Source organism: Elgaria multicarinata, chromosome 7 (genome assembly GCF_023053635.1).
Source record: "Elgaria multicarinata webbii isolate HBS135686 ecotype San Diego chromosome 7, rElgMul1.1.pri, whole genome shotgun sequence".
NCBI lineage: Eukaryota > Metazoa > Chordata > Lepidosauria > Squamata > Anguidae > Elgaria > Elgaria multicarinata.
Genome location: NC_086177.1, coordinates 104,366,494 through 104,654,851, shown reverse-complemented (window position 1 = coordinate 104,654,851; position 288,358 = coordinate 104,366,494). Strand labels below are relative to the sequence as shown.

Sequence of the window (288,358 nt, the reverse complement as noted above, 5' to 3'; positions counted from 1 at the left end):
AATGTTCAGCAACGATGTGTCAGTGCTTGTAACCTACCCCAGTATCAACTGAAGGACTGTATACAAATACCTTAAACAAACAAACAAAAAAACACACAAAATGTCTTCAATTGCTCTTTGCTGCTTCTGTTTGTTGGGTTTCATTTGCTGCTTTTATTGATCACATTTGGGGAGGGTGTCCTTTGATCTATTTTATTAATAATGTTTTAGTAGATCGTTTGAAGTTGTTCATTCTTTGGAATTAAAAGGCAAGGTAAAACTTTGAATGAATGAATAAATTGGACATAATCGTGGCAACTTCTGGAGTTCAACAACCTCCAGTCACCTCAGGCTGTTTCTTGTACGCCTCTTTCCACTACCTAATGCAAATAATGCAACCTCACATTTCCTCCTGAGAATCACACCTATGCCCCTCTGACTTCTAGGAAAATAATGCGTTTGACCTGACCATCTAGCCAAATAGCATATTAGGTCCCCTTACTTCAGGGTAATCAAATGCACCTGTTAATCATGGGATGCCAGCCTAAATAGCTAGCAACGGAGCCTTCATGCATGCCATGCTGCATTTACTTCAGCCATCGCAATATGTTGCATACTGTAGCCTACTCATCGAGCAGATTTGTTTTGCACATGTAAACGTGCTTGTTTATTTTATTATTAATGAATGCGAGCCCTGTACTCTTTGCAAGCAGAAAAAGAGGAGCTGCATTTGCATGCCTTTGATTTGAATATGGGAAGCTACACGAAAATATCAGAAACTCTGCATAATTTATAAGCCAAGGAGACAAAATCACTATGCATGCTCTAGAGTGGCTGGGGTGGCAGGGGGCCAGCTGGGTAGATCTAATGATTGATCTTTGCCTGTCAAGCTTATACGTTATCAAAACCAACACAAGGTTCAGCACAACAGCTAGATCTCAGAACACCTGACTCACACATGGATTTGTTTTCATTGCCCCGTAGAAGTGAAAAGCGAAAATCCCCGTTCAGTATTGCTGTGAAAAACTACATTTTATTAATTTTCCAAATAGAAATCAGAGAAACAAACAAATCACATATCTCTCCAATTTAAGTCGAGTTACTGACAAAGGCTAGTACATTTAACATTCCCCACCACTTACTTTGAAGACACACATATAGGTGGAATCCGTTGGCTGCTATAAGGTTTTCTTTATGATTCTTCATAATAATCAACTATATTTAGGCTGCAATCCTATCTGGGAGTAAGTCTCATTGAACAATGGGGCTTACTTCTGAGTAGACATGTACTGGATTGCAGTGTTAGGGTTTTACCCCCATAAACTGAGGAAAGGCTTTGACAAATATTGCTGTGTATATCACTGAATTTTAAACGAAATAAAATCATGCCATACTTATTTAGTTATTTACTGCATTTCTATCACGCCCAATAGCCGAAGCTCTCTGGGCAGTTCACAAAAATTTAAACCATAAAATACTACTGGAGTATAAAATTTAAACCACAATATAAAAGTACAACCAGAGTAAAACTGAGCACAATGCAGAGATTTAAAATAGTTTCAAAACAGCAAGTTAAAAGACTATGATGGTAAAATGTTACAATACTGGGGAAATAGAAAGGTCTTCACCTGGCGTTGGAAAGAATATAATGTAGGCACTAGGTGAACCTCTCTAGGGAGCTCATTCCACAGCTGGGGTGCCACAGCAGAGAAGGCCCTCCTCCTGGTAGCCACCCACCTCACTTCCTTTGACAGGGGCTTATGGAGAAGGATCCCAGGAAGGTACATATGGGAGGAGGAGTTCCTTCTGATAATCTGGCCCCAAGTGTTTAGGACTTTGAATATTAATAGTAGCACTTTGAACTGGGCCCGGACATAGACTGGCAGCCAGTGAAACTGGAAAAGTACAGCAATGAGTAATGTGGTCTCATTGGCCGGTCCCTGTTAACTATTTTGCTGCCCTGTTTTGGACCAGCTGAAGTTTCTGGACTGTTTTCAAAGGCAGCCCCATGTATAACACATTGCAGTAATCCAGATGAGAGTTTATCAGAGCATACTTTATCAAAATCAGATGTTTTGAGTTTGCTCTTAGTTAATTTCAGTTAGCACATCAATTTTTCTGCCATGGCTATTTGCCAGAGCTCAATGTGTGAAGACTTCAGTGTTAGATATTATTCAGTTTTCCAACTTCTTGCTGAGAGTAGCTTCTTGTGCAACATTTTACACTTAGTTATAGTTAACCAAGTTCGAAAGAAACAAATTGTGAGTTGTGAAAGTTGCGTGGAAGTACCATTTGCCTTTGATCACCCAGTTAATTCCCCTAGAGCAGTGGTTCTCAACATTTTTTGCTCCATTCCACCCTTTCACCATTGTTCAGAATATAATTCCCCCATGCCCAAGATAGTCTAACTCAAAAGGTGCATTCCAAATAATATGCATATAATATTGAAAATATTTTATTATTTTTCTATATTAGTCCCATTTAAAGGGGCAATGCAAGGCATGGCCCCTTTTACATTCTCAGACCCCATGCTTTGTGTTGCCCCTTTAAATGGGAAGCTTGAAACTTCTAGGATTGCGAGGGAGGGAGGCAAAAGAGAGCAAAGGCCTGGCTTTTGGAGACGACATGACACTTTTCTGGGACTTTTTAATAACATGTGTAGGAAAACATAATCTACAAGACATCATACTTTGCTGAATAGTGGTCCCAATTCTCCCCCCTGAAACCCTAAAATTCCCCCCCCGGGGGGGAATTCCCCCCTTGTTGAGAACCCATGCCCTAGAGGATCAACTATCCTTGACTTGATACAGACCAACAGCAATGACTTAGTGGATAAAACGGCAGGTATGGGAACTCTGGGGGAAAGTCACGTCATACTTGAACTCTTAATTTTAAAGGAAGCAAAAGCTGAGTGTAGCCATACAAGTACTCCAGATTTTAGGAAAGCTGATTTGAATAAACTCAGAACTATGAAAAGTAGGTCCCACGGCAAGTGGCCCTAATGAGAAAAGGAGTCCAAGATGGGTGGGAGTTTCTTTAAAAAGGAAATTTTAAAGGCACAATTTCAAACAATTCCAACAAGGAGAAAAGATAGAAGACAACAGAAGAAACCAATGTGGCTCCACAAAAAGCTTAGAGATGACCTGAAAACAAAAAAGGACACCAACAGGAAGTGGAAGGAAGGCCAGGCTACAAAAGAAGAGTACAGACAGGAAGCACAGAAGTACAGGAACGGCTAAACCTTAGCATGAGCTGAGGCTAGCGAGGGATGCTAAAAGCAACAAAAAGGCTTTCTTCAGGAAGACAGAGGAAAGAAATGGTAGTTCAACTGCTTAAGAAGGATGGCACATTGATGACAAAGAAAAGGCCGGAATGCTTTTTCTTCTCCCAAAAGTGAGTCTATGCAGGGCAGGTGCTACCATAGAGGCCACTCAGGTGGCCGCCTAGAGCACCAAGCTAAGAGGGGTGCCGTGCAGCGCAGCACTCACATGCGTTGTTGGCTGTGAGCCGGGCTGGGCCAGCTGTGCCTGAACGGGTGAGATGGCGCCCCGCACCCGCCCAGCCGAAGCGAAGCCAGGGACGCTGGGGTGGGGTCCTATGTGGACCTGCCTGGGGTGGGGTGGGGTGGGGTGTGGCTCCACGTTCGGACTTCCGACCGGAAGCCACCCTCCCAGAGCCGCTCTAGCCACCCGGAAGCCATCCTCCCAGAGCTGGGAGGACGCCGCCAGAAGAAGAAAAAACACTTGGCGAGCTCGACCCTGGCTCAAGCCAGCCTCTGCCTTACTCCCGAGGAAAAGGCACTGGGTCGTCTCACCTCTCTCCTCAAACAGGCTGTGATGTCCAGGCAGGCGGGCAAGCGGGACTCCCTCTCCCTTCCCCCAGGAAAGCTAAGGACTTGCAAGGCAAACTCTCCTGCTTCCCAATCATGTGCACGTGGATCAACGGGACTTGCATCCGAGAAAGCGTTGCACCGAGAGGCACCAGTGCGGCCCGATCCACCTATACCTCCTTACTCAGAAGCCTTATTCCCCCGAGTAAACGTGCAGAGGGGATCGGCACGCCAGGCCGCATAGCGGGTTGTGTTCGCACAGAAGTAAGTCCAAGCGAATTCCAGACGGCTCGGTCCCAAATCGAAGTGAGCCAGTCCTAGCTCTCCACTCGGCACACATGTTCGGACTTCCGTGCAATTTGTGTGTGTGTGTGCAAGTAGCTCGCCTTGCCTAGGGCGCAAAATAGTCCGGCACCGGCCCTGATTCTATGACCTCCCCCTGCAAAAGTGAAGTACAAGCTGAAGGGGCAGGAATTGCAGTTTGAGATGGATAAACAAATGGGCAAGGAACACCTAATTTCTTTGAAGGAGTTCAAATCTCCAGGGCCTGACGAACTGCATCGGGGTGGTGGGTGGGTAGGTGGGTGGGGTGTCCAGCACCTTGGATTGCTCCTTTAGAGTTCTGGGTGAAACCCAGAAGGGGTTCAGAGCCCCACCAAAATCAGAGCCACCAGCCTCCACTGAAGTCCCTTGCTCCCTCTCTCCTCCCCCCCACCTTTTCGTTCAACGCGCACGCAAGCGCAGTCCTCATGACACAACTCTCATAAAAGTGCTTGCATGCATTAAAAAAGAAAAAAGTTTCCACAGCTCCACCCACGCCTGCCTGCGCGCTCCCTGGAACTCCAGAAGAAGAAGAAGGGGCGCGGCCTCCGCTGGCTCCTCCTCTGACCTCTAGCCCCGCCCCTTTCCCTTTCCTTCTACGTTCTATGCCACGCCCCCCACTGCCCCTGGACCTGCCGGAGCGAGGCCGCCCCGCCCCTTCTCCCCTGCGCGCGTGCCGCGGCTCGAGCTCCTGATTGGCCGCTGCGCGCCAGGTGGTTGGTCTCAAATTCCGCCCCGCCCCCTCCCCTCCCCACCCTCACTTCGCCTCTCCTTTGCCCTAACCGGCGGCTGAGCGCGAGAGAACCGCGAAGGCGGGGGTGAGGAGGAGCAGGAGGGAGCGCGGATTGGTTGCTAGGGCGGTGACGTCGGAGAGTTGGGGACGAGAGGGGGGGGAGAGAGCGGAGACACGGAAAAGGTCAAACTAAAGGCGAGGAGAAGCGGCGGCGGCAGGAGCGGCGAGGGGGATGGGAGTGGGGAGGGGGGCAGAGAGAGAGAGCGCGCGGGACCCCCCTCCCACCACAGCAGGTACGGGCGGGGGAGGGAAGCGCCGTGGCCACGCCCCCTTACTCACCTGGGGGGCAGAGTAGATGCCCCCCTCCCTCAGCCCTCTTCTTATTCGGCACCAAGTCCTGGACGGGGGGGGGCTTGTGGTGTGTGTGTGGGGGGGTGTCTCATTTCTTTCCCCCCCCATACTGCTACTTCTCTGCTTCTTCTCCCCTGGGAACCCTAAACTTGAAGGGGTCTCTGGAGAGGGGCGGGGTTTGGAATTCCCCCCTCCCACTCCTGTGCCTCTGGCTGTCCCAATTTTGGGGGTGCCTCCATATCTCTCCCCTCACCCTAATACCACCTTTCAGGATTGCCCGTGTGAAGCCCTCTTAGTTCCTGTGTGTGTCCTCCTCCGCTCCCCCCCCAGCAGTGATGTGAAGCATCAAGCTCTCCACCATGTCACAGTGTGCTTCTATCCACACCACATCCCCAAATGTCCCTGTTCCTGTCACTCTGGCTGCCCTAGCCTGGGCTGCACCCCGCCACCCCACACCACCAGACAGAAGTACCCCCTTTCTTGTGCTTCTGGGAGCCCTATATCGCCCCCCCCCCCCCAGTGCCTACACAGAAGTTTAAGATAATTACAGCGTGCTTTCTGGCCTCAAGGCCCTCTAGGTAGTGTGCAGAACAAATATTAAAGCAACTTGAGCAATAAAAATGATTAATAGCAGAGCGTGAAAAACCTCCAAAAGAGTAAAACTACATATCGTCCCTTAGAAACCCAACAAATGCTGAGTGGAACCCGGAAGCTAAGCAATGAAGGGGCCAATCTAAGCTCCCGCAAGAGTAAGTTTGCTTCTTGTGCCTGCTCCCATATCTCCTCTCCTCCCCGCCCACTGATATCACTTGGAAAACTTCCTCTAGTCAAGTGTTTCTGGTTTCTCTGGATTGAAGTGCTCCCATTTCTGTTCCTTTCCCTTATGTGCCTTGTGTCATATTGTGTCTCTGGGGAGAGCAGAGGTCCTGTCGTAGCGTGCCCCATTGCTTGGAGAAGTGGTACAAAAAGGAAGAGTACTTTTTGGAAAGAGTTTCTGGCAAACCTTGCAGGATCCTTTTTTTTTTTTTTTTTTGGTGATCGTGGTGGTTGATGGGGTGAGGAGGGAAAGACTTACTTATTCCCTGTTCTGCTCCTGATATTTCTTTTGGGGCAAGGAGGGTGGCTGAATTGGCAGGTTGGATTTGAAAGGGTTTGTTGTGTTTTACCTGACAGTTCTCCTTTAGAGCATTTATTTTTGGAAGGGGACACTGATTCCACATTCCCTTTGGTTATGCTCTAGGCATCAATGGCTACTAGCCCTGATGGTTATGTGCTACGTCCGGTATCCGAGGCAGTAACCCTGTGTGCACCAGTTGCTGGGGAACATGGGTGGGAGGGTGCTGTTGCACTCATGTCCTGTGTGTGGATTCCCAGGGGCATCTGGTTGGCCATTGTGTGATGGTTGGCCATCTGGTTGGCCATTCCCTTGCTCGGCTTCATCCGTTTTCCTCTCCTGCCCCTTACGCCTGGAACGCTCTTCCAGAACATCTGAGATCCACAAGTTCAATCGCAGCTTTTAAAGCTCAGCTAAAAACTTTTCTTTTTCCTAAAGCTTTTAAAACTTGATGTTGTTTGGACTTTACACTGTTAGTTTTACCCTACCCTGTGCCTGTTTACCCTACCCAGTGCCTGTTTACATTCTCTTCCCCTCCTTATTGCTTTACTATGATTTATTAGATTGTAAGCCTATGCGGCAGGGTCTTGCGATTTTCTGTTTTACTCTGTACAGCACCATGTACATTGATGGTGCTATATAAATAAATAATAATAATAATGATGGACTAGATGGGCTTTGGTCTGATCCAGCATAGCACTTCTTACGTTCTTATGTTCACTTAAAGCTGAGCCAGTTTTAACATCTTCCACAGAGTTGTTGCATTCAGAGAAGTTAGCATTGACACCTCCAGCGTTCTTTGTGGAGGATGTTCTGAAGGATGGGTGGCTGAAGGAATGTGTTTCTTGTTTGATATGTTCATTTTATTGGTTAATCAAGCAAGTTATAATCGTAGATTGCTCTTTGACACTCTTCTGTACTTTATGGCAAATGGGTGCTTAGGAATACAACCCATCATGGTACTGTTTCCCTTTTCTACATAGAATTAAGGAAGTGACACACTATGTTAGGGATAGAGAAACCCGGGGTACCGTTACATTGTCTAACAAAATAGTGGTGAGAAACTATAGACAGCAAATAGTTTTGCATAACACTTCCCCGCTTCCCTTCCTTTTTTAAAATCTGCCTTCCTGAGAGTAGATGCTAAGGTCAAATGCTAGGTTTCCTGCTCTGGAAGATTTTATGTGGAAGACACAGGGATTTTTTTTTTAAGCCTTTGGTGTCTCATAGGGAGAGACAGGAGCTGTAGCAGCAGGCTTTGTTTTGTCATGGGTATTGCAAACAGTGTTGGACTGAAGGAAAGAGAATTGGTGTTAAAAAGCCAGAATGAAGCATGTGAAGTCTCAGGGCGGTAATGACAGCAATAAGAGCTTGCACATGTGTAGGAAACTTGGGTTCTGCTTTCAGAAACTTTCTGCTTACATCAGAGTTCTTGCAGAGAATCTGATGACTGCTGATACAGCATGGCTGCTCAGAATAACAAAACCATGTTTTATTGAAATGCCTTAATTATGATGTACTCTATCCAGGTCTGTGTTGATTGATACTCATCTATCTAAAGCATGTTAACTGCTTCATAGCAAGAAACCACCCTATTCATATTTCCTGTTTGTTAGAATTTGTTTCTTTCTAGGCTTAGTGAAGAAAACACCTGTGTATGTAAGTAGATGCTTGTTTCAAATATGTGTGAAACCTCTACGAGAACAGATGTAAACTGCTGTAGTGGACTAGCACAGGATGATGTCTCTGCAATCAGCTGATAGCTTATCACAAAACAAGTCTTAATTTGTACCTGCCAGAGTTGTCAGCATGCTGACTCCATGCTTTCCCACCCTGCCTTACTTTGCAGGGCCGCAATAAAGAATGCTGGTGACAGCAAACTTCCTCACTTTAATGAAAAGTAAACTACTTAGTATTTGCACTTCAGGATAAATAAATCATCCTTCCAGCTGGTTTTCTCAGGAGGCTTGTGCAATTTGTTGATTTGAATAAAAATTGACACATGATGAACTAGTTCAGCTGTTATATAAAGTACCTTAGTAGTTTTCTTGTCTGATTTGTTATTCCTGAGGAGTAGTTTTCTACCAGTTGTTCTATAATCTGGTATAGATCCCCCCCCCCTAATAAGCAGTTATCTTTGGGGTCTGGGTCTGGGCTGCCATAGCTGCTTATTAGAAGACGTGAGCACACTCAAATGAGAGATGGTGTTGCTTTTTTCCACTTAAGGATTTTGTTTATTAGAATACACTGATATTAAGTGTGCTTTATTTTGTAATACGTTATTTGATAGAGACACAATCACAAAAGGGGGCAGTGAAAAGCAAAAATGTGAGGATGCCTTTGACTTAACAAATTGGGTTAAAAATTAAACACTTGGTGTTTTTTTTTTAAAAAATGGGTTTTTAAAAGTGCTCTAGGAAAACATGGCAGCAGTTTCATAGCTATCCTCATCATTTTGAAGTGTGCGCAAGTAGCACTTCGCAAATCATTTAAGATCTTATTGACCTCGATGTGTTTGTAGAGGTTACTTTACGAAACTAATGGACTGAATATGTACAACGTCTCTATAAACCCACAAAATTATCGCCTGCATGTTTTTTGGACTTGCCTGCAAAGAGGGTAATAGCCTACATTTCCATTCTGGTCATGGTCTTTTCTAAGACCAGCAGGAAACACAGGTTACTAGCCTCTTAGGCTAGTAAAAAGAAGAAAAGAAAAGAGAGACTTCTAGCAAGTGGACTATCTCTTTCCTTCCTTTGGCAGCCTGCTGAGTTTCTGTGTTGGTCATGGAGGAAGAATTTTTCTTTCCTCTGGGTAGTAGAGAAAGCATGCTAGCCTGCATGGAATTCCTGGTCATGTCGGTCTACCAGGTAGCTGTTAAACTACAAGGCTGCTCTGTAGCAAGTGGAGTCGGCATCTTTCCTGGAATTCTTGACTTTTTATTTTTTTATTTTTTTGCATTTTCGTCCTTGCACTTAACCCCGCCTGATACCAACAAGTCATGAGGTCTGCTCCTCTCGGAAAATGTTTTGTTGCAAGTTCCCTTTGAATCTGAAGAATTGACAGCATTACTAAGGTACATGTTTAGGTTGCTTACCAGGGTTAGGCAATGAGGTTTCCAGTGGTAGTGCCAATTAGAATATTTCTCTATGCATCAAGAATATGAGGAAGTAGTTACATAATTGTGGGAGTTTCCTAAAGCAGAATTTCCCTCCTGTCTCATCTACAGTTGTCAAAGTAAGCTGCGAGGCAAGCATCCACTTGTCCCAAAGCTTCTCCAGGAGATGCACATCAGCCAAGCTACACTGCAATGGGAGCAGGTTGTAGTAGTTAAGAGTTAGGGCTATATGGGAGATGGAAGCAGAGGTACGTCTTAGATTATTTAGCATAGGTAAGTGAAACATTTTAGAAAGTGGAATCTATAGGGTAGTGGTTAACCCACATTTTTATGTTTCTTGTGTCATATATGAGGTGTGCAAGGGTCAGTTTCAATTTGCATTACTGGTTCTATATCTACTTATCAGCCTTCCGCCTGTCAGATCTTTTGGCCTACAACCCCCAGCACTGACGATTGGCCATGGTGGCTGGGGCTGTTAGGAGTTGTAATTCAGAATATCTGAAAGGAACCGAGTTGGGAGAGTTTGACTGTTTATCATAGAAAAACAATAGTTGTGCTTTTGTTGTTTATTCGTTCAGTCGCTTCCGACTCTTCGTGACTTCATGGACCAGCCCACGCCAGAGCTTTCTGTCGGCTGTCGCCACCCCTAGATCCCCCAAGGTCAAGTCTGTCACCTCCAGAATATCATCCATCCATCTTGCCCTTGGTCGGCCCCTCTTCCTTTTGCCTTCCACTTTCCCTAGCATCAGCCTCTTCTCCAGGGTATCTTGTCTTCTCATTATGTGGCCAAAGTACTTCAGTTTTGCCTTTAATACCATTCCCTCAAGTGAGCAGTCTGGCTTTATTTCCTGGAATATGGGCTGGTTTGATCTTCTTGCAGTCCAAGGCACTCTCAGAATTTTCCTCCAACACCACAGTTCAAAAGCATCTATCTTCCTTCGCTCAGCCTTCCTTATGGTCCAGCTCTCGCAGCCATAGGTTACTACGGGGAATACCATTGCTTTAACTATGCGGACCTTTGTTGTCAGTGTGGTGTCTCTGCTCTTAACTATTTTATCAAGATTTGTCATTGCTCTCCTCCCAAGAAGTAAATGTCTTCTGATTTCCTGGCTGCAGTCAGCGTCTGCAGTAATCTTTGCGCCCAGAAATACAAAGTCTGTCACTGCCTCCATGTTTTCTCCCTCTATTTGCCAGTTATCAATCAATAAATCTGTTCATGTCTTAAGACTAAACTAGTGTTCTGTTGGGGTGGGGGAAGAGGATCGAATACTTATCACCACTCTTCCACTGTTGTTTTTCTGAATTGCCGCAGGACGACAGAGTGTATGTTCTTGTGAAATACAAAGAGGAGTGTATGGATGATGGACTTTTCCCTTTATCTTACCCAAGCAGTGGTACAGGGTCTGACTTGACAACAGATTTCCCTTTGAAGCGGGGAGGGAGGAGGGAGAGAACAATTTCTCCTCCTGCTGCACATTTGGCCACTTCACTACAAGGTGTGTTTGCACATGTTGCACAGTAAAATATCCCTTAGAGCACTTCAAAGCACTGCAGGATGCTCTTCTGTGAGTTTAGCGACTCCAGGAAATCCTTTATTGCAAGACTTGCATGAGCAAATTCCTGGTAGTAGCAATTCTCATAGTAAATGCTCGTGTGAATTTATCTTCAAATATGCTTCCTTTAAGCCAGAGCTCTGTAAGAATGAGTTTGGAGGCTAAGTGAGAAGTATGTTGCACTGTGGCTCCAGCTTAGAATTTTCTTGTTGATAAAGCAAACCTGATTTTGTAAAAAGTGAGACTAGGAAAAGGGCAGGACAGGGTGGAATTCTACCTAGGAGATTACCTGGAATAGAGGGAGTCAAGGACCCTATTCACACATGCAAGAAAGGGCCCACCACAATGACTGGGAACTGTGCAGTGGCACGTGGTTCCGCTACCCATCAACCCTCCATAGTTACCAGACATGCCTCCACATGTTTTAACCGCATATCTTGCTGTCCTCCATGGCACAAATGGGCTCTCAGCAGCTGCTCTGTTGAAAAAAAAGAAAAAGATGCCCCTGCAACCATAAAGTAAGTCTGTACTGGCAAGAGCATTGCCGGACTCTATGGTCAGCACTATTTTTTTTTGTTTTTTTCGATGGAGAATACTTATGGAGTTCCTGTCAGACAATATGGGAACCACCATGAATGCCCGCAAACCCCACTGTAGCAGATAGGCAGGTGGTGTGGGTGGTTCAACCATCATGGTCAGGTGTGGGGAGAGAACACCTGTCACACAACATGCTAAGCCAACGTGGCTTGCGTTTTTGAGCTATCCATGGTGGCTTAGCAAGACTTCTGAACAGGCCCAAGAAGTCTCTGAGGGGAAGGGATGAGGGAGGGGCACGTGCTTTGCATGCAGATGGTCCCACGTTCAATCCCTGGCTTCTCCTGAAACCCTGGAGAACTGCTGCTCATCGGTATTGACAATACTTAGCTAGTTGGACCAATGGTCAGACTCCTAGGAAGACAGCTTATGGAATCTTATGGATTCAGACACCTGACAAAGCTTCCTAATAGCAGTCAACTGGAGGAATTGCTTGGTCATTGAAGTGGGAAATGGCAAGCCTTGTGGAGGTTCCATCCATCCTAATTTTTACCTTTTCTATTTGATCTCGTTTCTTTTCCTCCTATCCTCTGCCCCTTTGAGTCCCTTCTCGGGGCTTCCTTCATATTTTTGTACTAAATCATATCAGGTATTGTTACAAAATGCCATTGGTGTTCCTCTTATAATCCAACAGGTGTTTATCCAGCCTCTTATATACTATGGAAAGAGAAGAAGAAATTTCTTTGTGACTTAATTGATCTTGATCCTATTCAGGGAGAAGAATTTACATTGCTTTACTTAAAATGCGCGGACATCCTTGAAGCCTTTCTGTAAATTCCTAATTCTCATCTTGATTCATATAAATGCTGCCAAAGGTTATTGATTTTTGTGATTGAGGCAGCAATCCTATCCTTTCTGTCTGATTTCTCTCTTAATGCCTCCCCCCACTGCCCCAGACCAGCTGCCTGAAACCATGTGAAATATTTCTCCTGGTTGTAGAATGTTTCCAGAATACTTGGAAGTAAATTGTGTGAGGCATTTAGGAGATAAGAGGGTTCAAAAAATGGGGTGACTTCACTTCTTGAGTATTTTTCAAGTCTGTGTGAGTTCCCTAACAGCTTGGCTCACAACTTTGTAATCTTTGCTCTTAGTGGGAGTTAATACATTTGGACAACTCTCATGTAGAAGTTGGCGAGTTTCACTTATTGAACGATTTATGTACACATTAAATCTTAATCTATGTCTTTCAATTGGCAGGAGGAATTGCATGTTCAGAACCATATAACCATGTAGAAGAAGAGGGGTTGCACAGCCTTTCGATAATTTCTTATGGGATCTATCTGTCTATAATTATTTCTAGGCTGTCTTTAAGGCTGGAACTCTCACAAGGCAGCATACAACATGAAAACAACACAAAATAGATTTAATAAAAATTGCTAAAAACATGTTCTTATGGATTGCTCATGTACCGCCTGCATCTTTGGCTATTGTCATTCCTCTGTACATTGTGTTACCATTTATCATCAATTTCTCTACCCAGTGCTTTTTCAGACTTGAGACACTGGGCAAAGCTGCATGCTCAGACTCCGTAGAACTGTCTTGTTTAATACAAAACCTGTATTAAATGATATGGCCATTCCCCCATCTAGTTGGTCAATAGCTCTTGATAGATGGGAGAGTGAGAGCCAAGTGTGCAGCCTGTACAGTGCAGCATAGTGGAAACTGCATATAAGGATGTTTCTAGTTGTAGTTAGTGTTAGCACAAGTGCTCAAAAGCTAGAAGGTAGAATGAGGGAATGGTGTATTGTGATAATCATAGTGTAGTCTGGTAGTGAATCTACACACAACTTTATTCTCACTTGCTACTGGTGATCAGCTGAATGTTAAATGTAAAAACGTGCTTTGAGTGTCTCAGTATTGGACTGAAAATGAAATGAGACCCATGTGAAAACTAAATCAATTCTCCAGCAAAGGAGATCGTTACCTTGTCGTGGTGCTGGAGCTTGAGCACCTCAAGGATGCCATGAGCTAAACCTTGAAGGGACACCCAAGACGGGAAGGTCTAAATACGATCCCTGGGGAAGGTAATGGCAACCCACCCCAGTATTCTTGCCGTGAAAACTAAATGGATCAGTACAACCAGAGATATATCGGTATACCATCGGAAGATGGGACTCCCAGGTCGGAAGATGGTCAACAGACTTGACCTTGGGGGAGCTAGGGGTGGCGACAACCGACAGAAAGCTCTGGTGTGGGCTGGTCCAGGAAGTCACGAAGAGTCGGAAGCGACTGAACGAATAAACTCTCTCTCTCTCTCTATATATATATATAATAGGGCAGTTGGCATCTTATCTGAAAGAACCCAGGTTCTACATACAAGACCAATGGTATTATGCAAAGTGCTTTAAAAATCCTTACTTAATATAACCATTTGAGATATGTTGTTCCCATTTTGCATTTGGGAAATTAAGGCCAAGTATGTATGACTTGCCCAAAATTGTCTTGGGAGTTGATAGCACCTGAGTGGATGTTGTAGTTAGACCTTCTAAATCTCGGGTGAATAGTTTTATCTGTTTCATAAAATTGGGCTTCTGAGACCATGAGATGTTTATAATTGATTCTGATCTTGGTTGCTGCAGAATGTAAGAACTGGGTAAGGACGAAGGGAGAATTGGCTTGAGGTATGAAGGAGGAGCCCTGATAGACTGAAGGGATAATATGCAAAGGTATTTATTTAGCAGAGTTGTCTGTGAGACATTCCTCAGTTTTCTAAGCAAACATTACTCCTTGGTTTTCAAGTTTTGTTTTTAGCCATGGGAGCTAAACCATTTTATTTTTTATTTTTTAAAAAAGAATTTGCGTTTCTGCCAGGTTCGTAAACCTATGTTGTTGTCACATCCACTTGTATGTGGTTTCTCTTTGGGGAAAGTACAAGTTCAATCCTAATGTTGTTCACAACCATAACTGGAAGGCTTCCAGGACAATATTTAAACTTCTGTGATGTATTACTAAGATACCATTTACTTATGCTATACAACATAAGCAAAACAAAAAAACCAAGAAGGACCCTGTCCGAAGGAGCTCACAATCACTAATTTCACCAGAGTGTAGAGCTAATAAATGAGTGTGTTGCGGGGTGGGAGAGACAGGAGAACTATACAAGGGCTACATTGAAGAAGTAGGTTTTGAGGAGGGATTGGAAGAAAAATAGTGAGGTAGTACCATATCAGTATTCTTCTCATTTTACTTATTCGTATTTCATTAGATAGGGACTAAACCTCTGTGTCTTGTACACATACATTGCAGAAGAATCTGGTTAGTCTTAGCACCAAGTAATGACAAATATATTTAAAATACTTCATCTGAAATAAATGCATAAACAGGAATAATTACCTAACTTCACCTAGGGGTCTGATGTAGAATATCAGACACATTTCTATGTTGATAAAATGAATGTTCACATGAGGAGGACCCCTGAATGTTAGCATTGGAAGCTTTGAGTTGAAATCTTTGATTCGATCAACTAGGCCCGATATTGATCCACGTGGAAGTGAATGTTAGAAAGATTAAAGGAAAACAAAATATAAGCAGTGCTGTGGGGCCAAACTAACCCAGAGAATGGAAAGAACAGTGAGACCAAAGTGAGATGGAGAATGGAATGAGTGGTGAGTTGCAAAATGTCCCATTATTTTTGTCATGTAGCATAATTGATTTTCCATTGTAAATCAATGGCAAAGCAAGTCTGTAGTAAAGAATCAGAACACTGTTTTTCATATTTCTATCTTCCAGAAACTTTTTCACTGTCCGCTTCTCTGTTGAGGAAATTATACACATCTGGCATAAAATTTCTGGACGTTGCAGAGTTGTGGGGCATTATTCTTAGGTATGTAGGTTTTGGTTTCTTGACCTCACAGTTATACTCCTAGTTCACACAGAGCAGACCCAGCGTTCCTCTGTGGCTGCAGATTGCAGGAAAGATTGGTACTGGGCAAGTTGTCTTTCAGGAGATCTTGTTCTCCATTATGATCTTCTCATTGATGAACTCCTAATGAGCGTCTGGGGAATGCCAAGATTCCTAGGAACACTATCTGTAAAACTCTGGATTAGACTCAGCAGCAGTGGGCATAACACGCTCAGGCTTATTATATACTGACCCTAAGGAAGTAACGGAACCACGTGATTCCCACTGTGACATTTGTGAGGCAATGTGAGAATACAATCTCTTGCATCTGCTGGGAGTTAGACTTTACAGTGAATCAGGTGAGGTACACAGGGTGCCGTCTTGTCTGGTTTTGTTGGACACGTTTCAGTTGGTACAGCTTGAGGACATTGACACGGTGCTTGGCCAGGTTCATGCAACCACTTCCTTCTTGAATCCTTGCCTCTCATAGCTGATCAATCGGTCAGGGAGGGAACAGCCAGCTGGGCAAACAAGGTGATTAATCAGACCAAGGCTCCCTCTAGTCCAGCACTCGGTTCACACAGTGGCGAATTAGCTGCCCATGGGAAACTCGCAAGCAGGACATGAGTGGAACAGCACCCTCCCACCCAAGATCCCAGCAACATGTATACAGAGAGCTTTGGCTAAGGGGCGGAATATAAATTTAATAAATAAATAAATACCTCCTCAGATACTGGTGGTAGCATATAGCCATGAACCACCCCAAGAACTTCGGCTATTGGGTGGTATAGAAATATAATAAATAAATAAAATAGCCATCAGGACTACTAGTCTTTGCCTCCTTGTGAGACGGAGTGACTCCTGGCTGCCTGAAAGTGGTGATGGTAAGACCACTTTGACTCAAAAGGTCTTAACAACTTTAGTCTGGTGGTGAATGTTCCTTTCCCAGGAAAGGTTTTTGAGTGGGTGGTTGCTGATAAAATCCAGATTCTCTTGGATGAGACTGATTATCTGGATCCATTTTAGTCAGGATTTCAGCCTGGTTTTGGCATGGAAACAGCCTTGGCTGCCCTGCTTGATGATCTGTGTGAGGGGAGATACCAGGTGTGTGTGTGTGTGTGAGAGAGAACACTTGTTGATTCTCTTTGATTTCTCATCAGCTTTTGATACCATCAACCGCTTTATCCTTATGGGGTAGTTGTCTGAGTTGGAAGCAGAGGATACTGCATTGTAGTGGTTTTGCTTCTGTTCAGATTTTTATACCGCTCTATCAGATTTTTATATTGCAGATTTTCAAACCGCAAATTCAGATTTTTATACCGCAAACTATCAAAGCAGTTAATATAGAATGCAATGGCATAAAAGCAACCATAAATGTAACAATAAAAACAATACAGTACAACTAATCAGCAATAAAATAGTTTGTGTGCTACAAACCACAGCTTTTAGTTGGATGGTTGACTCCAGAGGTGGTGCTTGGGGAATATTGTTCGGCCCTGTGGAATCTTCAATTTGGGGGTTCCACGGAGGTTGTTTTCTCTAGGGGTGTGCATGGACCCCCCAATCCGCTTCGTGGCCCGATCCGGAAAATCCGGATTGGGCCCAATCCTCTTCGTGCCGCTCCGCCCGTCTCCCGCTCCGCTCCGCACAGCGAGATCCAGCTTCGCCGCTGTCACTATATGGGCGGCGGCACAAGAGAACCCCCCCACCCCCTTACCTTCCTCCGTCGCGGGATTCAATTGAGGCCCCGGTTGAAGCCGTTCCGGCTTCAACCGGGGCCTCAATTGAAGCCGGCGACGGAGGAAGGTAAGTGTCCCTCCTCCCTGCTCCTTTACCTGGTGCTGCCGCCGCCGCCACATGGATGGCGGCGCCGGCAGCGCCAGATTAGTCCCCCTCCCCCCCACTTACCTTCAGGCGAAGCTCCGGATTGAGGCGACCCTCTTCGCCTCGATCCGCAGCCCCCCTGACTCTCTTCGCCTCCGCCTTAAGGGTAGGCGAAGCCCCCCGCTCCGCTCCTGCTTCTCCGGTTCGAGGAGAAACGGAGCACATCCCTAGTTTTCTCCCCTCCCTGCTATTTAACATTGACATGAAACCATTGATTTATCAAGTTTTGTATTGTATTGTTAATTGTTTAAAATTTTTGTATGTTTTAAACCCTGTTAAAAAATGTGTTAACCATTTTTTCCTGAGAAAGGTGTCTAAAACTTAACATAATATAGTAAAGTACAATGTAGGACTGAGCTGATTCCTTCTCAGTGCAGTTCATAATTTTCAAGTGCTCTTGCCCTCTTTCAGTTTTTCGTTGTCTCTCCTTCTGGTTGGCATTTTTGATGCTTCTTGCATATTTTCCATCTGGGATACATGTCACAAGATTGTCTGATGGCATATATCTGTGTACTCCATAGCTTGCTATCCTGATTCATGTAAGTGCATTTAGCCAGAATGGTGGCAAACGTGATGGCAGAGGGGGCAGCAGCTTTGGCTTTGATGACAGCCTCTGATAACTTTTCTTTCACTACTGTGGGTTTCATTTGCCAACTGTTTTCGGGAAAGCTCAGACTTCTCAGTGGTATGGGAAGTCCTGATAGGACCCATGTCCATTTCATGCTAAGCAGATTGGGGCTGAGGCAAAGTGGGGGGCACAGTGAGGCAAGACTTACCAATGGTCTGGTAAGGCAAGGAACTTTTAGGATGGGAGTGGTTGCTCCTATGGCAGTATAGGTTCCCCCTCCAAAAGGAATTCTCTGTGTTCAGGAGAACTTTGCTATTACCATTTCCCATAAGGAATATAGGACACAGTCTAAAGCTACCATCATGCTTCACTCCTATGGTATACCTCTCTATATTCTCAGATTCTCTCATTTTTGTCCCCTTAGGTTCATGAAGAGAGGTGATGGTGGCCCAAGTCAGGGCTCTTAATGCAGTCTAGGAAGTACGGGATAGTGTCTGGGTCAAGATGGGTTACGTCTTCTTGTGCTCTGAGGGAAGGAGGAACTTGTGTACCAAGTGCACTGCAAAATATAGAGCACATCACGTTGTGTGTTCACTTGCAAGCAAGGTTTAATTCAAACTGGGGCTTGCTCCCCAAATAAATGTAGGTTATTGGGGGTCATAGGAAACATGACATCCATAACCTTCATGACTTGGTGACTTTTAAGTGGCTTGGCTCATCTAAGGAACATTGGCCATGCTTTATGTAACTTCAGTAATGTGTACTGGTGTATTAAAAGAATAATGATAATTGAATGTTGTAACAGCAGTGCCACCAAGGGCATCCTGGTGCTAGAACTGCTCTAAGATCTATGCTCTGTGGGTGAAATGCCACCCAAGTAAATGTTTACCCTTCTACTATAACACACTTTGATTGCCCTGCTATACCTTATACATTACAGGCCTGAGGTTAAACTTTCATTATTATTTATTTATTTATTATTGCATTTTTATTCCTCCCAATAGCCGAAGCTCTCTGGGCAGTTCACAGAAATTAGTCTCATACCTAGATTGCTCTACTACCCACTTTGTATTTGTGATTTAAGGATACACATACCTGTTAACCAAGCAGGAACTATATTACTGTTCAGCATATAAGTACAACAAGAAATGTAAGGACTAAACATTGACATGTTTACTGTGTAGGTACCTGACAGTAACCAAAAACAAGAGTTAAGGTAAGTAACTATATTTACAAGATCATATCAGTAACAGTTAACGTCTGGAAAAGACATTAAACTTGCATATAAACTAGTAACCACCCTAGAATATATATATATATAAACATAGAATTTTTTATAAAAACAAAATGATAAAAACAGGTCAAACGCATTTTGACAGAGGTGTTGTCTTCAGTGACCCCTGAAAAATTTAAAACATGGGAAAACAAATTAGACATACTGTAGTGAGGGTGGGGGAAAGAACACTGAAAACCATGGAGCCCAAATTAGGCCCAATATTCCATATATATTTTAACATACCTAAATAAACAGAGCTGCTGTATATGTATTAGACCGGTCTGACTCCAATTTAGAGGTACAAAAATTAGATAGCCATTGTCATTCCCATAGAACTAATTACATCAGGCTCCTGTGAATAATATAAATAATTTTGTATATACATATAACAGGCTATCAGGGATGTTAAATAAGTCTAAGAGCAGAGGGCCGTCTGTATAACTTAAATATACATTCTTTGATGTATATCTGTATATTAGATCTTCTGTATTATTGTAAGGATATATTTTGTTTGGGGTCTCTATACGCACCCCCATACTGCATGATGTATACCGTATTTCTTCGATTCTAAGACACACTTTTTTCCCCATATAAACATCTCTAAAAACGGGGTGCGTCTTAGAATCGCGGGTGCGATTATTATTGTTAGAATCAAAGCTTTTTTTCTGTTGGTGGTGCTGAAATTAGTGTGCGTCTTACAATCGATGGCGTCTTACAATCGAAGAAATACGGTATATTGTAAGTAGTATGGGGATGGGGGCCTGAGAATCATGGAGGCAATTCTATTAACCTAAGTTTCAGAGGCTTGAGAAAATATTTAACTGAGGTAGTAATTACTCAGTCCTCACATCAGCTTTAGAAGGAGTGAATTGTAGCCAGCAACAGCGAAACTGTAAGTTATATAGATGGGCCTCTGCTCTTAGACTTATTTAACATCCCTGATAACAGCCTGTTACATATATACAAAATTATTTATATTATTCACAGGAGCCTGATGTAATTAGTTCTACGGGAGTGACAATGGCTATCTAATTTTTGGGCCTCTAAACGGGAGTCAGCCCGGTCTAATACATATACAGAAGTTCTGTTTATTTAGGTATGTTAAAATAATATAATATATATGGAATATTTGGGCCTAATTTGGACTCTATGGTTTTCAGTGTTCTTTTCTCCACCCTCACTACAGTATGTCTAATTTGTTTTCCCATATTTTAAATTTTTCAGGGGTCACTGAAGAAGACAATTCTGTCGAAACGCGTTTGACCTGTTTTTATCATTTTGTTTTTATAAAAATTTCTATGTTTATATGTGTATATTCTATGGTGGTTACTAGTTTATATGCAAGTTTAATGTCTTTTCCAGACGTTAACTGTTACTGATATGATCTTGTAAATATAGTTACTTACCTTAACTCTTGGTTTTGGTTACTAGCTTGTTTCGGTTAAGGTTTATACCCTTTTCATATATGGTACCTGACAGTAATATATATTTTCCAGCGTATAAGACGACTGGGCGTATAAGACGACCCCCAACTTTTGAGAAGATCTTCCTGGGTTAAAAAGTCATCTTATACTGGGCGTATAAGACGACCCCCAACTTTTGAGAAGATTTTCCTGGGTTAAAAAGTAGTCTTATACGCCAGAAAATACAGTATCCACTATTCAAAATAATTTATATTTACTTTTCTGTATGTATTGTACTATTAAACACAGACTAAACTAGACATAATCAACATACATTACTAAAAGAGCAAGTAATACATGTATCCTTAACTCTTGTCTTAAAACCAGTAGGACTCTTAATAATAATAATAATGTAATACTTCATGGTTAAGTAAAAGCTATCTCATGTTGGCTCAAATTCCATAAAGCCAGGAAATTAGAAGCCAAAGCTGATGCCTTAACAGACGTGCCCCATAATTAGTAATGGTGTTGTGTAATGTCACAAATTCTGTTTGCGTACAACTCTGCCTTCTCACACCCACACTTTTCCTTGGTCTTTCAGGCCCAAATCCAGATGGCGAGGATAGAGTGCCTGGGACCAGCAAAGGTGACCCACTCGCATAGACTTATGAAGCATCTGAACCTTTCTATATTGCTAGGGGAAGCCTCTTGTGACTTGACCCATTGCCTGTGGCTTGAAAGCAAGATCATTGAAAAGCTGTTGCTCTTCAAAACGACCCCTTTCCCCCTAGCATTTTCAGTGGTTTGCCCAGGTTCTGGAGCTTCCAATGGAGGCTTTTTTCACTCTTAACATCCCCTCTAATCGCCTTCTATATGATGGTCAGAAGTTTCTTATTTTTTTTAAGGAAGGCTTTTAGGCCATAAATGGTTGTTTTTCTTTTTGAAGTGGTTTTAATTGCTGTGGGTAAACTATTTTTGGTAGTTGTGTTTCTTTTCTTTCCTCCGTTTTTGTGTGATGTGGTTCATTTGTTGTTGTCATCTAGCCTTAAAATTAAGTTATTGTTTTAACTTGGGTTGCTGGTGCCTCAGGCTTGTTGAGGATCGGCAGGGTATAAATGTTGTGAATTAGTAATAAAGGTCTGTAAAGTTAAAATGACTAGCATAAGGTATTAATACAGCCAGAACTTAAAGTTAAGCAACCTGGGATCTACTTAAAAGTAGGATTTTATCTTTCTTCATTCTCCAAATGCATTGAAGTACTTGTGGGTTGCATTCCTTTTTTCAAACTAGGTATACAATACCTTGATGTTTTTTAAAAAGCTTATATTAGGAGGAGGATTATCGTAAACCTTTGATAACTATGGGGAAATTATACTATAAGTAAGGCCTGGAAATGGGATGTGATTCTGGTGGTGCACTTGTAGGATTTATGTTCTAGTATGTGGCATCACTTTTTGTACATATATGAATTCTTTTTTTAAAATTTTTTTGTCACAGCTTAATTTCTGTTTTATATACTTCCTCTTTAAAAATAAAGTGTGGTGCGGGGAAGGGGACACAGATCACAAAGTGGGATGTGCATATGGTTGGTGGTGGGAGCAAGTCTTTAGTTTACGCACCATTGTGGGTAGAACATTACATGTTATTTTGGCTGTTTGCTGCTTTGTTCGGGAGCCTCTTCTATATATCCCATCAATGATGGAGACACAGCTGATCAGGAGAGGGCCTTCTCGGTGGCTACACTTAGATTATGGGGCTCCCTGCATTGGGAGGCTTGTTTAGCGCATGGCCTTCTAGGCTTCCATGCCTAGTGAAGACACCTATTTCAACAGGCATTTTGCCTGCCAGATTGCTGAGTGTCAAGTGGGCTGATTTCTTGATTCTATACTGTTTATATCTGGTTCACCTGTCCATTCCTTTTTATTGTATTTGTATGTTGTGCAAATCAACATTGTGGTTTTTAATTTTGTTGTTAGCTGCTCTGAGTATTGAGATCACAGTAGAAAGGCAGGTTATAATCCACATAAATAAAATAAGCATGTGTACACTGGATGCACATTCTTCCTGCTGTGGAAATTGAAATGGATTGGATGAATGGATGGGGGGAATATGCATATAGAGAGACTCCGTGGCATATATGCCAATTGCGTGACATTCTACATATATGTGTTTGTGCATGTTTGCATGTATGTCTGTGCTCGCATCAAACATAGAATCTACATATCAGAACAACAGTGTGAGCTAGTCTAGAGGATCTGAAAACGGACAAATAAAATGACGTTTTTCATTTGTTAAGGGTGAGTTCAAATCCTCACACTCATAAATACACAACTTTGTATTGATGTATTTGTAGCTATTTTTAAAGAGACTTAAATCCAGGCAAATAAGAGTTTAGAGAACTGCCTCATAATGCTTCCCTTGTCCTCACTATCTAGAATTTCTTGAATCTTATTTTTTAAATTAACTCTCAGACATGTGAAACTACTTGGGTTTTGTCCTGGTCCAAGGGATGCTCTCAGCAGCTGGTGGATGGTTTAAACTGCATTGGTATATGACCTGATAGATGCCAGACAATGATGCCACGTAATCTCTTTCTGGAGACATGCATAAAGCACTATACAACAACTAGATAAACTTAAGAGCTCCATAAAAACAGGCAAAATTTAATGTATTCCTTTTCTTATCTGTTCTGTAGAATGCTGACTACTTGATCAAAGATACCATGAATGCTGTTCCTAGCAAGTTCTAGCTGAAGGCTCCGGAGACCCAAGACTAGTTCTAACAGAATGTTGGTAAGTTAAGAGTGTGGCTGTATATTTACAATGGGTCAGCTGGAACTTGAGGTTGTATTCGTTGTTAGTTTTGGTTAGAGTAGATCTGTTGAAATGAATATGGGATACAACCTCTTGTGTGTGAATTTATCTCTCTAAAAGTTTTAGGGGTTCAGTAGGAGGGAGGTAAAAAGAGAATATTTGAAATTCAGTGAACGGAGTTGGAACCTCTCCATTGAAACTGACTGGCAAAGAAAAACATCTCTGTTCTCTAGCAGTAATTCAAAGGCTGGAGCAAGGTTAAAATCAATTCTTGAATATATGAACGTATGAAGTTGCCTTATACTATCACATGACTGATCCATCTGTGCCAATGAGCTTAGTTCTCCTAGGTTCCTCTCAGAGGTCTGTCCTGAACTTGTTTTAATTTGGAGGTGCCAGAAACTGACACATGATGTGTTCTACAACTGACTGGTAGCTCCTCCTCTACTTTGATTAAATAAATAATTCTAAGAGTGCAGTCTAACATTTCTTTAAAGACAGCATAGTGGTTAGAGGATCTGACTTGGACCAGGAGACTTGTATTCAAATCTCCATGCCACCATGCTGGCCGCTGGACAATTTTGTGCTGTTTTTCAGCCTTGCCTGCTTCACAGGGTGATTTTATAAACACAGTTTCAAAGTGAATATATTAATAAATAGATGAGTAGGAATTGTACAAATGTCTTGCTAAAACAAGGAAATTAAGCTTGAGTGTTCTTTGTCATTTTCCATAATATGGAGAAAAGGTTTTAGGAGAAAAAGCATTGTAGCAAATGCTATTCGTGGATTTTGACCTCTTTGGAAAAATGCAAAGGACTGATGATAACTAAGTTACTGTATATTTAAATAACCTACGATAATTACTTCCACTTACAATTTGTAAGCTACAATTTTAGTTGCAAAGTTCAAAAATATTTGTCTTTCAAGAAGATGCAGGAAATACCCTGTTCGTTCTCCCTACTCCCTTTTTCGAGTTGCACACTTCTTAGACTCTTGGATCATTCTCTGGGAGCTGGCAGAATAGAGCCTTGATTAAAATTTTGCATAAGTAGGATGACTTCCTGCTGTGGAAAGCCAGAAACAGATGATCATGACTTGTATCCTTCCTTGGAAGTTGCTGTCTTAATTGAAGCAAGTGAAATTTTAATTGGCATGCTTGGTATAATGATGTTCCCAACATCTTTATCATGTTAATGGTCTCTCATAGTCGGGTATGTATTGATCTCTTCAGAACTTGCATAGAAGCCGTCTTTGATGCTGAATTACCGGAACTCTGCACTCTTGCCGGTGTTATATTGCTGCTGAAGGATTGCTTCCTTGTTTGCCAGAACGTACAGTTTAAAAGAGAGAGTTCAGCTGCAACTCAGATCAATATCCAGTAACTGGAACACGGTTGACTCATCTTCTTCTAGGACAGATTGAATACAAATGTGTTTTGGCTTCATCAGAACGATTACTGTCATCTAGCTCACTGTGCTATTCTTCTTTGCACTGGTTTTGCTAGCAACCATTGAGCCCATTCAGGGAAAAGTGAGCAAGAGAGGGGCCATACTTCAAAAGAGAAGGTTCAGTAGTGCCTGAAAGCTTGGACCAGTGAAACTTAAGTCTTGGAGAGAATTTTGCTTTCCAAATTTCTGCAGAATGCCGTGAATGTCAGGTGCCTTGCAAACTCTATGCGCGTCATAGATGAGATTATTTCTCACCTTATCTTGTAGGCTTCATTATTGTCAGCAATTTTTCATCTTATTTTTTTAAATAGTTATAGAGTGCCATGAATATTAGGGCTTCAGTTAGGAATCTTGAACAAGGGTGGCCAGTTTGTCATTTCAAGGCTTACTCAGTTCTACTTAGTTGTTACTGCTCTCCAGATTTACCTCTCTACAGGTAAGAGAAAGCACACACACAAACATGTTGTGAATAATCATAGCAGACAACATCCACATGCAGTCACCCAACCCATGGATTATTCACTATATATAATATTTCTTGCATGTGAAACTCCAAGGACTATGGCTTTTGCTGCAACTTGATTAAATTTTGTTAGGGCTCCGAGTGGCTGTGTATAATTACTTTTTGACCAGATTTGGCTGGTGGAATGCTTGCTGGTCACTTCTGAACAATGCATTGACAGAAGACTCTGTTCTCTTTGCACAGTCTTTATACATTTTCTCATAGAGATTCTAAAGTTAAGCAGTGGTTGCTTGTTCATATTACACATTTCCCCCTCAAAAAAATCTGAATCAAAATTACAATTACTCAAACCTCTCAGTGATACAAAAACTTGTTGTCATCCTGTGTTGTTGCTAGATCCCATATTGACTCAGTTCAGGCAACACATTTCTTGATGGTGGTTTTAGAATTCCACAGTGGAGTTTTTATATTGCCATTGAGGAATGTGTTGCCTGGCAGGAAAATTCACGCAACTTTTTTTTTGGAAAACACTCCATGCAGAATATCCACGCTATGCAGAGGAGAGTTCCTGCACAGCTGTTGTGTTGTGTGGAGGGCTCCATGGAGTTTCCTGTTGCGTTGAGTGGACTTTTTCCACTGGCTACAGAGTTCCCTGGCAAGAGCGGTGAAAGGAGTGAGTACCGCTCTAGGAGAGCAACCAAGATTGCTTTTTTGCAGCAATGGCTGATTGGATACTATCAGGAGGACTGGGGGAGGAGAGAAGGTAGAGGAACTACCAATCAAACATCGCATTGCCATTTACTCTTCTCCACAGTAGCCCACAGTCACATAACACTGGAGTTAGGACATGTTTGTGGGGAGTACCCCCTACAAACTCAGCCATTGAGTGGAGTTTTCCCACTGCGTAGGGAAACATGTTGTCTGAACTGAGCCATTGTCATAAATACCAGTGGGCCTTCATTGTAGCAGCACCCACCATCTGGAAAACCCTTCCTCATGCAGTTCGGAAGGTGGAAAATGTAATATTCTTTAAATGTCTGATCCTGAAAAGACTTCTTTTCACACAGATTTTCCCTGGGCTGTAACTGCTGCTAGTTTTACTACGGTGACCATATGAAAAGGGGGACAGGGCTCCTGTATCTTTAAAGTTTTATAGAAAAGGGAATTTCAGCAAGTGTCATTTGAATGCATATATTACCTGGTGAAATTTTGTCTTCATCATAACAGTTAAAGTTGCATGTTCCCTGCCCTCTTGACCAGATACAAAAGAGAGGAGGGCACCTGCAGCTTTAACTATTGTGATGAAGAGGGAATTTCACCAGATGCTGTATGCATACAAATGACGCCTGCTGAAAATCCCTTTTCTGTACTACTGTTAAAGATACAGGAGCCCTGTCCTCCTTTTCATATGGTCACCCTAGTTTTACATGGTATTTCTAAACTTTTAAAGCTTTAGGTTATGTTTTGATCTGTTGTTTTTTATGGTTTCAATTGTGAACTGCTTAGAGAGCCTCAGCTATTGGGCAGAATAAAAATGTAATAAATAAATAAAAATAAATACAAGAGTGTTCCAAATAAGTTATTTGAATGAACACAAGTGCTAATTAGTTAAAAATACCAAGAGAAATTAGCATTCTGTGCCACCATCTCAAAAGAAATGATTTATTTATGAATGAAATTGTATGCTAATTAAACATATAAAATTGTACTACTATGATCTGTACTTACAAAAAATAATGCTAATTTCTCTTACAGCCATTTCCCCAAAGTTCTGTTTTATACAAATTTTGGTAGAAACAAAATTTCGGTTGTCTTGTCATCAGGGTGGATTTGATTTAAATCATGATTTAAATCACAATTTAAATCACTACTCAGAAAGACTCGATTTAATCATGTGACTTAACCCCCACACACACACACACACAAAGTGCACTCTTCCTTGCTATATTTTACACAACTCAGACTTACCAAAGACTCTTTCTTGCTGGTATAATCTTAATATTTACAACCAGAAAAAGGTTTCATTTTTAGAATAGCAACTTTTCAGATCAGTTTTACAGTTATATTAAAAAAAAACTGATTTGGTTATACTATTAGAAACACATCATAGATAGTTCACCTCACAATAATTTCATAAATATCTATCTCCAGTTTGACAAGTTAATCATTCATATTTGGACACCTTTTCTGCTGTACTTTATTGGAAGGAGAAAAATAATCTTACAGAAACCTCTGGAAGAGCATGACATTGTAAACGGATTAATGGAATTCATTTACCAAAAAAGTTAAACAGCGTCATGCTACATAATTAAAAATTAATCCTTATTTCATGACGAATAACCTTAGGACTATAATGTGTCTTAAATAGAAAATTATCTTTAGATAGGTTTTTTCCTCAAAAAGCATTTTTATTTTTAAAAAAATCTGATTTAAATCAAAAAAATACATTTTTAAGTTATTTATTTTAAAAAAATGATTGATTTTTATCCACTCTGCTTGTCATTATTTGTGTGTGTGTTCCAACTCATAACGTCCGGCCCAGTTTGACACCTACAGCTGGACACCAGTTGTCTCTGATTAAGTTTAGGGTTACGAGCATCAAAACTCACATTTCTACAATCGCTGTCATCTGAATACCAATGAGCTAAACTGCTCAGCTGATTTCTCTTCACTTTCCCAGTGCAATTTTTGTCTTGTCTTTCTGGTCTCCTTCTTCCTTAAGCCTTTTCTTCTGTGCTTCTTCAACCAACCCAAACCCTCTCTTCTTTAGTTCCCAAACATCAAAGGTGTATTTCTTCTTAGCTTCCAGATTGGCTTCATTACTATATTGTTGGATTTAGACATTTATACACAATCATACTCAGTTGTTCACATTATGCTGATGCCATAGAAGGGACACAAGCTGCTGGAACTGGAAACCAGCAGACAAGCGTTATTACCATTTTGCATTATTCTATAAACATCCAACAGAGAAACGTTAAACTCTTATCTGCAAAGCATCTTTTACTTTATGAGTATTCAGTAAGTACTTTTTATGTTAAATAAACTTTATTCCTTTGAAAGCTAAGTCCTTAGCAAGAGAGGTCTTAAATTGGAGAGCAAGCAAATCCAGTCTTCAGATCGCCAGTTTGCTCTTGTTTGTACTTCTGGTAAAGCTTGTTCCCATACTTGAAATAAAAAAAACATGCCTAAATAAAAGAAAGTACTGTGTCTTCTGAAGTTGGCCAAGAAATACCTAAAGGACGGGGGGCTCTTGCCCCTTTCCCAAGCATTTGCATTGGGTAGAACTCTTTGAACAGAAGTGCATTCTAAACCCTTAGCATGGTAGTTCTCAACTGATAGTTATATACTTCAGTTAATGACTTGCATACTCTGCAGCAGTTTTCTGGAACTCAGAAATATGGGCCAAGCCTTTAGCTTGTGACTTTGTGCAATGCAAATAGCTGCTTCAGAGGAGCAATTATTCTTGTGACTGGCAGGTTGTGTGTGCGAGGAGGATTAAATTCACCCTCATCACTCTCATCTAAAAAGATAATGTGATGTGTAGTTTAGCCATTAAAGGCACTTTCTAGGCTTGGGTGTTCCACAATGCATTTCAGGTTTCATGAGGTTTAACTGCGTTATGTGTTCCTGCTGTCATAGGCTGTATACTGATGCACAATAGTTTGGGGCTAAGTCACTGTTGGGAGATCCAGCAGTAGCTTATAGCATTTTCCTTTCTTTTTTGAAAAGAAAAGTATGAGTAATTCTAGAATAGTGTGTAGAGCTAGTTTTATTCTCCTGGCCAGAAATAGCTGGGTTAAGTGTCCTTTTCAAATAAAGTATCCTCCATATGCTTTTGATTTGAATGAGAAAATCTGCTTTAGACACCACTGTTATTCTCAGACCCTTGGAAAAGCAAAAAAAGAGTACCAGTAGTCTAATCCATACTGAAGTGTCTTATGTGAACCAGACAAAAGCATAGTAATATTTTACTGCTGATGTTCATCACTGTTTTAACTTTGTCTTTTTTTCCCTTCATTTTTTGCCTTTGTACCTGAAATCTAATACCTAGAATTTTATTTCTCTAAATCCTCTCATATTTTTCTTTTTAAAATTCTTGAATATTAACTTTTGGAAAGCTATTTGAACTGCTACTAAGTAATTAAAACCATTCTCACTGTATTCTTTCAAATATATTATTCTCACTGTCACGTATAACTTGCCTCTGCTCCACTTCTGTCTGCTGCAGCTGCTTTGGATAGCAAAATTTCTTGCTGCACCCTGTGTAAGGGACATCAGCCTCAGATTTTTATTTTTTTAGCGACCTTGTGATCACCATGGTGAATTAATTCAGTTTGAAAAAGTGCAACAAAACCACTTGTTGAGTGAGTGTAATACTTTGCCCTCAATTTTCATTTTGTGTAATCTAAAACTCTGGATCTTGACTAAACTGTACTTCCTTTTAACTGTCCTGAATTTCCTACCAATCCGCTTCATGGAATGGCTCCAGGTTCTAATATTATGAAAGGAGAAAAATATCTCCATATCCACATTTTCCACACCATGCATCTATCATGCTTCTCCTTAGCCTCCTTTTTTCCAAGCTAAACAATCCCAGTTGTTGTAATATTCCCTCATAGGGGAGATGCTCCAGACCCTTGAGCCTTTTAGTTGCCCCTTTCTGCAGTTTTTCAAGCTCTATAATATCTTTTTTTAGGTTTAGTGACCAGACCTGTACACAATATTCTAAGTGTGGTCACACCAAAGATTTATATAAGGGCATTAAACATCCCTAAAGAAGTAGAACATGCAAAAAAGGCTTAGATGTAGCCATTTCAGACTAGATAAGATCACTTATGAATTATACTTTTGAAACGATAATTTATTAAGAATTTGCTGATTAAACTTAAGTCTATACATTTTTCTAGACATCTGTATATTACTTTTTTTATGTGTATAGCTTCCACAACTTCAACTATTGGGCGGTATAGAAATGCAATAAATAAATAAATACAACTTCTTTCGCTCATTAATTGATGTGAAAAGTTAAGTACACTTTTGACCTGCAATAATGCAGTCTCATAGCTGTTTATTACTCAAATAACTTTTTGGTCTGAGTGATAGGGCTTTAATTTAACATTTCCTCTTTGGATACCATCCAGGTCAACTTTACCATTATTATTTTTATGCCAGTTACCCAGAATTCATTGTAAACTTGCTTGCTTAATTGCCTGGGGCTTGCTTCTCCAAGATAAGACAGACTTTGCTTTTTGTGTTGGGGGAAGTAGTCACTATGGATACTAAGATAATTGTAGGCTAAAAGAACCCATCATGGCTTCTCCCAACAAGTTGGCACTGGGCATGGCTGGAGTGGCTTTGTACCCATCTTACAACCCCTTCTGCAAGTTGTAGGATGTAGGGGGGTACAAAGCTATCCCGCCACACCACATGATGGATTCAGATGACACGTTAACCTGTGTTGCCTCACAGGTAATTATGCAAATGATGGAGGTGGGTGGGGGAAGAAGCTACAATGGCTTATTTTTCCCCTGTGATCATCTGAACCTGGACGCTTTCTTCAGTAATCATTTTAAGCACGTTGAGGACTGTGCCACCAACCTTTTGTGGAGTAGGGATCCCACGAAAGGTGAAAGAATCAGGCATCTTCTGGCTATAACGTACTTTGAACATGGCTCATAGTTTTCAATGCAAAGGCCTGGTATTCCTTCATATCTCACAATGCAATGCTATGTATATTTACTCAGAAGTAAGTCCCAGTGTGCTCAGTGGGGCTTACTTCCATGCAATTATGCATAGATTGAAGATTTAATGAAGAAAAAGAATTTCAAGGAAGTGATGGCAACTGCTACTTCTATCATCCATTATTTGCAGTAACCTTTTTCTTGGCATGAAAGGAGAAAGCTATTATGATGGCCTGCTCCAGTTTCATGCTCAGCAGCCTAATTAGTCAAATACCATGTGCTTACCTCTGCGTGAAATATCCCATTACTTTCCAGATTTCCAGCTCTGGAATAGCCCATGGAGTTTCTTTTTTTTTGCAAATAACCGCTGGAGTTTTACCTTCCTGAAAAACAATGATGGTTAGGATGTTATCCATAGGAGCCGCATACAATTTCTTCATTCGAGCCTTCACAAGGCTGTAACAAGATCTACTTGCAGAAAATATTTTTAAATGAATATATCTCTGTTTACATATACGGCTGTCCATTATAAATATGAAGCAGTGGCAAATGACTGTTCTCGTTCCATAATGTTTTGGAGTCTAGTCTCCTCCGTTCTAGCTTCTAAACACACACACACACACATACACCCCTCTACCTACACACCTGTCTATTTTTTCTTAGTGAGCTTGCTGTGCATGAATGTGTTCACTCAACTAGAAAATGCTTAACCGTCAGTTTTCTTTTTGTAGAGATCTGTTCATGCAGAACTGGTAATATCTGGATTTGGTTACTGTGGAAGAAATGACTCGCCTAATCTTGTGACTTCGAACTGGAGTAAGTGACACGTTCTTAAAGTAAATGGTGAGCATCTCTAGCCCTACCTGGAAATGCTGGGGATTGAATATGTTTCGTATATAACACATCATTTTGCATGCTCCTATACCAAGTACTGCAATCTGATAGAAAAGTTCAGAGGGGCTTTTAAGGTGTAGGCTTAGAAGAGACCCTTGCCCATCTCCTAGTCCATTCTCCCCATTTTATCCTCCCGACAAGTCTGAAGACTGGATAAGTTTCTGTTGCAACTACAGTTGGCATGTCACATTGGTATGTAGCATTTTGAGCGAATGGCCTTAGATGTCATAGAAATTACATTATTTGTTTGATATGTCTGTGAGTGCTTTTCTCAGGCTTCCTCCTTGAAATCTGCATTTGCACTGCTGAGATACTGCCACTATTCTGGCTTATATAAGATATGGAGGCTTTCCCCAAACTGTAGCCTTCTAACTGCTTATAATTATTATTTAAATCACTTACGATTGCTGGCAGGAATCGTTTCGAACAACACATGCTAGAAGGTAAAAGAGGCAGTGCGTTAGTTTTAATGGTCAAGGGGTCGTTTGACCTTACTTCGTGAGCACCTTTTATCTTCTCTCCCTTACTCCTTAGTGTTTATATGAACACTCTGATTGACCTCAGTTGTTCCTCTGTAAACCTGGGAAGAGAGTTAACTGGAAAAAACCCCACGCACTTCCAATCTGCACTTTATGTTATGAAAGGAAGCTCCTCATTTGGCAGGTGTTTTGTTTTAAAAGATACACTGTAGGACAGCCTTCCTCAACCTGGGGCGCTCCAGATGTGTTGGACTACAACTCCCAGAATGCCCCAGCCAGCTGGCTGGGGCATTCTGGGAGATGCAGTCCAACACATCTGGAGCGCCCCAGGTTGAGGAAGGCTGCTGTAGGATATTAAAACCTCCATTATAAAACCAAGTCTCATTCCAAATGACCTAAGTTTCGTACAAATTGGACGTGCAGCGTTAACAGAAGATACAGCTGCTGGATCTCACCTGAACTTTGGCAAGCTTGATTATCCTTGCCTTACAACTTTTGCAAATTAGTTCCTCTTGACACTTGCTGACTCATATGGTCTTGTTATTTTCAGTGCCTGGGAGTCAATATCCTACTTGAAGCCTATCAAGAGCTTCCAGTGTCACTCCCAACAGCATTATTTTCCCCCTTTGTTATGGAAGGCTTTGGAATGTGTCACTTTTTGTGATCCGAGTAAATTATACGTTCCCAGTATCCATAACTTCCTTTTGTAGATTTTAGACTTTTAACATAATTCAGGATTCCCTGACTGGATGTATTTTATTTGAAATGTTGAGTTTATACATCTGAGAGCACATGGGTTAGATTGTTTGGCAACTTTTCTTTTTATTTTCCTTTATTTTCTTTTTTTTTTTAACCACTGAAAAGATGACAGTAAACATGCTTTCATGCTTGTAGTTGCAGGATAAACAGCCCTGATATTGTTACTTCATATAAGTGCTTGTATTATAGTCCTGATGTAAGCTTTCCAGAACATTTAGAATTTGGTTTTCTCCCAGTCCCCTAAATAGATTGGGATCTGATTTATCATATAGAATCATAGAATAGCAGAGTTGGAAGGGGCCTACAAGGCCATCGAGTCCAACCCCCTGCTCAATGCAGGAATCCACCCTAATTCATGTATATTTGAATTAGTAAATAAAACTACAAATGCATGTAATGTTTGTTTTATGTACTCTAAAATATTGCAAACATTTTAAGTTCTTCCAATGGCCCAAACTAGTTGAACTGAAATATTTAATTAAGGGGAAAAATGCAATAAGGCACAATTGATGTAGTTTTATTTTATAAACTGCTTTAGTGTTTTGCTCATGCTTTCATTTGCTAATCTGTCCGGTGGACTAAGAATTTTAGTTTTGGTTAACATTTATTTTGAATCAGGTGAATTTATTTGTTGAATTATATTTACTTCTGGTTAAAACGAAACAAAGCAGGCCTTATGTGTAAAATTATGACCTGATTTGCACAAAATGGCAACAAATCATGTGTTAAATTAATTGTATGTTATCTGTGGATTGTTTAATCCACAATTAACTTATAGTGTCTGTGTTCAGATGTCATGCAGCAACCCCCAATCAGCCCAGGCATGGGTAGAATATTCAAAAATGTTGGTGGACATGCCCAGCATGTGCCGCATTGATTCGTGGGTTAATTAACTCATGATTTGACTCCACTTCATGGGAACAGCCCCAATATGTGCTTTCTGTGGGTAGTCAATTGTTATGGCATAACATTTTCAATTTTTTTTAAAGGAACACTTTCTGCCTCTCATTTTCAGATAGTTTTGACATGCCTGTGTAACCTCATTCGGTCTGGTTCAAACTGGAGTGCTGCCCAATTTAATTGACCACAAGCTTTTTTTTTAGAGAACAGTCATATGCCCTCCAGACAGGGCTTCAACCTCAAAACCAAGAAACCTTCCCTGTCCCCTCTCCATCCCTATTATAGCAGGCAGAGAGAATAGAGGCAGCTACAAGGGAGTGTTCCTGGGGACAGAGAGGAGACCAGGACAGCGGCTTTATGACATTTCCTATGGTTGCATCATACTCCTTCTCTCCTTCTAGACCAGTGAAATGGCCCACCTAGCAGAAAGGAGGCTGCCAGCTATCTGGATAGGATTTTGCCCGTAGTCAATTAGCTGAACAATTTAATCAACGAAACCTTGCAGCCTGAGCAGGAAGTCTAAGTAAGTTCTACCTTGGGTCCTGCTGGCTGCCATTCATTTGCTCCAAGACCTGCCTACACGCGCACACACACACACAAACACACACACAGAGTTGCGGTTTGGGATAATCAATAAAAGGCAGGGTTGAAGGGTCATACCATTGTCTTTGGCACACCTTTCTTCCCACCTGCTTATCCTCTTCTTTCACCAGAGACTGTTTATGTCAAAACATTCTTCATCTGAATTTAAAACCTGTTTCCTGATACTTGAAGAGATGCCTGTCAACAGCATGTTACTGAAATCATTTTTTTTAAAAAAAAAATGTTTACATAAATATTTTGAGTGAGATTCTTTCTGCATAACTTAAATTTTAGTCTTTGAGTGATCAACGACCATGATTTTTTCAACATATGGCAGCTGTGTTACCATAATTGCTACCATAAAATGGTTCAAAGGAGATATTGAAATGCCTTTTTTCATCAACTTTTATTTTCTTCTTTTCAAAGGTGACTTCCTTGCTCCAGATGCACAGTAGTCTGTTGTTGTAAACATCCCCGACTGGAAGCTGTTAGCTTTAGCTTTCAGTCAGATGTTTGCTGCCACCGGCTATTCATAAACAACGCTGGAACAAAAAGATGCATTACAAAGAGATTATTTTGAATTTGACAGACATGGCATGTGTATCTAACTATTGCTTTTACCATCTATAACAGAGGTTCTGAGGGGAAAAACAGTTCTTGAAATACGGATTCCTAAACTCATTCTGATCTTAAAAGGAAAGTCCATTTGCTCTGGACATGTACATGGGTTATCGGTCACTGGTGGTAGTTTTATTTAACCTCCTCTTCAGTTAGCAATATGAGTGTACATAGCTGCCTTACACTGATTCAGAGCATTGGTACATCTAGCCTAGCATGGTCTGCACTGACGGGCAGCAGTTCTCGAAGGTTTCAGGCAGATGTCTTGCCCAGCATTGCTGTCGGTTTGTTTGCCTTTTCAAATAGACATACTTGGGATTTGAGTGCTTGAGTGCCATTTTTTGATAGAAAGGTGGGGTACGAATCAAATCAATAACCCATGGCCGCCTTCATGCAAAACACGAATAACACCCTGTTCAGACGACACGCTAAGCCACAGGGGTGAAGCATTTTGTGTTAAACATTATGGCTTAGCATGTCGTTTGAACCATTCCTAGCCATGGTGGTTACATAACCACAGTTTAAACATGCCCGCTAACAGTTTGCTGCAAAAGGGGCTTTTAACCGTGGCTTAGTGTGTTGCCTGAACAGGCTCTAAGTTTCAGAATTGGCTTTGCTCGCACCTTCTGCCTTACCACCTGCCATTTTGTACAAAAAACCAGAACGTATAGAGGAATGTAGATACTGTGAATAGATTTTACAGAATACTTGCTTTTCCAAGGCTCTCTCTAGCCCAGCAAATGGATTAGCAATATTCATCCTTTTTTATTTAGTAAAGTGCATCACTTTCAGGCTGTTCATTAAGCAGTCTGGAAATTAAACTTGGAGCTGTATAATAAAATATACCAGTAACATGCAAGGGAAAAGAAATGATGGATGTTTGGTTCTGTGTAATTCATTGTGGTGGCTTATGCTGCTGCATCCATGTGTATGTGCTTGTACAGACTATGCCCCAGCCCAATGTGGTATTGCCAGAATTAGATTAAAGGGACTGAGGCTGCTGCTTCCTGCCCTTAAAACTAGGGCTGTGCATGGACCCCCCGATCTGCTTCGGATCCCGATCCGCAATTTCTGGATCAGGTCCGCTCCGCACCGATTCGCCAGTGGTCTGCTTCACTTCGCTCCGGAGCTCCGGATCCGAATCGGAGCTCTGCGGCGGCCCTGCCAAGTAAGGCCCCCCTCCCTCCTTACCTGCGTCCATCCGCAGTCTGGCGGCTGCTTCAACTGAGCCCAAGGACTCAAACAGAAAGACCAGGTGGCCTGGTCTTCCGGTTTGAGTCCTCGGGCTCAGTTGAAGCCATTGCCGGACCGCGGATGGACCCTTCCCCCCTGCCCCCTTACCTGGTTCCGCCGCTGTCGCTGCACGGGTGGCAGCAGCAGGGCCAGGTAAAAAAACCCTCGTGCACACCACTTACCTGGTCTGTTGCAGCCTGTCGCCAGCTTTACTAGAGCCCGCGGCTCAACCCGGAACTGTAGTTCCAGGTTGAGCCGCGGGTTCTAGTGAAGCCGGTGACGGGCCGCAACGGACCAGGTAAGACCCCTCTTCCCCCCTTATCTGGCTCTGCCGCCGTTGCTGCATGGGCGGCGGCAGCGCCAGGTAAGGCCCCCTTACCTTTTTTTCGGAGCTCCGGATCGAGGCAAAGAATCTGCCTTCATCTCGATCCGCTCCGTGACTTTCTGCTGTCCCCCCGATCCTCTTTGCCTCCGCCTTAAGGGGAGGCGAAGCACCCCGATCCACTTCTGCTTCTCCGAGCCGAAGAGAAGCGGAGCACAGCCCTACTTAAAACCTCCATTTCAGATGCAGTCACTGAAATTAATTATGTACAGCAGGCTGGCAACAGGGCTTTATAATAATTTTGAGGGGAAAAGCTTGTGTCTTCTTGTTTGATATTCAAGAGACTTTGGTTTTGACGATCAGTGGTTTAAAATGCCTGATAGATCTGTTAACCTTACCCAAAATAAAGATTTAGAAACAGTTCTACAAATTACTTATTTGGACAGGGAATTTATCTAATCACTGCTAACAAGTATTCATCCATGTTTTCTCTTTCAGATTTATACTGTTAGTTTTACCCTACCCAGTGCCTGTTTACCGTACCCTTTTCCATGTTTGCATTCTCTTCCTCTCCTTATTGTTTTATTATGATTTAATTAGAATGTAAGCCTATGCGGCAGGGTCTTGCTATTTACTGATTTACTCTGTACAGCACCATGTACATTGATGGTGCTATATAAATAATAATAATAATAAATAATAATAATAATTTCTAAATATCAGGATGATGCTTCCTTGTAGATACTCTTGTTTTTGTGCTGTATAAAACCACCAATATATGTGCGTTGTCTGAATAGGGTATGGCCTGCAGGCATATGATGCAGCAGTGGCTGAAAGTCTACAGGTCCTGGACTGTTCAATGCCTGAATTGTTTGGGAATCTATATCTGTCTCCTTGAGCTTCCTGGAGGAAGGCATGATATAAACGTAGAAAGAATTATCGACCTTGTCAACTGGCTATAATGTTTTCTTGCTGATCAAACAAGATTTCTAATAGCCTGGTTGAGAGAGACCCACAGGTCACTCTGTCCAACCTCCTATGCTGATGCAGGCTCCACAAACATTCCAAAGAAAAGATGGTTCATGACAGGGATAGTTTCTTCCTAAGGCGAGACAAGGTAGCTCTCAGGTCTGGGGGAAAATCTAGTGGGGAAAATCCAGATATTTCAAGTAAATTAAGTGGGGGCCATATGATAGTGTGTGGATGACTTAAAGACCAAAAAAAACCCCTCAAAACACCAGAATTGTTGTTCGTTCTAAGGATGGAGATATAGCCTTTCCTGGTAACGTTTCTTCCAGGAGCTGTACATGTACATACACATATTGACTGGGATATTAAGAAACATGTAGGGGCCTTGGAGCTTGGGTTTCTTGAAGACCAGATCACTGGCCTAAATGGGACACTGATATAGCATTTGGATCTGTTATTCAGAAGCATTTAAAGTAGCTCTTTGGAACGCTGCTGCAATGTTCAATTAATCTTCGCTGTTAAAACAGGATTGGGATGAAATTGATATTCCTGGGTAAAGGCTCAAGAGGTTAATATGAGCATTAATTGTATCACTATGGGTTACTGTAACCTAGGGGTTGGGTCAAAATGTAGTCATGCTTAGAGTAGATCTATTGAAATCAATTGGACTTAAGTTAGACATGACTAATTTGTCCCATTGATTTTAATGGGTCTACGTTGCACATGACTATGTCTGGATCTAACCCTTTCTGCTGTTACCCTTCTTTGTGGTTTTCATTCTTTATTTGCTTTTTAATTTTGTCTGTTCTTCAAATGTTACAAACTCAATAAACCATTAATAGAAACAAGGACAGAACAATAATGTACAAACATGTGTACTATTAAAAATGGTGTGTTTTAAGTTAAATAGTTTAATTTTTAAAAAAAGGTAACTTCATTAGCAGGACGGTTGTAGCTTGACCATAAAAAAATTAAGGGGGACGATAACGTTGACTTCTCGGTTGTATTCAGTGTATGGATATCTCAAAATATTGAGGCATGGACACCTCTAAAGTCCATCAGTGCTGTATTCATATTGTTGCCACTGATTCTTAGTTCATGTAAACATCCTACACTCAGCTTTATCACATGGAATGGCTGGGAGGTGGATGTTTACGTCAACTGATTTGGAAATGCGGCCTTCCTGAATATCAAGTATTGTACTGGGGAAAGTGGCCAGATACTTGCTTTGATTCCATTCCGTTCAGATAACTGTAATCTCATACAACACTACCTACGGAAGTGATATCTACAGCATAGTTTGCCTTCAGTTGTGTAATTGAGTCAACCTTAATACTATGTATATTTGTCCTAGCAACTTTTTGCATGAATGGTTTGCTTAGAGATACTTACTGAGAACCTATTTTCAAAATTTCTGTTTCTTTTGTTTGGTAAATAGTAATTCCAAGCAGTTTACTATAAGCAGGGCTGAATGTACCCTGACTCAGTGCACTGGTGAAATTTGGTGTTGAATACAATATTCGGCATAGGTGGAATAAGTGACTTGTAAAATGTTTGCAGGCTTTCAAAATGAAAATGTCAAGTTCTTCCTGCTATATAATTTCTGTTTAATGGTCTTGGTATGCCTATATGTTCTCCTCAAAGATGTAAAAATAAAAATGGATACCCTGTGTTCTAGAGAATGTTGTAGCAAAAAATAAACAAGAGAAGTCCATAATGCAGCTTTTAGTCAAGTGTGAAGTATTTCCAGAAACTTTTGTTAGCTAATGCTTCTTGCCACTGTGATGTATTGCAATTTCCAAATAACATTTTAAACGCTATTTTAAAGCATTTTAAGATGTTGAGACATTTCCTTAATGTAAGGTTCCGTCTTAAATCTACAAACCCCTCATGTTGAAATAGATGCAGTTGATGGTGGTGGTGGTGGGGTGGAGGTTAGCTGAGAGTTGAGTTTGGGATCTTTGTTTACCATCTGCAACTAACAAAAAAAAAATGTGCACACTCCAACTTGTGCTGTATTTTTTGCACAGAACTGCTGGAATGCAATGAGCTTAACGGGAGACCTTTTGAATACACAGAAGCCCTTATGTGCCCAAAGAACTCATGCTGATTATTATCATCATCCCATAATGACTGTTTCCAGGCAGTTCCTGCATACATCTCACCACATTATACAGCATTAGCCATCCGGTTGAATTGTCTGTGCCTTGTTGGTGTAAAGTTTTAGTAACTTGCTGTCTCCTTTCTGGCTCTTGATGCCAATTAAGGGGCTTCCTAATGGCAGTTTTCTGTGGTGTGAATAGTGCCCAAACAAGAAACAGCACTCAAAGAACGTTAAAGGTATACTCGCTAGTATTTTTGTGAACCGCCCAGGGAGCTTCGGCTATTGGGCGGTATAAAAATGCAATAAATTAAATAAATAAATAATAGTACTGGGGATTTTGTGCTCCTGTTGCTGGTTCTGAATTACAGTGGCTGTATTCTCTGCTTACCCTGCTGGCCCCCGGAATCACTAAAGCTAGTAGCAGAGTTCCTCTGCAGATGTGCCTGATGTATGCAAACTTTCCTGTGCCCTTATTGACTTCAAGGAAGCTGAGGATTTGGGTAAAGACCAGAAAACCGGAGCAATAACCTGTGTGTATCTCAGCTAGTAACTTAATACCATCAACATTTGAAGTTCATAACAGAACACAAGTAATATGAGGCTTACGATTAAGTTACATGGGCAGTACAAGCTGAGGGGAAAAGGACAAACAGGACACTGAAGAGGAAGGGATGATGGAATGGGGAGGGTTAGTTAATCTAGATTCCTCCAGGAAAAACTGCTGATGAAATCATTTCCAAAGCAACACGCAGCTGAAAAACCTGAACGTTTGTAGATTATGATGCATTGGAATATGGAATCTGAATCTATCTATTTTGAAAGTTGGTTCCCACCGAGAGGGGATATGTCAATGTCATTCTTAAAGGCATAATGTAGTTTGCTTTCCATGTCAGCTAGAACAGAAACCCCCTCCCTTGGATGGTTAATTACAGCTGGCATCTCCCTGTGTGTGTGTGTGTGTTCTAGCATATGTTTCAGAGCCCAGCCCTAAAGCCTGAAACATGAGTCTGCCATATTTGACATCAGCTGAGAGACTGATAATTCTCTGCATATACAGACTAACGGAAGAATTGGGTCCCTTTCACTCATTTCTGAATAAGCCACACATCTGACACTAAGGGGCAGAGTTTACAGGATTACAGGAAGTCTTGAACGCCCCACTCTGGTTGCTGTAATGTTAGCACTGTATCTTAATGATCATAATAAGTGGCCATCAGTTCCTACAGAATAAACTTTAAAATCAAGGCTGTTTCATGCAACTCTTAAAACTGTAGGAGCATTCAGGTCTCTCACTTGGTAGTGTTGGTTGCTACGATACACATTGCTGCAACAGACTAGTCTTGCTGCAAAAGGCTAACAGTATATTTCTTGACCTACCTTGATGGGATGGGAGTAGTGATTTATTTCACAGGGGTGTTGAAGACAAATTAAAGCACTGTCTTTATTAAATGGCCCTATGTAAATGATAATCTGTCCCAACCTCGTGTCTTTTCTCTGCATTTGGCTTTCCTCCCGTTTGATTTTTTTATTATTATTTTACAGAATAGCAATGTTTCCCAGCAGAGGTTGTGCTGGGGGTGTATTAGAAGTATATTTATGACCTTCAGTCACTCCTCATAGAGACTGGCAGGCCTTTCAGTCTGAAGGAGTCAGTGGCATAAATGTCTCTTTATATTCTGAGTTCCCTGTAAAGTACAAATACAAGTAATGCAATTTAACCTGCCTTCCAGCTGTAAACGATGATTCCCTAGAAGGTCATAAAGCTGCAGAACAAGTTTAGCCACCTTTTGACAAAACTCATTCTGTGTTGGAGGAAGGGCAGAGAGTGCCAACAGGTCAGTATGCAATGGAGTTGTGGTTCTTTCTCATGCAGCAGTGCGTTGGTGCACAACCTTATGTATCCTTGCCAATTCTGTTAGAGAAGCCTATGCTAAGCATTGCTCTATCATATCAAGGGCCATATGCCCCCATTTGCCAGGCAGGCTGAGGTAACACTTTGCAGGCTTCCATACGCTGATGCCACAGCAGATACAAGTGGTTTCATGGCACAGTATTTGTTCTCGTAGACCTGATTTCTTTTGTGATAGTAGATGCAAAGGCAGATTATATTCCATGCAAATGTTTGTGTTTTGTTTTCGGAAGCATACCTATTGCTTTACTGGCTCCATGGGCTATTAAACAGGTTAAAGTGAGATACCTACAGCTATTCATTTATTTAAAGCATTTTTATACTGCCTTCCATCATGCAAGTCTTTAGGGTGGTGTACAGCATGGTGGAAAGCACAATTTACAGGTGCTTTGTGGTTGAGATCAAAGTAGATTAGCATAGTTTGGCACAATACAGATAAGAAGGAGATGCCTTTGGTGGGACAAATGAAAAAAAAAGCCTGCTAAGTTGGGGTCATCGTTGGGAGGTTTAATCATAAATTGTTAGTCCATGACTCCTCAGAATGCAACTTCATGGTTTATGGGAATCCAAAGATCTCCTCTGTCTAATAAGGAATTCTCAAGATCTTCAGCCTCTGGTGCTGCATTTGCAGAGTCTGTAGTGTCAGGAGTTCTAATGAATTAGATTTGGGGATCATAATGTGGACTTACATTTTTGGCTTACATAAAAATTCCCTTATTACATACAGTGAACAAGCTGTACGTTGGCCAGCCTTACTCTAAGGCAGCGGTCTCTCAACCAGTGGGCTGTGACCCAAAAGTGGTTCGCAAGATCAGTCCAGGTGGGGTTGCGGCAAAGCCATTGGTGCCATGTTGGGCAATTGTGCAATAGTAAAAGTGGGTCTCATGTTGCAGATTGGGAGTCCAAGGTGAGTCTTGCGTCTGGACCAGTTGAAGACCACTGCTCTAAGGTGGTGGTGAAACTCTTAAGGTAAAAATAAATTACCCAGTTTGAACTTGTGGGTGAAGCTAAGATAATTGTACACTTCAGTAAGTGTAGATTTTTGCATTTATCATAGCAAGTCACTTGTCTGTCAACCTCAGTTGCCCCTCTGTAGAATCAATAATACTGACTGACCTCACAGGTTTTTTTTTTTAGATAAATTTAGAATTTAAGGTGTTATGCATACTGAAAGTATTAAATAAATGTACAGATTGGCAACAGCAAAGGTCAGTACTAATATTAGAAATAATACTGCAAAAGTACCACAATTAAGGTTCTTTACAGGTAAGTAAGCAGTCCTTGCCTTTTATTTATTCATTTTAACTCTGCTTGTGTATGTTCACTTATTTTTCTAGTGCAAACAGCTCCTGTGCCTTTCCACACCCCTTCAGTTGGTATATCATGCCATTTATGGAAGATACCAGTTCTAATTTTGTACGGTGATTTGTTTGGAGCAATGATTTCACTCTACCTTGCATAATTTTATATATGCAGAAATTATAATTTATGTTCTTGTAAACTATTCCCTAAACTGGCTGAAGAAACAAGTTAAGACTGGAACCTGGAAAATGTTCTTTGAAATGAAATGAGTTGAAATGTATTATAAGTATATGTAGGTGTAGCTTCAGCTGGTTAGCAAATCATTCTAAGCAAAGTGAGTTTGGGCCAATGCACCCCATTACAAAGATGAATTGTAGTGAATGATTAGCAGATACAATGGAGCTGCCCATGCCACTGACACAGCACATATATAACATTTTGATTTGTGACATAAAAATAATTGGAGGGGGAATTGAACTTTGGAAGTCAAGAGGATAAATGAATTTCATCAGTTGAGTGATTCCAATAAGAATGTGAGAAGTTTGACAGATAAACACCACAATGAGTGTCCGGTTCTGCCAACACAGCCCTCCAGATTGACAAAACCTCTGCAATTCACACACATCTGTTATGATATCGCAGTTCTAGAGTTCTAGTTTTGATCTCTTGCTCTCCCAGTCTGTATCATGGCAGGGGTGTTATTCCCCTCCAACCTGGTGTTGGCATGACTGAGTTCCATATCATAGAATCATAGAATAGCAGAGTTGGAAGGGGCCTACAAGGCCACCGAGTCCAACCCCCTGTTCAATGCAGGAATCCACCCTAAGCATCCCTGACAGATGGTTCTCCAGCTGCCTCTTGAAGGCCTCTAGTGTGGGAGAGCCCACAACCTCCCTAGCTAACTGATTCCATTGTCGTACTGCTCTAACAGTCAGCAAGTTTTTCCTGATGTCCAGCTGGAATCTGGCTTCCTTTAACTAGGATCAAATTTTACCCACCTGAGGAATTCCACCTGAGGAGTGGAATTAGGAGTGGAATTCCCAGTCACCACCTCTTCCACTTTGTGTACTGAAACAATTCAGCTGATGGAGGAAATAATCCTAAAATATTTCTGTAGGTAAAGCAGAGAAATGGTTGCATGTAATCCTATACATGTTTAGACAGAAAACAGTCCTACAACTCTCAACATTTCTCTAGCAGGCATGCTGGCAGAGGTCTAGTGGGAATTTTCTGTCTAAACATGCATAGGATTTTACCCTGAGTTTTATTTCCTACTCTCATGCTCAGTCAGAGCCCCTGCTTTGACTTTGAACCTAGAAGTCTTAAAGCTCCAGTGGGTGAGTGGATACTTTAAACCTGCTCTATGGAGGAGGACAGTTTTGAGAGATGTGAATTACTAAACTCTTCCGACTGAAGAGGCAGCATGGGATAGTGGTTACCATGTGAGATCTGGATTAAAATTGACAGTCAGCCCTGAAACTCACAGGGTGACTGCCCAGAGAGCTTTGCCTATTGAGCAATATAGAAATGTAATAAATGAAAATGAGCTTGGGCCAACCGCTACTAATCTGAAGCAAGGCCTACTTCACAAGATTGTGAGCCTAAAATGAAGAGGGGGGAACCATGTGCACCACCCTGAATACCTTAGACGAAAGGTGGGATAAAAGTATCATGAGCAAAAGGGGGGGGAACACTATAGAACCTGGGCCACTATTAATGATCCCAAATTGTTCAGTCTCTTAAATGTGCAGCCTGGTTCTAGCTATTCTATAGCTGGTGGCTACATAGCATCTGACAATGCCCAGAGAAGATAATGATGATGATAATAATAATAAATTTATTTCTTACCCGCCTCTCTCAAGGCGGGGCAACAATAAATGATAAAATACATTAAAAAAGGCACACTGTACAATTTATTGGAAACTGCATGTGTAAATACGGTTGTTGCTACTGTTAACTACATTACCAAACTTGTTCACACATTAATTTATAATATGTAAATATTGAACTTAAATATATTACACCTTAGCATGAGCAAACAAGAAATGCAATCAGGAACACTTCTATGTAGCCCTAAGGAAATATGTGTTAAATCCAGCCTTGAAGATTTCATTCCCAGCGGTAAGGATATTATGCATTCATAACTACTGTTGTGATTAGTATTTGTTGACAAGGGTGTCCTGGTTGTACTTCAATTCCTTGAAGGTAAGAGTAGGAAATCGAATCAATTTTTCTCAAGCTCCATTTGTCAATCCAAACTTAATTTGCGCATGGTGAAATGCATTCAGGCCACTGGAATTTTTGGGTAGTATCCAATGCTGCTTCTCCACATATGCCATTGACAAGCTAGCATAAACCACCTCTGGTGCAATGCCAATAGTGTGGAACTGCATACACTTGCAATGATGCTAGGGGTTGCTTATGCTATTGCAACACCAGCTGTGTAAGCAGAGTGGCAGCACTGGGTACTGCCCTCTGTAGATCCATGAAAGTTACCATAATTGAGGATTATTATTCCTCCCCCCATTTAATCTCATAAGGTATTGTGATATTATTATTATTATATTTATTTGTATCCCGCCTTTTGCCCAATACTGGGCCTCAAGGCGGCCTTACAAAACTTAAAAACATACATTTTAAACCTAGGAAAAGAAATTTACAAAAAATATATACAATATTAAAACAAAAAACAATTTTACAAGTCCTTAACATAGATGAAGGGCCAAATTACTCTCCAAAGGCCTGCTGGAACAAACAATTTTTAGCCTGCTTCCGAAAGTTCATCAAGGAGGGAGCCAGTCTAGCTTCCCCGGGAAGAGAGTTCTAAAGCACTGGAGCAGCCATCGAGAAGGCCCTCTCCCATGTTCCCACCAAGCGCGCCTGTGAAGATGGTGGGACTGAAAGAAGGGCTTCTTCAGAAGATCTCAAAGCATGGGCAGGCTCACGGGCTGAAAACAACAGGATGAAATTTAATAGGGATAAATGCCAAGTTCTACATTTAGGAAATAGAAACCAAATGCACAGTTACAAGATGGGGAATACTTGGCTCAGCAATACTACAAACGAGGAGGATCTTGGAATTGTAGATTGCAAGCTGAATATGAGCCAACAGTGCGGATATGGCTGCAAGAAAGGCCAATGCTATTTTGGGCTGCATTAATAGAAGTATAGCTTCCAAATCACGTGAGGTACTGGTTCCTCTCTATTCGGCCCTGGTTAGGCCTCATCTAGAGTGTTGCATCCAGTTCTGGGCTCCACAATTCAAGGACGCAGACAAGCTGGAGTGTGTTCAGAGGAGGGCAACCAGGATGATCAGAGGTCTGGAAACAAAGCCCTGTGAAGAGAGACTGAAAGAACTGGGCATGTTTAGCCTGGAGAAGAGAAGATTGAGGCGAGACATGATAGCACTCTTCAAATACTTAAAAGGTTGCCACACAGAGGAGGACCAGGATCTCTTCTCGATCCTCCCAGAGTGCAGGACACGGAATAACGGGCTCAAGTTAAAGGAAGCCAGATTCCGGCTGGACATCAGGAAGAACTTCCTGACTGTTAGAGCAGTACGACAATGGAATCAGTTACCTAGGGAGGTTGCAGGCTCTCCCACACTGGAGGCCTTCAAGAGGCAGCTGGACAACCATCTGTCAGGGATGCTTTAGGGTGGATTCCTGCACTTAGCAGGGGGTTGGACTCGATGGCCTTGTAGGCCCCTTCCAACTCTGCTATTCTATGATTCTATGATAAGGGAGAATATGGTCTTTCAAATAACCTGGACCCGAGCCAGGTATTCCTATGTACACTTTTTAGTCATGAGTGCTGGAACAAGTGACTAAAAGAAATGCTGGTACAATCTGTCAGGATTCTTTCCCAGCAGATGTGTTTTGAGGAGTTGCTTTGTATTAGATGGACATTGGTTTCTATGCCAGAGGTGGGCAACTTGTGGACCTCCAAATGTTTTGGCGTACAACTCCCATCTGCCCTCACCAGCATAGCCAATGGTGAGGGATGATGGGAGTTGTAAGTCAAAATACCTGGAGATGTACAAAGAGGAGGAACTCGTATTAAAATGATAGTTCTCAAAACCAGTATGAATGTTTAGAATAATGTTTAAGAAAACACCAGCTTTTGAAGGGTGCGGATGAGATTCACACGTATATGCACCTTACTTTTATACTGAAAAAGTTGTGATTAAGCCTTGTTGAAACCACTGGAAGATGGTTGCATCTACAATATTAATGAGACCTTACAATCCCTAAACATGTTGCAAGTTCTACAATGTTTTATGTGGCTCGCTCCTACTTAAGTATGCATAGAAGCACAGTCTTAGCCGTGACTAAGTTTAGGTGGAGTGCAACCCAGCAGTCTATCTTGAACTGCCACAAACTCATTTAAACTTACAGGAGAGAAAGTAATGGGCCCTGTGAAGATAAGTTGTGTTTCTTCTCAGTTATTGAATTGCTGTACTTGCCAGGGGGTTCAAAAGGTTGTAGAAGGTGTGACAGGTCAGCCTAGGAAACTGAAACTTAAGGGGGCAGAAGAACCTCAGTTGCTATGAGGAACAGAAACTTGGCAAAAATCTGGTCTCTAAATTGGCTGAGAGGATGGAGGGTTGGAATAGTGTATATTAATGAAGTTCAAGAACAAGTTCAAGAAGTTCAAGAGCCTCGTGTGGCGCAGAGCGGTAAAGCAGCAGTTTCTGCAGCTGAAACTCTCCCCACGGCCTGAGTTCGATCCCAGCGGAAGCCGGTTTCAGGCAGCCGGCTCGGGTCAACTCAGCCTTCCATCCTCCCAAGGTCGGTAAAATGAGTACCCAGTTAGCTGGGGCAAAGGTAACCACAGCCAGGGAAGGCAACGGCAAACCACCCTGCTATAAGGCTTGCCAAGAAAACGTCAGCAAAAGCTGGCGTCCCTCCAAGAGTCAGTAATGACTCAGTGCTTGCACAAGAGGTTCTTTTCCTTTCCTTTCCTTCAAGAACAAAGAAGCCAAGACACAGAACGTGGCAGAGGATGCAGATGGAAGCTGCACTGTCAAAGGACCAGGAGAATGAGCTGAAGGAAATTGCTTTATTGCTTGGCTTAAGTTGAGAAGCAGTTGAGACAAGGTTTAGATGAATGCATTTTTCATGTTATATCTTACATGAACTGCTCCAACTTTCAAATCTTAATTCCCCCCCCCTAGAAATACTACAATAACTTCTTAAGTGATGTTTTTCAAAGTGTTTAGTAAGAAAATTGTAAGTTAATTTTAGTCTGATATTATTTGATGGGTTTAGAAGTGGACAATCTCTGCTCTAGAAGATTGAATGCTCTGTGGATGTTCGTGATTACCAGATAATTCCGGGGAGGAGAGTACACTCTATCATATATAACTCAGTACAGTGAGTTGGGTGAGTCAGTAAGGAAATCCATAGGAAACACCAAAGTTAAAGGCTAAAAATATGTTTTAGCACAGGGAGCCCTTGATGCTAGAAGTGAGGATACAGGAAAGGAAGCACGAGCAGAGGCCTAAATTAGTTGGTGTGCTGACTTCTTATGGGGCAGGCTATAGTAGACACTGTGACAGACCCATTTTCTAGAAGAGAATCCCAAATCTTTTATTTAAAACTAGCAAACAGATGCAGCTTTGCACATGTTGGAATAGCCCTTCATTTGACAGTGAAGCTTTCAAGCAAACTTAATACAGCTGTTGTGCCTTAGTGAAGGCACACCCATTTGTATCTCTAGGCTGGGTCCCTGCCATAGTGTACCCCTATAGCCCCCTAAGAGAGGGATTGATCAATTCCATTCCCTTCAGCAGGGATGGAGTTGACAGTGGAGAAGATGCTGGTATATTTATTTATTTATTACATTTTTTATACCGCCCAATAGCCGAAGCTCTCTGGGCGGTTCACAAAAATTAAAACCATCATAAAACAACCAACAAGTTAAAAATACAAATACAAAATACAATATAAAAAGCACAACCAGGATAAAACCACGCTGCTCATGACAAACATAACTTGGCTGCTCCCTTGTTCTGCTAATCTATGGCTTCAGCCTGTATTGACTTTAAAGCTAAGTGCTTGTTATGGAAGTGTGCCCCTACTGGCTCAAAGTGTTACTGCAGGCTTCAAGCACATGGAGACATTTAAATTAATTAAAACTTATGTATACTAAAAACAAAATAACACTGAGCTGCACACCCCAAGAGCCTGCTTAAGTATGCATGCCAAGTTTCAGGTGTCTAGGTTTCATGGTGTTGGTGCTACGGCACAAACTCGTCCTCTATTCTCGACAAAAAGAAATGGCAGTGAGGCTGTTGTTCGAAAAAGGATGGAAATGGCACAATCCCTCACTGATGTATGCTAATTTTATATACATATCTGCTGTGTTTATAGGACCCCATTCTGCCTAACACAACCTTCTGTTTTTACATTGAAGCACCTCCTTTGTACAGCACCATGTACATTGATGGTGCTATATAAATAAATAATAATAATAATAATAATAATAATCTGTTTACCCTTGCTCAGTCCAGTTTATCTTCCCATTCTCTTCCATCTTAATGTCTTGTTCTTAGACTGTAAGCTTACGTGCAGAGCCTGTGTTTTTTTGTACAGTGCCTATCAATGTTAGATGTGTTATAATAATAAACAATACTAAAACTAGGGTTCTGTAGTTGTATTCTCTTATGGCAAAACTCCTTAGGCCAGGGCAACCTCACCCAACCTGGTGCCCTCCATGTTTTAGACTTCAACTCCCATCAGCCCCAGCCATCATGACCAACAGTAATGCTGGAAGTTGTAGTCCAAAACATTTGGAGGGTACCAAGTTGGGAATGCTGGGTCAGGGACTCTCATTTTGTTATACCTTTGGAGTATGATACACAAAGCACTGTGCTAATCCAAAGGAGTTTGTGCTACAACCTAAGTAATAGTAAGACTTGCTGATCATCAAACTGTCATGCCAATAACTCAAGTATCTCTCTCTACCCTTAATATTTTCTTACCCATCCAGCCTGATGAATACAGTGTAATTTGAAAACACACACTGCTGTTTGAACAGAGGCAGGTCTTAACAGAAGGCATTAAAGGCCAGCCTTACTGCATATTAGTAATGTAGTTGCTTAAGATGGTAGATTTGGGCCTAATCCTATTACACCAAGTAAGATATTGCACTATGAAAGTGGTATATAAAAGGCAGGAGCCACACACATCTCGGATTTTATGATTGAAGTGTACACGCTCCAATCAAAAAGTGTGTACAAAAATGCATCATACTAGGCAAAATTGCATTTAAAATGCATATTAGAAATGCACACACAAATATACACATTTTATGCATTTAAGTAATTAAAAACACACAATGATGTGGAGGTAGAATTAACCAAATTTAAGATTGGAAAAATGAGAAACTGAAATTCAGTTTTGTCCATCCCTAGCTAGGAGAGGCATAGCTACTTTCTAAGCATGCTTATTCTGTAAGCCTAGGGTGACCATATTTGGGAAACCAAAAAAGAGGACACCTAGTGTGTGTGTGGGGAAGCAGCTTTCTGAGTCCTGCAGAAAGTACGTTATTCCCCCGCCACCTTAAAGAACCCGATTGGAGTGGAGGAAGGGAAAGGATTTCATTCTGCACCACCACCATCCACTCCAATTGGGGCCTTTTCTATAATGTCCACGAATGACCCACTTTCCCCTTTAAGACCTCAATTGGAGCTTGGGGTGGGGGAATGATGTGCCTCAAGAAAGCATGTCATTCCCTCCTGCCATGCTAATGGCAGCCTTAAAGGGGAAGGTGTGTCATTCCAGGACATTATTGAAAATTATAGAAAATCCCCCCTGACACCATGGAAAGAACAAAAACCAGGACAAATCCGGGGAAATCCTGACAGTTGGTCACCCTATGTAAGCCCCACTGCTTTCAATGGTACTTATTTTCTAGTAAGTGTGATACAAGATGTCTGCCTTAAAAACACATTCAAATGAGTAATAACTATTAAGTGACATTTGCTAACCCCTACCCAGGATCAATTTCACTGCAACACACTTCCTACATAGTTCTGTTTGGAAACCAACCACATTTTTAATGGGTCTTGCACATAAGCAAGTGTGCAATAAAACTATATCCTTATTTTCTTGCTAGAGTTGATGCATAATTTAAACTAGGCTTGTGACATGATTAAAGAGTTATTGTCAATTGTACGAGTTGCTTAATCAGATCCACATATCGGTAAAATCAGTAGTTCTGAAACAAGAACAAGGGTCTTCAAATGCACTCGCTACAAGCTAGTGAGAGTACTTAACCAGGGAGAATCCTTGTCCTCTTGTGCTTGGAGATGCATACAAGTACTGACTTCAGAAGCACGGGGGATGCTGTACTAAACCTCAGAGGTACTTGGGAAACCTAGAGAGTTCTTGCTGCTTTCGAAGAATCTGATGCTTGATGCAATAGGGATGTTTCTATCTCCTCAGCTGTGGAGTAGCGAAAGGATTTAGCCTCCATAGTTGTGCGAGTTCTTGAGGTTAGTATACTGTTAGAAGACCATGTCCTCGTCCTCTCTGGAGCAAGGGTGAGAACCCATTCTGGCTGGCTACCAAGGCCAGGTAAGATAAGTTGACCCCTGAGCAGGAAGCATGCTGCTTTTATGTATATACTTTATATCTGGCTCTCCTTGAAGTGCATAGTGGTGTACATCATAAAACAATCTATCATTACGAAAAGTAGAGGTAGAGCTAACTAGCCATTTCTAAAATGAAGTAAAACCTAACAGCAACAACAAAATGTTAAAGTAGCTGCAATAAAATGAGATGTTACACATGAAAAGCCTGCTGAAATAAGTCTTCCAATTTCAGTTGAAAGATACATGAAGGGAGAGCCTGACAAATTTCAGTAAGACCATTCCTGAATTGCAGGACTGTTGCAGAAGAGAGATTTTCCTTTGAGCTCACTCACCCAAAATGGCTTTGAAATAAAGAGTTCTTAATGTTAACCATAATTCTTTGGGTATAGTTTATATGCAATGTCAAAATCTCAAAAGTAACCTAGTCCTAAACTGTGCAGCAGTTATTTTCAACTCCTTCCCACAGGGGTGGGCAACGTGCGGTCCTTCCCTGGTGATTTGGCCTACAAATCCTGGCCAGCCCCAGCCAACATAGCTAATGTTGAGGAAAGATGGGCATTGTAGGACAAAATGCCTGGAGGGCCTCGAGTTGCCCAGCCTTGCAAAGGTGGTGAGAAAGAGGCACACGCAACCATCAGGTAAAATCCAAACCTTAGAATAGACTCACTGAAATGAATGGGACTCCAATTAATCATGACAAACTGAAATCCCATTTATTTCAATGCATCTAACTCTAAGCTCCAGTGTTATAGCAAGTGAATCAAGCGAGGTATCCAGATCACAGCCTTGTCCTGCTTTCTTGGATAAGTTTCAGTTGGTACAGCTCAAGAACATTGACAGGTTGGTGCAACCACCTCTGTATTGGATCCTTGCCCCTCTTGGCTAATAAAAGCTAGCAGGGATGGAACAGCTGGCTGGGCCAGGGAAGTGATTAATGCCTCTCTGCAAGAGGGAGTAGTCCCGGGCTGCCTGAAAGAGGCAGTTGCGAGACCACTCCTGAAGAAATCTTTCCTGGACCCAGAAAATCTTAATAACTATAGGCCAGTGGCAAATGTTCCATTCCTAGGCAAGGTCCTTGAGCGGGTGGTTGTGGGCCAGCTCCAGACACTCTTGGATGAGACCGATTATCTGGATCCATTTCAGTCGGGTTTCAGGCCTGGTTTTGGCATGGAAATCATAGAATCATAGAATAGCAGAGTTGGAAGGGGCCTACAAGGCCATCGAGTCCAACCTCCTGCTCAATGCAGGAATCCACCCTAAAGCATCCCTGACAGATGGTTGTCCAGCTGCCTCTTGAAGGTCTCTAGTGTGGGAGAGCCCATAGAATCATAGAATAGCAGAGTCGCCCAAGAAATAGCCTTGGTCGCCCTGTATGATGACCTATGTTGGGAGAAAGACGGTGAGTGTGACTCCGTTGATTCTTGTATCCTTCTGGGACAACTGTCTGAATTGGGAGTAGGAGGCACTACATTGCAGTGGTTCCGCTTCTACTTGGTGGGTCAGCTCCAGAAGGCGGTGGTTGGGGAACATTGCTCGGCCCCATGGATTCTCCAGTATGGGGTTCCGCAGGGGTCAGTCTTGTCCCCCATGCTGTTCAACATCTACATGAAACCTTTGGGTGCAGTCATCTGGAGTTTTGGAGTGCATTACCAGCATGCTGATAACATGCAGCTATACTTCTTATCTTCATCAGATGAGGCTGTGGATCTGCTGAGCCTGTGCTTGGCTGCAACAATGGACTGGATGAGAGGTAATAAACTTAAACTCAAACCAGACAAGACTGGGATGCTGTTAGTGGTTCTTATGACTGGATAGAGGTTATTCAACCTCTTCTGGATGGGGTTGCACTCCCTCTGAAGTAACAGGTTCGTAGCTTGGGGGTTCTCCTAGAACCATCTCTATCAGTTGACGCTCAGGTGGCCTTGGTGGCACTGAGTGCCTTCTACCAACTTCAGTTGGTGACCCAGCTATGCCCCTATTTGGACAGGGATAACCTGGCTTCAGTTGTCTATGCTCCCATAACCTCCAAACTAGATCACTGCAATGCACTTTATGTGGGGCTACCTTTGAAGACAGTTCAGAAGCTGCAACCTGTGCTAAATGCAGCAGCCAGATTGGTAACAGGGACCAGAAGGTTTGATCGTATAAGACTGACTCCGGCCCGCTTGCATTGGCTGCCTGTACATTTCCAGGCACCGATTCAAAGTGCTGGTTTTAATCTATAAAGTCCTATACGTCTTGGGACCACAATACCTGATGGAACGCCTTTCCCAACATGAACCTACCCGAACACTACGTTCAACATCTAAGGTCCTCCTCCGCGTGCCTACTCCGAGGGAAGCTTGGAGTGTGGCAACAAGGGAGAGGGCCTTCTCTGTGGTGGCCCCCAATTTTGGAACAACCTCCCTGATCAGGCCCGCCTGGCACCAACTTTGTTATCTTTTCAGCACTTTTTGACTTTTATTTTGTCCCAGTCATTTAACAACATATATTTATTCATTTATTTATTACATTTATATACCGCCCCATAGCCGAAGCTCTCTGTGTGGTTCGAGTTTTATAAAGTATGTTGAGTCTTAACTGACTCCAGAACTATATTTGGCCTGGCTGAGTGTTTAAAAATTAGCTGGTTTTATGTTTTTAAATTTTGTTTTATTTTTAATGTTGTCTTTTAATCTTTGTTAACTGCCCAGAGAACTTCAGCTATGGGGTGTGTGTGTATGTGTGATAATAACAACAATGAACAGGACATACGTTGGGTCTGTTTTTAAAATCAGTAATCAGTATTACTGATTTTAAAATCAGTAATAACGTTTCATTTTTAAATGCCCCTTTAAGCGGGGAAACCTGTAGGCGTTTAACCAATTAAACCTTTGAAATAGTTTTGTTCCTACTAGATGCACAGAGCGGCCTGCTGAAGCTTGCAATTCGGGCGGAACTTCTGCTTTCACCTCAACCGCCCTTCTCCTGAGCCGCTCTGACAGCCCCATCCTCCCACCCGTCCTTTAATAGCCGTTAGCCAACATTGCGCACGCGCACCAGGGTGCGGGAAGAGCGCCGGCGCCTGCGCAAATCCGCCCAACAGGAGCCGATCGCGTCCTCTCGCCCCCCCACCCTCCTCTGACGTCACACGAGGAAGACGAAGAAGCTTCCATGTCGGATGTAGCAGATTCGCCATAATCCCTGCCCGCTGGCCTAGCCGCCGCCATTTAATAATAATTATTAATATTTGTACACGGAGGGGGGCGCTTGTTTTTAGAGAAGCTTCTGCTCCCTCGAGCGCCTCGGAAACGACGGATGAAGCGAGGGACGAAAGTGCTGCTTTTTTTTTTTAAAAAAAGCCCTCCAATTTAAAATAAATCCGACTTTCCCCCCTCACAAGCTAGGCCAAGCGCCGCGCCTCTTATCCGGCTATGGAGGCTCCGTCGGCAGGTGAGTGGATAGGGCGGGAGGGGGGGGCGATGTGGGGGGCCTTTCTGTGTGGAATCGTGGTGGGGGAGGGGATTTCGCTCGCGCGCAGGTTTGAGGGGACGAAGTCAGGCGGGAGACTCCAAGCGCGTCGCAGGCGCCACAGGACTACACGACACGTCCGGCTCCCCGTCGAACTTTGCGTGGCGGCCGACGCAAGGACGCACGAGGAGAGCCCTTGCTTTGAGCCGCTCCCCGCATATGGCGGTGGACGAATGCAAGCCGGAAGTTGGGGAGATGCTCGCGCAATTCTTGCCTCCCGACTGAACGCTCGGAGAGATCCAGCGTCGGCAATAGTCCCGGCCTGCGTCTCCATCCGCAACTTAGCGTCTGTCGTCATATTCAGGGAGTCCCTCCGCGCGGAAAAGTAGTCCGCTCCTCCATTTCCTTTGCAGCGGCAGCGGGTAGGGCAGTGGCCTCTTCTGCTAATCAGATGCCCGCGTGGGCTTCCTTGGCCAGCAAGCCCCTAATCAGCAACGCTGTGTGAAGGGAGCAAGCAGGGCTGGCTCTGCTCTTGCTCTCCCTGCCTCCTTATAGTAGGGTGACCCTATGAAAAGGAGGACAGGGCTCCTGTATCTTTAACTGTTGCATAGAAAAGGGAATTTCAGCAGAGGTCATTTGTGTGTATAGAGAACCTGGTGAAATTCCTTCTTCATCACAACAGTTAAAAGTGCAGGAGTTATACTAGAGCGACCATATTAAAAGAGGGCAGGGCACCTGCAGCTTTAACTGTTGTGATGAAGAGGGAATTTCACCAGGCTTTCCATATATACAAATGACACCTGCTGAAATTCCCTTTTCTATTCAACTGTTAAAGATACAGGAGCCCTGTCCTCCTTTTCATATGGTCACCCTACCTTATAGTAGCAAAAGCCTTCCTCCTCCTCCTCCTCCTCCTTTCCTTTTCCACAATATAATTTTTACCAAGCAAAACAGCCGTTGTAACTATAATGCATAATCCCCATTCAAGTTATTATTATTATTATTTATTTATATAGCACCATCGATGTACATGGTGCTGTTTAACAGGGAAAGTGTCGACTATGGCAAATACACAGCTTTGTGGGAAGAAACTGGGTCCAAAGAAAACTTTTTTATTATTTGTATCCTGCCCTATATCACTAGGATCTCAGGGTGGCGTACAGATACAATAAATATACACAGCTAAAAAATTAAACCAACTATCTAAGATGTGAATATGTGAATTTAAACATATTATTATTATTATTATTAGTAGTATCCCGACTTTTGCCCAATATTGGGCCTCAAGGCGGCCTTACAAAATTTAAAACACACATTTTAAACCTAGGAAAAGAAATGTACAAAAACTAAATAAATTACAATATTAAAAACATAAATGTTTAAAATACACAACAATTTTACAAGTCCTTAACATAGATGGATGACCAGATTATTCTCCAAAGGTCTGCCGGAAAAAACAAGTTTTTGCCTGCTTCTGATAGACTAGTTTATAATTCCTATATTTTTAAAGCTGTTTAAACTTCCTAATGAAGCTGGATTCCCTTTAATAAAAAACTTAATTTAGGTGAAAACATCCTTGTAAGTAGTCAGATAAATATATCCTTTATGTTTCTATATTATTTAATTGTGAATTGCCCAGAGAGCTTTGGCTAGCGGATGGTATAGAAATGTAATAAATAAATATTTAAATAAGAGCAAGGTCAGTTAACAGTAGCCAGTACGGATAATAACACATACTTGCATCAAACAGTTCATATTAAGTGACCTAGGAAAGCAAAACAAAGAGGCATTTCAAGCAGTCCACTGTCAAATAGCAGAAAGAGACCATCCTCTCACCTTACGTAGCACTTTGCCAGTGGTTAAAGTCATTCCCAGAATAAATCTGTTAAATTCGCCAACTACATCCTCTCCTGGACCGGGATAGCTTGGCCATGGTGATACAGGCATCATTGGTAACCTCAAGATTGGATTACTGCAATGTGCTCTATGTGGGGCTGCCCTTGAAGTTGCTCCGGAAGCTGGAGCTAGTGCAGAATGCTGCAGCTCGGCTGTTGTCTGGAGCTGCCCCTTTCCAGCATGTAACTCCTCTGCTGAGGGAACTGCACTGGCTCCCTATTTGCTACCGGGCCAGGTTTAAGGTTCTTGTACTTGTGTACAAAGCCCTAAACAACTTGGAACCAGGATACCTGAGAGAGCGCCTTCTCCCCTACCGACCTGTGGTCATCCAAGGGCATGCTTCTGGTGGTTCCACCTAGACCCATCCTCCGATTGGAATCCACCAGGGGAAGAGTCTTCAGCGTGGTGGCCCCCCTCCTATGGAATTCCCTGCCTCTGTGGGACAGGCAGGTGCCAACTCTGTATTCCTATCGGTCTTTCCTTAATGACCAGCCATGGTTCACTTTTCATTTTGCTTCTTTTAAAATCCATTTTAAAGTGTTTTATTCTGTTTTTATTTTATCTTGTACACTGCGCTGAAATTTTGAATGGGGAGCAGTAGATAAATATTGTAAATAAATAAAGTAGTGTGGAATATTTTAACTGGTGATTCTTATACGTGATCATGTAATGACAGACTTCCCTAAAATGGCACCCCTCCAGATATGTTCGGACTACAACTCCCATCATCCTGAGTATATTATTTCATCCTGTTGGGAGTTGTATTCTGGAAAGCACCTGGTTGGAGAAGGCTGGTATATGTTAAGTACTCTTAATTTCGTGGTCTCCGTAATCCCAACAAAAGCTTGGTTGTGTAGGGCAGTAATTTTTTTTAATGTATATTATGCAAAAATAGAAATATACAAATGCAAAAGAAAGAAAGAAAGAAAACTTGCCTAATCAGCATCAGCAATGACGAAACAGAAAATAAGAACATATGAGGAGCCATGCTAGATCAGATCAAGGGTGCATTTTGTCCATTCTGTTCACACATTGGCCAATCAGCTGTTGACCAGGGATCCACAAGCAGGACACAGCTCAACAGCACCCTCAAACCCATGTTCCCCATCAGCTGGTGTGTGCAGGCTTACTGCTTCTTATACTGGAGATAGCAGATAGCCAAAAGGACTAGTAGCCATTGATAGCCTTCGCCAGGAATTCATCCAACCCAGTTTTGAAACCATCCAAACTGGTGGCCATCACTGCATCTTGTGGTAGCGAATTCCATAGTTTAACTATTCACTGTGTGAAGAAGTACTTCCTTTTATTCTTCCTGAATCTCCCACCAATCAGTTTCATGGGATGACTCTAGGTCCTAGTATTAAAGGAGAAAAAAGTCTCATTCCCCACACTGCATAATTTTGTACACCTCTATTGTGTCTCCTCTTACCATCCTTTTTTCCCCAAGCTAAACTCAGCTGTTGTAATCTTGTGTCATAGGAGAGGTGCTCCAGCCCCTTGAACCTTTTAGATGCCCCTTTCTGCAAATATTAATTCCTATGTGAGGATGTTAACAATAAATCATGCAGGGTTGGCATTATCACTTTTTCCTGCCTGTGACTCTGTGTTTTTGTGTATATGGACATGAACATGCATCAAGACACACAGAGATCTATTCTGGCTCCTGACATGTTCTCCCACAAGAAGTCAGCAAATTGCAACCAGACTCTAGTTTTTTTGTAACAGGCCCCCGGGAGCTACCTACTTCTCAGGAATTTTATTCCCATATGCTGGACAGAACTCTGAACCAGTAAGCGAGAGAGGTTTGCCCAAGCGTATATGCTTATTTCAAATCCCATTGGAATCAGTGAAGCTGTCTTTTGATTAGAAGCACATAGGATCAGACTGCTCTTGTTATTATTATTATTATTATTATTATTATTTATTTATTTATTTATTTATTTGTCTTTATGGCAGATGTGAGATTATTCCGGGCACTTCATCCCTCCCTAATAACTCCATCTTTGGTTGCAGGTGCTCTTATCCCTGATACTCCATTGTTTATGCTCTTCCAATTTCACCCACTCACCAGCCTGTTTTCCCTGGCAGGGCTCTTGCACCTTTAATAGAAACCTGATGTCCAGGTGAAGTTTTTCCTACTTCTATCTCCATGCTGGGAAAGCTTCCTCTGATGAATTTCTGCCAGACACACAGCTGTTAAAAACAGAGCAGGGTTATTTCCCCCCCCCCCCCCCCAGTGACTGGATTCGCAGAACATGCTGACCACACTTAGTGGTTGAGTGTGGGTTGTTAGAACGTGGGCCGTTTGTTGAACTGTGGGTTAGCATGTTGTCTTAACACATTTCCACAGGGTGGCTTGTTTACCATGCAGTGTAGCTTATTTTTCTTAAACATGCCACCTTGGCCTCATCTACACCAAGCAGGATATAGCACAAAGCAGGATATAGTGGTATCGAAGAAGTATATGGTATGTGTCAATGGCCCCCAACAGTTGTCAGTGCACTTCAGTACCGCTATAAAGCAGTAGTGTAGATCCTGCAGTGCACTTCAATACTGCTGTAAACCAGTAGTGTGGCTCCTGCGTTTATATATACTGCTTTCATACCGCTTTGATAGAGCAATATCCTGCTTGGTGTAGATGAGGCCCTTGAGAACCCATAGTGTGTTATTGGGCTGTTCAAAGTGATTAACAAGCCACCCTGTGGGAGATGGCCTGGGTTCAGACAACACACTAACCCATAGTTCAACAACAACCTGCACTCAACCACTGAGTGTGGGTTGGTGTGCTGTGTGAACAGCCCCAGTGTCACATTGAGACCATTGGCTTACCCCTTAGTCCACTATATGTATTTATAAATTACAGTTATTTATATGCTGCCTTTCAGCATACAAATCCTATCTATTGACTTACAAGTAACATGGCAATAATAAAATCGTAATAAAATGGTGGAAGGTGGCCCTGGGGTCAGGGAAAGCCCAGTTGCAACAGGGGCTTGGTGTTATCCTCTTCTTTCTCCCTCTCTCTTTCTCTTTCTCTTGCAGTCTTTACCACAAGGTAGTTGATGGTAGATGGTCCAGCCTTTCTCCCTCTCCAGGCAATATCATAATATCACAGTGCCTTGGTGGATGCCCACTACATCCCCAAAATGCCTGCTATTTTTTGAAAAGAATTTGGCAATCTTAGGTTTACCTCATCTGTCCGAGTCTGTACACCTGCCCCTTCCGTCCCATTTTCTATGCCGGTCTAGCCTCGCCTACCCATGGCTTAATATGAGCCCTGGAACCTGTTTCCTTGCCAGAGCTCAGCCCAGAATTGATGGACTTTGAGCATGAGCAAAGTTCCTTTCTAACCAGCTTCTATGTTTGTAGTACTAGGGCAAAAGTTTTCAAGGAAGGAAGATGTGCCCCTTCCTAGGTCGTCTTGAGTACCACCACCTCTTGTTTTAGAAGTTACAAAATGCCATGCCATTTTGTACCACCTTCGGTCTGTTTAGGTGTTTCTGCTGCTTCGGTCCCTTGTGCCTTTGCTGTAGTTACCCATGGCCCCGTGCGATGAGGAGGGTGGTTAGGGTAACAACGGAGGGGGAAGGGGGTAGCGAAACCACTGCGAGTGGGCCTGCCTCATGACCGCGGAACCACGCGGCACTACATGGTTCCACTACTCACCACCATTGTTAGGGTACATACCTCCGTGTGGTTTATCACGCATCCTGCCCTCCTCCGTGGCGCAAATGGGCTCTCCGGGACCTCTCAGTTTCAAAAAATCCCCCAAAATATGGCCGTGCGACCTTGTTTGCAGTGGCAAAAGCATTGCTCTGGCTTTCCGACTCAATGGTCACAGCCTAGAGACCTCCCAAAGCCCGATTTAACCAATGGGGAGCCCTTCCCACGTCACGCTAAACCACCCTGGGTCCCTTGACCCTACTCCCCAACGAGGCCCGCCTGGGGCCAACATTGCTATCTTTTCAGCGCCTGGTCAAGACTTTTCCCAGGCATTGAGCAATATGTGATGAGCTACACTGATCCCACATTTGCTTTTAGGCTTGGCTGGCAGCTTAAAGTTGGTTATAGTTGTTTTTAGATGTACGTTTTTGTGTATGCTGCATATTTCTTATGGCTTTAAATTTTGTATATATCGTTCTTAATTGTTTTGATCTTATGTAAACCGCCCAGAGAGCTTCAGCTATGGGGCGGTATATAAATGTTAATAATAATAGTAATAGTAATAGTAATAATAATAATAATAATAATACTGCAGGGATGGATGGTCAGGGTGGTTCTTTAGCTGTTGTTTCTACCCCGATACCACATACTAAGCCACCATAGTTAGGGCCAAACCCTTAACTCTAGAGGCTTAGCTTGACGTCTGAACGGGCCCCATTCATTTTCCTGAATAATATCCTGGAGGGGATCTACACTGCATACTGAAGGCGCTTGCGTGCGCCTGCAGTGCGCCCCCAAAGCGACTGTGTAGATCCTGCCCTAAGAGGAGGAGGAGGAGGCGGCTGGGGAATCCGGCCGCGTCCTTGCCGCTGCCGCCTACCTCCCCGCCGGCCTCCTGCTGCCGGCGAAAGAGCCACTCGGCGGAAGAAGGCGGGGCGGAGAGCGGAAGAAGCTCTCCGACCCGCGTGGCTCTTTCGCCGGCAGCAGGAGGCCGGCGGGGAGGTGGGCGGTGGCAAGGACGCGGCCGGATTCCCCAGCCGCCTCCTCCTCTGCCTCTTAGGGCAGGATCTACACAGTCGCTTTGGGGGGGGCACTGCAGGCGCACGCAAGCACCTTCAGTACGCAGTGTAGATCCCCTCCTGGTTTTTGCTGCTATCATCCTGCTTGCTCTTAACCGGTTGCCTTGTGTGCATCACAGCCGATTCCGGTAGCTGTTGATGTAACTGCCGCAAACTTCTTCCTCGAATGTCCATCGTTCTTGTTCCACCTTTCTTATAAAAGTAACACCATCAAAAATTCCTAAAGGAGGGGAGTTTTTTCAGTGCTGCTGAAAATATTTGTCCGCCTCTTTTTGGATTAATCCGTAGAATTACGTTTCTAGTGTGTCTCTGGGCCTGAGGTCTGCCGTGCCGCTACTGTGAGCAGCCGCTAGAGGCTGCTGCTAGCCTGCAAAATGCGTAGTTTCACTTCTGCGACAAGAGAGCTAAATGCAGTGTTTGTTTAGCCATCACAATCAACCAATTAAATGCTTTCAGTTGTTTGGATAAAAGACAGATGACCAATTAATTCTGTTTAAATAAATTTCATGTACCCTGGAACCACAGGATAGGTACCTTTTTGTGTTTTTGATGGGATCTCAAGTAGCAGTTAATTATTCCAGCAATAGCTTCAGCAGTACAGTACTTCTTGACTGTCCATAAAGCCATGTTGGTGGGGAACCAGTTACTTAAAGTGTGTTTGTTTTGGTGCACCCACACCTATTGAAAGGAAGTTTTCCACCAAGGTTACTGCGGGGTAAATAAGTGCGGCTTGAGATGTTAGGTGTAAATGCACCATTCATAAACAAAGCCTACTATTAAAAGGAAAGGCCATCTTTAATATTTTTTTAATTCCTTTTGACAATGCATACCAACATCAAAGTATTTTTTAAAAAAATAAGCAAGCGACCTCTTCACTTTTAATACACACACACTGCCCCTATTAATATTATCACTTGTTAAAAGTGTCCTCCAACTGATCAGTTAATCAACTTGAGCATTAAACTGCAATCCTGTACCTACTTATTTGGGGGTAACTTCCATTGTACTCATTGAGACTTACTTCTGAGTAGATATGGATAAGATTACACTGTTAGTCATTTTAGGCTGCTGTCCTGTACACATTATTATTATTATTATTATTATTATTATTATTATTATTATTATTATATTTATATCCCGCCTTTTTTCCTCCAAGGAACCCAAGGTGGTGTACATAATCCACCTCCTCTCCATGTTATCCTCACAACAACAACCCTGTGAGGTAGGTTGGGCTGAGAGTCTGTGACTGGCCCAAAGTCACCCAGTGGGTTTCCATGGCTGAGTGGGGACTAGAACCCAGATCTCCCGACTCTCAGTCCAACACCTTAGCCACTACACCACACTGGCTTTACACACATACTTGGGACTAATTCACATTGAACTCATAGGATTGTACTTAAGGTGCAATTGTACTTACCACAAGATGCCATCCTATCCCCAATGCTGTTTAACATCTACATGAAACCGCTGGGAGAGATCATCCGGAGGCATGGAGCGGGGTGCTATCAGTATGCTGATGACACCCAAATATATTTTTCTATGCCTTCAACAACAGCGTCAGCTAAGGATAGTGTGTCTCCTCTGAATGAATGCTTGGAGGCGGTAATGGGCTGGATGAGGAAAAACAAAATGAAGCTGAATCCAGACAAAACAGAGGTGCTTGCTGTCAAGGGCTCTGACCTAGGTTTGGAGGTGTGTCAGCCGGTTCTGGATGGGGCTACACTCCCCCTGAAAGACTGTGTTCGCAGTTTGGGGGTGCTCCTGGATCCGTCACTCCAAATGACAGCCCAGATAGATGCGACAGCCAGGAGTGCCTACTATCAGCTTTGGCTGATACGCCAGCTGCACCCCTTCTTAGAATCAGAAGACCTAAAGACAGTAGTGCACGCGCTAGTAACCTCAAGGCTGGAAACACGCCATCCCTTTTCATCAGGCCACGGCCTGCCAACCCCCACGGAACGGAACTCTGTGGCTATTGTTCTGCTGGAATCAGAAGCTAGAGGCCCAATGGATTCCAACTAGGGACGTTGCCCATTAGGGTGAGAACTGGAAAGGGGGGGCGGCATTCCTCGCAACCCAGTAGTGCACGCGCTGGTAACCTCAAGGCTCAACTTCTGCAATGCGCTCTACATAGGGCTACCATTGTACCTAGTTCGGAAACTTCAACTAGTTCAAAATATGGCAGCCAGGTTGGTCACCAGTACATCTAGGGGTGAGCATATTACCCCAACATTAAAATCACTCCACTGGCTGCCAATTAGTTTCCGGGCAAAGTACAAAGTGTTGGTCATTACCTTTAAAGCCCTAAATGGTTTGGGTCCAGGTTACCTGCGGGACCGCCTTCTCCCCTATAGTCTGCCCCGCGCACTCAGGTCCTCTGGGGTGAACTTACTTCAGTCAGCTAAAACTAGGCTGACATCAGTTCCCAGAGGACCTTTTCTTCTGTCGCCCCCAGATTGTGGAATGGCCTGCTGGAAGAGATTCGTAAAATTAACTCTCTGTGTGATTTTAAGGCAGCTTTAAAGACTAGCCTTTTCCGGCAGGCCTATCCAGATCAATGTAAAATCATGAATTTTTAAGATGTATTGATTCCTGTTCTAATGTTGTTCCCCGCCTCGATCCAAAGGGAGAGGCGGGTAAGAAATAAATTTATTATTATTATCTACTGATTACCATTTATTGATTAAAGCTATCTATTAATACTTCGTGATTTACGAGGTGTGGGAGAGAAATCTTTCTGCTAGTGTTGATTTGTGCACGATTTTTACAGTAACTGGTAATCATGCCAGTCTATCAGTTTCAGAATAAATTCAATTCTAAATGGAAGGCTGAACTGAGCGATTGCCCCAAATGCAGTTCACTGTTAATTACAGCTATTGCGTATACTTATTTATTCCCGGCATCAGGCTTTTTGTATAAACCAACTTCTGATGACAGGCATTTTCCACAGTGACTGGAAAAGTCAGTACACCGGGTAAAAAAGTCTTGGTCATCTTTATCAGCAAGGACTTGGCCTTCTCCATCTGATGAATAGACCTCAATGCAGCCTTCCTCACTACCTGCCTTGCTTCCTCTTGTGATGCGCCTCACTGCTCTTTTTGCAATGAATGTCTGGAGCTATAAGGTTTTTGAAAGAGGTTGTCCAGACGAGCAATATAAATGTTTTTATCCGGTTCTGAAGTCTGTGTAGTTTCCCAAAATTTATTTCACTCTGAAAGAACTCTTGATGAAGCTTTTCTGAACTTGAGGCATCTTATTATTAATGGGTGACTTTTTAATTTATTTTATTTGAACATATTGATATATCGCTTTTTAAAAAATAAAACTTCTCCAAAGTGGTGTATCCTACATTCAACAAAAAAGAAGAGTAAAACACAAAAATAAAAATACTAACATTGATTGTTGTTGTTATTGTGTCGTCTGAAGGGCAACGCACAACTAACCATTGCCTATTTTCCCGAAATAACCAACGGTGCCGGGCTACTCCGTTGGCTATCCTCACAACCGTTGGTTAGCATGTCATCTGGTGGGCTCCGTTGATTATTTTCCCTGTCCACAGAGTCCCGTGGCACTCTTGCCCAGCAAGGCTCCATGGGCAGTGAAAATAATGCTGGTGAGCGCTTGAGGAGTCCTAATCGTCCTGTCCCTGGGTGGGGCGGGGTGATCCGTGGTTCCCCACCCGCTTCCTGGCATGGGAACATGCTGTTCCCAATCACGCCGCCACCCCACGTGTTTCCAGGACGTGCATGTCCCTTGCCACCCCCTGCCCCTTCGATCTGTCTGGAGATAGGCTCGGGGGGATAGAAGGAGCCCCTTCCATCCCTTCAAGCTGATCCCCAAATGGATCGCAGAGCAGGGAGGGGGCATGTATGCCTCCCACCTCAACATGAAAAGTCCAACTGCAGGGGGCACCCATCATCCGATCTCGGGGCGATGGAGGGGCGCACAGGGCTCGTAGCTGCTGCTGTGAGAAGCAGCGCGGATTCTCCCGTCCCCTTTTGTGGCAACCGAAGGGTCATCCTGTGCTGAGGCTGGAGGGAGGTTTGGTCGTTGTAGCAGCAGCTGGCGCAGTTCTGGCTGCGAGGGGGTAGGGAGTGCTGTTCCCTGGCTTTGAGGTCAGAGCCCTGTCTCCGATCTTGGAGCCAGGAAACCAGACAATCCTATGTCCCCCAGATGCTGTCTAGGGGGCATAGGATTGCTTCCTAAGTGTATTTAGGATTGCAACCCAAGGAGGGGTAAGCATGAGATACAATAAGAATTTTGGTTTAGTGATAGCTGTTGATTTGTTTCCATTTTCCAAATGCTTTCTTGTTAAATAAGAAAGAACTGGAATAGTAAATTAGGTTTTTAATTTGGTAGAGTGTGAGAAGGAGATTGCACCCAGCACGCTGAATATTTCTCCGCTTCTGTCGTCTCCGTTGCTCTTGGTGTACCTGCATACTTAATGGATTAACAGCTTCTTTGATTCTCTGCATATTTAATTCATTGTCTAATTAATTGCTCTGTTGACTTCCCTCCTAATTAATTACCCACAGCCTCCTCATCAATTCCATTCATGCTTAATTTGGAATATTGCTTATTTGATTCTTTACCTTTAATTGGCTCTTTCAGTTATTGTCCTGTTGATTTCCAGCCTAATTATCAACTGATTTATCAATTACCCACTGCATATTTGTTCAGCTGCTATAGGGATCTGCAGCAGCCTTATTAATAATAATAATAATAATAATAGATAATGATTTTATACAGTGTGTTGGGTAACATTTTTTTATTTTCCATTCATCTTTGCAACAGACCTGCGAAGCATTTTATGATCTTTATGACTTACTAGTAAGGGAATTGAGGGTTGGAGAGAGAGAAATTTGCAGTGCAATAAATCCGAAGCTAATCCAGAGCTGTGTAATTTCCACTTCGGGCAGTTGAGGCCTGAATTTAGGACTCCAACTCCTCTTCATACTCTGAAATTGTATCTCCCTACCATGGTCTTTTCGCCCCTGCCCTTTTCACCTTCACTCAAATGTTAAAAAATAAGTGACTCAGAATGAAGGTAATGTGTCATACAAAGCATAGCAGCTCATAGGACCCAGCTCTTTTGCTCTCACAGAATAAAATGTGTAATCCCAGCTAGGTGGTTCTGATCTTCCAGCTCACTTTGCAAGAGATGCATAGCTGAGAATACGGCTGCTTAGGCTTTTAAACTTTTCCTGAGTGCCAAATGAAAAGCATGAAGGCATCACCTTCTTTTCCTTACTATTGTAGAGAGATAAAAGCTAAAACAGTATGATTGAGGACCATGATCAGATAGCATGAGATAAGCAACTTGTATGTGATTACGTTTCCTATTGATAATAATTAGACTAAAAGCTAATTTCACCTTTCTACCACTGATGGAGCTGCTGGCATGTTATAGAACGGGATATTCACCACCATTTCAGTCAGATGATGCTAACGTACAGAAAAGGTAACAACCACGGACTTCAGCAAGATCCACCCTGTGCTTGACATTAACCCATACACTTTTTTGATGCTTTCCTATTCCTGGATGCAGTGAACCAGGCAATGGAGGCTGGTGGCTTTGATTTCAGTGGAGCGGTGCAACCGCTCTGGGTTTCAGTCAGAACCAGTCAGGAACCTAAAGGAGCTACCCAAAGTGCTGAACCCTTTCCCCTCAAACGAGTTCTGCGTGCTGGATAGCACCTTTAGAGTTCAGGCTGAAATCCAGAGTGGATTCACCGCCCCACTGAAATAGTATTTATTTATTTATTTATTTATTTATTACATTTCTATACCGCCCAATAGCCGGAGCTCTCTGGGCGGTTCACAAAAATTAAAAACATTCAAAGTATAAAACAACAGTATAAAACCATAATATAAAATACAATATAAAAGCTCAACCAGATAAAAACAGCAGCAATGCAAAATTACAAATTTAAAACACCAAGTTAAAATTTATTTATAGACTGTTAAAATGCTGGGAGAATAAAAAGGTCTTCACCTGGCGTCTAAAAGCATATAATGTAGGTGCCAAGCGAACCTCCTTAGGGAGCTCATTCCACAGCAGAGAAGGCCCTCCTCCTGGTAGCCACCTGCCTCCCTTCCTTGGGCAGGGGCTCACGGAAAAGGACCCCTGAGGATGACCTTAGGGTCCGGGCAGGTACATATGGGAGGAGGCGTTCCTTCAGATAGCCTGGCCTGATAGTAGCTACCAGCCTCCACTGGAACCATGCATGGAGCCATGTCCCATTGCCTGTTGAAGAAGGAATGAGTGCAAGCCACCCCATAGCGATAGTGAAAAATCTCTGGTTTGCCGTAGGTATTTGTTTGTTTGGATAGCAGCTATTATGTGTAGCTTCTCAGTGGCTGAGCCAAATTAACAACAAAAATGAGCTCAATATGAATAATTTGATGGGTTTTCAAATGAACTCTTACAATTGAAAAAAATGTTAATAACCCCCTTTCATTTCTTCTGTGTTTTTCAGGGAACAGGTCCATCTTCATGTGTAAGCTGTGTAACTTATTTTCCCCGAACCAGTCAGAGCTGCTGTCTCACGTCTCCGAGAAGCATGCAGAAGAAGGGATTAAGGTGGACGACATCATTATTCCTCTCAGACCTCTGGCGACGCCCGCAAACCTAAATAAAAATGGAGAAGGTACGGGCCAGGGTCGGCCGGGATGCAAACTGTTATTGCGTGTTGTGAAATTTATAAAATTGCTTCGGTCTTGAAACAACCAGAGCCTTTGCTTAATTCATGACAGCAGCGAAGCCTTTGCCTAATTCATGAAACCTTTCGACTATAGTGATTAAATGTCTGTGTGTAAGGCGAAGAAGGCTTTGATGGTTTTGCAATTCTGCCAGAGGATTTGTTTGTTTCATGAATTATAAGTATTTGCTTAATGTCTCTAACTTCACATGTTGAGCAAACCTTTTCTTTCTTTCTTTCTTTCTTTCTTTCTTTCTTTCTTTCTTTCTTTCTTTCTTAAAAGTGTGTATTAAGCAACTTCACAAATCCAGCTATGCATACATACATGTATGTCTGTAAACTCAGCCTGCCTTCCTCCTGCCTGCTACTGGGCAGTGGGAGTGGGTGGGTATCATAGAATCATAGAATAGCAGAGTTGGAAGGGGCCTACAAGGCCATCAAGTCAAACCCCTTGCTCAATGCAGGAATCCACCCTAAAGCATCCCTCACAGATGGTTGTCCAGCTGCCTCTTGAAGGCCTCTAGTGTGGGAGAGCCCACAACCTCACCAGGCAACTGATTCCATTGTCGTACTGCTCTACCAGTCAGGAAGTTTTTCCTGATGTCCAGCTGGAATCTGGCTTCCTTTAACTTGAGCCCGTTATTCCATGTCCTGCACTCTCGGAGGATCGAGAAGAGATCCTGGCCCTCCTCTGTGTGACAACCTTTCAAGTATTTGAAGAGTGCTATCATGTTTCCCCTCAATCTTCTCTTCTCCAGGCTAAACATGCCCAGTTCTTTCAGTCTCTCTTCATAGGACTTTGTTTCCAGACCCCTGATCATCCGGGTTGTCCTCCTCTGAACACGCTCCAGCTTGTCTGCATCCTTCTTGAATTGTGGAGCCCAGAACACATACACATATGTTTATGTGTAATGGAGGATGTGTGAAATGTGCTTAATCTGTGCAGATTTCCCTGTGGGTCTGGTTTGATTGGAGGTCCTTAAATCCGTGTGCCAGCCCGCAACACCCTCATGCCAGAGACCCGTAGGGAAGCTACTCCAGTGTGCGAATGTTACACACAAAGGGGGTCGGTGCATGCATTAAGAACCCTTTTCACAAGGCGCCATGTTGTATTGATTGATAACCAGTTGTAATCCATGAATTGCAAGATTGCCTGCACTCAGCTGATGTAAGGCTAAAGTCCTCTAGGCAGGAGGTCTGCTGCCTGGAGAAGGGGCTGGCCATTGCTGAGGGAGATAGACAGGAAGTGGGCTTTGGGAGCTGCACGCTCTTCCAGTTTTTGTGCTGACTGACAGTGCTGGGACCAATGAAATGACCCTTTGTTCTCAAGGTGTTTTCCTCTCATTTTCCTTCTTAGAGCAGTCCAGGAAACCATAGGTTTCTCTCTCCTTCTTTTTCCTTTTAGCTTTCTCTTTCCCAGATATGCATGTCAACGAAACCCACCCAGGCTGCACTGCTGAAATGATACTAGGGGTATCTGAAAATTCATCCCCTCTCCCTGCTACTTAATCCTGGAACATTTATTATTGTTGTTGTTGTTGTTGTTATTTAAAATATTTCTAGGATGGTTTTGAAGGGCGGTGTACTACCATAATATTCATAAAGAAAAAAAACCTGATGTGGTAATAAAAACAGCCAACGTTCCAAAAACCAACACATCAGCATAAGGCAAAGCCTACAAAACTGTTGCAGCTTCAATGAAATGTGATAAAATATAATTGGGGAAGTCTAGGGCGAAAAAGTAAGTCTTTAGGGCCTCCCTAAATGCCTGCAGCCTGTGATGGGGCAACTCATTCCAGAGGTGAGGGGCCACTGCGGAAAAGGCCCTAGGTACATCTATATTTGCTACATTTATGTTCCACCTCTTTTCCGTGATGGAGCTCAAGGCAGCATATATGGGGTTTTCCTGGTGGTCTCCCATACAGGCAGTGAGCAGCGCTGCTTAGCTTCAGCGAGGAGGTTGCATTATTTGCCTGAAATCTTACCTTGGGATATGAAGTGGATTAAAGTGCCCTGGAGCAGATGCATAGCACTGCTGATTCAGGACAGGAAGTCCCACGTGTCATAGATTGGAGGGAAGGCCATGCAGACGAGGTTGGTGTTTCTGGACAGACTTGAGCCCCTGAAAAATTTCTTACAGAAATTGAGCACTTCGCGTGCCATTATATCTGCTAGAATCAGCCTTCCTCAACCTAGGGCGCTCCAGATGTGTTGGACTACAACTCCCAGAATGCCCCAGCCAGGCTGGGGCATTCTGGGAGATGCAGTCCAACACATCTGGAGCGCCCCAGGTTGAGGAAGGCTGTGCTAGATGGAGGCCATTGCACACAGCATCATTGTGACAAGAATGCCACATCACAACTGTACCATCCAGAGCAATTTACGATGTCCCAAGCCACCATCATATGAGCATTCATTCACATCACCACTAAGAGCAATTTGGGGCACCATGGAGGCCTGATTGTGATGGTAGCTATCATGTCGAAATGCTCAATATGTTGCAGAAGTCTGCTGCTCGTTGGGTTTAAATAGAAGCATTGCTAAGCCTTCTTTCTAAAGCCTTTACCTGGTGCTTTGTGGCTAACTATCTCTTAAGCGAGAGAGCGAGCCGTGGAACTTTTCTTTGGAGAGCAGCCACCACATCAAAAAATAAATAAAACTATGCACTCATTTGGCAAGCTGATTGGTGGAATGTTATCTTGGTATTTGCCAAAAACAAAATCCCTCTCTGTGATTCATTGCAGATAATAGCTCTCATTTTGTGCAAAGACAGAACTGAAACTATTCATAATTTATAATGGAAAATTAACACTAGTGCTATTAGTGAAAACCGTACCGCAAAGGTTGAATGACTTAACTGATGATGATTATTCTACCTCAACAGGATGACAAATGCAAGCTCCTTTAATTTCTAAGAACATTATTGGTCCCCGATGTTAAAAGAATGGAGGCTTGATGTCATTATAAAGTCTTCCTAAACCCAGATCGGCAATTGGATTTTAATATTATAGCTTTGCAAAAAGAAAACGGTCCTAGCAAAGCCATCTGTAGCCTATATATATATATATATATATGAATCAACTTTTGCAAAGCTTTTCAGTCAGGTCACCCAAAGGCAATTCTCTCATGGCATAGGCAATCTGGCTTTCTATGTGCCTGCATTATTGCACAACGTTACTGAGGCTTGGGGGGCAAAATACCATCTAGCACGTCATCATACGACATGTTAAACCATTGTGGTTAAGCATTTTGAGCTAAACATATGGCTTAGCATGTCGTGTGAACCATGACATAGCGTGTCATGTCAGCTATTTCTAACCATGGTGGCTACACATAAACACGGTTTAAACACACTCATTAACCTGCAGAACGGTTAGTGGCCTAGCCATGGCTTAGCATGTTGTCTGAACAGGCCCATACATTCCAGGGCTAATTAAATTAACTGAATATTACTAATTTACCAACCACTTAAATGATAATGCCAGTACACAAGGATGTTTCTAATGCTACAACGCTTTTCGGCCATTCTCTCTATCTTATAATGTTTTGTTTGTTTGTTTTTAATGGTGGTGGGATCACAAGTGCTGACCTATTCCGGACTTCCACGCATTTATTTGGAGGTTACAATAACACCTCACTTCTGAGCTACACATGAATGTGTAGAGATGAATGTGTAGAGATCAGAGGAGCAACTGTGATGTGTCAACACATAATAAAACCATCTTCCAGTTCAAATTTACTTCCTTTTAAAACAACAACAATAAGCATATATTCATTTCCATGTTTTGCACAATTTGGTGAATAAAGATCTGTCCCTTCCTGCTGATTTAGTGATAAGTACATTGGATACAATCACAAGTCAGTTGGGTATTCATAGGGGTAATTGATTTCAATGTGCTTAACTTGGAAAAGGAAAGGAACCTCTCGTGCAAGCACTGAGTCATTACTGACTCTTGGAGGGACAGCAGCTTTCGCTGACGTTTCCTTGGCAGGCCTTATAGCGGGGTGGTTTGCCGTTGCCTTCCCCGGCCATTATTACCTTTCCCCCAGTTACTCATTTTACCGACCTCAGGAGGATGGAAGGCTGAGTCGACCTGAGCCAGCTGCCTGAAACCAGCTTCTGCTGGGATCGAACTCAGGCCGTGGGGAGAATTTCAGCTGCAGAAACTGCTGCTTTACCGCTCTGCGCCACACGAGGCTTAACTTAACTGTTGAGAAATGTGTTGTCTGAACTGAGCCCATGTCTAGGGTTACTTCAGTCAACCTAGTTCTACTGCAGCCTCACCACATGGGGACTCAAAAGCCATCATGTGATAGGGTGAGAATTTGCTATTTGAAGCTGGTTGTGATCTCATAAACCAAACCTGCAGCCCTTTTCACAATCTGTGTTTGAAAGAAAGGCGTATGTGCAGTTTTGTGAATGGCATTTTAGTGTGTAGTCTTGAACAGTCGCTTTTTTCCACATGTAGAAAAAAATTCTTCAGATCATGCATGTGCATATGTTGTTAAATCCTGTTCCTCAGGGTATCGTGGTTTTTGTTTGATCATCATTCATTATAGCATATTTATTTATTTATTTATTTATTTATTGCATTTCTATACCGCCCAATAGCCGAAGCTCTCTGGGTGGTTTACAAATTTAAGACAATTCAAAACAAAACAATAGTATAAAACCACAATATAAAATACAATATAAAAGCACAACCAAGATAAAAACAGCAGCAATGCAAAAATACAAACTTAAAATACAAATTTTAAAACAGCAAAGTTAAAATTTATTAATAGACTGTTAAAATATTGGGAGAATAAAATGGTCTTCATCTGGCATCTAAAAGAATATAATGTAAGTGCCAAGCGAATTTTCTTATTATTACTGAAGTGCCGCCCAAAACTGCTAAATGCTGCACAAAGGTAAAATCGGCAGGCTTATAATCTATTCTTAGATCCAAATAAACCAGGTAAATGTTACATTTACAAGCACAGTCTGATAAAGAGTGCTTTTAAAAACAACTGTCCAACAACACCATTTTGCCATTCCCTCTGTCTGTGCAAATTGTGGTAGAGTTCATTACGGCTTTACCCGGGAGGTCTTGTTGGGTGTGTGTGTGTGTGTGTGTGTGTGTGTGTGTGTGTGATATATATATATATATATATATATATATATATATATATATAATCTTTTTTCCCTATGTATTTTTGGATCAATGCCAAAAAATTAATGAAGCTCAATGCTGTCAAATCCAAGCACATGTTAGGTAAAACTCAAGGGAATAATGAAAACCTGGTTTTTCATTGCAATGGCTTTGCTCTTTTGCAGCAACATTAGTTAATTTCCCCCCTCCCCCAATGCACACATGCTAAATGAGTTTAAACAATTGCAAAATGATTAGATGTTGCTTGGATGAAAAATGTGTTTTGGAAAGAACAGCATAAAGATTGCTCTCTCAGGATAGTTTATTTCTCCATCTTGCCTTAAAATGTCGTCTCTATGGATATCAGTCTAGGTGGAACGGAATGCTTTCTCCACGTTTGCGTGGCTCTGAGTGGCAGGGAGTTGTTGCCTCCTCTACCGAGTTAAGGTGGTAACAGGGTCAGTTCTTCACAGGTTTTAGGTGGCAATGCTTGCTTGCTCTTCTCCTAAATCTAAAGATGGGCAAAACAAATGAAAAGGATTTACATGGAAATTCGGGAGAGGAATGGTTGATTTCCCCAATGACACTGGCACTGACAATCAAAGAAAAGCCCCCCAAACCTCTTGACTCCTAGGCCAGGCAAGATATAACCTGGGCTAGAGGGACAGAGGAGCTTTGCAACTCTGTGTGCATTCCAAGGAGGCCTACCTCCCACCATGAGACTCTAGAACAGTGGTCTTCAACTGGTCCAGACCCGAGACCCACCTCGGACTCCCAATCTGCAACATGGGACCAACTTTAAAAATTTCACAATTGCCCAACGTGGTTGAAGACTACTGCTCTAGAACAGCCTTCCCCAACCTGCTGCTCTCCAGATGTTTTGGACTTCATCAGCCCCAGCCAGCATGGCCAATGGTGTTTAAAACATCTGGAGGGCATCCAACTGGAAAAGTCTGTGCTGGAAGTATCTGCTTGGAGAAATCTGGATCTAAAAAAAATGCTGAGGTGTGTACCTCTGGAATTGGATACTTCCAATGCCAGTGAATCCAAATTCTCTCAAGAGGGCCAAGTTGTTCAGCCTCTTCCAACGCCTGATCTCTATCTTCCATTTGGCTGCTATTTCCGTTATTCACCAGCACTCTAGTCTCAGCTTCCCTGTTTTCTTGCAAAGAATTTTGCGGTCTGATAGAAGGAAGGAAGACGCCCTTGGACAGCCGTGGTGACTGCTGCTGGAAGCAGCAAGCACATGGGACCGGCCAACCTCACAGTCTAGTTTCCAACCCTGTAACAACTGTCCGTCTTTGGGTACTTGGATGCATGGACATCCTGTTGTGCTGAGACAGTCTTGGTGTACAGTTGTCAATGACCAGTTTAAAGAACAGCACAGGCACTCATTAAATCTCAGAGCAGCCATGCTCAAGAGCATAATAATAATAATAATAATAATAATAATAATAATAATAATAATAATAATAATAATATATTTATTTATTTATTTATTTCTTATCCACCTCTCCCTTTGGATCGAGGCAGGGAACAACATTAGAACAGGAATCAATATATCTTAAAAATTCATGATTTAACATTGATCTGGATAGGCCTGCCGGAAAAGGCTAGTCCTTAAAGCTGCCTTAAAATCACACAGAGAGTTAATTTTACAAATCTCCTCTGGCAGGCCGTTCCACAATCTGGGGGCGACAGAAGAAAAGGTCCTCTGGGAAACTGATGTCAGCCTAGTTTTAGCTGACTGAAGTAAGTTCACCCCAGAGGACCTGAGTGTGCGGGGCAGACTATATGGGAGAAGGCGATCCCTCAGGTAACCTGGACCCAAACCATTTAGGGCTTTAAAGGTAATGACCAACACTTTGTACTTTGCTCGGAAACTAATTTAAACTATAGCTTCTTCATGTTTCTTCAACAGAGGTTCTTGTAGTGAAGAGGAAAAGAGGCAGGCCGAAGGGGTCCACCAAGAAATTTTATGCTGATGAAGAATTGGCCGAAAGCAATAAATGCGCTCCGAGTGAGGTCGTCCCACCAGGACCCGAGGAAGGAGGAGAGCCGGTGGAAGTTCAACCAAGCAACTTGGAATGCCGGAAGTGTGGCCGGACGTTCTCTAATTCTCGGCAGCTGCGGAAGCACATCTGCATCATTGTTAAACATGAAGACCTGGAAGAAGAAGGTGATCTAGGTAAGCAACCTTACTTGTGTGTATGTTGGCAGGCATGAGCTGTGGATCCCTAGAAGAGTGAGATGTGCTTTCAGAGAAAGCTGCATGCAGCTAGAGTATATTTATTTATTTATTTATTTGCAGCATTTTTTACCCTGCTCCTCAGCCAAAGAAATGCTTCCGGAGGGGCTTACATAGATTAATAATGACAGTTTGTGTCCTCAGGCCTACAGTCTAAAAGGCATGGTACAAAAGGAAAAGGGGCTGGACGGGAGGAGGAAAAAAAGCAAAACTTGGGCACCTCTCCTTAGTTTCAAAGTTATTACAGGTGTTCTTTCTGGTAATCCTGTCGCTCCAAATCACAGCTCAGATAGATGCTACGGACAGGAGTGCCTACTATCAGTTTCAGCTGATACACCAGCTGCACCCCTTCCTAGAGTCGGAAGACCTAAGGATGGTAGTGCACGCACTGGTAACTTCAAAGCTCGACTTCTGCAATGCGCTCTACATAGGGCTACCTTTGTGCCTAGTCCGGAAACTTCAATTAGTTCAAAATATGACAGCCAGGTTGGTCATCGGTACACCTAGGGGTGACCACATTACACCAGTTTTAAAATCTCTTCACTGGCTGCCGATTAGTTTCCGGACAAAGTATAAAGTGTTGGTGATCACCTTTAAAGCCCTACATGGTTTGGGTCCAGGCTACCTGCGGGATCGCCTTCTCCTATACAATCCACCCCGCACACTCAGGTCCTCTGGGAAGAACTTCCTTCAGCCAGCCAAAACTAGGCTGACAGGTATTACCCAGAGGACCTTTTCCTCTGCTGCTCCCAGACTGTGGAATGGCCTGCCGGAGGAGACTCGCCAACTTAACAGTCTTTTATCATTTAAGAAAGCTAAAAGAAAGACTGATCTCTTCTGGCAGGCCTACCCAGTGGAATTTTAGGATGTTTTTAGGATGTTTTAATAATGTGGACTATGTTTTTAATCAATTTTATGTATTTATTCTTATTGTTGTTCCTCGCCTCAATCCAAACAGAGAGGCGGGTAAGAAGGAGGATGATGATGATGATGATGATGATGATGATGATGATGATGATGGAGGGGTGTACCAAGCTTCCTGAAGCTGTTTCTTCTCTGGCCGATGTGTGTGTTAGGGGCGGGGAGCTCAGCTTGGTTCCCCCCCCCCCCCCCCGGGCTGTCATGCTTATCCTGGGAGTCGCAGGCTGCAGTTTCCAAGTGGCCATTGGTTCTCTCTCCAATGGAGAAGGCAGTTTTGTTTGCTGTGTCTGCCATTGCCGACTAGACAAACTGCTGTTGAATGCTAAGAACTTGACACCTCCTTTTGAAATAGGTGTAATAGGTTTAGGAATGGTTGCGGCTCAGGGCCAAAGTAGACGAGTTTCATTTCATTCATTTTTTTCATTTCATTGATTGCATTTTTATACTGCCCGATAGCCGAAGCTGTCTGGGCGGTTTACAAAAATTAAAACTACAACAATATTGAACAATATACTAATCAACAATATCACAATAATAAAAATATACTAAATACAAGTGTACATTGAAACAAACCAGATAAGATTAAAAAAAAAAAGCTTGGTTAGAACAACATTTCTCCCCCTGAAGCAGCACCTCCCAACCTTCAGCTCTAGCCTTGCTTTTAAAGTCTCCAGGTGTGGGGTGGAGGGGAGCAGGTGGAATAGCTCACCCTTGATGGTACAACATTTCACCCCCTGAAGCAGGAGATCAATGCTAGGTACTTGCCTACCTTGGTCCTAAGTTTTATTATGGCAACTTCAGGTAGTGAATCATAGAATCATAGAATAGCAGAGTTGGAAGGGGCCTACAAGGCCATCGAGTCCAACCCCCTGCTCAATGCAGGAATCCACCCTAAAGCATTCCTGACGGTTGTCTAGCTGCCTCTTGAAGGCCTCTAGTGTGGTATGTGTATGTTTGTGTGTGTTGAGGAAGTGGGCCGGGGTCAATAAGGAATTGGAAGGCTCCAGAAAGCACCCTTAACCCAACCAGATTTTATAGATACAGTGAATCCGAAACACTTAGCCAGGGGATAGTCAGCGCGTCACATCGTTTGTCGATAACAAAGTGCGTCTTTTGGCATTTCATTTTCAGGTGAGCGCCAATGTTGACTGTTGGCTTCATAGGATGTAAATTTATATCCCACCTTTCTGTCAAAATGCCGCTCAAGGCGGCTGATAGTAATAAAGTACAGATACGAAATGAAAGCTCAATTAAAACATGACATAAAAACAAATTAATTAAAAACACAACAATACATGAATATTGATGTTCTTCCCACTCTTTCGGTCACTTAAGATCAGGATATGAACATGTTCCTCTCTATTCGGCTCTGGTTAGGCCTCATCTAGAGTATTGCGTCCAGTTCTGGGCACCACAATTCAAGAAGGACGCAGACAAGCTGGAGTGTGTTCAGAGGAGGGCAACCAGGATGATCAGGGGTCTGGAAACAAAGCCCTATGAAGAGAGACTGAAAGAACTGGGCCTGTTTAGCCTGGAGAAGAGAAGATTGAGGGGAAACATGATAGCACTCTTCAAATACTTGAAAGGTTGTCACACAGAGGAGGGCCAGGATCTCTTCTCGATCCTCCCAGAGTGCAGGACACGGAATAACGGGCTCAAGTTGAAGGAAGCCAGATTCCAGCTGGACATCAGGAAAAACTTCCTGACTGTTAGAGCAGTACGACAATGGAATCAGTTGCCTGGTGAGGTTGTGGGCTCTCCCACACTAGAGGCCTTCAAGAGGCAGCTGGACAAGCATCTGTCAGGGATGCTTTAGGGTGGATTCCTGCATTGAGCAGGGGGTTGGACTCGATGGCTTTGTAGGCCCCTTCCAACTCTGCTATTCTATGATTCTATGTGTACATACAGAAATGTAGCAAATAATTGCTTGGCTGTGTTGTTTTTCCCCAGGAATCAATTTATAGGTAGGGTCTAATGCTGGAAGGTCTAACTAAAGCTCGTTGAACTTGAAAGGAGACTCTCTTTTTTTTTTTTTTGGTAAAGTCCTTAGTATTTAAATGTTTTTCTTAAGCAAACATGTCCAGCTGTCTTATTTGTGACTTCCAAAATGTTGTGCCCTTGTCACTTCTGAATGTCCTCTTTAGCAATAATATTTACAGTATTCTAGACTTAATTTGGTTTAGTAAATGGCTTACGTTACTGGAATTAGCTAACCTTGACCCTGCTACTCATTAAAATCATAAAATGCGAGCTGGATACAGTTTCTACATAGATTGCTAGCGGGCTTTTCCAGCTGAAATGGCTTTCTCCCACTGCAAAAAAGCAACTTCTCTGTTTGCAGGTAAACAAAAAGCTACTTCTCTTGAGAAAAGCAAACCAATCCATCTCGCAGAGGAAATTAATTTGTGGCTCTGCCCAATGCAGTTTTGTGTTTTTTTAATACCGACATAGAACACAGACTAGATCTTCAGGACAGGTGACCTTGGGGGACTTTCCTTCAAACTGTCCACTTTAAGCCATTAATATTGCGCATAGATTCTCTTGATATTGTTGAGTACAGAAGACCAGGCGAATTGTGGGATTTACAGGGACAGCATGGGGCAGTGTGACCCATAAAAGAGGAAGGACAAGGAAAAAACAACCGTATTAAAGCTCCAATTCAGGTTATGTATCCTAAATATCTGTTTTGGCTCTATATAGGCCCACAAGAATTTGTCTTATACCATGACAGACTAAGGGTCCATCTAGCCCAGTATTGACTACTGTGATTGGCAGTTGCTCTCCAGGTCACCTGCTGCCTGATCCTTTTAACTGTGACGTCAAGAACTGAACCTTGAAACGTTACATGCAAAAGCATGCATTATATCACTAAGCTATGGTTCCCCTAAAGTGATTGGGAACATATTATTGGAAATGGGCTGTGTAGAGGTGAGCCATAAGGCAGACAAGAGCTCAGTTCAGACAATGCATTTCTCTATACAGTGGGGAAACTCCACTCAACGGTTGAGTTTGTAGGGAGTACTCCCCACACAACATGTTCTAACTCCACCGTTGCGTGACTGTGGGCTACCATGGAGTTGAGTTAAAGGCAACGCGATGTTTGATTGACAGTTCCTCTGCCCTTTCTCCTCCCCCAGTTTTCCTGATGGTATCCCATCAGCCATTATTGCAAAAAGACCAAGTCCCAGCAGCTCTCCTAGAGCGGCACTCGCTCCTTTCACCGTTCTTGCCAAGGAACTCTATAGCCAGTGGGAAAAGTAAACTCAACAGCAAACTCCATGGAGCCCTCCATATAACACGCAATGCAGCAGTTGTGCAGGAACTCCTCTGCACAGCATGGATGTTCAGCATGGAGTGTTTTCCAAAAAAAAGGTCACCATTGCGTGGAGTTTTCCCGCCAGACAACACATTTCTAAATGGTGGTGTAAAAATTCCACCATGGAGTTCTAAAACCACTGTAGAGAAATGTGTTGTCTGAACTGAGCCAGGTTGTCAGTTTGTCAGGGAGAGCTAAGTCTGTGCCCGAGTGATGAATTGATGAGATCAAGGAGCCAGGATTCTAGTGTCACCTGGTACTGGCCAAGCTGATAGCTGCAGTACAACCACCTGGCTGCCCATAGCAGTAGCACTACAGCCCTGTGAAGAGCAGGTCAGAAGCTCATTCGCCTTACAAAGGTGGAAAGAATGAAGGGGCTGGATTTCACTGCTAGCATGCCTCGTCTCATTTACGTACTTTTAAAACGCTCATTAGCCACCTTTTAGCAAATATTTGAGGACGGTTTACAACAGCAAAAACAGTAGCACATATATAGAAATAGCCCACCAATAAAATCACAATCTAAAGTTGAAAGTATGTGAGATAATAAAACTGTTTTAAAATACTTGGGTGAATTAAAAAAAATGTTTTGCCTGTTTCCTAAAAGGCAGTCAAGTGGGTGCCAGGTGTGCCTCCCTGGGAAGATCATTTCATTGCTGGGGGACCACTACCCCCACTCCCCAAAATCCCTTTGCCTTGTAACAAAACTCTTCTCTGATCCATGGTATTTGGAGAAGGACATTGGCCGAAGACCTTAAAGTGCAGGTAGGGTGGTATGGTATGGGAGAAGACCATCCTTCCAAGTTTGAGACCTTGACTGCCTTATGTTTGTGTGAATGTCCCTTATTTATCCCAAAATGTGGTGTTTGGCTGCTTCTCAGTAAAATGTTGAGAAACTCTTGGAGTTCTTTGCTTTGGTTCAAATTGTGCCCTGATGCATCCAGCACAGGGCCTTGTGGAGCAGATTGTGTCGCAGAATTGTATCAGTGTATTTATTTATTTACATGTATATGCCACTTTTTCTCCAAAGAGCTTAGAGTGGCTGACACGGGGCTTAGTTAGTGGTCAGAAGTTGATGACTTCAAACCTTTATTCTCAAATGAGTGTGTGGACATTATAAAATGGGAATGCAGTTACAGAACGGTGCTTTGGTAATTCATTGGCTCAGGAATACCGTGTACAGTCTATGTTTGACTAAGAAGGAAGTGGGAATTGAATCCATGCTGCCACCTATTTATTTATTTATTTATTACATTTCTATACCGCCCAATAGCCGGAGCTCTCTGGGCGGTTCACAAAAATTACTACATGGTTCCTACTACTGGAACCATGATATTTCTCTGGAAAACATTGAGAAGATATATTTTTTGTATGATGGCTGTTTGCTCTGTGTGTGTGTGTGTGTGTGTGAGAGAGAGAGTGATAGAGAGAGAGAGAGAGAGAGAGAGAGAATCTTCTGGACTATTCATAAGTTGAGGCTTTGGTGTAGAAACCTTCACAATTCCCTAGCAGTATTTTGAGAACACATATGCATAAAACATTGCCAGCTCATTTTAAAACACTCTTTCCAAGAAGTAATGTTTTTTTTCCCAAGCAATAGAAAATGATGGTTGCAATTTGCAGTCCAATTATGATTTAAGCCAAGGGGAGGTTGCACGTCATTAGTCAAAATTAATTTGTTATATTACATTTGAACTTTTGATCTTGCATTGACTTTCAAAGTGAAAACTCAGATTTGGAGGTTTTTTTTGTTCTTTGTATAGATATTTTGTTGGGTAGAGGGGCTCATGAATACCTATACTGAAATGGAGATATAAATATCTATATTTTAGATAGATAGATAGATAAGGATTTAGGTATTCCTGTACAAGATCTTTTTTTTTTTAGTGCATTTAGATCTTGAAGGTATGTACCATGATTATCATGATAGCAATTGTATGAGTGATGGTTGTGGACAGACACAGCAGATTTTTGCACGATTCTCCCCCCCCCCTCTTTCTTTTCTGTGTCTGCCATCTTCCTGCTCCCATAATAGATTGATAAGGGCCTCATCTACACCAAGCAGCATATTCCACTATGAAAGCGGTATATAAAAGGCAGGAGCCACACTACTGCTTTATAGTGATATTGAAGTGCACAGACAACTGTTGGGGCCCATGACACATCTACACCAAGCAGGGTATAATACTATGAAAGTGGTATGAAAGCAGTATATATCATGTGTCAGTGGGTCCCAACAGTTGTCAGTGCACTTCAGTACCATTATAAAGCAGTGGTGTGGCTCCTGCCTTTGATAGACCGCTTTCATGCCACTTTCATAGTGGAATATATTTATTTTTTCAGTATTTTAACACCCAATTTAACTTGAATTTAAACTTTGCTGTTTTAACTCCGTATTTTAATCTATATCCATTTCTGCTGTGTGGTTTTATCCTGGTTGTGCTTTTTATATTGCATTTTGTGTTTGTGTTTTTAGACTGTTGGTTGTTTTATTATGCTTTTCGCGGTTTTAATTTTTGTGAACCGCCCAGAGAGCTTCGGCTATTGAGCGGTATAAAAATGTAATAAATAAATGAATAAATAAATGAACAGTATCTGCTTGGGGTAGATGAGCCCAACGGCTGATCTTAGATATAGGGCTGTGGTGGGTGGGTTTTTCTCTCTTCTTACCAGTATTTCTTACCTTTTACTTCTTTCTATTATCAGAATCCTTTAATACTAATAGGCTATGACTCTACAACTCCCTGTTCTTTCTCTTCCTGTAGCTCTGCTCACACAAACCACTTGTGTCTTTGCTTTCTCTCGCTTTCCCATCCATGAAGCTTCTGCACTGCGAAATCTCTTTCTCTGGCTAGGGAAGGGAGTAGTTAATAACCTGCAACGGTCCAGTTACTGCAACCTGTATTCTGCTGCATTTCCAAGACCCGCAAAATGGTTGGCTGCTTAACTAGGGCTGTAGTTGAAAAGCAGCAGTTGCTGCCTGGTTGCCCAGCATACATGGCACCTGCGGTTGAGAAAGGACTTAGAACATATGGCCCCTTTAAACTAAAAAAAACCACCTATGTAGTAGGGGTGTGCATGGACCCCCCCGCTCCGCTTCACTTCCAGATCCGCGATTTTCGGATTGGCCCGCTTCGCTCCGCCCCCGCTCCGCCCATGTCTGCTCCGTTCCACTGCGGAGCTCCGTTTCTGGATTGGAGCTCCGTTTCCCCCCCCCCCATAGGCTTGCATTAAGCTAAAAAAATATACAACTTTTTTTCTGTGAAAGTTAGAAACCTCAAGTTTGGCACCATGACACCTCATGGAGGTATACACACGCACGCCAAGTTTCAAGCCAATCCCATCATCCCCTGATTTTTGGGGAATTTGTGAAAATCGGGCACCCCATTCACACCCCTTTCGATAGCTCCGTCAATTTGCACGTTAACAATCTCAAACTCGCCACCATGATAGCTTATCCAGAGATACAGATGCACGCCAAGATTCAAGGCAGTCCCATCATGCCCTGATTTTTGGGGAATTTATGAAAATCCAACACCCATTCACTCCATCAATTTGCACATTAGAAACCTCAAACTCGCCACCATGATAGCTTATCCAGGGACACACACACACGCTCAGACTCAAGGCAGTCCCATCATCCCCTGTTTTTTGGCGGGGCTTAAACCTGCAGACAGCTCAATGGGGCCATTTCAAAGGAAATCCCAACATGCCATGAATTGGGGATTAGAGATCATCAACCTAATATGAATCTTCTTCCACACTTGAAAAATGGATTTGGAACTTCCAAAACTCCAAGTGAGCGCAGGAAGGACTTCTCCCCTGAGTCAAAGCCAGACACACACAACATCCCTGCGAGGCGGGCAGGGGAGGAGAGAGGGAAGGCAGGCAGGCAGCAGACATTTCTGGGGGCATAAGGAAGTGAGCCAAGGATAAGCCAGTAATGCATATAAAATGGAATAAATAAATAAATAAATAAATAAACGAAGGAGGGGTGGAATTAAAAGCAGCAGTGTTGCTGAATAAACAACAAGAAGAACTTTTTAAAAAAAGGCTATATCTATCTTTTACCAGCAATAGGGGGACGTGTTCAGGGGAAGGGGAAGCAGCTGCCAATTTGACTGGTCCTAGTAACTAGTCTTTTAAGAAGCAAGGCTGTCAGTTCAACTCATGAAAGCCATTGCTCCACCACGAGAGCTCTGAGAAATAGAACTCTCACTTCAACTCATGATAGGTATTGCTCCACCGGGTTACTCTCTTTGGAAGGCTCTGATGGCCCTCCAAGTACAGGAGAGAGTGAGGGCACGTCCACATGGGATACCCTAGGGGAGCTCATCCCCTTGCACCACATCTTTTCAGTTGTTCCCCAAAGTTAGGGTGGGTAGCAGTGCTGTGTTTCTATCTCTTATTATTGGCTTAGTATATGATTTCACAGGTTGTGTTTGTGCATTTGGTGGGGCTACTGTTTTAAAAAACACTGGGAAAAGTCCGTTCAGAGTAGAAAGAGAAGTTCCCAGAATCCCAAGTTACCCGTTTTGCCTATCCCCTCCTCCAACTTTGGGATCATGTGATCATGACTGGGAGTTGACTCTGCCCCTCAGCCCTTTGAAAAAGGTATTTCCCGCCGGTTTTTTAAAAAATTCTAGCGCGCGACCCGCACCACGCAGAGAGTAGTCTCAAAGTGACCCCCATCCACGACTCTCCAAGCACAAGAATTTTCAGAAAGATAGCTTCAAAAACAACACAGTTATCCCCCTTTCTTTTCCGCAATGCAATCCTATGGGCGAAATGTTTCAAGATGGCGATAGAAGCGGACCGCGGAAACCGGAGCGCTCCGAAAATGGGCACTTCTCTTCGCCTTGCTTCTAGGGGTCCGCGGTCCGCTTCTACTCCGCCTCTGGGCAAGGCGGAGCAGGGCAATTCACTCCTGCTTCTGCGCTTCTAATCGGAGCGGAGCACATGCCTACTATGTAGTCTAGGCTGACCATATGAAAAGGAGGACAGGGCTCCTGTATCTTTAACAGTTGCATAGAAAAGAAAATTTCAGCAGGTGTCATTTGTATATATGGAGAACCTGGTGAAATTCCCTCTTCATCACAACAGGTAAAGCTGCAGGAGCTATACTAGAGTGATCAGATTTAAAAGAGGGCAGGGCACCTGCAGCTTTAACTGCTGTGATGAAGAGGAAATTTCCCCAGATTCCCCATATATACAAATGACACCTGCTGAAATCCCCTTTTCAATACAACCGTTAAAGATACAAGAGCCCTGTCCTCCTTTTCATATGGTCACCATAATGTAGTCTCTGCATATGGAAAGTACACTTGGTTTTGTGAAAATCTTGAAAAAGAATTTGCAAAAGAATCTTGCAAAAGAATTGACCAATAGTAAAGAGACTAACATTTAAAAACGCACCCACTCCAATGAAGAGCCAAATGCTCCAATGAAGAGCAAGATCAAAGCCTGCCAATTAAGGAGCCGAAACATGCAGTGGAGATTCACCAGGGAGCCTCTCCAATTAAGAATGCACAGTACACGGCAGAAGCACCAATTAGAGATCCCGAGTAGAAAATCTTGATGGCTACCTTGAAATGCTGTTGAACATACTGATTCATATGTCATTGACAGCCCGCCTTCTTTATCAGCAGAGATGCGAACATGCCCATAAATGCCATCTAAATACAGATGCAGCATAGCAACAAATTACTTTGTGCATGCCACACTGGGATTTAAATTGCATAGATCTGGATACAGGAGGTCAGTTTATTAGTTTGCCAAATCAAAGTGCCAGCTGCTCAAACTGATTGCTTAATGTTCTTTTGCAAGGGAGAGCCGGGTTGAAGATTATTCTTCTCAATCAGGCCGTTGTGAGGAGAAGAAGAAAAGCATAGACTCAAAAAAATAATAATACATGTTTGTTTTAGTCCTTCTAAGTGGAATGGGTTTGATGAATGCAGTCTTACCCGCCCAGCGATTGAGATGGCTCGTGGCAGCTCGTGGTCGACAGAAGAACTAGACTTATGACTGATTCACAGGATCGATTTGACATCCATTGATATCAACAGATTTTTTTTCAAATTTGCTGCATATGCATTGCCCAAATTGGGGCTTGCCACATTCCCCACCCCACCCCTCCCCAACCCAAACACCTTGCTTTCTTTTGTGTTTAATGTCTTTTTGTTTCGGCCGTTCTGCGTGCACTTCTTTGCACCTTCATCTCATGGCTTGTTGTTTTGGCAACTCCGTCACAAATCCCAGCAGACCGCTGACAAATTTTATCTGTGAATTCCAACTCCTAATAGATTTGTTCCATATGTTAAATTAACCCACTTTGTTTGCATTTGCACAGCTGTTAGACTTTTGTTTCGGCGTGGAAAAATAGCTGCTTTCCCTCTCTTGAATGCAGTCTTACCCGCCCCCCATCCCTTCTCCAGTCATGCACAGGATGGTGGCATTTGCCTAACAGATTCTCCCAGCTCCCTTTGCGGTTCATGCTCTTCATGCTGTTGCACCATGTCCTGCTTTATTGGTCCATGGACGACAGCTGGTTGGCCAATGTGTGAACAGAGTGCTGGACTGGATGGACCCTCTTATGTTCTCATTTAAAAACATTTTAATCAAAGGAATCATAAGCCCAATTAGTAAGATAACTGGCCCAAAAGAGACCTCTTTTAATCCATTGTCATTCGTTGACACTTGCTTATACTTCACAAATTAATGAACATTTACTGTTGATCCTTGTAATAGCTCTTAGCGCTAATTTAAGCCAATCAGACTAGTGAGTAGAGAGACAAAGTGTGTGCATGTGTTTTGTGTACTACCTTTAGTAGCCAAGGCACTGGGCCTGTGTGGACCAGTTGCTGGGGAACATGGGTGGGAGGGTGCTGTTGTACCATGTCCTGCTTTGTTGGTCCTTAACCAGCTGGTTGGCCACTGTGTGAGCAGAGTGCTGGACTAGATGGGCCCTCGGCCTGATCCAGCATCTTCTTATGTGTTTGTATGTGTGGCATGGAATGGGGTGGGGATCAGAATTGATGGGGTGATCAAGTATATTAAGCTGGCACCCTCCCGGCTCCCCATATTCCTTGGATTTGCTGTAGGTATTCCTGGATTATGCGAGATTATTCTCCTCAGGCCTTGAAAGCTTCCCCCTTGCCCATCGTAGGCAGAGAGGCAAAAGGATATAAGTGTTCCTTTGCTGGATCAGGCTATATAACACAATATAAGAGTTACTTTACTATCTAGTCTAGCACTTGTAGCTGATAGTAGACCCTGGGAAGCTTAAAAGGAGAGCAAGATGGAGTTGGCCGTGCCCAGACGTTTGTCTCCATTGTCTGGTAATCCGAGGTCGACTAGCTCTTTAAGCTATTGTGATGAAAAGAGACAGAGTTCCTTCATACGTAAGCAAACTTTGGAAGGGCAAAGCAGGAATACAGACTGGACCATCCAGGATGGTCAGGTCACACGTGACACAGCAATAAACTGTTTGGGTATCTTTCCCAACAACAAGCTGCAACTGATCCTGGTTCCCCGAGAAGTACAGTACACGTGTTTCCAAACTCCTGTTCGCCACCTCATATTTTTAGGTGTACACCTAAATATCGTAATGGTTAGGAAAAAAGCCCTGTAATGGCTTTGGCAAATAACCCAGATGCCTGAACATATGCAGAAAACAGAAATATAATGCCAAGCTTAATACAGCATATAAAGTCTAAACGATAACACCAAATGGGACAGACATTTGGCTGGGATATGGCAACCATAGTTCTCTGCTCTAGCCTCCATGCATTGGTTGTAGTTCTCACATTGGAAGGGCTGTATTTGGTTACAGAGGACGCATGGCTCCCTGGATTCCTCTCTAGCAATCATGCCTCAAGACCAACAGTGCCTGACACTGTGTGGGGTTGTTTGCAAACACACTAACCTGGTTGAGTGTCAGTTGTTTTCAACTGTGGGTTGTTTGTTGAACCATGGTTTATCATGTTGTCTGAACGCAGGCAGGTGGCTTGTTAACCACACAGTGTGGCTTATTTCCTTGAACAAGCCACCTTGAGAAGCCATGGCCTGTTGTTGGGTTGTTCTAAGTGGCTAATCAGGCACACTGCACGGTTAACAAGCCACCCTGGCTGCGTTCAGACAACATGCTAACCTATAGTTCAACTAACAACCTGCGGTTCAAAACAACTGCCATTCAACCACAGAATGTGGGTTAGCATATTGTGTGAACAGCTCCTGGGACTCACCCTGGGAGAGGCTAGCTGTCCATTGGCCTCCTTCAGCTGTGACTGTCATCGGGGGCCCTGTCACACACATAACCCCGTACCCCTGATTCTTCTTGCCACAACCCACACACAGATTCAACAGTACCCTCCTTACTTGTTCTTGTGTTAATGCAATCTCAAATGTCATTTCCCAACTTTGCAGAGAGCTTCACCTTGCCAACCAGGATGTGGAACTCTTGTCCCCTCTCCCTCCAGGATTTCAACGTTACTGTATCTGTTTTGTTTCTTGTGTCACAAAATATTTTTCCTCCCGTTCCTTGATTTTGGCATTTGCGCTCTCCTCCTCCTTCCCCACTCCAACGTAGAAGTGAACAGGGGACAACAGCATAACTTCACCTAATCTTTTCAAGCTGGTTTCCCTTTCAACAAAAGAACAGAAAACCTCACTGGCCTGTTGATGCTGTCTGCCGCTGTATAAAAGGAAGAGTACTCACAAGCCACCTTTTACATTCTTTTTGATGTTTGCTCTTTAGGTAATGATTCTGACGTTGAACTTGACAGGAGGGAAGATGAGCGAGAAAAAGCACCAAAGAGGAAATGGCTTCAGAGGACTGAGAAGAGCCTTTCCACAAAGGAAGCAGACCAAGTTGCCGGAGCTAAGAATCCTATTATAAGTGTAGTTTTGACAGCTCACGAAGCGATTCCAGGTAACTAACTGCATACTTGTGGAAACAAAATGCGTTTGCTTCAGAAAGTCATTAGAATGAGATGAACAACTCCAACCATTTGTGATCTAAAGCAAGTCTTGTAATTCCCTTTATCATACTCCCTTGCAGCACATTTATTTATTTATTTATTTATTTATTGCACTTATATACCGCTCCCATAGCCAGGGCTCTCTGGGCGGTTTACAGAAATTACAGCACATAACATGGTACAGTGTGTAAGGATCTGTATTGTTGCAATTACACTTCAAAGCATGGACTGTAGCCTTTAACCCAGAATCAGAAAGATGCTGCAGAATCCTGAAAACTTTGAGTTACTTTCCCTTTCCCCCCTCCCCCCTTCTAGGCATCAGGATCACAGAGAGGGAAAGAAATTGAAAATGTGTGTGGTAAATACATTTGTTTTTAAATAGTGCAGAATTCCTGAACCCGGTAATTGGAATTTGCCATGACTTTGACATGAAAGACTGAAAAGGAATTTGGCAATTGATTTTTCTAACCTCAATAAACTGTACTGAAGAAATCAAAGAGATCTTTTATCATCTATCTGTCCAGCCAAATAGACTTTCATTAGACCCCTCATCTTAAGGTTCTGGGCGGTAGTGCAAATATTCATGTAAGCTATCTTCCTTTTTTTAAAAAATAAATAAATAAATGTACTGATACATACTATTATTGTAATATAACCATAGTATAGCATAAAATTGGCATTATTTATTGATCACCTTTGTGTTCTGCCATTTCTCCAAGGAGTTCAGGGCTTTGCGCAAGTTAATGTTAACCCTTCCATCGCCTCAGAATTAAGTGTTCCGTGTGGTTCTTCCATGATGACACTTCACCCCAGTCCTGAAGGAGGTATAGGGCTTGTTCGTATGTCGCAAGAGCACACCATGTTTTAACTTACCTATGGGGGCTGTCATGCTGTGCTGGGCATCTGCAGGAACCTGGATTGCGGAGGCTTGTCACGCCGTGTGATCCCAGGCTGCAGGTGTTGTTTAAGGGTTAGACAACCCTCAGATAACCCCAAAACAAGCCATGGGTTATTTGAGGGTTGTCTAACCCCTCAAACTACCCCTGTCGCCTGGGTTTGCATGACACGACAAGTCACCCCAAGCTGGGAGCTATGCAAAGATGGCAGCCGTGGACACCTGGCACAGCACAACATCTTCCCATGAGTAAATTGAGACATGATTGGCTGTCATGTCGCACGAACCAGTCTGTAACCTTGGTCAAAACTCTTTTGGGAAATGGAAGGGAGGAGGTACAAAGATCAGTGGTAAAACTCCTTCCATGATTATTAGACTTTTGAGATGTCAGAGAAACAAGTGAATTCCCTCCCCGTCTCGTGCCCCATGTAATGATATGTCTTGAGCTATTGTCTTGTGTTAGGCGTTCCATCTCAGCGGAAGCTGGAGATAAGAGAATCCTTTGCTTATGCAAGCCTTGGGATATATTTAAAGAGTGAGTGCCTACAGCTCACTGCCTGCCTGCCTGCCTCTCTTAGCTTCATTGGCTTCTTTGATGCATCTAGAAGTTTTTAGGCTGCTATCACTTCTTTTTCTTTTCATAGCCCCATAAAGACATTGCTTAAACATTTCCCTACAGAATTTCACCAGATTCGGAGGAGAGGGGTTATTTCATGTGGTTTGCTGTTGGCATATTTTAGATAAACTCATGTATTTTTCCCCCCTTTTGACTATACTAGATCATCAGTAAGTTGGACAGAAAAGCAGGTTCACCTTGTTTAAGTTGCAGGATTTTTATTACGCCTTAATACTCAGTGGCAACCTTTCATCTGAGCTGAATACACTTCACAAATGCCCCTTTCTTCTCCAGACATTCTGTAATAAAATCCTCATAGAATATGTCATGTACGTTTTTATCAACTGGAAGAACAGAGCAGGGGAAAAGGCAGCGTAGTAGTGGAGATCCTTCCTGCCCCCTTGCACCTTTAACATATTACAAAGCATATCTCACACAGCCCGCATGTCTCTGAGTTTTGGATTTCGTTTCTAAAACGAGATGCTTGCAAAGCTTTTATATTCACTGCTCAACCCACTTTCTTTTCTGCGCCACTTAAGAATCGGCTCCAGAGGCACGCTTCATCTTTGTGGCGCGACAGGACTTGGGCCAATTTCTTTTTGGCAAATCTGACAGCTTCTAATTTTCCAGGGCGGAGAAGTCAGATGCACTTATTTCCTTTTATTAAGGTTAAATTAGTGCTGATGAAAGGTTGTAAATTACCAGCCTCTGCGTTGATCAAACAAAAGTAAACCATCAGTGTTGTTTTGCAAAGCTGGAAGCTTTCTACACTGTAGCGATACCACGATGGATGTAAGACCATTTGCTTTCTGTATGACACCCCATTGGTGTTCAGGATACTCCCATAGGAAATACAGTCCTGGAATTACCTGTTCTGATCCAGATTCATACATGTGTGGACTCCTTTCTTCACAAGAGATGCCCAAGGAAATTGTGTCTGTGTGCACAGTGAAATAGCTGGCAGGGATTGCTGGGTGATACCAGTTTGATAAAGGATGAATTGATATTATTTGGATTTATTTACTTATTTATTTATTATTAAAACATTTGTAAAGGAAAGGAAAGGAACCTCTCATGCAAGCACTTGAGTCATTGCTGACTCCTAGAGGGACGCCGGCTTTCGCTGACATTTTCTTGGCAGATTTTGTAGCGGGGTGGTTTGCCATTGCCTTCCCCGGTCGCAGTTACCTTTCCCCCAGCTAGCTGGGTACTCATTTTACTGACCTCGGAAGGATGGAAGGCTGAGTCGACCCGAGCAGGCTGCTTGAGAACCAGCTTCCGCTGGAATCGAACTCAGGCCGTGGGGAGAGTTTCGGCTGCAGTAACTGCCGCTTACCACTCTGAGCCACATGAAGCTCTAAAACATTTGTATCCTGTCCTATATCACAAGGATCTCAGGGTGGCATACCAATAAAATCATACAAACTGGTTCCCGAGTCCGGGAGACAGGCTCATTGCCTGTTCTGGATGGGGTTGCTCTGCCTCTGAAAGAACAGGTTCGTAGTTTGGGGGTACTCTTAGACCCATTTCTGTCGTTGGAGGCTCAAGTAGCCACCATGGCTCGGAGTGCCTTTTACCATCTTTGGTTGGTTCGCCAACTACGGCCTCTCCTGGACAGGGATAGCTTGACTATGGTGGTACAGGCATTGGTAACCTCAAGATTGGATTACTGCAACGCGCTCTATGTGGGGCTGCCCTTGAAGCTGCTCCGGAAGCTGGAGCTAGTGCAGAATGCTGCAGCTCAGCTGTTGTCTGGAGCTGCCCCTTTCCAGCATGTAACTCCCCTGCTGAGGGAACTGCACTGGCTGCCTATTCACTACCGGGCCAGGTTTAAGGTTCTTGTACTTGTGTACAAAGCCCTAAACAACTTGGGACCAGGATACCTGAGAGAGCGCCTTCTCCCTTACCAACCTGCCCGGTCACTGAGGTCATCCGAGGGCCTGCTCCTGGTGGTTCCACCTAGATCCATCCTCCGATTGGAATCCACCAGGGGAAGAGCCTTCAGCGTGGTGGCGCCCCTCCTGTGGAATTCCCTGCCTCTGGAGGTCAGGCAGGCTCCAACCTTGTACTCCTTTCGGCGCCTCCTGAAAACATCTTTATTCCAAGAAGCCTTTCTTTAACATGCAGCCTTGGATTTCTGTGTTGTTGTTTTTTGCTTCTTTTTAAATTTTGTTTTAACTGTTTTATTCTGTTTTTATTTTCATTTTTACCTTGTACACCGCTCCGAAATTTTTCAATGGGGAGCGGTATATAAATAATCTAAATAAATAAATAAATAAATAAAATACAAACAATATTAAACAATACTCACAGCTAAAAACAAGTTAAACCATTAATCAAGCAAACACCAGTATAGAATTTAAAAGCAGTAAAAACCAATTAAAACTATGTGCAAGCTTGGTGAATTTAGCCAATGTACAAGAACCGTGCAAACCGTGCATTGGTGATTTACGGCCAGAGTTCAAGAATCGTGAAAACGCACTGCTGGAGGTCAGTCTGAGACCTTATCATTGTGGCCATTGTATATGGGTGGAATGGATAACATCGTGTGGTTGGAAGTTTGCACGTTGCAGTGTTGTGTAAGTGCACAACAGTGCAGCATTTACAGGGATTTTTTTTAAAAAAGAATCTTCCTCTCAGGGCTGCAAACAAGCAAACCTGACCCATTCACCCTCGGAGAAAAGAAACAGGTAGTAGTTCAAGGAGCACAAAGGACATTCCGTCACATTAGATCGTTGTATTCTGGTTTTATTAATCTTTAAAAGAAAGTTCAGTGCATTGCCTGTTGTGAGAAGGAACATTGTACTCTAGTGCGATCCCCAAAGTAGGGCCACATTAGCTCATACATTATTATTATTATTATTTATTTATATAGCACCATCAATGTACATGGTGCTGTACATACATCCTTAATGCCCTCATTTGCATACCCTGTTCTCTGTTTACATCTATTATCTACTGAGATTCTATTTGGTGTTCCTCTGGAGCAGAAACCATAATTTTTCAGCAGGACCACATCCTAACTTAACTGACTCCAACCAGTCCTTCTGCAGAAATTACTGTGCTTCTCCTTTCTATCCTACAGCCAGCTTGGTATATCCTACATATTTTTTAAAAAATATAAATCTAAGATTTTCAAAACTGTGTGTGAGAGAGAGAGAGGGAGGGAGAGTTAAACGGGGTGAGCAGAAGGTGGATTGAGATCTACTAGTAGGTTTTGGGGGGTGATTTGCAGTCGATCAACAAAGATTTCTGACTTCCAGCTCAAAAACTCCCCCCTCCTCTCCCCTTTTAGGTTCCTAAAAACATATTTGGGAGAAACCCAAAAGTAGACTTTTGTGTGAGTGGAGATTTGGAGCTTAATTCTGAATCCAATCCCAAATTCCTGGGCTGCCTGTGTGTTCAGAGGCAACTTGTTCCTTAATTCTTAGTGTATGTCTGCCCACCTGAGCCACTATTTTGTACCTGGCCCTCGTTGATGGATCTCAGGGTTCTACTAAAACACAAAGTATAGAATCATAGAATAGCAGAGTTGGAAGGGGCCTACAAGGCCATCGAGTCCAACCCCCTGCTCAATGCAGGAATCCACCCTAAAGCATCCCAGTTGTCCAGCTGCCTCTTGAAGGCCTCTAGTGTGGGAGAGCCCACAACCTCCCTAGGTAACTGATTCCATTGTTGTACTGCTCTAACAGTCAGGAAGTTTTTCCTGATGTCCAGCTGGAATCTGGCTTCCTTTAACTTGAGCTCGTCATTCCGTGTCCTGCACTCTGGGAGGATCGAGAAGAGATCCTGGCCCTCCTCTGTGTGACAACCCCTTAAGTATTTGAAGAGTGCTCTCATGTCTCCCCTCAATCTTCTGTTCTCCAGGGTAAACATGCCCAGTTCTTTCAGTCTCTCTTCATAGGGCTTTGTTTCCAGACCCTTGATCATCCTGGTTGCCCACAAGTAGACCCCCACAAGCCTGAACTCTGCTCCACACCTGTGATTAACAATATATAGAGAGCATCACTACCCAATATTCACCCCACCTGCCTACTCTCCTTGGTCCCAGTTATTACCAATCAGGACTAAGGTTCGTAGTTCATTTGTAAACAAATATGTATAAAACTACAATAACGGACAAGAAGTTGGATGGGGGAGATGGGGAGCCTGCGTATAAATAGGGAGGAAGCATCCTTCATTGTTTACCAAACAGGCTGCTCTCTCCTAAATGTCAGCTTTATCTTCTTTTGCCAGGTATTTTCTCTTTCTCCTGGTGTCTTAATTGTCTCCCCTTCATTTCTATTTGCTTCGTTTCTTCGGCATAAAGGAAAGCAAACTACTGTGGCCCTTCTAGATAAACCCCTAATGCTGTAAATTGAAATGTGATGGCAGTATTGACGTAACCCCACCAGGGGAAATAAAATAAAAGGTACAAGAAGCAAAACAGTAGAGTTGCCAGTAAAGTCCACTAAGATGTGTTTTAGGGTTTTGTTAGAGGTTTATCTCCCTGAATCCAGGTGACTGGGGTGTGTGTGTGTGAGTGGTGGTAGGGGGCCACTCGCCAGGGAGAAATGCTGAATCTCGTCTGCAAATGTCCCTGGGGCTCTTTCTCCGCCCTAGCCCAGTTGGGTTCACTTCTGGATTCAGAAACCAGCTTTGGAGGAAATCTAAAAACAATTTTGTGTATCTTTCATGGCACTGGGCGGGAGGTATTTATCAGGTAGAACTGGCAGGCACAGGAACTAGCAGGCACACACTCCTCCTACATGCCTGTTCTCTCCTGCAAATGGTCCCTCGTGTATGCAGTAGCATTACAAAGGAAACACAGAGTCGGGGACACCCCCCCCCCACTGTGTTTTCCTTGCAATGTGCACTTTTAGCTTTAGCTAAGGTGAAAAGTATGGCAGTTTTGATCACCTGCCTGGCGCTTTATACAACTCCAAGGAAGAATAGGTAAATAAGCCTTTTGTTTCTTTGTACATTTCACAGTATTGAGGGGAGAAAGGGAGCATAATGGAATTTCATTAGTGCTTTCCTGCTTTTAAGCATAGATGATAATAGAGCAGGCAACCGTTACTCATTTGTAAATATTATTCTGCAAGTAGGCAGTCAGTACTTCCATTTGGCATGTTGCCTCAATTTGTGTAATATTTATATATCAGAGTACAGTTGTTTTTAGTAAATAGCAAGTTTTTATTTTTCTTGCAGGAGCGACAAAAATAGTTCCAGTTGAAGCTGCTTCTCTCGAAACGGAACAACCAACTACTCCGGAGACGACAACATCAGATTCTCAGCGAAGAGGGTATCAGGAATATGCCATTCAACAAACACCCTATGAACAACCAATGAAATCAAGCAGGTAACTTCCGTTTTTTAAAATACACCAAGTTTTATTCCATGTGGAAACATCACATAACCTGAAAGGACTTAGGGGAACCAAACAGCTGAAACCAAGTATTTAGAAAGATTTTTCTGAAGATAGTCTTGATTCCAGTACACAGCACACATATACTTTTAAAATTGCTGGGCATCCATTGGGACCTGTTGCTCTGACAGAGACCAGGTATGAATTTTACATGGGAAAGTTGGTCTTTGGAATGTAGCATCTCTTTTGGTTCTGTTTCCCAAACTAGCTAATGGGCTACATAGGTGGTGGTGTTCATTTGACATAATTTCTCATGAGATCAGCATGATTGTGATGGCAATGTCACCTGCAGATAGAGGACAAGGAATAAGCTTGAAAAAGGAAAGGAGCCCAAGGCAGGAAGGAATGCAGCAAGCAAGTTGGTCATCACTAGGTGGCATCAGGCCATCAGTAGAACATCTGTCCCAGGAAAGATCATGTGTAACTCCCAGCCTGTTGGATGTCTGGGTGATGAACCAGTCAGGGTCATGCTCTACCTGCGTCAGACTCTGCTGGGCAAAGGTGTTAATCCAGTATGGGGTAAAGATAGGAGAGTGGTCAAGTAGAAATGCAGTCCAAAAAAACAGAGACAGGCAGGAGTACAGCGGTCAGTAGCTGTGGTAAGTGATACAAGACACTAGAGCTGAAGATAAGACGTTGTTCCAGCAATGGCTAGAACAAAACTAGAGGCTTATATAGCCAGAACTTCCTGTGCCCCACCCAGGGTTCAGCTGCAGTTCATTACAGGCCGTCTGGCAGATGTCCTACTCAAGAAAGATGAGGGTTTTGCTCCCAAGGAGTCCTTTCCTCTTGATGACGAGTCCTCCTTTGTAGTCTAGCATGTCTAATCAAAGGAACTCTACTGGCCTGCCTCTTGAGGTGACAATTCTCTTGGGGGCTGTCCGGGGCGTGGGCGGCAAGGCCTTAGTGCAGGAACGCTAGGGCCGGGATGGACGGCGGTGGAACCGGCAACAGAGTCCAGGCAGGGCCACAGGCAAAAAGCAAGGTCCAGAAGCAGGCAGGGTTCAGAGTCCAAAGGCAAAACAGAGTCCAAGCAGGGCCGGAGGTGAAAGACGTGGTCCAGAGATGTTCAGGATTCAGAGTCCAGGAGCAACAGGGTTCAAGCAGGACCAGAGGCAGACGGCGTGGTCTGGCAAAGCAGAAGGAGACTGGTTGCTGTGGCAAAGGCTGCGGTGGAAATGCCGCTCTTATATAGCCCTTTCCTGGCTGCTCTCAGCTGGTCTGCATCAGTTCATCTGGGAGTGCTGCTGATATGGGTCTGGGTCCTGCAGCTACTCTGCAGCTGGCAAGGTGCACTGCGGCTGCCAGGTGGTGCTGCAGGACAGATCCTCCATCTCAGAGGTGGAGCTCCCTTGTTCCTGTGGGAATGGACCAACAGTCATCTCTCCTGAGAGACCAGGCTGTCTCAGGTCTCCTGAGATGGGTGGCTCTTTGGTGTTATGAGTCTCTGGGAGTTCTAGCTCCTTGGTGGGAGCATAAAACAAGGGCATCCCTGCATGTAGCCTCTTTGTTGGACCCTGATATTGTCTGCGTATGTCTCTTCTGCTTCAAGCCACTCTACAGTTCTCACAGTTTTAGCTGGTAGAGAGATTTATTTAAAATAAATCACCTCCCATGTTCCATTAGTGCAATGATAGGGAACCTCCAGCCCTTGGGCCAAATCTCAGCCTATGGAACTTTCCAGTCCAGCCCTAGAGGAACCTGCAATGGCCCTGATAGTTTGGTCAAAGAGGAGCGATCCAGCCCCCAGACCACAAACAATTGACTCCTGCTTGCATGCCAGTCTTCGTGGTGTAGGTGGTCTGACGACTTGATTCTGTTCCTTCTTAGGTTGGGCTCAACTCAGTTGAAAATCTTTACCTGTGAATACTGCAACAAGGTGTTCAAGTTTAAGCACTCTCTTCAGGCCCACCTGAGGATCCACACCAACGAAAAGCCGTACAAATGTTCATTCTGCAGCTATGCCAGTGCCATCAAAGCCAACCTGAACGTTCACCTGCGGAAGCACACAGGGGAGAAGTTCGCTTGCGACCACTGCCCGTTCACGTGCCTGAGCAAAGGCCACCTCAAGGTCCACGTGGAGAGAGTCCACAAGAAGATCAAGCAGCACTGCCGCTTCTGCAAGAAGAAATACTCAGATGTCAAGAACCTGATCAAGCATATCAAGGAAGCCCACGACTTGCAAGACAAAGAAGTGAAGGACGTGTTTGACGAGCTCCGCTTGATGACCCGGGAAGGCAAGAGGCAGCTGTTGTACGACTGTCACATCTGTGAGCGCAAGTTCAAAAACGAACTGGATCGTGACAGGCACATGCTGGTCCACGGGGACGAGAGGCCCTTTGCTTGCGAGCTGTGCGGCCACGGAGCCACCAAGTACCAAGCGCTGGAGCTCCATGTCCGGAAGCACCCCTTCGTGTACGTTTGCAGCGAGTGCCTGAAGAAATTTGTCAGCTCCATCAGGCTCCGTGCGCATATCAAAGAAGCGCACCGGGACTTGCTGGAGGCTTCTGTTTTTGACAACTCCATCAATCAGAGCTTTTGCCTTCTGGAGCCAGGAGGCGACATCCAGCAGGAAGCCCTCGGAGAGGAACTGTCGCAGACTGCAGCTGAACTCTCGCTCTTAAATTCTAAGGCACTTTGTATACTAAAGAAGCCTCCTTGCCCGGGCGAACTGAATGCCACAGAGGGGAGCCCCCTTGATAAGCCTGGTGGCCTTTTGGAAACGTCTCCCGCCCCTCCTTTAAATTCTGAAAGCCCTCCAGTTGCAAGTGCAGCAGACCCGGCGTGCCAGCCATTGCCAGAATTAGAATCCCCAGATGCACGCTCAGACGACTTTCTGCAGAAAATTGCCCCTTCTTGTTCAGACAAAGAAAAACCCCTCCCTGGGACAGAAGAAGCAGCAGTCTCTCACGACCATTCAGTGAAAGTACAGTGTGCGGTCATTCAGGTTTCGGGAGACGGAAGCTCCAGTGTAAGCCAGGATCACCAAGTTCCACCATGTGCTCTTGCTCTTGAAGAAGAGGGCCAGTTAGCTCAGGAAACGAATGAGCCGACAGCTGAAAAGCCGGACTCCTCCTCCACCTCACTCCCCGTTCTAGAATCCAACACGGCGATTGGCGAGAATTTGGATTCCCGCCCGCTGCCTTCAGATAATCGAACCGGAGCTGCAGCCTTTATGCAGATTTTGGACAGTTTGCAAAAGCGACAAATGAACACGGCCTTGTGTGAAAAGATCCGGAAGGTCTATGGAGACTTGGAATGCGAATATTGTGGTGAGGAGTGTGCAGAACCTGGTGGGTGGGTGGGGATATAGAACTACAAGGGAGTCCAGTCCAGGTACTCCCAGGTATATGCAATTTAATGGAAAGAATTGGTTGATATTGGTGAGGTTGTTTTCGTTCATGCCAAGAAAAACACACACACAGTTCAATAAAATCAGGGCTAATTTCCTGAATCTCATGTGCAGGCTAGACTTGGACTGGGGAGAAGGTTCTCTTATAGTAAGGGGGGATGCACTGTCTGGAATAAGAGGGCAGAAGAGGCAGCAGATCTAAAGGGGAACTGCCAGCAGATTTAGCAAGATGAGTGAAGCTAAGGAGAGGTTTCATAGAATCATAGAATAGTAGAGTTGGAAGGGGCCTATGAGGCCATTGAGTCCAACGTCGTGTTCAATGCAGGAATCCACCCTAAAGCATCCCTGACAGATGGTTGTCCAGCTGCCTCCTGAATGCCTCTAGTGTGGGAGAGCCCACAACCTCCCTAGGTAACTGGTTCCATTGTACTGCTCTAACGGTCAGGAAGTTTTTCCTGATGTCCAGCCAGAATCTGGCTTCCTGTAACTTGAGCCGGTTATTCCGTGTCCTGCACTCTGGAATGATCGAGAAGAGATCCTGGCCCTCTTCTGTGTGACAACCTCTCAAGACCTTGAAGAGTGCTACCATGTCTCCCCTCTGCCTTCTCTTCTCTAGGCTAAGCATGCCCAGTTCATTCATTCTCTCCTCATAGAGCTTTGTTTCCAGACCCTTGATCATAGCAGTTTGCACAGCTTGGGCCCTGGAGTTCCTTGGTCCCAGCAGAGGAGTGGGTGGTTCCAGCAGCTGTTTCCATCTCAGCTTCAAGCAGTTCGGGGCTTTGAGTCCACCCCTTTGCCTCTCTTATGTATCTACCGGTCTTGGCATTTTCCCAAGAAATGGTGTGCATGAGTGAAGCAGAATAAGGGTTAGTGAAATGGTACAAGGATAGGGAAAAGTAACTAGAATCTAAGAGGGCAAGTAGTTCTCCTGACCCCAGGACCCTTCTTGCTCTATTGTATGCCAGCATGGTGGCCTTTCTGGCTAAACCTTGACTGGCAATAGCTGTTAGGCATGGAACATTCCCTGACACCTGTATTGTTTTGATAGGAGGGGACGTCAGGATTTGAACCTTAGGACCTTTAGGTGATGTTTTTGTTTGTTTTAAATAGCCAATTTGTAGGACTCTCTCCCACCTGTTTAACTCTCCTGAGCTGGGATGAGCAAAGTTTCCTCCAGCTCTCAGGGTGTACTACTTGACAGTAGGTATTCAGCCAGCCAAGCCCCCTGTTTCCCTGCCCTGCCCTCCCTTTCTCCCTATGTGCTCTGGACTCCCAAACAGTCTAGGGCACATAGGGAGAGACAGAGAAAACTCCACCACCATCACTACCCATCTCTTGAGTTTGGTCAGAAATCATCCTCCAGTTTCCAGATTGAAAGTCGACATTTATTACATGCATACAATAAGAAATGAAAGGAAAACAAAGTATGTTCCAAGGAAAACAAAGTAAAAATCTTGCTGGCATATGCTACACTTTTTCCCAATAAATTACTCACACGTAGGAGGCACACCCAGCATCAGGAGTTAGTCAGGAGAGGCTGCTAAAGTTCCTTGCACCTCAAAACAAAAGATCGTATTCCACCTTTATTTGTCTCTGCTGAGGGAGAGGCAGGAATAACTGCCCACGTAATTTTGCAGTCAGGTGCGAAGCACATAAGCAAGAAAATGCTACTTTTAGATTAAGAGAGAAAGCTGGGGGGGGGGGGAATCCAGTTAAAGGAGAATAGCTTTAACTTGCTCTGACAAGCTGGATACATTGCTTTTTAAGGGCTTGAGAGCCCAAAACATGTATGCACCCTTCAAAAAGCTTGATGAGAAATAGCTGCCCCGGCCAGGCTTGAGGAAAGGGGATTCTGAGAGCTAGCTCTACATTCCACTTGAGTGTCTGCTTCTGGTAAACAGTTTAGGGGGCTGGCTTAGCCCCTTGAGCCCACAGTGGGTCCTGTACCTTGAGAACTCATGCATCCTCAGCATGTGTTTTGCCACTAAGCTGGGCCTGTATTATATCCTTCCAGCCCACTCTGCCCAGGTATTGCTTGCCTGTTTTCATATAAATCTGCATAGCCCCTTCTTTCCTTCCTACTTGCCAGTGTCACCTGTCCAGTGAAAGGGTTCCTCTGCCCCATACCCCGCCTCCCCTGCTCCCATGGCTGCAGGCCACAGTTTGCCCCCGCTCCCCCACAACAAACGCATTCTCATGCACCTATTTCATATTCAATCCTAACCCCACCAGTCTCCTTACCTGTCTCCGCCTGCAGCTGCTATAATAAAAACACAGTCTCCTTCAGTGTGCAGCCCTAGGCAATCCTCTAAGGTCGCCAGTTCTGCTAATAAGGTCTCCTGATTTAAATGCATTCTCCAAATTGCATTTCGTAAGGGCTGCATCCATTAAGAGGAATGCAATTAGCAAAAACACCTTTTAGAAGGATTTTTCATCAGCAACACAATTGTCCAAAGGATCCTATGTTAACTGTGCCCTGTTGAGGTTGCTATGTTTTAGGAATTATCAATTCAGTCTGTGTAATAGGGAGTGTTCTACCCACATTTGTCAAGGCAAGCAAGCATATATTTCAAAAGAGTTTTTGTTTTTGTATTTAACATCCTTTTTTTAAACATCTGACACATTGGACATGGAATAGTGTTTTGTTTTCAAGTCTGGTGTACACAACCTAGCCATGTCAAGTGCTTCCTTCTCACTCACCCACTCCTTGGGTTAGATCAACGAATGGAGTCCCTTTGCTCAGGTCAGAGAATAATCCTGACTTAGAATCTCCAATAGGGTGCAAGCCTTATTACCTGAATGTCTTGGGCTGCTGCTTTTGAAGTGGTTTCTTTGCAGATATGGCTGGTTTTCTTGTAGATTCCCTTCTTTGGGGGGGTGGGGCATTCACTGGCCCACTCCCACCAGAGTGTAGGAGAGATAAAACAGGTCTAAGCAAGTATATATGAAAAGAGTCATGCCCTGCTTGTGGAGGGAAATATAACCAAGGCAGAGCATATGGTTGGGATGTGTGTGTCCAAGCTTCACGACTCATTGTGGGCTCACGTCCCTAACCAGCCTCCTGAATTGTTCACTACAAGCAGAAACCACCATTTTGATCAGCCCTATAAATCTGCTGACTCTGAGCTAAGCAGAGGCAAAAGAAATTATGGCCCAGGCTTGTGGCCATGGCCTGTTTGCCACCACAAAGACTGCAGTTATTTGCTTCAGCGGTTAGATTCATACATTCATAGAATCATAGAATAGCAGAGTTGGAAGGGGCCTACAAGGCCACTGAGTCCAACCCCTTGCTCAATGCAGGAATCCACCCTAAAGCATCCCTGACAGATGGTTCTCCAGCAGCCTCTTGAAGGCCTCTAGTGTGGGAGAGGCCACAACCTCACCAGGCAACTGATTCCATTGTTGTACTGCTCTAACAGTCAGGAAGCTTTTCCTGATGTCCAGCCGGAATCTGGCTTCCTTTAACTTGAGCCCGTTATTCTGTGTCCTGCACTCTGGGAGGGTCGAGAAGAGATCCTGGCCCTCCTCTGTGTGACAACCTTTTAAGTATTTGAAGAGTGCTATCATGTCTCCCCTCAATCTTCTGTTCTCCAGGCTAAACATGCCCAGTTCTTTCAGTTTCTCTTCATAGGGCTTTGTTTCCAGACCTCTGATCATCCTGGTTGCCCTCTTCTGAACACGCTCCAGCTTGTCTGCGTCCTTCTTGAATTGTAGAGCCCAGAACAGGATGCAGTACTCTAGATGAGGCCTAACCATTCGTTTCATGGCCCATCCTATCCCAAAGACCCAGGATAGTCCACCTTTCCCCCCCCCCCTTTTATTTGAATCACCAATACAATCCCATTCCTCATTACAGTATCCTATATCTGGCCATATCATGATGTTTCCTATTTTATCAAACAATGACTGGTACCCAAGACCTCTGTCTCTGAAAACTACATCTAGTGTTCTATCCATGACACACAATACTTGAACGGAACACACTTAGATACATTTCACTTACCATATTTTAAATTATTCTTTTCAGGCAAGTTGTTTTGGTACCAAGTGCATTATGCCCTTCTCCGCATCCCACCAATGCAACATATACGCTATGATGGGACAAGGGAGTGGGCTTTCTCTGTGGTGGCACCCTGACTGTGGAATGCCCTCCCCTTGGAGGCCCGACTGGCACCAACACTGATTTTATTTCGACGCCAAGTAAAAACATGGCTTTTTAACAAAGCCTTTGATTTTTTATCAAATTAATCAAATTATCAAATTAATTTTCATATTCTTTTAGCTTGGTTCATGGATTAATTTGTTTTCAACTGTGCATATTTATTGTTTTGTACTGTATGTTTTTATCTGTACGCTGCCCTGAGATCGTAATGATATACAAAAGTTTTAAATAAGTAAATAAATATGGCAAAGGAGGAGGCAAACTCTGTTGCTCAGGACAGAAATAAATTTATTATGCTCTACGCATTCAGAGGGATTACCTCCTTCAGGAGCTATAAAACAAACAAATTAACCATAAGAGTAGTATCTTGTGGACAACACCTTCATTCTTTTAAACAAAGTTTTAAGGGGCTTTTCAACAAAAGAATACTTAATTTTCTTAGACAACTTTAAAAAGAACTTTAATTTTTTAAAAAATAATAATAATCAAGAATTCCCACTTTTTAGCCATTGTTCCCATGTTTTTCTCCTATCAGATTTCTTAACAGTAGTGAAAACATTCCCCTTTGTTTCACTTTCAACACGAATCATTGTTCTCCCACTACCCACAAACATAAACCTAAGCCAGTAACCTCCCAAAATCCCACAAACATACACATAAGTTGACCTGTTTTATGTTCTTTTTGAATTTCATGGTCTCCAAGAACAATAATATTTCCTTCTTTTTCGAGTGCTGTAAACACTGTTTTTCAGCTTTTGTAACTCATAGCAGAAAACAAACCTTTGGTGTGTTCTACTACTGCAGGTGGTTCCTAATTAGACTACACCCCATTTGAGCTCAGCAGTAATCCTGCTGTTACTTACAAACAGCATTTCGGTGTTCAAAATACATTGTATTCTCTATTTTATCCCAGAAAAATCTAAGTCTTCATTAAGCCCATTTGGTCACATACTTTTTAAAGAAATAATCCAAAAATAATTCTCTTTTGCTTAATACTATGTCATTCCCATACACCTTTTCAATTCCCCCCCAAAAAGAAGTCGTTGGGTTTATGTTGTTTTTCGCTTGATCATTGGAGCTGTCACCCTTTGACGTCTTAGGTTGTGTAGGTGCTCCCCTTTTCTGAGTTTTAAAGGTCTTGAAGTCTTGCCAATGTCGATTTTATTACAGGGGCATGCGATAGCATAAATTACTCCTGAGGAGTTACAATTTAGAAAATCGGTAATTATTTGAACGTGATCTCCTGTGCTTGGGTTGACAAAGGATGTTTTCTTTTTTGTGTATTTACAATACGTGCAGCGGCCACATGCATGGTGTCCTTTTGGCTTTGATGTATTGAAAACTCTTGGTTGAGCACTCTGGTTTTTATCCCATGTGTGGTCTTGTGTGTAACAACCAGTCTTTGAGGGTTTTTTTGTTCTTTTAAATGTTATTCTGGGTCTTCTTGTTAAACCTGGTCACTCCTGGATGAGATGCCACTTAGATACGTTTCACTTATCCTATTTTAAATTGTTCTTTTCAGGCAAGTTGTTTTGGTACCAAGTGCACTATGACATGCACGTCCGTACTCACACAAGAGAGCATCTCTACTACTGCTCTCAGTGCAGCTACTCCTCCATCACCAAGAACTGTCTTAAGCGGCACGTCATCCAGAAGCATAGTAACATTCTGCTGAAATGTCCCACGGAAGACTGTGATTATTCCACCCCGGATAAATACAAACTCCAGGCACATCTGAAAGTGCACTCAGAGCTGGTAAGTCTGAATCCTGGCCAGTACACTTATTATTTCAATGTTTGTCCTGTACAGGGGGAGTCTTGGGACTCATCTACACCAAGCAGGATATTCCACTATGAAAGCAGTATGAAAGCGGTATACAAAAGGCAGAAGCCACACTAATGCTTTATAGTGGTACAGAAGTGCACTGACAACTGTTGGGGCCCACGACACATCTGCATACCACTTTCATAACACTATGAAAGTGGTATGAAAGCAGCATATGGTATGTGTCAATGGGCCCCAACAGCGCTTTAATACCGCTATAAAGCAGTAGTGTGTAGGGTGACCCTATGAAAAGGAGGACAGGGCTCCTGTATCTTTAACAATTGCAATAAAAAGGGAATTTCAGCAGTTGTCATTAGTATATATGGAGAACCTGGTGAAATTCCCTCTTCATCACAACAGTTAAAGCTGCAGGAGCTATACTAGAGTGACCAGATTTAAAAGAGGGCAGGGCACCTGCAGCTTTAACTGTTGTGATGAAGAGAAAATTTCACCAGGTTCTCTATATATACAAATGACACCTGCTGAAATTCCCTTTTCAATACAGCTGTTAAAGATACTGAAGTCCTGTCCTCCTTTTCATATGGTCACCCTAGTAGTGTGGCTCCTGCCTTTTATATATCGCTTTCATAGTGCTTGGTGTAAATGATCCCCTGATCCCCATTATTTTCCTTTGTATGGCTTTTGCTGGTTGCACGTGCATTTCTGACTTTATCTTCTTCCTAAAATTCTCCAGCTTATTATTATCTTATTTGTGAAGAGATTTGTTCCTCAGTGGTTTGCGCACCCACACCCTACTCCCCACCCTGTTTCAGGCATGGAAATGTCTGAATTTTGAGAGAGCAATTGTGTACAGAGTACTAAAACTAAACACTAGAGTGTCCTTAGAACTTGACATCTTATGGACAATATTATGCATATGGTACTTGTAAAACCAGGGGCAGATTCCATACCCTCAATGATTATGTATCTGAAGTTTGTTTGCATTGGCTTATTTTGCATAATAATTTGGGGAAAAACACCAAGAAGTATCCAGACGCTTGGAGCCTTACTATCAGCCAAGAGCATTGCCTTGACTATAACACCTGTTGACCAAAAATGTACAGTGAGGCACACTCCTTTCCCTTTGAATTTTCTTCCCTTTGACCTTTTGGAAACATTATAGCCTTTCAGTTTGAAGGGGTGTTTAAGGGGCTGGAGTTAAGTCATTTGGGGACTCTTTTAATCTACTTTAATGGATTGTGTTTTACATTTTACTGGGTTTTTAAAGGGCTGATACCTGTCCCCACGGCCTTGGAATAGGGTAATTGAGAAAGCTGGAAGTTAAACTTATTCCTCAAGTAGGAGCCTCATGATTCCACTTCCCCATCAGATTTGGGACTTTCAATTTCCATATCTCAGAAGAACAAGAGGGAATTTTCTCTGTATTCTCCCCCCCCCCCCCCATCTGCTTCCAAGCTGTGTTTCCACACTTCTCTTAAAAGCATGAGATAAACATGATACATCTAATGTGTTTAGAACTCCTTTACGCTGACAGGAGGTAGGCTGTTGGCCAATATCTCCAGCAGTTTGAATTCATTTTTTTTTCTTAAAAAGGTAAAGAACAGAATAGTTTGCCTCCTACTCTAACTGTGGTTTCAGAAGCCGCAGGATAGCTTTTCAGAAAGCAGCAGGAACCCCAAAGCAAAAGGGAGGAATCCTTCTAAAAATACACACAGTGTTGTCTTGTGTTTATTAGTAATACTTCACTTGAGTTAGAAAAAGTTTTTTCCAGTTAAATTTGTTTTGCAGAGGAAATCTGTGCTTGTTTTTAGGTCACATTCTTGATCTTTATTTGCAACATTTGATTTGTTACAAGGTGCTGGGCACTGTGTGTGTCTGTGTCTTTCAGAAAGTTACCTACAGCTTAGATGCGTTTTAAAAATGTAGCACAGTGGCTGAAAATAGCAGGGAAGTTTTCTGCAGCTGCCCTGGGGGAGAGAGAGAGAAAGCTAGATAAAAGCCACCAAGCTTCAGTGGCTGGGAATGGATGCCACGTCCTTTTCTCGCCAACTTTCTTTCTTTCTTCTCCACCCTAAGGCCTGGTTAAAAACGAAACAAATAATTGTGTTGAAGATGAGTCCCGTCGTACATAATTTTGGCTCATACAAAAAACTAAAACATCAACAACATCCTTCTTGCAGCAAAGTAATGTGGTGATAACCTTTGCTTCCCCACTTGGTTATATAGGTCACATCCCACATATGACGATACAACTTGTGGATCATGCTAACAGCCTAAACCAGAGAGACCCCTGTGCCACCTTAAAGGCTAACACATATTTTGTGGCGTGAGCAAGGGTCTGTTTCGCAAGATGCAAGAGGTGAAGTAAACTCTTGTTGTCTACAAATGCTCTCTGTAAAAGTTGTTAGTCCTTAAGGTGCCCCAGGATGCTTCCTTGCTGTTGCTACAATAGGCTGAACACGGCCACTCCTCTGCATAAATTTCCCCAAGTAGTCTCATCCATAGATTTTCCTGTTGAACAGAAAATCTGCACCGGCCCTTCTGTGCTCATAAGAAGGAAGTTTTTCATGGGAATTTCTGCCAACATGCCAGCTTTTGGGCAACTTAAGCAGTCAAGCTGTGTATCCACATTCATGATTATTTTTTCATGACATCGCTAGATCTATAGGCCCTGGTCTAGAGCTAGGCACCCAAGGGCTTCTTCCCTGGAAGTATTTGTCTGTGCTGCCTCCGTCTGCATTGGGATCACAGTCCACCTTTATGTCAAGGGCTCTGGGTCAGATAACAGATCCCCCCACTCTCAGCAGACTCACCTGGTTTGGATGTCACAACAAATCATAGCTTATTAAATTGTGGATTGTTGTGGATACGAACATAAGAAGTGCCATGCTGGATCAGACCAAGGGTCCATCTAGTCCAGCACTCTGTTCACACACTGGCCAAAGCAAAGCCCATTTAAGTTGGAATTGTGGGTTGTTGGGGAAAAGATAACCCAAGGAACCCAAGAACAGGTGAGTCTGCTGAGAGCGGGTCCTAAGGCAAATGCAAGACCAGGACTGCAGTGTAGTTATTTTCTCATCCAAATCTTCTTCCACGCTTACAGCATTCATGAGTGTTAATATTGCATGTAAAAATCTCCCAAGCAGCTGAATTGGTACAGAATGCTTCAGAATGTGCATCTGTTTGCTTCCCTGTTACAGGGGCTCTTATTGACTTTTGGTCCTGAGTTTTCAAAATGCAAGGAGGGAAATGCAAACGTGAGGGTAATTCATTGCCCCTTTGAGACCCATCCCAAGGCTGGAGCAACACATTTTGCAAAGCAGGGTGTTGGCAGAACTGTATAGAAAACCTTGTACAAACATTTCCAGCACTCCCAATTAGTTTCAGCAGGTCGACATTAACAGGCGTTTCCTTTTCTGGCTCTAAAGGAGCAAATGTAACAGAATAGTTCAAGCCAAAAGGAAATTAGCGTGGCAGCAAAAGGAGAGAGGGGATCGGAAGGTTAACTGAAGAGAACTGAGCTTTGATGGCATGTTTGACACCCCAGGATACCTGAGTAGCAGCTGGACTCTCTGCCAAAGTGAATAAATAGATCTTGGGGTTACTTGTCCCAGGCTAGTGTACTCTGCTACCAGTCGGGTTTTGGGTTTTTTTAAATTTTATTTGGCATCTTCCCTTCTAAGATAGACATGCGGTTGACAAAGGCTTAGTTCTCAAATACACTTGAGAACTGAGCCTTACACTTGGCTTAACATAAGCCACTGAGATGATTAACTGTCTGGGCTGTATATCTGGGAAAATAAAACCTGGAAGATGTTTGCATATCAAGAAGCATTAGTTGGTATACAGCCATTGCCCTTCTATGCCTGAATTCCCATTTGAGAGCCTAGTTCCTTTAAAGGTGCCTCATATTATTCCACTGTATCTTTTGTGAGTTGTCTACACCAGGCGTTATTATTAAGGATGGCCCACCAGAGTTATCTGTATTGTCTGATGGCCACCAGCTCAGGCTTATGGCCTTGGAGGAATAAGTAAGAACGTGGGAGTGGACCAGCACACCAGGTGTACTGGCCAACCAGTATGTAGTCCATGTAGCTCTCAAGTATACAAGTTCCCAGGAACTTGCTCACGGGGACCTTTGATGCAGATGGTGCTGTGCACTGGCCGTCTGACTGGGATTCATAGAATCATAGAATAGCAGAGTTGGAAGGGGCCTACAAGGCCATCCAGTCCAACCCCCTGCTCAGTGCTCAATTCCTGCTCAATTCCTCCATGGTCATCTTCCTGGAGCTCCCAACAATCGAATATTGCTTAACATCTTGTATCTCCTTATATCTTTTTGCCTGCTAGAAAATAAAACCTTTTGACTTCTATCCACTTGTGTGCTTAGGGCTCCTGAATCCTAAAAGAACCTTTGCCTCTTGTCAAAACACCATAGTGCTTCAGGTTGCAGCGGGGTGTGTGTGTGTGTGTCACTTTATAGAATATGAAGAACTTGCCTTTCTGGAACATTGAGGTTCCTGCCCTGTGACTGTAGAGCAAGGGGGTGGAATCTCAGGCCCGGGACCCAAATCTGGCCCTCCTGGGGTTCCAGTCCGGCTCTCTGGATGGCCACGCCCCTTTCCCCCAACCACGAATCATCAGATGGTTCCCCAACTTTTGTGCAGTCCCTTTTCCCCAAATGCTAAAAAGTTGAAATGCGTCTCTTAAGGCTTAGTTACTAGAAGAAAGAGCTTTAAGCACAAATATGTGGATATTTTTTGGTATTGTGGCTTCCGTGTTCTTGTGGGCCCCTCCTCCTTTTGCTTTCAGCTCTGCCCACCACTGGAATGCAGCCCCCAAAAGCTTCTCTGAAACAGAATTTGTCCCTCGGACTGAAAGCAGTTCTGCACCTCTGTCCTAGAGTTTCCAGCAAACGTGGAGTAGGGGTGGGCGGGAGCCCTGTGTAAATGTCTCCCAACTCATCCCCAGCCCCCAAAGTTGTTTGACAAGGATAGAGGTTTTGGTTCTTACTGCTGTTTCTGGATTAATGCGGATTCACAGGTCAACTGATAATACGGATGCACAACCAACCTGACCGCTCTGCTAGAGGGTACCATACCCACCTGTGTATCTGCATGTGTTTGCAGTGTTTTTAAGCCCACGCTCTGGTATGATCAACTCTCTGAATCGATCCATTGTTAGATTCAGGGCTTGTCATTGTTTCCCAGCGTTTGTTTCCCAGCTGTACAATTTGAATAAGATGGAAAAGATTAAAGATCACCCAACGCTTTCAGTTTGCAGTATTCTGTATGAATTGGCAATAGTTGGAGTGGTACCAGTAGTCCTTGCTGGAGGGGCTGGAGCATCTCCCCTACAAGGGAAGGTTACATCAACTGGGACTGTTTAGCGTGGAAAAAAGGTGGCTAAGGGGAGGCATGATAGAGGTGTATAAAATTATACATGGTGTGGAGAATGTGGACAGGGAGACCTTTTTCTCCCTCTCTCAAAATACTAGAACCTGGGTCATCCCATGAAACTGATTGGTGGGAGATCCAGGACAAATAAAAGGAAGTACTTCTTCACACAGCGCATAGTTAAATTATGGAACTCACTACCACAGGGTGTAGTGATAGCCACCAATTTGGATGGCTTTAAAAGGGGGTTGGATAAATTCCTGGAGGCGAAGGCTATCCATGGCTACTAGCCCTGATGGTTGTGTGCTATCTCCCGTATTCGAGGCAATAAGCCTGTGTGCACCAGTTGCTGGGGAACATGGGTGGGAGGGTGGTGTTGCACCATGTCCTGCTTTGTTCATCCCTGGCCGATGGCTGGTTGGCCACTGTGTGAACAGAGTGCTGGACTAGATGGACTCTTTGTCTGATCCAGCATTAGGGCACGTCTTACGTTCTTAACAACCATTAGTTAAAACCCACTCTGTGGAGGGGACTATAACTGCTTGAAAAGCCACTAGCTGGTTACTGCGTGTCGGGAATTGGGGTACTGGTTTTTATTTCACTTTTGCCTTTTTACTTTGCCTGCTTTAGTTGTTACAAGAAGATGCCTGCTAATGTTCAGCTAAGGTCCTGTTTAAAACTTGCAGTTGTTTCGGCCTCAGGTGTGGTTGGACAACGCATACTCTTAAACACCTATACCCTGCCATGGGAAGAAAAAAGAAAAGAAAATATACCCATGTTGTATCTGGGGGAAGGTCCCACAGATCGCAGTTCCTCCTTCCCCTTTGTGGAGAGAACTTTGCTTCATGTTCTGCTGTTTCTCCGCAAGATTTGCATGTGGGGTTTCCCCCCTTTTATCTTTCTGCCTCTTGGCATTTGCTTTTTCCAGAAGCAAACCTTGGCATTTGCAGAAGCACAGCACCATGTCACTTCCAGGCGGTTAGGGTTCCCAGGAGCCCTTGTCGCTCTAACACCATATGTTCAAAATTGAGTTAGAGTCTCAAACTCATCAGCTTGGCTTTGAAATTATTAGCTCTGGAATTATAATATACTTCTGCATATTTTCTGCTTTCTGAACCATTCAGGTCCTGTTGTGCATTTACAAACATGTAAAGAGAAAGAATAGCTTTGGGACTTGGAATCTTTTTCCATCTAGTTCCCCTTTATTCTGCAAGAAGACTCTGGAATGAAATGGCCCAGAAATCCATTCTGTATAACATTTGGTGGGAGAAAGCAGTAGAGCAGGCCTGTTGTGGGGCGGCTGTAGACTTCTTTGACTTTCTGTCTTCGAGAACATGGGTGCCTACCTCAGAAACAGATGCAATTGCAAGAACTGCTGAATCAAGGGTTATGGGTTATGCGCAGTGTGTGCCAACGGCAGCTCGTAATATACACAATCAACAGCAGGCAAAATGAAAGTGACATCCGATAATGTCATCAAAAGTATTGGATAAGGGTTCATAGAATCATAGAATAGCAGAGTTGGAAGGGGCCTACAAGGCCATCGAGTCCAACCCCCTGCTCAATGCAGGAATCCACCCTAAAGTATCCCTGACAGATGGTTGTCCAGCTGCCTCTTGAAGGCCTCTAGTGTGGGAGAGCCCACAACCTCCCTAGGTAACTGGTTCCATTGTCGCACTGCTCTAACAGTCAGGAAGTTTTTCCTGATGTCCAGCCGGAATCTGGCTTCCTGTAACTTGAGCCCATTATTCCATGTCCTGCACTCTGGGATGATTGAGAAGAGATCCTGGCCCTCCTCTGTGTGACAACCTTTTAAGTATTTGAGGAGTGCTCTCATGTCTCCCCTCAATCTTCTCTTCTCGAGGTTAAACATGCCCAGTTCTTTCAGTCTCTCCTCACAGGGCTTTGTTTCCAGACCCCTGATCATCCTGGTTGCCTTCCTCTGAACATGCTCCAGCTTGTCTGCGTCCTTCTTGAAGTGTGGTGCCCAGAACTGGACGCAATACTCTAGATGAGGCCTAACCAGGGCCGAGTAGAGAGGAACCAGTACCTCACGTGATTTGGAAGCTATACTTCTATTAATGCAGCCCAAAAGAGCATTTGCCTTTCTTGCAGCCATATCGCACTGTTGGCTCATATTCAGCTTGCGATCTACAACAATTCCAAGAATTGTTCTCGGAACAGTTCTTCTCCTCGGCAATTGTTCAGCCGTGCCCATATAATCAGAATAGTTTTCAGCTGCCTGCTTGTCAGGTATAGGCCTTGTACCTAGTGCTTAGATTTATTAGGCAATGCTTTGAGAATGTCAAATGTTCCATGCAAGCTTATCTCTGTAAGCAGTTCCCATGGGAGTAGCTGGTTCACTCCTTTGCTTCGGCCTTGAAGTAGCTGGTTCTCTAGGAACTTCAGAATGTTTTGGAAAAGGTGGGGGCCGCTCTTCGAAGTGGGTTGTAACATCCCGCCCTTTTGGCACGTGGGCATGGTTTACAGGTCAGAGGACCTGTCTGTCAAGTAGCTTTGAAGAGGCCTTAAAGGCTGGTGCAAAACTGAAAAAAAGCTTTGCTAGGTTCCATCTCTCGACGCAACACCTGACCTCCCTCCTGCTTTGGATTCCATCTCCGGTTGGGAATTGGAAAGCACTCTGCGCATGGACGCTTTGCTATTTGGACTTTGAATATCTAAGAACTGTGCCATGAAAAGTAGTGAGGCTTTTCCTAGACTTGGACTTGCATATGCTGTGGATTCTGTGTCCGTGCCCAGACTCAGGTGGCAAGGAGTTCCCAGGCCTTAGCAGAAGGATGAGACTTCTGGGCCTGAGGCTTAACCTTTCCTGAAGTCATGGTAACAGGGTCAGCTCAGTAGTGGTAGGCTGAGACTGACAAGTGCACGACAGATCTCTCTGCCCAGCTCTGATGGCTCAGAGCAACCTTTCCTGGGACTTCATTTTAGGAGATTGGCCATGTCCCTTTGAGGAGCCAGCGTATGCAGCATCTGGAAAAGCTCAAAAGCTGTTATTGGCGTACCCTATTCACCCCGCCCCCCCTCCGAGTGTTTGCCTTAAGGATCGTTTCAGAAAAAAGAGCCTAAAGCTTCCTAACCATCCTTCAGCTTTAAGTGTGTTTTGGATACTCTGTAACCATCAAGCTTGCCTACTGGGTGATTTCCTCAATAAAAGAAGTCTCACTGAGGTGAGTGTCTCGTGTCAGCTTGCCAGCACGTGTGAATGCCAGAGGGAACAGGCATGAACATGACACTGCTAAAGGCTTGTAAGGACCGTCTTGGAAGGAAGAGTTGTGATTGCAGAGGCAGTGGCACCCCTGAGAGAGGCCTGTAGCTCATTCTTGTATGAATCATAGAATCATAGAATAGCAGAGTTGGAAGGGGCCCACAAGGCCATCAAGTCCAACCCCCTGCTCAATGCAGGAATCCACCCTAAAGCATCCCTGACAGATGCTTATCCAGCATTGAGCAGGGGGTTGGACTCGATGGCCTTGTAGGCCCTTTCCAGCTCTGCTATTCTATGATTCTATGACCCTCCCTAAAAGAGGAGTCTGGTAAAAGCCTTTCAGGAAGGAACGATGGGAAGCCATCAATTTAATTGATTGTCAACTGCCTCGCTTTGTTTGACTAATTAGGTTTCAAAGAGACGGGTGTGAAGAGGTGTTTTGGTTGTTGTTTTTACTGAAGAAAGACTTTGTGGATTGCACAGCGAATCTCTTTGTTGTCTCACATTTCGGTGGGAGGGAGGGTGTGGAATCATGATACCTAGGTGTGTGGAGATACTTCTGGTGGGTTCACTTAGCTCAGGCAGAATGATCATATGAATGAAGGCAAGTGATGTGTTTCTGGCAGGATAGCTACCACCTCACTGGAGTATGTGAATGTGCCCTTAGACTTGTAAGGTTGCTTTTCAATGCCGGTGGTTTAATCGGGGCAGTTGCCAACTGACTTGGCAGCTACGCTAGCAGAGCCAGGCCCTTCAAGACTGTGTTATAGCATCTTTCCCTAATGCCTTGTTGGACAGTGAGGCTACCATCTACATAGCACTGCAGGGCAGTATGCTGTTGGCACAGGAATACAGATACTTCACAGCTCCTTTTTGAATTAACTACTTTGTAGGGGAGGCAGAGAGAGTGAAGCTGTCAGCTTAGTGGGCAAGAATCCTGTCACTTCTGCCTTTGGTAAAATTCCCAGCATACGATTAGCCTTCTGTAAAATGTTAAGTAATAATATACGGCCACAAAGTCTCTGACGGCCCACCCATGCCCTGTGAGGCCAGAAAGAAAGAAAGAAAAGTTCTGTAAAATGCCCTTGCTGGTAAGGTGGAGGCCACGTTGCGCAGTGCTGCTGGTGACCAAGTGAGTAGCTATTTGCTGGATCAGAAGGAGGTGGTAGAGTGGGCTGTGTGATTTCATGCTGCAGATGGGATATTAAATTTTGAATGCTCCCCTATATTAATAATCAAAATAAATCAATAAAAAAACCATCCCTGCAAGTAGACTGCTAGGGCATGGGAGAATAACATCTGGCTTGCGGGCGTAATCCGGCCCACAGAGGATCCGGCATCCATTGCAGGGCCCTCTTTAAGCTGCACCCCCTGACCTGGAGGCTTTGGAAGGAGGCGAGGGAGAAGAATGCCCATGTTATCTCCAATCTCTGATAGGGATTCCACAGACCTGGATGGGGCTTGTAGGATTGGCTCCTGCAAGCTCTCACTTGTGGCTCAGAGTAGAGAAGGGTTTTAGCTCTGCCTTCTCCCTGCCCTGCTTGTTTCCTACTTGCAGAGAAATTGCTTTTGTTTGGGTTTTTGGGTAGGGGAGCATTCAAAAACATAATCTCCCAGCTACACTCAAGTGAGCCCTGGGGACCTGTTGAAAGGCAAGGTATAAATCAATAAAGTCTATTCTCCAACCTTGTTCACGTCTCATTTTGCTGCATACGTAGATTTGATCTCATATAGAACTTGTAAAAAGTCTCTGCTTTTGGCTTGGAGACGTACAGTAGTTCATGTATGTCTCCCCCTCCCCCCCCCCCCCGCTGTAATTCCCGCTCCCCAACTATAAATCAAAACTGTGGATCATTCTGAGATTACCGATGTGGTAACGAAGCCTAATTTTTGAATTTCCTTCGGTGTGCCTCATCACGATAACTGCTCTCGCTTTTCGTAACGCCAGCTGAAATTCGCATCTGAGCCTTCCAGTTATCACCTTGTTGGGAGCCGTATATTATTCAGCATGTAATGAGTTTAGCAATCAGCTCAATGAACTGATAATATAATCTTTTCTTTTTCCTTTAAAGGACAAAAAGAGTTATTCCTGCCCTGTGTGTGAGAAATCATTTTCTGAAGACCGACTTATAAAATCGCACATAAAGACAAACCACCCAGGTAAGATAAGCTGTGCTGATGGTTTTTAATGAAGTGTAATGGCGGAGGCATGGCCCAGGTTAAATAATAGACTGGAGTTGTGTCTGCTCCTTATCACCATCATCATCATCATTATTAGCACATGGAAGAGAGGTAGAAAAGCTTAAGGTGGCCATCTTATTTACTGGACCTGCTACTATGTCATTCATAGAATCACAGAATAGCAGAGTTGGAAGGGGCCTACAAGGCCATCGAGTCCAACCCCCTGCTCAATGCAGGAATCCACCCTAAAGCATCCCTGACAGATGGTTGTCCAGCTGCCTCTTGAAGGCCTCTAGTGTGGGAGAGCCCACAACCTCCCTAGGTAACTGATTCCATTGTCGTACTGCTCTAACAGTCAGGAAGTTTTTCCTGATGTCCAGCCGGAATGTGGCTTCCTTTAACTTGAGCCCGTTATTCCGTGTCCTGCACTCTGGGAGGATCGAGAAGAGATCCTGGCCCTCCTCTGTGTGACAACCTTTTAAGTATTTGAAGAGTGCATTCTGAGTGCATTCGTAGCATTCTGATGTGCAGAAACCAAAAGGGCAAATAGTTTTTTCTTGGCATGGATATGAAGTGATAGGGCAAAGGGAGTGTCTCGAACCAAGGCCCCCAGGGGTCTTGCCTCCAGTGCCACCAGTGCTCTGCCACTTCTTCAAACCTGGCTGGCTAACTGCAGTGTAAGGTGTCACCTAGGTTGCAGTCATTGTCAGCTGGCACCACAATCTAATTGTGGTTTCCTGAGCCTATCATGCTCTGGACCCACGGCTGGCCCATCATCCTGACCATTTCATGGCTACAAGTAGCAGCAGCAAACTCCTGCTGCTGTTGTGATTCCAAGCCCTCCCACCCAGATGTGAGACAGTAAAGAGGTCTGCCATGCAATCCACGAAGCTTTATTCAGTAAATAAACAGCTCTTCACACCTGAAGGGAGTGTGAATGCTAAGAGCTATCCTCTAAGCTTAATTAGCCTAACAAAGCAAGGCAGCTGCCTACCAACTAAATGGATAGTTTCCCACCCTGCCTGCCAGGCTTTTACTGGACCCCACTTTCAGGGAAGGTCTTCAACCTGTAACCTCTGGCAAACGGCTAGTCTAATGGACCACTTCCCACCAGCTCTTAACTCTGCCTGCTTGACCCTGCAGCAGGTTCTGGGATTTGTCAGCTCTGATGTTCCCTTCCCCCTCCAACAACGACTGAGTTCCCAGGGAGGAGGAGGATGACCTCTGAGCCTGGGCCTCCTGTTTGATAAGCTCCTGGGAAGATTCCTCCTTGACTCTTGGAGATTCTTGGAGAATTTCCTCCCCTGCTTCCTGTCTTGGCTAGTCTACTTCTTCAGGCTCTGAGTCCGATTCGGGATCCAGAGCAAGGAGTCCTGCCTTGCTCCACCTTGCTTCACTTATTTTCCATATCCTGAGCCGTGGCCACCCCTCTGCCTCTGGCCCTGTGTGCTCCAGCTTCAGCCTTGCCTATTTGGAACATGCCCTTGTCTCAGACACCCAACAACCAAGAGCAGATTCCCTGCTGAGGCCTGACATCTGGCTAATCCATGGGCTTCATACTGTCTGCCGTGAACAGGAGCTGATACTACACACCTTTGTTCCTTTCCTGCCTGAAGAGGGATCCAAGGGTCTGAGCACATGCAATCCACAGTCAGTCCATAAGGTTCCCAGTTCAAGTCCTGAATTCCCTGCAGTGCACGCTTTATGTCGTAACGCTCATATCGAATACTCTCAGCATATGCATCTTTTAAAAGACATGTCATTAGGTTGATTATCGCACAGGGTTGGGACTGAACCACTGAGTCTCCCCCCCCCCTTATTTCTAGCGATTTTAACATCACATCTGGATTTTCATGCCATTTGCCGTTGTGAACAAGCTGTCTGCTCGGATATTTCCAACTCCTCTGGAAATCCCGGGTGAAACCTTAAACAAATGTTATGTGTCTCTCTGAGAGGATTGAAGCTCATAAATATTTGGTTAGCGGAGCTGCCCTGTTAGGTATTGGCCACCTGAGAATGCTTCCTGCCGGAAAAAAACTGTTTCTGTACCAATGGCGCAACCAGATTCTAATTTGTCACTAAAACAGTAAAGCACACGGCACACAAAAGCAATGGCCTGTGCTGGAAAAGCCATAAATTAATGAGGCTATTTCCTTAGATTGTAAAATCTCACCTAGGGGGAAAAAAAGCACACGAAAAGAAAGCTACTTAAAAGACACAACAAGGAACAATCTAAATATTCTATGTTTTATTTATCCGCGCCCTGTGCTCCCCGAAGGTTAGGGCTTGTTTATTTATTTTTTCCTTTCCTTTTTCTGATGTGCCTCTTCCTTTCCCCCCCACCTCCAGAGGTTTCTATGAACACCATCTCTGAGATTGTTGGCAGGAGAGTTCAGCTAAAAGGGCTGATTGGGAAACGAGCGGTGAAATGCCCCTATTGCAACTTCTACTTCATGAAGAATGGATCAGACCTTCAGCGTCACATTTGGGCCCATGAAGGTAACTGTGGCTTCGCTGGAGCATGGCCTATTTAAAAACCGTAGTCATTTGCTGACATGTGAACACTCCAGTTAGGGGCAGACTTGACGAAATGTGTGATTGTACGTTAGGCATCTGTTGTTGTTCTTTTTTGTTCTTTTTACTAGCAGCCATTGGAAAGGGGGTCAGGAAAGGGAGTCGTGCTCTTCGCTCCTCTGATGCCATGTTTCTTACCTGCCCAAGGGTCTCTACTTCCCTTGCTCGGCTTCGTCCATTTTCCTCCGCTGCCCCTTACGCCTGGAACGCTCTTCCAGAACAGCTCTCAGCTAAAAACTTTCCTTTTTTCTAAAGCTTTTAGAACTTGATTTTGATCTTCCTTTTATACTGTTAGTTTTACTCTCCCCTGTGCCTGTTCGGTGCATTCTCTTCCCCTTCTTATTGTTTTATTATGATTCTATTAGAATGTAAGCCTATGCGGCAGGGTTTGGTGCTATATAAATAAAATAATAATAATAATAATAAGGTTCAGGACTGTGGTATACAGCCAGGACTGTGGTATACAGCTGCTGTTTTTGGTAGGAGGGTTAATTCCCATCCTCCACCCAGTGCACAGTGGTACTGACTAGGGATGTGCTCCGCTTCTAATCGGACCGGCGAATTAGAAGCGGAGCGGGGGGCTTCGCCTGCCCTTAAGGCGGAGGCGAAGAGGATTGGGGGGCTGGCGGAGCGTGGCGAAGAGGATCGAGGTGAAGGCGGATCCTTCGCCTCGATCTGGAGCTCCGCCGGAAAGGTAAGTGGGGTTTACCAGGCCCTGTCACTGTCGCCCATGCGGCGACAGCGGCAGGGCCCGATACCCCCCCCCGCCCTCCTCTCCCTTACCTGCCTCCGTCTGCGGTCCGTCGGCGTCTTCAATTGAGCCCGCGGTTCAACCAGGAAGTCTGGGCCGCTTGCGCCCAGACTTCCTGGTTGAACCGCGGGCTCAATTGAAGACGCCGACGGACCGCGGACGGAGGCAGGTAAGGCCCCCTCTCCCTTGGTCCCTTACTGGGCTCTGCCACCGTCGCCTCACGGGCGGCGATGGCGGCAGGGCCCGGTAAACCTCCCGCCCTCCTCTCCCGGCCTTACCTGGTGCCACTCCCCTCCGCTGCGGAGCTCCGATTCGGAGCCGGAGCTCCGCGGCGAAGAGGAGCGGAGTATGGGCGGAGCGGAGCGGGCACACCCCTAGTACTGACCCTGATTACGTACCCTGCAGCTACTTTTAAAACATGTATCTGCTTCATTACATAAAATGCAGTGATGTATTTTCTTATTATCTAGCTGACCCTCTGTTACCAATCTGATGCTCTATGACCACTTTCTAGGAAAGTAAGTGGCTTGCATTTCTGGCTACACACCCTAGCAGTCAGATACTTTGGAAGCTTGCAAAGGGCTGCTTCCTTCTACCTCAGCTCTTCTGCCCATGCGAGCAAGTTAGTCTTCTAGCCTTAGGGGGTGGTTCACACATACAGCGTCATCAAATGGGGGTGGGGGGGATCGCGGTCCCTTACCATCACTTCTCCACCCCGGCTCCTGTCTCACATCACTTCCTCTTTCTTCCCGGAGAAGAAAGAGGAAGTAAACAAAGACCACGTGGCCCATTCAGGGGCCGTTTTTATCGCGCTGCTTTTCCTGCATACAGCAGGAAACGGCGGCACGTTTCGCTTCCCCCCCAAAAAAAGTTGGATTAAAAGGCGTCCATTTTGTGACAAAAGGTAAAAAGGAGCGGGAGGTGAGCGGGAGGCGGACGTCGTCGTCTAAAGGACGTGTGAAAAACTGAGTGGGCAGCAGTGAGCGTGCGCTAAAACGCTCATCTGATGAACCCCATATATGAAGTTCACTTCATTTCTTAACACAGCGGGTACTTCAAGAAGGAGGGCTCCTAGTGGTACCAATCAAAAGGCATAGTTTTGTTTTTGTTTTTCTTAAAAAAAAAAAAATTCTGGAAAGAAAAATGATGGATGTAGCATTGGAGGGGAAATGGGCAGGCTACAAATTGATCACAGCGTTGTCTTGACCCCCTGGAAAATTCCGTGAATGTCACAGTGCATTTTCTCAATAAAAGCCTCGTCTGGAATCACCCAATGACAGGTGATTGTGAACTGACCTCCCCGAAAATGATCACATTCGAGTAACAAAGGGTGATTGCAGTTATCTAAGTTAGATCTGTGATGGGTCGTCACAGAACAGTACGACAATGGAATCGGTTACCTAGGGAGGTTGTGGGCTCTCCCATACTAGAGGCATTCAAGAGGCAGCTGGACAACCATCTGTCAGGGATGCTTTAGGGTGGATTCCTGCATTGACTCAATGGCCTTATAGGCCCCTTCCAACTCTACTGTTCTATGATTCATGTTGAAGCCATCAAGTAATGAATGTGCATGTGTGATCTTGCCCATTATCTGGCGAAAAAAATTGTTATTTCTTAGCTAGTACGTGGAAGAGTTTTACACCATCATAAAACTGGGATGGAGGAACACACACAGTTTGGAATTTGCAACCTAAGCTTACTTTCCCGGAAATAAGTTTCATTGAAGATGCTTCCAAGTGATATGTTGAGCTGCAGCATTAACGGGATTGGCTTTTAACATACCATGTATACCTCTGTTAAACGCAGATGTTACCACTGTGGTAAATACTATGTTCAAATCAATTTAATTCATGCTGTTGTTAACCATCTCGCTCTGAGGTCTGTCCTGTCCAATGTAAAAGACAAACATAGTCCCCTCTGGCATAGGACTTACATTTTAATCCCTGCTGCTAAGTTTATTTATTGCTTTTCTTATTTATCGTTTCTGTGACATGATAAATGACATGCCGTATATTTCCCCCTTCCCTTTGTTGTTTTACAACTCCGAAAGCAGCGCATAACACCAGACAGCCTGTGGACGTCTCTTGCTGAATCTTATTTTGGAGTTAAAGCAAAGTTTATGTAAATCAGTAGTTTGCGGCTCATTCAGTTCAAAACTACATGTTTTGTGATTTTCTGCCCCAGCAGAGAAGTCAAGAGTTCTTCAGTAATTAATATTTGAACCCCTTTTGATTGTGAATTAATGAATCACAGTTAGTTCAGTGAGTGATCTTTCCTAAAACATCTCTATGCGCAGAAAGCTAAATTAAATTATCACTGTCATCTAAACAAAGGCTGCATTTTTCAGTTCTGGATATTGACAAATCTCCAAACATCTTTAGCACACAGAAAAAGGTAAAATGCTTTGCTGTTATCCAGCCATATGGTATATTTAACTACCTATCATAAGATTCAATTAAAGTGCATGGCACGGCACAGAGTACAAATGGGCAAGGCCCTCTCCATGAACTTAACAGTCTAGGTTTTTGCATAGGGAGGCAATGGAGGAAGGGAAGGCATAGATACACAGGGAAAGAACATGCATTATTTTAGGGCCAAAGTAGGCATGATGTTTGTCACAATGGGCAGTATCCAATGTACAGGTAGCCTGGTCTGCCGGTCGTGGTATGGTTGCAGGGTACTGCTTCCAGGGGCCTGCAGGCCAGAAATGCCCATGGAAGGAGCACCTTTGGGTCCAGCCATAGTTCACACTTTCATAGTTGTTTCTTTTTTAAATTAAATAGCTAGCATGGGGTCCCCTAAGCCAAATCAGGACTGTGGCTTGGTGGTGGTTGGCACATTATTATTATTATTATTATTATTATTATTATTATTATTATTATTATTATTATTTATTTATTTATTTATATAGCACCATCAATGTACATGGTGCTTTAACTCTTTGCTCCCCCCCACCATTGCAATCCAGCCCCCCTCTAGACATGCTATTCATAATGGAAGCAAAATGGACCCTGCCTGCAAAGTAAGAGGTTTAACATGTTTCTCCCGTCACCGCTCAGCCTAGACCTCCATCACATGAAAGTGATTTGGGGGGGGGGGGGGGTTGAAGCCGTTCTAAAACACCTTTACCAAAACTGGTTGCTCCTCCTATCCCAGCAAATTTCTATGACTACCCATAAGCCATGCTGTGCTTTCAGGGTTCATGACTTTGTTTATGGCTTCACAAAACCTTATTGATCCATTTTTGTTCCGCTTCCTCTAGGCGTCAAGCCGTTCAAATGTTCTCTCTGTGAATACGCCACTCGCAGCAAAAGCAACCTGAAAGCTCACATGAACCGCCACAGCACTGAGAAGACTCACTTGTGCGATATGTGTGGGAAAAAGTTCAAATCGAAAGGCACGCTGAAGAGCCACAAACTCCTCCACACGGCGGATGGTAAGTAGCTCTTCACCCGGTCTGAAAGTTTGGTCAGGATGCTAAGTAATGCCCTAAGGCAGGCATGTAGTAGCTGGAAAGGTCTTTGCCGTGTGACCAATGACCTTGCTTAGCACTTATTCAGATGATGCTCGCCATATGGAGAAACCACACACACACAAAAACCACTTATGAACACGATAGCACTTTTCAAATACGTAAAAGGTTGTCACACAGAGGAGGGCCAGGATCTCTTCTCAATCATCCCAGAGTGCAGGACACGGAAGAAAGGGCTCAAGTTACAGGAAGCCAGATTCCGGCTGGACATCAGGAAAAACTTCCTGACTGTTAGAGCAGTACGACAATGGAACCAGTTACCTAGGGAGGTTGTGGGCTCTCCCACACTAGAGGCATTCAAGAGGCAGCTGGACAGCCACCTGTCAGGGATGCTTTATGGTGGATTCCTGCATTGAGCACGATGGCCTTATAGGCCCCTTCCAACTCTACTATTCTATGATTCTAGTCCAGCACTCTGTTCACACAGTGGCCAGTCAGCTGTTGACCAGGAACCCATAGGCAACACACAAATGCAACAACACTCTCCCAGCAACTGGTGTATGTAGGTATCAAGAATAGATTCCGGAGTGGCGCACCTAGGGATGAGATAGAAAAAAGAAAGAAGATTAAAAGCAGCAAATTAAAATCGTTAAATTTAAAAACAAAGGACCAATAAAAAAGTGACTGGTAGTTGAGGAATGTTTCCTGGAAAAGAGTTGTTTTCAAGAGGCGCTGGAAGCAGCCTAGTATTGGCGCCTGCCTGACCACCGTGAGGTAATGCTGATCCATGGAGTTGAGATGGCTTGGGTGCAAATCCCGGTACACCTTGCTGCACATCTTGCCTTATACACGGAGTAATTAAATGGCCCTTAGATGTGTCAGAACTTGGGTCACTGGATGCTATGCACACCCTTGCCCTCTCCTGGCCATGTAAAAAAATGGTTCTACAACTATGCTTTCTGCTTACACCCTATTACTAGCTATCGCCTTTGCTCGTGTGTGTGTTTAAGCTCTATAAAGATTTCCAAATATCCCTCATAGAAACTGTGCGTTTTGAAACTCATGTGCCGTGTTTGATACCTAGTTTGAATATATGAGCACAGGAAAGGTAAGAGCTACCTTGCTGAATCAGACACAGTGTTCACCTGGTCCAGACTCCTCCTTCCAATATTGGCTGGCCAGCCTTTTCAAGGCTTCACAGGCCAACCTGCAAGCTCCGTCCTTGCCTTCTTTATTCCTTTCTTTTACCCAGAGTGGCAAGGCTGTACAGAAGCCAGGTGTCTGGGTTTACAGCTGTTCCTGTAGCTCAGGGTGCCATCCTACAGGGATGTCCCATCAGCCCCTGAACTCAGAGGTTAAAGGCATCCTATACAGGGAAGGAAGAGCACGGAGGCAATTGTGACCTCCGTGCTCCTCTCAACCTGCTTTTCCAGCTGGGGCTCTGCACAGAGAAAGGGAAGGAGGCTAGAGCAGCTGAAGGATTCTTTGTAAGCTGGCCACCCTGGTCTCTTCCCATCTCCACTGACAGAATGTCCCCTTTCTCTCTTCCCCAAGCTCATGTTTGCAAGCTCATAGAGGCAGCTGGCATGGTTTTCTGTGCACTAACTATGACCCTGGGGAGGGGAGTTGAGGGGAGCTCAGGCCTCACACTCTTGGGTCTGAGGTTGTAGTGCTCTCTCTGGCCTTGGATCCAGGAATATCCTATGCTCCCCCCTACTCTGCCTAGGGACCATAGGATTCCTACCCCAGAGCCCGGCTTTTTCCTTAGTTCATTTAGACAGGGAACATTTTAAACATCAAGCCTTTTCTCTGCTCTGTTCTGCGTAAACTGTCATCTTTTATATATGCTGCTCCCAAATTTCGTGAACAACTTGGAATTTAGAGAAGGAAGCCCGCTTTCTTGACAAGTTACTGTAGATTTGCCTTTTCAACTTGCACTTTTGGGTTCCCTTTTAAGTTTGTGACAGCTATTTTTTTTAAAGGACTTCAAACAGCATCTCTCTGTCCTGGTTATAAAGGAGGGGCAGGAGTAGAACAGATCTCTGTACAGGTTTAAATATGCCTTCATCATACTCGGATTTTAACACATTTTTTTTAAAAAAAAATACTGAGAGAGAAGAGAAAAGGCAAACCAATTTAGCACTGAAGAAGAGACAAGATGGATACTTTAAGTTTTGTAAACTGCTCTGCATTCAAGGATTGGGTAGTGCAAAACTGAGCAGATAAATAAATGATGGCGACGGGAATATTACAAAGGGTTGCTTAGGAGGGAATGGTTTGCAAGACTTACAGACATGTTCAGGGTTATTAAAAATGCAGTCTTATGCATGCTTAGAGAAAAAAAGTCCTACAACACCCAGTGCTGGCTAGGGAATGCTGAGAATTGTAGATTTATTTTTCTGTCGAAACGAAGATAGGATTGTGCCCTAAATGACTTTGGGTTGTTGTTGTTTATTAAATCAAGATGCAGCGGCTACCCCAGTGTGTGTTTTGTTCTGAGAAGCTGAACTAACATACACAATACAATGTATGTACATAAACAAGGAATTCAAGAATATTTCAGCCCCATCCTGGCTTTGAATATCTCGGGGCCAAACTAGGTGTGATGTAGGAGGTTTGTGGTCAGCATCTCCCATGGTTGGTTGTTTTTTAAAAAATGTTTTAAAGTTTAAAGCAGCTGCAGGGGTAGGAGCAGGACAGATCAGAGAACTGGTGTTGGGGAAGGGCCGGATTTAACTCTTTCCTAAGCACCATTTGCCCAATCTGAATTCCCCAGCCCCTGAATTTGCTATCTGAGCTGATGAAAGTCAAAAGGTGGAATTCGACTGGGAAAACGTTGCAGAGGAAGGATTAAAACTCCCTATTCCCCAATGCTGCTGTCTCAACCCAGTGTGCCACCTCCCTCTGTGAAAGCTTTGCAATTAAAACAAAAACAAAACCCCTCCCATATCACGACTACTTAACCCCTTAGATTATCCAGAGAAAAGCCCTGTGACCTCTGAAACTGTGGGCTAAAAGAGCAACAGGTCCTTCCTTTTCTTGCCAGGGGTGGTAACTCTCTTTCAGGTCATTTCAATCTCCCAATTCATCCCTTTTTATACTGTATTTTGTATCTGTGCTTTTAACCTGTTGGTTGTTTTATTATGGTTTTAATTTTTGCGAACCGCCCAGAGAGCTATTGGGCGGTATAAAAACGTAATAAATAAATAAAATAAAATAAATTGAACAGATAAACACATTTAGCTGATTTCAAAGGCTGCTTTCCCGAGCCATCTAAGTACAGTTGAGAGAAATTGCTGATCATACAATCACCCTGTTTTATTCCCCCCCTTCTATTTTCCCCTCTGTTTAATAGAACTCACCTTTTGTATCTGAATTGGTTGGATTTTTGTTTCAGGAAAGCAGTTCAAATGCACAGTGTGTGATTATACCGCTGCTCAAAAGCCCCAGCTTCTACGGCACATGGAGCAGCATGCTTCGTTCAAGGTAAGAAGGCTGCCGCTGGCCTGGTTTTGTGAACAGCTGTGTTACCAAACAGTGACTCTGGGTGTAGCTCGTTGACGGCTGCACTGCCAGCGTTGTGGCAAACTGAACTTAAGGCCATGCGATCAGGATTCAGTTGTCTCTAAGCCAAGGCAGAAGTTAAAGTGGGAGTGGTTAAACATTCTGTAAGAACTACGCAGACCCAAGGAAGAAGTTAACCTGCTTTCATTCTGGGCTGGAAGCAGCCAGTGCAATATTTTACAGCTGTCCACTTTTGTATTTTAAACCAGACACAAATGGGGTCAGAGACAAGAAACTAGGTACGCCTAAAGTGTTCTCAAGAGTTTGAAATCCAAACCAAGGCCTGCAGTCAAGAGAAAGAGAATCTAAAGGATGAACGTTTGAAGCTGCCTTACACTGAGTCAAACCAGTATTGTTAGCCAGTCTGAGAGGCTTTCTGCCTGCAGTTAGGTATTTCCTTAAATAAATAAATATGTCTACACTTAAGTAGAGGGTCTTCAGGATCTCAGTCAGAGGTCTTTCAGGTTCACCAGCTCCCTGATCCTTTAACTGAGGAAAGCAGGGATTGAACCTGGGACGGATGCATGCCAAGCAAGTGCCCTGTCTCTGTGCCTTGGCTCCTTCCCAATGGGTGGGGGAGAAGGAGGACAGCGTAATGAATGCAGTGATGTGGTAAGTATAGTAATGCACTTTTTAAAGCTAGTGCAGAATACAACTCACACAAGCAGAGTTTTTCAGGAAGTCCACTGTCAAAACAAAGAACCTGATCTCAAGATGAAAGACCACACAGACAAATATCAGTGGTGCTCAACTAAGTCCTTTACTGTGCAGTATCATTACAGCGTGGCTGTGCAGCAGTAGATATTTACATCAATATACACAATGACTTTTACTCTAAACCTAACCCTTCTTCTCCACACTATCCATCGTCCATATTCTTCTTTATAGTCCTTTGAGCCAATCAGTTAGTGGCATTCTTACCATGTGGTATTATTACATCAGCTTTACCACACTCTTTGTGAGTCAGCAAACCATTCCAGCTGCTCTTAATTAGTCACCTAACTGTAGGTGCAATAATCACTTTGGCCATGAAAAAACCACCAGCTAATCTGGATTTCTCCTTATGTGTCATAATGGCAGAAAAACCTCTAGTCACTTTTTTGGCTCACTCACCCAGAAACCTGACATGCAGGACCATAGAGCGATGGCTGGGTGAAAAGGGGGTGGGGGGGGGGCAAATAGAAACAAGACAGTTGTTTTATTGGATAAGTTAGTTCAAACAATTCTATCTCGCTTTCCTGTCTGTGAAAAATCAGAGCAGCATACAAAGCAGTAATAAATCAGTATAGAACAACATGCATACAACAACAAAGGAGCAGTATATAAAGACTGGCTTCAGACGACCATGATGGAAAAGGTAGCTATTGTGGCCCCTCCCTGCTCCCCTACGCAAGCTGCCCAGCAGTCGCCATAATCTGTTGTGATGCAACGGAGGTTGGCAGGTTTTCCGAACCCAGCACACCGTGCGGCGGGCATAGCTTTGTGCCCACCCTACAGCCCGTGATGTACGGTAGAGCTTGTACGGTGGGTACCAAGCCACCCCCGGTCCTCCGGGTTCAGCGAGGTGTTCAGACGACCCCCTGCATTATGCAAATAGCAGTCACGTGTGCGGCACGTGTGGGGGCAGGGGTCTCAGCCACGATAGCGATCATCCAAACACCCCCCCAAAAAAACTGCAGCATCAGGAGCATCAACAAATCACGTTCAAGAGAACAGCAAAATGTCTCTTGAGATAAATGCACCTTCAATTGCAGTGCAAAAAGCAAACAACAGTGGAGATAGATAGGACTCTCCCAGGCATGTGTTCAGGAATCTGGGTGCCACTACAGAAAAGGTCCTTTCTCTTGCGCCCATGAGCCAAATATCCGATGATCAGGGCCTCAGGTGTTGATCTCAGAACTGATATGATTTAAGGAGCAGTGTGTGAGCAGGGTTGTTTGCTAATTTATATGGTAGGGATGAGAAGTGTTGCACCTGCCAAAATTTCCTCTTCCGTAAAATAATCAAAGAATATAAGAGCCCTGCTGGAACAGACTGAGGGTCCATCTAGTCCAGCACTCTGTTCACACAGTGGCCAACCAGCTGTCGACCAGGGACCAACAAAGCAGGACGCGGTGCAATAGCACCCTTCTACCCATGTTCCTCAGCAACTGGTGTACATAGGCTTACTGCCCCTGATACTGTAGGTAGCACATAGCCATTAGGTCTAGTAGCCATTAACTAGTATCAGCTTGCCTGAACTCCCAGTCCGCTGACACCGGAGGCCAATCCCTGCTCTCCAAGATCTATAAAAGCTGAGCCGCTGCCTAAATTCCTGTTTTCTGTCTCTACTGCTCTGGGCAACTCTTGTCTGGGTTTAACTATGCACCTCTTTCTGGCCCATCTGAGCATCAGTTACAATTTGAGGATCTTGCCCCTTAGTATGGTGTTTAAATGACCCTCATTTTTTAAAGCCACCCAATGTTCCCTTTCTCTTCTTCAAAATAAGCAGCGGTTTGAATTTAGTTCTCCTTTCCCTGCTCCAATTCAAAATATGGAAAAGGACATAAGAACTTAAGAAGTCTCCTAATGCTGGATCAGGCCAAGGGTCCATCTAGTCCAGCACTCTGTTCCCACAGTGGCCAACCAGCCATTGGCCAGGGATGAACAAGAAGGACACGGCGCAACAGCACAACCTTACCCAAGTTCCCCAGCAACTGGAGCCCAGTCCTCCTTTGCATGTGGTTACCCTCCTTAACAGAGGGAGGGAGAGGGGGGATTTTAGAGAACGGTAAGAGAATCGGATGATTGGATATCAAGAGGGGAGTTGAGGTGGGGGAGAGAAAATATGGGGGTTCAGGAAGCCCAACAGCTCTTCTGCTGTTCTTCAGTTCCCGTAGTCAAGTGGGGAAAGCTATGGCTGATAGACTTAGAGCACTGCTCGTTTTAGTCCAGCCACCACAGGATGGAATTCAGAGCAGTTTATTCATGTAGATCTTTAATTTGCTCTGTACTCAAAAGTTATAAGGCAGATAACACTGCGAAATAATAAAGCAACTTGCAGTCAGCCAGAACTTTTATCATTATTAAGGAAGATGAAAAATTGGCTTTGCTCTTGCTTACAATGAAATGTAATATTTGGTCTTTAAAGAAAACAGCTTACCGTTCTGTCATGATTTAATGAACAATCCGCTGGGAACCTCTCCTGATTTAGCCCTACTAATAAGGAAAGAACTTCAGTGTGAACGTTCTGTTGTGTAACTCCCATTTAGAATCAGAGAAGGAGCTAAAACACACGTATACACACACACACACACACACACACACACACACACACACACACACATACCCCTCCACTGGTACTTACTGATGTGCACTGTTGTAATTTAAGCTACAATCCTATAGTCATCTGGGTGCAAGTCCCACTGAACTCAACGGAGTTTACTCCTGAGTAGACATGTATAAGATTACACTGTCATTAATCATACTAAATTTAAATATATATTAATTACTTGGTTGTTCCAATAATTTACTACCGTATTTCTTCGATTGTAAGATGCCATCGATTGTAAGATGCACACTAATTTCAGTACCACCAACAGAAATAAAAAAACCTAAGACAAACCCGCAATTCTAAGACGCACCCCATTTTTAGAGATGTTTATATGGGGGGGAAAGTGTGTCTTAGAACCAATTTTCAATAAAGTGATTGCATCTTTCTTCCTTATTTCTTACATAATATGTTAGCCTACAGCACCCAGTATCTCCAGGTGGTCTTCCATCCAGGCCTGACCCTGCTTAGCTTATGAGATGAGATGAGATCAGGCATGTGTGGTATAGTTTTCCAATACATACCAAAAAAGAATTGTAGCTGTAGTTACCATATGTAATTTAACAATTCTTGGCATCAGTCATGTTCAGATTTTGTATACATTAGTAAGAAAGGATCAGGTGATATTTTCTTTTTTTGTAATTCTTTAATTGCTCTAAAGATATTAGATCAAGATCTTTTTAGCAAATGATCAAAGCCATCATAAATGGGAACAAAGTTGTATTTCTCATGTACATTCCAGCATAGGAGGTCGTAGATGCTACAATTTTGCACCGTTTTTGAAGCGTTACATTCCATCTGATCTTTATACTGGTGGATGGTAAAAGGATGCATACCAAGATTGCCTGTATGGAATTTCTGTGGCTTTTAGTAAATGCACAATTCATGGGCAAGATTAATTTCAGAGTCATTTGAACTTATTATCAGCCGTGCGTGATGGCTGGTGCAGGGCCAAGAGTGGAGGAATCTGTTAGGCTGGGAAATGCGGCTTCTTGATTAAAGGATGGAAAGACCAGCAAGTTAAATGGCTTGAGAGAACTTTGAATTATTTGTTTAGTGTACAATGAAGTTGTCAGTTGGGAAGATAAAATGGGATGGTTTGAACAGTGGCCAGATGGTGCTGAGGAATACGGCAGAGGGACTAGAACCAAGGTAGGATTATGTACGCCACCTTGGGTTCCTTGGAGGAAAAAGTGGGGGGATATAAATGAAATAAATGAATAAATAGATAGGGTTTGTAGGCAAGACAAGCTGGGAGAAAAAACAACACAGAGAAGAACCGTAGGGATGAGCTACAGCAACGCACATATTGTAGAATGTCTTTTTCCGAACAAAAGCCCTCCAGATGTTTTGGACTACAACTCCCAGCATTTTGGCCGTTGGCTATGCTGGCTGGGGCTGATGGGAGTTAGAGTCCAAAGCATCTGGAGGGAGCCAGGTTGGGAAAGGCTGCTACAGAAAATGCCATTGAGTCATCACAGGTTGATAAACAGAAGTTAACATTTATGTACGGGCTTTGTGGTCCCCAACAAGGTATCTTTCGTTTTGGGTTCCTTTGTGATCTCTTACACATTTCCATATATTTTTTTTTGAATTTTTTTCTTTTTGTAGATTTGTTTCCCGTTTCTTAGACAGAGCCCCCAAAGCAGCTCATAACATCTATAAAACATAATATTATAAATAATAAATGCATAGATATATATTTCGAAAAGTACGTTAAACCTTTGTCTTTCATTTTATTTCAATTATGCTGCAGAAATACACTCCTTTGGAATGGCGACTTTTTATATTTGCAGACAACAGCCCTGAACTAGAGATTTGTACAATTTTAAAGTGCATTTAGAGGGAAATGAGTGATAAATGTATCAGACGGATAGAAAAGATCAGAAAGATTTATGGTTTATGACAGTCATTAAAGGCTGCATTCCTTTGCACACTTAATTTGGGAGTAAGTTTCATTGAACTCGGTGAGACTTGCTTCCAAGTAAGCATGCAAAGGATTGTGCTAGAAGTGAAAGAAACCGAATGTTTTGTGCACAAACAGCAAACACTCTCAGTAGATTTTTCAGATCCACTGGGGAAAAATGGGAATAATCCAAGTGATTATTCAGCCTGTTTAGGCTGTCAGTTGGGAGGCAGAGAGACTTCCCAGGGCCCATGCACAGAGGCTGGTAAGAAAGATGAATTGGCTACTTGCTCTGTTAATGCTGCATTGAGCAAAGCGGCTTCGTGTGCTCAAAGTCGGTCAGATTCAGAGAACTTGCACTGAGTTTTGCCTTGGCAACACCTTTGTGCTGTGCTGTCTGCTGCTTCCCCATAACTCTTTCTAGTCAGAAATATTCCCCCAAATTCTACCAAAGAACCTTTCTCCTTTCTTCCAAAGAACTCTGACCAAACAAAGGCTGCCCCCAAGTTTGGCAAGACTCAGGAAAAGGAGATTGGGTCAATATAATATTTAGGGCTGTGCAAGATTCGGAATTCCTAAGCATGGCAGCCATTTTGTGTGCTATCCGCCATTTTTTCTTCATGTTCTCTGCGCATCACACATATGGGTCCTTTCCGAAATGAGACTCCGTGCAGTCGTAGAGCCCGTATGTGTGAATGCACAAGTGGCCACTCGAAGAACTACAGTTGCAGGTAAGCAACCTGTCTTTTCCGCACAGCCTTTGCGTGAAGGAAGAAAACTTCCTATAACTCCCAGCATACATTACAGCATTCTCTTCTCATTGGCAATAATGGATTAAGACTGTAGCGGTGTGTCGTTTAGAGAATAATGGACTCTAAGCCTCTGTAGATTGAGTGATGATGTGGCATTTAGAGACTAGAAAGAGAAAGTTAAGAAAACTGCAGGTACATTTCCTGATTGAGCAGCAGCAAGACACAACCCACATGTAACTTCTTGTGTCTGTCCCCAAACCAGACCTAAACCCAGATTGAAATGGATCCAAATAATCCATATGCTCCAAGATTAGTTAGATTTAAGAACCCGCCACCTTCTCTAGAACCTTGCTAAGAAGGGAGTTTAAAGCTGGGCCCTGATTTACAATCCTCCCTTATCTTCATCATCAATTCCACATTGGTAAAACAGGAAAGTGAATAACTACTTCTCCAAGTTGTTGTGTACTCAAACCATGTCTGGAAAATGTTAATGCGTTCTTATGCTCAATATTCTAGTCAGCAAACCTATTTACATGGATTTATTTGAGGTCTCTAAAGGGAATTTTGTAGGACGTCTGCAGTGATTGATTTTTGTGAAGTGATTAATTTTTGCAAAGCATAAGATTCAATTTTAGCTGGACTAGCTCTGAAGTGAGTTAAGGAACGGTGGTATTTCTGAGCTTCAGCTCCCAGGCAAGGAATTCCTTTGTGTTTGTAATGAAAGACAATATTCTTACAGGTAAATAGATCACGTCACCTCGCTTCCTTCCCCCAAGTGCTGATTTGTGGGCAGAATCTCTGAAGGCCGTGTACTTCTCTGTGCCCAAAATCCATGTGTGGTGTATAGCATGGCGCCATGCAATAAGGGGCTTTCAAGCACTTCACCAGGGATAAGCAACATCCAAGCGTTTGGCAGCCACAATGCCCCTCCCAAAATACCCACCGGCAGCTGCATCCCACTGCTGCCACCAAATTTGTCACCAGGTGGCAAAAATCACGCCAATTTAGTGGAGAAACAGAGAGCATGTGCCTTGTTTGCCTGCTAAATTGGTGTGACTTTTGTTGCAGACGCTAACTAAATTCAGTGTTGTCAGCAGGGGACCACGTCTTTCTCTATGGTTGTGGAATGCCTTTCCCTTGGAGGCCTGCCTGGTGTAGACGCTGTCTTTCTTTCAGTGCCAAGTTAAAATGTGGCTTTTTATCAAAGCTTTTGAGGGCTAAACTTACCTAAAGTTACCCATAGTTTAATTGATTTATTGTTTTATTTTATTTTTTACTGCTGTTAGCTTGTTCATGGTTTAATACGTTTTAGCTGTGCAAAATTATTTATTGTTTTACGCTGCTTGAATTGATTTTATCTGTACGCCACCGAAAGATCCCAAGGATATAGGGCAGGATACAAAAAGTTTAATATATAATAAATTAAATGAAATGGTGGAGGCTGCAAAAGCAGCCAGGAAGGGACCTAAGGCTGCATGTTACCCACTTCGCGCTGTCTCCCTGCATGGACCACTGCCAGGCCAATGTGTTTTCTGCAGCCTCCATGCGGGGCTGTAAAGTCAGACTTTAGGAGATGGATTTCAGGAGACAAAGGAAAAACAATCATGGAGGCAAACTCTGGAAGTTCCAGCTCCAGGTCATATCAGTCGTTGTCAAGAGCTTTTCTAGGTTGTCAAGAAAGCACAATAGCAGGGGGAGGGTGCCTTGCGGTGATGGGCCCTCCCAGTTGAAAGGGGGCGACAGATTCTGTGGATCCTGTGGTCAAGGCGAGTGCATCCAAACTCAAATGTTACATTTGTGTGTGTGTGTTGCATGTGCTACATAGAATCATAGAATAGTAGAGGGAAGGGGCCTATAAGGCCATCGAGTCTAATCCCCGGCTCAGTGCAGGAATCTACCCTAAAGCATTCCTGACAGATGGTTGTCCAGCTGCCTCTTGAATGCCTCTAGTGTGGGAGAGCCCACAACCTCCCTAGGTAACTGGTTCCATCATCGTACTGCTCTAACAGTCAGGAAGTTTTTCCTGATCGCCAGCCGGAATCTGGCTTCCTGTAACTTGAGGCCATTATTCCTTGTCCTGCACTCTGGGATGATCAAGAAGAGATCCTGGCCCTCCTCTGTGTGACAACCTTTCAAATATTGAAAGAGTGCTATCATGTCTCCACTCAGTCTTCTCTTATCCAGGCTGAACATGCCCAGTTCTTTCAGTCTCTCTTCCTAGGGCTTTGTTTCCACGTACATAACCCAATGTAGTTTTGTGCTCAATTAGACATAGTACTTTCTGGGCAATTCCTCCCAAACCTGTGAGCTGTAGCAGGGTCTGCATTGTGGACGCCTGTTGTGTCCTGATTCCTTTTCTCAGGATGATGTCCCTCACTACCTACATATTGGCAGGAAGACATAGGGCCTTCCCACCTCAAGGGGTTAGAGTAGTAGGTACAGCATTCAACAAGTTGACATGGTACATCTCACCCTCTGGCAATGCATTAATATGCTCCAGCATACAGCTTGAAAACCACTGCACTGAAGCTAAATGATGATGATGATGATGATGATGATAATGATGATGCTTTAGGGTGGATTCCTGCATTGAGCAGGGGGTTGGACTCGATGGCCTTGTAGGCCCCTTCCAACTCTGCTATTCTATGATTCTATATGATTCTATCTTCTCTTCCCTTTCGAAAGAATTTCACCTTTGGTTTTTGTAGATTTCAAGCGGGGTGGGGGTAGTTCTATAGGACCCATTTTTCATTCAGTATTTGCAAGGTGTTATGTGTGTAATCCATGTAGCTTTTATATTTCCATTTAATACCCTGAAGTGTCTGAACACCTTGAATAACTTTAAGTATGTTATGATCTCCTTCCTTCTGAGCATAGAATTTTCTTGGGTGCTAATTGCTCCAAACCCTATGCATTCATTAACTGAAGGTGGAAATGTCTGAGTTTTCTCATTCAAGGATCTTTTCTGTGCATGTCGTATTTGCACCTGTGACACTGCAGTTCTGTGGTATCTCTGAGTCTGCAGAATTCCACCTAAAGTACCGTTGGAATAATTGCAATGCTTGTGTGCATTGCTGTATATGCTCTTCCCCTTGCATTAAACTCTTTTTAGTGGTTATTTTTGAATTGGGCATAAGCTCTGGTTTCCTCCCTGTCTGCATTAAGACATATGCCACTAAATTAGTACAAGACATTAATTTTTATTGCCCTGCAATTTATTGAGTCACTAAAATGCTGCAGTTGTTGTTGTTTTGTAACTTCGGAGAGAGTGATTCTACCTTGCTTTGCCAATCCATCTTTTTTATGAAAGAGACCAGAATTTAGAAACCATGGCAAAAAAAATAAAACATAGTTTACCGAACTATTCACTGCTGATGTTTTCCCACCTTTATTGCAAAGCTTTGCAGGGCATGAAAATGTAATAAAAGAGTTGCTAAGACATAGGTTTGTGTGTGTTGCAGTATAGGGTGGCATAATGGAACAAATTAGTTCGTTAATGTACGTAGACTCTGTACAGATGTAATAGAGTCATACAGCAGCCACTTCCTGCTTCCATATTAACAACTTTTGAATTTGAGGGTTGTCTCCATGACGTCTGAAAAGGGACAATTGGGGTTGTTTGTTGGTTAAACAACCCTTATTTATTTATTTATTTATTTATTACATTTCTATACCGCCCAATAGCCGGAGCTCTCTGGGCGGTTCACAAAAATTAAAAACGTTCAAAGTATAAAACAACAGTATAAAACCATAATATAAAATACAATATAAAAGCTCAACCAGATAAAAACAGCAGCAATGCAAAATTACGAATTTAAAACACCAAGTTAAAAAAAAAATTATAGACTGTTAAAATGCTGGGAGAATAAAAAGGTCTTCACCTGGCGTCTAAAAGCATATAATGTAGGTGCCAAGTGAACAGGGAGCTCATTCCACAGCCGGGGTGCCACAGCAGAGAAGGCCCTCCTCCAGGTAGCCACCTGCCTCACTTCCTTTGACAGGGGCTTGTGGAGAAGGACCCCTGAGGATGCCTTAGGGTCCAGGCAGGTTCATATGGGAGGAGGCGTTCCTTCAGATAGCCTGGCCCAAAGCCGTTTAGGGCTTTAAATGTTAATACCAGTTAATCGAAGAACAAGCCGTGGCTTGCATCCCTGCAATTTGTGGATTAATTAGCTATGATTTGCCACCATTATATCCAAACCTTTTTTCCTTGAAGGAACTCAAGGCAGTGTAATCCTCCTCCTCTCCACTGTATCCTCACAACAACAACCCTGAGAGGTGAGTTGGACTGAGAGTCTATGACTGGCCCAAAGTCACCCAGTGGGTTTCCATGGCCGAGTGGGGACTAGAACCCGGATCTCCCGACTCCCAGTCCAACACTCTAGCCACTACGCCACACTGGCTCATATTGAGGCAGATGTAACTCTCATTATTATCAAGCCAGAAATTTGGATCTTTGAGCATTGTATCTCAAGTGAAGATAAAGACAGGAAACAAGTTTGTCTAATTCATTTCCTTTCTGCCTTCTCTAGCCTTTCCGTTGCGCACACTGCCATTATTCCTGCAATATATCTGGTTCTCTGAAAAGACATTACAACAGGAAACATCCCAGTGAGGAGTACGTCAATGCAGGCTCTGGAGAACTTGCTGCGGAAGCCCTTCTCCAACAAGGTAACCTGTCTATTTTAAAAACACCATGCAAAGACACTTCTTTGAATTAAGAGATAATTAATTTTCTCTTGGAGAGAATATGCTGTAGCTAGCTTAGCTTTTTCAGACATGGATAGCGATGCGGTGTGTGTGTGTGTGTGTGTGTGTGTGTGTCTGTGTATGTGCTGTTCCCTGGCATGGGGGAATTATTTTGGCATCGCTTTCAAGAAAGAAAGAGCGTGTCGCAAATGTTATGGGGGAATTAAAAATCCACATGAATGAGAACTGAGAGAAGGCCAATATCCTCTCATGGATCAGTTTGGGAAAATCTATGCAGGCTTCAATTCCTACATAACAGGTCTATTTCTTCAAGGGAACAATGCCAGCGGCGCTCCTGAAGCAAAACAGTCATTGCTGTATTTGAGAAATGGTGTGTCGTCGTCCCCTAAGTTCTTTATATTTTGCAAATTGTTACATCTTTGTTTGGGTCTGGCATCTCCAGTCCTGATATATTGCTTAGAAAAGAATTTCTGTTGATTTCTGTGGAAGCAATTCCACAGAATTGCAGACTTCGACTCACTAGAATTCACCCGACGGACCGAGCAAGGCTGACATTCAACTCATTACGTGAGAAGTTGACCAGACCTCTTCTGTGTCACTTGTGAATCTGTTCTGGGGGGTTAAATCCTGGTTAAACTCTAAGCAGGCCTTCTATGGAGCTTCCCCGAGACACGCTCATTTTATTCCTACAGTCATTTCTCAGATGTGGATCCTTTTGAAATGAGTTCCAAATACTGCTGCCAAATGAGTTGAACACCAGGGTGTGGGTTTTCAAGCTTGTTTCTACCCTGCCTGCTATTAAGTCTTCTGTTCTGATGATCACTAAAGGCCCAGCAGAGGGGGAGTGGGGGGACAAATTTAAGATGAATAATTATTTTGGGGTCCTCTGTGTTGGAGGAAAATTCTGAGAGTGCCATGGACTGCAAGAAGATCAAACCAGTCCATACTCCAGGAAATAAAGCCAGACTGCTCACTGGAGGGAACAGTATTAAAGGCAAAACTGAAGTACTTTGGCCACATAATGAGAAGACAGGACACCCTGGAGAAGAGGCTGATGCTAGGGAAAGTGGAAGGCAAAAGGAAGAGGGGCCGACCAAGGGCAAGATGGATGGATGGAGGGGACAGACTTGACCTTGGGGGAGCTAGGGGTGGCAACAGCCGACAGAAAGCTCTGGCGTGGGCTGGTCCATGAAGTCACGAAGAGTCGGAAGCGACTGAACGAATAAACAACAAACATTTCTCTGTTTCCAAGTCCTGCGGCTTTTAAGGGTTTTGTAGAACAGCACATTATCCAGATGCACCCACAAGGTGTGGGTGTTGGGGTGTGTGTGTGTGAGAGAGAGAGAGAGAGACAGAGAGACAGAGAGAGATGCTCTTTCCTCTCCCAAAGGGAAGTTTGCTGTTGTGCAGTTGGCAATCTGGCAGCACAGTTCACTCACTTGCAAAGTATGAAATGGATTTAAAGATTCAGGACATAAGAAAGCACATAACAGTCCTGCAAGCAGGGAAATAAAGGCGGCCAAATTAGATTGCATTGTGTTTGAAAATGCTGAGCTGTTTGGGAAAGCTGACTTTCTTACTCTGTTTCTGATAGTTTCCACGTTTTTACCCCCATGTTGAATGACAAAATGCAGAACTTCCCCTCCCCATAAAAAAAACACACCATCTTGTGGGGATTTTAAAATTTCCTATTTTTGTTACAGTAGAATAGATGCCAGAATAATGCTGCAGCTCTAGATAATGAATAAAACATAATTCTCCCAAGCATGACATTCTAAAAGCATTTCCAAATTATTCTCTCTCTCTCTCTTTCTCTCTCTCTCTCTTTGGCAAACAATTCACGTCTATCAGAAGCACTAACCCATGTTCCAACAGCACAGAATTGGTGACACGAGCCAAATGCATTCAGAATTTACGCTGAGTCTCCCCTTCCATTGTTGCAAAGATGGGAATGGGAGACAAAAGTAGTACAAAGGTGCATCCAGACACTGGGGGGTGTTGAGTGTTGGAAGTGATTGAGAAGACAAGAGTTTTGTGGTAGCTTAAAGACGAATGCGCTTCTTGCAGTATGAACTTTTGAAGGGTTGTAATTCAGGGATCGAGCACATGCTTTGCATGCAAAAGGTCCCAGGGTTCAGTCTCTGGCATCTTACATGGGACTGGGAAAGACTCAATGGCTTTTAGTCATGACGATGATGTGCTGCCTCCCATAGCAGAGACAGTGTGCCTCTGAATGCCAGCTGCTGGTGAGCAACAGTAAGAGAGGGCCCCGGCTCTCATGTCGTTCTTGTGGCCTTTCTGTAGGCCTCTGATTGCCCACTGCAGGAGGCAAGATGCTAGATTAGATGAAGCTTTGGTCTGACCCAGAAGAGCTTTTCTTACGTTCTTAGTCCTGCCTGAAACCCTGGAGGGCCGCTGATGGCCAATCAGTTTAGTCAGTACTGAACTAGATGAAATTTGACAAATTTTGACAAGCTTGAAATTTTGCTTGTACTCACACCCCTACTCTTGGATTTAGAGAGGAAATCATAGAATAGTAGAGTTGGAAGGGGCCTATAAGGCCATCGAGTCCAACCCCCCATGCAGGAACCCACCTTAAAGCATACCGTATTTCTTCGATTCTAAGACGCCATCGATTCTAAGACGCACCCCATTTTTAGAGATGTTTATTTGGGAAAAAAGGGCATCTTAGAATCAAAGAAATACGGTACCTGAAAGATGGTTGTCCAGCTGCCTCTTGAAGGCCTCTAGTGTGGGAGAGCCCACAACCTCCCTAGGTAACTGCTTCCATTGTCGTACTGCTCTAACAGTCAGGAAGTTTTTCCTGATGTCTAGCTGGAATCTGGCTTCCTTTAACTTGAGCCCGTTATTCTGTGTCCTGCACTCTGGGAGGATCGAGAAGAGATCCTGGCCCTCCTCTGTGTGACAACCTTTCAAATATTGAAAGAGTGCTCTCATGTCTCCCCTCAATCTTCTCTTCTCCAGGCTAAACATGCCCAGTTCTTTCAGTCTCTCTTCGTAGGGCTTTGTTTCCAGACCCCTGATCATCCTGGTTGCCCTCCTCTGAACATGCTCCAGCTTGTCTGCATCCTTCTTGAATTGTGGAGCCCAGAACTGGACGCAATACTCTAGATGAGGCCTAACCAGGGCCGAATAGAGAGGAACCAGTACCTCACGCGATTTGGAAGCAATACTTCTATTATATACTTGCTATACTTCTCCAGCAGTAGCTGAGAATGTTACCTATGTTTGTAGGATGTGTTCTGAATTTAACTTTTATCTCTCTATATGAATGTGGTTCTAGTGGCAATAGAAACTTATTTTAGGATGTGAGCTTTGAAAGATAAAGGAACACATTATGATAAGCAGAGATGCAATAAATTGCAGGAGGGCATCCCAGCTGTTCCTCAAATCTCACCCAAAGATTCCAATCACTTGTTCTCTCTTCTTCCAAAAAGAAGGCAATGTGACCAGAATATAGATTGTAACGTCAAGGGACATCTGCACTGTAAAGCAAAGTTGTTTTAAGTACAAACTGCGGCATGCAGCAAAACCCCATAATGTTCTTGCTTAGATTCTCCAGAGTTTAAACAGCAGATTAAGGATCCGTAGCAATGGCTGTCGAGAAGGAAACGGCCTGAGGTTGGCACATAGGGCAGTATCCAATTGTGTCTGTGTGGTAGCCGGAGTGACAGCTGGGATTTAGTGCTTCCAAAAACAACCAGAAATGAGCAGAAACACTCATTTCTGGAACAGGGCAGGTCAGCTGAGCTCACACAAGGAAGATCTTCTGATGTGTCCTGATCCGTTGTGTTTCCAGGGTTACTTTTAGTACTGCTAAATCCCTGTTGCACAAGTTGTCATTCCCACTGGTGTAACGCAGTCAGAAGGAGCACAGCGGTCTGGTAGGATACTGCTCATGGTATTTTTCAGTAAGTTCCCCTACGGGTAGCTTTCCTTCCACCTCCATTCCCAGCTATAACTTCAACTCAAGGGATTTTAAGCACACATTTGGAAGCTGCAGATAGGAAACCTTATAAAACAAGTGTATGTCCAATGTTCTCATTCCCATAACAATCCTCAGGGTATTTTCGGTCTCTCGCTGCCTGGAACTCCGTTTCATTTGAGGCCCCTTTGTTACAAATGCAACACCAAAAAAGTAAACACGATTTTCAAGAGACAGTTAATACGTTAACACATTTTGGGAGGTGGGTGAAACAACAGTAGATTTTCTCGGCTGGCATTTCAGGAACGTTAAATATTCTAATACGATTTGGCTACGTACACCGGTGTCAAAAGCAGATAAGGTATGCCATTCAGTGACCTTTTTTCCTCTACGTTGCCACAGTATTTAATGAATTGGATAGAAATTAATTTTCTTGAGCTGTGATGTCAATTAACTGGCTCACAGTTTTAAGCTAGTGGCTCGATTGCATACTTTCATTTGTTGCTCCTTAATTAAAGTCGCAATGACAAAGGTGGCCATTTTAATTAACAGGGTGTTATTGTTACAGTAATTTTAATTTAAAAGAAATATAGAAAGGTCTTTCTTCTAATTGAGTTTTTATTAAGAGGGTGATATGGAATGAATATTTCATTTCAGATTTGGTAACTGATGGTATCTTTGTCCTGTTCTGTGCTAAAGGTACTTTGGAGTGTCATGCACTGTTGCATATTAAGGCATTTAAAAGAGAAGCAATTCCAGTTTTGCATAACGTCAAGCTGCCTACATTGTCTAAGGCGTTTTACGGATAATAATAGATCGTTCTTAGAGTATCCTTGAACATTAATAAATGTCAGCAAAAGAGCCTAACTTTAATTCAGTTTTACTAGACAAAATAGAGAAAGTAATTCCATTCCAACTTACTAACCACCTTGTTGATAAAATCCTGTTTTATGAGAGCTTAACTTAGAGTGGAAGAACACAGTGTACTGGCCACCCAGATGCCGCCAAAATTGACACGCCAGTGGCAAATTCTCCAGCAAGCTGCAGTAACTTGTGGAGTGGCTTGCCACACAGATGGTGACCACTGTATGAAGACATTCCACACCCTGACCTACAGCCACCAAATAGTGTGGAGTCGGGGTGTGGATACATAATGTGATGGCAATAATAATAATAATAATAATAATAATAATAATAATAATAATAATAATTTCTTACCTGCCTCTCTGTTTGGATCGAGGCGGGGAACAACAATAAATATAAAATACATAAAACTAAATTAAAAACATAGTATACGTTATTCAAACATCCTTAAAACATCCTAAAACCATCATAAAATTCCACTGGATAGGCCTGCCAGAAGAGATTAGTCTTTATAGCTTTCTGAAATGCTAAAAGACTGTTAAGTTGACGAGTCTCCTCCGGCAGGCCATTCCACAGTCTGGGAGCAGCAGAGGAAAAGGTTCTCTGGGTAATACCTGTCAGCCTAGTTTTGGCTGGCTGAAGGAAGTTCTTCCCAGAGGACCTGAGTGTGCGGGGTGGATTGTACAGGCGAAGGCGATCCCGCAGGTAGCCTGGACCCAAACCATGTAGGGCTTTAAAGGTGATCACCAACACTTTATACTTTGCCCGGAAACTAATTGGCAGTGAGTGAAGAGATTTTAAAACTGGTGTAATGTGGTCCCTCCTATGTGTACCGGCTGCCATATTTTGAACTAATTGAAGTTTCCGGACTAGGCACAAAGGTAGCCCTATGTAGAGGCAACCCTCCATATGTAGTAAAGCCATTCCAGGCACAAAGGATGGAAGGTGGGTTCAGGAGCAGTAGTATGTGCTCTAGCTCTCAGAGCCAACCAAAAGATGCATTGTTAGTCCTTGGTAGAGGGTAGCAGAAAAATGGGATGATATATCATAGCTATCTTCAAGTTTGTGTCTGTGCTGTTGTGTTTTTGATGGTCCAGTGAAAGCAGTTCCATTTTCTGGGTTTATCACCTTCCCTAGTGTTCAGTGACTGCTGAAAATAATCTTTCCCGTAATGCTCTTACAATAAGATTACATAGAAAATTGGTGTTGGGGGGGGACGCTTAGGAGAGACCTTGAGGCTTTGATTTGTCTAAGTACTCCGAACAGAAGAGCCTTTCTTACTACGCTCTGCCCCCTTTTAGCCTAGGATTTCACCTTGGGATTGAGGGCTTCCTCTGAATCGGAGCAAACATTCAGATCTGGGGCACAAAAGCAATCCAGAAGGTCAAATAGATTGCCAGAGGTTTTGAGAAAGGAAATAGGAAATCCATTAAAAATAAATTCCTGTTGAAAGGGGAAATGTGTAATGGTAATAGCAGTTTTGTCCCATTTCTTGTTTCTGTAAAAGACATAACAAAATGGGTGTGTGGGTGTGAGTCTGTGCACGCATGTGTGGGCGTGTGCACGGACATATATGTTCTGTGTTCACCTAAAATACGTTGGAGACAGAAAATTCAAATATCCCTTCTGCACTGGCAGTTATATAACTAACAATTTCTTGCTGTTTAATGCTGCCTAGAATCATAATGTGTTATGGAAACAAAGCTCTATGAAGAGAGACTGAAAGAACTGGGCATGTTTAGCCTGGAGAAGAGAAGATGGAGAGGAGACATGATAGCACTCTTCAAATACTTGAAAGGTTGTCACACAGAGGAGGGCCAGGATCTCTTCTTGATTGTCCCAGAGTGCAGGACACGGAATAACGGGCTTAAGTTACAGGAAGCCAGATTCCAGCTGGACATCAGGAAAAACTTCCTGACTGTTAGAGCAGTACGACAATGGAAGCAGTTACCTAGAGAGGTTGTGGGCTCTCCCACCCTAGAGGCATTCAAGAGGCAGCTGGACAACCATCTGTCAGGGATGCTTTAAGGTGGATTCCTGCATTGAGCAGGGGGTTGGACTTGATGGCCTTATAGGCCCCTTCCAACTCTACTATTCTATGATTCTATGGCAGGGATTATGCGTAGATGAGAGAGGGAAAAGGCACCAAAGCTGTCTGAGAGGATGAAGTAGGTTTAGGGACCTCAACACTTAAGAAACATTGGTCCAACAACCCACAGTTGTTGTTGTTTTTAAAGTGGGTGGCTAAACAACCCAGGGATTCTCTGTCCCTTGGTTGTTTAGCGGTTCACCCGAACCCAGACCCCTGGCATATCTCTCCCCTGACAAGCCACGGAAAGAACACATGGTTTGTTTTAGGCTTGGAGCGGGTTGTCGTGATCTGCGAACCAAGCCATAAAGTGCACAGTTATGAAACTGATAAAGTAAACTGTGGTTGATGTGGCATGTTCGTGCCTTAATTTAGCATCATTGAGAGGACTGACATCCTACCAGGGACAAAGCCTGTGTTAATTTCTTCTTGTTCTTTTTATTCCCCCCATCCCAGGTGGCATCAAGTGCCCAGCGTGTAACTTTGTGTATGGTACAAAATGGGAATTCAACAGGCACCTCAAAAACAAGCATGGACTGAAATTAGTGGAGTTCGAGGAGGAGACGAAGTGGGAGGTAAATTCAAATGCAGGGCAGCCCGCCCTCCGAGCTTTTGTGCTTCTTTGGAAAAAGTAAATTGGAATAAAATTGGAATAAACTGTGTCTTATGAGCTGTGGGGGGCGGGATTGTACTGCCTCTATATTCTCTTACGTGGGACGATTTAAACTGCCTGGCCAAAAGGTCCTTTTTAAAATAATAACAATAATATAAGGGATGTTGTCCTTTTCTCCGGAGGCGGAGGCGAAGAGGATTGGGGGACCCGCGGAGCGTTGCGGAGCGGATCGAGGTGAAGGCGGATCCTTCGCCTCGATCCGGAGTTCCGCAAAAAAGGTAAGTGGGGTTTACTTGGCCCTGCCACTGCCGCCCATGCGGTGACAGCGGCAGGGCCAGGTAAGGGACCAAGGGGGAGGGGGGGTCTTACCTGAGTCCGTCGCAGCTCATCCCAGCTTCACTAGAGCCCACGGCTCAACCAGGAATTGTAGGCGGGGCCTACAGTTCCTGGTTGAGCCGCGGGCTCTAGTGAAGCTGGGATGGGCTGCGACGGACACAGGTAAGGGGGAGGAGAGAGGGGGGCCTTTCCTGACGCCACTCCCCGCCACTGCGGAGCTCCGATTCGGAGCCGGAGCTGTGCAGCGGAGCGGAGTGGCCCCAAGGCGGATTGAGGCGGGGCGGAGCAGGCCTGATCAGCAATTTGTGGATCGGCCGCGAAGAGGATCGGGAGTCCGTGCACACCCCTAAATAATATATCCTGAATTCTCACTTGGTTGGCTGAAAAAGATATAAGGCGTTGTTGGCAATTAAGTAAATAACCAGATAATTAAATGCCGTTCCCCAAGCCCAGGGATCCGCCATCGCTCTCTTTCTCTCTCTACTCAAGCTGGACAAGCTGAAAACTTAATCGAGACAAGACAGATGTCCTGTGAGTTGGCAAATCCGCAAATTTGGAGGGTGGCTTTCAGTTGGTCCTGGATGTGGTCGGCCTCCCCCTAAAGAGCCACATCTGTAGTTTGGAATGCCCCTGGACTTGGCACTTTTGGTAGAGGCACAAGTATCCTCGGTAGCCAGGAGTGCTTTTTACCAGCTTCAGCTGATTCAGGCCTTATCTGGAGAAGACAGATCTCGCTTTAGTACGCATCAGGTACATACAGGCTAGGTTACTATAGCGGACTCTACGTGGTGGAGCTGCAATTAAGGATGGTCCAGAAGCTTTGAATGCAGCAAGAAGGCTTGTAGGACCCAGGTGTTCTGATCATGTGATACCTATTGTGCACCTGTTACACTGGCTTCTGGGCCTAATTTAAGGCACTAGTCCTGACCTTTAAAGCCCAAAACAGTTTGGGACCAGGCTATCTTAAGGACTCCCTATGGAGTTCCTGAGTTTTAACATCAGCATCTGAGGCCCTGCTCCCTGGTCCATTGGTGAAAGCATTTAGGGTAACAGGGACAGGGCCTTCTCTGTGATGGTTCTGCACATCTGGAATGCCCTCCCCAAGGAAATATCGTCTTGCCCCCACTCCGTGTTGGGTTTTAGGTAAACTTTAAAGGCTTGTTTTATTTCAGTCTGCATTCAGGTGATTTTATGGTTATTACATTTAAGAACTGTGTTTCCCAAACTTTTTCTGGTAATTGCCCCCTTGGTTCCACAAACTCATGCCCAGTGCCCCCTGCACCCGCCGCAGGCTTGCTGAGGGAGGGAGGGAAGGAAAAGAGAGTGAACACCTCTGTTTTGCAGCCAGCGTGGCGGGGCACACCAAGCAGGGTATGTCTCTTCATTAGTGTTTTGGTGCTTTTGAAACGTTTCAATTCACAATTAAAAGGACTCTTCTTAAACGGTATTAATACATGTGTAGATTCTTCCCCTGTATGGCTTGGGACCAAACTACCTTCTCCCATAAAAATGTCCCTGGGTTTTAAGACCTTCTGGAGAGGCGCTTCTTGGAAGAGACCACCTCGAGCGCCCCCCTGCCGTCCCTTTGCCTCTTAACGCCCCCCTATGCAATCCCACCGCCCCCAAGGGGGTGGTACCTCCCACTTTGGGAACCACTGGTTTACAACCCCCAAATGAGCCTCTATGTTTTATCTGAATTGTCTACTAGTGTGGGTAAAGAGGTCAAAGGGAAAAGGACGGTGAGGACCTCTGTGTCTCTTGAGAAGGGATGTATGTGATTTTCAGTTCAGTTCACAAATCATCAGAATCTGTTCACAGCCCCAATTGCAAATAGGAGCACGTTTTTGTTTTGTTTTTCATAATACTTGCACGTTCTTGAGCTTGCGATCATGTTTGAAAAATGTGTACTTTTTTCCAAAAAATGTGCACCTTAAAATGCAGATTTTTTTCTTTAAAAATTCACATTTTCATACTTTAGTCATAGGAGGAAAGTGCACGCTTTTAAAAAACGTCCACACATTTGCACACCTTCCCTGTTTGAACAAAAAGAAAAAGAGGTCATAAAAGTAACAGGAGTAAGGTGTTTTAAGTAGTCTTCAGAGAGTCGGACATCCCTGATTCACTCATCCCTACCCTATTGCAGGGGAGAGCAGCCGTAATTGCATAGGGGCAGGCTGGGAGATGACCCACCACTCCAAAGCTCTGGGCAGGCTGAATGATGTCAAGGGAGTGACCGTGCCCCTGAGGTCATTTGGTCCGCAATGGGGACATCAGGAAGATGACCCTCTTATTGGAGAAGGGCTGCACATTGCAAAGCCACTTTGCCCATCCTTCCCCTTCTCCCATTGGGGAGAGGACACAGGGCAGGTGAAGCCTCCATAGCTCAGCCTGTGAGTGGAGGATGTTTCTCCAGCCGATGGCTCAGTCCCAGATGTTTTGCCTGTGTAACGGCTTCCCCAGTGGGGAAGATGCTACATGGAGGAATCCCCCTCCTGCCTGCATCTGATCTATTATTTCTGAGATAATAGCAAAGATTCCCCTTTATCTAAAGGTGGCCTGTAAATAAAGAAATGCATCTTTATTTAAATAAGTATCTGTCAGTCAATCCATCTGTAAATAAATGCATGCCTCTCTGACACGTGTGGCCGTGAGTGCCATTTTCTTGGTGGAAAAGCGGGGGGTGCATCAGATGGATAAATAATTCTCTTTGGTCACCAATCCCTGCAGCAAACAACAGAAATTTCTGAAGAAACACCCACACAGTATCTACATATCACAGAAGCGGAAGACATGCAAGGAACACAGGCCGCTGTTGCTGCTCTGCAGGATCTACGATATACCTCAGAAAATGGTAATGTGTTGTCCTTAAGGAGTAAAAATACTATGGAAAAGCATACAGATGGCCAGTATTAGTCCCATATCATAGATGGGGTCTGAGACAGACAGAGAGAGAGAGAGAATGAGAATGAGAATGAAAGAAAGAGTAACCTGTTTGAGGTCAACCGGTGAGATTCATGGCTGAGGTGGTGTTTGAACTAGCGATTTCTGTTTCAATGCCACACCGGCTTTATGATACGTCAGCAAAAGTGGCTATACCAGAGATGGAACTTCCTTTAAAAATCAAAGTTGGCAAGTCTAGAGCAGTTTTGAAACAGAAAACCTGTATTGGTTGTGGCCTGGGACCACCAACACAGCTTCCTCCCAAATCCTTGAATTACTTCAGACGTTGTACAGAAGCAGCTAGAAAGGACAGACTGAGGAGTCACTTCTGAGTGTAACTTTGCAAAGGAACATGGCCAAAGTGGGAGGGACACACAATCATTTAGGAAAGTCATTGGAGCGCTTCCATGAATGCACTTATTTTCTTTAGCACCTCCTGAGAGCCAGTGTGGTGCAGTGGGTAGAGTGTTGGACTGGGAGTCGGGAGATCCGGGTTCTAGTCCCCACTCAGCCATGGAAGCTCACCGGGTGACTTTGGGCCATTCACAAACTCTCCGCCCAACCTACCTCACAGGGCTGTTGTTGTGAGGAAAATAAAGAGAGAAAGAGGGTTATGTACCTTGGGTTCCTTCAAGGAAAAAAGGCAGGATACAAAAGCAATAGTAGGAGGTCTTGCCTCATTTTGTGGGGCGTGGGGGTGGAGTTGAAGATTTGCAAGGCTCCCTTTTGGGAATGCAGAGTTGTCCCCCTTAGAAACAAGTTCTGCATTCCATGCAAGTTACTTATTTAACATTACACTGGCAGAGTAATAAGGAAGGTGTGAATTACTTGAGCTTCCTTTCCTTCTGCTTCTTCAGACTGCTGAAAGCCAATACTTCCCTCCTGTAGCAAACAGAGGGCTTGGATGCACCAGGCAGTTGCTGGATCCATGGCCATTCATCGGACCCAATGCTCAGACTGCAGAATTTACTACCTCTTAACGCTAAGCCTAATATTCTCCACATTTGATGTTAACCTCAAAAGTAGTGATTCCAGGGTAGCCCACTTCAGCCCTCCCAAAAAAGTCTTAAATTCTGTTTATAGACTCTGGTTTTTCCCTCTACTACTGCTTCAGTGCCTAATTTTTCTCTCTTTGCCTTTGTTTTTTTCCACTGAGTGATCCAGTCATTTGGGAAAGTCCCACTATCAGATAGATGCTGCCCCTGTAACAACGAGGAGGTGGAATCTATCTCCCACGTATTATTCAACTGCAGCTTCTATCAGGAGGCAAGAAAAGCCCTTATCCACCCTTTCACGCAACCATTACCTGGACAATCGTCCGTGACCCTTATGTCGGTCCTTTTACAGGGTCAAGATAAGCATACCACCGAACAAGTTGCTAAATTTCTTAATCATGCAATCCTTACCAGATCTGTTATGGTGGCAGGACTTTCCTTTGCTTCTAGCACAGAACTTTAAGGAGGCTCATGTAATCATACTTTGTTTTAATTTCATGCATTTTAAGTATTTATTATGTATTTTTATATATTTTATTGGTCTGTTGACTGTAATAAAAGGAATTGAATTGATCCAGTCAATCAGTGGTTCATACACTGGAGTTGATGCCACCGCACTGCATAGTCAATCAGATTTAGCTTTGTGCTGATGTTTCTCATGGCTAATGAGGACAATCAATCAGGGATCACCGTTGGGAACTGAACAGTTTCTCATCCCTTTCACAACAATCCCACCCCCCCCAAAAAAACTCTGAAACAGAAGCTTCTTTTGATTCTGTCTAAGCTTTTTGTGAAACTTCCCTGTTTCATTTTGACACTACTGTACATGAAGGCGCTTGAAGTATGGTCAGTGCTGCCTTCTATAGACCAATAGTTCTTAAAACTTTTAATAACATTTTGAAGCTGAAATGGAGGTTTGCTTAAAAGCAGGTGCCCAGTTAGAACTTAGATCATGGCCACAGCTAGATGGGGCGATATCCCGGGGCGATCCCCGGGATCGTCCCTGTGTGGTCACATGACGCACAGGGGATCCCGGGATCAGGGAGGGATGATCCCTCCCTTGCCCCGGGATCTCGCCCTCGCCTTTGAGCCCACTTTTTCCATGGTCTCGGGCTGATCCTGAGACCGTGGAACGTGTGTGCGGGCGTCATGGTTTGTCCTGGTTCCTCGCGAGGAGCCGGGACCCACGCATAGGGTGCAGAGCTCCTGAGGAGCTCTGGGCCCATGGGGGAGCAGGGGAATTTATTTATTTTTTAAAAGACTTCCCTTCTGCGCACGAGCGCTCATTTATTTATTTATTTATTACATTTATATACCGCCCCACAGCCGAAGCTCTCTGGGCGGATTACAACAATTGCGCTCCTTCTTTAACACACAAAAAATGGCGGCCGTGACGTTGCGCGCCACGTGTAGATCAGTGCGACGATCTCGCGATCATAAAATCGCGAGATCATCACAGAACAACCCCCTGGTCTAGCTGGTGCCTTTGTATCCTCATCCAGTATTCAAAAAGAAATGGTAACAAGGATGCAGAGAATAAAACCACCACATGACCCTTGCAAAATTACTATTAATGTTCCTTAATATGAGTTTAGTACCCATGCTTAGAGAGCTTCCAACCCATGTGACGTGTTGCATCTGACAAAGTTGGCTCTGACTCACCACAGCAGAAATTGATTAATTGTCTGAAAATATTCACAGAAGAATGGGAACCCAACAGGTAATTCATTCCGCAAATAAATGAGATGACTTTATTATTTGTTGGAACGGTAATTGGCCACAGCTTGGATTAGATAGAACCTTTCCTTGTTGTATGACGCCTCCGCTTTTCTATTGCAAGGACTTTTTCTTCTGTATATACCTTTTGCATTTTCATGCCACAATAAATAAGGTAGCCTTTAAGGTGTCAGAAGAACGTTGTTTTTGTAAACTGATTCCTAAAAGCATTCCAAGTCTTGCTGGGGCTTCTGTGAAATGGATTCAGGATTGAGGCATAAGAACACACAGCGGTAAAGGGAGAAGGCAGGATTCAGTAAGGAGGAATGAGGGGACTGGAAGGAGTGAGGAAGTTCTTTCTGCAATACTGTGATGGAATGTGCAAAGCCAGCAAGGTGGGTGAAGGCCATGAGCTGGAGCAGAATGAAACCTGTCAGTTGGTCCTAATACGGTCATTTTTCTTGCTTCTTTCTGACAGGGGGATGCCTTGACCCCACAGCTGTAAACATCCTTCAACAAATCATAGGGCTGGGTTCAGAGCCCCATGACGCAGCTGCTGTTGCCTCTGTGGTCGCCATGGCCCCCGGAACGGTTACCGTTGTGAAGCAGGTAAAAACTCTTTCACTTCCTGTGAAATGCCTTGCATTTTTGTGTCTGTGTGTGCGCGTGTGCTCCTTTGGAACCAAATTTAGCTGATCCTTTCTGTCCGAGAAAAAAACATTAAATGTTTCTAGAGATTTGGAATAAGTTGAGAGAATATCTCATCAGCTACATTGCTCAGACATGGGCCAATTTTGCAACACTACTTTGAACTGCGTTTGTTTCTGGAGCCCATGGTAGGAATTCACATCGTTCTGAATTATGGGCCCAACTCTGAGCAGAACCATATTGGTTATTTGTGTATGAAAAGGTTTGGAGTTTGGTGTATATAAAGGTTTGATCTGGAGTGAGTGTTAAGCAGCGACATGGCCAAGTATGCTTCCCATACCAAATTATTTAGGATGGTTAAAAGAAAAAGGGATTGTGAAGAGCTCCAAAGGACCTCTCCAAACTGGGAGAATGGGCATTAAAATGACAACTGCAGTTCAGTGTAATTAACTGTTGTAAACTGTCCAGAGAGCTTCGGCTATGGGGCAGTATATAAATATAATAAATAAATAAGTGTAAATTGATGCATGTTGAGGCATAAATCCCAACTTCATGTATTTGCTAATGGGATCTGAACTAGTGGTGATTGACCAAGAGAGAGACTCGGAGTGTGGCAACGAGGGACAGGGCGTTTTTGGTGTTGGCCCCCAGACTATGGAACGATCTCCCTGACGAGGCTCGCCTGGCGCCAACGCTGCTATCTTTCCGGCGCCAGGTTAAGACTTTCCTCTTTGCCCAGGCATATGGCAGGACATCTTAATCACCCACATGTTTAGGTTTTTTTTTAATGGTTTTTAATGCTTTATGTGTGTATGTTCTGTGTTTTAGGATTTTAAATTTCGTATAGCCCTGGCTATGGGGGCGTATATAAGTGTAATAAATAAATAGATCTTGTGGTTGTGGCTGCTGTGAAGAAGACATATTACATGGGCATAATTAGAAACGTAATCGAAAATAAACCTGCCAATGTCATAATGCCCTAGAATCACACTTTGTATAATGTTTACATTTCTGGCCATTGTACCTAAAAAAGGATATTGTAGAGTTGGGAAAAAGCAGAAAAGAGCAACTAAAATGGTCAAGGGACTGGAACAACTTCCCTATGAGGGAAAAATGACAACATCCGGGACTCTTTGGCTTAGAAAAAAGACAAGTAAAGTTGTGGGAAATTATGCATGGTGTGGAGACGGTGCATAGGGAGAAGTTTCTTTCTTTCTCCCTTAATACTAGAACCCCATGAAGCTGAACGTCCTGCTTGTTCGTCCCTGGCCGATGGCTGGTTGGCCACTGTGGGAACAGAGTGCTGGACTAGATGGACCCTCGGTCTGATCCAGCAGGGCTCTTCTTAGGTTCTTAATGGTGGGAGATTCAGGTGCAAGGTGGCCAAGTATCCAAGGTGAACACAAAGGGAAAGAATAGTCTCAGGATGTTGTAAAAGATTGTATTGATGTGTTTCGCCTTGTTTCTTTATTATTACGTGTTCTTCAAAGGGTTATGAAAATGTCTGCAGAGATTCTTACAATAGATTGTATTGTGCTGTAAACACTGAAGACTGAGAGGTGCAGGACAGATAAAATGGAGCACTTATTTGCACGGTGCATAGTTAAACTATGGCATTTGCTACCACAAGGTGTAGTGATCAGTGGCCACTAGTCAGGATGTATTATCTTCACTATCAGAGGCAGCGTGCTCCTGATACTGGGGAACATAAGCAGGAGGGCGATACTGCATTCATGTCCTGATTGTGGGCTTCCCATGAGGACGTGGTTGGCCACTGTATGAAGAGAATGCTGGAGTCAATAGTCTTTTGTTCTGATCCAGCACGATTCCTCTTACTGTGTTCAGAGGAGGGCAACCAGGATGATCAGGGGTCTGGAAACAAAGCCCTATGAAGAGAGAGACTGAAAGAACTGGGCATGTTTAGCCTGGAGAAGAGAAGATTGAGGGGAGACATGAGAGCACTCTTCAAATACTTAAAAGGTTGTCACACAGAGGAGGGCCAGGATCTCTTCTCGATCCTCCCAGAGTGCAGGACACGGAATAACGGGCTCAAGTTACAGGAAGCCAGATTCCAGCTAGACATCAGGAAAAACTTCCTGAATGTTAGAGCAGTACGACAATGGAAGCAATTACCTACGGAGATTGTGGGCTCTCCCATACTAGAGGCCTTCAAGAGGCAGCTGGACAACCATCTGCCAGGTATGCTTTAGGGTGGATTCCTGAATTGAGCAGGGGGTTGGACACGATGGCCTTGTAGGCCCCTTCCCACTCTGCTATTCTATGATTCTACTGTATTTATTGGATTTATATCCTACCTTTCCACCAAAAACTAGCTTTCAGGGCACCATTATGTTTCTAAGGGAGGGGTTATTTTCAATATATGATGTCAAAATACTTATTTCAAGCCTATTATGCCATCACGTTGGTAACTGAAAGCCAGTTCAAACAATCAGCGGGCAAACCATGCAGTCTGGGAGTATACCAGCTCTCAACTCCATAGTAGGGGTGAGGGGATGGAGGTGTTGTTTATCATGGAAATTCCTCCCAAATCCTTACCTATTAGGGGGAAAAAAGCTTTGGTCTCAGTATTCTCTTCTACATGCAGGGAGAGTTTAACACGAGAGCACTGCTCCACTAGCAGTCCTCCACATGAGTGGACTGAGGCAGTTACAGTCACATGAAACCCTGCGCAATATGGGAACAGCCTCTCCATTCAGAGGAACTGATCTGGTTTGCATGACAATCGCAGCCCACTGTGGCTTGTTTAAGCCAAGATGGGTTGCGGTGTGTGCTGGCCACCATTTTGAATATGCAGGCAACGCAGGTGGCTGCCATAGGTGGTTGTACCATGTGAACCCAGACTTTATGGGTTACACAAGGATTAAACAACCCCTGACAACCTTAGAGCAATTAACCCACCGTGTCTTGCCATGACGTGCGAACAGGCCCAATGTATTTCTTCCAAAGGTAGGTTATCAGGTTGTGGTGAAAAGTGCCGTTTAAACTAAGCTTCAGGCAGTACATCAACTTGCAATGAGGTAGCCATCTGTAAGCTCCTGGAGGCAATAAGGTTGCAAAGATGTTGCTGTATTTGATCTGCAGAGCTAGGCTGAGAGAAAGCAGGCCTTTCAAATATTAGTTAAAGGGCTTTTTTCTTTACTTGTTTGTTTGGTACTGCAATGAAACAAGAGGGTTTTCATTACTCATAAAGCAAAGGGCCTGATGATCGTGGCTTGCACATAAAAACCATTTCAATAAATTGTTTGTTTGCAGATAACCACAAACATAAGGCATTTCACAAGTCCTTACTATAAATTTTTGGTTTTTCTACTGGGTAGACGCACTGTGAGAAAGATTCTTGAGTTAATTGCCAAATTACTTCCTTTGCAGCTTCTACTTTAAATCTTTGTTTTGGTGACATTATACTAATCTTCATAAGACTTTTTGTGGTTTTTTAAAAGGAAAGAGCTGTGGATTGAAGCATGCGCTAAAGCAAATTTATTTATTTATGCACAAGATCAAGAGTGGAGGAATATTTCAAATTCCTAGGAGCCGTTATCAAACGTTAAGAAGCTAGCACGGCCTAAAGTTCGAAGAACGCTGAAGGGGCTGATCCACAATTCTGTTGCATCATGCAGAAACATGCAGTGCTCTGCTGTTGCTCCTATCCCAGTTTCAGCAAAGCCAGGTCTGCTTTTGGTTCAGAAGCCAAAGAACCAAAGCTGCAACCAGCAAGGGGAGTTGGAAATGGGTGCTACAGCCTCCAGAAGGAGTCACAAGCTTGTATTGTCCTGTTTTCTGGTTGGCAGGTGTTTTTACTGGCCTAATCAGTACAGCCTTCCATTCCCAGCAGGGCCAGATCATAGAATAGCAGAGTTGGAAGGGGCCTACAAGGCCATCGAGTCCAACCCCCTGCTCAATGCAGGAATCCACCCTAAAGCATCCCTGACAGATGGTTGTCCAGCTGCCTCTTGAAGGCCTCTAGTGTGGGAGAGCCCACAACCTCCCTAGGTAACTGCTTCCATTGTCGTACTGCTCTAACAGTCAGGAAGTTTTTCCTGACGTCTAGCCGGAATCTGGCTTCCTTTAACTTCAGCCCGTTATTCCGTGTCCTGCACTCTGGGAGGATCGAGAAGAGATCCTGGCCCTCCTCTGTGTGACAACTTTTTAAGTATTTGAAGAGTGCTATCATGTTTCCCCTCAATCTTCTCTTCTCCAGGCTAAACATGCCCAGTTCTTTCAGTCTCTCTTCATAGGGCTTTGTTTCCAGACCCCTGATCATCCTGGTTGCCCTCCTCTGAACATGTTCCAGCTTGTCTGCGTCTTTCTTGAATTGTGGAGCCAAGAACTGGACGCAATACTCTCGATGAGGCCTAACCAGGGCCGAATAGAGAGGAACCAGTACTTCACATGATTTGGAAGCTATACTTCTATTAATGCAGCCCAAAATAGCATTTGCCTTTCTTGCAGCCATATCACACTGTTGGCTCATATTCAGCTTGCGATCTACAACAATTCCGTGTCCTGCACTCTGGGAGGATTCATGCCGGGAGAGGCTCTCCATTAGGTATTGTAGTCCTGAGCCATGTAAGATTTTATAAGTCAAAACTGGCACCTTGAATCGGGCTCAGAAACATACAGGCAACCAGTGCGAGTGGGCTAGAATCGGTGTTACATCTTTGGACCTTCTTGTTCCTGTTCTCAATCTAGCCGCCGCATTTTGCACAAGCTGCAGTGTCTGAACCATCTTCAAAGGTAGACTCATGTAGAGCGCATTGCAGTCATCTAACTGCTTGTGTCGGCTTGTGCCCCAGTTCCATCTTTTTTTATTATTATTTATTTTTATTTAAGGATTTTTATGCCGCCATTCAGCCAAAAAAGGCTCTCACGGTGGTTTACAAAAGTATTTCTTGACAGTCCCTGCCCACAGGCTTACAATCTAAAAGACATGACACAAAAGGAAAGGGGATTGGGAGGGAGGAGGAGGAAAAGGAAAGCAAATTCAGGCACTACAGTCTTAGTTGTAAAGTTCAGCAGTTACAGTTGACAGCAGGAGGGAGGGGGCTCTGAGCTGGAGCTGGACCCAGGCACGGTGGAGAGGTGCCTGGCTGCTGCTTCCTCCCTCACTGGTGGCCTCTGCAGAGACAGTTGGTAGCAGGAGGGAGGGGGCTCTCAGCTGGAGCTGGACCCAGGCACGGTGGAGAGGTGCCTGGCTGCTGCTTCCTCCCTCACTGGTGGCCTCTGCAGAGACAGTTGGTAGCAGGAGGGAGGGGGCTCTGAGCTGGAGCTGGACCCAGGCACGGTGGAGAGGTGCCTGGCTGCTGCTTCCTCCCTCACTGGTGGCCTCTGCAGAGACAGTTGGTAGCAGGAGGGAGGGGGCTCTCAGCTGGAGCTGGACCCAGGCACGGTGGAGAGGTGCCTGGCTGCTGCTTCCTCCCTCACTGGTGGCCTCTGCAGAGACAGTTGGTAGCAGGAGGGAGGGGGCTCTGAGCTGGAGCTGGACCCAGGCACGGTGGAGAGGTGCCTGGCTGCTGCTTCCTCCCTCACTGGTGGCCCCCGCAGAGACAGTTGGTAGCAGGAGGGAGGGGGCTCTGAGCTGGAGCTGGACCCAGGCACGGTGGAGAGATGCCTGGCTGCTGCTTCCTCCCTCACTGGTGGCCTCTGCAGAGACAGTTGGTAGCAGGAGGGAGGGGGCTCTGAGCTGGAGCTAGGCACGGTGGAGAGGTGCCTGGCTGCTGCTTCTTCCCTCACTGGTGGCCTCTGCCACCACAAGTGACACGGCTTGTTCAAGGAAAGCAGGAGAACATCAGAAGAGCCATGCTAGATCAGACCAAGAGACCATCTGGTCCAGCACTCTGTTCAAACAGTGGACAACCAGCTGCCGACCAGGGACCCACAGGGAAGGCTGGCCTATCTCGCTGTTTAACCAAGTAACAGTTGTGCACATTCAGGCGGGTCAAAAGCATTTCCAAAATTTACCTCCTCACCTCTGCCCTGCCCATTTCTCAGCTCTTCCTTCTATCGTCCTTTCCATGTTTCCTGCTTCCCCCAGGGTGTGTCTCTGCTCAGCAGAATTGATGAGTCAGGGAATCGGGTTGGCAGCCTGAGAAAACCAAATTAGCTGAGAAGGACGGGAACGATTCCTTGGCTAGCCTTGCAGAAACTCAATTAAGTTGAGCTAAATAAATGCCCAGACTATTCTTTGTTGCTTGATTCTCTGCTTCCTAAAATACGTTCTTGGAACCTGAATAAGGTAGGTGCATTTAGGCTGGAGTGCTAATGGACTAGATAGGAGAAAGCAAAGAAATGGCATCCGGTTTCACCAGTGCACATTTCAAAATAACACGTTTAAACTCGAATGCAATGCTTTAGAATACGCAAAATGAAAGAAACTACGGACGTGGGAAGCTGCCTTATACAGAGTCAGACCCTTGGTCCATCTAGGCCAGTATTGTCAACACTGACTGGCAGCCATGGCTCTCCAGGGTTTTAGGCAAGATTTTTTCATAGCCCTACCTGGAGATGCCAGGGATTGAACCTGGGACCTTCTGCATACAGAGCATGTGTTCTATCACACTGAGCCATGCTTAAGAACATCATAAGAGCCCTGCTGGATCAGACCAATGGTTCATCTAGTCCAGCACTCTGTTCATACAGCGGCCAACCAGTGGTCTTGACTTCTTATATCATAGAGCTGCAGAATATACAAACAAGGATACCTAAAATGATCCTGAGAATGGACTGTTTTCCTTGTTAAGAAAAATTTAGCTTAGCGGGAAGGAAGACTATGTGATATGATATTTATAAACAAAGTAGGAGCTCTAGTGTAGGGTGGCCATATGAAAAGGAGGACAGGGCTCCTGTATCTTTAACAGTTTCATAGAAAAGGGAATTTCAGCAGGTGTCATTTGTATATATGGAGAATCTGGTGAAATTCCCTCTTCAACACACCAGTTAAAGCTGCAGGTGCCCTGCCCTCTTTTAAATCTGGTCACTCTAGTATAGCTCCTGCACCTTTAACTGTTGTGATGAAGAGGGAATTTCACCAGGTTCTCCATATATACAAATGACACCTGCTGAAATTCCCTTTTCTGTGAAACTGTTAAAGATACAGGAGCCTTGTCTTCCTTTTCATATGGTCACCCTATCTAGTGTAAAATTGTTTGCCCTTTCTCAAAAAACAAAACCTCATGGCGGGTCCATGTATGACATTTTTATACATAGGTGTAGAAAAAACGGGCATTTTCTTACTGTGAATTTCTATTCTCTGAGCTTCCCGGGAGTCCATTAACTGACCTTGCAATGGTATATTCCTCGAGAATTTTTAAGAAGCGTCCCAGACCAGACCGGAAAGCTCAAGAACTCCTTGCTGTGAACAAATCCCAACTATGCCGACTGGCTGTCAAAGTATCAACCCAGGTGTTACATGAGAAAGGCCTTGCGTAACAGAATCCCATCCCAGAGAGCCCTGACCACCTCCTCCACCACATGTACAACAAAGGCAGAAGCCTTATGATTGGAAGAAGAGGCAGGTAGAATGCCCTCTGGGAGGTTCAGGAAACAGAAATTCAGTGTAAGAAGATTTCCATTTTCCCCTAGGGCTCCCAGAGGGCCTCCATTTGTCTTGAGATATATAGGAGCAGTAATAACTGAAAACAGCTCCCACTTATGGTTAATGAGAACCTTCTGCAGGAACATACATACCAGAGTTGCATCTGTAGAGGAAGAAATGTATATTTTGCAGTGCTTACTGAATGTATGTATTGAGGGCCTCTAAAGCCTCTGATAGTGAAAATTACCCCCAGGAAGCCGCTAAAGCTGCTGCCTCTCTCCGAGAAGGGGCCATGATCTCTTCCTGCGGTTGTTTCCCCAGGCTCTGTTAATCTAGAATGATGATCCCAGATCTGGAGCAACTCTGGAAAGGAACATAGGAAGCTGCCTTATACTGAGGCCATCTAGCCCAGTATTGTCAACACTGACTGGCAGTGGTTGTCAGGGGATTTAGGCAGGATTCTTTCCTTCTCTACCTGGAGAAGCTGGGAATTGAACCTGGGACCTTCTGCATGCCAACCATGTGCTTTTATCACCCTGAGCTACAGCCCTGCCCAGCTGAAGAAGAAGGCTCTCTAATCCCCTGCACCACAACCTCTTTCAATTCTGCAAATGGGAGAGGGTTCCTTCTCCAGTTGGTTCGAGTAATGAGTGGTAAGCCTGGGAGCACTGGGCTGGGTACGCACACTGTCCACTTCATGGTGCCTGGCTGGTTTAATACCAAGAACATGCCCTGAGAGGTCACTGTGCCAGGGTTTCCTCCCTCCACATTGCACTGCTCCATGGTGGAATCAATATCACTGAGGAGAGCTGTGATACCAGAGGCTCGCCACATGTCCCGGGGCATGTTCTCTTCCCCCCTTATTAACAGGGAGGAGAGGGAGTTGGGAGTTGGCTACCAGCGGGCTGCTCCCCACATTTCTTCTTTCTTCTATGGCATTCCCAGTAGCTATAGGCATAGCCACCAAAGGAAGACCAGGCTACTTGACACAGTGCAAAAAACACCAGTCCTACTCAACAGTTACTTGGTGGTGGCTGGGCCACAGAGAAGAATGACAATCTGGCGGGTAAATGCCACCCAGCTCCCGTTTGTTTTCCATGCTTATTTAGCTACTTTGCTACCCTGACCCTAAACATGGACATTTCCATTGCTAGCGATGGCCGGCAGAGTTTCATGAGGGTCAAAGGTCCCTTTCCCTGTATGAAAGCAACAGGGAAATTTAGATCCAAATCCAGGTTGCAGCCAACGTATCTGGGGTTGACAAGCCAGCTTCTCTTTTCTCTTCTGTCTGGATCAGTCTTCCTCAACCTGGGGCGCTCCAGATGTGTTGGACTACAACTCCCAGAATGCCCCAGCCAGCTGGCTGGGGCATTCTGGGAGATGCAGTCCAACACATCTGGAGCGCCCCAGGTTGAGGAAGGCTGGTCTGGATGATATAGAAGCGTTGTTGTTGATGATGATATTATTCAATTAGTTCAAAATATGGCAGCCAGGTTGATCTAGGGGTGACCACATTACACCAGTTCTAAAATCTTTTCACTGGCTGCCAATTAGTTTCCGGGCAAAGTATAAACTGTTGGTTATCACCTTTAAAGCCCTACATGGATTGGGTCCAGGCTACCTGCGGGATCGCCTTCTCCCGTACAATCCGCCCCGCACACTCAGGTCCTCTGGGAAGAATTTACTCCAGCCAACAAGTCTGACAACCATTACCTAGAGGACCTTTTCTTCTGCCGCTCCCAGACTGTGAAATGGTCTGCCGGGAGAGATTCGTCAACTTAACAGTTTTCCAGAATTTAAGAAAGCCATAAAGACTGATCTCTTCTGGCAAGCCTACCCAGTTGAATTTTAAAATGCCTTCTTAATAATGTGCTGCTTTTAATAATGTATTAGTTTTAAATGTTTTAATTAGTTATATGTATTTTATGGTGTTTGCATTTGTGTTGTACCCCGCCTCTTTCCAAAGGGAGAGGCGGGTAACAAATAAATTATTATTATTATTATTATTATTATTATTATTATTATTATTTATATACCACTGAATATAATAAAATCTCTCTCAGCAGTTCACAACATTAAAATACAACATTAAAAATACAGTATTAAAACACAGGATAAAAACACTACTGACTACAATAAAGGAGCAGTAAAACGGAGTGGCAGGATTCACGTGAGGTACTGGTTCCTCTCTATTCGGCCCTGGTTAGGCCTCATCTAGAGTATTGCGTCCAGTTCTGGACTCCACAATTCAAGAAGGACGCAGACAAGCTGGAGCGTGTTCAGAGAAGGGCAACCAGGATGATCAGGGGTCTGGAAACAAAGTCCTATGAAGAGAGACTGAAAGAACTGGGCATGTTTAGCCTGGAGAAGAGAAGATTGAGGCGAGACATGAGAGCACTCTTCAAATACTTAAAAGGTTGTCACACAGAGGAGGGCCAGGATCTCTTCTCGATCCTCCCAGAGTGCAGGACACGGAATAACGGGCTCAAGTTAAAGGAAGCCAGATTCCAGCTGGACATCAGGAAAAACTTCCTGACTGTTAGAGCAGTACGACAATGGAATCAGTTACCTAGGGAGGTTGTGGGCTCTCCCACATTAGAGGCCTTCAAGAGGCAGCTGGACAACCATCTGTCGGGGATGCTTTGGGGTGGATTCCTGCATTGAGCAGGGGGTTGGACTCGATGGCCTTGTAGGCCCCTTCCAACTCTGCTATTCTATGATTAGTTCATTTACGGCCCAAGGAAAGCCTGGGTGAACAAGTGTGTCTTCAGGAAGTATTTGAAAGATGCCACATTTTCTGCTTCCCAAACTAAATGAGGTGATGGTGGTGATGGTTTTCCAAATGGTGGATGCCTTTCTCCCAGCCTGCCTTAGTTGTTTTGACAAGTCTTGTTTGGAGTTCATGTTCAACCTCCCACAACTCCCTAAATAGTCTTTGTCCGTTTTGTAAAAATGTACATAAACCATTGCGTGCAAAACAAAACTGAATCCGCTGATTAATGATTAATACGGGAGAAACGAAAGAAAAGGAACACCCTGTGCTAATTTCATCTCGAGGAAAGTAACTCGTTGAGAAATGAGTGCCTTGTCCGTTTGTAATCGTTTTGGATTCCTCATTGTTCACTGTAAAATGTTTTTAACGGCTGCATTTTGTATTTGACTTTTGCCTTGGAATGGTATTCTGCTGCTCTCGTAGCCCCGTGACCTTCAGCTAGTCTAATGGATAGCGAGAATGAAAAATATTCAAGGTCTCTGCTATATATCAGTGTCGTCTGTCTCTGTATCTCCACTCTTGTCCTCTAATTGCCTCACCAAGTCCTTGCTGAGCAGCAACGCAGCGCCAAAAAAAAAAAGCAAGGCAGGGGAGGGAGGGGCAGGTTTGACTCCTTCCTCACGCCGTTTCTTTTTATGCATAGCGGAGGTGGGACACATGTTTTAAAATCTCTTCACCAGTTTTAAAATCTCTTCACTGGCTGCCAATTAGTTTCCGGGCGAAGTATAAAGTGTTGGTTATTACATGGTTTGGGTCTAGGCTACCTGCGGGATCGCCTTCTCCCATACAATCCACCCCGCACACTCACGTCCTTTGGGGAGAATCAGGCTGACAAGTATTTCCCAGAGGACCTTCTCTTCTGCTGCTCCCAGACTCCCAGACCAACTGTCAGGGATGCTTTAGGGTGGATTCCTGCATTGAGCAGGGGGTTGGACCCGATGGCCTTGTAGGCCCCTTCCAACTCTGCTATTCTATGATTCTATGACTGTGGAATGGCCTGCTGGAGGAGACTCGTCAATTTAATAGTCTTTTAGCATTTAAGAAAGCTATAAAGACTGATCTATTCCGGCAGGCCTACCCAGTGGAATTTTAGGATGTTTTAATCATGTAAACCATGTTAAATTCAGTTTTATGTATTTTATACTTATTGCTGTTCCCTGCCTCGATCCAAACAGAGAGGTGGGTAAGAAATAATAATAATAATAATAATAATAATAATAATAATAATAATAATAATAATAGTGGCCCTCAAGAGCTTGTTGGCTTACAGCTCCCATCCTCCCCCACTATTGGTTATACTGGTTAGGGCTGATGGGACTTGTAAGCCAAACATCTGGAGGGCCACATGTTCCCCTCCACTGATATCAAGAATAACCCCCACAAACACTTCCACATTATATGTGAACGGGACGGACATTTGGATGGTTTCCCATCGCCCTGAGTCATAAACATTCAGAATAGGTAGACCTCTCGGGACTTCTTGTTTCACAACTTCTTGAAACAGCCCCTGATTTTCCTTAGCCTTGAAATTCTGAAATTGGCCCCTTACCTAACCAAGTACTTGTTCTCATGCTGTCCTTGTCCTACTCTACATCTTCTTTCTCAGTTTTATGTGTGAATTATTTTTATCCTCCCCCATTCTTTTGGCTGCCCTATGACCCCGTTCCTTTCTGGAAAGGCAGTCTGCTTGTGTGATCTGCTTGCTTGCAAAAGGAACACTTGCTCTTATCCTCCTGGTGTGAGTTTGCCATGAACAAAAGCTCCGTCACAGCCAGTGCAGTCGAGGGGACAAAGGTCTAAAGTTACGTTCAGCCACGGTGCTCTTTGAACATGTATTGTACAATTAGAATTTTAGAATACCTTGTAATGATACCTAATAGGGATGTGCTCCGCTTCTAATCGGACCGGAGAAGCAGTAGCGGAGCGAGGGGCTTCGCCTGCCCTTAAGGCGGAGGCGAAGAGGATTGGGGGGCCGGCGGAGCGTGGCGAAGAGGATCGAGGTGAAGGCGGATCCTTCGCCTCGATCCGGAGCTCCGCCGGAAAGGTAAGTGGGGTTTACCGGGCCCTGCCGCTGTCGCTGTCACCCATGCGGCGACAGCAGCAGGGCCCGGTAACACCCCCCCTCCTCTCCCTTGCCTGCCTCCGTCCGCGGTCCGTCAGCGTCTCCAATTGAGCCCGTGGTTCCTTGCGGCCCAGACTTCCTGGTGGAACCGCGGGCTCAATTGAAGACGGCGACGGACCGCGGACGGAGGCAGGTAAGGCCCCCCTCCTCCTTACCGGGCTCTGCCGCCGTCGCCGCATGGGCGGCGATGGCGGCAGGGCCCAGTAACCCCCCCTATGGGGGGGGGGACCAGAGCTCCAATCCAGATCCGGAGCTCCGAGCGGAGCGGAGTGGGCACAGGCGGAGTGGGGGCGGGGCGGAGCGGGCCGATCCGAAAATGGCGGATCTTAAAGTGAAGCAGAGTGGGGGGTCCATGCACACCCCTAATACCTAAGCCTTTGGTGTAGGGTGGTTCAAACAAACAATTGCCCACTTTGACTTTCTAAAGAACTCTAAATGATTAAGATCCTATTAGAAAGCAAAGAGGTTATGGCTGCTAGCCTCGAAAAGAATGCAGATGCCACCAATAGATGATGATGATGATGATGATGATGATGATGATGATATAACAACAACAACAATATTTCTTACCCGCCTCTCCATTTTGATCGAGGCAGGGAACAACAGTAAATATAAAATACATAAAACTGAATTAAAACATACATTGTTAAAACATCCTGAAAACATCTCCACGTGGCTTGGTAGCAGCTGTCATCCCCCTGACTCTTTTTTTTGGGGGGGAGGATATACAAGTAACATTTTGGAAAGATGGCACCCAGTAGGCCAATCTAATAGGAACCAAGTCGAAGGTATGTAAATACTGAGTTGATTTGAAGTGTGCCTGCCCTGAGAAACACAGCAATTCGTCATGTTAAGAGGATTATAGATAGATGTCCACTGGAGAGAGAGGGAACAAGGAGCTCTATGAATAACAGCAGTTAATCATTTTTTTCCCTTGAATGACAAAGCCAATAAAAACATACGGATAAAGGCAGGTAGGAGGGCTGTTAACTTTCTTTATTGGCTATTTTCGTTTCAAGAGAATATAAAATTGAATAAGCATTCCTTGCGCCAAATGAGATTCTGGTTTCATTTCGCTTCTGTGTCAACAGCATTTTTATTTATCTTCCTCGCCTTGTTATTTATTTGCGCATCTCAGCTGCATTTAAAATTATGTATGGCTTTCAACTAAAACAAGCCAATTTCGACTACCGTTCAGGCTACATTATACTTACTTTCAGGTCACAATGAATGTAATGTCGCTTCCTCCTGGGCGGTGAGCTTTGTCACCTTAGGGATTGTGCATGCACTGCAAAGTGTCGTTTGCAGAGTGAATGGCAAATCTGATTTGCGAGGCTATGTATAAAACTAAACAACACCCCATTCCCCCACCATGTGCACAAAGATGTCGAAATTCCACCACCACTAAGAGATCGGTTTGTATCTAAATTAGTAGCGAGAGAGAGAGAGGTTTGTGCACCCATTTCAGCAGTCCAGGTGTTACTATTCGGCTACCATTATGGATCCAGTGGTATAAATTATTATATATGTATAGCCTACTGGAGCCCAATCTTAAAATCTTTTAGAGCAGAGGCTTGCATTTATTCATTGGTTTGTTTATTTCATTTATATACCGCCCCATAGCCGAAGCTCTCTGGGTTGTTTACAAAAATTAAAAAGATTAGTGACTGAATTGTATCAGCCAGAGCTTCCAGAGCCCCACCCAGGACACAGCTGCAGCACATGGTATTATTTGATCAAGAGATTTGGTGGGTTCCTGCTTCCATCTGAGGACTGACTCCCACCCTCTCTTTCTCACTCTGTATGTGTGTGTGTTTCATGAAATAATCAATTTCTGCTGGTGTTTTTAATATCGTTATGATCTCAATGATTAGAACTCATATACTGGTTTAGATTAGAATGCTTGAAGTGCTTCCCAGTAACCCTTTCCTGCGGGGTCGAACTGTCCCCACCTTGCCCACAGTGGGGCTGAGGCTACAATATGGTGTATCCCTGGCTAAGGTCACCTAGTTCATGATGGTGGTGAGAACTGAGCTGGATGTGTCCTTACTCATGCTCTTAGTTATTGCACTCTGCGTTTTAATGGCTGTCTTTATTGCTGATTTTTATGAGCTGGCTGGGCTCCTTAGGAGGGAAAGGATAGAAATCCGAGGAAGTGGTTGATCAATGGCCATCAGCTGTGGCAGCGAAATTGGATGGCAGTGTTGAAAGACATTATGCCCAAATACCAGTTGCTGTGGAGCAACAGCACAGGAGAGGGCTGTTGCCTTAACGCCGTGCTTGCCGTGAAGGCATCTGCCTGGCCCTGGGGAAGTAGAATTCTGGATTAGATGGACCTTCTGTCTGATTCTGCAGGGCTTGTCTTACGTTCAAGAAAGGAAGGAAGGAAGGAAGGGAGAGAGAGAGAGAGAGAGAGAGAGAGAAAGAAAGAAAGAAAGAAAGAAAGAAAGAAAAGCTGAGAGAGAGAGAGAGAGATTAACTTGACTCTTGTCACAAAGCTCACATCGAACTAATTCGCTTTACCTGTCTTTTCTACTGATGCAGTTATTTATCTGGGCTGCCACATGCCTTTTTACTTATGACCCTGTGACCCAGCTGGCTGTCAGCTCTGTGCTGTTTCACATTGATCTTAGAAACGGGGAATCCGCCACAAGCTGATCTAGCACTTGGGTGTGGGGGAGTTTTAAATAGAGGGCTTTCACCTGCTCAGCTTATCAGTTTACCGTCTGTCACGGTGGCCTGTTGTGTTAGATTTTTCTAGAGCTCTGACGCCCTTATGTTTTCCCAGCTCCTTCAGATTAAATTAAACAGAAACCAAGCCTGAATAAAAGATATCCATACTCCCAGCAAAAGAAGACGCCAACCTCAATCAATTAAACAGCACAGCTAGCTTGGCATATACTGATCAATGTACACATAAAACGGCCTTCTGTTGAGCACAGCTGTGTCATATAACAAACCTTTTGGCACAAACAATTGCATTTTTCTTTTCTCCAGAAAAATGATTATTACTCCCTTTTTGTTTTTTCCCCCTCTCCCACGTTCATGCTTCATTGCTATTACTATTTCAGAGAGCAGACGTGCTGCAAATGAAAGGAGCCTTGGGCCATTTTTTGATATTTCCATTACTGGCCTGACGGGCACTAAGATGATGTTCATAGGTGCTCCAGAAGTTGTACTATTGAGGGGAGTTGATTCCCCTACTTTCTGTTAAAGCGTACTGTGTTTTGGCAATTGCAAATATGTGCATAAAAATCCACAGTGAAGTGGGTTGAAACATTTGAGAGTTATTAGATTTTAACAAGAAGTAGTCCATTAAACCGTCCCATTTGGATACAAGAGAAATGATTTCATAGTTGCACCAGTGTGCTTTAGATTAAGAGAAGCCTTGCAATTTGTTGTTCCCATGGGACAAGTAGTGATTGCCTCTGGAGACCACACAAGTGGCAAACTCTAGCTGTCCTATGGGAGGCAGCGGAGAGAGAAACCGAGTCATTAGAACATCTGGACAACAGCTGGACAACCATCTGTCAGGGATGCTTTAGGGTGGATTCCTGCATTGAGCAGAGGGTTGGACTCGATGGCCTTGTAGGCCCCTTCCAGCTCTGCTATTCTATGATTCTATGAACATGCCCTAGTGCCTGTCCTCTCCATAACTTACTTCTTTACATGCCCCGTTCTCTGCTGCTCACCCAAATTGGATTACAAGAAAGATGACTACTTTCAAGGCTGATAGGATAGGACTCAGTACACGCACCATGTGCATTTGCTGGTGGAGAAGGTATCAGCAGCTGGGGTGTGATTTTTTAAAAAGGTTAAATTTCTAACGAATATAACATTAACTGGGATTGTTTAGCTTGGAAAAAAGGAGACTAAGGGCAGACATGATAGAGGTGTACAAAATTATGCATTCTATGGAGAATGTGGACAGGGAGACCTTTTTCTCCCTTTCTCAAAATACTAGAACCCAGGGTCATCCCATGAAGCTGATTAGTGGGAGATCCAGGACAAATAAAAGGAAGTACTTCTTCACACAGCATGTAGTTAAATTATGGAACTCACTACCACAAGATGTAGTGATGGCCACCAATCTGGATGGCTTCAAAAGGGGGCTGGATAAATTCCTGGAGGCAAAGGCTATCAATGGCTACTAGCCCTGATGGTTGTTGTTGTTGTTGTTGTTGTTGTTGTTGTTGTTATTATTATTATTATTATTTATTTATTTATTTATATAGCACCATCAATGTACATGGTGCTGTACAGAGTAAAACAGTAAATAGCAAGGCCCTGCCGCATAGGCTTACAATCTAATAAAATCATAGTGTGCACATAGTTGTGTGCTATCTCCAATATTCGAGGCAATAAGCCTGTGTGCACCAGTTTCTGGGGAACATGGGTGGGAGGGTGCTGTTGCACCATGTCCTGCTTGTTCATCCCTGGCTGATGGCTGGTTGGCAACTGTGTTAACAGGGTGCTGGACTAGATGGACCCTTGGTCTGATCCAGCATCAGGGCTCTTCTTATGTTCTTATCTTTCTGGAATTGTACTTTTTTTTCTTCATAGGATGCAAATCATGTTTTGGATAAAGTGTTGGGATTTAGATTGGGATGACCTTGGTTCCAACCTCTACTCAGCTATGAACCTCACTGGGTGATCTTAAGCCAGGAACACACGCACACCTGGTTGTTGTAAGGATAAAACAGCATGGAGGAAGGAGGCACATATTTCATGCTTGGACAAAGTTCAGGGTTATGTAGCAAAAAGTGCTAGCCAGTCTTTTGGGCAAGTGCACCACAAGTCAACTCTGAAAGATAAGATGGCACCAGGCTAGTCTACTCTGCAGTACAGATACATCCCCCTGTGGCTTGATGTCGATCCATTGGCTTAAACCCATGGACTATTATCCAGCAAGGGAGATAATCATTCAGAAATTGGACCCTTCTGTTACTGCCAAGGATCTGCTGGGCTATTCTGTTCCACAGTCGGCAATGGAAGCTCTGTACATTTATAGAAATCCTTGATTTTTCATTATCAATGTACATCTATTCGACGTTTCTTGGTTCATTTTTAGCACTGGCTATACCACTTGTAATCCACCAAAGCCAATGCAGCCAAACAGTCATGTATGGTGGCCATCCAAGATTTCAATAAAGTTCTTGGTTTTGTTTTGGATTGTTAGGTACCTGGCAGGCTCCATTACATGGTTGGGTGGTGATGTTTGGCTTAGTGGGTCACCAGTTGTGCAGGCAGTTCTGCTCTGTCATTTCACTGAAGTGTGCACTGCAGTCTCCAGAAGTACTATTCGTTTACGTGGCTTCATCATTTGTCCCTATCCTTTCTTGCTCTTAATGTCGGCTACAACACAGTCCGGCCACCCAAAGTTCATGCTGTTGAGCCCTTAGCGCACCACATGTTCGTGGGGCACCCGGCGCTAAATCATTCGTAGACGACCTGATAAATTTGCAATTATGAGGATACTATGATTGCTACTGTTTTAGAAAAGCAAGATGCTATTCAGTAATGTATGTTCCATCATGGTTTATTTGTTTATTTGTAACTCTCACACTTTCCATTCAGGTCACAGAAGAGGAGCAGTCAGCCAACCACACCGTGATGATTCAGGAAACGTTGCAACAGGCTTCCATCAAGTTGGCTGAACAGCATCATTTGGTCGTCTCCTCGGACGACATGGAAGGGATTGGGACAGTGACGGTCTACACCCAGGGAGGAGACGCCTCTGAACTTATTGTTTATGTGCAAGAAGCCATGCAGCCAGTGGAAGAACAGGTGGAAGAGCCAGAACAAGCCGCACCGAAAATCTAGATAAAATTCCCAAGGGAGGTAAGCCTTCTGGTCTTGCCAAATCAAAACACATTTTATGTTCCAGTTTATGTTTAATGCAGCTTTCTGAATGGAGCCTCGAACAGCTGCTAGTCTGTGGTATGTTTAGCCTTTGGCAGATGTGTTATTGATTGGACTGGTGGCTTTTTGCCAGTAGATGTTTTTATACACACTGAGCCATGCACAGCTTCCTTTTTAAAAGCACTCCCATTTTTACGGCTTTTTAAAAATTAAAAATTAAAAATCTCCCCTTCTAATAAGGAACTCCTGAAGTCACAACCTACATATTTGCGGAGAGATGGACAGTCATAACTACTTCCTACAGAAGGGGGGGAAAAAAAACACTTGGTGTTATCCCTTTGACAAGAAGCAAACCGGAAAACCAAGAGAAGTGTTCGTGACTTTGGACAGCACTTAATAAAGGCTGTGTGTTTTTCTTTTACGCACTTTAAGAGGAGTATAGACTTAAAAAGGTCACTTTAAATGACTGCCTGGAAGGCTCAAATGTAAAGCTCTCAAAGAACATTGGGGCAAAGCAAGAGGCCATGCCGTGAAACTGCTCACGAGAATGCCGCCCGTTGGAACCTGCTTTCTGATGTCGGGTAGACACCTTGAAGGCAGTTGTGTGAATCAGGGCCAGCTTTTCTTTAATGCTTCTTCTTGCATTATTATTATTTTTGAAACAAAACAAAATACAGTGTTCAGCATTTTAACCTTCTGAAGGAGAGTTTTGCTTTATTTATCACTGTGAATTTCCAAAGACCCAAGGTTATTAACAAGAAAACAAGTCCTATTTTAGATCACGTATCTTCCAATCTCAAGGCAGGACTCTGTATTGCCTCCCTAACACGCCAAATTTTCATTTGGATGGGAACTAACATGACATGCAAGTGAAAAGCTCCCTGCCACTGTGCATCTTCCAGATGTACAGGCCCTGCTAAAGTGCAAGTGTTTTATGGTAACAACATATTTTGGACACATATATTGGAGATATAGTAGGGTGGTTCCCCCCCCCTCTTTTCTGTCTTTTTTGAAGCATTATTTCATTGTCACCCCTCTTTCTCTTTGCAAGCAATAGCAGTAACTTCAGAAATATATTTTAAAAAAATTGTAGAACTTGGGCACAGTGTTCCAGATTCATACACATGTTGCAGGATTATGCCTTTCATGATCTACAATGGATGACATTTTGAGGCATTGGTAAGTAGTATACAGCAAAGAAAGCTGTAGAAGACCACAGTGATAAACTGGTATTTTGGGGTCCTATTTTCCTATCCTGGCAAAAGTTGAGCAGTTTCTCCACTAGAAGCACAGCTCTGCAGCCTGGGCCTCAGTCAGTTACTATTCTGCCTTGACTAGACCCAGGCCATCTGCAGAATATCTGTTTCTATGACTGCATATGGTGGGTTAATAGTCAACTCCATGGTTGATTATCGAGGGCGTACTCCCCACATGTCAAGTTGACTATTAGTCAGCGGTGTGTTTGATTGACACATCCCCCCTCTCTCCCCCCCCAAGTCCTCCTGCTGATATCCCATCAGCCATTGCGAGTTCTGCTGGCCAGACTAGAGTGGCAGCCGCTGTTTTGGTTGCTCTTGCCAGGGGACTCTGTAGTCACCAAAAATAACCAACTGTGTGCAACGACACATGACAGTGCCCGACACATGACATGATAACAGCAGTTGTTCAAATAATCAACTCTGCATAGCGTTGGTTATTTGTGTTAGTTATTTTAGCTGAATAACCAACCGTGGTATGAAAAAGTCCCGACAGATGACAACCAACTGTTGGCTATTTAACCCACCGTTGGTTATCATGTCATCTGAACCTAGTGTATCTCTCCTTAAACAATGAGATAGATACTAGGGATGTGCTCTGCTTCTAATCGGACCGGCGAATTAGAAGCAGAGCGGGGGGCTTCGCCTGCCCTTAAGGCGGAGGCGAAGAGGATTGGGGGGCTGGCGGAGCGTGGCGAAGAGGATCGAGGTGAAGGCGGATCCTTCGCCTCGATCCGGAGCTCCGCCGGAAAGGTAAGCGGGGTTTACCGGGCCCTGCTGCTGTCGCTGTCGCCCATGCAGCGACAGCGGCAGGGCCCGGTAACCCCCCCTCCTCTCCCTTACCTGCGTCTATCCGTGGTCCGTCGGCTTCTTCAATTGAGCCCGCGGTTCAACCAGGAAGTCTAGGCCGCACGGCCCAGACTTCCTGGTTGAACCGCGGGCTCAATTGAAGAAGCCGACGGACCGCGGACGGAGGCAGGTAAGGCCCCCCTCCCCCTTGGTCCCTTACCGGGCTCTGCCGCTGTCGCCGCACGGGCAGCAACGGCGGCAGGGCCCGGTAACCCCCCCCCCCCGCCCTCCTCTCCCGGCCTTACCTGGCGCCACTCCCCTCCACTACGGAGCTCCGATTCGGAGCCGGAGCTCCGCGGCGAAGAGGAGCGGAGTATAGTCGGAGCGGAGCAGGCCGATTCGTAATTTTCGGATCGGCACACGGGGCGGAGCGGGGGGTCCGTGCACACCCCTAATAGATACCTGCTATGAAGATTTACCAAAATTGGAAATATAAGCATCTTGTTATTGGTAGTTCTACAGAGTTGGCGCCTACAAACGGTTCAGTGCTCTGTGCTTGATGAAGGAAAAGGAGTGTAATCTCAGGCAAGTTCTTATCCACATAGGCCTTTTTTCAGTGTGCTTTTGAGTGTTAATGTAATTTGACCCTGTTCTGGCATGTTTTTCGATTGTACCTCAAGCTTTGAGGGGCTCCATTTGCTTTTGGCATGGTGGAAGGATATGATGAACTGTGATTTGGATCACATGCCAGTGAGTTCAGCTGAAAGGTTTGCTTCTTGGAATCCACGCAATGAGTATGTCACAGTTGAAATGTGAGAATGACTGTACCCCAAGGGATGGGGGAAGAAATGGGAATAGCCTGACCCCTGCAACAGCTTTAGCCAGGCCCTGGCTCTTCTCTCTGGCGAATTGTGTGCATTGTCATTCTCACGTTTCGTAGGCACACATTTGTAAGGATGTGAGAGTAGAATTGTGTCTTCGTATCGTTTGGTTTTTGCAATCTCAAAACCCCTATTTCTTGAATAAACTTAATAATTAAAAAGAATACACAAATCAAAACAAAACAGCAAACAAATCAAACAAAATAGAATTTAAAAGTTTTGTGGGATCAAGTTTATGTATACCCAGCGCAGTGCCCTATAACCTGTCCTTGCTGCAATTGCACCCATTGGTTTGGATCCAGATTAGTGCTGGATTAACTGTGCTGATGGAAAGGGGCTTCCTCCCCACTTTCCTTCCCATGGCAGCCCCTCCAGCCCCCTGAAAACACTACACAGAGTGTCAGAAGAACCTGCTGGATGGGATCATAGAATAGCAGAGTTGGAAGGGGCCTACAAGGCCATCGAGTCCAACCCCCTGCTCAATGCAGGAATCCACCCTAAAGCATCCCTGGCAGATGGTTGGAGGGGAAGGAAGGGGGATTCCCCCAAATCGGCCAGAGGTAAATGGAGCTTTTCCTTCCACAAAATGGAAGCCTTTCCTGGGTCCAGCCTGCTATCTGTGCATCCTTGTTGTAGGTGATGTTATCCCATCATGGTGGATAATACACCTCAGAACCAGGCTTTGGAAGAAGAGGGGAAAAATGACATTGGACAAGGTATACCTGTCCATGAAAGAGAGGCAGCCAAAGCGATGTGTAATACTGTAAGTTGGAAAGGAAAACAGGAGTTGCTCTTTATTTCCTAGAGACTAACATGGAAAAAATATAAGCCGTACAAAACTATATTCAAATGCCTAATAATTTGTAGATATGTTAGTTAGTCTCCCTGGAAACGAAAAGAATTCCTCCTGTGCTTATGATTAGGAACTTGTCAAACAATCAGGCCACATTTTACATTTTGAACTTGTGTGCACACAAAAAGTATTCAACATTTATATGGCCGTATGATTTGTGACTTACACACACTTCTTTAAGCAACTGTTTCCCCACGGTAAACACAGAAGAGCCAACCAGGACAGAATTGGAGAATGATTATTTTATTTTTTTGTATATATTCTTGCTAGAGAAATTTTGGGCCCTTTTGTAGACAATTTCTAAATGTAATTTTGAATTGGCATTAAGTGTTTGCAGAATCAACATACATTCTTCACCTTAACTCACATCATTAGTCTATCATGTACTCTAATGGATTCTGGACGGGAGAGCATACTGCAGAATATGTGAATTGATTGTGCTGCTTTCTAATGTACCTCTGATTTTATATATATTGTGATTTTAAACACCTTTATGTTAAATGGAGTATAATTTTTATAGCTTTCTAAAAAATTCTGCAAAATGGCATCCATCAGTGCAAAATCTGCTCTGATTGCTAAGGACATGTTCTTGTTAGTATGTACAAAAACGTTTGTAAATATATTGATCTCATGACTTGAATGACACTGTACATAAGGAAATGCGAAATTAATTGGGAGATTTGTCATCATTAACATCTGTTGCCACAATCCACCACAGAGTCAACCATGTTTTCAGTTGGCCAAAGCACGCATGTAATAGATTCTGACCCATGTGTACATAGCTACGGTTTCATTATGTATATCTCAATTATTTTGGAGAAGACATGCGGATTTTTTCATATCTATAAAAATACTAATAACGCAAATATATATGATATTATGGTCATTGGATGTTAGATAAATCCAACAAATGTTTTCCTCCCCCTTAAAAAGACACCCAACCCAATAAATCCTTTTTCAAGTCTTAGTTGCCTGAAGGACATTTCTTTGCAATAATGCTATTGAAAGCATCTAGACATGAACCCAGTGCAAAGTTTAGTAATAAAAGGGTTGGTGTCAGATCGGAAGGCGGTATGGGATAGCATTCCAAATGGGTCAGTGCTTTTTGATTATTTCATCAGTGATTTTAGATGAAGGAATTAATTGTATACCGACCAAATTTCCTTATGAAACAAAGGTGGGGAGGGAATGCAAACTTTTAGAGAGTGGCCTTAACATTCAACGTGATCTCCTTTTCAGCGTATTCTTTTTCAGAAAGTGTTTTCCCTTTACGTTCAATAATAATAATAATAACAGAAAGGCAGGGAGGTAAAAAGATGCAGGCAAACTCCAGGGAGGGAAGGGAAGGGAAGGAAGCAGGGCTGACGTCAATAATTTGGCTATCACATCCCACATGACATTTGGGCATTCGGGATCTGGAGCAAGGGATGCCATATCAGGGCTTTCTATGGGCATGTCTATACCACAAGGGTGTAGGGTGAGGATTGCGGACTTACCGGCTTCTGTAATCCTCCCTGGGTATCTAGACAGCCGCGTGACATCTTGGAAGGACGTTATGGCTGCCATTTAAAAAAAAGGGGGGGAAATCAGAGGAGTGCACTCGCGCTCCACTGCAAAGGGTAAAAAGAAGGAAGGGGAAATGACCCCACCCCCGATGGGTATGGACTGCCATAGTACAATTCTGTGCCCATTTTATAGTCCCTGCTACTCATGGGGAGGACAGGACAACCTGGGACCAGCAGCCACATGGCCACACTCCGCGGGATGGTCCTTGACCTGCGGAAAAGTCGTGTTTCCATGGTTCCTGATATCCCGGGGTAAGTCCTTGGTCATCCCGGATTGCCCCCGGGATCCCCTGTGCATCATGTGGATGCACAGGGACGATCCAAGGACTACTCCGGGATTTAGGCATGGTGTAGACATACCCTATATTATTTGGGGGTGGTTGTTACATTTATCTAAACAAAATGGTAGCAAATTTTGCCCTGTTGATTGGTTAGCTATATTTCTTGCTCTACCAAATGCCAATGATTTGACGGGAGTATGGACAAAATGAATGGAGTAGGAAACTGCTTGTGAGTAGGAAACTGCTTACCCTTCCAATGGATGTACCTGGAGAGTGTTTGGTATCATTTATCCCCAATGTAGAGAAAACGGGGGCTAATATAGCAAATGAATTTGTATTGTGGTTTCCAATTAATCTTCATTGTTCGTTTGCAGAGATTACTCTTTGCCGTAATCAGAAAAGCAGGAGTAACAGCTGCAAAATGTGTTTTTCTCTTTTCAAAAAAACCAAAAGCCGTCAGCTACTCTATCTACAGCCCATTTGCCATTAAAACTGCATTTGGAACAGTGTTGTAAATGGTAGCAAGATTCACGCTATTAGCGGGGAAACCTTTCTGAATCAATTAAGCAATTGCCTGTGTTAATATCTGGCTACAGGGTGGAAATGCGAAAACTAATTTGCCATGCATCGCTTACACATTTTCAAGTAAATTATTTTCAAATTGACTCTGCACTTCCACCGTCCGTGACAGGTGTAATTTAAAAGAAATTTTTTAATATATCACTGTCACGCACACCTACTGCAATTTAAGGCTTGGCTTATTTTGAGCCTGATAACAGTAGTTGTGCTTCCTGCCGATTGAGTATGGGAATTATTGTCTTTTCCCTGACTAAATGTGATGCATTTTACAAAAGCCAAAGCCAAACAGTAAGTGTATGCAAATGTTACCTTTATGGCAGCCCTGAATGCAGTAATAACATTTCGCTTGTTTTTGCAAAGATGTCTTGAGTCTATTCCCATAATAACTTCTATCTAACTTTATTTGTTTAGTGGCCAGGTGCTTGGTTCTATTGTGGTTTAATTCCAGAGAGGATCTGGATTAGTCTTGTTTCAGCAAAAACAACGAAAAGTTCCTCTTGGAGACCTCTGCGCAGTTCCCCTTATCAACCTCTTAAGTGCGTTGGAAAGGAGTGACTGGAGCAGTATGATGGCTTGATATTGTCCACAGCAGAGGTGGGCAACCTGTGACCTGCACTAGGCCCCCCAATGCGCCTGATGCCACGCCCCCATTATCATCATCATCATCATTTTATACTGCCACATAGCCAAAGTTCTCTGGGTGGTTTAAAAATATTAAAAACAATATGCAAAATTGAAGAAGAAGAAGAAGAAGAAGAAGAAGAAGAAGAAGAAGAAGAAGAAGAAGAAGAAGAAGAAATTTCTTACACGCCTCTCCGTTTTGATCAAGGCGGGGAACAGCAGTAAGTATAAAAATACTGATTAAAAATATAATATACATTAGGGTGACCATATGAAAAGGAGGACAGGGCTCCTGTATCTTTAACAGTTGCATAGAAAAGGGAATTTCAGCAGGTGTCATTTGTATATATGGAGAACCTGGTGAAATTCCCTCTTCATCACAGCAGTTAAAGCTGCAGGAGCTATACAAGACTGACCAGATTTAAAAGAGGGCAGGGCACCTGCAGCTTTAACTGTTGTGATGAAGAGGAAATTTCACCAGGTTCTCCATATATACAAATGACACCTGCAGAAATTCCCTTTTCAATACAACTGTTAAAGACACAGGAGCCCTGTCCTCCTTTTCATATGGTCACCCTAGTATACATCCTAAAAGCATCCTAAAACAACACACAACAGACAGTATACACAGAGACAAAAAACATCTAAAAACAACTTTGAGCAATAAGCTAAACCATAAAACAATTTGTGTTCAATTAAAATCACATGCTGCCAATGCCTGAGAAAAGGCTTGACCTGGAGCCAAAAGGATACCAATCATTCCATAATTGGGGGACCACCACAGAGAAGGCCCTCTCCCTTGTTGCCATCTTTCTAGCTTCCCTTGGAGGAGGCACTTAGAGGAGACTCTTAGAAGTTGAGCGCAGTGTACAGGTAGGTTCATATCGGGAGAGGCGCTCTGTCAGGTATTGCAGTCCCAAGCCATGTAAGGCTTCTATCGAGGATTTTTCCACCTTCAGAAAGTCCTTTGAAAGCATGGATCCTGCTGGATCTGCACCTTCAAAAGGCATCCCTGCCCCAGCCAAGCAGTGAGAGAAGCTCCCTCCGTGTGTGTTTCTGTCCTGTGACTCTGTGAGGGTTGTGGGATGTGGGATGAATTGAGGCATTCGGGTCCGCCCACTCTTACCCCTGTCCTGATTTTCACCAACCCTCAGCAGCAAAATGTTTGCCCATTCCCAGACTATAGTGACTGGCATTAGGTTTGCAGGGTTTCAGACACAGATTGTCAAATGAGCATTTTTGAGAGAAAAAGTCCGCTGTTGTACCCCCTCTGCCTTTACATTTCAGTATATTTTAAGTAAGGTTGTCCGCCAATTAAACCATGCTTAGTTGATCATTGTTTACCTCTTAGATTAATTAATTCACCAATTACTAGGGGTGTGCATGGACCCCCCAATCCGCTTCATGGCCCAATCCGGAAAATCTGGATTGGGCCCGATCTTCGCGCCACTCCACCCGCCTCCCGCTCCGCGGAGTGAGATCCGGCTTCACCGCTGTCACTATATGGACGGCGGCGGCGGTGCAAGATAAGCCACCCACCCCACCCCACCTCCTTACCTTCCTCCGTCGCAGGCTTCAATTGAGGCCCCAGTTGAAGCCGGAAGAGGCCTCGGCCTTCACTTCCGGTTTCAACCGGGGCATCAATTGAAGCCCGTGATGGAGGAAGGTAAGCGTCCCTCCTCCCTGCTCCCTTATCTGCTGCCGGCGCCGCATGGATGGTGACGCTGGTGGCACCAGGTAGGCCAGGCCCCTGCCCCCTTACCTTCCTCCGTCGCGGGCTTCAATTGAGGCCCCGGTTGAAGCCGGAAGAGGCCTCGGCCTTCACTTCCGGCTTCAACCGGGGCCTCAATTGAAGCCCGCAACGTAGGAAGGTAAGCGTCCCTCCTCCCTACTCCCTTACCTGGCGCCAGCACATGGATGGCGCTGCTGCCGGCTCCAGGTAGACCAGGCCCCTGCCCCCCTTACCTTCCTCCATCACAGGATTCAATTGAGGCCCCGTTGAAGCCGGAAGGGGCCTCGGCCTTCACTTCCGGCTTCAACCGGGGCCTCAATTGAAGCCCGCGACGGAGGAAGGTAAGCATCCCTCCTCCCTGCTCCCTTACCTGGTGTTGCCACCGCCGCATGGATGGCGGCACCGGCAGCGCCAGATTAGTCCCCCTTCCCCCCACTTACCTTCAGGCGAAGCTCCAGATTGAGGCGATCCTCTTCGCCTCGATCCGCAGCCCCCCTGACTCTCTTTGCCTCCACCTTTTTCAGAGGCGAATTAGGCCGCCTTGCTCCTGCTTCTCTGAACCGAAGAGAAGCGGAGCACATCCCTACCAATGACATAGTAGCACATTAAAATTCCATCGTTTCAATATCGGTTTCTTTTTGAGATGTTGAAGGGGATATAAGGTCACTGGCAATTGGATAAATAAAACCTTCCATTCATTGTCAGATGGAAAGGTAATCTTTACTGTGTGGTACCATATAAGGTGCCAGGGGGCACACCACTACTCCAAATACCAATAAAAAGTGATAATTATCAAATAAACCATTTATTTACAATTTGTAAAGATATGTAAAACAAACTGATGTGTCTCAAGGTGGTTAACAATCGAGATGTTGGGTACTACAATAACCAATAATATATACCATACATGAAAGAGTAGAATTATAATACAGTCTTTATAGTAAAGAGGGTTAGAACTAATGGTGATAATTTTGTATTGAATCTCTTATCTCTATAGCGTTGAGTCTGAAGAAGCTGGAACAGCGAAAACGGGAAGTTTAATTGCAAATTCCTGTCATTCAATGCATTGACAACGTTGAAAAGAATAGAAAATGAGAAGAAACCCTATTTGTGTATATATATTATTCTGATGGTATTGTCTCAGGGGCTAAGTGTTATAAAAGCCTGTATATTGTTGGACTGTATTATAATTCTACTCTTTCATGTATGGTATATATTATTGGTTATTATAGTACCCAACATCTCGATTGTTAACCACCTTGAGACACATCAGTTTGTTTTACATATCTTTACAAATTGTAAATAAATGGTTTATTTGATAATTATCACTTTTTATTGGTGTTTGAAGTAGTTGTGTGCCCCCTGACACCTTATATAGTACTACTTAATAACTACTGCCTTCTATTACTTGTGAATCTTTACTGTGTGTACAGATTTTCTGCTATGACAACAAGCTGATGACTAGTGCGAAGGAGTTTGCCTTTAAGAAGTAACAAAACATGAAAGGCAACATGGTTAGATGCCACCTCTTTTCATTAATTAAGAGCCCCAAAGTCACACTGCCTCTTTGGAGTGTTGGAGAGAGTTGAAATTGATGCACAGACCCGCACAGAACTTTCTCCCCTTCCTATTCTCCTCCCTCCCACAATACCACCCACCCACCCTTGAACATTTCTTTGTGCTGAGACACAAACGAATTGTGTTTGGTAATAACGTATAGGCCCCAAGCAAGCAAGAACCATTTGGGACCAAGTTCTAAACAATGGTTTTATATGCCCTGTAAAAGTTACTTTTATATCCTCATTTGATCAAAAGATGGGATGAAAGGAAAGATGATTTCCCAAACATTGCATTCGGGTCTAGCACTTATTTTCCGTGATTCTTCTCTAAGACTGGAACAGAATATTCCAGAGAAGATTGAGGGGAGACATGATAGCACTCTTCAAATACTTAAAAGGTTGCCACACAGAGGAGGGCCAGGATCTCTTCTCGATCCTCCCAGAGTGCAGGACACGGAATAACGGGCTCAAGTTAAAGGAAGCCAGATTCCAGCTGGACATCAGGAAAAACTTCCTGATGTTAGAGCAGTACGACAATGGAATCAGTTGCCTGGTGAGGTTGTGGGCTCTCCCACACTAGAGGCCTTCAAGAGGCAGCTGGACAACCATCTGTGAGGGATGCTTTAGGGTGGATTCCTGCATTGAGCAGGGGGTTGGACTCGATGGCCTTGTAGGCCCCTTCTAACTCTGCTATTCTATGATTCTATGATTCTATGAGATGTGCTTCTATTGATCAAGAAAGATTTGCTTTTCTGTGTAAAACTGAAAAGTAGGCTGCTGTTGAAAATGTGGCTATGACCTTTATCAGCAATGTTGAGTTTCCATTGGCCTGAATAGAGTAGCCATGCAGCAAACTGCATCACTACTGTTTGGTCAACTGGAAATATTGCTAAGCAGACTGCGTGTGTGTGTGTGTGTGTGTGTGTGTGTGTGTGTGTGTGTATGGGATTAAAACAAGAAGCTGAAGTTATGAGTATGAGAGAAGCTAGTCTTACGGGTGAAATCAGGAGGAGAGATATAAATGCATCTTAAAACCAATATTTAACTGTGAGCCCAAAATCGGTAATCTGAACATGGGTCCACCAAAACTTGAGACTTCTGTACACATTTACACTTGGGCTTCAGTTTCCACTGTTTGGGACCACTTACTTAAAATTTAGTGTTGACAGCACAATATTGATGAATGTGACGAGGATTCTCCCCACCCCCGAATCAATCTGATGAAGTCAAATGCACTGTTGGCCAGATCATTTTAATCAACCCTCATGGGGGGAGGGGAATATTACTGACCAGGGAAGCTTAGATGATGATTTGCATGTTAAGACCTGTTTAGGCAGAGATGTTGAGATTGCTTATTGAGACAAAGTTACATACACACACGCACACACACACACACACACACACATCCCCTGTGCAATGTGAACTACTGTTATGGATAAGAATATATGAAGAGTCAGACAAAAGGCCTATCTAGTACATTATTTTGTGCCCAACGGGATGCCGACAAGCAGGACATGAATGCAACAACATCCTCCTTGTGTTCCTCAGCAACTATGGAGCTGAGAGGCATACTGCCTCCAATATTGGAGATCGTACAGAGCCATAAGGATTAGTACCCACTGATAGTCCTATCCTCCATAAAAAGAATATTAATCCTCCTTTAAAGCTGTCCAGATTGGTAGCCATCAACTGCATCTTGTATTAATGAATTTCATCATTTAACTCTGCTCTGTGAAGAAGTACTTCCTTTTATACTGTATGTCCGGAATCTCCTGCCATTCAGCTTCATTGGATGACCCATGGATTCTGGTATTAAGAGAGAGGGTTCCCCCACACACACCTCAAACTATGCATCATTTTGTACACCTCTAACATGTTCCCCCTAACTTTCCTGTTTCCTTAGCTAAATACAACAAGACTCAAATGTTATAATCTTTCCTCATAAGGGAGTTGCCAAAGCCCTTTGATCACTTTGGTTGCTCCTTTCTGCATTGTTTCCAGCTCTGCTATGTCATTTTTGAGGTGCAATATTCCAAGTGTGGTTGCACCATTGGTGGCGGTTGCAGCATAAAGGCATTAGGATAGTGGCAGTTTAATTTTTAGTACACCAAGCAGGATATAGCACTATGAAAGCGGTAGATGGTCTGTGTCAATGGGCCCCAACAGTTGTCAGTGCAATACTGCTATAAAGCAGTCGTGTGGCTCCTGCCTTTTATAAGTCACTTTCATACCACCCTCACAGTGCTTGGTGTAGATTAGGCCCATATCTGTATCCTACAAAGTTTTCAAGATGTCCATTATATATTTGTTCTCCTTTGAAACCAAGTCCTCCAACTATCTCATCTTGGCTCGGAGTAGCATTAGCACAGAAACATCTAGCGATGGTGGCCCTCCCCGGTTGTCTCTGTTACTACATTTTCCCCGGTGGCCCTTTGGTCTGTTTGACTGACTATCAAGTTTTACTGTATGTTCATTGCCTATTTCCACCCCATTCCCATTTGGGCAGAATCATTTTCACCTTCATCCCCTAGAGATGATTCAACCAAAACTCGAAGCTCCACAGCTCCTTTGGCTCTCCTCCAGCGATCATTTTAAATGTTGCTCTACCTCCTTTTTTGATGCTAAACACCAGCAGTCTGAACCCGTCCCTTTTGAACAGGCCTTGTTTGCCCAGGAACATTCCCCAGTGCCCAACAAATCTATGCCCATCCTCTCTACACCACCACCTCATCCATGCATTGAAACTTCTTACTAATGCAAGTCTAGGTGCTCTTGTGTATGGAGCATGGAGCATTTCAGAAAAAGCTTCCTTGAAGGTCCTGGTTTTCCATCTCCCAACTGGCAATTTAAAATTGGCTGCCAGGATCATACAACAACACTTTCCCATGGCATTGGTGCCAACGTACACTGCGGCCACTGGCTCCACCCCAGCACTATCTACCAGGCACAGTATTTGCCATGCCGTCTACGGGCTATCACAATAACTTCAAATATAGAGGTTCCATTTTTAGCTGCCATAGCTAATAGCCTAAAATAATAATAGCTAATAACCTAAAAGACGGCTTTATACATGGACTTCACCAGATGGCCGACACCGAAATCAGATTGACTACATCCTTTGCAGCCAAAGGTGGCGGACATCTATACAGACAGTAAAAACAAGACCTGGAGCTGACTGTAGTTCAGATCACGAACTTCTTATTGCACAATTTAGAATCAAACTAAAGAGAATAGGGAAGACCCACAGATCAGTTAGATATGAGCTCACTAATATTCCTAATGAATATGCAGTGGAAGTGAAGAATAGATTTAAGGGACTAGATTTAGTAGATAGGGTCCCGGAAGAACTATGGACAGAAGTTCGCAACATTGTCCAAGAGATGGCAACAAAAAACGTACCAAAGAGAAAGAAAACCAAGAAGGCAAGATGGCTGTCTGCTGAGACACTGGAAGTAGCCCAAGAAAGAAGGAAAGCAAAAGGCAATAGTGATAGGGGGAGATATGCCCAATTAAATGCAAAATTCCAGAGGTTAGCCAGAAGAGATAAGGAATTATTTTTAAACAAGCAATGCACGGAAGTGGAAGAAGACAATAGAATAGGAAGGACAAGAGACCTTTTCCAAAAAATTAGAAACATCGGAGGTAAATTCCAGGCAAAAATGGGTATGATCAAAAACAAAGATGGCAAGGACTTAACAGAAACAGAAGAGATCAAGAAAAGGTGGCAAGAATATAGGGAAGATCTGTATAGGAAGGATAATAATATCGGGGATAGCTCAGACGGTGTGGTCAGTGAGTTAGAGCCAGACATCCTGAAGAGTGAGGTTGAATGGGCCTTAAGAAGCATTGCTAATATCAAGGCAGCAGGAGACAATGGTATCCCAGCTGAACTGTTTAAAATATTGCAAGATGATGCTGTCAAGGTGATGCATGCCATATGCCAGCAAATTTGGAAAACACAAGAATGGCCATCAGACTGGAAAAAATCAACTTATATCCCCATACCAAAAAAGGGAAACACTAAAGAATGTTCAAACTATCGGACAGTGGCACTTATTTCACATGCCAGCAAGGTAATGCTCAAGATCCTGCAAGGTAGACTCGAGCAATTCATGGAGCGGGAATTGCCAGATGTACACGCTGGGTTTAGAAAAGGCAGAGGAACTAGAGACCAAATTGCCAATATCCGCTGGATAATGGAGAAAGCCAGGGAGTTCCAGAAAAACATCTATTTCGGTTTTATTGACTATTCTAAAGCCTTTGACTGTGTGGATCATAACAAACTGTGGCAAGTTCTTGGTGGTATGGGGATACCAAGTCATCTTGTCTGCCTCCTGAGGAATCTGTATAATGAACAAGTAGCAACGGTAAAAACAGACCACGGAACAACGGACTGGTTTAAGATTGGGAAAGGAGTACGGCAGGGCTGTATACTCTCACCTTACCTATTCAACTTGTTTGCAGAGCACATCATGCGACGTGCTGGGCTTGACGAATCCAAGGCTGGAGTTAAAATCGCAGGAAGAAACATTAACAATCTCAGATATGCAGATAACACCACTTTGATGGCTGAAAGTGAGGTGGAGCTGAGGAGCCTTATGACAAAGGTGAAAGAAGAAAGTGCAAAAGCTGGGTTGCAGTTAAACCCCCCCAAAAAAACAAGATTATGGCAACCAGCTTGATTGATAACTGGCAAATAGAGGGAGAAAATGTGGAGGCAGTGACAGACTTTGTATTTCTGGGCACAAAGATTACTGCAGACGCTGACTGCAGCCGGGAAATCAGAAGACGTTTACTTCTTGGGAGGAGAGCAATGACAAATCTTGATAAAATAGTTAAGAGCAGAGACACCACACTGACAACAAAGGTCCGCATAGTTAAAGCAATGGTATTCCCCGTAGTAACCTATGGCTGCGAGAGCTGGACCATAAGGAAGGCTGAGCAAAGGAAGATAGATGCTTTTGAACTGTGGTGTTGGAGGAAAATTCTGAGAGTGCCTTGGACTGCAAGAAGATCAAACCAGGCCAGACTCCAGGAAATAAAGCCAGACTGCTCACTTGAGGGAAGGGTATTAAAGGCAAAACTGAAGTACTTTGGCCACATCATGAGAAGACAGGATACCCTGGAGAAGAGGCTGATGCTAGGGAAAGTGGAAGGCAAAAGGAAGAGGGGCCGACCAAGGGCAAGATGGATGGATGAGACTCTGGAGGTGACAGACTTGACCTTGGGGAAGCTGGGGGTGGCGACAGCCGACAGAAAGCTCTGGCGTGGGCTGGTCCATGAAGTCACGAAGAGTCGGAAGCGACTGAACGAATAAACAACAACAAAGCTAATAGCCACACACAGATCTATCTTAGGAATGTAGGAAACTGCCTTACTCTAGATCTGTTAGAGTCCAATTCTCATCAGCCTCAACCTACATGGCCAATGGTCAGCAGTAATGAGAGTTAAGAACATAAGAGCCATACTGGATCAGACCAAGGGTCCATTTAATCCAGCATTCTGTTTACATCGGCCCACAAGAAACTTACAAACAGGACATGAGTGCAACTGCACCCTCCTGCCCATGTTCCCCAGCAACTGGTGTACATAGGATCCTGCTGAGATACTGCAGGTAGCGTAGAGCCATCAGGACTGGAAGGCATCGATAGCCTTCTCCTCTGTGTATTTGTGTTCAAAGTCATCTAAATTGGTGGCCATCACTGAACCTTGTGGTAGTGTAGGGTGACCATATGAAAAGGAGGACAGGGTTCCTGTATCTTTAACAGGGAATTGCAGCAGGTGTCAATTGAAGTGGGTGAAATTCCCTCTTCATCACAGCAGTTCTAGCTACACCAGCTATAGTAGAGTGGCCAGATACAAAAGAGGGCAGGGCTTCTGCAGCTTTAACTGTGTTGATGAAGAGAGAATTTCACCCTTTTCAATTGACACCTGCTGAAATTCCCTTTTCTACATTACAGTTAAAGATACAGGAGCCCTGTCCTCCTTTTTGTATGGTCACCCTATGGTAGTGAATTCCAGAGTTTAGCTATGAACTGTGTGAAGGAGTTCTTCCTTTTATCTATCCTGAATCTCCCACCAATCAGCTTCGTGGGATGACCCCTCTGGATTCTAGTATTTTGAGAGAGGGAGAAAAATGTCTCCCTATCCACATTTTCCACACCATGCATAATGTTGTACACCTCTATCATGTCTCCCCTCAGCCTTCTCTTCTCCAAGCTAAACAATCCCAGTTGATGCAACCTTCCCTCATAGGGGAGATGCTCCAGCCCTTTCATCATTTTCATTGCCCTTTTCTGCACTTCTTCCAGTTCCAATCCCCTTTTTAGTTGCAGTGACCAATCTTTTAGCATTTAAGAAAGCTATAAAGACTGATCTCTTTCAGCAGGCCTATCCGGTGGAATTTTACGATGCTTTTATGGTGCTTTTAGTATGTTTTAAGTATGTTTTTAGGAAGTTTAAACAATGTATATTGTGTTTTGATTAATGTTTTATGTGTTTTATGCTGTTGTCGTTCCCCGCCTCAATCAGGATGGAGAGGCGGGTTAGAATTTTTTTTAAAATAAATAAAAAATAAAAATAGTTGCACCATAGATTTATATAAAGGGAGTATGATCTTGGCAGTTCCTTTCCCACGTAGCCACAGGTGTGCAGAGTCTCCAGCTGTTGTATATCCCATCACCTGCTACCCAACTCTCTTTTAACCAGAAATAGCCGGGATCTTTGTGTACAAATGATGAGCCTTGCGACTGAGCTACGGTCCCTCCCTTCTTGTCCCTGATGTTCTTCCATGGACCTCTTCAAAAGCTTTCTTGGTTATTCCTCTGACCTAAGCTCCGATCAGACTATGTCCAGCCCCCATAGATACAGCATTAGAACAGCATCAGGGTAGAATATTCTCTTAGAAGGCCTGAAAGTGTGCAAAGGCTTTCTCACTCGATCTACTATAGCAACAAGGTCATATAGCACAAACAGTTATTAAAAGAGAGATGCCAAACAAGACATGAAATGCCATTGGCGTTTTGAAAGGAACTTTGCCTACACAGAGTTGTGGGGAGAAAGGGGGAATAGCCTCCCTACTTTACATTCTCTAATCTGCATGTTAATTATTCTGAAACAGCGGCTACGGCCGGCTCACGCTGGAGTCATCCCAATAAAACCCCTTTAATCCCTTTGCAAGCTTGCAGAAGTGATTACGCCGTGCCTCTGCCGAGCATCGACTTCTACGAAGTCCGCCTTGCTGCTCTGGAGGCCGGGATGACCTTTCCACTCGCAAGCGCCCGCCGCAAAGAGCAACAAGCTTCTTTGTTCGCGGACAGGAACCTCTGCAGCTTTAATCGACTGTTCATAACCGAAGGTGAACTTTTGTCACCAGCCTTGGAGGACGAGTGGAAGCAGCCGCCACCGAACCGTTCCGGTTTGGAACTTCCGTATTCCCACTTTGGCGAAGATGCAGGTGTATTTGAAATCTGCACACCCAAAGTAGAGACCGTGCGCTTTAAAGGATCCATCCGCAGCAGTGCCGGCGCTGAGTTCTTGAGGGCCCTTGGGCATGACACACCCAATGTCTTCCTCAAAGGTGGATGCTTACGCATTTTGAAGAAAGAAGAAATGTACCACCAAAAAAAGAAACCTGGCTACCTGAAAGGTCATCTTTCCTGTTTCTGCCTTGGTCTGGCTCCTGGTTCAGTTCCTTTGGTTCGAAACCCTGGTGCATTTCCTGGCTGCCACTCGCTGGGTGCTGAGGGCACAGCACTAACCAGAAATGCCTTTCAGCCACGGCTGCTCCTTCTTCCTGGATTACAGGGGATGCAAAACAAAAGCAAGTGCTAGAAAACAGCCATATGAGCACAGATCCATCTAGTCCATCTACTCTGTTTAACAATCAGCTATCAACCAGGAACCCACAGGCAAGGCACAGGTGCAACAGCACCCTCCCACCCATGTTCCCCAGCAGCTGCACCTGATACTGGAGGTAGCACATAGTCATCAGGGCCTGCCTTTCATTGTACAGTCACCTCTCTGGCAGCCTGGAGTTTCTTTGGCTTCCTGCACTTCTGCCCAGGGGAAGACATCATAAACGTATTCCTCTCATAGGGCCTTTTCAGATCAGGAAGTACTGGCAGCCTGGGAGACTGTGGAGTAATGGTGAAATGTGTAATAGAAAGAAAAATATAGACCGTACCCTCTGCCACCTCACAGGGATTTGTTAAAGTCAAAAACACCACCAACACATGTTCAAAATAAATTATAAAATGCCCTCAGAATGAAGCAGAGAAATGGAAGCCTCTTTCATGAGGGGAAAAAAACTTCCAGGAAATCGCTGTGCTTTTTCTTTTCTTCCCTCTTAGAAGGACCGTTTTCGGAATTTTCTCCACATTTTCTTCACCATTATTTTTTTCATGATGGCTGCATTCCCTCCCCTCAATGTGCTGGAGTGATGCCAGGTAGACGGGGCTTCGTGGAGGATGCAGAAGGGGGGCCAGGCTACCAACACAGTGATGCTGTTGCCACTTGTAGTGGCAGTGCAGAAAAACCGGGAACCCTTCAGAAAAGAAAGAAATTCAGTCACACACACACACACACTTCCTCTACCCACAAATAGGGTGGGTAGAAAAGCCAAAAAAACCTTTGGAAAAGAAAGAAAGAAAGAAAGAAAGAAAGAAAGAAAGAAAGAAAGAAGCTGTTCTACAACCCTTTCCCATGGTGATGCCTACCTGTGAGAAATTGTTGGAGAATTTCTCCTCCACCTGGAGAAATTTGATGAAATTGTCCCCCAAAATTCTCTCCCCAAAAATAGGGTGGAGAATTTTGAGAGTCCATTTGCGCATAGCCCTAGTTTTATTAAATAAATAAAATAGGGTGACCAACTGTCAGGATTTCCCCGGATTTGTCCTGGTTTTTGTTCTTTTCATGGTGTCAGGGGGGATTTTCTATAATTTTCAATAATGTCCTGGAATGACACACCTTCCTCTTTAAGGCTGCCATTAGCATGGCAGGAGGGAATGACATGCTTTCTTGAGGCACATCATTCCCCCACCCCGAGCTCCAATTGAGGTCTTAAAGGGGAAAGTGGGTCATTCGTGGACATTATAGAAAAGGCCCCCATTGGAGTGGATGGTGGTGGTGCAGAATGAAATCCTTTCCCTTCCTCCACTCCAATCGGGTTCTTTAAGGTGGCGGGGGAATAACGTACTTTCTGCAGGACTCAGAAAGCTGCTTCTCCCCCCCCCACACACACACGGTGTCCTCTTTTTTGGTTTCCCAAATATGGTCACCCTAAATAAAAGCACAGAACCTGGGACACAGGCCTTCAGATCACAGCCTTTTTTAAAAAAACTATTCATTTGTTCCCTAATTAGATTATACAGAAGCCAGCTAAGCTTGCTTGATTTGGGCCTTGAAAGTTTAGCATCTGGGCCTTGCCATGCTCACCTCAAAGAAGTGAGGGTGTGAATTCCCTCAAAGAGTCTCCATTTTACCCCGGGATTTGCTGCTATGTTGTGTGTGAAACAGCCCAGAGCTGCTTTGTATGATTTGAATTTTGCTTCTATTGTTCATCTTTAGCTGCAAGGAGAAAAAGGGAAAAGGGGAAAAAAGTAAACACTTAATTCCCACGGGGACATAATTATGATGCAGGCTTCTGGGGCTTTAGCGGAGGGCAAGCGTTTTTAAGGTGTGGTCCCTTTTGGAAATGGTCTCTCTCCGAATAGATCACCAAAGGCAAAAACACAGATCGGTGCAGAACGTGATTTTGAACTCTCATTAACATACGGCGCATTGTCTTGGCGGGGACAGGAGCCCAGTGCGCACGCCTAGACCGCCGCGTCGTTTGTTATCTGAAGGTGGAAAGGATGACAGGCAGTGTCACGCTTGTCATTGCAATCTCAGCCTCTGAATGACAAAGGAAGGACAGCAAAGTGTTTTGTGGGCAGATAGTCAAAGATACAGGGCTGGGCATCAGAGGCACCGTTGTCACTCAGGCAGAGTAAATCGTGGTTGGCCGCACGCCCACACACACGCGCCAGCGTTCACTCTCTTGTCATTTCAACCCACCATGAATTATTAAAAGAACAGCTGTAAGTTGGTGTTGTTCTTTAAAGAAAAGTAAAAAAAAGAGGAAAAGCGAGACGCTGTGGCTTTTCCTGTCAGACAGCTCCTGCATTTCCCCCCTTTAGATTGAATAATAATAATAACCGCAGTAAATGATTTCATTAGCTAGAGACAGCCCCATTTTTTTTCTTCTTTAAAATAATGATTGCTCAAAGTCCGGGACACAAGGGGTCTCTTTAACAGAAGTGCTTGAATGTGTAGTAATGGATATAGATTGAAAAGGCCACGAAATGTTAATTGGCAGAAAACAGTCATCACACTTTGTGCTTTACCTCGTGAACTTAAAAGATCAATTAAAAATCATTACGCTCAGGTTTAGACTTCTTCCCACTGCCCCACCCCAAATGGAAATGCAACTGATGAGAGTGTTCTTAATTTTGCCACTAATACGGTAGCTACACCAGGTGCTATTGGGATACTGGGCCGGCTCTACCATTAGGCAAAGTGACGCCGTTGCTTCAGGAGGCAGATTTGATTGATTGACTGATTTGATTTTCACCCCACCTCTCCACCAAGAAAGGGGACTCAAGGCATCTTACAATCATAAGAATAAATTTAATTAAAACTATAATAAAACAAATGCATTAAAGCGCAATTGTAAACACCACAATAACAAGATAAAACCGACATCCAACCCAACAGACTTCCTTGCATGCCAAAGGCTTGATGAATTAAAAAGGTCTTTGCCAACTGGCAGAAGGACAGCAGACGGGGCCAAACTGGCCTCCCTCAGCAGGGAGTTCCACAGCCTGGGAGTCACCACCGAGAAGGCCCATTCTCGAGTCGCCACCAAACATGTTCCTGAAGATGGTAGTATTGAAAGAAGCTTCTCTTCTTTTGGTGTTGAAAGGTGGCAGCCAGGTTTTGGAGGAGGAAGATGTGTTCCATACGGTCTGCTCTGCGCCGCCTAGCTACTCTGCTCCCTTCAGGTGCCATGGAGGATGCTGTCTCATGCTCAGTGTGGAAGACTGATCCACCTACCAAGCCTTTGTATATGGAATGGAAGGGGAGCCATTTTGTCTTTCACTGCTCGCAGCAAAATTTCTGCTCCTCCTCCTGTAGGGGGAGCACCTCAGAGGCAGAGCCATGCTGCAAAATATGCTCTAGGACAGTGGTCTCCAACCTTTTTGGCACCAGGGACCGGTTTTGTGGAAGACAATTTTTCCATGGACCCGGGGGGTGGTGGTTGAGGGGATGGTTTTGGGAAGCCCCACCCACCCACCCCACTCCAGCGTCCTGGCTTCGCTTCGGCTGGGTGCGCGCCCAGCTGAAGTGAAACCAGGACGCTGGGGCAGGCAGGCAGCTTTGGAACGGCGCGCCCATAAGTCACTCTCCCAGAGCAGCTTCCAGCTGGGTGCGCTGTTCCGAAGCCGCCCCACCCCATCTCAGCATCCTGGCTTCGTTTTGGCTGGGCAGGCGAGATGGCGCCTCACGCCCAGGTACGCTGGGGTGGGGTGGGTGAAAGCAGCTCACCTGCACGGCCCGGTTCCTAACAGGCTATGGGCCAGTACCGGTCAATGGCCCAGGGGTTGGGGACCCCTGCTCTAGGATGTATGCATGAAACATACGTGTCATCCTATTCGAAAACAAAGCATTCTGTGAGCAGGTGCACATGAAGTGAAGCACCAGCAGAAAAGGAAAACCTAGGGCAGCAGCCATTTTGAGTTCAGTTGTGTTAGAGTAACAGTTGCACAGTGTTGAGGAATGTTTCTTTCCCACACACACATACACTTCAGTCTTCCGAAGGCCCATCTCACACATGCACTAACACTCCTAACTCCCATAAATAATGTTCAAGAGCCCCCTGAACAAAAGAGCTGTCTGTTATCCCCCATCAGATGGCAATTGTCTATGTGGAAAGTCACCCCACAGCTTTTTCTGCTTGAGGCAGCCTCTAACTCTAATAATGATTTCTAGCAAGGGGCTTGTATTTTATGATCTATCGGGAGCAACTGATGTATGAAACAAACCCAAATTCTTTTCACTCCTCATTCTGATAAGCTTTAGAGCATCTTTCCCTCCTGCTGGGCTGAACGTACCAACAATTCAATATGTCTGGAGAAACTTTGACATGAAGCTTTGAAAAGGAGGCATTCTTGCAGCAGACTCGGGAACGGCGCTGAAATAAAGGCTGCAGAACAAGAGAGCAAGCTCTTATTTCTGTGCATTTCCTGTTCTTTGGCAATTCATAAGTGGCTACGCTAAATACATTGCAATAGTCAAATGTAGAGGTCACCAGGGTGTGGATAACTCTGGCTTGCTAGTTATGCGCTGGAGGGGTCACAGCATACACAACCTTCTATTCCCCCCCCACACACAGTTTTCTTTTTTCTACTTCAGTGGGTCCATGAATCTGCTGCAGGATGTCTCCTTCAAGAAGCACCGCTCATGACTGAAATATGTATTTAGGAGCTGGAACACCTAATTCAGAAGCAACGGCCTCCCCCACCAGCTACAACGATCGATCAGGTAAATTGAAACGTGTCACTTACATCACCTCCGATCGATAGGGGATTAGACCTCTCTAGTATGGAGCTCAGAACAAAGAGAAGAAACCCGAACTTCTCACTCGTTAATACGCCCCTGGATCAGCTTTAGCTGCTGTAAAACAAGATGGAACGTAGGCCGCTTATGGTAAAAATTGATCACCCACGCATTGTAAGATGATGGATCATCTCAAAGGACCAGTGGGTCACGGAGCAGATATAATCCTACCTTCTTGGGATGCTGAGAATGGGTGTTAGGGAACAATGCAGGTCAGGGACATAAGCAGGACCCGCCGAAAACACTTTTGATAGCTCTCAAAAATTAAAATCTCTCCCCCACTCAGCCAGGGGGTAACAATAGCACATTAAATCATCAGGAGTTAACTTGGATACTGTTTTTCATTTTCATTCTTAATGCCTGTTACTTCTTAACTTCTCTGATTTACAGCTGGCTCTGTGCCCAGGGTGGCCAGGTGGCCTACTTTACAGAGGACAGTCCTCTATTTGAAGAGCTATCCTCTATTGACAGTGCCCTCTGTTTGAAGAACTGCCCAGCCCAGGTACAGTTTAAAGATAAGGAGCCATCAAAAGGGAGAGTGAGGGATTTGAAGTTGTCCATCAACAGTTAGTATCTGAGCAGCAGGAGGAGCAGGCAGGCAAACAGTGATGACACTAAACTTGAAAACTCATGGAGGCCATAGAGGTTGAAAACTCATGGAGGTTATGGAGGTCATGGAAGTCGAAAACTCATGGAGGTTATGGAGGTCATGGAGGTTGAAAACTCATGGAGGTCATAGAGGTTGAAAACTCATGGAGGTTAGGTCTATCAACAGTCATTAGCCTTGATGGCTAAGCAGAAGCTCCATGTAGAGGAAAGATCATACTTGGTACCAGATGCTGGAGACCTTTGTACATTGCTTTTGGGTTTCCCAGAGGCATCTCACTCACCATTATTGGAAATAGAATGACAGGCCAGATGGATCCTTGGCTGATCTTAGAGTGCCTTTGAAACAGTTGCATGGTGTAATGGAATTGCTCCATTTGGCTTAGCAATTCCGCGGCCGGAGAAGGGGGGTCTGACTCAGCCAGCCCAGACACACGCCCCTTCACTGCCGCTTGTTAACCCTTCACAGTCTAGGTTCTCAAGGAAACCACGCCACACTCCAGAATAGGGACCAAACGCTTTTATTCTTTACACACAAACTTTCATAAGGGTCCACACATTAGGGTAAACACTTAGGAGGTTTGGGGGAAGAACAAGGACAAAGGAATAACACACATAAACAGCAGGGACTAACACTTCACCCTTCCCTTTCACACGCTCAAGCCTAACAGAATTCACACTCGCTCCCCGCTTAACCAACCCCACCAGCCGTTACTCCGGCAAGGTCCCTTGCCCCAAGACAGTACCCAAACCTAGTTTAAAACAAAACAAACACCTAATTCTGCGACTCAACCTTTGTTGCTCACCCCGACTTGGCGTTACACCACTCAAGCTAAACTCCTTCCCTCAGCGGCTGCATGGAGCCTCTGCCATGCAGTCGGTCCGGCCTGGATGCCCTAACTCACCATGCACACGCTGGACTCCTAACACCCACAGGAAAGAGACTGGCCCTTAGGTGCCTAAGTCTTTTATCCCTTTCTGGGAACCCCTTTGTCACCAGACCCACCTTGACCAATAGAAACCCCATAGCAACCCACACCTCTCCCGAAGGGAGGGGGAATGCTCCCAGACACCGCACAGCTGCAACTTGTTACTCTCCCCGGTTCCAGCCCGGGGAGGCATTGTCAGATGCCAGGCACTTCTCGCCCAGCGCGGCCTTGGCATTCCGCTTGCTACTCCCTTTTCGGACACAAAGAAACCCCTCTCCCTCTCCCTGGGATGAAGCAAAAGATGTTCTCTTAAAGGGACCATGGGCTCAGCCCATGACACTTGGTTAAGGATAGGGGGTGTCGAATCTCTTTCAGCCCAAAAGCCAAATCCCATTTTGGAGGAACTCTTGGGGGGCTACATTCCAGAGGTGGGCATGGCTGAAGGCAAAAGAGGTGGACCCCAAAATACCAGCCGATCTCAGTTTAACGTAGTTAATGCCAGTAACTAAGCCTTAGGAGAGGCATTTTAGAATGGGGGAAAACATGCAAAAGTTGGGAAACCACCAAACAGTCAGGGGTAGAGGAAAGGGGGGCATGACCATCTGAGGAACTCTGAAGCACCTGATTGGGATCTTTGGAGAGACAGATTTGGCCCCCACACCCAAGATTCTTTGTCCCTGGTTCAGCAGACAGAGATCAAGGGCTCCTTAAATGAGCAATTCATTTCACGGTCGTGATTGGCCTTTTCAGGATGATTACATGATGTCATCAACAGCCAGCATGTCTCCCACAGAATCCTCTGGAAATCCCGGTATGAAAAGCAACACTTTTAAATGGGTACTAGCCAGGGAACAACAGGATCTTCCACCACTAGATGGTGCTGCCACAATGGAACCGAACAGAGGTGAAGTATTCAATTCAAAGCATGTGATTGCCCCCCTCCTCCCGTGTAATGCAGCCCATAACAATCACACCAAAGAACTAGGAAGCACAAAAGTCCTGGGTAAACAACACAATTTCCCTTAATGTAGAGACTAGGGTGACCCTATGAAAAGGAGGACAGGGCTCCTGTATCTTTAACAGTTGTATTGAAAAGGACATTTCAGCAGGTGTCATTTGCATATATGGGGAACTTGGTGAAATTTCCTCTTCATCACAGCAGTTAAAGCTGCAGGTGCCCTGCCCTCTTTTAAATCTGGTCACTCTAGTATAGCTCCTGCAGCTTTACCTGTTGTGATGAAGAGGGAATTTCACCAGGTTCTCCATATATACAAATGACATCTGCTGAAATTCCCTTTTCTATGCAACTGATAAAGATGCAGGAGCCCTGTCCTCCTTTTCATATGGCCACCCTAGTAGAGATGCTCCAAGACTGGCTACCAGTGGGGTTGATATAAAAAGAAATGTTAAAATGTGTCCTTTAATTCCAGTTGTTAAAAATTTATTTGGTTGCCCAGTAGAAGTAGCTTCCAAATGGAGTCATGGGTTCGTATGGCGTGAGTGTTTGGTACTCAAAGCACAGGAAACATCTTTTTAAAAGCATTGGCTGCACTTTCACCCGGCTTTCTTCATCTTAAAAAAGCATACACACAGGTGTAAGAAAATCCACTTTCTTCAAAGGGGAGTTGTGGGGCTTAAATCAATAAAGGCTAATGAAAAGCTTTGATGTCCACAGATGGAAAATATCCTACTCATCAACCTTATGAAAAGATTGGCTTTTCAGAGCAGAGGATCAAAGTGGAAAAATGGGGAGGGCAAGACAGATGCTATCAGAGTTCATGTTAAATTGTAGAAGAGGGTACTGTAGCTAAAATAAATGTACAATGATGGGGAAAATACAGGTGCATATAAATGTTGTAAATCAAAAAATATTGTCAAAACAAAGATGTACTGTAAATAAAGGGCATCTTAGCTAGAAATAAAGGAAGGAATAAAAGATTTCACCTGCCCTGTTGAAGCCCAGAAACATGTCAGCCTGCTGGAGAGAGGGTTGCTACAACTTTGAGCTGTAGTAACTCCAATGCCTTCTACACATTCAAAACAGGACTCCAGTGTTAAGGTCCCTCTTTGCTGTTTTCTCCACAATCACAGCACTGTATGCCCCTTTGGTCATTTTTCTCTCGTCTCCTATATATCAACCTCCATCATTTCCCCTGTTAACCTGGGCGGGTGGGGGGGAGGGGTCAGTAACTCACTATTAAGTAGAGTGACCCTATGGAAAGGAGAACAGGACTCCTGTATATTTAACAGTTGTATAGAAAAGGGAATTTCAGCAGGTGTCATTTGTATGCATGCAGCACCTGATGAAATCCCCTCTTCATCACAACAGTTAAAGCTGCAGGAGCTATACTAGAGTGACCAGATTCAAAAGAGGGTAGGGTAATTTGTCTCTTCAGCATGCAATGGAAATGTACATGTGTAGCATAGTGGTTAGAGTGTTGAGCCGGGACTGGGGAGATCCAGGTTCTAATCCCCACTCGGCCATGAAGCTCACTGTGTGACTTTGGGCCAGTCACTGGCTCTCAGCCTCACCTACATTGCAGGGCTGTTGTGGAGACGAGGAGGTTCACAGACACCGCGTTGGGCTCTTTGGAGAAAAGGAGGGATATAAATGGTACACGAAAATACGTACATATGTAGAGATTTATTTATTTATTTAAAATATTTATATCCCGCCCTATATCACTAAGATCTCAGGGCGGCGTACAGATAAAAACATACAGTATAAAACAATAAATATACACACTTAAAAACAAATTAAACCATGATCCAAGTTAAAACAATATATAATTTAAAAGCAATAGATGCAGTTAAAACAGTTAAAACAATGTACCAGTGAGTTTAACCATCAAAGGCTTTGTTAAAAAGCCATGTTTTTGCTTGGCGTCGAAATGCAATCAATGTTGGCGCCAATCGGGCCTCCAAGGGGAAGGCATTCCACAGTCGGGCTGCCACCACAGAGAAAGCCTCTCCCTTGTCCCATCATAACGTATATGTTGCATTGGTGGGATGCAGAGAAGGGCTCCTCCAACAGATCTAAGGTCTCAGGCAGGCATATATAAGGAGAGGCGGTCTCTCAAGTATCGAGGTCCCAAGCCGTTTAGGGCTTTAAACGTCATTACCAGCACCTTGAATTTGGACCTTGATGCCCTCTGGCTCTGCCTGGTGTAGTCGTGTCTTGGGAAGCTATCATTATTATTATTATTAATTATTATTATTATTATTTATTTATTTATATAGCACCATCAGTGTACATGGTGCTGTACAGAGTAAAACGGTAAATAGCAAGACCCTGCCGCATAGGCTTACAATCTAATAAAATCATAGTAAAACAATAAGGAGGGGAAGAGAATGCAAACAGGTACAGGGTAGGGTAAGCAGGCACAGGGTAGGGTAAAACTAACAGTAGAAAGTAACAGTAGAAGTCTGCACAACATCAAGTTTTAAAAGCTTTAGGAAAAAGAAAAGTTTTTAGTTGAGCTTTAAAAGCTGCGGTTGAACTTGTAGTTCTCAAATGTTCTGGAAGAGCGTTCCAGGCGTAAGGGGCAGCAGAAGAGAATGGACGAAGCCGAGCAAGGGAAGTCATAGGAAAGTCTCTCAATCTGATATCCACCCACTTGACTTCTGGTGGAGCTTGGCTGCTCCCACTCTTGAACTCCATAACCCTATCATCCCCTCCTCTCTCTCTCTCTCTCTCTCTCTCTCTCTCTCTCTCTCTCTCTCTCTCTCTCTCTCTCTCTCTCTCTGTAACTAGCAGGTCTCCAGGTGTGCCTCAAAGCAGGTGAGGTGGATGGATGACCGAAGCAGGAACCGAATGGTCAGCAGCATCTGTGATTGCCTTGTTCCTCACTGCGTTAGGGTTCTTTTTTACAGGGTAAAAAAGTGGCAACTCTCATAGTCCTTGAGTGGATAGTCAAGTTGTGCTCATATGGATTGCCCTGAAATACCCTTGTATTAAATACCTTCCCCGCCACCCACCTCTCTATCTACTTCTTTTTTCCGCATCAGTGCCTATTCAAAGTACTCTCTCCTTCAGGGAACTCAGTACGTTTCCTTCACATTTCAAGAAATCATTTGACTGTAATAGGCATCCAGCACATGATACAGTGCTCCAGGAACTCCTCACTGTTTACAATGATTTTCTGCTAGAAAGGCCGCATAAATTTTGAAATCAATGCTGCCCCATTTGCTAGCCGTGATATGCCAGCCTCCCACCTGGGGGGCTGCCTTCGGCTAGGCCTGTTGGGTCTGCTTCAAAAGACCAAAAAGTTTGATTTAAAGAGCTCCAGAGAAGTTCTAACTGCTTTCGAATCAAGCAACAGAGAACACGAGATCCGTGGCCTTTAATGCAGGCTCTGCTTGGGGAATTGTGGTTGGCTCCAAACCTCTTTAATTTCCTGCTCTTCCGCCCACCCCACATCGCTGTGACATTTTCATGCTTATCTTCTGTACAGAATGACCCTTCGGTTTCAATGTAGCAAGTTCCCATACATCTGTCTCCCGGAAACCACAATAACATTTTTCCGTGCAGAGCAAAGTTTACTTTAATTCTTTAAGGAATCCACTGGCACACGATGCAATTATGTTGTTGTAGACTGCAAGCTGAATATGAGCCAACAGTGCGATATGGCTGCAAGAAAGGCCAATGCTATTTTGGGCTGCATTAATAGAAGTATAGCTTCCAAATCACGTGAGGTACTGGTTCCTCTCTATTCGGCCCTGGTTAGGCCTCATCTAGAGTATTGCGTCCAGTTCTGGGCTCCACAATTCAAGAAAGACGCAGACAAGCTGGAGTGTGTTCAGAGGAGGGCAACCAGGATGATCAGGGGTCTGGAAACAAAGCCCTATGAAGAGAGACTGAAAGAACTGGGCATGTTTAGCCTGGAGAAGAGAAGACTGAGGGGAGACATGATAGCACTCTTCAAATACTTAAAAGGTTGTCACACAAAGGAGGGCCAGGATCTCTTCTCGATCCTCCCAGAGTGCAGGACACGGAATAACAGGCTCAAGTTACAGGAAGTCAGATTCCAGCTGGACATCAGGAAAAACTTCCTGACTGTTAGAGCAGTACGACAATGGAATTATTATTATTATTATTATTATTATTATTATTATTATTATTAATTTATTTATATAGCACCATCAATGTACATGGTGCTGTACAGAGTAAAACAGTAAATAGCAAGACCCTGCCGCATAGGCTTACATTCTAATAAAATCATAATAAAGCAATAAGGAGGGGAATCAGTTACCTAGGGAGGTTGTGGGCTCTCCCACACTAGAGGCCTTCAAGAGGCAGCTGGACAACCATCTGTCAGGGATGCTTTGGGGTGGATTCCTGCATTGAGCAGGGGGTTGGACTCGCTGGCCTTGTAGGCCCCTTCCAACTCTGCTATTATATGATTCTATGGCTAATAACTTAGATTGTTTTAAAGAAGGACTGGTGTGGGCTGGTCCATGAAGTCACGAAGAGTCGGAAACGACTGAACGAATAAACAACAAAAAGATGAGGGGTGCAGCACTTCGGGCCCAGAGGCTAAATTCATCCCAACCCAGCCTTTTGTGGTTTCTCAGATGGCCACACCCACTTCCATGGCTCCACCCCTTTCCTCTTACCGCTGGTCATTTGGCTGTTTCTTGGCTCTTGTGCAGTTTTCCCCCAGTAGAGGCTGAATTTTGCAACTGAGTAAATGATAATATGTACAAAATGTGTATCTTGTTTGTTTGTTTATTTATTCATTTTATACCCCTCCTTTATGGCAAAAATGGCACTCAAGGAGGCTATAAGACTTGGGTTTGTTTTTTAAAAAAGCATTATATTAGGAAAAATTGCTTGCAAAAAATGTGTACATGAGGCAGAATTGCATACAAAAATGCATGTCTTAGGAGAAATGCACACAAAAATGTGTAAAAAAATATTCAACCTTAAAAAAAGTCCACCTCTAATTTCAGGACCACCCACACTTAAGACTGCAAACATTCTCAAAATTCAGGATCGACTGAATTTAAGATAGGAAAAACAAGAAACTGAAAGAAACCAAAAATGAGATATGTGTCCACCTGTACTCTTTAGAAACAGTTGTACAAAGAATCCCCCATGTTTGGAGGGATATTCATTTGATGAACATCATAGAATCATAGAAGAGTTGGAAGGGGCCTACAAGGCCATCGAGTCCACACCCCTGCTCATTGCAGGGATCTACCTTAAAGCATCCCTGACAGATGGCTCCCCGGCTGCCTCTTGAAGGCCTCTAGGATGGGAGAGCCCACCACTTCCCTGGGTCATTGGTTCCATCAGATGCTTGAGACTCTGGGTTATGCCCAATGCAATTGTAACTTAAGTCCCATTCATTTAAATGGGTCTACTCTAAGAAGGACTAGCAACGGATACAACCCAAAGAGGGGTTTGGAGAGAACCTTACTTGTCAGGTTCTCTCCAATTGATCCTTCCACCCAATGCATCCCTGAGAAGACCAGCCCAATCAGATTATACTTCTTTATAGTTCCACTTCTCCTTAGCGTCACCCATTTTTATGAGGCTGATGCTGCCATTCCAGACACCCAGTGTTCCAAGTGAGGAGTGCAGGCCTCGTTCCAAGTGATCAACAACAATCTCCATGTTATGATATGCCAAGTTATGTTCCAAACATCACCTCTCACTGGTGCCTAAACAGGGCAGGCTATTTCATTTAATTAAAACCGTAGTGACAATGATGGCAAACGAAGGCAGTGCAAATGCATTATTCATGCACAAGACGATGCGTGGTGGACATAAACTCTGCAGAATTGAATGTGAAGGGTTGAACACAGCCCAATTCACATCAAAACAGTGGGATGCAATTAACCCGGCGTTCCTCTTTTCTCCCGGAGTGGCCAGGTGACAAACTGCCAAACAGACTTAGTTTTACTCAGATCTCGCAAAAAGTGCTGCATTTTTTTTAATATTTCTCAAACAATATTTCAGTTTAATCCATCTATCGGTGCCTTTTTGAAGTTCTTAATGCAAGAAATGGGGTCTTCCTATGTTTATGCCTTCATGGGTTTTTTGTTTGTTTTAAAGCAAATTTACGTATTATTTAATGTTTCTTCTGTTACAGGCTGGAATAAAGAGTCAGTGGCAGGATCTACATGACTGCTTTATTCCGGTATCGAAGTGCACTGACAACTGATGGAGCCCATGATATATCTACACTTAGTGTTATCATATAACACTAGGAAAGCGGTATATAGAATGTGTCAATGTCCCCCAACAGTTGTCAGTGCACTTCAGTACTGCTATAAAGCAGTACTGTAGATTCTACCCGAATATACCGCTTTCATAGTACCACCTTGATAGTGCTATACCTGCTTGGTGAAGATCTGGCCACAGTATTACATGGTTCTGGACTGCAATACCTGATGAGTGCCTCCCCTGACATGAACCTACTTGTACACTATGTTCAGCATCTAAGGTCCTCCTCTGTGTGCTTACTCCGAGGTGGCTCAGAAGGCAACAACAAAGATGAAGGCCTTTTCCATGGTCCCCCTCCCACCCCACCCCACACACTTAAGGAATGATCTCCCTGATGAGGCCAGCCTGGCACCAGATCCAAACTGCATTTGGCAGTATATGATCAGTTTCAATCAGATCCTGGCTTTGTCTTACAGTCGATTGCTTAAAGTTGTTTTTAGATATATGCTGTCTCTGTGTTTACTGTTTGTTTTTGTGTTGTTCTTGTTCTTGTTTTAAATGTTTTATTAAGTACATTGAACACAAAATCAAGAATAAAAATAAAACATAAAACTAGGGGTGTGCACAGACCCCCCCCACTCCGCTTCACTTTCAGATCCGCCATTTTCAGATCGGGCCGCTCCGCCCCGCCCCCACTCCGCCTGTGCCCACTCCGCTCCGCTCGAAGCTCCGGATCCGGATTGGAGCTCCGTTCCCCCCCTATAGGCGATGGCGGCAGAGCCTGGTAAGGAACCAAGGGAGAGGGGGACCTTACCTGCCTCCATCCGTGGTCCGTCGCCATCTTCAATTGAGCCTGTGGTTCCACCAGGAAGGCTGGGCCGCAAGCGGCCCAGACTTCCCGGTGGAACCGCGGGCTCAATTGAAGACACTGATGGACCGTGGACGGAGGCAGGTAAGGGAGAGGAGGGTGGGGGGGTTACCGGGCCCTGCCACTGTCGCCGCATGGGCGACAGCGACAGCGGCAGGGCCCGATAAACCCCACTTACCTTTCCGGCGGAGCTCCGGATCGAGGCGAAGGATCCGCCTTCACCTCGATCCTCTCCGCCACGCTCCGCCGGCCCCCCAATCCTCTTCGCCTCCGCCTTAAGGGCAGGCGAAGCCCCCCGCTCCGCTCCTGCTTCTCCAGTCCGATTAGAAGCGGAGCACATCCCTACATAAAACTATACACATCAATACTTATTCTATATCCCTCCCTGTTCCTTCCCAACATGTGGTTGATTACAGAGTTTCCTTCTTACATCTTTCATATCAGAGAGTCTGTCTTGGGAGGGTCCCAGGGAATCATATACGACCCCTTTGATCCCTCCCATTCTGAACATGGTCCAACCCACATTCTTGTAGACTGGAAAGCAACCATCCTAATAACAGGTAGGCTGCCAGCATCCTCAGCCACTCTAAACAACACATAGCTGACCTTCAGGTCCCTCCAGACGTTTTTCCACATTCTGTTGATCAGAGCATCAACAAGTAATTTTCTGAGGATGAACGAAGAAGCATCAAACTCCATAAACAGGACCATACGTCACTCTAAACATGGCCAGGAGAACTGGTGCGCCTCCAAATCCTCGAAATACAGTGCTGCTCTGTGATTCTACTATGTATCCTCACCCCCTTTCCCCTGGGGTTTTCCCAGCTTTTGTGTGTTTCTTTCCCATTTTAAAAGGTTGGAATGCATCTCCTAAGGCTTTGTTACTGGCAGGTAAGAGATTTCAGCTAAGACATGCTGGTACTTGTGGTATTTTGACCTCACGCTTTCTACCTTTGGGTCTGCCCCACTTTGCCTTCAGCCACACTTGGCTCTTGGTATCTGGCTCTTCTTGGGGCATGTCTACACCATGCCTTATCCCAGGGATCACCCTGGGATCATCCCTGTGCATCCACATGAAGCACAGGGGATCCCGGGGGCAGGGAGGGATGATCCCTCCCATTTCCCCGGGATAATCAGGATGGCTTTTAGCTTGATTTTTTCCGACAGTCTCGGGATTGTCCCGAGACTGTGGAAAGTGTGGGTGTCCGTCCTGGTTTCACCCTGGCTCATCGTGAGTAAATGTGAGGAACTGGGCCCAGGGCCCAGAGCTCTTCAGGTGCTCCATACCCATCAGGGGTGGGAGGAGGGGGAGCACCATCATTTTTTAAAACTTACTTTTGTGTTGGAGCCCTTGTGCGCTCACCTTCATTAGAAAAAAATGGCAGCTGCAACATCCCTCATTCATCCTGGGATGTCACACGTGTGTCTGTACAAAGGGGAGGATCTTGCGAGCAGAATACCGTGAGATCCTCCCCCTCCCTCCCAGAACACTGGGAGGTGTAGACAAACATGTAGGGTAACCATATGAAAAGGAGGACAGGGCTCCTGTCCTGAAACTTTAACAGTTGTATTGAAAAGGGAATTTCTGCAGGTGTCATTTGTATATATGGAGAACCTGGTGAAATTTCCTCTTCATCACACCAGTTAAAGCTGCAGGTGCCCTGCCCTCTTTTGAATCTGGTCACTCTAGTATAGCTTCTGCACCTTTAACTGTTGTAATGAAGAGGGAATTTCACCAGGTTCTCCATATATACAAATGACACCTGCTGAAATTCCCTTTTCTATGCAAGTGTTAAAGATACAGGAGCCCTGTCCTCCTTTTCATAGGGTCACCTTACATACATGCCCTTTGACAGCTATCTATGGCTCAGTCCTGACAGCATTCCCCCTGCTCAGGGAATTAGGGGGACATGCAACAGGAGCAACTTGCAAGGGTCCTAAAACTAATCAGAACAGGGCATACTAAATAGTTGGGGCAATTGGGGTACGTAAGGTGACCCAAATAAGAAGGTGTGGGTGCCTTTGGTGGTGTTCTTCTAAAAATCTTCAGCATGCCCGTCTCTCGCCCAGGTGCATTGCAATCGATTTTCAAGTAAGTTTCCTATCTATGGTGGTGATGCACATCTGCAAAGGTTCTTCCCCTCTTCCCTGTTAAAGCTTCAGATTTCATTTAAGCTTTAGACACCGACATAAAATGCCACCGGATCTTCCTTCCCAACCTAGACAATCATTTTACTGCAAATCATATCAACAGAGTCACATTGCTTAATGCCTCCTCGCGACACCCTACGCTGCTTAGGCAGGTAATTACATGCCGATCCTGGAGACGGCAGATGAAGGAGCAAGAAGCACCTGAGCTCATTAAAGGCAGCTTACCCGAGATAGGCCCTTGAAGGGAAAGATGGAGAAGCTTTGACATTTTGAAAGAAATGAAAGAGATGGTTTCTTTTTACTTATGTGATGCACTTTGGGATGTGGTGGAAATGGGATGGTGGTAGTATTTGGACACTGGAGCCAGTATCCAATGGGGGCAGCATCCAGAAACTTAAATAGGACCAATGGAGCTCCTCCAAATCTTTCTCTTGCGCAAGTGGCTGGCCATTACGCTTGGACAACTGGTTGCACAAGAGTTCTGCACAACCAGATGCACAACTGGTTGCACAAGAGTTATGCAGAATGGGTTGTGCAAGCAAAATGCACAACCACAGGTGCAAATCTAACTTTGGTTGGATTTTCCTCTTGCGCATTGTCCAGAACTTAGTTTCCACTAGAATGTTGTGATTTGCGCTAATGGGATGGCACAGTTGGATACTGGATTTTGGAATCTATTCACCCTGAGGTCCACTCTCTGAAGCCCAGCCCCAATCTGGAATGGATCCATTTAAGTCCCCCCTTTCCAAACTTACTGAGTTGGGTAAGGGAAATTTAGGGAAGGTTCCCAAGACCCACTCCCAAGGATTCTGACCCTCAATGCCATTTTGCATGCTAATAGTAGAATCCAAGGAAACTGGGTACCATAGGAACTGTATTTCTAGCAATTCATGGCAGCTCTGGATGGTGCTGGAACCACAATCGGTGACCTGAATTTTGCTAAAAAGAGAGAGGGAAAGAGAAAACCAAACACCTCCAATGATTAGAAGCTATTAAGCTATCTTGTCAAGTAATTAAACCAAATGTCTCATTAGTAATGCCACATAATCTAATGACTCTGTTTATTTCAAGTTACAAATCTGGGCAGAACTAAGCCAGGCTGCCATATCATTCTTTCAAAACGTACTCCCAATTTCCTGAGGCTCCCAGGCATGGGCTGTTCCACTATTTCATGAGTTGCATTACAACCAGAAACCCAATTGGAAAAGTGGGGAACCTAAACAGGCGAGAGACTAGTTGAGCAGTCAGTCTAATAATTCAGGGATAGATAGAAGGTAGATCGGGATTTACTGGTGCTTTCTTCTTACATGGAAACTGTAAGGCAGGGGTGGCCAGGACTCATGTAAGGAGGGCCTTAGCTCAAGTCGATAAGGCACAGGCTTTGCATTCAGAAGGTCTCCAGTTCGATCCCCGGCTTCTCCAGGTAGGGCAAGGAAAGAATCCCGCCTGAAACCCAAGAAGGCTGCTGCCAGTCAGTGTTGACATTACTGGACTAGATGGCAGCTTCCTATGTTCCTAGGAAAAAAGCATCAATAATGACTTTGGCATTAATGGGGATGGCCTTGGCTGAATATTTCCATGGCGCCAGATGTTTTGCTTTCTGATTACTAGGGCTGGTATTAACATTTAAAGCCCTAAACGGCTTGGGGCCAGGTTATCTGAAGGAATGCCTCCTCCCATATGTACCTGCCCAGACCCTAAGGTCATCCTCAGGGGTCCTTCTCCATGAGCCCCTGCCAAAGGAAGTGAGGCAGGTGGCTACCAGGAGGAGGGCCTTCTCTGCTGTGGCACCCCGGCTGTGGAATGAGCTCCCTAAGGAGGTTCGCTTGGCACCTACATTATATGCTTTTAGATGCCAGGTGAAGACCTTTTTATTCTCCCAGCATTTTAACAGTCTATAAATAATTTTTAACTTGGTGTTTTGAATTTGTAATTTTGCATTGCTGCTGTTTTTATCTGGTTGAGCTTTAATATTGTATTTTATATTATGGTTTTATACTGTTTTATACTTTGAATGCTTTTAATTTTTGTGAACTGCTCAGAGAGCTCCGGCTATTGGGCAGTATAGAAATGTAATAAATAAATAAATAAATAGACACTTGGCCAGTCTGCTTTCATTTGCAAGGTCCTCCTGCAAATGCCAAAGAAAGACCTAAGCGAAGCATGGATGACCCTTACCATGTTCCACTGCCTTTTGTCATGTATAAAGAAAGACCACGTTTCATTCTGGAACAAATTCAAAATTTGGCAAACATTTCAGAATTCAAGAGTTTGCTTTTGAAAATGCACATATTAGGGGAAATAATGTCCAAAAATTCATTACATTAGGAAAATTGGTTGCAAAAAATGTACGTACTCGTCAAAATGTATGTATTAGAAGAAATGTGCAGGAAAATGTTTATGATTAGTTTTTTTAAAAAAAAACTCAAAATTTGAGCAAACCAAATTGAAGACTGTAGAAATTCTGCAAATATTTTCAACAACTTAATGCTTTGTTTCTTAAATTTTTCTGGGGGTCTTCCCAACCTCAAATATTTTTGAAACTGATGCAGCTCTTAATTAAAGAAGGTGGGTTTGGTTTTCCAGACCTAGCTTCGTACCATCGGGGTTACCTATCGGCTTGTACTAAGTTTTGGACTTCTTCTGCTCTCTCAGAACTGCCATCATGGTCAGTTCTGGAAGCCTTATGGTTAGAACCTCTTCCCAAATGGATAGCACTTGGCTCTCATTGTATCAGAATAAATAATCCTTCTCTTACAATTTTGGCAGCTAGAGAGATGTGGCATATAATATCATGCCAATTACAGTTGGATCCATTCTCTCGTGCAAAATGGACCCTATGGGGAAACACAGATTGAAGAATCGGAAGGAAAGCATTTTTGTGGAAGACATGGATGGATAAGATGATTTTTTACTTTGGATCAATTAATAGGCCCAGATGATGAGTTTTTGTCTTTTCCAGACTTGTGTGTTATGTAAAATCTACTTGCTACCGCTCAATGGCAATACTTGCAAATGCTTCCTTAACTCATATGTTTTGGCAATGTCCCCTAGTTGCCCTCTTTTGGGAGGAGGTTATAATAAGGATAAACTTCGTATTGAAACAATCTATAATATGGAACAACGTGCATGTCCTCCTAAATTACTTGCCGGCTTCTTGTAAATTAACCCATGGTCAACGCAGATGGATCTTCAGGGCCCTCATTAGGTCAAAAGCTTATATTATCACATTGGAAGGACAAATGCTCACCTCCTATAATGCAATGGGCTGAAGACCTAATAACACTATCAACTTTTGAACAGGTGTTATATAGGCACAACTTGTGAGTGGTTAAATACACAGATATCTGGTCTGCTTTTCCTTAAATTTATGTATAACTCCCTTTTTCTTTTTAAATGAGTTGATATTCCTATATATAATTTTTTTTTCTTTACACAAAGTATTTTCTATTCTGTTTTGTTGATATGCACAATAAAAAGGGGGGGAAGACTGCAGAAATTCTAAAAGTTTGAGATGAACTGAATTTAAGAATGGAAAAATGAAAAACTGAGAGAAACTGAAATTGACAGATTTGTGTATCCCTAATTTAGGATGAACATAAATCAACACATTTTTGAGCAAATTTGAGTTAAGATAATTACCCCTAGTTAGAAGACCATAATTTGCCTTGCATGAAAATTATGACAAAATTAAAAGGAAAAAAAAAGTATTTTCATTAGAAAGGCCAGTCTACCTTTTGATGCTAATAGCTGACATTTAAGTATTGATTCTGGACACACTGAGGAGACAGAGCAATTTAAATGTTTACAGTATCCAATCTTTCATTACATGCCATCTGGGTGTTCCCTAAAGAAACTTGTCTTTTACATGGGAACGTTCAAGCCAGGTAGGTGTGAACCATCAAATGTATTAAGGTCAAAAATGTAGTAGAACGTAACATCAATCTACTTTCTCATTTCCCATTCCTCCATATATATTTTTGTCATACTTGGGGACATCCTGAGGAACAGCTGGATGATTTATATCACAGATGGTAATTCTTAAATATCTTTAATACCAGCATGGCAACTCATCAATCTTAAACTGGGAGCTATATCCAAGATTATTTATTCAGGCAGTGAATCGTTAACAACCAAAAGGCTCAAAATCTTTTTCTTCAGGGATTTAGCCTCCAAAAATATTGTTTTGAAAAAAATTGCACTTATTTTGGGGAAAAGTAAGAGCTGGAACAGCTGCTACTCCTGCCAGCTTATCAGTTCTGCTCTAGTGAGTAGTGTAACTTTAGAGGAGGAGACTTGAAGTTCATAGCTTTTCTTTCATGATTAGAAAGGCTGCTTTTATATCTCCATATCTCTTAAACTATGTACTAATTTAATTTAAGAGTATCTTCAGTATGTACTATTACAAAGTAGTGTCCAGATGGTACATCACATCCCAAAAAGTACTTATAATCCCATGTGTTGGAAGTGTGGCAAAAAAGATTTGTTTGCTTTAAATCTCTATTATCAAGAAAATATTTATTTATTTTGGAAGGTTCTTTTTGGTTTCTGAATCAGTAGGAATGTGTCTGCTTCATTCTTTGAGGTGTTAAGAGTGCTGCTGTGTGGGGTTTTTTTTTAAAGTATGCCCAATGTAATGATGGGTTTTACTCATCATTCTGGATTTTATTTTTATTAGGGATTGTGTTGATGGTAGCTTTTAATTTATATGGTGTGTTGGCTCAGATGCTACTAGGACAGAAAATGCAATGCACAATTTCCTCTGTGGACACAATTACCTTCCATAAATAATAGTAATAAAACCACTACAGCCTTTAGATAAATTCTTTAGCTATCACCTTCCAAAAATTCATTTTCACTCTCAGCATAGTCTTCCAAAGTGCGCTGGAAGAGAATTGCTGTTCACATTTGGGTCAGAGGTCAATGCAACTCCAGACAACAGTTCGGAAGCAATAATTTGTGAACCGCCCAGAGAGCTTTGGCTATTGGGTGGTATAAAAATGTAATTAATAAAATAAATAATTTTAATCAGACCGATATAAGATGACTTTTCGTGCTTTACGGCGAAAAAAATTCCCTTAAAAATGTGTGTGTTTAAACAGGAAAACATTTTGTTCTTCCCTTAATGCCAAGTTTCTTTGCTTCCAGAAGGTTTTTTTTCTTTTTTCCACTCACCTTGCAGCATCTGTATACGACACTGGGCCAGGACAGCTTGAAACAATATCAACAGACTGGCTTCAACTTTCGTAATCGAATCCCAGCAGATGCTGCTTGCATGATGTTGACCATGATAGTAAATATACCAAGGGATTCCGAGGACAATAATGTGTTTTATTATGGATAAGGAGCCTCATTCCTATGATCTATTACACACTTACCCTTTTCCTGCCCTTCAATTATTGCCAGGACATATGGTAAATTGCGTTTCTGCATGTTAATGTTCCTCCTTTAATTAGCAGCTATTAAAAATGATGTGGTGTATTATTTTTCAACCTGAAATTGCACCTGTGCTAGCCAAATTTAGTTAGGGCACTTGATTGATTGACTGATTGATGAGAACTTCCATCTTGTTATACCACAGACCTAGGATTTGCTAGATTGAATTAGCCCATATGCTCTGAATCATGTATCTCGTTGTTATCCTGCAGTGCTAGATTAAAGGACACTTGAAGGCCATCTCTGGCCAGTAGAACTGAGCGCCTCCCTGATCTGTAATCTGGAAAGTCAGGTGTTTCCCCAGGTCCATCCTCACATAGCTGCCTCCAGGACCAGCTTCACATTGGAGGCAGTGGAGGCTGGTGGCTCCACTGTCAGTGGGGCGGTGAATCCACTCTGGATTTCTCTCACAGCTCTAATGGATGAAATAGCTAATACCCTGGAAGACAAACAAACTAGAAAGTGATTTTGATAGGCTGGAGTGCTAGGCTGAAAACAACAGAATGAAATTTAATAGGGATTAATGTCAAGTTCTACATCTAGGAAAAAGAAACCAAATGCACAGTTACAAGATGGGGGATACTTGGCTCAGCAATACTACAAACGAGAAGAATCTTGGAATTGCTGTAGATCGCAAGGTGAATATGAGCCAACAGTGTGATGTGGCTGCAAAAAAAGCAAATGCTATTTGGGGCTGCATTAAAAGAAGTATAGCTTCCAAATAGCAGGAGATACTGGTTCCCCTCTATTTCTCACTGGTTACTCTTCATCCTGAGTATTGCATCCAATTCTGGGCACACTTCAAGAAGGATGCAGACAACCTGGAGCATGTTCAGAGGAGGGCAACCAGGATGATCAGGGGTCTGGAAACAAAGTCCTATGAGGAGAGACTGAAAGAACTGGGCGTGTTTAGCCTGGAGAAGAGAAAACTGAGGGGAGACATGATAGCACTCTTCAAATACTTGAAAGGTTGTCACACAGAGGAGGGCCAGGATCTCTTCTCGATCCTCCCAGAGTGCAGGACACAGACTAATGGGCTCAAGTTACAGGAAGCCAGATTCTGGCTGGACGTCAGGAAAACCATCCTGACTGTTAGTGCAGTAAGGTGATGGAACCACCCAGGGAGGTCATGGGCATTCAAGATGCAACTGGACAGCCATCTGTCGGGTATGCTTTCAGGTGGATTCCTGCATTGAGCAGGGGGTTGGACTTTCTTGAAAGTTTTCTTTTCTCATGAAAGGGGCTTCCATTTTTCTGCTTCAGCCTTGGGGCAGTTTATAATTTCTTTTGAATGCATGTGGGTGGTGATTTTGTTCTTAACTGATCCCTGTGAGGTGGCTGAGGGTACTGTCTATTTTTTTCTTTCTATTACACATCTCACCATTGTGCGACAGCCTCCCAGGCAGCCTGCACTCACTTGACCTGAAAAGGCCCTAGCGGAGGTCCAAGGGAATCCCCAGGCTGGTGTGCATGTACATGTGTGAACATGCACATTGTGCTGCCCTCTGGCACCACTCGACGTGGCCCCATGGGCCAAAAAGGCAGCACATCCCGACCCTATGGTGACATGGAAGTTCAGACTGTGGTGATTAATCTGTGTCAGCTCATTCACATGTGAAAGCAATCTCTCAATCATGCTGTCAGCTAGTGATGAGCATTCATGTGCAGGCATCTGACACAGAAGAAAACAGTGTAGTGGTTTTGGCTGCAGCAATGTCTCCCTGCTGCTAGAAAGAACCCTGGTACAGGCTTTTATGTCTGCATTGCACTTTGGGATAGTTGTGCATGAGTTCAACAGATATGCATGTTCCAATTCTCTTAAGATGATTGGCCTTGAATTACTTTGCTGATACAGACATGATTCTCAAATGCCTGCTAATTGAGGCACTCTTGTTTCTGAAATGGGAAACACCCCCCCCCCACCAGAAGGTTACTTTCAGACTGTGTCAATGGTAACCGAGTGATAGAAGAATCCAATTACTGTAACAGTCCAAGGCGTGGGTGGCTGGGAGCGCAGACTGGGTGCCGGGACCCAGGAGAGCAAAGGTGTACAGAGACTAACACACAAGCTGTCTGGGATAGACCAGTTTACTTGTACAACCATGACATGGTGGGAGCAAGAGGCAAGACCAAGCTTCCAGGGGCAACCAGGTGGTGGAGACCAGAGTCCAACAGGGCCAGTGGTAGTAGCAAGTCCAGGGCTAAATAAGGGTTCAAAAACAAGGTCAAACCTGAGCCCAGACAGGGCCAGAAGCCAGGGCATGGTTCAGGGCACAGTCCAAACAAACAAGGCATGGCAGAGGCAAGAGCAGTAGCTTAGTCCAGAGAGCAGTCCGAGGTCAGGAACAAACAAGGCATCAGGAAACAAGGTGAACAGAAGCCAAGCACCACAGAAACGGTGTTGCTGTGGCAAAAGCTAGAGCCACGATGTTGGTCCTAAATAGCCCTGGCTCTAGCTGTTCTCAGCTGCACTGAATTAATCCACCATGAAATGCTGCTGGCCAGGGCCTGGGTTCTGCTAGCACTCTGCAGCAGAGCAGCCCTTTGAGCGTGGACCTGGGTCCTGTAAGCACTCAGCAATAGTACCGATCCTGACAATTACACACAATTCAGTTGCAATGCCATGGCAGAATTACCTGCCCAGTAGGAGCTGACTGAAAAGCCACAAGGCTTTGATGTGCTTCCTCAGCACTGACTCACTAGCCCCAGTTCCTGGCTCACCTTTGACTATTGCCTATGGCCAGAGGGGCCTGGGGGCTCCAATGTCAGTGGGGCAGTGAATCCAGTCATAACCATAAAGGAGTTATCCAAGGGGCTGAACCTGAGCTTCAGGACCTTGGATAGTTCCTTTAGAGTTACGACTATTTCTGATGGAGACCCCAAGTAAATTCTCCACCCCATGTCATTGTTGCCTCCACTGCCTATGGCTCATGCCTAGACAGAACCAGTGCCTGTAGCTGCCCCTTTAACAGCTGTTTGGTTCTGCAGCAATTAGCAGGTGAACATACTTCACTCTGTGTCCTAGAATCATAGAATCATAGAACAGCAGAGTTGGAAGGGGCCTACAAGGCCATCGAGTCCAACCCCATGCTCAATGCAGGAATCCACCCTAAAGCATCCCTGACAGATGGTAGTCCAGCTTCCTCTTGAATGCCTCTAGTTTGGGAGAGCCCACAACCTCCCTAGGTAACTGATTCCATTGTCGTACTGCTCTAACAGTCAGGAAGTTTTTCCTGATGTCCAGCTGGAATCTGGCTTCCTTTAACTTGAGCCCGTTATTCCGTGTCCTGCACTCTGGGAGGATCGAGAAGAGATCCTGGCCCTCCTCTGTGTGACAACCTTTCAAGTATTTGAAGAGTACTCTCATGTCTCCCCTCAATCTTCTCTTCTCCAGGCTAAACATGCCCAGTTCTTTCAGTCTCTTATTTATTTATTTATTTATTTATTTATTTATTTATTTATTACATTTTTATACCGCCCAATAGCCGAAGCTCTCTGGGCGGTTCACAAAAATTAAAACCACAGTAAAACACCCAACATGTTAAAACACAATTACGAAATACAATATAAAAAGCGCAACCAGGATAAAACCACACAGCAAAGTTGATATAAGATTAAAATACAGAGTTAAAACAGTAAAATTTAAATTTAAGTTAAAATTAAGTGTTAAAATACTGAGTGAATAAAAAGGTCTTCAGCTGGCGACGAAAGCAGTACAGTGTAGGCGCCAGGCGGACCTATCTGGGGAGCTCGTTCCACAACCGGGGTGCCACAGCGGAGAAAGCCCTCCTCCTAGTAGCCACCTGCCTCACTTCCTTTGGCAGGGGCTCACGGAGAAGGGCCCCTGTAGATGATCTTAAGGTCCGGGTAGGTACATATGGGAGGAGGCGTTCCTTCAGATAACCTGGCCCCAAACTGTTTAGGGCTTTAAATGTCAATACCAGCACTTTGAATTGGGCCCGGACCTGGACTGGCAGCCAATGAAGTTGTAAAAGGACTGGCGTAATGTGATCTCGCCGGCCAGTCCCTGTTAATAACCTTGCTGCCCTGTTTTGCACCAGTTGAAGTTTCCGGACCGTTTTCAAAGGCAGCCCCACGTATAACGCATTGCAGTAATCCAAACGAGATTTGGATTACTCTCTTCATAGGGCTTTGTTTCTAGACCCCTGATCATCCTGGTTGCCCTCCTCTGAACACGCTCCAGCTTGTCTGCATCCTTCTTGAATTGTGGAGCCCAGAACTGGACGCAATACTCTAGATGAGGCCTAACCAGGGCCAAATAGAGAGGAACCAGTACCTCACGTGATTTGGATCCTGAAAAGCTTCAGGTGATGGTACCACCAGGGCAGGATTTTGGGGCAGAAACCCAGGGCCCAACTCAGCAGAACAAGCAGGATAGCTGACAATTCTCATAGGAACCTACAACTATTTAATCAATCTGTTTCTCACAGCATCATGCCAGCTTTTCTCTGTGGCAAATTGCTTTGGAATTCATGAAGGAGCAGGATTATGTTGGCTCACAGACATGCTTGCAAAATGAAGCCTGCAGATTCAGAGGCAGTGTGCTGCTAAATACCAGTTACTGGGGAGCACCATAGAGGAGGGCTATTGCCTTCAAGCCCTGTTTGTGGATTACTGGTTGGCCACTTTGTGAACATAGTGCTTGGCTAGATGGAACGATGGTCTGACTCAGCATCAGGGCTCTTCTTATGTTCCTACCGTAATTGTCTTATCAGAAACAGGAAACTGGGCTGGATGTACCGTTGCTCTGATCCAACAGGATTCTTCTAATGTTTTTATTTTCTTCTTATGGAACCCTCTGTTTTGATGGGGTGGGGGCCACATATGTCCTATTGTCCAAGGAAAATCAGAAGGAAGAGCAGGGAGATTGAAGTTGTCCATCCATAGTTAGAATGGATCACACCAAGGTTCCATCTAGTCCAGCATTCTGTTCACACAGTGACCAACCAGCTGTTGACCAGGGACCCACAAGCAGGACGCAGTGCAACAGCACTCTCCCACCCATGTTCCCCAGCAAGTGGTGTACATAGGTTTACTACTAAAGGTAGCACACAGCCATCAAGACTAGTAGTTATTGATAGTCTTCTCCAGGAATGGCTAGCAGCTGGACAGCAGGCCCATAGGTCACCTAGTAACAGCCTTCACTGCTACAATGTGATGTATTGTATGTATTTTTATATTATAGTAATTATTTCCAAGTGAGCATGCATACATATAGATTAGCATGTGCAAATTTGTGTCTTCTTTTTTGGAGGGGGCGGCGGTATGCATTTCCTCTTCTTTGGTGATGCGTAGGTGGCCAACCTAGTTCTAATAAATGAGCAGGAGGGGGAAGAAAAATACTGGATGTCTCCATATTAGAGAAGTGAAGAATGGGAAATTTATCAAGTGACACAGTGGTGTAACAGGTCTTTTTCACAGCTGTTGCTTTTTGGGATCATAATAAGCGAAGCAAGATGGGTTTTTAAATGTTTGCCTGAGGGTAATTGCTTCAGCTTTTTCTTTTCTAATTTTTTTTAAAGTAGAAGCCAGATTTGTCAAGTGTGAGAAATCAGAAGAGATATCATCTAATCATATTTGCTCATTCCAAAGGCTGTATCTCATACACACAAACTATAAAATGGTAGAAGAAAGTAACTTATATCAAGTTAGATTAATGTGGTCTATCTAACCTAGTTATGTTTACTCTGGCTGACAGCAGTTCTCCAGGGACTCTTTATTAGTCTTGATAACAACAAAGACCCTTTAACTAAGGGTGGACATTTTGGCCCCCTCACCTTAATCTGGTTCTGCATCCCTGCCCTAGAGAATCTGGTAAGTTGGCTTCCTGCTGGAAAGCCTGAATAGGCTAGATCTTATCTTTTGTTCTTCAATAAAAATTTGCACATTGAGCTCTTCTTCTTTGTTCTTTCTTTTTTATAATAGCCAGTTCTTTTGAGATGAAAGCTCAGAGTCAGTTGGAATGTGGGTTCAGCCTCTAAGGACTTTTCTTATTTGCTGGCTGGACAACTAACATCAGAAGTTGAGTGTTACCTTACCATTGGACAAAATGATAGGTCCTCTATGTTAAAAGGCTGGCTTTTGTTGATCTCAGATTCTCATAAATAGAATCATAGAATCATAGAAGCAGAGTTGGAAGGGGCCTACAAGGCCATCAAGTCCAACCCTGCTCAATGCAGGAATCCACCCTAAAGCATCCCTGACAGACGGTTGTCCAGCTGCCTCTTGAATGCCTCTAGTGTGGGAGAGCTCACAACCTCCCTAGGTAACTGGTTCCATTGCTGTACTGCTCTAACAGTCAGGAAGTTTTTCCTGATGTCCAGCTGGAATCTGGCTTCCTTTAACTTGAGCCCATTATTCCGTGTCCTGCACTCTGGGAGGTTCGAAAAGAGATCCTGGCCCTCCTCTGTGTGACAACTTTTTAAGTATTTGAAGAGTGCTATCATGTCTCCCCTCAATCTTCTCTTCTCCAGGCTAAACATACCCAGTTCTTTCAGTCTCTCTTCATAGGGCTTTGTTTCCAGACCCCCGATCATCCTCATTGCCCTCCTCTGAACACGCTCCAGCTTGTCTGCATCCTTCTTGAATTGTGGAGCCCAGAACTGGACTCAGTACTCTAGATGAGGCTTAACCAGGGTCGAATAGGGAGGAACCCGTACCTCACGTGATTTGGATGCTATACTTCTATTAATGCAGCCCAAAATAGCATTTGCCTTTCTTGCAGCCACATCGCACTGTTGGCTCATATTCAGCTTGTGATCTACAATTCCAAGATCCTTCTCAATTGTAGTATTGCTGAGTGAAGTGAAGTCTGTGTCTTCCTAACAGCATCTAAAGAGGAGGCCAAAGATGATCTCTCTCTGACCATCCTCTCTGCAAGAAAATCTGCACGTGTTCTGAAACCCAAGGTTCTACTCAACCAGGTAACATGGAATTAGCTAAGTTAGATGGACTTTATTGACTTTGGGCATAATCCTATGCATGTTTAGGCAGAAAAAGAGTCCTAAAACTCCCAGGGCTCATCTACACCAAGCAGGATATTCCACTATGAAAGCTGTATATAAAAGGCAGGAGCCACACCAAGCAGCATATAGCAGTATGGAAGTGGTATATAGCATGTCTCAATGGGCCCCAACAGTTGTCAGTGCACTTCAATACCGCTATAAAGCAGTAGTGTGGCTCCTGTTTTTTATATACCGCTTTCATAGTGGAATATCCTGCTTGGTGTAGATGAGCCCACAGTGTGCCCAGCCATTCTGAGATGAATGGCTTAGAATGATCCAGCTGGACAGATTAGGATCTGCCTTATTGTACCATCAGCCTTACACAGAACTATGGCTTGAGGGTGAGCGCGGGTTCATTCTTCCCATCTTGTCAAGGAGAATCTATCTTGCAATTATAACAGAACTGAGTGGCAGAAGTGCCTGAAAAAGCAATTTGTGAAATGGGCCAGTGTGGTGTAGTGCCTAAAGTGTTGGACTGGGAGTCCGGAGTTCTGGGTTCTAGTCCTCACTCGGCCATGGAAACCCACTGGGTGACTTTGGGCCAGTAACAGACTCTCAGCCCAACCTACCTCAAAAGGTTGTTGTTGTTAGGATAAAATGGAGTGGAGGAGGATTATGTACACCACCTTGGGTTCCTTGGAGGAAAAAAGGTGGAATATAAATGCAACAACAACATCCTTTGAGTTGTTTCCTTGCCATTCCAAACCCATCTGTTGAGGGATCCTCCAGAGCAGATTTGGGGTGTGCTTAGGGAGCTGTAGGGGGAGGAAAGGACGAGGAAGCCCAGTTGCAGCAGCAGCCATCTCCTAGTGCAAGGGTCGAAGCCAACCATCACTTTGGGATTTCATCTTGAATATATCCGTGAGCAGACCTTTAAACATTGCCCTTTCGACAGAAAACTGAAACGATGCCTCTGAGTGTATACAAAGCTCCCTCTTGCTCATGTCGTTTCTCTCCCTGTTTGATAATACAGCTAGAATCGGTTCTGATGATTTTCCGAGTTCTGCCTTTTGGCGTCTTTGATGGATCACCCAAATTCAGTATCATAATGGTTCTTTCTTGCAGCCCATGCTTAATGGGTTGGAAGGAGGTAGCTGAAAATCCCCACTGTGAATGCAATCACCCACTCTTGTTTGTGGACTATCTTTCAGCTGGGGGGAGAGAGTCGAATAAAGGAAGAACGGTGCTGCCTTACAATGGAAGTTCATTACCCAAACAAGAAGTACAATATGGGCTGCTATTACTCATAGCAGCATGATTTATGTATTCCCTTTGCGAGTGATGTATAGACTATGTTTGCAAACTGGCCAGCAGCCCGGTAACTTATTGTCAGCTTTGGTGGTCTAGAGGCAAGTAGACACATGGGTGGGTGGCAGGGTGACCATATGAAAAAGAGGACAGGGCTCCTGTATCTTTAACAGTTGCATAGAAAAGGGAATTTCAGCAGGTATCATTTATATATATGGAGAACCTGGTGCAATTCCCTCTTCATCACAATAGTTAAAGGTGCAGGTGCCCTGCCCTCTTTTAAATCTGGTCACTCTAGAATAGCTCCTGCACCTTTAATGGGTGTGATGAAGAGGGAATTAAAGTGCAGGAGCTATACCACAGTGAGCAGATTTAAAAGAAGGCAGGGCACTTGCAGCTTTAACTGTTGTGATGAAGAGGAAATTTCACCAGGTTCTCCATATATATAAATGATACCTGCTGAAATTTCCTTTTCTATGCAACTGTTAAAGACGCAGGAGTCCTGTCCTCCTTTTCATACGGTCACCCTACTTCATTCCTTTTGTTATAGAAACTAGGGTGACCATATGAAAAGGAGGACAGGGCTCCAGTATCTTTAACAGTTGCATAGAAAAGGGAATTTCAGCAGGTATCATTTATATATATGGAGAACCTGGTGAAATTTCCTCTTCATCACAACAGTTAAAGCTGCAAGTGCCCTGCCTTCTTTTAAATCTGGTCACTGTGGTATAGCTCCTGCAATTTAACTGTTGTGGCGTGTTGTTGTCCTCATTCTCTGATTTCCTTGAAACTGATCTATCACATCCAAAAATAAAAGTTGAAAACCTCATTATCACCTCATTGACAAGGAGGGTGAACCAACTGGCGTGTGAACCAATTGCCTTTCCTTCCATTTTGTTTTTGTTTTCCTCAAAGTTTCTGCCAGAAATCAACACAAGGCAGAGAAAAGTTCAAGCCTCGGATGGGGTGGGACTTAGTGGCACTCAAGATGGTGGTTCAGTATCCGGAAGGCATGTTGGTGGGGATTCCAGATGCTACTGAAGAATTTGTCTCGTTCTTCCAAGCTATTAAGCAGTCTGGGCCTAATGAAATGCAAATGGAAGCCTCTAATCCATCAGCTGGCAAGCCAAGGGTCATAGCAGCAGGAAGGTTGTGAACCAGCATGAAGACAGATGGGTCAAGGTGTGCTTGTAAGGCCACTGGCCGTTTTTTTGGGGTGGAGACCTCAAGCCCATCCTCTCTGCCCATCACTCAGTTGCACAATCTAGGTAAAAGACCACAGATATTTCAGAAAAGGATGGACTGGTGAAGAATGGATTTTGACTGACAATAAGAATTACACAATGGATAAATAGTTGATAAAAGCCGAGGGGGGCAGAGTTAGGCTAATGCTGTATTTCTCTTTGGTTCCATCTTCCATGAAAGAGGTTTCGGGGGTGGGGGGAGATAGGATTGAAAGGTTTAATTCTGGGGTGTCCAAATTCAGGCAGGTCTGGGGGCCGTTTTTGCTCACCTCCTACAGCCTCTGAGGAGGCTCCTGCTTTCTGTACTTTGTGAAGCGGTGGTGGTGCGGGGGAGCTGTTCCGTTGGAGGAATTCAACTGCAAACCACTCCACAGCACTAAAAGGATTAAATTTAGCTTGTTCTCAAGCTAAATGTGACCCTTAAACACTTTTCATTGACTACCAAGTGCTAAGAGGGGCAAGCTAAATTGGATGCTTCTGGTGCTCCATAGTGCTAAAAGCAGTGGGGGCTGGGGGCTCTAATTTTGGTGGAGCTGTGAATCCATTCTGGGTTTCAGTTAGAACCAACCAGCACTCCAAATGAGCTGTTCAAGGTGCTGAACTTGTTTTGGGGGCTAGGGTTGAGCACCTTGGATAGCTCCTTTAGACTTCTGGCTGGTTCTGACTGAGGGCTTTGCTAGACCTGCCGGGATAAGCCGGCAGGGAGGCGGGGCGACGGCGCGCTAACTTTAAAGCACGCTGCCCAGCCTCCTAGACAGCCGACGCGTAGGGACGACGCAAGCCCTGCAGCATCGGCCATGTTTTTTTTTTTTTTAAAGGGGCCATGTGGGGCCCGAAGCCGCTGGAGAAGGTAAGGGTTTTTTTATTTAAGCCCCCCCATCCGCCCCCCCTCGCCGTCTCCCGTTCGTCGCCCTCCGCCCCCCCTCGCCGTCTCCCGTTCATCGCCCTCCGCCCCCCTCGCCATCTCCCGTTCATCGCCCTCCGCCCCCCCTCGCTGTCTCCCGTTCGTCGCCCTCCGCCCTCCCTCGCCGTCTCCCGTTCGTCGCCCTCCACCCCCCTCGCCGTCTCCCGTTCGTCGCCCTCCGCCCCCCCTCGCCGTCTCCCGTTCGTCGCCCTCCACCATCCCCTCTCCTGCCGTTCCAGCCTTCCCTCCCCCATCTCCCCCCCCCCGGCACGATGGGCACAGCGCTTGTGAGTAAGCGAGTAGCCACAAAAAGCCACGGACCTTCCTAGATGTTTCGCAGCCCCAGCCTGAGGCCGGGGCTGTGAAAAAGGCGCACCATAAGCGACTTCGCTTATGGCACGTTAGAGAAGGCCTCAGTGCAGCCTGGCGCCAGATTCCCCTGGACGCACAGCAGGGAAACCGGCCCACAAAGCGCTCTAAGGCCTCGTCTAGGAAGGCCCTGAAACCCAGGATGGATTCACATCTACTGGCTAAACACACTATTTCTTTTTTTCCCCTTTTTCTTTTTGCTGGTGCCGAAATTGATGGCATTGGGGGTGGCAGGGGCTGTTTGAGATCAGCCATGTCTTTTCCTCATCGAAGGGTGTAATGCCATGTATGCTGGCTCGGGAACGCTCAGAGTTGTAGGCCTTTTTTCTGTCTAAACGTTCATAGGATTGCAGCCTTAAGCAGTTTAGTTGGTGTCAAGGAACCCAAAAGGGCAGGTTCCCTTGGTTTGCTGAGTGGCGGTTGAAGACCCTCAAGACACAATTTCTCTCATCTTGGAAAAGTTTTATTATGAGCAGTGCTGCAGCGCTGCAAGGTGGCAACCCCTAGAGGATCTGAAGGACTGCCCACTAGTTGCAGGCAAAGCTAAGATACTTATAGGGTAACATCCTCAGAAGCAACAACAGAACTTCCTCATATAATAAACCAATCATAATACGGTTTTGCAATACAGTAACCAATGATAGACAAGGCATTTATGCATGTGCAGAGTGCAGATAATTCTAAGACTAGAAAAACAATACGTAGATGGGTATTGCAATCCTGGAACATCTGTTCCTTTGTGGTTACTACTCTTCCTGTCCTCGCCGGGAGGCTCACACTCTGACTAATGTGTCAACACTTCTTGTTGGTTGAGCAAGTGTTACCCAATATATTTTCAGTTACAGTTTGGGTCAAATTGCTATAGAACTTAATTTCTAATAGAAGGGGCTTACATCAAAACAGGGTGGGCACAGATAAAATAGCCCATTCACACATTTCCTCAACATTGGTGTTATTGTTTTTACATTTTTTTGATAGAAGAGCACAGATCAAATACAAAATATAGAATTGTTACAAACAAAACACCTGTTAAAATCGTCTAAGTTTAGTTCTAGGAGCCGGCCGCTTTCACCCAATGGCATTTCTGAGGTTGTCGCAAACAGGACCAGAGAAGTAATGAGGACTGTTGCCATCGGGCAGGTCTATATCATAGGGTGTAGAGGGGGGGAGGGGGGATGATCCCAGACTTACCTCCTTCTGGGATCATCCCTGGCCATCTAAACAGAAGCATGACATCCCGGAAGGAAAAAGGGACGTCACACCATGGCAGACGCCTTTTTTAAAAAAGAAAAAAGAAAGAAAGATGGGAGTTGTGCTCCAGTGAAAAAGTAAATAATAAAAAAGGTCTGACCCTTCTCCCCGCACCCCTGATATCCGTGGAAACCTCCCCCCCAGCCTAGCTCCTTCCCGGTGCTGACCCTGGCTACCCACAGGGAGAAGGGAAGAAGCTGGGATGGGTGCCCACACCACCCAGGATCCCAGGATCATGTCCCAGGATCATGGGAAAAAACGCGAAAAAAGGGGTCCCAGAAATCCCAGGAAAATGTGCCGGCTCATCCCTTGCATCATGTGGACACACAGGGACGATCCTGGGACAATCCTTGGGGGAAAGGCATGGTGTAGACATGCCCATTGTCTTTCTGAGGACCAATGTTGCTTCCATCAATGAGGGCCAATGTTTAATCCCCTATGTTTTTTGTATTTCGCCTCTCCTTGTTCTATGATTATTATTATGTGTTCAGCGCCTAACAATGGGTTGCTATTTTTTCCCCTCCAAAGTTCCCAGCTATGACTTTGGGGAGTCATATATTTACTTCATATCTTGTCAGGTTTGCTGAGACACATTTCATTCAAAACAGAATACCACCTGCTTCTCTTTTTTAGGTCTATCTCTCACGGTATTTCATGTCAACCTACACTCCTTTGCATCATAAGCAAACATATGAACAATTGTGCAGTAAGCAGTTATTCTTCCTTCCTGCTTATCTAATGCACGTTTCCTGAATTTTACATATCTTTTGTATGTTTCATATTGATTTTGCTGATCTGTGATGGCAATAAATAATAATTGAATAAAGCAGAAGAATAAATATAAAATCTCCTAGGGCATAGCTATGAATTTTTTGGGGGGGAGGGTACAATTTTCTTTGGGGGGGGGTACAGACATGGGGTACTGCCATGATTTTGGGACAGTTATGAAGACAGCCGTCCTCCCCTGTGGATTGGGGAGGATATTCCCAGGTGCCCTGCCTCTAAACATGGATGTCTTCTTCAGCTATTGTGATTAACGGCCATGATTTGCCCAATCCCCCTTTAAAGTGGCCTAAAATGCTACCATTCCCTGTTGATTTTTTAAAAAAACTGTGGGGGAAAAAGCCCATAGAAATAGAACCTTATCCTCTTAGTTCTTCCCGATCTAGTCACATGAACTGGTTTGGGTTTTTACTTGCAAAATTCTGCTCTATTAGGCTTTTCCAGAGCCAGAACCTATCCAAATGAAGGAGTTCATCTCCCATATGCCCCAGGATTCCTAATGAGCCGATACTTCCCAAGTAATTAGGAGGGTCTTGCAGAGATTAAAAACCAAGACACTCTTAGCTTTCACCAGGGAAGAGATTCATCTTGCCTAAACTGGAGCTGTTGATCTCCCAAGCGTAATCCTTCAAAATGGAAACGACTACTAATGTGCACAATTTCCAAGTTATCTAAATCCTTAAAAAGAAAAGCGGGGAGAATGCTTTTCAGTTTCTGCTTTTTCAGAAGCAAGTCCATGACAAAATAATGAGGAAGAGTAAGCCCCCCCCCCCACAAACACTGACTTCTTTAAGTCTATCGCATGTTTTTTCAGGTGCCCCTGGGCTGCTTGGTACTGATGACGCCTGAGAACAAGATACAGAGAATTCCGTTTATGCTGGTATCCGATGCAAGATATCTGGGGGAACACAGAAACGTGGATGAGTATTAAAGAGAAGACAAAAGAGCCAATGTTGATTTATTTTTTGCTGTGTCTTCATGGAACGCAGTCCAGGGATTAGGTGCAGAAAGGTCCTTTAAAAACAAGAAACCAATATAATTGAGGTTGCTCAGAAGATCCCACTATCAGTTCCTGGCATCTCCAGGTATGGCAGGAAAAACTTCTGCCTGAAATGCTGGGGAGCCACTGCCTGAGAACACATTTCTCAACGGTGATTTTAGAACCCCACAGTGGCATTTTTACACCAATGTTGAGAAATGTGTTGTCTGGCAGGAAAACTCCACCCCATGGTGGAGGGGTTTTTTTTTGGAAAACACTCCATGCAGAAGATTCAAGCTGTGCAGAGGAAAGTTCCTGCACAACTGTTGTGTTGCATGTTGTGTGGAGGGCTCCGTGGAGTTTTCCGTTGCGTTGCGTTGACTTTTCTCACTGGCTACAGAGTTCCCTGAGAAGAGCAGCAAAAGGAATAAGTGCTGATCCAGGAGACAACAACGCCCCCATGATTATTATTTTTTTGCAGCAATGGCTGATGGGATATCATCAGGAGGACTGGGGAGGAACTGTCAATCAAACATCATGATGGATTTTACTTAACTCCACAGTAGCCCACAATCATACAACTGGGGAGTTAGAACATGCTGTGTAGGGAATACCTCCTAAAAACTCAACCATTGAGTGGAGTTTTCACACTGCGTTGACTAACGTGTTGCCTGAACTGAGTCAGTGTCAGCAATATTGGTGGACTAGATGGACCATTGGTCATACTCAGCATAAAGCACCCTCCAATGTTTCTAACTTATGGGATATGATCATGTTTGCCCTGTCCTGGATGGGGTTGCACACTCCCTAAAGGATCAAGTCCATAGTTTGGGGGTGCTCTTGGATCCAGAACTGTCACTTTAGGCACAGGTGAGCTCAGTGGCAAAGAGCACCTTTTATCAGCTTAGGTTGATATACCAGCTGTGCCCTTATCTGGACAGAGATAGCCTAGCTACAGTTATCCATGCTCTGATAACCTCTCGTTTGGATTACTGCAATGCGTTATACGTGGGGCTGCCTTTGAAAACGGTCCGGAAACTTCAACTGGTACAAAACAGGGCAGCCCGCCTACTAACAGGGACTGGCTGGCGAGAACATATCACTCCAGTCCTTCTAAAACTTCATTGGCTGCCAATCCAGGTCTGGGCCTGATTCAAAGTGCTGGTACATATGTGCCTGCCCAGACCTTAAGGTCCTTCTCTGTGAGCCCCTGCCAAAGGAAGTGAGGCAGGTGGCTACTATGAAGAGGGCTTTCTCTGCTGTGGCACCCCGGCTATGGAACGAGCTCCCCAGAGAGGTCCACCTGGCGCCTACACTGTACTCCTTTCATTGCCAGCTGAAGACCTTTTTATTTTCTCAACATTTTAACACTTAATTTAACTTAAATTTAAACTTTGCTGTTTTAATTTTATATTTTAACATATATCAATTTTTGCTGTGTGGTTTTAATCCTGGTTGTGCTTTTTATATTGTATTTTGTATTCATGTTTTTAAATTGTTGGTTGTTTTATGCTTTACATGGTTTCAATTTTTGTGAACCGCCCAGAGAGCTTCGGCTATTGGGTGGTATAAAAATGTAATAAATGAATGAATAAATAAATAAATAAACAAATAAATAAATCTATTTTTACTTGTTGCATGAAACAAATAGTTCCGGATAGTGTTGCACATTCTCATCTTCATCAAAGGCATCCATTAAGTTTAAGTGAGACTATGTTACAGAATGCACACATTTATGCATCAGGAATCATTTATTTGTAATGTGCCTCCACATTTTTTTTAAAACACATACACACACACAGAGTTATCTGCTCAAAGAAAGTGAGAGTGTCAAAGAGATAAAGCCCACCTATAACTCGTCCCACTGCTAGCTTTCTACATGCATTCATTTTTATTTCAGGAAACATTCTAAACACTATTTGCCACCAGCAGTCTAAAATAGTACAGTCCAGGAAGGACTAGATGGTTATCCTAGAGATGTAGCTTGGCCTTCAAAGTTAAGGCTGAAGTTCTGAACTGTCATCACTTTCTCAATTTCCACCCCACATTCTAGGGATAACTGCTTGAGTAAATATGCTGTAGACTCCTGGATGAAACCATTGTGAACCAGAAATGATGGCAAGTTACTCACCATTACAGCTGCTCATTTAAGAGACAGAATAAAAGTCGAAGGGGTTGGGATTCCTTGGCCCAGGTTCAATACTTGTAGTAGATACACAGTCTTATCTCCATGAGTCACTGATATGGCGTTTATTACCTCCCACTGTATTATTTTAATAACCTGCTGGCAAGAGAGAGCAACTGATCAATTTACCTCGGAAGTCTAATCAATAAATGCCAACAACTCTGGGATTTATGAACTACCCAGTAATGACATTGTGGTACTTCTGGAGCACACTTGGAACAGGAAATGACACCGTAACTTGGCCTAGAGCCACACGGCTTGAACCGTCACGCTGTACAATGTTGTTCTGAGTCTCAAAAGAACAAGAGGTTCGCTCTGGCTGCCCTGTAATATAGTCCAAACTGAACGTGCATAATGCTGGTGTGTTTTTGCAGAGCCCACGTGCTGCTCATTTAAAGCCTTCCGCAAGCATTTGACACATTCCAGAGGTTCTAGAACAGGCATAGATGGATTCCTTATGGTTGGTTGCGTAGACCGGTTTAGTATCTTGACCATTTGTTAGGGTTGAACATACGGATGTGCTTTACACCCAGTGAGACCTGTAATAGAGTCAGAGAGTTCCCCAGACAGCTGTCCAAAGACAGGGGAGAAAGAGGTCAAAGAATAAATTGTTGTGCCGACAAAGCAGACTTTGGGATTATTAGCAACCGTGCTCCTGTCATGGGTGGGCAACTGTAGAACCACGGAGGCTAATTATTGAAGGTGAGGTCAAGCATGACAAAATCTTGTTCCTCCTCCAAGAAAGAATAAGGCTCTAATGGAGGCAAGAGAGACCAACAGGAGCTTCTACTATCGGAAGATAAAACAAAGAACTGCCCCCCCCCCCATGCTCCCAGTTCCCATTCTGGGATTGGTGGATCCCAGCAGGATTGGATGCAAAACAGACAGGGGAATTAAGAACATAAGAAGAGCCCTGCTGGATCAGACCAAGGGTCAATCCAGTCTAGTGTTCTGTTCACACAGTGGCCAACCAGCTGCCGACCAGGAACCCACAGCCAGGACACAAGTGTGATGGGACCCTCCTGCCCATGTTCCCCAGCAACTGGTGTATATAGGCTTACTGCCTCTGATACTGGAATTGAACTAACAGTTCACTCCAAGAGCGAGGTGAACCAGGAGCTTGAACTGGAATGGGATAAGAAGACAGTGGACTGGATTATCTGAAAAAACCAGTTTGATTTAGGGTCTGTTTATTTTTAGTTTGGAGTCTGTAATGGGAATAGGCTGGAGGGTGCCATAAAGACTGGAAACTGTAACAAATAAAGACTGGATACAGGCAGGGAAGTTGGAAAAGTAATGGCAAGCAAGTGGTTTTGTCCCCCACCCTGCACACACAGTGCTCTCTCTTTCTTTCTCTCTCTTGGGCCACAGCTAGACCTAAGGTCTATCCTGGGATCATCCAGGGTTCACCCCTGCCTGAGCACTGGATCCCCTGTGTGTCACCTAGATGAACAGGTTTGACCCCTGGACGATCCAGGGATAAACCTTAGGTCTAGCTATGGCCTTAGAAGCAAGAAATGGGAGTATAGCTGCCTGGCACACAGAGAGTTAACAAGACCATTGGTCTATCCACTCCAAACTGTCTTCTCTGACAGGTAGAGGCTCCCAGGGACTGGTAATGGGCAGCAGTTATAGATGAGCCAGGAGTCATGGGAGAAGGCAGTATTCAAGACTGAAGAATAAGTAGGAACCAAAGCCCAAACCAGAAGCTGGGACTGAAGAGCAACCAAGGACAACAGGAACTTGCTAGAACACAGGAAGACCTCGTAGCTGAAGCAAGGCTCAGCTGGAAGAGGAAGCCCTCTTGGACAATTTCCTGCCCAGGAAGATCCAATGGCAAACCTCCTGGCCCTGAAGGAACTTCATAAGTGTGTGGCCACTTGCATGTTCAGTAATTCACCACTTGGGGCAATTACTGAACAGATACAGATACAGCAGCATCCCTCTACTACCTGGTCCTTTTATGGGAATGCCAACGATTGCATATGGGACTTCCCATCTGTGAATTAGGGACTAACGTACAGATAGGAACTTAGTTATCCACCAGTTTTCACACTTCCCAAATGGTCCGATTCGGTTTTTGACCGAGTCCAAATCTGTGCAGAAATGTGCTTTTTAGGAGAAAAGATGTTTAGCATGTAAGCCAAGGGAAGGCACCTAGACAGTGGAGGCTGGTGGCTGTGATTTTGGTGGGGCTGTGATTCCATTCTGGGTTTTAGAACCAACCAGAACTCTAAAGGAACTATCCAAGGCACTGGACCCTATCTCCCCAAAAGGGTTCTCAGCTTTCTGGATAGCCGCTTCAGAGTTCTGGCTGGTTCTGATTGAAACCCAGAATGGAATCATAGCCCTACCGAAATCACAGCCACCAGCCTTCCCTCTATCCAAAGGACATTACAGACCCCCCCCCTTTCTGTGGGCTGAAAAGGAGCTCTGCGCTTGGAGGCCTACTCACTGTGGAAGTGGAAGCCTCCTCTGCCCTCTGTGCTCCAATAGCGGCAGAAAAGAAAGAAAGGTAGGGAGTGTGTCAGAGAGGACTGAATAGGGTGACCATATGAAAAGGAGGACAGGGCTCCTGTATCTTTAATGGTTGCATAGAAAAGGGAATTTCAGCAGGTGTCATTTGTAGGGGTGTGCACGGACCCCCCCCCCGATCCTCTTCGTGCCCGATCAGCCTAGGGGCCACTCCACTCCGCTGCGGAGCTCCAGCTCCGAATCAGAGCTCCGCAGTGGCGGGGAGTGGCGCCAGGTAAACCCCCCTCCCTCCTCTCCATTACCTGCATTCGTCTGCGGACCCGCAGCTGCTTCAACTGAGCCTGAGGCCTCAACCAGGAAGACCAGGCCGCAGTTGCGGCCTAGTTTTCCTGTTTGAGTCCTCGGGCTCAGTTGAAGCAGCCGCTGGACCGCGGACAGATGCAGGTAAGACCCCCCTCCCCCTTACCTGGCTCTGCCCCCGCGCCGCATGGACGGCAGCGACAGCGGCAGGGCCAAGTAAACCCCCCTTACCTTTTTCGCGGAGCTCCGGATCAAGGCAAAGGATCCTCCTTCACCTCGATCCGCTCCGCAACGCTCCGCGGCTCCCCTGATCCTCTTCGCCTCCGCCTTAAGCGGAGGTGAAGCCCCCCGATCCGCTCCTTCTTCTCCAGTCCGAGGAGAAGCGGAGCACATCCCTAGTCATTTGTATATATGGAGAACCTGGTGAATTTCCCTCTTCATCACAACAGTTAAAGGTTCAGGAGCTATACTGGAGTGACCAAATTTAAAAGAGGGCAGGGCTCCTGCAGCTTTAACTGGTGTGATGAAGAGGAAATTTCACCAGGTTCCCCAAATATACAAATGACACCTGATGAAATTTCCTTTTCAGTACAACTGTTAAAGATACAGGAGCCCTGTCCTCCTTTTCATATGGTCACCCTAGGACTGAAGGAGGCTTCAGCCTGCAGGATCCAAATCCCTCCTGTTTCCCCAACATACCCTAACAAGGGAGGGAAAATATGCAAGCTCTGGAGGAGGTATACTGATGTTACTTCCAGCCATACCCCCCCCCCCTCCACCACATTCTAACCTGACCAGCACAAGCCTGGCAGGGTTTCAGAAATGACATTTCCACCTGTGCAGGTTCTCTCATTTCCAGCTCCATTGGGTTGCTTTGTCAGAAATAAGTGCTTAAATACTATTGAAATGCAGATTTTCATGTGGATTTAAATAAAGAGTTTCATGCAGAGTAGGATGGAACAGAAATGGAGTGGATCTGTCAAGCCCTTTTCTATTGACTCCTTCGTTTTCCCATCTCCAAGACCATTCCACGCCTGTTCCTTTAGATATTTTTATTATGGAAAAATCCATACCTATTTTTTTGTGTGCATTATTCAAAGAGACATATTAATGAATGCATGCCTCCTCGATGCATGTCTATCGAGTTTTTGCACAGTTTTCAAATGTGTGCATGTCGTTGGATGTTTTTTTTCTTTCTTTCGTGGAATGCATTGCACACCTGGAAATGTACAGATTTCAGATTGCAAATAGTGCCCATTTCTGTGTTTGGTTCTGGGAGGTACAGATTTGATAAATCCATTAACATCAACCAAAGAGTGAATTTCTCAGGCCTCTCTAGAACAGACTTATGGGTGAACACATGTGAAAGTGTCATGGGCTAGAAATAGACTGGTTCAGCCGTCTCTGGGCAGAGGGGGGGGTGTCTTCCCAACTTCCTGTGATGTGATCCTTTTAACTGGACATGCCAGTCAGCAAACCCAACAGCAAGAGACCTAGATTTAAGCTATTAGCCATGAGGGTTACGTGGATCCTCTATGTTCAGAAACAGTATACCTTTGAACAATAGATGCTGGGGAAATACAAAAGCAAAAGGTGTTCATCATCTCTATGGCCTGCTTGCAGGAGTTCTGGGAACATCTGATGGATATAGGGTGCTGGATTTGATGTCCCTTAGAGCCAATCCACCAAGACATTTTTATTATGAACTTATATTACAGGTTTGGAGCTTTATTTTTAATCTTTGTAAACCATAGCTTTGGCTATGGGGCAGTATATAAATGTAATAAATAAATCTTCTTCTTCTTCTTCTTCTTCTTCTTCTTCTTCTTCTTCTTCTTCTTCTTCTTCTTCTTCTTCTCCTTCTCCTTCTCCTTCTCCTTCTCCTTCTCCTTCTCCTTCTTCTTCTTCTAAAATTGGCCAACTAATTGCAGCAGGAGGTGGCATCTTCCAGGTCAAGGAGCCCACAGTTCTATAACATGGATAAACATTTGAATGGTCATAGCAGTAAGCTCTCTCCATGCCCTATTACTCCAAAGTGGAAGCTAATGAAAATAAATATGTATAAAACTTTCCCCTGCATACAATTAAAGAAGAACCCCAGGCTGTTTGGTCTGTGATGGATCACTGAGCTCCAAGTTCTAATTAGCTGGTAACGATCAGGGATGGCAGAACTTTGTCTTGGGCCAGTGACCCCAATCATGCAATTAGACTCTCCAAGACATGGTGCCTGCTCAGCCTTGTTATAGATGGGGGTCCGTTCTGTTTCATTAAGAACCAGGTAACATTCTCCTCCCACTTTCTATTTAGCTGGTAAAAAAAGAAAAGAAAAGTAAAAAGGGCATGGGCATGGTTTGGTTCATATAGCAGTTATTTACAAGTGGATGTGGATTCATGCTCTTCCTTTCATGTGCATGGTGTGAAGATCTGGGACCATTTGGTATGTTTTAGAATGTGTTAGTGATAGGTGGACACTCCTCATTACTTCCAGTTCTGAACTGGTCAGTAGAAAACCAATCAAGGTGCAATAATCCAGGAATGCATCTGCCAACCTTTTCCCTGGTAAATTGCCCAGCCCCAGTTGCACCAGAGAGACCTGTTTTTCCAGAGGTCTCCAGGGTTTTCTGGGTCATCTGGTCACCCTAGCTACTGGGCCAAGTTTAAGGTTCTTGTACTAGTGTATAAAGCCCTAAACAACATGGGACCAGGATACCTGAGAGAGCGCCTTCTCCCTTATCAACCTGCCTGGTCACTGAGGGCATCTGAGGGCATGGTCCTGGTGGTTCCACATAGACCCATCCTCCGATTGGAGTCCCCAGGGGAAGAGCCTTCAGCGTGGTGGCCCCCCTCCTATGGAATTCCCTGCCTCTGGAGGTCAGGCAGGCGCCAACTTTATATTCCTTTCAGCGCCTCCTGAAAATGTTGTTGTTCCAGGAAGCCTTAAAACTATTTTAATGTGTTTTTATTGTCTTTTATCTTGTACACCACTCCAAAATCATGAATGGGGAATGGTTTATTTATTTATTTATTCAATTTATATACTGCCCCATAGCCGAAGCTGGGCTGGTTCACATGACCCTACCCAGTGCCTGTTTACCCTACCCTGTGCCTGTTTGCATTCTCTTCCCCTCCTTATTGTTTTATTATGATTTTATTAGAATGTAAGCCTATGAGGCAGGGTCTTGCTATTTACTGTTTTACTCTGTACAGCACCATGTGCATTGATGGTGCTATATAAATAAATAATAATAATAATAATAATAATAATAATAATAATAATAATAATAATGAAGCAGCCCACCATAGCGTATTTAAGTAGGGTGACCATATGAAAAGGAGGACAGGGCTCCTGTATCTTTAACAGCTGCACAGAAAAGGGAATTTCAGCAGGTGTCATTTGTATAGATGCAAAACCTGGTGAAATTCCCTCTTCATCACAACAAAGCTGCAGGAGCTCTGCCCTCTTGACCAGATACAAAAGAGGGCCAGTCTCCTGCAGCTTTGTTGAGATGAAGAGGGAATTTCACCAGGTGCTGCATACCTACAAATGACACCTGCTGAAATTCCCTTATGCAGTTGTTAAAGATACAGGAGCCCTGTCCTCCTTTCCATAGGGTCACCATAATTTAAGCCATGGGTTCTGGGTGGTTTGTTAACCATGCCATCAACCCATCCAGGGCAGGTTAGGACAATACGACAAGCCACAGTTACCCCTTAAATATATTCAAAAGTCACCTGGCACATGCTACAACTCACCATGTCTTAAATAAATAACCCACGGTGGGTTGCAGTGATCATGTGTACCTGGTCACTGAGGGAGGGGACTCATCAAAGATGAGTTTGCGGCGTGCGGTGATGGCGGCAGAGCCCGGTAAGGGACCAAGGGGGAGGGGGGCCTTACCTGCCTCCGTCCGCGGTCCGTCGGCTTCTTCAATTGAGCCCGTGGTTCAGCCAGGAAGTCTGGGCCACAAGTGCAGCCTAGACTTCCTGGTTGAACCGCGGGCTCAATTGAAGAAGCCGATGGACCACGGACGGAGGCAGGTAAGGGAGAGGAGGGGGGGTTTACCGGACCCTGCCACTGTCACCGCATGGGCGACAGCGACAGCGGCAGGGCCCGGTAAACCCCACTTACCTTTCTGGCGGAGCTCCGGATCGAGGCGAAGGATCCGCCTTCACCTCGATCCTCTTCGCCACGCTCCGCCGGCCCCCCAATTCTCTTTGCCTCCGCCTTAAGGGGAGGCAAAGCACCTCGCTCCACTTCTAATTCATCGGTCCGATTAGAAGCGGAGCACATCCCTAGTTTAAACAAGGGCCAACATTTCTTTGATGGATCTGCAAAGGGAAACCTAAGCGAGCATCTACCTATCATGGCGTAAGCCGTTAATAATCAGGGCGAGACATTCTGAGCCCCAGAGGCAGCGTGTAACTGTCGCCACCCCTTGGCTCCCCCTTTTGGGGTGGTAGGCCTTCCAGTGTCACCCCTCCTCCTGCCGCCAGGCTGTGAGTGGGTGAGAAAGGTTGGCCTCAAGGATAAGCCTTATTTCAGCCATTGGACCGCAGGGCTTGGAGCCGCTGAAACTCAGGCGTTATCCTTCACCATTTGGTGCCATGGAATACTCACCGACTTTAACGAACCGCAGATGCCCGTGCCTACCCACCATAAATGTGACCGAATCTGAACAAATTAACCTATTTAATACTCCCTGGGCTGTCTTACAGTATGAAGTAGGCGAAAAAACTCATAACCAATTCAGACTATGAGCAAAAAATTCCTACTTGGCTCCTAGAATAGGCAACCGGCGAACCCATACTGTCTACAGGGAGGGCGGGAGCCGCTTCAGGAAAGAGGAGGAGAGTTGGGGGATGAGCCCTTAAATAGGCTCGTAGACCCCTCCCCTTCTCCATGGTGCGAATCACCAGCCAATTGCTGGCATCCACACGGCCTCTTTTCTTCCCCCACCTGCAGTTAGCTTCCCCGTGCCCAAGCTATGCCGGGCGTGGCAGATTAGCATGTGTAGAAGATTGTGACCAGGTGCATGTCTCACTCTGCTGTCCAGGTGCAACCCATTCTCTCCCTCCTTATAGTTCTTCATGAGCAGCAGTGACAGCAATGAACAGGAGGAAGGTGCACTGAGGACCTCCCTGTCCCCATCGCCTTGCCCCGCAGAGGGCACCTTCCTCAAGGGCCTTCCAAGATGTGGAGTCAGCCATATAAGGAACTGCCTTTCACACTCTGTGCCAGCAGAACTGCAGCAAGACAAAGGCCTCTGGACCCAGGTGCACAACTGATGACATAATAGCTTTGGGAAGGGCAGCATTAAGGCAGGTTTCAGAGGCATCAATATTATCTGGATGCTAAACACACATAGGGAGTGCCATATGGTTCGGGCAAATGTCTGACACTTGAAAGCACAGCATTAACTTGATTGCCTGGCTTTTGACGTCTCCAAGTTTTGTACTCTGCAAGGAGAGGTTGGGGGACGAGGACAAAAACGAACAGCATGTTCTCAAGCGACCTATATTTTAATAAGCAGGCTGCTCCGGAGGGCAAGCTCTTTGCCAGTGCATTGTGCAAAGAGCTTATTACGGCCACTGTTCCAAATTGATCAGAAGCATTATTGATTTTACATGGTGTTACATAGATATTGTAGTTGGGGAAATTAAAGAATTCAGAACGCTGTTTGCTGCAGGGCTCGAAGCTTCAAGGAGATCATACTTCTAATAAAGGAAGGACGAACTTACTGTTTGCTCAGAGCCACAGGGGCAGGGCAGGCTAGATTAGTGGCAGAAGATGGCAATGCTATTTTTGGCATTCGTTCAGCCCATTCATGTTGTTTCTCAGTCTATGTCTCATTCTGTCTGGACCAATGGGGAAACAATGGCAGATAAGCCCATGGCTGCATCATGCGAAGGGATGTGTGGTACAATCCTAGGCACGTTGACTCAGAACTGTGGCTGAGTCCAGGGTGCCTTGGATGGCTTTGTGCAATGCGTTACACTACAGTTGTGCAGGTCAGCTAAAGCATGTCTGCTTAGAAGGAAGTCCCAATGTGTTTGATGGGACTTTTAGGAAAGAGGGATGCATTAAACTATGCCAGTGAATGTGACCATCTGCATCCTGTTCAGCTGTGCACTGGTGCATGTACACCAGAGCAGAATCTGCACAGGGTGGCCACATTTTGGATGGCTTCAAAAGAGTGTGTGAAAGTTTGAGACCTACACAGGCTTGGGTTTGGTTTAAGCCTGAAGGCCCAAAAATCTCCTGATGGGAGAGAGCATTCCTGAGTTTCATTTCCCCCCTGAAGGAGTTAAGTTTCATTTCCCCAGTTTTAGGTCACCTGATTGAAATGACTGGGAGTAAAATTACATCTGATTAACTTCAGCCCCATTCATTTCAATGGGTCTACTCTAACTAGGACTAACACTGGATACTACCCCTTGATTCCTTACATCAGCCTTCCCCAATCTGATGCCCTCCAGAAGTGCTGGACCACAACTCCCATAATCCCCAGACAGCATGCTGTCTGTGGATTATGGGAGTTGTAGTCCAGCACATCTGGAGGGCATCAGGTTGGGGAAGGCTGCCTCATACAGATTCTAATTTCCAAATGGGTAATCGACATTTTAATCCCACACAAAGCAGGATATTCAAGGACTTGGACTATTTTATTTTCGTGACACCCCATCGAGGTAGGTTAGGTGGAGAAACTGTCACTGGACCAAGGCTATTTAGTGAGCTTCTGGCTGAGCAGGGATTTAAACCCCACCGTCTCTCAGCAAGCTGCTCACTGCATGGCTTCTGTCCTTTGCTAAGTCTAACACTCAATCCAATATACCTGAGCCTTTCCCATTTTTAAAAACTCATTCCATTGTTACTCCTCGATGACTTCTACATGTGTTTTATAGAGCCATGTCTTCATTCTATGATTTATTTCTTGGTTTATTTTTGATCATTGATTTTTGTGTGTGTGTATTCAGCTTGGCTAATTTAAAGTTCAGGCTGTCTCTCTCTTCTTCTACACTCAAGACTGCAATCATAAAAGGAAGATTAATTTCAACCTAGAAGATCTGAGAAGGCTCTGGATTAAAGAAAACCTTAATAATGTGCTCAGAAATACATGATGACTGACAAATAGAGCAAAGCAGAACATTCGTGACTTTGAGTTAAAGGTGCAAAAAGTTATGATTCTGAATTTCATTCAAATACCAGATGTCTTCTGGAAAGGGTGCATTCTCTCCCCAACCATTGGACTACAATCCTGCAACAGTTCAGTGCAACAAAAGGCTTGTCTAACCCCCCCTCCCCCCCTGCCCCCTCACCTGGCTCTGCCACCATCGCCACACGGACTGCGGCAGTGCCAGGTAAGCCCCCCTCCCACCACACTTACCTTTTTTTTTTTTGGAGCTCCGGATTGAGGCTAAGGAGCCGCTTGGTCTCGATCCGCTTCCCTAACCCGATCCGTCTTCGCCTTTGTCAGAGGCGAATCAGGCCGCTCTGCTAGCAATTCTAAGAAGCGAAGCGGAGCACAGCCCTACTGCTGTGCATCTTGGAGGAGTATCCGTGCCCCGTACCCATGTGTCCTGTCCCACCCACTTCTCTCAATACACCTTCGGAAGCACCATCAAAGGTGCACGTCCTCCTGCAACTGCTCTGCTTTACTCCGGGGAAACTTCCCTTGTGTGTGCCCCGTGAGGGATGATCTTGGAAGCTGGAACCCCTGAGATCATCCCTCATAGAATCATACAGTTGGAAGGGGCCTACAAGGCCATTGAGTCCAACCCCCTGCTCAATGCAGGAATCCACTCTAAAGCATCCCTGACAGAAGGTTGTTCAGTTGCCTCTTGAATGCCTCTAGGGTGGGAGAGCCCATACATTCCTAGGGAATTGGTACCATTGTCATACTGCTCTAACAGTCAGGAAGTTTTTCCTGATGTCCAGGGGGAATCTGGCTTCCTGTAACTTGATTCCATTATTCCGTGTCCTGCACTCTGGGAGGATCATTAAAAAAAAAAAAAAAGGCGGGGAGGAAAGGAAAGAAAGAATCTGAAAAGAAGGGAAAGGATCCTTGTCTCTATAACAGGCACTTGTAATGCTATAGCTCTTTTCTGTATAAAAGGCTGTTAATTAGCATTCCCAAGGAATTGAGGCAATTTGGCTAAATCGTAAGGACAGGATGATTATGTGAGCAGATATAACAGCGAGTCTCGCTTTCAAGAATGCTTCTCAGACAGCCCAGTTAACATAGCTGCAAATCATTCTTTAAAAGCCTCGGAAAGTTACAGGTGAGTATATTAGAAAAAGCTCACTTTGTTATCTGGGCAGCTTTCCACTGCATTAGTGTAATTCTGTATTAATGCTCATTTTATTAACTGCAGAATGTTCTCTTTGTGGCTGTATGTCTACAGCTTTTAGCAGAAATTGATATTGTTATGAGACTGCCTAGTTATTTCTCCACGGGCTTCTTTAGACAGCACTTTTAGAAGCACTTATTAGAGAGGCGTTTCCCGGCCAACAGGAATTTATGTTGTGGGTAGAAAATAGATACAATTACAGACAAAATAAAAAACCTCACAAGTTCAAATTCAAGGATTTTCTTGCATTTTGAGGTGGTGATTCAGGAAAATCCAGATGTCCATGAAATGTGTTTTCAATATGTTACAACACATACTCCTCCCCACATACACATTTTTTCAACTTTCCAAAAATGTTCATTTCTGGTCTGAAAATACTAATTCTGTCAATGAAACAGATGCAATTTTTCTCTCTTTTTGGGAACAGAGAACTCCAGCCTTGCAGAATTCCTGTTTACAAATCATAGCTTGATGTTTCTCAATTTGCTTCAGCTCTCTAGAGATGTTAGTTGACCTTTCCAGGTGCTGGTTTTGACCAATAAAGCTGTACATGACACAGGAACACAATACCTGATGGAACACCTCTCCTGGTAGGAACTTATCTTGTATACTACTCTCATCTTCTGAGGGCCCTCCTCCGAATGGCTCTTCTGAGGAAGGCTCAGAGGATGTCGATCAGGAAGATGGTCTTCTCAGTGGTAGCCCCCCAATTGTGGATTGCTCTCCACACTGAGTTCTGCCTGACATCAACATTGGCATCTTTTCGGCACCAGTTTTTTCTCTCTCTCTCTTCTCCTAGGCATTTGACAGTACATGATGTGGGACAATTGTTTTATTAGGAGTTTTAAGACAAGTGTTTTATTGCACACTCACCACTGCCCACTTACGGATGTTTGTGTGTTCTTTAGATGATTTTGTCCGCCTTTCATGTGCCTTCAACATGCTTCCTGCTCCTTCTGCTCATTTTTCTGTCACAAACTAGACCCCTTTAAATCCATCTCTTTTTTTTTAACGGAATGTGTCGCCATTTCCTGCTGCATTCAGGAAAAGGTGCGCAATAAAAACAGCCCCTCAACAGGCCACATGGTCGTGGCTGCTTCCTCTTTCTTCCCCCATGTAAAGAGAACCTTGCTATTGTAGGTCAGCAGCAGAAGGCCAGAGTGACGGTAGGGAAACGCAAAAATCCACCCATCTGATGATGCTGTAGGTCTCAGTATCTTATTGTAACTAGTTTTTTTTTAAAGTAGGGATGTCATGGGATTCTGAGAGGGGGCTGGAATCTGACAGTCTCCCATAGCTCAGTCTCCCAGATCCTGTTTGCCAACCCATCACATGCTTACCGGACCTATTTGCTCAGAGCTGCTGGCTCCGTGATTGCTTGGTGGTCACACATCCCCTTAGTGAGGCACCATTTTGCATACAAATAGTGGCTCAGGGTTTTCTGGAAAATGTAGGTTGACAAAATGGAACGGAGGACAGGGCTCCTGCATCTTTAACAGTTGTGTAGAAAAGGGAATTTCAGGCAGGTGTCATTTGTAAGCAAGCAGCACTTGGGGAAATTCCCTGTTCATCACTACCAGGTGCAAAAGAGCCCTGCCCTCTTTTGTACCAGATTCAAAAGAGGGCGGGGCTCCTGCAGCTTTCACTGTTGTGATGAAGAGGGAATTTCACCAGGTGCTGCCTGCATACAAAGGACACCTGCCTGAAATTCCCTTTTCTATGCAACTGTTAAAGATACAGGAGCCCTGTCCTCCGTTCCATATGGTCACCCTATGTAAATGGTGGCCATACAGGGGCAATTTGCACAACATTAAAGGTGCAAATAGTCCACTGCACAAAAGCAGGGAAACTACCAAAATCAGGGAGCGGGGGGAAGGGGTGGAGTCCGGGGAAAGTGGTGTAGCTTCTGGGGAAATCTGGTGTGTTGTTCTGCATCATTGGCCTAGACAAAAGTGGGTGAGACTGTGTAGCAAAATGGCCGTGACAGAAGCCCTTAGTGAGCCTGAAGGGAAGACTCCCCACCCCTCTGCTGCCTGCAAGTGTCTGGTGTCACGGTGAAATGGCACCCCACTCCAATAGAGTTCCTTATTAGTAGTTCCACCCTCTTCATCCTCGTGCCTCACTCATTACACAATTTCATGAGCACAGGAAGCACAGTGGAGGCTGATGGCTCCGATGTCAGTGGGACGGTGAATCTGCTCCAGGTTTCAGTCAGAACCCTAAGGGAGCTTCCTTAGAGTTCTGACTGGAACCCAGAACAGATTCATCACCCCACTGACAATGGCGTCGTCAGCCTCCAGTGAGTAAACATTTTAGAATTTTGGCACAAAGCTAATGGCTGGACACTTGGCACGTGGGCCTAGGCATAATCATTAAGAGAGAGAGAGAGAAAGGCCAACTTGTGAATGCATCTTGGTATTGTTGAGCAGATGGCCAACGCAACATGTCTACTGGCTTCTGTAGCGGAGTGGTGAATTGAGCAATTACCTATTGAATTTTCCAGTGGAAGAAATGATAGGTATTGATCTTCCCAGGCATGGATGCTAAGGAGCACTGCATCCGTCACTCGGCAGCGGTAATTGTATTCTGCTTAGACAGGACTGATTTAGGGTACATGCATTAATAACGCCGTACACCTATGCAGGTATGACAATTTGAAGGGAGATGGAATCAGGCTGGGGGCGTTGGAGGACTCCAAACTGAGATTGGCGGAGGAGGTAAAAAAAACTTGCCAGCATTCAACTGTTCCAAATACAAACCACAGGTCTTCAGCTAGTTTTATGGGCATGTAAATACTTGCAAGTGGCTGGGTTGTTTTAAGCTAGGGAGGCCTGGAGCTTCTTCAGATGAGCGTTTTAAAGCATGCTCATGACTCAGGGATCTTCGCGGGTCATTTTAATGATGCCATGTTCCTCCTGTGTGTCTCCTGCTTGTCTCCCACTCCTTCCACTTCTTTTTGTTGTTGTAAAATAATCTTCATTAAACGCGACTCTTCTGAACTATAAATAATGTTATCTGTCGCGATTTCTTGAGGTGCGCAGGAGAGGTTTTGCTATAAAACACCCACAAGAGGGCGCTGGCCCACTAAACTGAATGGGCCCTGTGGTCTTCCTGCTGTCTTCCTCTGTGCAATTGCAGCTTGTTGCAGAAGCAGAAGAGATGCAGAGCCAGTGATTCCCACCCAACCCTTGTCTGAAGGAGCTCCTGGTCTGTTAATTCATTCAGCACAGTGAGGTGGTAGAACTTTGAGGTGTTAGAGTGGACTCTACCACTTCAGGCTGCAGGTAGGTGGTGGCACAGCACCTTCCCACCCATGTTCCCCAGCAGCTAGTGTATATAGTCTTGCTGCTTCTGATATTGGAGGTAGAACACAACCATCAGGACTAGTAGCCATTGATAGCATTTCCCTCCATGAATTTGTCCAATCCCCTTTTAAAGCCGCCCAAATTGGTGGCCATCACTACCTCTTGTGGTAGTGAATTCCACAGTTTAACTATGTGCTTTGTGAAAAGTGCTTCCTTTTATCTGTCCTGAATCTCCCAGCTTCATGGGATGGACGAGGGTTCTAGTTTTATGGAAGAGGGAGAAAAATGTCTCCTTAGCCACATTCTATACAATAATGAACAAACGTAAGTATTTAACGAAACTGAGCAAATAGTTAACAGAACCAAAATCAATTAGTTTATAATAACAAAGTGATAACTGAATACGTGAGGTACAGGCCTCTGGTTTTATTTCTACCTGTTTCACAACTGCTTCGTCTGGATCAGAATATCACAAATAGCTTGACGTTGCTTATGGTTGGGGAAAGAAGAGGATTTGTTGAGTTATATTCCTCATATTTCAACAACGTTTTTAAGTCCTCCAAACAAGGATTGACTTGGATCCCCAGCCAAAAAGATGTGAATCTCCAGGAGCGGAGAGTTCTTGACCAGCTGTGTCAAGAACTCACCAGCTGGTCAAGAACCAGCTGTGTCAAGAACTCACCAGCTGGTCAAGGACTCATCCCCACCCTGGAGATTTGCGTCTTTTGGGCTGGAGATCCAAGTCAATCCTTGTTTGGAGGACTTAAAAACATTGTTGAAATATGAGGAATATAACTCAACAAAACCTCTTCTTTTCCCAACCATAAGCAACGTCAAGCTGTTTGTGATATTCTGATCCAGACGAAGCAGTTGTTGTGGAAGAGGTAGAAATAAAACCGGAGGCCTGTAGCTCAAGTATTCAGTTATCACTTTGTTATTGTAAACTACTTGATTTTGGTTCTGTTAACAATTTGTTCAGTTTCGTTAAATACTTATGTTTGATCATTATTATGTAAAACGTGTGTTCATTTATGATAAATTTATATAAAATGTTTGTTTACCACCCCAGTTGCTTTGATTGGCATTTTTCCATTTTGTTAATTCCAACTGCTGCCTTCTGCATTGTTGTTTCCCTAGCCACGTTCTCCACACCATGCATAATTTTGTACACCTCTATCATGTCTCCCCTTAGCCTCCTTTTTTACAAGCTAAATAATCCCAGTTGATGTAACCTTCCCTCGTAGGGGAGATGCTCCAGCCCCTTGACTACCTTAGGCCTTAATTGGACCTAAGGTTTATCCCAGGATCATCCTGAGGTCATCCCTGTTCATGTAAATGACACACAGGATATCCCGGCAGCAGGCAGGGATGACCCCGGGACGATCCTGGGATAAACCTTAGGTCTAGCTAAGGCCATAGTCGCCCATTTCTGCACTTTTTCCAGCTCTACAACACCTTTTTTTTTTCAGGTGTGGTGACCAGAACTGTACACGATATTCTAAGTGTGGTCTCACCATCGATTTGTAAAGCCAAGATGATGCTGGCAATTTTATTCTCAATTCCTTTTGTTATAATGCCTAACATGAAGTTTGCCTTCTTTACAGCGGCTGCACACTGAGTTCATATTTTCATATTTTCACCACAACCCCAAGAATACTTTCTTGGTCACTCACCACCAGCTCAGATCTTATCAGGTTATACTTGAACTTAGGATCTTTTGCCCCAATGGGCATCACTTTGCACTAACTTTTTGGGGTTTTGCCAAATTTCTGGCACCTTAGGCTGGCATTGAGGAAAGGAGGGTGTAGCACCAATTCAGCAAGCCCATTTGATGATCCCACCATTACTCTATATTCTTGCTTGACGAGCAATTAATTGCATTTGTTCCTTGGGATAAATTAATTTTTGGTTGTGTGATACCTTTGTAGTGATTATGCCTTGATAATTGCATCTACCTTGCTGCTAGCAATCCATTATTCATGCTTAGATTGCTTGCTGCTGAAGGGTTGGAGTTGACTTAATACACATAAATTTGATAAGTTCATCACCGCTTGCTTAATTACCTGTGCTCCAATTTGTTTTGGAGAAAGTGATGTGGGCTCAACATTCTCACACAGCTAATTCCAGCAGCCATTCTATACCTAAAATGAATTGCTCACTAAATTCTCAGTTTCAGAATTCTATCATAAAACCAAATACCAGCAATTTCATTAAAATTAGCTGAGAGCAGCTATCTGGGTAAACATATCTTCTTATTTCTCACCCAGGAGACAGCAAGTATCCCATTAACAGCCCTTGCTATTAAATATAGACAGTTCACTGGGAAATAATGGCTGCTTTCATGGCTCTGATGGGTGCTGTATCCTCCCCTGTTCACACTATTCGTGCTATGAAGGTGTGAGAGAGCCAGGTGAGTGTCAGATAGGGCTCAGGAGACCTGGGTTCAAATCCTCACTCAGTCACCTTGGGCCAATGATTTACCCCTCAGCCTGATTTAACTCACAGGGTTGTTCTGAGGATAAGTTACAGGAGGCCAGATTCCAGCTGGACACCAGGAAAAACTTCCTGACTGTTAGAGCAGTACAACAGTGGAACCAGTTACCTAGGGAGGTGGTGGGCTCTCCCACACTAGAGGCATTCAAGAGGCAGCTGGACAACCATCTGTCAGGGATGCTTTAGGGTGGATTCCTGCAATGAGTGGGGGGTTGGACTCGATGGCCTTGTAGGCCCCTTCCAACTCTGCTATTCTATGATTCTATAAGACCATGGAGGGAACTGCCTGTATATCAGGGGCTTCCAACGCAGTGCCTGCAGGCATCATAGCAACCCCCTTTGAACATAATGGAACTGACTTCTCAGCAGATATACTTCAGATTGTATGTGAGCAGTATTTAGCTGCCTTTCCTCCCAGTCCCCAAATCCCTGATTTTATTCAATCTTAGCATTGTATTGCTGGATAATGGCAATCAACAACAACAACCAAAAAACAGCCCCAGTTGCCTTCCTCTGCAAACATGTCAACCCACTTTACTGAAAGAGTTGGGTGAGATGGAGACAAACAAATCCTCTTGTCTGTTTGTAAAAAGGCTTACGCAGTCCAGAACATCTCTTACCTACCACCGTCCCCTCTTGAGAATTCTCCACACGTGGCTCTGGGTGGAATAAAGGAGAGAAAGAAAGACCAGCAGGCTGTCTTCACGGCACTGGGTTGGTGCTACTCCACCACCAAATCCCGCGTTCTCACTGGTGTGTGGCGGCGGCAACTTCTCCTAAGGAGGGGAAGCAGTGTGGGCTTTCTGGCAGCAATTAGGCTCACCCCTCCACGCCCACCCCATCCCGGGGCATCTAGAGACTAATAGGAGGTTGCCTTCTGCCCAGGAATGCCTGCAGGGTGGCTCTGCGTGAGGACAGGCTGGCGGAAGAGCTGCACATCTTGGCCTCTTTGCTCTGGGGTGGCTTCGAATCTGCAGCTGCGTCATCATCAAAGACGATGCCAAGACAGCCCTGGATAAAGGAGGGGAGAAGAGGTAAAGATTAACAGTGATTGAAAATGCAGTGGGGAAAGAGATCATTCCTCAAGCCAAGAGGCTCCCTTCAGAGGGTAGCACTTCAGAGGGTCTTTGGAGGGGTGTGGAGGATTGTCTACACCAGTGGTTCCCAAACTCTTTCAGGTAACCGCCCCCTTGGTTCCACAAACTCATGCCCAGTGCCCCCTACCCTACACTATAAAAATCATTATTCAGAACAGCGGTTTTCAACGACCCGCTAAGGAAGATTATAACAATAAAATTCAAAACAGGAACAATTAATTGAATATTTATTCAAAACCCAATTACATTTTTTTTAGTTCATTCAATTAAACAGAATTGATGAACTTGATCCAGTGATATCATCTTTTCAAAGTCTGATAGTCATTTAGCAAGAGTATCAGATATCACATTTAGTAACTAGGGTAGAGTCCCTCACTATTCTGTAAATTCTTAATGTGATGAAGTGATACCAGTTTCCCAATGTCTGGTTTAAAGTCACTTAACATGAGTCTTAAATCACTACATTTAGTAATCCGGAGTCGATTTCTTTGCTTGGAGAGAAGTAGGCAGACCACTCTAAAACCACATTCCACCAAATATGTCGTTGGAAATGCAACCAGGAGCTTCTGAACCACTCTCCGTAATGCAGGATAGCGAGCAGAAATTTCCTTCTGTAACCAAAACTCCTGGTTTGGAAAAGACCACCTCGAGTGCCCCCCTCCTGCCCCTTTGCCTCTTAGCGTCCTCTTGCCTCTTAACACTCCCCTATGCAATCCCACCGCCCCCAAGGCGGCAGTACCGGCCACTTTGGGAACCACTGGTCTATACCTTCATTGGTTTTTACGAGGGCTGAGGGCTTTTTCCTTGCGGTTTTTTTAAAAAACAAAACAAAACAAAAAATTTGTAAAACATATTGAAAGCCCTGCATCTGCTAGTAGTGCCATGAGGCACTCCACACACAACCTGACATCACAGAATCCTAACATGGTGTTTTTTATAATTTGTCACCTGCAGCTATGTGGGAGTGGGACAAGTTAAAGATGGTTGTGAGGAAAGGCGTCTGTGGGGATGAATTAAATGTATGGGAGGGTGCTGTTGCGGGTGTCCTGTGGGCAGCTGGTTGGCTACTATGTGAACAGAGTGCTGGGCTACATGGACCCTTGGTCTGATCCAACAACGCTCTTCTCATGTTCTTTATTTTTTCTACAGAAGCCAAATGTTCCAGTTTGGGGCAGTATATTCAGATGCTGTAAAGGTCCCCGTAATTCAGAGGGTCCTCTTCCCGCCCTCATCCCTCCCTCTTCAAACTTTCATTGCAAACAAGCTCCCAGGAGTAGGCATGTAAGACTAGAAAGGCAGGGAGAGAAAAGCACACATAAAGAATGAGCAGACTGGAAAGAGAGCTGGCAGGGTTTCCCGTACTTGAAAAGGCTGCTGCCTTCATTATACACCCGCCTATTTACTGCTGAGGGAATATAAAGGTCTCCTAGTCACTCACAGGCTACTGAGCTCAGTGAGAAGAGGCAGGCTTGGATTAAGGTAGATAATGTAATTGGGCAGCTCAAACGATTTGAGGGCGCAGCTCAAAATGTTCTGGGGCACATGCCAAGGTGCGCCCTGTTGTAATGATGCTCAGGAGAAGGGGACATGGCCTTCTGGGGAATCCCAGCAGGCTAAATTGGGAGCCCCGAGTGGGCCAGATTGAGACCTAGGCCTCAGGTTCTGCACCCACCTGTACACTAAATATATAAATAAATAAAAATAATATATACAACAAGCATGCTTTTATGTTCACATAAACTAAAAGGTAGGTCCAGTCCTATGGTCCCTGGGGCAGCACCCTAGGAGACATGGGCTAGATCAGAAATCACTGTGAGAGGTTGAAGACAGAGCTCTGTTCTTTGAGGAGGAGATTTGATCTTGGAACCCCCCTTCCTGCCCCATGGAAAGATCTGTGTCGCCTACCTCTCCAACGTCAGGGCCCCAACGTTGGAGGGGAGGAAAGGGGGAGGGTTGTGGGCATGGTGTGGAAGGTGTGGGGGAGGTCTATGGATGTGAAAAATTCAAAGCCCTTCCAGTCCCCCACTATGACCCCAACACCAGGGGGGGGGAGGGTTTAGACCAGCCCTAAACTAGAATAAATGCTGGTTTAGAAACACACACACACACACACACGCACACACACAGAGAAAGAGAGAGACAAAAGAAGAGTGGCAAAGGCCTATATACACCAGTTGCTGGGGAACATGGATGGGAAGGTGCTGTTACACCATGTCCTGCTTGTGGATCCCTGGTTGAAAGCTGGTTAGCCACAATAATAATAATAATAATAATAATAATAATAATAATAATAATAATAATATTTCTTCTTACCCGCCTCTCCATTTGGATCGAGGCAGGTAACAACAATAAGTATAATATACATAAAATACGCTATGTGAATGGAGTGCTGGACTAGATAATTTTTGTGAACCGCCCAGAGAGCTCTGGCTATTGGGCAGTATAGAAATGTAATAAATAAATAAATAAATAAATAAATAAATAAATAAATAAATGGACTCTTGGTCTGTTCCAACATGGCTCTTCTTATGTTCTTACGTAGGGCTCATGTACACCAAGCAGGATATTCCACTATGAAAGCGGTATATAAAAGGCAGGAGCCACACCAAGCAGGATATAGAGGTATGAAAACAGTATGGAAGTGGTATATGGTATGAGTCAATGGGCCCCAACAGTTGTCAGGGCACTTCAACACCACTATAAAGCAGCAGTTTGGCTGCTGCTTTCATAGTGGAATATCCTGCTTGGTATAGCTGAGCCCTCACTTGCCAGCAGAAACCAGCTTTGGAAATGTCTGAGGACTCCAACCTTAGAGCACTCTGAGACAAAGGTAGGATTGTGCCCTTAGTTGGGGTTCTATATGTGTGTGTGTGTGTATATATATATATATATATATATATATATATATATATATATATATATTGATGATGATGATTTTTGTGAGCCACTCTGAGAATATCTGTATGAAAGGCAGCCTAGAAACCTATGAAATAAAAAATAAAATAAAACTAAACAAACTTGTCCTGGCTCCTTGTTTCAGTAGGGTACCTCATTTTGTCTTGATCATTTCAGGATTGATGCAAAAGGCTTTGATTTAAGCTTTATCGTCTTCAGGATTTATCCTTTTAAATCTTGGCACATGGTATCTGTTAGATCAAGAAGAGACAACAGAGCCATCTGGGCGAGTTGTTTTAATTGGATGTCAGTGAGCAAACAGCCGGCTTTCTTGAAAATGTGTATTCTTTTATCATGCTTTTGCAACTGGTGTGAACACGATAACAAATACAGAGGAGAAGAATGTTAGAAGGGGACATGAGAATGTCTATTCTTGTCCCAATAAAAGACATAATATGGATATTGTTTGGTGAAGAAGGACGTTGATGGGAAAATGAGCACATTTATATGTGTTTTTCATGGTAGCTTTTATTGCCAAGTTAATTAACTGGAAAGTAGCCAGCAAACATCCATTTCAAATATATCTCGGCTTTTCTAAAAGGTTTTTTTTGGGGGGTGGGGAAAGAGGATTAATGTAATTATGGTCATAGAAAAAAAAATTTGAGTGAATAAATTGCCTTTGGATCCAATGGTTTCACTATTAAGCAAGTTAGATAAATTGGTACCATCTAAAAATGAACAGAAGATTGCAACTCTAACAAAAACAAGCAAGCAAGATGCCATCTCTAAGGGAATGGGAAAGTAATATTTTGTGTAAAGTATTAATGCATAAGATCTCAAATTATAAAAATATGGGATGGTCAAGCTACAAAAACGGATTCTTTAGGTCAATGGGACGAAGAATTCAATATTGGAGATAAAAGGGTGGTTATTGGAATATAGGAAAAGAGGTGTTAAGTTCTGTTGTTTAACATCTGAATAATAATAGATTATCTATAAATACAAGTTTGCTTGAAAAATATGAGAGAGGTATTGAGAAAATATGGTTATTAATTAGTTGCCTCAAGATACTGGTATTAACATTCTAAGCCCTAAACCAGCCTTCCTCAACCTGGGGCGCTCCAGATGTGTTGGACTACAACTCCCAGAATGCCCCAGCCAGCTGGCTGGGGCATTCTGGGAGATGCAGTCCAACACATCTGGAATGCCCCAGGTTGAGGAAGGCTGCCCTAAATGGTTTGGGGCCAGGTTATTTGAAGGAACGCCTCCTCCCATATGTACCTGCCCGGACCCTAAGGTCAGCCTCAGGGGTCCTTCTCCGTGAGCCCCTGCCAAAGGAAGTGAGGCAGGTGGCTACTAGGAGGAGGGCCTTCTCTACTGTGGCACCCCGGCTGTGGCATGAGCTCCCTAAGGAGGTTCGCTTGGGACCTACATTATATGCTTTTAGACGCCAGGTGAAGACCTTTTTATTCTCCCAGCATTTTAACAGTCTATCAATAAATTTTAACTTGGTGTTTTAAATTTGTAATTTTAAATCTGTATTAAATTCTGCAGTGTTGCTCGATTTTATCCTGGTTGTGTTTTTGCATTGTATTTTATATTATGCTTTTATACTGTTTGTTTTATATTTTGAATGGTTTCCATGGTTTTGATTTTTGGAAACTGCCCAGAGAGCTTTGACTATTGGGTGGTATAAAATTGCAATGAACAAATAAAAAATAAATAAATAAATATAAATATAAAAATACACACACACATGCAAAATTACTGATGATGATGATGATGATGATGATGATGACAGGGGCACATGGGGTTCCTTTAGTTAAGGTCAGTCTTATAAAGTGGATCCACCATTATATGGCTCAAAAGGATATGGCTTACAAAACCTGTAGAAGCTAATAACATGAACCTTGGAACCCGTAATATACCTGATAAGTTCAACAATTGTGCAAAATTTCAAACTGATCCAGTACAAATTGCCATATACTGTATACAGCAAGTGCTGATAATTGACAGATTTGTACTTTTACCTTCAGACTGCAGCTTGACACATCAGACATTCTTTCCAAAGCCTTCTTCCAAACTACTGAGGTGCTTTATTCAGGCCTGTTGAGGAATCTGCCTTTCACTGGCTTGGTGAAATTCTGAGCAGCAATCTGTGCTGGAGAAGTTATTTTGGGCATGCTCAGTTTCACTCTGCAGCCAGAATGCTGTGTTTGAATTCCACTCTTCCTGTCAGCATTATGGCAGTGTGGGGTGTGTGTGTGTGTATGTATGTGTGTAGAAGGGAATTATCAACTGAGATAAGAATGAGGCAGTTTTGAAGGCTCAGGGAAACACCCTCACTGATTGACAGATCACTGATGAAGAAAAGGAGGAAAAGGAAAAAGGCAATTCTGGAATCCTATGCAGGCGTGCTTTGAAGTAAACTATTCTATGCTACTGTTAAAGATACAGGAGCTCTGTCCTCCTTTCCATAGGGTCACCCTAAATTTCCCCACAGTGCCAGTTGTAGCCTTGCCAGCTACCCCTAGGATGCCAGGTGCTGAAACACAGTGCAAAATGGAGCAAAGATATGGTGATCACAAGGGCATGTTGGAGCTGCAAAGCCACAAAATTAAATGCAGGGAATCCCAATAGGATCGCTAGATAGCAATCTGGAGATCCACACTATGGCCCCATTCAGAAGACACCTTAAACTATGGCTTTAACCATGGTGGTTAAGCCAGAAAGTCGGGTTACATTTAGAAGACATCTTAAACCATGGCTTCAACCATGGTGAATAAGGCTTTCTGGCTTAACCACTGTGTTTAAAGCCGTGGTTTAAGGTGTCTTCTGAACACGGCCTGGCTTTCTGGCTTATCCACCATGGTTAAAGGCAAGGTTTTAGGCGTCTTCTGAACAGGGCCTCTGTCTTGAAATTCTCCCAGTACAGTGAGTGATCAGTCAGCAATGGCTTCTCCATCCTGGTCCTTTCCTCGTCCTGTTTATGTAATCTCCTCTCCCATCTGTTTAACCATTCACTAGGGTGGTTAAACAGGTGGGAAGGTAGGATGGTCACTAGGTAGAGTTATATGCTTTGCAAATAATACTAATACTACATAATGCTATATATAAATATTAGCAGATCCCAGGGTTGCATGAGATTGTCTACTACTCATTACTTGCAGCATTTTAATACTTTTGAGTCCTTGCTCAGCTGCTCAAATTTCGCTTAGCCCAAATTTGTACAATACAAATGGATTTTCCATTGGATTTCCACCCCAACCCGCCGACCCTCTATGAATTGTTAAAAAATAGAAAGTACTTTTCTGGATGTGGAAAAACAAGGGGAACCATCTGTGTTCTTCTTAGCAGATGTTGTTACTGGAATTCTCTAATCTATGGAGGATGAGCTTCCAGTGCTGCAGACATGGCGTCAGTAATCCAAGTTCCAAAAGTACACAATGCTTCAGTTCAAAATTTGCAGCCCCATTCTATTAATTGGCAATATCCAAATGAATCTTCGGGGTGGGGGTGGGGGAGCGGAATCAAATATTGGCAATGGCTAGATGAGGGCTAATAAACTGAAAATCAATCCGGATGATGTACCACATCACATTCTGATTAACAAACTAGCTAAAAGTGGGCTAGATGGAACAACTATTAGGTGGATTCACAGTTGGCTACAGAATCGGACTCAAAGAGTACTTATCAATGGAACCTTCTCAAACTGGGGAGAGGCAACGAGTGGGGTACCGCAGGGCTCAGTCCTGGGCCCAGTGCTCTTCAACATTTTTATCAATGATTTGGACAAGGAGGTGCAGGGAACGCTGATCAAATCTGCAGATGACACCAATTTGGGTGGGATAGCTAATACCCTGGAAGACAGAAACAAACTTCAAAGTGATCTTGATAGGCTGGAGTGCTGGGCTGAAAACAACAGAATGAAATTTAATAGGGATAAATGCCAAGTTCTACATCTAGGAAATAGAAACCAAATGAACAGTTATAAAATGGGGGGATACTTGGCTCAGCAATACTACAAACGAGAAGGATCTTGGAATTGTTGTAGATCACAAGCTGAATATGAGCCAACAGTGTGATATGGCTGCAAGAAAGGCAAATGCTCTTTGGGGCTGCATTAATAGAAGTATAGCTTCCAAATCGCGTGAGGTACTGGTTTTATTTATTTATTTATTTATTTATTGCACTTATATACCACTCCCATAGCCAGGGCTCTCTGGGCGGTTTACAGAAATTCTAAAATTAAGATTAAAATGAGTAATCCAGTTGAAAGATAAATAACCCTGGAGAAGAGAAGATTGAGGGGAGACATAATAGCACTCTTCAAATACTTAAAGGGTTGTCACACAGAGCAGGGCCAGGATCTCTTCTCGATCATCCCAGAGTGCAGGACACGGAATAATGGGCTCAAGTTACAGGAAGCCAGATTCCGGCTGGACATCAGGAAAAACTTCCTGACTGTTAGAGCAGTACGACAATGGAACCAGTTACCTAGGGAGGTTGTGCCATACTAGAGGCATTCAAGAAGCAGCTGGACAGCCATCTGTCAGGTATGCTTTAGGGTTGATTCCTGCATTGAGCAGGGGGGTTGGACTCGATGGCCTTATAGGCCTCTTCCAACTCTACTATTCTATGATTCTATGAACCCTAAGAAGGGAAAGCAGGCAGGGGCCTTGAAGTGGCTCATCCACAGGCCTCACCTGGTGGGAATCTACACTGGTGTTATTCTAACCTTTTGAATGGGTTACTGTGATGCACAGCGTCACGTGACCCTGTGTCTCCAACGTTGCAAATGAGTCGTACTTACAGGTTCTATTTCTTAGTTCCAGCGTGGCTACAGATTCATGTGCCTCGTTCTACCAGTAATTTTCCTCTCCCAACCCAGAGCTGCTGGGTTTGCTCTGCCCACTTCCTGTTCTCCTTCCTTCGCCCCGTTTGCTATCTTATCTGCTACAGCAAATAAATCACACCAGCGTTATACTGTGCAATCACTGACAATTGCATGCAAAGGACTCAGAAGTTTTCCACCTTAGAATCTGCTTTTATTGTGAAGTACTCCCATGCATCCTGCCTTAAAATTTGAATCAAATTGGGTCATCGGTTGATTTTTTATGATTTTTTTTTAACATTTCCCCCCTCTTTGCAAAGGAGCTGAGGAGCGCTCAAAGGATCACTGTAGCTCCGTGCAGGAAAATTAACAAGGGTCTCTTGGTCCCAGTCCAAAACTCATGACCAGTGGGGCTTAAATGCGGCGGCTGCTAAAACTTTTCAATTTGGTCTCCCATCCAAACCCTGACCAGACCCAACGCTGTTTAGCTTCAGCAAAGTGGCTGAGCTCTTATGCATTCAGGCTAATCCCAAGGACTTGTGTTAACATGATTTTGGAGGGGGTTGTGTGTGCTTATGACTATTGCCCTGCACTGCTGGCTAGGAATGAGGCAGGCAGTGGGCGGAGCAAACCCAGCAACGACGAAAGGATTTAACAATGTGCCCTGCAGTAACGTTACATACAAATGACACCTGCTGAAATTGCCTTTCTATTCAACTGTTAAAGGTACAGGAGCCCTGTCATCCTTTTATTTATTTATTTAAAACATTTGTATCCCGCCTTATATCATTAAGATCTCATATGGTCACCTTATAGTAACATACCATAAAAAAACAGTATTAAAACATTTTTAACAACAATTGTTGTTGTTGTTTATTCGTTCAGTCGCTTCCGACTCTTCGTGACTTCATGGACCTGCCCACGCCAGAGCTTTCTGTCAGCCGTCGCCACCCCTAGCTCCCCCAAGGTTGAGTCCATCACCTCCAAAACATCATCCATCCATGTTGCCCTTGGTCGGCCCCTCTTCCTTTTGCCTTCCACTTTCCCTAGCATCAGCATCTTCTCTAGGGTATCCTGTCTTCTCATGATGTGGCCAAAGTACTTCAGTTTTGCCTTTAATACCATTCCCTCAAGTGAGCAGTCTGGCTTTATTTCCTGGAGTATGGACTGGTTTGATCTTCTTGCAGTCCAAGGCACTCTCAGAATTTTCCTCCAACACCACAATTCAAAAGCATCTATCTTCCTTCGCTCAGCCTTCCTTATTGTCCAGCGCTCACAGCCATAGGTTACTACAGGGAATAGCAGTAAAATGGAGTGGCATAGTTATGCCCTTAAAAAGGAAAGTTCAGAGCTTGAGTGGGGAGGGGTTGCTGGCTGGGGCATGCTGGGAGTTGTAGGACTTTCCCTGTCTAAACCCGCATAGCTCAAGCATCAGAGAAGGGGTGGCTGCAGGTTTCCGGGTCATCTCCCACACACATCCGACTGCCTGTCGACTATCGAAACCTTTCTGCTGAGAAATACCGTTGTGTCTCCACTGGCAAATAGCAACGGTCAAATGTCAAATATTGAAATCAGATATGAAAGGCAAATAGGAGACATGGAATAGCATATCAAATACTGCTGAATGTCAAAGCGAGATGGCAAATATGGCCAGGGCTGTTTGTCAGACCGGTCGTATCTTTCCTTTTTAAAGTAAGATCAAACAAACAAACAAACAACGAGAACAACAAAACCCTTTTTGATTTCCCATGATTCTTTGGGAGTATAATCTGGGCAGCTGGATTCTGGGGGATTTGTCACCCGCTGCAAGGCACAGTTATGGCTGCAGAAACTCCTGAATAATCCATTGCTCCTTGGGATTTTTATGTAGTGTTATTCTGTTATGGCTGGCCTTTTGCATTTAAACGCTTATTAGGAGTGCTTTTAAAAAACAAAGCGTTGTACCTGTTGTAAAGCCATCCTGAGGGCTCTGTGGAGTCATGTTGATGGGATCGAAATGCAATTAATAAACCAATCAATGAAAAAACTTGATTTTTTGTTATACCTACATTTGTGGTGGTGGTGGGGCTTCTGGAGAAATGGAAGAGGGATTGATTTGAGCTCTAAAATATTGGTTTGTGTCCTTGCATGTAAAGTATAGCAGCGGAAGGCAAACTTTCCAGATCTCTGAACTTGTGTGACTTCTTTTTTCCCTCATGTTGTGGACACATGTGGCTAATTTGGATGGGGTGCAGTCACGTTTTACATTTGGGGAAGAACATGGGCACATTTTCTTGCCCCACTTCCCTGAATTCTCACTTTTCTTGCACCCTCTTTTTTGCCCCCTTCTTTTTTGTTCCTCTTTCCACTTGCCTCTCTCCCTGCCCCCCTGCACCTTCTCAGGCCCTTGATTGGGATTCTCCCCTCCTCCTACCTACTTCTGTGATCATCTCAGCAAGGACTAAGCTCTAATGATGAAGCAGGAAGTTGGCAGGCTGAGAGGTCTGCCAACTTCCTGCTTCCTGGTTAGGTCTTTGTCACAGCTGAGGTAAGTAGGCAGAGGGGGTGGGGAATCCTGGGGAAGTTCCTTGGGGATTGGGGTCTTGGTGGACGCCATCAGGGGTCTTGGCGATCACTGCATTGCCGACGCCTGAAATAGAATCCTACAGTCAGAAGGCGACTTGAAGGTCATCTGATCTAATTCCCTGCTCAATGCAGGAGAACTACAGCTAGAACATCTCCAACAGATGGTGGTCCATCATCTGCTTCAAGTTCCTCCAGTGAGGGAGCTCCACCACACCCTTTAAATCAGCCTGTCCCGACTGGTGCCTTCAGATATTTTGAGCTACCACACCCAGCATTCCTGACCATCACCCATATTGTCTGGGGCTGATGTGAATCCAAAACATCTGAAAGACACCAGGTTGGAGAAGACTCTAGGTCAGTGGTGCCCAATTGGTGGTCCGCAGACCCCAGGGGGTCCGTATAACCCACCCATAGGGTCCGTGGCACTATTCACATGTTAGCTCTGCAAGGTCTGCATTTTAATAAAAGAAAACACACCATCTCCTGTGCTCTGTTTGCTTCGACGGTGACGTCATGTGCAAAAGCACCTGTGTGATTTAGCGACCAGCTTCAGAGATTACTTCCCTGCACCTAATCCTGAAAACTCATGGATAAGGAATCCTTTTGAATGTGGTGACGTACAAACTAACAACTCTATCTGCGGAAGAGCAAGATGCACTTGTTAATGTGACTTGTGATGGTTCATTGAAATCATTTTTCAAAGAATATAGACTGGACCAATTCTGGGTGAAGGTTTTTCCTGACTATAAGAAGTTAGGTGAAAAAGCTTTGAAACATCTAGTTCCCTTTTGTTCCACATATCTTTGTGAACAAACATTTTTGACATTTTGTTATATGAAGAACAAGCATAGAAATCGGATCGATGTTGATCCAGAGTTGAGATTAAAAGTAAGAAATATTGAACCGGATGTGGAAGGGATTGTTCGGGACAAAAAGAGGCATGATTTCTCCCATCACATTTAGGTTTAGTAGCTGCTCGACAGGTCACAATTTGTTCAGTTGTAAACTAGACATTAGTAAAATTAAATTTGGCTTTATATTCCTAACTAAAGCATTGCCATTTTTGTGTGGTAATATCACAAATTTTATTTATTTATTTATTTATTTATTACATTTCTATACCGCCCAATAGCCGGAGCTCTCTGGGAGGTTCACAAAAATTAAAACATTCAAAGTATAAAACAACAGTATAAAACCATACTATAAAATACAATATAAAAGCTCAACCAGATAAAAACAGCAGCAATGCAAAATTACAAATTTAAAACACCAAGTTAAAATTTACTTATAGACTGTTAAAATGCTGGGAGAATAAGAAGGTCTTCACCTGGCAAATTTTATGGTCTGTTTTTTAGTATACAAATTTTATGGTCTGTTTTTTAGTATACAAATTTTATGGTCTGTTTTTTTTAGTATACCTAAAATCCTTTACTTATTAGGGGCTACCCCTTATTTTCTCCAAAAAATTGCTTCACACAGGTAACTACCATAAAGATAACAAAATTTTCAAAAGTAGGGGGTCCATGGCTTGGCATTTGAAAAACAAGGGGTCTGCAGTATTTAGCTAATTGGGAACCACTGCTCTAGGTAATGGGTTTCATTGTCAAACTGTTTTTACTGTCATATTTCTCCCGAGAGTCAATCGAAATCTGCCCTCCTGTAATTTAAGCTTATTGGATCTAGTCCTACTCATGTTTTATACCCACTATTGCTGGTAAGTGGAACAGAGCTAACCTTCAGTGCTCTTCTCCCAAGGCAAACCCTTTACTACGAGAAGCAGGGGGTTCATGATTGCACTGCAGATTGGTAATTTTGATCCTTGGCATGCCCAAGAGCATTAGGGGGTCATGTAGAGGAACTGTAACCACTAGCTGCAGCTTCCCCCATCATTCCCAAATGGTGGCCTTTGCATATTTCTTTTCCATGACTGCTGTATTTGCATTGGCAATGGGTTCCACACCTGCCCTTGTGCTTGAGTGTGGAATGACTGAGTTCCTTGGAGGAAGGAAGGATCAATCAATCAATCAATCAATCAATCAATCAATCAGTCAATCAAATAAAAGGAATCTGAACTAATTATAAGATCTGCGCATATGGTATTTTAAACAACAGATTCCATGCACTAGGTTGGGCTTTGCCAAATCTACTTGTCTCATTTTGCGTTTGATGCCATGAGCGTCACGTAGTACCCTATTTCTTTGATTCTAAGACACACTTCCCCCCCCATATAAACATCTCTAAAAATGGGGTGCGTCTTAGAATCTCAGGTGTGTCTTAGGGTTGTTTTTTTCTGTTAGTGGTACTGAAATTAGTGTGCGTCTTACAATCGATGGCGTCTTACAATCGAAGAAATACAGTAGCTCCTGATTAGCAATGACTTTCTCATGTTATAGAGCAGCCTTCCTCAACCTGGGGCGCTCCAGATGTGTTGGACTGCATCTCCCAGAATGCCCCAGCCAGCTGGCTGGGGCATTCTGGGAGTTGTAGTCCAACACATCTGGAGCGCCCCAGGTTGAGGAAGGCTGTTAGAGTATAAGGGGCGAAAGCATCTCTTTTACCTGGAGTTGGTTTTTTTTTAAAAAAAACACACCTGTGGAACGCTTCCATGCTTAATTTATGGAGATGGAATTAAAACGAAGGCTTTGCATGTGGCACGGCTGTTTTTCAAACCAATTTGGCCCCTAGCTGAAGTTTAGTGTGTCACTAAGTCAATCACCTTTCAGTGCGACAAGGTGATTCATTTGCCGAGCAAAGCTGCAGAAGCATTTATCAATCAGGCAGCGACAAAAACAAGCTGATTGCTCTTCTCTGGAGCAGCGTGAGCTGAAGCTAGCAGTGGCCGGTGGAGGGCCTGGCAACTTTCAAGCAGTGAGCAGGGAGGTGTCGTGCAGCAAATGGGGTGAAGGATAAGCAAACGTTACAACCCACTTGTGTTTTTAGAATGGAGCCTTAATGGAAAGGAGCATTCTGTTGTTAGGAATATAGCAATCCCCACTTCCTCTTTTGCTTTCAAGTGGAAGATAATTTGATTTGGGGGGGGGGATAATACTTGAGACATGCCCTTCCAGGATTCTTCTTATTAACCAGCTGCATTGCAAAATTCATCAAGAGTTCAGGTGTTTCTAGTCAACATCGGCCAGTTTCATCACTAGTTTATTCAAAATGGAAAAATGAACAAAAACTACCCTCCTGCTGAGAAACACAGCACATAATATCCAGAGTTGCTGGAGCCAGAACCATCCTGTCCTGGCTCTGTGCACAGCTGTGCATAGCCACAATAATACATGCACTGGTAGCTTTCCAATTAGACTACTGCAATGCACGCTATGTGGGGCTGCCCTTGAAGACAACTCGGAAGTTGCAGCTAGTGCAAAATGCAGCAGCTAGAAAGCTGACTGGAATATCTCATAGAGACCATATAACACCAGTCTTAAAGGAATTGCACTGGCTGCCAATATGTTTCCAGTCGGAATTCAAGGTGTTGGTAATGATGTTTAAAGCCCTAAACGGCTTGGGACCTCGATACCTGAGGGAGCAACTGTCCCTGTATCTGCCTGCCCGAGACCTGAGTTCTGTCAGAGAAGCCCTTCTCCCTGCCCCACCAATGTGAAATATATGCTATGGTGGGACATGGGACAGGGCTTTCTCTGTTGTGGCACCCTGGCTGTGGAATGCGCTCCCCCTGGAGGCCTGACTGGTGCGGACACTGGCTTCATTTCAGCGCCAGGTTAAGACATGGCTTTTTAACAGAGCCTTTGATGGCTAAACCCACCAGCCTGCACACAGTGTTGTTTTAATTGGATTTTACTGTTTTAAAATTTCATACTGGTTTTAACAATTTAATGGTTTAATTTATTTTAGAATTGTATATTTATTCTATTTTATATGTATGATTTTATCTCTACACCACCCTGAGATCCTTGTGATAGAGGGCGGGATATAAATGCTTTAATAAATAAATAAATTTGTGAATTTGTGAACCGCCCAGAGAGCTTCGGCTATTGGGTGGTATAAAAATATAATAAATAAATAAATAAATAAATAAATAAATAAATGTGATGAATCGCAAGGGCAAAACAGCTGGAGCAGTGTTGTGTTCCCAGGTACTGGGGTGGCTCCACCAGTGGAGGCTGGTGGCTCCGATGGCAGTGGGGCTGTGAATCCGTTTTGAGTTTCAGTCAGAACTCTAAAGGAGCTATCCAAGGTACTGAACCCAATTTGGGGGAAGGTTGAGGTTCAGCACCTTGGATAGCTCCTTTAGAGTTCTGACTGGTTCTGACTAAAACCCAGAATGGATTCACAGCTCCACTGAAATGGGAGCCACCATCCACCACTGACATTCGTAACTGGCTATGCTATTTCAACTCAGCCATGACACAGATTCTTGAAGCGAATATAGTTCGCTTGATCACTTGAGGGTTCAGGAAGTATAAATGCTCCTGAGCTAGCTATCATGAAGGTATCAGTTGTTGTACATGTAATAAGGGGTGGGTGCTATCTTGTGACCACTCCGAAACACGTATGTGTGTGTGTGTGTGTGTGTGTGTGTGTGTGTGTTCTTGAGCTGTGCTATATGGGTTGTGAGAAGCAGGCTAATTCTATGTCCTTTGTCCCAGTGGCTTAGCTTGTCAAAACAGACACAAAAATCACTTAGGCTGTTCCTCATAAGATGAAATGTCAGAATTCCTACAATTCAACCTGCCTTAAAGCAGAGCAGGGAGCAGAAGGCAGATGTCTTGGAGATCAGATGGAAAAAGCTACCTTGGACAGGACTTTTTTTGGGGGGGATGGGGGCATCAATCACCTCAGCTCTCTTTTTTGTTTTGAGACATATCATATGACAGCTTGTTAGTCTGCAAATCGATGGAGGCTTAATAGACAACCTTCAGCTGCCAGAGGATGCATTAGTGGGACCTTTTGAGACGTGCCACTTTCATCCTCTCTGACAGAGACATGCACATTGTAGATCGGCAGGTGTGTGTTCTACCTCGTGATTCTACCTGTCACCTGAACAGCCTCAAAATAACAAGAGAGGGTACAGCTGCTCCATCATTCTCTTCACCTCCTTGCACTGAATTCCCCCATCTCCTATAGCAAGCAGGACTTTGGCACTGCTCCACAGCAGGTGAAGAATGAGGATGTGCAAAGGGAAAGCAGGTATAGTGGCTACATCTTCTTGCTGCTTAGAACAGCCAGAACTCTAAAGGAGCTATCCAAGGTGCTGAACCTATTTTGGGGACAGGCTTCAGCACATTGGATAGCTCCTTTCAGAGTTCTAGCTGGTTCTGACTAAAACCCAGAATAGATTCCCAGCCCCACCAAAATAGGAGGCACCAGCCTCTACTGCTGGCCACCCCAAATGTGCATTTCAAGGTGGGGTACTTTGAGATGGGGGTAACTCAGCCCTGCTGCATTTGGGGACCCTCCTGCTCGTTCTGCTGAGTGGGGCCCTGGCAATTTGCTCCAACGTCCTGGCAGCCCCACTGATCATGATAATGAAAACAAGAACTTGTAAAATCCGCCTCTCTGCCAGAAACATGATGTAGGCAGGGCCAGTGCTACCATAGAGGCCACTCAGGCAGCTGCCTAGAGCGCCAAGCTAAGAGGGGTGCCGTGCAGCGCAGCACTCACACACGTTGTTGGCTGTGAGCCGGCCCGGGCCAGCCCGAGGATTCAGCTGGGCCTGGGCGGGCAAGATGGTGTCCCGCGCCCACCCAGCCAAAGCGAAGCCAGGGACGCTGGGGTGGGGTGGGGGCTCCACATTCGGACTTCCACCCGGAAGCCACCCTCCCAGAGCTGCTCTAGCCACCCCGAAGCTGCCCTCCCAGAGCCAGGAGGCCGCCGGCAGAAGAAAAAGCACGTGGCGAGCGCAACCCTGGCTCATCCCAGCCTCTGCCTTACTCCTGAGGAAAGGGCACCGGGTCGCCTCGCCTCTCTCCTCAAACAGGCCGCGATGTCCAGGCAGGTGGGCAAGCAGGACTCCCTCTCCCTTCCCCCAGGAAAGTTAGGGACTTGTGGACTCCTCGCAAGGCAAACTCTCCTGCTTCCCGATCCTGCGCGCGTGGATCAATGGGACTTGCATCCGAGAAAGCATGGCACAGGGAGGCACCAGTCTTGCCCGATCAGGCTATGCCTCCTTGCTCAGAAACCTTATTCCCCCCGAGTAAACATGTGGAGGGGATCGGGACGCCAGGATGCATTCGCACGGAAGTAAGTCCCGGTGAAATCCAGATGGCTTGGTTCCAAATCTAAGCGAGTCAGTCCCAGGTCCCAAATCGAAGCGAGTCAGTCCCAGCTCTCCACTCGGCGCACACGTTCGGACTTCCACGCAATTTTGGGGTGGTGGTGCAAGTAGCTCGCCTTGCTTAGGGCGCAAAATAGTCTGGCACCGGCCCTGGATGTAGGGTTTAGATCTCCCCAGCCTGCTGCTTCTACGACCATGCATGCTGTTAAAAATGCAGTGCTTGGAGGCAGGGTTCATTAATCATGTGTCTACATCTGGCAATGCAAGCAAGCATAGGAGAGTAATATTGTGTATCAGAAAGGTGGCCTAGGTGGAGGTTTTGATGGAACATTTCAAGAACGTTTTACTCAGAGGGCAACTGGACCCAGCGCCCTTATCTCTATAGCCCCAGTGGAATTTTGGAATCGAAGCAGAATAACAACATAAGCAAAAAGCAAGATGAACAAATCATTAAAAGCCAGGTTGTGGCTTTGGTCTGATGGTACAAACAATTTTGGGTTTCAGCAGCCCTGTAAAGTTCCCCTACAGCTCAATTGAATTTAGCCTGACTTTATTCATACTTCGCTTGCTTATCTCAATCCTTCCCACTACCACCGCTAGGAGCTCTTGTGAATTGACAGGGGCCGTGCTGTGGCTAAGTTCTCTGATGTTTAGGTCCCAGTGAATTTTACACACATAGACACACACACACACACACACACACACAAACGTAGAAAACTGAATTTAAGTTGAGGAGTAGAACACCAGAAGAGCTATGCTGAATCAGATCAAAGCATTCTATACACACAGTGGCCAACTAGATGCCTGGAGAAAGCCCTCAAGTAGGGTATGAGTGAAACATCACTCCCTCACCCATGTTCCCCAGCAAGTGGCATGCTGCCTCTGGTAATGGAGGTAATATGTACCGACTGCGACTAGGAGCCGTCAATCGGCAGAAAGTCAAAAGAGAACAAATTCTCAGAGGTGCCAAAGTGTAATTTGTTTATTTGAAGCCCAACGCTTTTTCGAGACTGGCTCATTTGTTGGGGACGCTTTGAGAAGATAGCAATTAAAGTAAATGACTTCACACAAACATTTCAATGAATAAAACACCGTAAATGCTATAAAAGAATAAAAGCATCAGTTGTTTTAAGAGGCAGTAGTTGTGTACAAGAAGTAAAAGTACAAACATAAGGATGAAAGGAAGGAACAACACAGATCACATTAAGAACCACTGTTAGAAGCCTGAGTAAAGTCGTTTTGTTTTAAAAAGCAAACATTGTTACAAGAAGTCAGAACATTTCTTTTTGCTTTTCATTCATTCCAGGTGCTTCCCTCCTGGTTTTGTTTAGCAGCCTTCAATAGCCTCATCCTCCATGAATGAGCCTGGGGCAAATGATTGACTGTCTCCACCCCATGAGATGGTCCAGATACAAATTCCCCCCTCCAGTTCATAGAATCATAGAACAGTAGAGTTGGAAGGGGCACATAAGGCCATCGAGTCCAGCTCCCTGCTCAATGCAGGAATCCACCTTAAAGCATCCCTGACAGATGGCTGTCCAGCTGCCTTTTGAATGCCTCTAGTGTGGGAGAACCCACAACCTCCCAAGGTCATTGGTTCCATTGTTATACGGCTCTAACAGTCAAGTTTTTCCTGATGTCCAGCCAGAATCTGGCTTCCTGTAACTTGTGCTCATTATTCCGTGTCCTGCACTCTGGGATGATCAAGAAGAGCTCCTGGCCCTCCTCTGTGTGACAATCAATGGTGCTTATCAATGGTACCTTCTCAAACTGGGGGGAGGTAACGAGTGGGGTGCCGCAGGGCTCACTCCTGGGCCCAGTGCTCTTCCACATTTTATTAATGATTTGGACACGGTGGTGCAGGGAATGCTTATCAAATTTGCAGATGACACAAAATTGGGTGGGATAGCTAGTTTTTAACTGTGCATATTTATTGTTTATCTGTACGCCACCCTGAGATCTTAATGATATAGGGCGGGATACAAATGTTTTAAATAAATAAATAAATAAATACCCTGGAAGACAGAAACAAACTTCGAAGTGATCCTGATAAGCTGGGCTGAAAACAACAGAATGAAATTTAATAGTCTTCTCAAGGCTAAACATGCCGAGGTCTTTCAGTCTCTCTGCATAGGGCTTTGTTTCCAGACCCCTGATCATCCTGGTTGACATCCTCTGAACCCCCTCCAGCTTGTCTGCATCCTTCTTGAAGTGTTGTGCCCAGAACTGGATGCAGTACGCAAGATGAGGCTTAACCAGTGCTGAATGGAGGGGAACCAGTACCTTGCACAATTTGGAAGCTATACTTCTATTAATGCAGCGCAAAACAGCATTTCCTTTTTTTGCAGCCACATCACACTGTTGGCTCATATTCAGCTTGTGATCTACAACAATTCCAAGATCCTTCTCATTTGTAGTTTTGCTGAACCAAGTATCCCCCATCTTGTAACTGTGCATTTGGGTTTTTTCCCCCTAGGTGTAGAACTTGGCATTTATCCCTATTAAATTCCATTCTGCTTTTAGAAGATGACAATTATGTGAGAGGGCTAATCACTGGACTCCAATGTAATGTCTCCTCTACAAGCACACCTCCCCAATCACTTCAACAGTGAGGTTAATTATCTGAGTAGAAATAGGGTTTTGTCTGCTTATAGGCACTTCCAGGGAGTTAGTGGAATGGGACTCTGGCATGAATCAATGTCTTACCAAGTGCTGGAAATGTGCTTTCCCTGCTCAAAAATTGTGTTTAGAACTGCTCGTGAATACCTGTGGTAGAAAATGTATGAGGAAAAAGAAATATTCCTCCCATTACTGCAGTCGTTATCGATAGCAAGTGAATATAATGTCTTCTTGGGCTTCCTCCATCATTGTCTTCTCCAGACTCAAATCATTTCCTCTCCTTCCCTGTAGTAACAAAGCCCCAAAGAAAGAAAAAAGGAAAAACGAAAAAGTGGATCTGAATTGCAAATGCACATCAAAAGTTCACCGCCTGAGTTTCTCTTCCAGAAGCCATTAAGGATGTGTCTAAACACAGAAAGCAGAACAATAGAATATTTGTCACGATGGATTGCCAGGAGGGTTTGAGTGGCTCTCCATCGCAGGGGGTCTTTGCTGTTGTTGAATAGCAAATCGGCACCCTTGGACACTTTTAATCAGTTGCTTGATCTTAAAATCTTGGCAGGAAGGGATGCATTGAAGGTGGTACATGAAGCACTTACTGTCAGTTATAAGATGCTGAGGTTGAGGTTGCTTGCAGACAGTGGCAGGGGCTTACATGTGAGCAGGGCCGGTGCCAGACTATTTTGCGCCCTAGGCAAGGTGAGCTACTTTCACACATACACCCCCCCCCAAAAAAAAATGCCAACTTTGATTTTTAATAACATGTGTTTCCTGGAAAAAATAAGCACAAAACTTGAAACTGCTAAATTTATTTTAAAGTGCAAGAAATACGTCATGCCAATTATAGCAAACAAATTGGAAAGGAACATCTATGGGTCTAAAATGCATTATTTAATAGGAATATCACCTCCAAATCATCCCCCCAACTCACACACACACGCGCACACACACTTAGCATCACTCACTCCAAACAAACACATGCATGAACACATGCATTCACTCAAAGACCCCATGCACCCCATTCACCCATACATTCTCTCTCTCTCTCTCTGTCTTCCAGTAGCATTCCAGAAGTCCGAACGTGGAGCCGCCCCACCCCCACCCCAGTGTCCCTGGCTTTGTTTCAGCTGGGTGGGTGCTGGGCGTCCTCTCGCCCACCCAGGCCCAGCTGAATCCTCGGGCTGGGCTGGCTCACAGCCAACGCGCGTGAGCGCTGAGCTGTGCCCGGCGCCCCTCTTAGCTTGGCGCTCTAGGCGGCCGCCTGAATGGCCTCTATGGTAGCACCGGCCCTGCATGTGAGTCTGTTTTGGAGGCTGCAGAACTCAGAGGGGGGTGTCACTGGGTAAGGAACCTGTGGTGGGGAGGAGAATGTGCACCAGGTCCAGAAAGTTTGTTTGGGTGTGTGTGTCCCATTACCACAGGACAACAGATAGTTGTAGTCAGGCCAAATGGAAGAGAGAGAAGGATACAGAACTCTTTTATGGAGAGGCCATAGCTCAGTGTGATAGAGAAGGTCCCAGGTTTGATCCTTAGATTCTCCAGGTGGTATGAGGATAGGGCTGCCACCACCACAAGAAGCCCTGTGGGGAAATTAACTGACAGTGGCTTTTTGTTACGTGTCTGCTCATCCTTGTTCACAGTTCCCTTTTGTCTTCCCATCCCTCCCCTGCCCCCAAGTCCCTCTTTGATTGCATTTGCTTCTCACACCATCGGTAGGGTGACCATGTGGGAAGGAGGACAGGGCTCTTGTATCTTTAACAGTTGCTTTGAGAAGGAATTTCAGCAGGTGTCATTTGTATGCATACGGCACCTAGTGAAATTCCCTCTTCATCACAACTGTAAAAGCTGCAAGATCCCTGCCCTCTTGACTAGATACAAAAGAGGGCAGGGCTCCTGAAGCTTTAACTGTTGTGATGAAGAGGGAATTTCACCAGGTGCTGCAAGCCTACAAATGACATCTGCTGAAATCCCTTTTTTGATACAACTGTTAAAGATACAGGAGTCCTGTCCTCCTTTTCATATGGTCACCCAAGCCATTGCTCTTCCCTTCCTGATTGGGGTTTCCAACTGTTTCCCTTGCATCTGAACTAGGCAGAAGCCTTGTATCTGGGAGGGATTCAGGCATTTAAAAAGAGAGAAAAAAAGCAAAGCAAGAAAATGAAGTAGAAAGAACTTTTTTGGGTGTAAAAAAAAAGGAGGAAACTTGTGAGATCCCTCCTTGAATTTTTTCACCCCTCCCTAAATTATTTTAGGGGTTTAACTGGAATGCCACTTCCACTTCTACTGAATTCCCAAAGCAAAACTTAATGAGCCAGCCACACTCTAGTCTTAACACCAAGTTGGTTCCCCCAAATTCCATAGGTTACCCCACAATCTTCCATATGTTTTCTGTTACGGTTGATAGTCCTAATTAGAATTGAAATTTAAAGGGAACAAACCCCCGTTTGTGAATAAAAAAATGGCTAGCTTTAAGACATCAGGAAAAACCTCCTGACTGTTAGAGCAGTATGACAATGGAATCAGTTGCCTGGTGAGGTTGTGGCCTCTCCCACACTAGAGGCCTTCAAGAGGCAGCTGGACAACCATCTGTCAGGGATGCTTTAGGGTGGATTCCTGCATTGAGCAGGGGGTTGGACTCGATGGCCTTGTAGGCCCCTTCCAACTCTGCTATTCTATGATTCTATGATTCTATGAAGTTGCTTTCCAAAACGGTAATTTCCCAAACCACCTATTCTTTTAAACAAAGTTCTCAGTGAGGAGTGCTGTGCAACTGAGGGACTTTAGAAAGACTTAGGCCATAGCTAGACCTAAGGTTTATCCCAGGATTGTCCTGGGGTCAAACCTGTTCATCTAAGTGCCACACAGGGAATCCAGCACTCAGGCAGGGACGAACCCGGGATGATCCTGGGATAAACCTTAGGTCTAGCTACGGCCTGGGTGAATCAAGTTCATGCAAACTATCAAGTGCCAAATTCTGTCCTATTAAAAGCGCAAAGCTTTGGGTAGATTAGGCACCAAAAGGGATCAAGAAAAGAAAAATTGCCAAGGATAGGTCTCTAAATGGCTGTTACCATGATCAGTAAAGGGAACCTCCAGTAAAGATAGCAGTATACCTCTGAAAAGATGATGCTTGAGACAAGAGAAGGTCATTGCCTTAATGCCCTGCTTGGATGTTTTTGAGAAACAACTTGGACCCTATCTGTACCTAAGGATTATCCCAGGAAAATGGAGGGCTTGCCCCTGCCTGCTCCCGGGATCCCCTGTGTGTCATTTGGACATACAGGGATGATCCCGGGATGATCCCAGGGGAAAAGGCAGGTTTAGAAATGGCCATAGTGGCCAGTCCTTCTGAAAAAATAATGCTGGACATATCCATCAGAACCCTTCTTCGCCTAATGTACACCAAGCAGAACATAGAGGCATGAAAGTGGTATATAAAAAGCAGGAGCGACACGAAGCAGAATATAGAGGTATGAAAACGGTATATGGTCTGTGTCAATGGGCCCCAACAGTAGTCAGTGCACTTCAATACCACTATAAAGCAGTAGTGTGCCTCCTGCCTTTTATATACCGCTTTCATACTGCTTTCATAGTGCAATATCCTGCTTGGTGTAGGTGAGGCCTTTGTGTCCTTACCCTATTCCCTCCCTATTAGGTGATGTTCTGGTTTCCATGGCTGGAGCAAGGCAGCTTCTGTGAGCCTACACCTAGCTGGGGGGTGAACTGCAGGTGTAAATATCTGCAGTGTGCACATATCTTCAGTCGAAAGCTGGGTGTGCATATCCTGGTAGGGATGGAGACTGGGGATTTCATATCATGCTTGGAGGGTTTATTATATCAAGTGATATATAAATCTTATTAATAAAAATAAAAATAGGGACAGGCAAATCTGATAATTTCACTCTCTCCCACAGTCATTTTTTTCACAATCTATTTCTCTCTCTCTCTCTCTCTCTCTCTGTCTCCCAAGCAGGAAGAATTTTGTGAATGTTAAAGAAACAAACAGAAATGGAATTCTCACCCATCTGCAGTAGCCAAATTCTATAGGTACAGCTACTCTCAGCATGGAGAGTATTGTGATGTGCCTGCCATGTACCTGTTATAGATGAATAGCCTGCTAGAATAAAGAGGTGGCAACTCTTATTCAGTGCCAAAAACATGGTTGAATGCTCAGGGACCCAAACCCAGGCCATAGCTAGACCTAAGGTTTATCCCAGGATCATCCCAGGTTCGTCCCTGCCTGAGCGTGGATGCCCTGTGTGGCACTTAGATGAACAGGTTTGACCTCAGGACAATCCTGGGATAAACCTTAGGTCTAGCTGTGGCCCCAGACTCTTAAGAGCTATGCACTCAAAGCTCTGGACCTGGATGGGGAAATTTGACAGTTGGTTTCTCCTGCATTTCATTTTGTTTAAATCTCGAGTTCTTTATGATCGGAATATGGTGAATTTTGTGAATTTTGACAAATTCTTTTCAAAGCCAAACTGAAACGAAATTCGCAGCCCTCCGCAGTGTTACACTCACAAAAGTTCCTCAAACCTTCCCGGTGTGAACAAACTAGGGCTCTGCTTCTAACTGACATTTTTGGTTCCTTCTCTCTGTGGGGAATTAATCTGCAGATCTGATCTGAATCTAACGAAAATGCCAGGAGTGCAAATATTTGCAGCTCCGCTTTCATTATGCTCATCTTGGCAATTTTGTGTCATTTTCTTAGAAGGAGCAGCTTACTTGAAATGACAGCAGATCCAGGCATAATAATACCCCACCCCCCTGCAACAAGATAGCTGTTCCCTTCCCCATAAATCATCTCTGCTTAACTTACACAGACTTGCAAACAGGGTTGCTGTAACTGGTGATTTAGGTGATGCAACACTTGCTAATTCAGAAAAAAGAGCAATGCATGGGAAAATTTTGTAATTATTAGGGGTGTGAACGGACCCCCCACTTTGGCCCACTCCACGCCACTCCGCCCATACTGCGCTCCTCTTTGCCGCGGAGCTCCGGCTCCGAATCGGAGCTCCGCAGTGGAGGGGAGTGGCGCCAGGTAAGGCCGGGAGAGGAGGGCGGGAGGGTTTACCGGGCTCTGCCGCTGTCGCCGCCCATGCGGTGATGGCAGCAGAGCCCGGTAAGGGACCAAGGGGAAGGGGGGCCTTACCTGCCTCCGTCCGCGGTCCCTTGGCTTCTTCAATTGAGCCCACGGTTCAACCAGGAAGTCTGGGCCGCAAGCAGCGACGGCAGCAATGCATGGGAAAATTGTGTAATTATTAGGGGTGTGAACGGACCCCCTGCTTCGGCCCGCTCCACGCCGCTCCGCCCATACTGTGCTCCTCTTTGCCGCGGAGCTCCGGCTCCGAATCGGAGCTCCGCAGTGGAGGGGAGTGGCGCCAGGTAAGGCCGGGAGAGGAGGGCGGGAGGGTTTACCGGGCCCTGCCGCTGTCGCCGCCCATGCGGTGACGGCAGCAGAGCCCGGTAAGGGACCAAGGGGAAGGGGGGCCTTACCTGCCTCCGTCCGCGGTCCCTTGGCTTCTTCAATTGAGCCCACGGTTCAACCAGGAAGTCTGGGCCGCAAGCGGCGACGGCAGCAATGCATGGGAAAATTGTGTAATTATTAAGGGTGTGAACGGACCCCCCGCTTCGGCCCGCTCCACGCCGCTCCGCCCATACTGCGCTCCTCTTTGCCGCGGAGCTCCGGCTCCGAATCGGAGCTCCGCAGTGGAGGGGAGTGGCGCCAGGTAAGGCCGGGAGAGGAGGGCGGGAGGGTTTACCGGGCCCTGCCGCTGTCACCACCCATGCGGCGACGGCAGCAGAGCCCGGTAAGGGACCAAGGGGAAGGGGGGCCTTACCTGCCTCCGTCCGCGGTCCCTTGGCTTCTTCAATTGAGCCCACGGTTCAACCAGGAAGTCTGGGCCGCAAGCGGCGACGGCAGCAATGCATGGGAAAATTGTGTAATTATTAGGGGTGTGAACGGACCCCCCGCTTCGGCCCGCTCCACGCCGCTCCGCCCATACTGCGCTCCTCTTTGCCGCGGAGCTCCGGCTCCGAATCGGAGCTCCACAGTGGAGGGGAGTGGCGCCAGGTAAGGCCAGGAGAGGAGGGCGGGAGGGTTTACCGGGCCCTGCCGCTGTCACCGCCCATGCGGTGACGGCAGCAGAGCCCGGTAAGGGACCAAGGGGGAGGGGGGCCATACCTGCCTCCGTCCGTAGTCTGTCGGCTTCTTTAATTGAGCCCGCAGTTCAACCAGGAAGTCTGGGCCGCGGGCTCAATTGAAGAAGCCAACGGACCGCGGATGGATGCAGGTAAGGGAGAGGAAGGGGGGTTTTACGGGGCCCTGCCACTGTCGCCGCATGGGCAACAGCGACAGCGGCAGGGCCCGGTAAACCCCACTTACCTTTCCGGCAGAGCTCTGGATCGAGGCGAAGGATCCGCTTTCACCTCGATCCTCTTTGCCACGCTCCGCCGGCCCCCCAATCCTCTTCGCCTCCACCTTAAGGGCAGGCGAAGCCCCCGCTCTGCTTCTAATTCTCCGGTCCGATTAGAAGCGGAGCACATCACTAGTAATTATGTAGTTTTGTTTAGTTACGTATAGGGATGTTGGAGGAATCTGGTTTGGGGGCTGAGCTCAGTGGGTTTTCGACAGCTCCCCCCCCAACATGAACTTGCAGATCCCTGAGCTTGCCTGACTTAGCGCATGCTGTAATGAAACCATTTACCGCCCAGAGAGCTTCGGCTGTGGGGTGGTATATAAATGTAATTAAATAAAATAAATAATAAATAAATAAATTTACGCCTGTAATTTCACGCAAATCACACTATGGCCACCGTTTTGCGCAAAATGTCGATTTCCATAAATCGCTTAGATTTTTTTGCAAAATGGTGGCTCGCAGAAAAGTGGGATTACACAAGCTCCAACCAGGCACCCAAGGGCCATCTGGTGGCTAGGCCCATGGGCCCGGCAGGGTCTGGAAAGCAGTGGGTGTCCAGAGAAGCACACAAGGGAGTTGGCCTATCCCTAGTTAGGTTGCCAATATAGGTAAAGTCCCATAATTGTTGATGAAGTGTAACAGCCCTGCTCTCAAATGCACATTAATTAGCACTGTTATCAGAGTGTGTGCTGATGTTCACGGCGGATAAGGCTGTCATTGAGGGTAATGCTATCAATGGCTGCTAGTCCCGATGGCTATATGCTACTTCTAGTATCAGAGGCAGTATGCCTGTGTACACCAGTTGCTGGGGAACATGGGTGGGAGAATGCTGTTGCACCATGTTCTGCTTGTGGGTCCCAGAATGCTGGACTAAATGGACCCTTGGTCTGATCCAGCATGACTCTTCTAATGTTCTTATGATGTTATAGATCTCCCCCCCTCTTTTTTTTACCCATACAAAGTAAGGCGAGAAACTTCTGAGCAGGAGACAAGAATGGGAATGAGTTGAATGAGAAATAAGAGATATCAATCCAGAATGCAGTGCGATAGTTTGCAGTTCTCCCATATTTACTCCAGGCCAATTTTCAGTGTTCATCATTATCTCTGTTGACAGTAGACACAGAGATAAAGAGAAAATTTAAAGGAATAATAAGGTGGGCTTTGCACAGAACAAGCTAAGAAAAGCATTGAAGTGTTTGCTTGTCAAAGGCACAGAGTATCAGGTGGTGTTTACATATATCCTCAAGGGGCTTAGTGGTTGACTGATATGTATTCAGTGATAAATACTGATTTGAGATTTAAAAGCCACTCTGTCAAAGACCTTAATGTGTGTAAGGGCTGGGTCCAACATCTCTGCAGAAGAAGGTGTGGGAAGAGAGTCAGTGGCCTTAGCTAGACCAGGCTTTGTCACGGGGCAAACCCCGGGATCGTCCCTGTGCATCCAGATGATGCACAGGGGATCCCGGGATCAGGGAGGGATCATCCCTCCCTGGCCCTGAGTTAGAGCACTCCCCTTTGGGCCTGCTTTTTCCATGGTCTCGGGCTGAGCCTGAGACTGCAGAATGTGTGGCCCGTTTCCGTGTTTTTACCTGGCTCCGCACAATTCCTCGCGTGGAGCCGGGAGCCGCGCACAGGACACAGCAATCCTCAGGAGCGCTGCACCTATTGGGGTTAGGGTGGGGGGAGTGGGGAAGAAGTTATTTTTTAAAAAAAACCTTACCTTCAGCGCACAAGCATTCATGCGCTCCGTCTCCTTTAAAAATGTAAAAATGTCGGGCGTGATGCCTCTCTTCCTGAGGTCGTCGCACCTCACGTGTAAACGAAGGAGGGATCTCGCGTTAAACACAACACGAGATCTTCCCTCCTCCATCCTGGATTAAATGGTAGGTCTAGCTAAGGCCAGAGTCGGGTGAGGAACAGGAGAGAAAGGGATGGCTCACCATTGCAATGATGTCTGTGTTATCACCCAATGTTTTGAGAATGGCAACTGTTAAGGTAATTAGCACTGTCTGTACTTTCTGCATTTCAGTTCCCTCTAACAACACAGTTTACATTTCCTCTATCCCTGTAGCATATATATATATATATATATATATATGTGTGTGTGTGTGTGTGTGTGTGTGTGTGTGTGTGTGTAAATCTGCCAATTTCAGGTTAGCACTTCATGCATCTGGTCGAGTTTTGGTCTTTTCTGCTTCTGCTTCTGTTTCTGCTTTTCCTTCTTCCTCTTCCTGCTTTGAAACATCGTGTTGTTGATCTTTCATGGATTATTGAGAGTTGCCTTGATAGGATTGTACCCTTAAAGGTGGCTTTTAAATAGATAGACAGACAGACAGGATTCTGAACTAGATAGGCCCTTGGCTTGACCCGGTGAAGCTCTTCTTTTTATAGACTCAATAATCTGTTTGCAGTAATGTTTGATCACCATCCTTCGTGGTTCCCTTAGGGATGAGTAAAAAGCCAGTTCTAGCCACTGAGCTTTTAGAGACATGGTCTAGACCAGGATTGGGTGATCAGTAGCTGCATCTGACCCAGCTTTGCCACAAGGGCAACTGTGGCGTTACACCCCACAAGTCAGTTCCCAAATGTATGTCTGCAGTTTGTAAGTCTGTGGTGAGTTTAGAATGTTGGCCTGAGTGGGTGGAGTTAGAATGTCTTGGGAGGGAGAGGAGTGATATATAAGGGAATGACTGAGGGGATTGAGGGGGACTTTTTAGGTACTCTTAGAGTCTTTAGTGCTCTCTGTGTTTAGAGTACTTAAGTTCTGGGAAATTTGAGGGTCAGGGTAGAGAGTGGTGCCTTTAGAGTGTGGTGTGCACGTAGTTGATGTATATTAATCAATACGGATAATAAAGAAAGTTCAAGATTGATTGTGTGAGAAAAAGGAAAGCGCGTATGTGAGTGAGTGAAAGGATTGTATGACAGGTTTCAAAAAGGTTTTTAAATGGTTTGTTTGAAACAAAGCTTGTGTACTTTTGAAAATAAATTTTAATTATTTTGTTTTTAACTACCACAAAAATCCCACATGTCTGTTTGGCATTTATCATTTGAAATTTACACATTTAGCACCCACTCTGACAATCATTCACCTCAGCACATATATAACTCACAGTGTTTTATTTTATATATTAAAATCCTTCTCCATTTAAACCCCTTTCTCCACATAGTTTGGAGGAAGGTGGTTTTTATCCCTTGCCTCAGGCATATCAAGCAGTGGTGCTTGGCTTGAGCAGGGAGTAGCTGTGGCCAGGTCTGTTGTTCACAGCCTGTGTCATGGCAGAAACCACTTCCTTGAAGCATTTGATGGTCAATGGTGCTATCAGATGTCTGGCCCTACAAATGCAGAAGAAGCAAACGGGTGGGGATTCAGTATGGCTGGCTTCCTGCAGTTTGAAGTTAAGGGCATGTCTACACCTCCTGGCATTCTGGGAGGGAGGGGGGAGAATCTCACAATATTCTGCTCATGAGATCCTCCCCTCTGGACAGACGTGCACACAATATCCTGGGAAGAACGAGGAATGTGGTGCCCGCCATTTTTTATTTTTTATTTACTGAAGATGAGCGCACAAGCGCTCCAATGCAAAAGTAAGTTTTTTTTACAAAAACAAAACCCAATCCTACTTCCCTCCCTCCCACCTGCGATGGGCATGGAGCACCTGAAGAACTCCGTGCCCTGTGCTGGTTCCTGCCTCTTCGTGAATAAATGTGAGGAGGTGGGATGATGGCCCACACTTCTCATGGTCTCGGGACGATCCTGAGACTGTGGGAAAAATCAGGCTAAAAGCCATCCCAGTTATCCTGGTGAAATGGAGGGATCATCCCTGTGTGTCATGTGGATGCATAGGGATGATTCCGGGACAATCCCCGGGATAAGGCATGGTGTAGACACGCCCTAAGTAAATTAATACAATTTGCCATCTAAAGTGCACCCTCCACCCTTTCTGGAAAGACTATTAGGCCCAGAGCCTAAAATTATCTAACAGCACCACCACTGATGTTGGTGAGAACGTCCATTGTAACATCATATATCTCAGATCAAGAGCATTCACACATGTTAAATAGCGCAGAAGTGGTTTGAAAATGATTCTTGTAATGCCATGTGTGGAAATGGTCTTAGCTTTCACAACTCCTCTTTTGGTCCTGTCTTTAATGGGATCTGATGCCAGGATGTTTAGGGTTGTGGTAGACAGACCCATGACAATGTCGACCCAGTTTGCAGCTGCTGTGAAAAATGGCAGATTCCATGTTGGGCATAATTAGAAAGTGAATTGAAACTAAAATTGCCATTATACAAATCTATGGTGTGAACAGACTTCGAATACTGTCACTGAACTGCGAAAACAAGGCAGAAAAAGGCAAGTAAAATAATCAAGGAGCTGGATGGAGCAAGTCCACTATGAAAAATGGCCTGTTCAGCTTAGAAAAAAAGGAAAGTAAGGGGAGACATGATAGAGGTGTACTAAATTATGTGTGGTGTGGAGAAAGTGGATAGGGAGTGATTTTTGTCCCTCTCTGATAATTCTAGAACCCAATGGGGTCATCCCATGAAGCTGAGTGGGGAGAGATTCAGGATAGATAAAGGGAAATATTTCTTCACACAGTGTGTAGTTAAACTATGGAATTCACATCCACAAGATGTAGTGATGGTCACCTATTTGGATGGCATTAAAAGGGGATTCGACCATTTTTTTAATATTTATTTATTTATTGCATTTGTATACTGCCCCATAGCCAAAGCTCCCTGGGCAGTTCACATAAGATAAAAACACTTAAAAGCGATATACAAAAATTAAAAACCACAAAAACATACAATATACACATAAACATTTATAACAACTTTAAAAACGATGAGCCAAAAAACAGACCCAGGCTCATTACATAATACATATTGCTAAATGCTTGGAGAAAGAGAAAAGATGACAATGTCGTTGCCAGGCTGGCTTCATCAGGGAAGTTGTTCCATAGTTGGGGGCCCACCATAGAAAAGGCCTTCTCCCTTGTTGTCATCCTTTGAGCTTCCCTCGGAGTAGGCACCCGGAGGAGGACCTTAGACGCTGAACATAGTGTTCGGAGGAGAAGGCTATCAATGGCTACTAGTCCTGATGGCTATGTGCTACTTCCAGTAGCAGAGACAGTAAGCTTATGTACACCAGTTGCTGGGGATCTGGGTGGGTGGGTGTTGTTGTACACATGTCCTACTTCTGGCTTTCCATAGGCACTTGGTTGGCCACTATGTAAACAGAATTCTGCACTAGAAAAGCCTTTGGTCTATTCTTATGGTCTTATCTCAGTAAAATGTTAACCTTTAGGAAATTGACTATATGCAAATTTGATTTTGTGCCGTGCCGAATCTCAAAGAACCTTTAGCTGCAGTTATTTCATTTCATCAGCATATCTACCTACATTGTGAAAGCGACTGTTTTCCAAGGTGGAAAGTGATGTACTTTCTATCTACTTCTCACTTATGTCTGTGACTGGTTTTGTTTCCGGGGTGGGGGGAGACTTAATATTCGGGAGTCATCCACTCTACCTTTCCCAGTCCCTCCACCCACCCACCTAATAGAAGTAATTAAATTCTCAGGAAAACAGATGGACAATTCTGCCCCCCAAATACAGATATTTATGTAAATATCACTGAGCTAATTGATGTTTGGCAGCTTCCAATGGAAGCATACAAGATGCTTTCCTTGTGTCAACAGTTGTGAACATGATTTAATGCATTAATAACTGCCCGTAGAGAGCCATTATCCTTAGTTAAAAGACTGAAAATAGGGAAAGGAGGAAAGTTGGCAAATCCCAACCGTTTGTGCTTAACTGGAGCTGTTGCATCGCATACAAAGAGGGGGCAATAGAGTGGCCAATGTGTCCTCATTTACAGAAGACAGTCCTCAGTTTGAAGGGCTGCCAGAGGACTGTCCTCTATTTTGAAAGTCTCCTCTATTTGATGGGCTGTTTGGTCCAAGTCTGGTTTAAAGATAAAGCATCTTAAGAAGGAAGAGCAGGCGGTGGCCTTGAACTTGTCCACCCAAGACCACACCTGGACAGCAGACTGAGTGAGGCATTAAGGTCACCTGGACACATTCGCTCACACTATGCTGAGATGTACTCTATTTCTGTTTAAATTATCTTAATTATTTCTAAATTTGCATCTGGACACATAAATTAACATATGCAAATGTTATGCAAATTGGTGTCTCTTTCTGGCTGATTCATATGTGGCCGCTCTAGGGGGAATCGAGGCTTCGTATTAAAACAGCAGGACCATAAAGTCCAGGAGCATATAGCAGTTTTCTGGACTATTACACTAAGCACAACCATCCCGCATTGCTGATTCTTTGTAGGATATTATTATATTATATTATATTTATTTAATTAATTTATTGACTTATTGCATTTCTATACCACCCTATGGCCTAAGCTCCCTGGGTGGTCCACAAAAATTAAAACCATCAAATACAACTCACGGTATAAAACAAACAACAATATAAAAAAACACAATGTAAATGTGCAATATAAAAGCACAACCAATATAAAACAAGCAGCAACATGTGAATTCCCCCTCCTTTCCCTTCTCAGTGCCAAGCATTATGAGTATTAAGCATGCACCACGCATTGCTGCAATCCGAGTTTGCAAACTTCTCCCCCCGCCCCCCTTAACCATGGTTGCAAATTCTGGTTTGTTGCTCATCCTGCTTAGCAGCATTAAGGTTGGTGTGCATGTAGTATGTGCCACGTGTAGCTTGGGGAAAGGGAGGAAGATTCACTTGTTACAAGGTAGCTTCTGTGAGCAGTACTGACTCCATTTTGAAACAACCCAAAACCCCACCTACAGACTGAGAGCATTCACAAAAGTCCTGGGTCAAGTAACCATTTCCTGATAGACTTCTTCAAATGCATTCCCCAGAGTCAAAGGTAGGGGTAAAACTAAGTAGAATATGAATGCTGGATGGTCATACCTGGTCATACGCATGCTAATGCAGCCCTGCTGCTGAACTCCAGGCTGCATCAAGTACAGCCATCATCCCAAATCACCCTCTTTTGTTCCCATAGCAAGTAGATCTTTAGATCAGATCATACAAAACCCCTCAAGTTTGGGGGAAGAAGTGGGCTAGCTCCCTCTTTCTCTTGAACCAGAAACACAGAACATATTACACATTCCAGCTTGCGAGAGCAAGCTGCCATGGATGAGTGCTTTGCCTCGCTGTATTCTTTTCCTCTTCATCTAAGACCAGGAGTTGCAACGCTCCCCAGTTCCGGTCTACAGGAAAGGGCTGCAGCCCAGGGAAAGGTATATTGCCTTTAAGGATTCCTTCTACTCTTTCCCCTGCTGTCTCTGTGTGTATGCTCTTAAGTCTCAAAAAGTCTATTTTTCAGTCTTGAAACTGCTTCTAAGCCTCCACTTGCTCAGCTAATTTCCCCAAAACTAGCTTGTGCCTTTGTATTTGTTTCAACCTCAATAAATGTGCCATTGTGGCGTTATCCCCTCAGTGCTGTAAGTTTCTTGAGTAAGAATCGCCTTACTTAGCCACAGACGCTCTATTGCCAATGTCAAAAGATTCCTTATGAGCGGGTGTAAGGGCCTTGCTAGACCTACCAAATCCGGTGGGGAGTAGGAGTGACGGCAAGCTGCAGCTAGTGTGCGCCGTTGCCCTTTTCTAGACGTAAACACGCAACAGGGCAAGGGAAAGCCCCGTCGCGTGCTCCAGTTTGTTTCCATTTAAAGAGCCATGTGCGCAGGAGTGCACCAAGGTAAATGTTTTTTTTAAAAAAGTAAAGGGTTCCCCGCTCCCCCTGCCCCTGATTTCCCCCCACAATGCCTGATGCCCCCCTGCCCGCTCGCTCACCTGTCCTCCCCCTGCTCACCATGCCTGTCCCCCGTTCTTCTTCCCCCCACCGTCCACCAGGCCCTGTCCCTGTCCCCGTTCTTCTTTCTCCCCATCCACCAGGCCCTGTCCCTGTCCCCGTTCTTCTCCCCCCTGTCCACCAGGCCTGTCCTCGATGCCCGTGCCCGCTCGCCAGTCCCGTCCCCGTCCCGATGCCTGTGCCCGCTCTCCAGGCCCGTCCCCATCCCTGATGCCTGTGCCCGCTTGCCACGCCCGTCCCCGATGCCCGTCCCCACTCGCCAGGCCCATCCCTGTCCCTGATGCCTGTGCCCGCTCGCCAGGCCCGTCCCCCTTACCCGATGCCTGTGCCCACTCGCCAGGCCCATCCCCTGTCCCCAAAGCCCGTGCCCGCTCGCCAGGCCCATCCCCGATGCCCATGCCCACTCACCAGGCCTGTCCCTGTCCCCGATGCCCGTGCCCGCTCACCAGGCGCATCCCCTTTCCCCGATGCCCGTGCCCGCTCACCAGGCCCGTCCCCATCCCCGATGCCCGTGCCCGCTCGCCAGGCCTGTCCCCGATGCCCTTGCCCGCTCGCCAGGCCCGTCACCGTCCCCGATGCCTGTGCCCGCTCACCAGGCGCATCCCTGATGCCCGTACCCGCTCACCAGGCCCGTCCCTGTCCCCGATGCCCGTGCCCGCTTGCCAGGCCCGTCACCATTCCCGATGCCTGTGCCCGCTCACCAGGCCCGTCCCTGATGCCCGTCCCCACTCACAGGCCCGTCCCTGTCCCCAATGCCTGTGCCCACTCGCCAGGCCCATCCCTGTCCCCGATGCCCGTGCTCGCTCGCCAGGCCAATCCCTGTCCCCGATGCCTGTGCCCACTCGCCAGGCCCGTCCCCGATGCCCATGCCCGCTCGCCAGACCCTTCCCTGATGCCCGTGCCCGCTCGCCAGGCCTGTCCCCGATGCCTGTACCCGCTCGCATGGCCCGTTCCTGTCCCCAATGCCCGTGCCTGCTCGCCAGGCAAATCCCCTGTCCCCGATGCCCGTGCCCGCTCACCAGGCCCGTCCCTGTCCCTGATGCCCGTGCCCGCTCGCATGGCCCGTCCCCCTTCCCCGATGCCTGTGCCCGCTCACTAGGCCCGTCCCCGATGCCCATGCCCGCTCGCCAGGCCCGTCCCCAATGCCCATGCCCGCTCGCCAGACCTGTCCCTGATGCCCGTGCCCGCTCTCCAGGCCCGTCCCCGATGCCCGTACCTGCTCACCAGGCCCGTCCCTGTCCCCGATGCCTGTGCCCGCTCACCAGGCCTGTCCCCCTTCCCCGATGCCTGTGCCCGCTCACTAGGCCCGTCCCCGATGCCCAAGCCCGCTCGCCAGGCCTGTCCCCCATCCCCGATGCCCGTGCCCACTCGCCAGGCCCGTCCCCGATGCCCATGCCCATCCTTCTCCCCCCTCTCTTATACTGGGTCTGGTCTTTCCCCCAGCCCCCATCTCATCTCCCCCATGATTCCCCCCCCCCCGGCCCGATGGGCACAGCGCTCCTATGGAGCACTGTGCCCAGTCCGTGGCTTCTCCCAGCTACTCACGAGTAAGCGAGCAGCCAGGAAAAGCCACGGACCCTGCTAGACCTTCCGCAGCCCCGGCCTGAGGCCGGGGCTGCGGGAAAGCCAGGCCATAAGTGAATCTGCTTATCCCGGGTTAAGGGAGGTTTTAGCCCAGCCTGACCCCGGAATCCCCTGTGCGTCATCTGGATGCACAGGAGGGAGACCGGGCCTCACACCGTGTTAACTCCTTGTCAAGCAATGGCCTAAGTCTCATTAGAATGTGTGCAAGTTTGTACACGGGTCTAATGAGAGCACATCACGTAACACACTCATGAGAACGGGAGAGGGAGGGAGGAGCTACAGAGCATGCTAAAGAGCCAGTGTGGTGTAGTGGCTAAGGTGTTGGACTGGGAGTCAGGAGATCCGGGTTCTAGTCCCCTCTCAGGCATGGAAACCCACTGGGTGACTTTGGGCCAGTCACAGACTCTCAGCCCAACCTACCTCACAGGGTTGTTGTGAGGATAAAATGGAGAGGAGGAGGATTACGAACGCTGCCTTGGGTTCCTTGGAGGGGGAAAAAAAGGTGGGATATAAATGCAATAAAATAAAATAAATAAATAAATAAATAAATAAATGCCAAGTACCCATACTCCTAAGTGTGGTCAAAAGATCAGGCAGCATTATGTCTGTAGCTTTTGCAAGACTTCCGAGTAAAACAAGCTCTCCAGTGCAGCTGTCCTGTACGTTCATCCTGTCAAATCGATGAACGTACAGGAGGATGGGAAAAAGGGAAAGCATTGCTGGGTAAGGCATCAGGAAGATATTGCAGGTGCGTGCTGTGAATTAGCAGGATATTTGCCCCGAAGTCAATTAGTCAATCAGTCCTTCAGGTCTTCTTGTCCTTAAAGACAGCCCAACCTGGCTTCTCCAGCACTCCAAAATTGCATGTCTGCGCACTAAAGTTGGTAATACTGTAACTCTTTGCCATCTTGCTGATGCCTTGTAAAGGATTTATATTGCTCCGTGGTTTCATTGCACTTTGGGGAACATTAAACTGCTAAAGCTGTCATCAGAGCTAACAACGCTGAGGTAGTGTCACTCTTGCATACCTTCCCCCCACCCCCCGCTACAAAATACAATATGGGATGAAAGTAACACTTCTCTGCTTTCCTCCTGTTCGTGCACGGCCGGATCTATGTAGACCTTCAATACCTGCATTGAGAGACTCCATTCATTATGTAGGTTCTTATCTGCAAAGACCTAAGACCCCTGGGTGTTTCATAGAATCATAGAATCATAGAATAGAAGAGTTGGAAGGGGCCTACAAGGCCATCGAGTCCAACCCCCCTGCTCAATGCAGGAATCCACCCTAAAGCATACCTGACAGATGGCTGTCCAGCTGCCTCTTGAAGGCCTCTAGTGTGGGAGAGCCCACAACCTTCCTAGGTAACTGATTCCATTGTCGTACTGCTCTAACAGTACGGAAGTTTTTCCTGAGGTCCAGCCGGAATCTGGCTTCCTTTAACTTGAGCCTGTTATTCCGTGTCCTGCACTCTGGGAGGATCAAGAAGAGATCCTGGCCCTCCTCTGTGTGACAACCTTTTAAGTATTTGAAGAGTGCTATCATGTCTCCCCTCAATCTTCTCTTCTCCAGGCTAAACATGCCCAGTTCTTTCAGTCTCTCCTCATAGGGCTTTATTTCCAAACCCCTGATCATCCTCAATGCCCTCCTCTGAACACGCTCCAGCTTTTCTGCATCCTTCTTGAAGTGTGGTGCCCAGAACTGGACACAGTACACAAGCTGAGGCCTAACCAGGGCCGAATAGAGGGGAACCAGTACCTCACACAATTTGGAAGCTATACTTCTATTAATGCAGCCCAAAATAGCATTTGCTCTTTTTGCAGCCACATCACACTGTTGGCTCATATTCAGCTTGTGATGTACAACAATTCCAAGATCCTTCTCATTTGTAGTATTGCTGAGCCAAGTATCCCCCCATTTTATAACTGTTCGTTTGGTTTATTTTTCGTAGCTCTAGAACTTGTCATTTATCCCTATTAAATTCCATTCTGTTGTTTTCAGCCTAGCAATCCAGCCTATCAAGATCACTTTGAAGTTTGTTTTTGTCTTCCAGGGTGTTAGCTGTCCCACCCAATTTTGTGTCATCTGCAAATCTGATTAGCATTCCCTGCTCTTCCTCATCCAAATCATTAATAAAAATGTTGAAGAGCACTGAGTCCGGTACTGAGCCCTGCGGTACCCCACTCATTAACTCCCCCTAGTTTGAGAAGGTACCATTGATAAGTACTCTTTGAGTCTGATTCTGTAGCCTACTATGTATCCACCTAATAGTTGTTCCATCTAGCCCACTTTTAGCTAATTTGTTAATCAGAATATCAGGGGCACTTTGTCAAAAGCTTTCTTTCTGTGCATGTGCCAATGGGTGGTGGTGGTTGATAAATCACTCTGGAGCTTTTAGAGAGAATACACTGGCACTCTGTGTAATACAGTGGAAAATTGACCCGTTCGAGTGAGGCTGAGAGGCTGCAGCATGCTGGGCGAGGCTTGGGGAAATCAGGGCATGGACTGAAGAGATGTCATGCAGCAACCTTGCTGAAGCTAGTCAAATTTGCATCTGATCAGTACCTGGATGGGAGAGCACACGAGAATCCTTATTTATGCTTCCTTGATGGTTCCATCATGAAAAATGCTGCTGCTGCTGCTGCTGCTGATAATAACAATAATAATAATAATAATAATAATAATAATAATAATAATAATAATATACAACCCAAGAAGGGGCAGGAAGCCTAACACAAAGGCATGGGTGGGCAACCTCTGGCCCACTGGCCTAATCTGGCCTGCAAAGGTTGCACATCTGGTCTGTGGAAGTTGGGCTCCCTCCACAAGTCCTACCCACTTATTAGGCCTTTCTAGAGTATTTCAGGACCTAGGAAAGCTCTTAGACACGGCAAGAAGTGGATGAATCAGACCTCCTTGGCAGATGTTAGGCCTCCTACCATCACTTGCATCATTTGCTCCGCCCCCTCCATCTCCACGATCCATGTGACATCTGCAAAGGGGCTCCTGCATGTGAGCGGCTGAATGGCTGTGGGCTTCCCAGTGCACAGGTTGTGCAGAGGTCCGCATTGCGTGGAACACCTAGGTGTGTTCAGCTCCTCACAGAAACCCTGTTCAAGTGTTGAGCCTGAACAGGCTATAGCAATGTGTGGACGGGGACATAGAGCCATAGTCAATGGGTCTGTGCATGTTTCTTATTCATCAGGGTCCCCGACTGCATGAGAAGGTCTGAACTCATTGGGTGGGGTCATCCTGCACACTTCCATGGCCCTATTCTCACATTACTGTACCCTGCAATGGATTGCACAAGCACCCCATTGTACACATTAAAGGAAATGTGTGAATATTGGGGGAGGGGAGCAATATCCAGGGACATAATATCAGAGGATGGTCCTGCGGTGCATTCCTGCTCCTACTTTTCCAGGCATATCTTGCATGCATGGAATAATGTCTGCCACAGGCTCAAATCTAAATGAGGAATTTTATCCCCAAGCTGGAATGGATGGTTAACATGGTCCTATTCTGCAAGGACTTCAAAGTGTTTACTCACTGTCACTGATTGATGATATATGGAGGAGAGAAGAAGATGGACCTCCAGAGTGTTCCTCGTCGTCGTGTGGAGCCAGAATTGCAGTGGCCACGATGAGGGAAGCAGCAGTGGACACACCAGATCTTTCAAGGATTAAACCCACCAACTCTGTGCATGTGCAGAAATGGCATCGTTTAGATGAAGGCTACACATGCTCTGAAGCTCGCAACCCATTTGGAACTTAGTAGTGAATTCCTAATACGTAGATCCAGGCTTGCTACAAAGGTGAGCATTACGAACAGGTGAGTCTTGACCAATGAGCCAATTAATGATGAAATCTGGTCGCATCATTTCTTTCTTTCTTTTTTTTTTTGATGAGTTTTAGACTGTTTTTCTTTTATGTTTTGATTACAATTTTGTATTTTATTTGGTAGGTTATTTAGTATTTTACTGTTGTTAGCTGCATGGATCACCATTTGTGATGGAAAGGTGGGATATACGTTTAATAAATAATCTGGGCTAGTCCTACCATTAAGCAGAATGAGGTGGTCACCACAGGCGGCAGATGCTGGGAGGTGGCAGCGAGATGTTGGAGGAAAGAGTTGTGGGCCACGTGGCCTGCCTTGCACCCCCTAAGCTAGCCTACTGCCTTCAGGTGTGCTGGAGGATGCTTCCCCATTGACAGTGTTGAAGGAAGTTCAATGGCCAATCCAGTCAGACGGAGTGTGGGGCAAGGCAGCGTTCGTAATCCTCCTCCTCTCCATTTTATCCTCACAACAACCCTGTGAGGTAGGTTGGGCTGAGAGTTTGTGACTGACCCAAAGTCACCCAGTGGGTTTCCATGCCTGAGAGGGGGCTAGAACCCGGATCTCCTGACTCCCAGTCCAACACCTTAGCCACTACACCACACTGGCTCTTTAGCATGCTCTGTAGCTCCTCCCTCCCTCTCCCGTTCTCATGAGTGTGTTACGTGATGTGCTCTCATTAGACCCGTGTACAAACTTGCACACATTCTAATGAGACTTAGGCCATTGCTAGACAAGGAGTTAGCGCGGTGTGAGGCCCGGTCTCCCTCCTGTGCATCCAGATGATGCACAGGGGATTCCGGGGTCAGGCTGGGCTAAAACCTCCCTTAACCCGGGATAAGCAGATTCGCTTATGGCCTGGCCTCAGGCAGAATACTTCCGTTGGCCCATCCTGTGAATAAGAAACAAATAGATGATAGTCAGACAGACAAATAGATAGACTGCCCTGACCAGAGTTCATCTCAATCAACTGAACTTAGAGCTCATACAACCAATAGCTGCAGAGGTCTTGACAATTATTTATCCCAAAGCTTACCATTCCACTTTTCTGTCTCTCATTTCTTCATTGAGTAAAACCCTGATCATTGCTGGTAGATGAAATGTCTACCAGGAAAGAGCTCCCAAAGAATGAACCTCATTTTCATCCTCTCCGCAGTTGAAACAGATGGACAATTACACTCAATAAATAAAGATATTAGCACAAATATCACCAAATTAATTGAGGCTTTATCTGTGCCAAAAGAGAGAAAACAAGATACTTACATGTTGTTCGTAGCAGCGGGTATAATTTACCACATTAATGCCTTCTGAATCACTACCATGAGTGCAAAGATTCCAGGATTTAATTTATTTTCTTGATCAGTGGTGCTGAATTCTGAGATGACATGCAGTGCCTGTTCCATAATAAATCTCACAGCCATAGCAATAAAAAGCAGGCCCTCTTTAATATACGACTCTCTCTCACACTTTCTACTCCCCCAAGAAGAGATAGCATCAGGATTTAAATTCCTCAGCTTCTCCTTAGTTATCTAAAGGGATTTTCTAACTCTCTTTAAAGTACTTTCAATGCATTTCTCTCTTCAGTTAAGGGGGAGAGCACATCTTTTTTTTATTAACTGCGGGCAAAATCCATGAGGTAGTTTGGCTGCACAAGCCGAAATAGGAAGGAAGATGTGCGATAAATGACTGAGCAACACCATATCCAGAAATTTATATTACGTTGCATCCTCACTGTCAAAGGCCTGGGTTTGGAGGTGTGTCAACTGGTTCTGGATGGGGTTACACTGCCCCTGAAAGACTGTGTTCACAGCTTGGGGGGGTGCTTCTGGATCCGTCGCTCCAAATGACAGTCCAGAGAGATGCAATGGCCAGGAGTGCCTACTATCAGCTTCAGCTGATATGCCAGCTGCACCCCTTCCTAGAGTTAGAAGACCTAAAGACGGTAGTGTACGTGCTGGAAACATCACGGCTCAACTTCTGCAATGCGCTCTACCTAGGGCTACCTTTGGGCCTAGTCCGGAAACTTCAACTAGTTCAAAATATGGCAGCCAGGCTGGTCACCGGTACACCTAGGGGTGACCACATTACACCAGTTTTAAAATCTCTTCACTGACTGCTAATTAGTTTCTGAGCAAAATATAAACTGTTGGTTATTACCTTTAAAGCCCTACATGGTTTCAGTCCAGGCTACCTGAGGGATCGCCTTCTCCCATACAATCCGCTCCACATACCCAGGTCCTCTGGGGAAAAATCTACTTCAGCTAGCAAAAACATTTTTGTCTGTCTCTTCTGCCAAGACTCTTGTTCATGCACTGGTTATTTCTCGGTTGGACTACTGCAACCTTCTTCTCACTGGCCTTCCTTCTTCTCACATCAGTTCATTGGTTTCTGTTCATCACTCTGCTGTTAAGATCATCTTCTTGGCTCGCTGCTCTGACCATGTTACTCCACTTCTGAAATCTCTTCATTGGCTTCCAATTCACTTCAGAATCCAATATAAACTTCTCCTGTTGACCTACAAAGCTTTTCACTGTCTAGCTCCTTCCTATCTTTCCTCTCTCATCTCACACTATTGCCCCGCTCGTGCTCTTCGCTTCTCAGATGCCATGTTTCTTACCTGCCCAAGGGTCTCTCCTTCCCTTGCTCGGCTTCGTTCATTTTCTTCCGCTGCCCCTTATGCCTGGAACGCTCTTCCAGAACATTTGAGAACTACAAGTTCAATCGCAGCTTTTAAAGCTCAGCTAAAAACTTTTCTTTTTCCTAAAGCTTTTAAAACTTGATTTTGTTCTGACTTTTATACTGTTAGTTTTACTCTACCCTGTGCCTGTTTGGTGCATTCTCTTCCCCTTCCTATTGTTTTATTATGATTTTATTAGAATGTAAGCCTATGCGGCAGGGTTTTGCTATTTTATTGTTTTACTCTGTACAGCACCATGTACATTGATGGCGCTATATAAATAAATAAATAAATAAATAAATATAATAATGATAATAATAATAATAATAATAATAATAATAATAATAATAAGACATTCTTTTCTGCTGCTCCCAGACTGTGGAATGGCCTGCTGGAGGAGACTCATCAACTTAACAGTCTACTAGCATTCAAGAAAGCTATAAAGACTGATCTCTTCTGGCAGGCCTATCCAGTGGAATTTTAAGATGTTTTAAAAATGTTTTTAGGATGTTTTTAACAATGTATATAATGTTTTAATTGAGTATTATGTATTTTATCATTTATTGTTGTTCCACGCCTCGATCAGAATGGAGAGGCAGGTAAGAAATATATTATTATTATTATTATTATTATTATTATTATTATTATTATTATTATTCCTGAGTAGCTCAGCCTTGATTTACATGGACTCTGCATTGTCCATGTAGTTATAGGCAGTAAGTAGATTCAGCATTCCACCATTATAAAGCCATAATTGGGGGGTGGGTCATTCTAACATTCATAAAATGGAAAATGTTTCACTGATCTTGCTGAAATTTGCATGTGCCGAAAGAAATGCTGTTTTTACACACCCTGAAAATTTCAAGAAGATTGGTGAAAGATTGAGGAAAGGATGGCAGTTTAAAGTACAAAAGGAAAGAAACCTCTCTGAATCAAAACGACACTGGTAAGTTGGGGTGGCGAGTATTGTTGTGCATGAAATTCAGGGACTTGAGGCCATTACCCATCAATCCAGTGGTGGGGTCTTCTTCCACTGTTCTTCCAGTTGGTGGAATGGCTTTTCTTTTTTAAAAAAATTCCCTTCCATTGATTTTTAAGGATTATTTATCCCTTCAGTGTTTCCCTGTCTGAAGTGATAAGGCAACGCATGCGTAGGGAGTGTCTCAGGGCTTACCAGAAGGGAGGGGGAGGAGAGAAACTGCCACTTTGAAGAGAGAGGGGCAGAGAGAGATTCCCTGGCACTTCCTGGCCTTCGTCCACCATTTCCTCCTCCGTTCTCACAAGGCTGTCTCCCAGGATCCTTTCTCACAACGTGAAGGAGCTGCTGGCAGAGACGCACAGGGCCGTGAGGCTGCGGTTGAGCCAAGGCCCTGTCTGGGGCCTCTCCTTCCCCACAATGCTGTGGAGGGAGGTGTGTGTGTGTTTGTAGTGCTTTTTCCAGGTTTGCGAATTATTATTATTATTATTATTATTATTATTATTATTATTATTATTATTATTAGACCCTTTTTTAGGAGAGTTGTTTCAAAAAGAAAAAGTCTTCATAAGTTCAATGTTCCCTCTTTCGAATCAAGTTTTTGTTTATTCCCCTGAGAGGGCTATTGTTGAACCTTTGAAATAAATTCATTTGTCCGGCAGTTGGTTTGTTTCTGTCTTTTTCACATCTCTTTGGGTGACAAAGTTATGAGTTTCAGAGGAGGGAGCATTGAACGTATTACTTTCCCCCAATTTGGCTTCAGTTAATTATTAATAACGGCTGATTTAGCCTTTGGAAAACTCACATTTGCTTAAAAGATGGGAGAGAAATTTGTTCAATTCACATTCTAATGCAAACTTAACGAATTTCCCACTTTTGAATCAGTATGTTCAAAAACCCGATTTGGGGGGGGGGATGCATTTAGTGGGGTGGGGGGAATGCATTATATTATAAAATATAATTTTATCTTGTCCTCCTTTTTGGTTTCCAAAATATGGTCACCCTATATTACACCAATCCTAAAATCACTTCACTGGCTGCCAATTAGTTTCTGTGCAAAGTATAAAGTGTTGGTTATCACCTCTAAAGCCCTACATGGTTTGGGTCCATGTTACCTGTGAGATTGCCTTCTCCCGTACAATCCACCCCGCACACTCGGGTCCTCTGGGAAGAATTTTCTTCAGTCAGTCACAGAGGACCTTTTCGTCTGCCGCTCCTAGACTGTGGAATGGCCTGCCAGGAGAGATTTGCCAACTCAACAGTCTTTTTGAATACAAGAAAGCTATAAAGGCTGATCTCTTCCGGCAGGCCTACCCAGTCGAATTTTAAGATGTCTGACTGCTATTTTAATAATGTGTTAGTTTTATATGTTTTAATCAGTTTTATGTATTTTATAATATTTTTGAATTCTATGTTGTTCCCCGCCTTGATCCAGAGGGAGAGGCCGGTAAGAAATAAATACTGTTATAATTATTCCCCCACCAACCCCAGATAGAGATTTAGGGGATGCAACAGTCAGGATTTAGGATAATGGAACTGCTAGAATGGAGGGGTTGGAAGCAAAACTGACTCACATTTCTTTATTTATTTATTTTTATTTATTTATTTATTACATTTTTATACCGCCCAATAGCCGAAGCTCTCTGGGCGGTTCACAAAAATTAAAACCACAGTAAAACACCCAACAGTTTAAAACACAATTACGAAATACAGTATAAAAAGCGCAACCAGGATAAAACCACACAGCAAAGTTGATATAGGATTAAAATACAGAGTTAAAACAGTAAAATTTAAATTTAAGTTAAAATTAAGTGTTAAAATACTGAGTGAATAAAAAGGTCTTCAGCTGGCGACGAAAGCAGTACAGTGTAGGTGCCAAGCGGACCTCTCTGGGGAGCTCGTTCCACAACCGGGGTGCCACAGCGGAGAAAGCCCTCCTCCTAGTAGCCACCTGCCTCACTTCCTTTGGCAGGGGCTCACGGAGAAGGGCCCCTGTAGATGATCTTAAGGTCCGGGCAGGTACATATGGGAGGAGGCGTTCCTTCAGATAACCTGGCCCCAAACCGTTTAGGGCTTTAAATGTTAATACCAGCACTTTGAATTTCTGGTTCTCCGCTGCCCTTACTTTGTAACAGCAACAGCAGAATGTTTATATCTCCTCCACAATGAAATGCACATGTCATTCCTGCACTGACCCTATATCTCATTGTGATAAGTTGCAGAGGGAAGGGGTTTGGACAAGTTCTGAGTTGGACATTATGAAAAATCAAGGAGAAGGGGAAGCCTGACTCACTCACTCGTTTTCCCTTTGCCCTTCGGATATCATAATGTTTGCAGCCACTGAAGATTGCCCTGCGGACCT

The 288,358-nt window shown here is 44.5% G+C and overlaps 1 protein-coding gene across 1 annotated transcript; it reads left to right on the top strand.

Moving 5' to 3' along the window:
• The first annotated feature begins 54,996 nt into the window (after positions 1-54,996).
• Positions 54,997-171,322, top strand: ZFAT (zinc finger and AT-hook domain containing). Its single transcript, XM_063131164.1, has 16 exons — positions 54,997-55,074; positions 68,210-68,380; positions 75,485-75,751; positions 88,804-88,977; positions 95,728-95,878; positions 97,775-99,216; positions 104,981-105,213; positions 115,938-116,025; positions 118,396-118,545; positions 122,634-122,807; positions 126,241-126,329; positions 136,908-137,046; positions 144,441-144,559; positions 147,661-147,784; positions 151,063-151,193; positions 169,257-171,322. Exons 1-16 carry the CDS (start codon positions 55,056-55,058, stop codon positions 169,500-169,502), a joined length of 3,717 nt encoding a protein of 1,238 aa, XP_062987234.1. The 5' UTR covers positions 54,997-55,055; the 3' UTR covers positions 169,503-171,322.
• Positions 171,323-288,358: the final 117,036 nt, after the last annotated feature.

Coding starts and splice junctions, on each gene's coding strand:
- ZFAT (XM_063131164.1), top strand. Junction 99,217..104,980: donor CTTGGAATGCGAATATTGTG/GTGAGGAGTGTG, acceptor TGTTCTTTTCAG/GCAAGTTGTTTTGGTACCAA. Junction 122,808..126,240: donor ACTCCTCCACACGGCGGATG/GTAAGTAGCTCT, acceptor TTTTTGTTTCAG/GAAAGCAGTTCAAATGCACA.